This window comes from Homalodisca vitripennis, chromosome 4 (assembly GCF_021130785.1).
Source record: "Homalodisca vitripennis isolate AUS2020 chromosome 4, UT_GWSS_2.1, whole genome shotgun sequence".
NCBI lineage: Eukaryota > Metazoa > Arthropoda > Insecta > Hemiptera > Cicadellidae > Homalodisca > Homalodisca vitripennis.
The window spans coordinates 124,931,102-125,153,194 of record NC_060210.1 but is presented as its reverse complement, the minus strand read 5'-3'; the positions used below and the strand labels follow the sequence as shown (position 1 = coordinate 125,153,194).

Below are 222,093 nucleotides of genomic sequence, written 5' to 3'. Positions count from 1 at the left end.
GTTATTGATGTTTTCCCATGAATTATCTTCAATTACTTATTTAATCGCCTTGGATTTCTAAAACAGCCTGATTATTAGTGCACGATTTTTACTATTTTGCTAAATTCCTTTTTTAAGTAATACTTCTGTTATTATTCTTTTTATAACAATAGTACAAAATGTATTAAATATAGCTTATTTTCACGCGAATTAGTTGTCGCAGCCCTCCCATGCAGCATCCTAGATTGTGGATTGTGTTGAATGAATTAACTAATTCTTCCAAATCAAAAAGAGCACTTAAGGAAGTTTAAAATTTAAATTAGAACTTATTAAGTTCCTAACATTATTTCAATTACTTAGCTTGTCGAACAATACCCGTGTCTCCTTGTTTCTAGCACTCCAGCTCATAATACTCTAGATCAGTGATCGTATGAATGACCTAGATGGTAAGTTATGGACAAATAATTGTTTGAATTCCTGTCAATGCGAAATGAAATAAATAAATCACATTATTTATTTTTCGACAGTGTAAAGTTCCTCAAGCATGTATGTTTAATGGAAATTGCTAATATTGATGTTAATTTATTTATTTTTATCATCGCTTATTATATGATTATTGTTATAATTATAACTTCCTTTTGTCGTTTTTATTCATGTTTTTCATATTGTGTAGTATATTTATTCTATTTTTTGAGCTAGCATTGTATATTCATGTCTAATGCATGATTATAATTGTTACTTATTGCAATTGAACTTTATACTTAAATGTTACAATATTTATTTACGTGTTGCCATCTTGTGTGTATTATCCGTTATATAATGGTGTTTACCGTAGATAAATAAATATTAATTAAAAAATCCAACAAATGTATTACTCTGTGTCGTCAGAGAGTCAATATGTAGGTTCACGTGTTGATGATATGAAAACTGACAATCTCATAGCTATGTTAAATTTTCGTCTATCCTACTGTTCGAAGCTAAACTTAATTTCAACTTTGTTCATTGAATAATTTATACTTTTCAACAAATACTACTCGGCAAACCCTTTCTTGTTTTACTTTGTGGGTATAGAAGCTTACTTTACTTTTAATCGGTTTGTGAACAATTCCTGTATGCTTCTGGACTATTGAGAATTAGTTAATTGTAGTTTGATTTATACATTTGTAGGTCATTTTATGAAGCAATTGATTCAATTAATGGTGTGTTCCTTCAATCTAATATTGCTAACGTCATCAATAAAGAGGTTTTTTTAAATCTTTCACTGTAGGCCAAATGTTTCCAATTTTCTTATCTTGTCCTTACATTTCCTCTGTATGCCTATCTTGAAACACTCTATACTTATTCGAGAATTTAATGGAATCATCCTACCGTTTAGAATTACTTGTTTTCTTATGCCTTGTATAATGGACAATATGCCGATTATTATCCTCTTCTATACTCTACGTTTGTCGAAGGAACAACCTATCAAGGATCGCAATTCATTTTATAGCATTTAGAAATATATATTCTTGTGCTTTCTAATGCATTCTCTGGATGTGTGGTTTATATAATGTATGCAATTTATTCTTGAACACAACCCATACGTTTTGTAAATTTTATACATAAATCTTTGACAGTTAATTTGATCTTTAGGTCGTTAAAATCGTTAGGGGGTTAAATTTTGTTTTATATTTATTTGTCTTAACTGTAATGATGTTTTTTTAATCAACTTTCGAGCTATTGAAATCGGAAGTTATTCTCTATATGATTCCAAATTGCATTTTATTATCTTATGGTTACTCAAACTCCAAGAATATTATTATATCCTTATTACTTGCTTCAACTAAAATCGTTTGTATGAAACCTCCGTTCATTGAATAGGTAATATTCTGCATTAGCTACTGTCGTTTATTAATGTAATTTTATCATTGTTGTTATTGTATGATACCATGATATTGAGTAAAATCAATTTCTTCTGGCAAACCCCTTCTAAAAATGCTATTGGATGTACACGGATATATTCTGTACATCTTTGACACCAAAATACTTTCAACGTGGATAGTATTCAAATATAGGAATATTTTCGCTTTAGAATAATATTTTTTTAAATATCAAATGTTAAATTAAAACAGTGCATACAAATTAATACAATGAAACCATTATTTTTGTGTTATTTGGGTAAACATTGAATTTTCAACTTTCACTCTTTTTAATGAACAGATAAATTATACATATAACGTATAATATTTAGTGCTTACATTCTATATCATTCGCAACCAGTAATAAAATCTCTGAGTTAAAAATGAGAACGAGTATTTTGTAATATGTGCTGGATGACTACCTACTTAATTTAGTAAAAAGGTGTTTACGATATTTCCTTACAAAGCAGCGAATTGCCACGAGGACGTTAGAATACTATGTTTTAAATGTACCAACTGTTTTGCTGTGTGTTTTTTTCTTTGAGATATTATAAGAAATTTTGCAAGAATGACAATATAAATAAGAAATTCCAGACGGTCTGATCAATAATGATGCATCTGGTCATTTGTTTGGACTTTATTTTACGGTGCAACTCCGCACCGATGGGATAACAGCCAATACTATAAATTGATGCGCAAAAAACGTGGTCGCTTGGACTGCCCTGTGTTGAAGCTAAAGTAGCTCAGGTAGCAGACATTTAAATTGTAATAACCAAAATTACGTGGCGCAACTCTAGCAACGAACCTCAGAACTAACTGAGATAATCTCTCGGACCTCAGCACACTCGAGTACCGAATAAAATCAAAGATAGTATGAAGTAATTTGATACTTTTTAGCTTAATCATTGTATGCCTAAATGACTTTCTATTTTTTTCACTATATGTTATCGTTAATGCCATAACTATAAGCTCTCGTTAAATTCATAACGTTCTCATAACCTCTTATGACAACACATAGTTTGCTACAATTTTGCTTTCAGTATTTCAAGTCTTCATTAAAAAGAAATTGCCAAAAGTGGAGTTATAGAAAATTAAATTTACTTCAAACACAAGTTTATCATTTTCTATGAATTTAATCAAAAGTTAGAGAGTTTAAAATTATATACTGAAATGCACGATTTTCAGTAGGAACTACCATCCAGCAGAAAACATTTCCGTACACATTCAAATCTTTACATGATAGTAATTATCTTCAGTCATGATCATTAGAGGGTGGATGTTGATCGGGTTTGGTAATGGTGGTGTATAGAGAGTGAGAGGGGGAACTTAAGTGCAGAAACAGCTGTCTGATCACAGGCCAACGATGAAAAAACTTTTTTACTAAAAATACCTTATTCTAATGTTTTTTAGGTCGCTGAATCCAAATATGATGCTTAAAAAGCTGTATCACCCCACAATTTCTTCACATTTTGAAGTAACATTTTTTTAACTAAGCGATTTCTACAGAGTTTAAATATAATCAAAAAAGTAGAGGTAATGGACTTAAATTGTGTTGGTAGCACTGCTGAAACACAACTAAAAGATCAAAAAAGGTAGATTCCATTTGAACGTTAACAGCTGATGTTTGTTTACTGTCAATCTAACCTCACTTTCACGGTTTTTGTACACGTGCTCAACACAATGTCTAAACCGCGGTTGTAAAAAACTCTGTTGGACAGTTTTTGTTATATTTGTGGTGAGTTTGTGATTAAAAAACACCAAAGAAACATTACGGACTTTGTGAAAAAGGTTTATCGATCATACTTTGGAACTTTACTTGGAAATCAGGATAAATATTGGGCGCCGCATAAAGGTATGTTATGTATGTGTTGAAGATCTAAGAAAATGGTCAAAAAAGGAGAAAAAAATCCTTCAAATTTGCTGTTCCTATGATATGGAGAGAGCCAAGAAATCATTCTGATGATTGTTACTTTTGCAGTGTTGATGTAACTGGTCACAAACTCAAAAAATAAGAAGGTAATAAGCTACCCTAACCTTATGTCTGCCATCCGACCAGTGAAACACGGTCAAGATTTGCCGGTCCCTGAACCTCCAGATGATTTGGATTCCATTCAAACTGAACCATCTTATGATGTAGAATCTGAGTTAGATGAACAAGATGATGAAGAATTTCGATGTATTACAGAAAATGTAGAGCCTAAATTGTTTACTCAGATTGAACTTAATGACTTGGTTAGGGATCTAGGCTTAAACTAAAGAAAAGCTGAATTGCTTGGCTCTAGACTAAAAGAAAAGAAACTTGTTGGGTGCTGGAAACCAGCATTTATGTGTATAGAAAGAGAGAGCAACAATTTTCAAAAGTTTTTTTGAACAAGATGGTGATTTGGTGTACTGTACAGACATTCCAGGTCTGATGAATGAATTTGGTGTGTTGAGTACAAAAAGGAAGACTGGAGGCTGTTCATTGACTCATCCAAAAGAAGTTTAAAGGCTGTTTTTATTACACAATGGAAACCAGTACGCATCTATACCTGTTGGTCCATTCTGTACACATGAAAGAAAGCTATGAAAACCTAGAAATAGTGCTGAATAAAATAGGCTATTGTGATCATGGTTGGATGATATGTGGTTGATTTAAAAGTAACATGTATGCTACTTGGTCAACAAGGTGGTTTTACCAAGTTTCCATGTTTCTTGAGTGAATGGGACAGTAGGGCTAGAGATCAACATTGGTGCAAAAAGAACTGGCCTGCTAGGGAATCTTTAAAACCAGGTGAAAAGAACATTCTTCGCAAAAACCTCGTAGATCCAAAAAAAGTGCTCCTACCACCTCTTCACATAAAGTTAGGCCTCATGAAACAGTTTGTCAAGGCTTTGCCTAAAGATGGGCCATGTTTTATGTATCTCTGCCTAAAGTTTCCACACCTTTCAGAAGCTAAACTGAAAGAAGGCGGTCTTTCTCGGACCAGACATTAGAAAAATGATGTTAGACCTTAACTTTGAATCGACAATGACCTCAAATGAGAAAGAAGCATGGGTGGTCATTCAAGCAAGTGGTTACCAAGTTCTTGGGGAATAAAAAAGATCCAGAATATGTTGCTATTGTTGCTAACATGTTTATAAGAACTTTAAAAAGTTAGGATGTTTTGATGAGCCTGAAAGTTCACTTCCTGAACAGTCATCTTGATTACTTCCCGGAAAACTTGGGCGATGTAAGTGAGGAGCAAGGAGAGCGTTTTCACCAGGACATTAACTGATGGAAAAACGCTATCAGGACCGCTGGAACAACTAACATGATGGGGGACTACTGTTGGTCACTTCACAGAGAAGTTCAGCAGGCGACTCATCGTAGAAAAAGCTACACAAGAAGTTTCAAAGAAAAGAGGGAAAGAAAATACAAACCAATCCAGATGACTAATGGAACCTGTATTATACCACATGTATAACTCTTTCAAGTAACCTATTGTATTAATATATTCATAATTATGATGTAACATAGTGTTTCATTAATTTCACCATATACCGTATTTATACTACATAAGAAACTACATAAAAATGTTATACTACATAAAAACCCAAATTGCAGAAAAACTATGGGTGATACAAAAAAACTAAGGCCAGATTTGGATTCAGCACATAAAAATCTATTAAAAATCAGCTATTAAAGTAAAAAAAGTTTTCACAAAAAAATTTTTCGTTGGCCTGTGTAATCAAATGGTTAGCGATAGTCCTACCAGCTGTCAATTCAACCTTCAATAAAACAAGCGCTCACCTTTGGACCTGTGATAACCGGCTACTGATAACCGATTTTTAACATCATTTTTAATGATCACTGATTTTAATATATTGTTTTTATACAGTTTTAAATTATTTATTATACAGTTTTAAATTATTTATTATACAGTTTTAAATTATTTATTATACAGTTTTAAATTATTTATTATACAGTTTTAAATTATTTATTTAATTATTGAATTTTAAATTATTGATTAATTAATATCAATGAATAATATGAAAATATTGGAAAACTACCCTGACTGTGTACTACAATTAACAGTTTCTACAGAGATTTTGGCCATACAATCAAATCAACTTTTATAAATTGACAATATTCAAACTAGCTAATGGCCAAGGAAGCAATACAAATGTTTTGAAGTTTTTATATTTGAATATTTTGAATATATTTATATATATTTGACATAGAGAACCAGCCAAACTCTTAAAAACTGTATTAGTAGCTGCACTAACAACATGGAAATAAGCAAAAAAACTAGTTTTATCACTGGAGAAATTGTGTTTGCAAAATTAAAAGGCTACCCACACTGGCCAGCTAAAATTACTGAGATCCAAACAAATGACAAAAAATCACAGCCAAAAATATAAGGTTATCTTTTTTGGAGACAAAAATTGTGCAGACATTAAAGAATCTGATATATACTGTTATGAACAATATAAAAATTCTTTATGGCCAACCCAAAATAGACCATTTCAAAAATAAACTCTTCAACAAAGCCCTAAAGGAAGCAGAAAACGCTTATAAAGCAACACTGCATGGAAGTCACAGGCAAAGAAGAGATTTTCGAGTCTGATCCAGATGATCCAGTTTCTGATACAGGGTCACTCAACTCTCTTAGCACAGGAAATAACACAACCTTAACGTACTTAGAAAGTAGTATCCTGGAAAAAATGACCTTACGAATGAGGAAAGACAAACTAAAAATGGCAGCCACCGTTGGTACGGCACTGTTAAAAGAAAACCAATCTTTAAAGTGCCAGATTGCTATATTAGAGAACAAAGGTGGCTAGCAGTGAAGCGATGATAGAAAGAGATGAAAGAAGAGGAAAGGAAACACCTGAAAAATATAGAAAATCTGCTCGGTAAGTTAGAAGACACTCAAGAAACAACTCAGCAAAGTAACTCAAGAAAAATTACAAATTCAACACATTTTTGAAGAACATGATCAAAAACAAGAATTACTGATTCTAGACTATTCCAACAAAATAACCCATTTAATGCAAACTATCTCAGGTCTTGACACTAAACTAAAAAACATGAAACACATCAATCAAACAGAGTGCAGATCCACCTTAAGCACTGCTACTCAGACGCAAATGGACAGCTTACCGACATCAGCCTCCTCTTCTCTGTGTTGGAAAATTGGCAAAAAATCAGAGACCAACAAAGCTTAATAATAAATTCCATCAACACAAATTCAGGAATGCCTGAGTCCATCCACCCCTTAATGAATGATCTAGCTCAGATAAAACTCAGACAGGACTTAATGGAAAACACTGTCAAAACATTGCAGGAACAGCTAAACAATCAAAGTTCTATGAACGCAACTAGGCCACCCAATTTCCATCTCTTCAACACCCCGGAAAACATTCATAAAACCTGTAACGAACAAGAAGAGTACAAGGAAAGTATACAGTACATCTTTACAAGCAGCCAAGTATAGGTCCAAACATCTAGCCTGTAACACAACAGAACATAGTAACGCAGAATTAAATTCAGCCAGCAATTCTGCAGAACCACCGGCTGCTACAAATGCCCCCCAAGATGCAATTTCTCATCAAAGAGGAACAGTTGATGAGGCTGGACTAGGATATATCAGTAAACCGAAACCATCAGTGAAGAAACCGCCAATAACAGCATTAATTCGGTTGGACACAGAGAACCTTGAAGACTTCTTTACTAATCATGTAGACATCTATAAGAGAATTAATGAAACACTATCGAATTGGCCATGTTGCACATTTTTTAGAGGCCTGCCATCTGAAAAAGTTCAAGGAGAAATCGAGCAAAGAGGCCTAAACAAAAAAATGACAGTTTCCCATCTCAATGCAGCAAGACGAACAGCTACCCTCAAGTTCAGCAAATCCTCTAAATAAACTTTACATCCTACACCAAAACATGCAAGAAATTAGTAACAAAACAAACAGATTGAATCACTTTCTTGAAGAAATAAACCCAGATGTTATCATCCTAAGTGAACATGGGCTAAAGAAAGACCAACTTGAAAGCACTAGAATAACCAAACTACTGTCTAATAACACATTTTCAGCCGTACAAACCACAAAAAAAGGAGGTGTTGCCATATTTGTCAAAGACGAACTGGAAACATTGGTACAGCCTGTTGACATAGAAAATAATTAACTATTATGTGAAATGGGAATGATTAAATTAACATCGGGGAAAAGACAATTGTACATTCTTGGCGTCTACAGAACTCCTGCAGGACAGCTTGAGGAAGCATTAAGCCTACTTTCAGCAACGATTGGAGATACAAAAGCAGAAAATCACCCAATTATAATAATGGGGGACATTAATGTGGATGGGATGAAAACAGATAGGGACAACCTAATGCTAAATAACACCTTAAGCAGCCACAACATCACAAGGCTACCACTCCCTCCAACACGAGTCACCCCCACATCCATGTCATCAATAGATTTTATCTGCACAAATCTGGATAGGGAACAAATAACTTTAACGTAATTCACGCTGGAATCTCAGACCATCTGCCCAACTCTGTGAAATAAAACACAATATAAAACCGTCATCCCAGAAGAACATGATACGCAGAGTTTTAAACCAAGAAAAATTTAAATTTTCTTAAGGCACAGTTGGAACAAGAAAACTGGGAAAACGTACAAAACGCAGACTCAGCAGAAAACAGCTTACAACAACTTTTTATCAACCATTGTTGCAGCCATGAACCACAGTGTGTCCAAGGAAGATCGTGCGGCGACAAAGGAAGAGGAAAGCAACAAATATATTCAGATGAAGAAACTAAAACGTCTCAAAATAATATATCTGGATTGCTCCGAAGATACGAGCTGACAGGAGCACAGACGGATAAAAATCAAATGTGCAAGGCCAAGAAAGACTACGACATAGGCTAAGAACAGTAAAAAAAGAAAGCAGCTGCAGATCACAATAGCTACTGCTGGAAACAAATCTAAAGCCTTATGGCAAGTTATAAACAATGAGAGAGAAAAAAAATATCAAAAATCTTCTCAACCACAACTCAACATACAAGGAGAAATCACGACACCAACCCCCTTCTAATAGCTAATCACCTCAACGAGTTCTTCACAAATATAGCAGATCACACCCTAAATAAACAGCCAAGAACAAAAAACAGATCGCAACTCAACTCCTAAGTACAAATCATGATTTAACCCAACTGCCTCTCACTAATAATCATGAGGTTGAGGCTACAAATTAACAGCCTTAAGCCTTCAACCTCAGCAGGGCTTGATGAAATCTCAGCAAAAATTCTGAAACACTGCAGCAAAGCCCTCTGATTTCACCCCTCACCAAAATAATAAACCTATCATTGCTCAAGGGCATTTTCCATCAGCTCTTAAACAAAGTAAGGTATATCCAAAGCTAAAAAGCGGCAGCCTCTTAGAAGCTACTAACTACAGGCCCATATCGTTGATCCCAACTTGCTCAAAGGTAATCGAGAAAGTAGTTTTGAAAAGATTAATGGACCACTGGTGAACGGCACCATCTTTTGACAGACAAACAACACGGTTTTATCAAGGGGAAAATCCACAACATCTGCCATTATCCAACTTGCAGAATCCATTGTTGATAACCTGGAAAGAAAAAAACATGGTCACTGGCATTATGCTAGATTTTAGCAAAGCCTTCGACTGCCTAGGTCATGAATTGATCACACACAAACTTGAACAACTTGGAGTCAAAGGGCATGCTAAAGAGTGGTTTAAGAGCTATCTAGCGGGAAGAAGCCAGACAGTTGAAATTCAATACACTCATAAAACATACTTACATACAGTAAGATCAGAGCCCCTGCCTATCAACAGAGGAGTACCCCAGGGATCGGTGCTGGGACCCAGTCCTGTTCATTCTCATGACCAACGACATGCCACAATACTTGGGCAACACATTGTGCCCCTCTGATGTATGCGGACGACACAACACTTTTAGTGGCCGAATCATCACCTAACAACTTGGCAATCAACTCCTACACTGCACTCAAACATGGCTTAATCAATACTGTCATGAAAACGATTTAGTAGTCAACACAGGAAAAACAAAACAACTAGCTTTTGGATGGAGGCATGAAGAACATTCCTGCACTGCCTGATGTGTCAATGGAAAGTCACACTAAATTCATTGGCATGACAATTGATAGCAACTTATCATGGGACAATCACGTTGACACACTTTCCAAAAAGCTGAATTCTTGCTTATACGTCTTGAAAAGAATAAAGCATGCCAGTGATGATGCAACTACAAAAATCGCCTACCATGCGTTATTTGAGTCCCACATAAGGTATGGCCTTACAGTTTGGGGAGGCACAAGTGCAGGTAACTTGAAAAAATCCTGATACTACAGAAAGAGCAATCAGGATCATGTCCAGCCTTGGTCCAAGTGAAAGCTGTAGGGAAGCCTTCCCCCACTATGGCGTGATAACGATTATCGGCTTATATATCATAGAAGTTATAGTCCACGCTGATAGGGATCAATTGCAACGACGGCCGCGATCTCCACACTTACAACACTCGCCACGCTTCCAATTTCCACCTGCCCCTACACCACTCCGCCCTGTTCGAGAGGAAACCATCCTACATAGGTAGAAAACTCTTCAATCATCTTCCAGACGACTTACGAAAGCTTCAAGGAAAGAGACTGAAGACTGCGCTGACCAGGTTGGCTCTCCCACCGGCTCTTCTACTCCATGGATGAGTTCCTTAATTGGAAAAGAGAAGAACAGAACTTTTAATAAAAAACTAACTATGTAAAACTTGACACCATTGCATTTCTTGATGACTTGTGAATAAAGAGTTTGTCTATTGTCTATTTAATAAGGGATGTATAAAAAAAAATTAAAATATGTATTATTCCAAAACTGCGTTAAATTTAGATTAAATAGTAAATCCATGTTTAACACTAATGTGTGAGATAATAAAACGAAGTGAAATACGTGATGAGTTTGCTTGGAAATACCCACATCCTGAGTAATCACTGAGTTTGTTCATTGTCGTAGACGGTTGGGCAGAGGAACCTTGTTATGAATCTCCTGTGCATACTATTATTAATAATACACAGATTCCAACATTAACAAGGCACAAACATATAAACTTATTAAAGTCTTATACAATTTTATTTTGTGATCTTACTAAATTTCACGGGAATCTCTGCACACAACCGTTTTTAAATACATTCTAACGTCCTTGTGAGAATTCGCTGACTTTATAAGGAAATATCGTAAAAGATTTAAAACTAAATTAAATAGTCATCTATCCCATATTACAAAATACTCGTTATAATTTTTTAACTCAGATATTTTACTATTCGTTGTGAAAGATATGGAATATAAGCATTAAATATTATACATTATATGTATTATTCATCTATGTATTCCAACAATTAATTCTCTATATAATCTATGCTAGTATTTTTTTCCCACACATCCAATTTTCCAAATCTAATCTCCTTGAGGTTGATAGAAGGTTGTGGAGGATAGGTTTCCCATTTGCCTAATTACTTAATTTCATATTTTACTATGTCTCTTAACAGAATTCTTTCTAAAACTTTACCTCTTACCCGTAGAAATGTGATTTTTAATCAAGTTCGTCACGATAGCGTAATTTCATCTACTCCAACACGCAGAATGCCATTTCCTGTAAGTATGAGAACAAAATAGAGACTAGCCTAATCTGGGGAGCTTTTTTCTCTCAATTACTGCTTTATTTTCGCTGATGACATATAAAGGAAATTCTTTAAATGTACATTATATTATTTATTAAAGTTACAACCAGTTGACCTATTTTGTCCCTGTTGGTTAGGCAGTAGGCTTGTGTTTTCAAGTTTTCTGAAAAAAAAAACATTTTTTGGCCATATTATAATTAGCAGACAACAAGGACAACACACAATCGGATGATGATTATCAAATGATATGGAATCATCGATATTCATGATCATCCAAAGGACTGAAAGCAAATTGTTGACCAATTAACTTAATAGACATTTCAAAATAAAAAATATGGTTTGCCTAGCTTTCAGTCTTAAAAATTAATGTACCATAAATATTAATATAATTTACAAATTAAAGTATAATTAATTTTATGGTAATTATCATATTAACCGCCGGGGCGGAAAAATACGAGTTTTGCGTTCTTAACTTATTGGAATCGTCCTATATAAAAAAAAGTATAAGGTTTGATGGGGTGGAAATGAGAAATAACGAAGTTCTAGAAAATAAAAAATTAAATAACTTTCCAGTAATATCTCCATGTTCTACATCCACGTCTAGCGTCACGTGACCTTTTGTGGCCAATGATTGAACCTCGTGATGACGTCATCGGTTGCGCCGCCATCTTTGCAAACGTAAATGAGAAATTACAGAAATGAGCAGAATTTTGATCAAAATTAATAATGTTTTTCTTAATTTCGAGAAAAAAATTAATTACGAGTGCCTCCGGCCATCAGCGCGGGCTTCGGCGGTGCTGCCCCGCGCTGATGTCAATAAAAGAAAAACATCCCTCGAGATAGTACCTATCAGTAAAATATAAAATTCTAGAGGGGCTGATCAAAAATATAAATTGAAATGTAATGCAAAGGCAATTATGTAAAGTTTAAAAACTAAATAAATCATGAAAAACTCAAATATATAGATGGATATTAACAGAGAACACTTACCATTAGTGTGTTGGCGGATATAGCTAAACAGCAGCAACAAAAAAGTGGTCTATTACAACGAAACGACACAGTCTCCCGGTTTAAAAACACCACTCGACCGCACGACGAACAAATACACTCATTTTTAAAAATGCCCTGTTCTATTAAAAAAGAGATAATTTCGTTTCGGTTAAAACGTAAGCTCTTTACGTGCCCTACGAAACACTCCGACACACACAATTCACTAGGGTTGGTTGAACTAGTGGATGGTTGATTCATCATTGTAAACTCACTCACTCAATCCGACCTACTGAACACGATATCTTGTGTAGAACTGACCTATGCCCCGGACAACTCAGATAACAGGTATGCTATCAGGCTGCTATCAGGCTGCTATCAGTCCCGGCCGCAGATAATATTCAAGTAAACAGATTATCCAGACACAGCACACAAACTGAACATTAAAACATTAGAAACTTTACCACTTATCAATATACCCCCTAAAATCATGTTATTTGTCATTTGCACCCCCTAGTACTATATATATTTTTTGTTCAGGAGGGTGAGCAGAATACGTTGGTAACGTCAAATTCGTGATTTGCCGCCCCGGCGTTTAATCTTACTGGTACCAATTTTATTACAACAAAACAATAACACTTACTTACCTACCTTATGTATTTTCAAGGTGACTATAAAACAAAGAAGACACATACGTCATTGTTCTTGCCGCCATTAGTCAATAACAAAACGTATTATAACATATATATATATCGGGAGTGCCGATGGCTGAGCGGTCTAAGTCGTTGAACTTTGGGTCTGAGTTAGAGATAGCGCAGGTTCAAATCCTGTCTGTGACCGTTGCACTTTTTATCAGTACAATCAACCTCATACTGTATCGACTCTCCCCTTTATTCTGTTTGATAAGATCCTCGCACAGGCCAGTGGCCCATTAGGACGGACAGAATAAGGCTTAAAAGGAGATCGACCTCTCCTTTTTTCAATAAAAAAATATGATTTTAATTTTCAATTTATTTCCAAATACGTTTTTACTTTGAATATATTTTAAACGATGATGTCAAGCTGAATTACGTTTTAGGCTTTAGGCTATACTTTTATATGTGTAAAAGAAATGTATATGTTTCAGATTACATAAGTTAACTAAACTTTATTTAAGTCTGTTAAAGCCAAACTGAAATGGTATTTCTGCAGCTAGGCTACTGATCCTGTAAATACTATATTCATTAATTAACTAGTTTGGGATTATTACACAACCAGTATGAAGAATACACAAAAATATAAAGTTATTTTTTCTAGAAAAACAAACATGATAGATCGAAAACACAACTTTTAAATTACAAAATTACAAACATATACAATCCTTTTTCCCAATGTGATCGGTATTGTTGTCGCTGTTACTTATCTTTACGTAAATCCGTATTACGACACAATCACATGATTTGCACGGTACATATTGCCTTTCTATTACAATTCAATTTATATTTCTGACAGATCCTCTAGACAAATATTTTACTGATAGGATTGAGGGATGTTTTACTTTTTCGTTGACATCAGCGCGAATTCTAATTGGCATTGAAGTGTGATCAAATAAAAACAAGTTGTGGGTGTTTCAATAGCATTCATTTTTGTTTGATCATGTTTGTTTTTATTGAAATTTTTGTGTTAAGAAATGTAGAGTGTAAAACACGGAAGTACAACAATTAATCGCTAGCTGTGGTGGCCGTATCTGCAATACGTTAACCTAAAAACCCGGACATTGGACCTCTGTCTGAGATGGGATTTTCGCGATAAGACAATTTGTTTTAAATATTGAACGAAAATATTTTTCCCCTAATCTAGTAATCAGTAGAAGCAAAATTGTCAAATAACGATTCATGTCTGGGTTTGTGGTCGGTGTTTTATTTTACAAAATCCCAAAGTACCATTAAATTAAAAATTTATAGTTTGTTTTGGTTAAACTATAAATAGTACATGATTTTGATTATTCGTATTACCAAATTTAGAATGTTTAAAAAAAAGTCTTTCTCAGTGCCTTTTTGCAAACGCTTGATTTGTTTACTTTTCGTTGTATTAAAACACAACCTAGTTTCATCCTTTAATTCTAGTTTTCATTATCCTCCTACATCAGGATACTTATGTTTTTTGAGGAGCTAGCTCCTTTTTTCTAGCCCTTTAAATAACATTGCACTATTAAAAAAAAAAAAAATCCCATGTTTAGCATACATTGCCATTTTTCATGATCGTCTAGCCTATACGAAATAAAAGCTTGTAATAAATCTAAATAAAGAAAGCTGGCATGAATATTTATGAATAGGCTATCTTTAGTTCAAATTTCGATATTCGATAATATCTATTTTAAAAAATCTATAGTTTATCACTGCTGTGTTTGGTGGTGGCCACTTTTTATACTGTAAGTTACTAAATATTAACCCTCCAACCTTAAACTAAAAGCCGTTTTCCAATTTTGCAAAATTGTATTTTTCTAAAATCTGTAAAGAATTGTTGTTTATTTATTTTTTTTACTGTGAGTGGGTGGATTCTTTTGTTATTTGGCAGCATGTAAAAAAGGAAGGGTACAGGTGTGCCTGGAAAATATAGTTCAATTTTTGAATCCAAGATAGGTCAAAGGTCACAAATTTAGTGTAGAAAATGTTAAGTTTTTGTATGAGTCTTTGTCTAATTTAAAATTACTTTTAGTACAAAACTGATAAATAGGTCAAGAAACATGGTCTGCGTGATCTAAAACATATACTTTTTTATGTTACAAAATTGTTTTATAAACTGTAAAAGAATAACTGTGTTTTTGAATAATTTTTATTTACAATAAACTAGAGAACACTATAATAATAAATATTGTGAAAAAGTATGAGATTTTTATTGTTCTTTTTAGTAAGAATCAAAATTTTTATAATACCTTTCTAAACTAATTATAGTACATGATAAAAACAGTTTTCTAATAATGTAACGGTTTGTGAAAAATTTTATATTAACCTCAAGGCCACAAAATTTAGTATCATTATATACGTATAGAAATATTTTGTTAGAAAACTATAAAACGCTAATAAAAACAACAAAAAAAAGTAGTGAAACTATTTTAATCAAAGATAAAAACAGTAACGTCATTCTAAAATTACTCCGCTGTCATAGAAAAATTGTTGGCATTCCTTACCTCCAATGGTAGCCTTTATGAATTACATCTCGATTACTTGATTGTTTACTTTTTATAACAAATGAGATAAGCGTGTGGATCAATGAATATCTGTTGATTGGCCATTTAAGGAATGAAAATTACAAAATGTACCCATTAAATAGCTCCTTCTTTAAGCCAAACAAGCTGTAATAATTTTTCGTAACGCTAATAAATTAAAAAAGAATAACATTTAAAAATCCAGAACTTCATTCTTAAAAGTACCTACGGAAGATATACCCTAAGATATCTACAGACATATCTCTTTAGTGGAAAATGTAAAAAAAATGCAAATAAACAACATTTTAGTGGTAAATTATGGGCTCAATTTCTATATTTTTGTATGAACCAAGCCAATAGGTCTTTAGAAAGTTAATTAAATAAAGAAAATGTGTTGGAAAGCTTTTGATCGCTGATTACTGAACAAAAAGAATATCTATCATCACACGTGCCTTAAGAGGAGTGAGAGCAAATATAAATATGATACTGAGAATACTCTTTACAAGTGTCGTTCTATTACTGCTGGCAGCTTGGTGTGGTTTAAAGTTTAACCCCGCACTGATAGCTATGGGAATTTGTGATCCAATACCTCTTGATAGATTATTGAGTAATTACAATAACATCCCTCGAGATAGTAAATTAATGTTCAGAACAAATTTATGACTGCGTATTCCAAATGGTTACCCTATTGTTCATCCAAATAATGTAAGGATAAACAAACCATTCAATATATTACTGTACAAGGTAATTTGGTATTATTCCTGCCAGAATTGTTCTCAAATAGTTTTTTCCTTATTGAGACCTAAAAAACTAAAATTATTAGAAAGCACTAGACTTTATTTGACACAGTGAAAAAATGTCCTTTATTCCGGATCGGACATTTCTTTTGACTTTCATAAAGGAGGGGATTTTTGGCAAGAAAGATGCCTCGTCCCTTTCTACTACAGATTTTTATTAAGGGAATATAAGCAAGTTTAAAATATACCTTTATGAGCACTCAACATGTATGAAGCGTGAATTTGTTACTAATCTCGAGGGATGCTTTTAAATTTCCACCAGATGTGGGAAGGTGGCAAAACCGCACTGATGGCCACAGGAACATTTCTGGTCAGTAATCTGATTAATAATGTCTGGCACAGATTTGAACTCGTGAAAGTACACTGATCTGGAAAATGCCCTCTTTCCGTCTGCGAGCTTTAGTTGGCTCGCACTTTTTAGTTGAAAACAGAACATCAATCGAGACAGTACCTAAACTCGTGTTTTGTTAACTTTATACGTATTACCTCACGAATATATATACAAAAGGGGTTCCATTACTTAATTGTCCCTTATACTAATATATAGTCTAATAAATATAGTAGATAGGGAGTGAGTAAGCTCCTCCCACTTCCTTATGAAGGGAGAAAAACAAGAACTAATTGTTCAATGACAAGTAATTTATACAGGAATTCAAATAAGGTCTGTTCTTTCTAATAATGCAGTCTTTTTAAAGAAAAGGGTATAGGTTGAAGCTCTCCTAACAATAATGGTTTTCATTATAATACCTGAGTACCTTCAAAGGTTTTTCTATCGTCCAGTAGTTAATTGTATGGTAATATAATGACATATAATATTCACAGTAAGTCATAATAATACCAAAGTACCAAAATCCCAACATGTCAAACTAATTTACGTTACAGGTATTTCTAACTATGTTCCATCTGTTTTTTATATCTAGAAAAATAAATAATTTTATGATTAATCAAAATTAATTAAATTGTCAGACATGTTATTTCTTTAGAAAACTATAACCTCATGATAGGCATGAAATTATAAATAAAAATATGTGTATAGGTATAATATTGTATTTTTTCTGGATAAAAAACCATTTATAATAACATTACGACTTGATCACAGCACTACCTGGTCTACTACTGAGAATGTTGAGCTAATACTCTCATCTGATGAAGCCTGTGAGATGGTTTTGTTTAAACTTCTAGTGCTACAGCGTCTATGTCGTAGTCGCTGCGCTTATGTCTAAAAGTGCTAGCGTCTACATCGTAGACGCAGCGTATTTTTATATAATGTTGGTTCAGTTTATGTAAATTTACTGGCTGCAAACGACAGTTCATCCAAATTGCCATAGAGTAACGATATTTGTATATTTGATTGCCGACGACCAGCTGTTTATCGTCTTTGACGTGAAATAAAAAGGTAAGTTCAGATGTTTATGATGCGAGGAACTGATCTGTGCTTAGTTTACTCTGTTTTATCTTATAATTTATCCATTAAATTGTGTTATAATTGTGAAATACTACTTCATTAGTATTCCAAATCAATTGCACTTACTTCATTTTTCATTTGTGTTTTCCGTGTGTATTATATTTTACTAAGTTACAAACTGTGTCTAATAAGAATACCAAATTACTACTACACCTTTTTTATAGTTTTATACTGAATAAAAAAAATAAACAATGATTAGGTAAAAAATGTATTGTGCTTTGAATTTTCTTTTTTTATAAATAACAAATAAAGTTAGTAAAAAGAGAGTAATTTATGCTATGGAATAGTAAGTGTATTACTTTTATTCTCTTGAGCATTTCAAACATTACATGTATTGGCGCGGAATCAACATATTTTATTCTTTTATCCAAATTTCTTATTTGTTGTTTAAAAATAAAATAAAATATATGGAATTTATTTAGTTCAGTACCTGTTTTCATTCGTCCGATGGTTAGCATCAGAAAAAAATATAATATACATATAAAATCGTCCACCAAAGTGAAAACAAAAAAAAAAATATTAAAAAACTATGTACACTTTTTTTATAGAACAATCCAAATATGTACAAATATTTTTTGTCCAGACATGTTATTTCTGTTTATTAGTATATCTTCAATACAAAAAAAAGTAACAAGATAATACCTCAAATAAGGAAATAGTAAGGAATTTACCAAAACTCTGCATTTGTGCACTAATAATGCTTAGCACTCTTGTATGGCAATGCGCCAAACCCCTTAGCACTAAAAGGGTTAAATAAGACTTCAGATAAAGCACAAAATAACACCTATTTAAGCAATGGTCTAATGTCAACAATAGGTTCTCAAAATGTTTATGGACTTGGCAGCAATACAGGAAACAATAAAAGGAAACAAGAGCGTTCATTACTATGGAAATGTAAATACTAATATTGATATTATTACACAAATTAATGTAAATTTGTACACTGCTTTATGTTTATTTTTACATCATAAAACACAACTACAGAATGAAGTAAACAGTGCCAATAGACAAATGTATATCTGCATCTGAAGAATTTATTTGGCTGACAAACATAACATAATCATAGTTAATTATCATTCCAAAGACTTTCGAGGGAAGATAAAAATGGCATAAATTGATACACTTGTAATATATTGAATGCAGCTATATGGTTACTCATTATATTTCCAAATGTGTGCAATCTATACAATATGTAACTATACATTTGTATATATCTACAATATTTAAATTTGTGTAAACCTTCAATCATCGTGTCCACAAAACATGGCATATTATGAACTTGTGACTAGTGTCTGATATGCTGAACAACACTCAAAGGTTAACCATTTTGAATACTTACATTTTATGACGCTAATAAAAAATAACCTATATTTGAAGGCCCGTAATTTTTAATTTTGACTCATTGTGCACACAAAAGTGAGATTTTTTATTGTAAAACCTACACTAATTAATATTAGAACTTCATAACCAAAAGAAAGAAATTATAAAAAGGTAAACATTCAATTTGCGGTTTTCTTATGCTAGCATATATTATTTGATTTATTAGAGATTAAACTAATTTTTCTGTACAACTTATATGTTGTTTAAAAATAAAATATAACATAAGGAATTTATGAGTTAAAAATTTTCTCTTTAGGTTTTCTTCAAAGTAATTAATTTTTACATAATGTCCACCAAAGTGAGATTTCTGAACAAAATAAAATTATACATCTTTTGTATGTTACAACAAATAAGCCATAAATTTACAAAATGTTCTTTTATTGATTCCTATTGTTATATCCAGAATGTTATATAACTATCTGCAATACAAAAAAACAACAACCATTGTCTCTTGAAATATGGTAAAGGAATTTAGCAAAAAATATACATAAAACCACATTCTTGGGTATTGGCAATGGAAACCCCTTACACTAAAAGGTTAATAAATAGATAATATCAATAACTTTTAAGCAATGTTAATGTCAACTTTCATCAAATGTCCTGTCTTCCTATACCACTTACACAAAATTTTTATATGGATGTCACTATTTTCAATACTACAACAAATATGGTGATTTTTGACAAATTTTTTGTTATTTAAATAACAGGAACATTTTACTTCAGGTAAATTATTACTGAAGAACTTTAACGTTACACAGTATCACACAATATCACGCTCCAGCAGAGATTTGAGAATAATTATATTATAATGTGTAATCATTTTAAAAAAATGATTTTGTATTACAAGATTACATGTAACAAGAGCCTGTTCAATTATTCGACTTGTCAAAATAAAATACTGGTATTATTTAAACCTATCAAACCTCAGGTTACATACGATATTAATCGGATTAAATCAAATCATATAAAATTGTGAGGACAAATTATGAAACATGTTTCTGTGTCTGATATGCTGCTGTTCTGTTCTCAAGGGTTTGTGTTCTTGTTTACATAGAAGGACTTCAAATTAAGATCTGTCAGCAAATTTCAACCTGTATTTTAACAACTTCAATGTTATCCAGAAGTGTTTAATGTAAATTTTAATTGCTTGTAAACATGGTATGTTAAGAGAACCCTTCATAACAACTATTTTAGGAAAGAATTCTTTGTATATAAGTAAACTATGGCAAACTATTCGCTTGAAGTTTTTGGTAATTTTTTTATGTATATTCTGTGTGTGATATTATAGTGCATTTAAAATTGTTCTGTAATCAACATGTGTTTATGGATACAAAACAAAGTCTAGTTTAAAAATGAGTGAACAACCACTTATATTTCTGTTTAGCTGCCATAACATTTAAATAAAACATAATTAAAAAACCTATGAGATTCTTAACAAGAATAAATTGTTATAAACTTTTATTAGAAATTATGGTTCGTTTTATAAGTAAATCAAATTCAAAATAATGTAATAATTGGTGATAGTGCATGTCTCTTTATTATTACCATTTTCCTATAATAATTATTTAGTCCAAGATGTATTTATTATGTATACACACACACCATGTATTTGAAATTGGTAAAAGGAATATTGAAATAAAAAACCAACGATTATTAATTAAGTAATACCCTTTGGAAAATTCTAAAATTTGAAAACCAATAGTCAATAACTTTGGGATTCTTATTTCGATTGGTGTCATGAACTTTTTCTTTCTTCTCTATACCACTTACACACTTTTTCATTATGATTCCATATAACGTATATATCTTAATAGTTTAAGACATTATAGTAATTATAGTTAATTACATTTGTATTAAATCTTTCACAAAAAAATTTTCCAGGAACATTTTATGGGCACCATCAGGAAATTGGTGCACTGGATCATTCCCAATTTGGGTTCGAAACAGTATAAACTACAATGCACCACCAGCAGAGATGTGAAATCTAATGACTTTAATGTGTAAAATGTATTTAAAGAGTTGTAATTTTGTATGTCCAGCACAAACATTGGTTTTCTTTAGTGGTAAATGTTTCTGTTTATATTAAATTAAATATGTAAATATTATAAAGTTGTTTTATTTAATGTCCATTTTTAAATTTTATGTTTTTCAAAGGGTGTACAATAAAAAGAGTGTTTGCAGGTACCACTTTTCTCTAATTCTATCATTTGTGCAGTGTGTGGGTTGATTTACCACTGAAGATTCTTAATATAGAGATTGTGTAAAATTTATGCATGGACGCACCTTTGCTACTTCACGGCTATTTTAACAGTCTTTGCTAATTTATACAGGAATGTGTTTAATGAAACATTTACATAGATTGTAAACATGTATGTCAGAACCCTTGACTGCAATATATTAGGAAAACCTTAAACTATGGCTGTACTATAGTAGTAAACTCTTTTTCATAGTAATGTGGTTTTAAGTTTTATGAAACGTATTATATGTATGTGTGTGTGTGTAGCTAATGTGTATATTTTTGTCTTTACACCTTACACATTTATGTGACTTCAAATTTCACTCATGGATCTTACAATTAATAATGTCTATTTAAAAAATGTATTAATACAAATATATTTATTTACAAGGTAGGAGTAACAATTTTTTAAATTAAAAATAGACGGAAACAAGAAATATTTTACAGAAATATTTGGGATATCTAACCAAGAATAAATTTAAGTGTCAATTAACTGTTATTTTGAGTCCATGGATAAGTGAAATCAGTCAAACTCAAAATTCAAAATAACTAAAAATTTTCTGTGCATCTGATAAAATTTAATCAAGTTTTCTGTCTCGATGTATTAAATTATTTCGTACATGTTTATTTTTGCTATGGACATGTACAAACAATATTAATTAATATTTGTATTCAAAATGTAGTGTTTAATTTATTTTTACAAACGTTGCTTTTATGTCTTACATTGAAAATAATTTTTAAAAATTTTTCATTTTGGGTTAATCCTTTTTATTGATATTACAGTTTGAAATTTCCTCTTTCCAATAGGCTACAAATACACTTTGTAATACATAAATCATAAACCATGAAAAAAATAAATTCCCCTCAATAAAATATAAGGCCTGCAATCTTTTAGTAACAAATATAGCTAATTATTTTTGGGCGATGGGATTCCTATGCCTATAAATGAATTTTCAGGAAAAGGTCTTTATGGACCTGATGTTGTAATTAGAAAACTGGAGTGCGTAGGTCACATGGATCATCCAAAGGTATCTTGCCTACGCAACTCACAAGATAAATTAAAAAAGAAAAATCTTCAGAAGAACATTTGTCTGGGAAAAAGAGTTGTAATTGTTGGTAAAACATTGACGTTTTGCCTTAGTGGTAAATGTTTCTGTTTATATTAAGGAACACCCATATTGTAATATATTGAAGAAATTGCTGTTTTGGGCAACATATTTTTACATTATGTTTCATGTACATAAAAAGTGTTTGCAACACATCAATTGTGTCCGAATGATGAATGTGATGTGGTGTAAATTTAATATAAAGCAGAACACAAAATAAATCCTATGCATGGTACGCACCTTGCTACTGAAGGCTTATGTAAAAGTCTGTAACTAACCAATTTGTCAATATGTAATGTTTTAAAGATGCCTCATAAGGGTATTCCTGAACCCAAGATGTAGTCGTAGCTAAAAATATTGTATTCCTAAAAGGACGCTTTCTGCTACTATTTCGATCTGCACTACCTTGGTTCTGACTTTTGGCGCACATGAATGCTGTGCACTAATTTTGAAGGGTTTATGTCCAATAGTCTAAAATATTTTTAGGGCTGAAGTGAATAGTAGGTTCTAAACATGCTCCGTATGCTCAGTAGTGAGGACTTGGTAACTCGACTTCTAATGCAGAGTAAGTGCTCTGATTTGATTGAATAAAAAGTCAATATGGGCCAGAGACATTGCTCAGGCAAAAGGAAGACTGGGGACATCAGGAGTCAGAAGGACTCCAGACAAACCCTTGTATGGTGCAAGATTACATACAACGGTAATATAACATATTTTGGTGTTAATTTTTACATTTTCGTTTGTTTTTTGCAAAATAGGCATTTTGGTAAATTTGATGTACAATATCTTTTCAAGAACGGTTATAGGTAAGAGTATAGAAATTTTTACTGTTCCTGAATTTTTTGTTCCTCTAAAGTTCCAAAAATAATCCAATTAGAACATAAAAATTTAGCAAACGGAAAAAAGATAAAAAATCATTTACAAAAATCATTTTTGTTAAATTGCCCAATTTTTTTTAAATTTTTTTAAACAATAATTTTTGCGGTACTAAAGAAGCTGTTCTTTTCAAACAAACAAAAATGTAGGTTCTCTAGGTTGCAAACCGTACTTACTTTCCTCGAGATGTAACAGTTCAAACTTAACATTATCGTTAAATGGAATTTGGAGTACACCCCATTATGTGTCCAACTTTCATAATGATGTAAAGCTGCCTTTCTGAAAAATGAATAAAAATAAACTAAAACAATACGGATTCAACAGATCGTCACAATAATCTTATGTCCAATATAACAAAATAAACTCAAGCATGATGTTAATAAAACATACCATGTAAACATTTACTCACTTAGTATTTTTGTCAAATTATGTTTATTAAAGATTTAATCGTTGACTGTCTTGGTTACCAACATAAGCTTATGTAAAAATATTCCCTTTCTTGGGCCAAACACAGATTGTATGCCCATCAATTGAAACTTTTATGTTTACATGCAGGCGTCATAATCCAGGGAGCTATCCCGTTAACCCGAATTTTCCTATACATTATTAATACTCAAGATATTTGTGGACAGACGGAAATTTAACAAAATTTTTCTCCAACCTTTGCATCATGGTAGGACTTGGCCAATGCTCACTCATTCAGCAAAATTACAAGTTGCTGCACATTTATATAAAACTTCAAACCTCATTTTAGACAGACAATAGCCATGGTAGGAAGAAGGCTTGCACTTTCCATAGGAAGAAGGCAACAACATCCAATAATATGTGCAAATCATGTATTTTTCTGCCAGTTATCTTTTTTTAATTTTACAATTTTGTTTACGTAGATTCCCCAAAAGGATAATCGTTATAATTTTTACTTCATTGCCATTTTTGTAATTTTTGGTTTTTGTGACTGTAGTTTTAATAATATTTATAAACCAGTCTGTCCCATAATCTATAAGTTCCATGGGAAATAAAAAAATTGGATGCTGTAAAAAAATCATTCTCCAAATTGGGAAGCGAAAAAATAACACCAACGGCCTTTACAAAGTATTTCCCCAAGAAAATTATCACTAATCCACTCTATTCCTCATGTAATCGAACGATCTTGTTTATCGGTATTTTTTAGTCTTGCTCTAGAGATACCCGGACGCACTCTGTAAAATTTTATGGCAGCAAGAAATATAAAATACTCTGCCATAAATTGAACTGAAATTTGGAAATTTTGAACTATTGAGACTCCCAATTGTAGGTCTAGTTTAAATTAAACTACTAGGTGCCATTTTAATTGAATTGTCTTTCAAAACCTTTGGGGTAGAAAACGTGAGCACTCTCTTTGATTTAATGCCACATAACTTACTGAATAAAGTAGATTACTGTTTATTTCGTGGTAAAGTGCATGTATTCACCACTTAGAAACGTTTTTCAGAACCTTTATAGAACACTGATAAGTTATTTCCATTAAAGCGTTCATTCTAAAACGATTCCAATCGTATTGCAAAAATAAGTTTTTTTGTTTCTTTAAACTAAACAAAATATTTTTACCCTTAAAAATTCAAACATGAACACACAGAAATCTTTATATTTCTAAGAAATTTAAATGCTACGAAATATGGTTGTCTGACATAATTCAAAGCTGTTAATGAATACATTTTAAGTAGTTGTTTGCTGACGGTAAGGATTAAGATATTTTCGTCAACTTGTCTAGTAGAATTTTCTAGAAACTACATGTTCTTTTAGTTCTGTAAAATCACACTTAAAGCTCATTTTATGTTTACAGATTTAATCAATTTGCTATCCACGCTATTATGTAGAAATTGTGGGCCACTGTTGCCATTCACGCCATAATACATCATTAGGGTTTTTTGGAATTTTCCTATTTATTACCATGATATATGAATGCAATTAAAGATAATTACAGTGAAAAAATAACAAAACAACGATCAAATTTCTTTGAGTTTAAAAAAATAACAGATTCAACATTGTCAATAATAGATTGTCTGTGGGCAAAATCGTAATTCTTCATTTTATACAGTGATTCAATTCCAAAGCACTATGCACGAAACACTGTCAAAATGTTATTTGCAAATTTTATTTTTAATTTTTAAAACTCTAATTGTCTTGGTTTCCAAAGCTAATGTAAAAATATTCCAGCGCTCAACCAAATCAAAGATGACATAGTATCATTGAACTTTATGTTACATAGTGTATAGAAGCGTTTGAGCGAGAACACCACCTGGACCGGTAAAGTTAAAAGTTTTTTATGAAAGTACAACGTAAATGGCCTTTTAGGACTGAAATTAATTACTACTGTTATAGTCACATATCTTCTAATCGAAATACAAGTATGGAGTTAATAAAACATGCTCTTTCAAATCTTCATATTTAGCGGTGTTGTAAATGTCAAGTGGATTGTGTTTGATTTCCACTTTTAATTGAGATTCACGGGAAAGGGATAGTAATAATCGTCTGAGTTCTGCTCATAGGGGTATCCATTACCTCCAGTATGGAAACTTGTATTTACGTTGCAGATATTGAAGGTTTTGGAAAATAACAGGTCATAATTATTTTAGTCATTGACTAATCGTTACAGTTGAAATATCTGGCATTAATCCTGCGCTAATTGCAATTTTCAGCTCTTCAATAATGTTTAGTTTTTATTCCCTGTCTTACTGCCTCAGCCGAACTTACAAAATCTTTAAGTGCTCGTCCCAATAAATTCGTCATGGGAAAATAAAACAGGGTGTGATGCTTGACAAGGGAAATTTACCCGTGTAGTAGTAGAAATTCAGCTTTGAAAAACAATCAAAGTTAATTATGGTGGAGCTATTTCCAAATTGTTGTAAACCTCTTTTAAGTCTCATGTAATCCCAGTCATTATTATTTTTGTATTTCCCTTTATTATTGTGAATGATAGTGTTCCCGATCATTAAAAATTTACTGTTTTCATAGAGCGGTAAGTAGATAGAATTATTTTTTGGCCTATTTAAAATGTTATTTATAAGTAATGTACTTAAATTGGGACTCTGGGAAACTTTTCGATCACTGTTGGTGCTAGATTTAACGTTCAGCGACTAGGTGCAAAGCTATTAAATTTGTCCTTTTGTCCTTATCCTCACCTTGCTTTAGATTTCCTAGGGTTCTGCTTGGATCTAATACAGAATTCTTATGGTTTTTTTTTACAGTGGGGTTTGTAAAGTGCTGTATTCACACTTAAGGTTTGAGTTTAAAACATAAGCTATTTTCGCTTAATGGCTGTTTCTCACATTTTGATAATCTCAACGGGTAAGCTGTTTTTTGTCGTCTCCATTTTAAATTAATTGACAATCAACTGAACATTTATATACGCTTTAATGCTTGAAAAAACTGATGAATATCAATCATTAAATACCTCGTTATGACTCATAAAGCACGAAAATTGGTTGTCTGACATGTTACCTGCTGTTAATTGGCTCCATCTTGCATCTTTTGAGACTTGTTTAAACGATTTTCAAGGTAGTATACAGATATTTTCGTAAATTGCATGACTGTGTTTTCTGAATGCCAATAATAACGTCACGTATAAGTGGCGATACTGTAGTCATTTTCCTGAAGTACGCCGACTTCGTAAACTGTACATCATTTTGTTTCGTTCTAAACACGGGGCAGGTGTCTCATTCCAGCCGTCCCTATTCCACTGTAGAATTTTTGACTATCGTGTACTTGTAATTCTCATCAGGTTTATTGTCCCTATTCTTTTCTTTAGTGATTTCACGTATTTCTTTCAAATTCGGTTTACTCAATTTTTTTTTATAACAATGGGGCATGCTCGACAAAGTTTCTTGAGCTTTGTTAAAATTTTTCAATGTATCAACACTCTACTTTTGCGAACTCTAGTCAATAATTCGTGCGATATTCTTTCTGTGTCAAATTAAAACAGTCTCTATAATTAACTAGTTTCTTGTTATACAGTGATTCTTACATATAAGCATACTGCACAAATAATCACGTTTTGTGGTCTGTTATTCTTGTTCTAATTGCTAACTTTTATATTAGCAAGTATCAATTAATTTTTAACGGCTGTAATTTGTTGGTTCAATGGTCTATCAAAATGTGGATCCAGTCCCTCATATCTTTCTGATTTGAATTAGTATCGATTGTATTTACCCTAGTGTAAAGAACCAGCGTCAGTGGCAGCGACCACCTGGACCGTCGAAATCGTAGGTTCATCGATTTTTATGAAAGTAGCCCTCATGCCTTTTCAGGTGAAATTAAAGCTTTATAGTCGGATTCTCTTATTTCTTCGGAACTAGAGAGCAGCATTTTAGTACAAAAAAATGCTCTTGGATGTACATGTCTTGTTTAAGTTGAGCCTGATGCCGATCATGTATCACGTTGAGTGTGTTTTTTTCATTTTGATTTGTATTCTGTGAAAGAGTGTCTTGAGAAATCCGCATGACACCACTTTGGCGGACCTCTCATATTTCCGAACCTCAGCCATCAGATACTTTACTTCGGCCTTAGTATGGTTATCAACGAACTTCCTTTCAGCAACTAAAGAAAATTCTTGAAGTGATACCATCACCATTCAACTTTAATTTATTACAATATTCACACAGTGATTATTGCTCAAAACAAGTAACTGATGACTCAAATCAAAAAGAGTCCTTTGTAGCCGATATCACGGCTAATTAGTATAGTGTTCGCAATTTTGAAAAACAGAATAGAATTTTAAAGCTTCTTGGCCTGTAAACAATAGGTACACTATAGCATGAGGAGTCTCTTGTTTGTCAATGTAATACCATTATATAGACTGTAAGTAAACAACCATCTCAGATTGTACAAACCTAATGAAGCAACTTAAATAAAAAAAGCTTAACAATCATTGTAATATAAAATCTAAACAAAATACACTCGTAAATTAAAGAAATATTTTTGTCAAAACATAACTAGCGGCCCTCTAGAGGCAAGTGCCTGTGGACATTCCTTTTATTACAAAATATTTTTTAGCTCAAAGAAATTTCAATAGAGAGTTGATTTTTTTTATAAGCTCCTAAAAAAATATAAAAGTCTGCTGCTGCAGTTAGCTCAAAGACAACTGAAAATCCACTTAAATAAATTGCAAACTAAAATTTACCTGTACTTTCTTTAATAAACTGTTGAATCTTCGCAGATAGAATCTAATTTATCAAAACAAACATACCATTCTTGTAATGTTTTTGAAAATACTTTATATTCTCACAACTTTCGTTCATACTAAACATTTTAATTGAAAGAGTATTTGAAAAATAAATGCTAGGTTAGCTATTGAACTTGGTATTGGTTCTTGTTTCTTAATATTGTTTTGAAATCTTTTTTAATTCTGGTAAATTGCCACTTATGACATAAAATATTTTTATCGTATAACAAAACATATATTGTCTTGTGGAAGAATATTTATCAACGGGGAAAAGTTTCTCCATTCTTGTCTTGATGGGTTCGTTTAATCAACCTCATGAATTTGTTTTGTTGAGTTAGGATGGCTTTAGATTTTGTTTTATAGGCTCCACACAGTTTAGTTTTTTATAGGTCAAGCCTACTATTTATCGAGAAGTACAGCATTTTAACACATCTTAGTTTAAATGTCTATTGTAAGTTGGATTACATCTTCTAAAATATTGTTGTAGGTTTTGAGCGTTTTTAAAATTTCGGGTGCAATATGTGTCTAGTTTGATTTCTCTATCTAGCATGACCGTCTAAAGATTTTAAATGTTTCGCCTTGTGGATACTACAGCACAGTTCTGTTCAAAGTAGATTTGCTCAGCGTTTAGTTTTTGTCTTGTGAATACTATTTGTATTGCACAGTTTAGTTTAGAATCTTGTGAGGAGATAGCGATGAGTGAGCGTGCACACAGTAAATAGTTTTGGTGCGTGCTCCTGTGAGGATACTGTGCATTTAAAGTGTGTGTTGTGAACAGACAATTTGACATTTTCTTTTCAAGTAATCCTCACACATTCAGTGCTTGCACATCCATACAACTAACACTAAATCTGAGGATACTTGTATACGGGGTTGCTTTAAATTACCGTTTTGTCTCATGAGGATACTATTTATCGGTGCAAACTGTTTAGTTTAGACATCAGTTGGATAATCTTTCCCCCAAAATTAGCAACAATCTTTCTTAGTTCAATGCAAAATTTGATAGCTAGGTCAACAAAGTCATTGTCAAGATGATAAAAAACTTTAACATATCCATAGATCGAGTAATTTTCAATGCTTTAACAATCACTTAAGACATTTTATTTACCTTACAATGTATTAAATGAATAATCACACAATAACCATAGATTTATAAAAATTACATTAACTAAGAAGATAACAAGAACTGGACGACTATAACGTTTCTATAAAACTTGACTAAACTAATTATAAATAGTAAATTATAATAAATAAGCAAATAAATAACATAAAGCTGATAAAGAAGCTATAAAGTGAAAGTGGTGTCTCGTAAAAGAGCAGTTGCGCCGTCATCCCAAGCAATCCACCGTCGTGCAGTTATGTAGCGAAATTGCGTTGCACAAACTGGAAGGCGCTCAAGAAATCAGACAGCGGTTAGGCGGTGAGTAGCTCAACATACAGCGGGCGGGAAATATTGACGTCGGGTCAGGTGAATAGGCAAGACTGAGTTCCGGCGTATGCTAATTGCTGATGTGCGTAAGAGCTTCGCTGTGAAAAGCAGTGACTCAGCTCTTTGTTTGATTAAACTATATTGACAATTTACATTCAGTTACTTACAGTTGTGAGGTTTGGTTAATAACTTTAATCTGTCGCGTCATTATCAACAAAATGTTGTATCGCAATCGTTTAAATTAGAAAACTACACAGCACAATCTCCCCCAAACACTTATGCAGAACCAGGCCTGCCAATCTCAATGGAAGGTAGCCGAAATAGTTGTTACCCTAAACCTGGCAAACCAACTTATCAAGTTTACTTACACAGACCTATAAGCATCCTATTAATTCCATCGGAGCTTTTAGAACATTGTTTTTGAAACTGTTGTAGTTATTGATTACTGAATTAAATGTGATTCAGAATCATTAATTAGGATTCAGATGTCAACATTCTACAAATTGAACTTAAAGTAAATTGGCCTATAAAATCAAGTCAATTCTTGAAAAAGGTAAATTTTGTTCGTATCGTCTCTTGATGTCATTTAAGCCAGGCAATTTGTTCAGCAGGGATCAATTCTGGCTGGTTTATACCTTCCAGTTGAACCTACCACTGGGCACAGCAAAAACCGATGTGTCACTTAAATCAAGGCAACCTTATGGATGTCCAGGAGCGGCACATCACTAACCGCAATGTCGAGATTCTGTCGTGCAAGGGTAGTTCGATAGGTCTAGTCTACTGCGGGAGATGACTGTTGGAGTTGGTGGGGTTCGTTCTACTTCCTCGTGCTCTAATATAATTATATATTGTTCTCTTAATATGAAACTCAAACATCGTATACGGTATCAATGTTTAATTTACTGTCTTAAATAATCTCTATGCTAATATTATTATTGGTCACGATATTTTATCCCTACATTTTCAAATCCTACTTAATCTTTGGGAGAATAAATATTCTTCATCAATATGATCGTTAGCACAAGTCAAAATGGAAACGCCCCACTATTTACTAACCTAGTTCATAATATAATACTTTCATATCTAATACTTAATATTTTATAAAAATGTACAGTTTAAAGTAGATTAACAATGACGCTATTTGCGTGTTTGTTTCTTTATAAACTGAAAAATATTGTAGAACATTTAGAGCTGGATTTGGTACATTAGTTCAAAAGCACAGTTCAGCGAACTTTCATCTAGCATAGTTCTGGCCAACTGCTTCAAACGGAGTCTTTGGAGTCAACTTTGATTATCATATGTTTTAGGAAATTTTATAATGTAGATGATTACTTGCATAATCGGGGAAATCTAAAAACGGCGTGAAAACTAATGGTTACTCCTTATACAATTTACACCCTTATAAATGTAAACAAATTGAAAATAGCGGTTAAAATAATTAAACGTATGGTTGTACTGTTATAAAACGGTGTTTATGCAGAACACTTTATTACATTTGACAGGATCTTTCAATTAATATTTCACAGCTTTAGAGGCCAAGCTGGTATTTTTCACTACTGTAAAGACCAGGGGGGCGTATCCCGAAGGGATTTTCGAAATAAGAATAGGCCTATATCTATACCAGGGATCTTAAGGATGTCCTTGTAAATTTCCAGTATACAGGTATAGTGAAAGCAAAACAAACAAAGGCACTTTGCATTTATAATATTATTAGGAATAGATTAGAATTAGGATTTAATTTATAATAATTGATGTTAATTTCGTCTACAATAATATTACTGTTCTACCAGAATAAAACCCAAATGTACAAGTTCCAATAATTTATTCTCTTATAACAGTTTGTGAATGTGTATAGGTGAAAGTACAATAATGCATAGGTACATATGTATGCCATTTCCCCTCTTTTTACTGCCTACTAGATAGCCACCTAGTTTGCCTGTATACTCTGAATATTTATGATTGCTAAAACGTTGTATTAGTATTATGGGGTTTTACAATAATTAAGCTATAGTAATTAACCGTTAAATTTTAAAATATAAATCAAAAGTTTTACAAACGAGGAGACGATCTGTTTATTATTATTGAGTGAAGTTTATCTATTTAGTAGTGTGTGCGTCATGAAAATTACAAAATATAGCTTGACATTGAAACTGGCTTTATTGTGATAATATAGTGTTAATACGAATAAAAGCATTATTAACGTCATGCGTAATCACTTTGTGTTCACAATAACAGATAAAGTGCAGACTTGTTAAAAAGTGAAACTTTCACTTTTGGCTAGTTAATCACCATTGGATAATCCATCATGGGGAAAGTCCAGTTATAGTAGTTCTTGACTTGAAGACAGTTGTATAAACTTTTCTGGGTGGATTTAAATGATCCCACAGCTGTACCACATGTTTTTTTTCTTTTTTTTTTCTTTGCCTAAAAGGCGGTCTGGTTTAAATAACCATGAGACCTCGATGTACACTATTGTCCATTAAATTTGTTCATCATAGTTTTTATTGTTATAATACATACACCTAATCAGCATCCATTCATATATATACACACATCACAGATATTATTTACAAAAAAATGTAACAGCACAAAGGTAAAAAATGGATTTTGTCTTCTCTGCCAGGGGCCAATCAAGCAGTATCCTCCTAACCCGAAAGGGTGGGCCACGGATAGAAGAACTCTGGGATTGGTTTCACATATATGTTTTACACAACAAGTGTTAGTATTGTTTATATTTTTTATAGTCTTTTATTGATGGAAAATAAAAATTTATTTATTTCTATATAAATTTGGTGATCCTCCATGCTCATAATCTATCTTAAGCCTGTAGAAAAATTTTTACTGAGTGTTTTGGTCTTTTTTTAACCATTTCTCTCTTTCACAATAATATTTCGGACATTTCATTAAAATGTGTTCTAGCGTCTCATCTGAACCTAATGTACAATTTAGGCATAGTGGAGTGAAATAACATTTAATTCTATGTAAGCAGGTGTTTACATTCGCATGGCCTAACCTAATTCTAACTATATTTACAATTTCATTTCTAGTATAGTTTGTTGCCTTAAACCATGGTTCCCTTGAAAAGGCTTTTTTGACACTTATGTACCATTGTGCTTTGTTACTTGTATTAAGACTATTTGTCTTTGTCCTTATATTCCTTGTATTCTGATACGATTTGAAATCTGCCATGGTTGTGTAAAATTCTCTAACATTATTTACATTGTGGGTTGAGGACTTGGCTAATTTATCAACAATTTCATTACCTCTTATTCCCATATTTCCTGGGACCCATTGTATAATGTACGTATTCGTCGTATTGTATAGTATTTCTTTAATTATGTTTAATATTATGTCATTATCTTTTACCATGCCAAACTTTGTATTTTCAATAGCTTTGATAACGGATTGGCAGTCAGAGCATATAACTACCTCAGTGTTCTTCAATGATTGGGTGTGCTGTACAGCTTTATAGATAGCGTATACTTCAGCTGTGTAGCTTGAAGTAATATTGTTAAGTTTAAAATTTAGTCTGGTGTCAGTACATGGGATATAAATCGCAGCTCCTGTGCCATTATCTGTTTTAGATCCATCGGTATAAATAATAAATTTTTCTTTGTAGGTTACGTTTACCATTTCTTGCCATTCATTTTGTAATAAGACATTAACGTTTTTATCTACTTTTCTAGTATTTACTAGAATATTGCAATTAACATTAAAGTTAATTAGCTCTAAGGGTATTAATTCATGTGCAGCTGTAAATTTGACATAATGGTTTTCAATTGGGTTGATGTGCTGTGCTGTGTTAATTGTTGAAATGTACAATGGTTTTTTCTTTTTTCTCCAGTAAGGGTGATTATCTATTATCATATGGAGATAACTTAAGTTTTCATATCCTGGATGGTTGGGGTGAGTCATAATTTTATAAACAATTCTCTCTGCAAGTGTTATTCTTCTTATGTTTAAGGGAATTACCGCACATTCCGCTTGGAGTCCTATAACTGGAGAGGTCCTAAAAGCTCCTGTGGCTATTCTTAGAGCTTGGTTTTGTACTACTTCTAGTTTATTAAGTATGTTCCTTGGGGCATGGCCATTTAAAAAAGAACAATAGTCAAGCTTAGCTCTAATTAGGCCTTTGTATATCGCAAGTATGAAGTAGGGATTTGCTCCATTTCTGTTACATGCTAACATCTTTAAAATATTAATATCTTTCAAACATTGTGTATGCAATTGTTCAATGTGCGGTTTAAACGATAGTTTATTATCTAAGGTAACACCTAGAATTTTTACCTTATCGGCTACTGTGATCATTTGTCTGTTTACGTAAAAATTGATTCCGAAGTTTAAAGATCTTTTCCGTGTAAATATTGTAACTATACTTTTACTGGGATTAACTTCCAGATTTAACTTTTGAAGTTCCTTACTTAAATTATCCAGTGAATCTTGCATGGTAGGTTGTATTTCGACACAGTCCTTGCTGGATATATAAAGTGCAACATCGTCCGCATATTGCAATGATTGTATTTGTCTGGGCAGACATTGATTAATATCAGCTATATATATGGCAAAAAGTAAAGGACTCATTACACTGCCTTGCGGTATTCCTTTACATGAGCTTCTAATTATTTGGTGGTGAGGAAATACTATAGTAAGTTGCCTATCAATGAGGCATTTGTGACAATGCATAATAAACTTAGCTGGTATGCCTTTGATATACATTTTAGTCCATAATGTAGGCAGATAAACATTATCATATGCACTAGTAATGTCTAAAGATATTAAAATAGTAGTTTCATTGTATGTCAGAGCAGTTTGTAAATTAGATATTAGTTTAATTATGTAATCGGCACAACCCAGTTTATTCCTAAATGCATATTGGGTTTCAGGGATGATTTTAAGACTATCAACAAGCCATGTCAGTCTATTTTTAACCATTATGTTCATTATCTTAATAAAACATGATATCAAAGATATAGGTCTGTATGAGTCCTCTTTTTCCTTATCCTTCCCCGGTTTTAAAATTGCTACTACTCTAATTTGTTTCCAGCTTTCCGGCATTCTAATCTCATTGTTCCAAATGCCATTGTAAATATTTAGTAAAAAATTTAATGCTCTAGGTGGCAATTTTTTAATCATTGAATATGTTATGCCATCTAGGCCTGGGGATGTATCTGATTTTCTTGATTTTATGGCTTTATAAAGTTCTGTCATGTTAAAATTAGTTTCTAAAGCATGCCTACCATAATTCAATATTGTTGGTGCTTTCAATTCCGTGTAATGGGGTACATAATCAGGAATTATATGCTGCATGAATTTATTTGTAAGGTCATAGTTATCGGACATATTAGATTTATTTTCAGTGTTATAAGGGTTTTTTAGCTTTTTAATAATGTTCCATGCATAAGATGTTGAGGCCTTGCCCCCTATTTTTTGACATAAGTTCTCCCAACCTTCTTTTTTTGCAGAATTAATAACTTCTTTGGCTCTATATGACGCTTGTTGATATATGTGATAGTTAGTAGGGGTCATATTTAATTTAAAAGCTTTAAAAGCTAAACGTCTATGGGCTATTGCTTTAGAACATTGTTCCGTCCACCAGGGTTTTGGCTGGAACCCAGCCCTGCCTGACTGAAGTTTGGTTTTTGGGATGGCTGTTTCTGTTGATTGACGTATTATTTTTACCAAGAAATCATATTGCATTTATATAGGTATGTTATCTAATTTTTCTAAATTATGTTCAACAGTTTTAGTATAAATCTCCCAATTTGCTTTTTTCATATTAAGACCTGGATTAATATTTATCATGTGAGTTGTATCAAGGAATTCGAACTACATAAGAATTGGGTAGTGGTCACTGCCCATTGGATCATTTGAAATATTCCAGTTTAAAAGGTGCGCATAAAGGTTTGGTGTGGAAAATGTTAAATCAATCACAGATTGTCTGCGATATATATTTGGAGTAGTTGTATATGAATTATTATTCAACAAAATATATTTGGAGTGTGAATACGCTTTAAAAATATCATTTCCGCGAGAGTTTGCCTCTTGGCAAAACCAGTATGGGTGGTGTCCATTCATATCACCACATATTAATGCATATCCATCATCATTACAAAATAGTTTGCTGTTCCAGAAATTGGAGTTAACTTTACCATCTGTGCAGTAAATGTTATGTATATAAATTGATTTATTGCAACTTTTAATTTTAATAGCCATGTATTGCATATAATTATTGTTAAAATCTGCTATATATTCAAAGGATAATGTTTTGTGTATTATGATGGCCACTCCACCATAGCCATCATATCTATCCACCTTAATAATATCATAGTTATTATCTGTTAGTTTGATATTATCATGAAGCCATGTTTCTTGGATTATACCTATACTTATATTATTTTTACTAAAATAATGAGTTATCTCTGACCATTTGGGCCTTAAAGATCTACAATTCCACTGGAAAATATTTAGCTTAGGTGACATTTTGTTTTTTATTAGGTATTATATTATTACTGTTTGTATCGGAAGTCATATTACCCTTATTTTGGATGCTAATGTTTTTACTGTTAGAATCAGCGCATATGAATGTTGCAAGAAAGTCATCCATTTGTTTTTTGGATGTGACATTGATATTTTTAAGTTTGTTTCTTATTTCAATTACTTTAGCATTTAAGAGTGTTTTATAATGTTCCCTGTCAGATTGTGTTACTACTGGTGGGTTATTTTTATGCTCTGGGTGAATTGTCCTAGTTTCTGACTGGTGTATAGTCGATCGATTAGGCCTTGTACCAGTTTGGGTAGGTTGAACTGTTTTAATATGTTTGGTGTAACTATGTGAACTGGGTTTTCTGTAAGTTGAGGAAGTTTGTGGGCTAGTTATGGAAGATGGTTCAGTGACTGAGCTAAGTGGAGAAAATCTATTAGATATGGAAGTCAGGTTACTACGTAGTGTGGTTTCAGGTAAATCTGGGTACTCTGTGAGATTGGTCGAGTGGAAAGATCTAGCTGCTTCAGTAAATGTTTGGGGTCTTCTTAGTGTGCCCTTAATTCTCTTATATGTTATAGGGTAAAAGAGGCTAGCTGTAAAGTAGTCCTCTTTCATTAGGCTCATTCTTTCCTTGATATGTTTTTGTCTTGTGTATTCAGGGCATACCTTTGAATTACTACTGTGTGTGCCAAAACAATGGACACACTTGCGCGGAAGTTCACAGCTTGTGGAGTGGTATTGTTCACCACAGTCTCTACAGAGTCTGTTATTGCGACAAGGGGAATTAGCTACATGACCATAGGCAAAACACCGGTAGCATTGCTTGACAGGAATTATGTAAGGTTCTACTTTTACTCTAACGTAGTTAAGTGTAATATACTCTGGCAGGATATCAGAATCAAAGGTGATCTTGACAAAGTGAGTAGTCTGAAGCTCTTGATTGACGCGTCGTTTTATGCGCATAACTTCAAGAATTGTAGTAATACATTCAGATTCAGTAAGGATCTCAGTTTCACTGATATCCGGTTCAACGTTAACTACACCATAGGTATATACCCTAATGGAAGGGACAAATACATTAAATTGAGTGAGCTGTTGTGATTGTATAAAGTTATTAGCGGATTGAAATGTTTTGCAAAAAACTGAAATGTTACGCCCAGATTTTTTTATGTAGTCAATGTCTTTGTGGTGGGTTTTTATTATCTTCCCTACTTGGAAAGGATTTAATTTACTTTTGTTCTTGTCCTGGACAATTACTTTAAAAGGCCCTTTATTTTCCTGTTTATATAGTCTTAGTTGATTCGGTGTTTTAGGATTAGGTGGGAGGGATTCTGTGTTTTGTGAAGTTAGGTCACTACTGTTTGATATTTCTATTTCAGAATGTAATTGTTCAAATTTACGTTTACCATTTGTTTGGGTTTCCATTTCCATGTCATTAGTTAGGGGCAAGATTGATTCCACTGCTTTTTGTATTTCATCATTCGTGATCATTGCGAGCACGTTGTCGGCCAGACCCGACGAAATGTCAGACCAGCCACAGCAAGTTAGTGTTAGTAGTTAAATTATCAGAGTACAAAAGGTTATTTAACAGTTTAGGACACAAACAAAATTAACTACGATATCATATATAGTAACCAAGGATTAGCAATAACAATTACATATTATAGCCACCCAAACCAGTTAATCTGGACGAAATTGTAACTATGATGATCTTATATAGAACACTTCAACTGCTTATCACTGCCGAAGTAAGAATGTCAAATAGTTTTACACTACGCAAATGAAAGTTATCGTTCTGAAAAACTCAATGTTGCAAAATGTCCTGCTGTATATCAGTTCGTAAGTTTCATTGACATCTTGACGGTTGTAATATCCAATAATATGATATCAAATCCTATTACAAATAAGTTTTGAAAGCCAAAAGCATAACCTCCACAACACACTAACCAATGAGCTTATCTATGACCACATGTGTTAGGTGAATTAAAGTTTGCCAATTTTGAAGATACTAATTTGTCCTAATTGTATTGTTGCACAGTAGTTATTTCCATTCTGTCCCAATATTATCTTTGTTTATGTTTCTAGCCAATCCAAATAAACTGTCAAGATAATTTATGCAGTATGTAGTTGTCTTGCAGACTTAAAGGGATAATAACGCTTTCATTTTAAGACGTTACATTTGTAATTAATCCAATTGAAAATTCCAAAAGTGTAAAATCTTTTGAAGAATCTTGGAAAGACTAAATGTAATAAAGAACGAGAACCGAGTTGAGCAGCACAAAAATTAAGTAAATGCTACCATTATTTATTTCCGTGTTAATAGCGTAAACTGTTAAATATAAGATTGTTATTTTTGTATCTGAAATAATGTGTGAAATAATTAGTGTCAGAAAAATATCAAAGTCTGTGAGGTTTTGTTGTGTTTAACGTGTCAAGTTAAAATAAATTAAAATAGATCATGAGGTTGAATGGCCAATGGAAAACCACAAACAGATTTACATTTATAAAATACACCAATGCAAGAAGATATGAAGTGTTCGATGGGTGTGTGTGAGTGTGTTGTGGGGGAGTGTGACCTCCCCCAGTGTAAGCCGCTCCGTCCAACGCGACTTACTGTAGCGGTCAGCCTCTCGCAAATTCAGCACCGCTCCCAGGATTCGTTAGAGCCACCCACCAATCATGATTCTTCCAACAGATTCAAGAATGAAGATGACTTTGATCGTAGCAGTCAGGTTGATTAGAGTGTTCTTCGGAGTCTCTAGAGTGTGAAGGTCTAGAACACAACCTCTCTGTTCAGGAGACCTTTCTAGCTCTGCGATGTGGTAGTGGTAGACCTCCGGTTGTGGGCTCCGGTAATGTAGACTCCGACTAAAAACTTCTTCCCCTCCTGTGTAGCTCTTTAAATGTCTTCTCTTCCCTTACTACACTCCTTGTAGGTTTAGTCTCTTCAACCAACAGACACAGGCAACGAAGTAAAGTTGTTGGATTAGATGTTATAAGGTTCTTCTTGTTTCCTTTGCAAATTAGTAAATTCGAGAAGAGTCGAAATAAACGTCCAGCCACAACTTGTATCTTTTAAATAAGACATCTAGTTTCCTAGGAAATAAATAATCCGAAAAGTTTTAGTTTGATTTTAACGTTTCCATGGATAACTATAGTTAATTCTTATTATTAGATCTTTTAAATTCTAATAGGTACTAAAAATGAAAATGGAGATAAAATATAAGCTATGCCTAGACTAATGTAATATTTCGAACAGAGGAAAAAAGGTGAAGTTCTCATGCGCGTGAAGTGAGAAATACTTGTTCTATTCTGGCTGGAAGACATTTTCTTTTAACATAAAAATGAGCTAAACATTATTATGAACGTAGGAGAGCCCTTAGATGAATAGTTTTGTAAGATCCTAAAACAAACTATTACCTCGGCTACACATTATTGTATGAACACATCATTTGCATATGAAATGTACAGGCTTGGATGGAGGTCCTTTTCTACTGTTTAAACTCTCTCTCTCTCAATACCCGGGGAATGTGCTTATTTGGTATGATTATTGTTGGCAAAATAGTTTTAAAAGGGTACATTTTTAAGCACTGTGTACCATGAAAAGTGAATAGGATTGAACTTGTGTTTTAGAAAAGCCGAACTCACTTCAAAACTAACAGTTAACAAAAAGATTTACAAAATTAATGTGTTTAGTTCAAACCGCGTCAAAACACTACTTTCCAAATTAAACCCCAAAATATTTCGGCTTCGTTGTTAAAAGTTATTTTCAGTAAAACAATTTAAAACTGAACAATGTTGTGATAAATCCTTAATATTGTCACGATAAGGGCCATGTAAGTCTAAGATGAGAGGAAAATACCAAGGAGTTACATGCTAAATTAGAAGAAACTACATTAGTTCCAATGTTCCAGGAAGCGAACGGGGAGTCACCGATAGCAAAGAGTCTTCCGCGAAATATCGAGCGAGTGATGCTGTGCTAACAAAACAAAGAATTAACATTGAGGCAACACGGAACTCTAGTAATTTATAGCGATTTAAATAGAAAACACTTATAACGATGGTATTCAAGAGGGGTGATAAGCAGTTCTTATAGTAGAGACTAAGGGAGGTCAGGCATTTTGAAAACATCTTGTATTCAAAATGTATTTTATATCTAAATGTATTGGTAACTTTTGAAATAACTGTTTGTGCCATTGAAGAATTATTTCTTACGATATTTTTTCACCTGGCATTGAGTGTCATACAACTTGGATTCTTGCATTCAGTTTGATTCTTGTTTAAAGAAACTGTTATATAACAAGAAGATACGATCTAATTTTCTTTTGTAATACAAGACGGAAACTCAAGTATTTTATGAGGATTTAAATTGGCAACACGTATTAGGATGGTGTTAACTTTCTTATAAGGGTGATAATCAGTTCTTATAACGAAACTGGAGGAGGTCAGGCATTTTGAAGTATATTATATGATTTATTTTAAACCTCATATTTGCTTGAATTAAACAATAATATACTTTTATGTATGTTATAATACGAAATATAAAAATACATGTATTATTGTCAACCCTATATTCACGGACTGATCAATCAACTCACGTATACAATATAGTATCTATTATCTGGATACATGAATGTGAGTATAAACCCGATATCTAATATCTCAGTTACTGTTTGAATTTGATTAGTTTATATGGAATAGTGAAGGGAGGGGCGGGCAACTGTGATGTGTTTAGCTCTCTACCTTGACTTCCTTCCACTTCCATGAAAAGAAAAATTACCTTGAGTTTTCGTCTTATATGTGTGGTTCAAACATACCCTTTGACTTTGGTCTGTCAGTTCATTAAAACCAAAGTTATTGGAGTTGGAACTGATTTGTAAAATATATGATTTAAAAAATTAAACTAATGCATGCAACATTACCTTGTATCTTGTTTCTATTATTTTTTATTTAATAATTTTAACACGTTTTATAATTAAAATAAATATTGCGTTTTATCCTACTTCTCCCCTACATAACAAAAGATAAAATAATCTCATTATGTGTATTTTTTAAATTGTGAATTATTTAGCTGAAAATTACATAATACCAAAACAGTGCTTGGCACCGAGAGGGATGACCTGTCATAAATGCTTGGCACTGAAAGTACTTTGGCACTCAAAAGTGTTTGGCACTCAAAAGTGCTTGGCACTCAAAGGGTTAATATATCATTCCAATTATATGAGAATTGAGGGTAGTGATTCTTTGAAAATGTTAGTTTTGTAGTTCTCAAATATATGAATTAACACATCTGATAAATCATGGTGCTAGAATAATAATATCAAATGCAAAATAGTACAGAATACAGATTTTGGCAAGAAACATTACTTTGTACAATTATAAAAACTTTCCAAAGTGACCAATTAAAAAGATAATATTTCTCAATTTTAAATCTAAAATAAAGAAATAATTTATTCAAAAGTAAATTACAGTCTATGTATACACTGTAGACAAATATATAGACTATTATAATACAGTCTTAATCTTTCCTCCCTCTACTCATCATTGTCTTTGTGACGGCGGCGGTTTGACACTTATTTACGTTTTCCAGATTTCCAGTTTAAAGCGTAGCCCATAATGGCGAATAAATAATATACAACTGTAAAGGTAAAAATATTATTGTCATTAATGCTCTTTAACGCATTTTGTTTTACAATCTTCATAACTATTTTGTGGGAAATTTTATTATTTGATAATTTAAAAGTGTAATTATATTTGTACAACTTTGAATGATTTATTATTAAGAAATATACTTAGTGTACAATTTAAGTAACCCGGTGTGGCAGATTAGTAGCAATCTTTATAATGTAGGTCCGAATAATCTTATCTGAAAAGATTGTTGTATCACATTGTAAATAAACAAGTACACTGACTAAATGCTCCACGTTAATTAGGATTGTTTATGATTTTTGTATTCATTGGTTAGTTTTTAGCAATGGTATATAACATTTTGTATATATATATATATATATATATATATATATATATATATCATTTGCTAAATGTTGCAAACGTTATACGGTATAACATTTTAATTCAGTACTTTTTAATCCTGCTATGTGTCATATGAAGCAAATGTTATGTAACATTTTAGATCAGACTCTTTTGTGAATGCTACGAGTACATCTTAGATATAGCAACTCTGCTTCTAGTATTGGAATGTCGAGGAGAAGAAATTTGGCGCTCGTGGCTGTGATAACTGTGATGCATGCCAGTTAGAGGAGGAAACGCAGGTTTGGGTTCGGTCGTCGCTTGCTGCACGATGAGGTATAGAGAGAAAGATAGCGATGCTGATGATGTGAATAAACCTTCATTGAGATCTGAAATTAGGTGTGACAGCAGCTTAAAACATGTTTTACGAATGACGACCAGTGAAGATTTTGAGTATGTCCTTTCTTGTATGTAGGTCACAGTATAAGGGACAACAAGATACTAAATTCAGAGATGCCATTCCTGTGCGTGGAAAGTTAGCTGTAACTTCAAGGTTTTTGGCAAGTGGGGATTCTTACCAAAAAATCGTCAGTAAAATTAATAATTCCGTCCCTGTCCCACACACCGTCACAACCTTCCATTTCAAAACTCACCACATCCAAGAACGTAGCAAGGAATAAATTTGGGGGGTCCTGACAACTGATATTTTCCCATAGTGGACAGAGAGTAAGGCACCATTTTGTTCCTTAAAAAGTTCTTGATCCGTTTCTTTGTTGAGAACGATCTTTCAGCAGTACATGTCAGTAATACTTAATTATTTAAATAATAATAATCGTTTACTTGAGTAATTGAAACAAATTGAAAATTTGGGGGAGTCCAGCCCCCTTGGACTCCTCGCTGGATACGTCCTTGACCACAAGACAAAGACAGTACACAAACCACGCATGTTGTTCTCGCTTGCCTGGTTTCCGCTTAACTGACAGAAAATGCTACAAGTGGCAGATGCTACACGAAAATACTGCGTATAACATTCCCACATATACAGTAGCTATAGCCAGATGTAGCACGTACTTCTTTGCCCTTTACAGACTCTGCATGGATAGCAGAAGTTTTGCTAAGTTAAACAGAACATACTAGAAATGTTGTATAAGATTTTCTAAACGTTAGATGTATCACTTTCTGCTAGAAGTAATTTTTCTCTAACTTTTAGCAAATGTTATATAGCCTATGCTAGATGTAACATTTAGCAGGTTTTGCTACATGTGTAGCCTAAACCCGCCTTTGTGCAGTACAACTGTGCCAACATCTGCCACATGCTGCGGTATTTGGCAGTTTTAGCCGGACAAAAGTCATTTTGTGAATGTTACGTAAGGTAAAATTTAATCATTCTTTTAACGCAGTTATTCTTATAATATATTGTTGTTTTTTATAAGTCTACATGTTTAATTTTTTAATTAGAGTGATTATATTTGAATAAAATATGTGTATACGATATATGGTTTGTTTATGAATTATATTGAGTCAAAATTAACAAGATTGCAACATTTAATGTGGACGGCTATAAAAAAGTAAATTTTGGCTAGCTCTTCATGATGCAACATGGGGCATACACCTTGGCACTTTTTGCAAAGTCACCTAGAAGAATGTCTGGCAGTGAAAGGGCTAAACAAATATTTAAAGTATTTTGTTCTAAATGCCACATTTCAGGTTTATTTCACCACCCCCAAGAGGATTCAAAAACATTTTCTACAAAAAACCCATTTTTACCTTATTTTGAAGCAAAACTTCAAAAGCCCAATGCACACACTAAAGATCACTTCAAAAAATTAAAATTGTATATTAATGTTCTAAGTGTTGTATTTTCAGGTTTTCACTCCACATGTATAAAACTGAACAATTTGGCGCCACGGTCTGTGCCTTCGCCCATGCCGATGTCTGTGGTAGTTCATTCGTCAACATGTGCCTTATGGCCTGGCGGTATAAGGGTTAACAATTTAGCTTAAAAATATATTTGAAGTTTTCATTTTTTTTCAATTTGAAGTTCACTGTGAAGTTATTAATACCTAACGCAACACTCTCTGTATCTGTGAAGTGTTTATAAATTGTATGATGTATGTTGTGCGTTGAAATGAATTTGTTTTCAGTGTTTGAGGTCAAAATTTAAGAAATTGAATAATTAAAAAACAAAGTAATTATTTAAAAGACACAACTTTTATGAGTAAATAATTTCAAAAATACACCCAATACATTAAACTGTAAATAGAAAATATAACAGTGTCCCACGTACAGAAAAAAGGCATTATCTTTAGCTTTGACATTTATTTCCAAATTTGCTCTCCATAACTTCCAGTAATCTACTTAAGGTCCTGAGGGCTCCCTTCTTTACATGTTTCCAACGTATTTTAATGAAAAAATAGTTTTATTAACACTAAACCATGACCTAGCTATAACATTATTATCATTATTATTTTTATAATAATAAAGAGCAGACAAAAATAGAGGTTGTTAATAGCATGCGCATAGCAATAAGTATTAGAAATAAAAAGGGCCTGTATAAAAAAAACTAGAAGGTATAGTAAATAATAAAAAAACTAGACCATCAAGAATTAGTTTAGAATGCAAAAGACATAGCCTACAAATTAAGAAATTTCGCGTTATAGTACGGTCACTGATGATGTGGCCCTTAAAATATGTTGTTAGAGTTCATAGATAGAGCTTCACCAAAGTTCTATATCGGGTCACCAAAACGATCAAGTGTGTATGTTTACAATCTTTACAAAACACAAAAGATATGATTTCATTTTATTATATACATTTATAACTATAACAAATTATATTAATTTTATATTTTTTGCATTCTGCTTATTTATCAAAATAAAAAAAGTATTGAAAATGGCTGTTGAAAACAGTAACCTATATATGGAAAAGACAGAACTACACTGGACACTCAAAGCAAAACTACGAAAAAGAATTATATTGAGGGAACAAGGAAATTGCACTGCCTCTATCAACTGAGAACTCTTTAGATGTGGAACGGTTCGCGTATTGAGTGGGTTGAAGGAAAGTGTAGACTGGGTGGGATAAGAGGAGCAGAAAGGTAGGTGCAGCCAGGAGGCTACTAGCATTATTGCAGATATCGGTCTTATGCGCATGTTGGCTTTCAACAATGAAACAAACTTCGTTAACATAACACTCCGGGGTATTGTTTCTCCATATATTTGTAAACTTGTACATTGTTTAATCAGTTTTTTAACAGACTTTAAAAATAAAGCACTTGCGTTGTCCATTTTAAGTACTGGTATCATGTTTTTAGCCACGCTAGTACATACCTTACTCGTGGAACAGACAGAACTGATTGCGCTGATCAGATGAGCAGGTCGCGCATGCGCGTTGCGGAATTTGTCCATTGCGTAACCAGGGTCGGTTTCACTTCAAGGTCAGGTGTAAATGTAATAATCCATCTTTAGTCAACTTGGTTTACAAAGTAACTTTGTACTACTTGAAACGTTAGGTAATTAATTTTCAGTTCGTCTAATCCTACTGTTACACACTTATTTATTTTCAAATATTACTATTAGATTTGCATGTTTTACTTTTATAGCACAATATTATAACATCACGTACATTTTAGTTATAATGTATATAGTTATCACAGAGTGTATAAGTTCCTTGTTGTAGTACCTTATAACTCTTTAAAACAACCGGAAAAGAATAATTATTATGTTATTCCCCACCCTTCTAAGGTTACATCTGAGCGTCCTGGCTCCAGAGACAAAGAATTTGGTCTGCCATTTTATTAAAAATAACTACCAAACTTTTGCCATTGTTTCGCTGATACTAGATCTTTATTAACTTTCATCTTCTGATGCGAATGAAGATCTCGAGTCATTGGGAGTTGTAATTCTGGTTTCCAAGCTCCAAACGGTTATTACAAGCTCAGGACAGGAAGCGTCTCCTATTAAGGCGGCCACAATTATTGTCGTCTAAACGCACAGACTGTACTCCCGGCCCAGGAAGCAGCCACTGCTGACCCGTTGTAATAACCAAATACTCTTTTGAAATATCTTCTATTTATGGGATGGTGTAAAACGGAATTACCACGAATCCTTTCAGCATTTACAATCAGTACGTACGGTATCATTCAGTGTTATCAAAATAATAACTAATGACCGATTTCGCAAGAGTTTACAAAAAAATTAATTACGCCTTTAATTATTAACTTAGAACTTTTCATTTTTTGGTATGTCGTCCTTCAAGAGACATACAAGAAATGCTGTATAAGAATTTTTTACTACCATTACTTTTGGAATAATAATGAGAAAGCTTAAATTTTAAACAGAAGACCGTGTTATTCCCCATATTTTTGGCTATCATAATCCACGATAACATAAAACATATTTGTATTTTACTCGAATACTACCAAATCGTTAAAGCATTATTGCCGATATACTATATGTGTACATTTTAATGTGCTAGACGTTTGAAGTGAGATGTTTAGCGCGTGAGAGAGGTTGCCGGGACGCGTATTTACAAACCCTAAGTGGTCTAAGCGAGACTTAAGTGGGCAGTGACAAGAAATTGATGGGTAGTGTCTATTCTGCAGTGAAGGAGGGGGTCACTGTTGATCTTGCTGATTCACTTTTATATCAATGATTCATCCAAGAATATTTTGCCATGGAATAACGTATTATGTATTACTCTACGGATTTCCTCCTGAAGTTGAATATGGGAGTTCCGTATAAGATTCGTTCTGTTGCTAAGGAACTATACTTTGCTTTTCTTAAGAAGATCCCTGGCGGAGCTGGATCCCGGCAACCTCTCACACGCTAAACATCCTACTTCAAACGTCTACCACATTAAAATATACGCATATGTACCTCGGAAATATTTTTTTTAAAGATTTGGTAGTGTTTACCCATGTATTTGAGTAAAATAAAAATATTTCTTGTTATTATAGATTATAATGACCATAAATAAGGAGATTTTCTGCACTTTAACTCATCATTATTCCAAAAGTAATGGCAATAAACCATTCTTATGCAGCATTTGTTGTACTGTACGTCCCTTGAAGAACGACACACCAAAAACTGAATTGTAAAATTCATCTTATATGAAAGGTTACCATATTGAATGTTGGCTGAAATATATGATTGATTACGCTCAAATGAATGTCTTTTAGTATATACGCATTCATTTTGTTGTATAACGCTCCAGCGGTGATATCGTAAATTTAGCAGCAATCTACTCGGCGAGTAGCATTAATTCTTTAATGCTAGAGTTAAACAAAGAGACATTTCTACGCTTGCTTTCTAAGTGAGTGTCATTCAAAAAAAGTAAAACTTTTATTTTCTTATTATAATTTTCTGGTTTATTTCCGTCCTCTATGGTTTTTTATATAGAATAATGGGATGTGTATAATACCACAAATTGAGCAAGCAGTATATCCTTCATCTTATGCTTAAGTACAGGAGGCACCAATAAATAAATCTTAGCCATTCAGAGCTGACTGACCATATCTTTTTATTGCCCTGATGTAAAATAATGCTTGATACTTTGCCTAAGACGAATCCCTGACTGAGCAACTTATCCCCAGCATTCTAATTCCTGAACACTTCCTGAGACATCGTAAAGTTGCCAAATAATTTTCAAATTACCAATGCTACCTTTTAACCGCACTCGACCTTGACGGCATGCTGACGACCTCGAAATATTGATCTCGAAGTGTTGCAATCTCGAACGTTGCTTACGAAATCCTTGACCCCAAATTTTGACCACGAACCCGTCCAAACAAACCCCACATTAATTAGCCTTAAGGTGAAATAGTAAATGATAAAATAAACCTGCTTTACCATGAGGGTTTAGCACGTGTAACCCCACTACTGTTTTTAATCATTAAATACAGAAAGCTAAGAATGGAATTAGTTGTATTATTCACAAGAAGTTCTCGGCTTAATAACTGGATACAGCTTGCGAGAATTTGGCTTCGTGGCCGAGATAGGCCAATCTGTCTGACGGATATCAATCACTTATCCTGTTGTCGGTCTTTAACTCGGCCTATTTAAAAATAGGAATGCTCAGCGGCATGATGTTTTATGTCATATCCTGTACTATAATTGGTTACAATGGTTGTTGGAAAAAAATTACTTCAAAGTCATGGGCCTTTAAGATCCTCAATAACAGAAAAAAACTAAATTAAATAATTCTACGGATAGATTACAGGCTCTGCTGGTGGTAACATGTTAATATTTACACTATTTAAATAAGTTATAACTTCATGGTGTAACATTTTAAATTCATTCTGACTGAAGGGAATTGTGAAGAAACCCGGTTTTTTCTACAACTCTACAACATGCATTAAGAATAACAACAGTTCTTTCGGTTGGACGGTGAGTGCAGACCTGTATTCTGTAGTTCAGTTTTAATAATCAGTGTTTAGTTTTTATTAAGTGCATATTTTAGAATTAGTATGCATGGAGTTGACACACGTGGTTGTTGTTGTTCTTTATTTATGCGTGTCACAACGCTTTGATATGTTTTGTTGATAGGCATTTACCTGAAGGAGAGATCATATTGCAGATCTCAAAACGTAGTGTTACTGAACGATGGCAAATGTCCGGTAAGTCCTGATTTCTTAACAATCTTTCCATCGTCAAAAACAAACTTCAAACAAATAGAATTAAGGCAGTTATATTTGTTAGTTCAATATAATTTTAAAAATAATGTGTTTTCATAGTTATTCTTTATGAAACAAAATTGTTTGTAAATATAAATATGATGTCACTCCCTCCAGCCATACTTCAAATACATAATGTAAAAACTGTATCCTGCCCTTCAATAACTTTTCTTTCGACAGCATTATAAGATGTTCCAAAATTCTGATTCAAATACCTACCACTCTTCATGTAATAATCAAACTTTTCTATTTTTGTCTGTCTTCAGAAACAATATCCAAAATTGTCTTCAAACTAAAAAAAAATTCCAATCGGTTGGTATAGAAATATTTGTAGACTTATCATAAACGAGTTACAACATTTGTGTGCAGTAGGAAAAATCCCCGATCGGGCGCAAATATTGAAAGTAGACGTTAAAAGATACTCGTGCTGATGGTCAAATAATTAACTAATCACCGGAAGACACTAACCTAATAATTATTTATCAATGGAGTAATTTCGGTCGATTACGAGTTGGCTATTGGTCTGATGTTGTTTGCTCGTTGTGAATCATGACAACAACAACAACCTTCACATCTGGCTTGACACAAGTGTGAACGGGTGGAGAGTTAGGGTTCAGTGGAATGATACTGGTGGTCTGTTCCAACCCCAGCTGAGAGTGGCGCATGAACTGTAAACACAGCTCACAAACAAAATGTTTGTTGATACTGAGAGTGAACATGTGTTGTAACACAATAGTTGATTGTTACTTGTCTCACAACGGAACGTGACCGCGTGACTTGTGACTCATGCAGCTGTTTGTTTCACAGCAAGCTTCGTCGTAAATTGTGCTATGAATCACACAGTCTTTCAGCGCATTTCCTTTCGTTTTCTCTGTATCGGCATTACTGTGCTTTTGGAATCATGTTATAGTTTTATTCATTGCATAGTAAATTTGCACTTTTTATTGTTCAATAATGTATGTCGCAATAAAACATTTTGCAACGGTGAGAAATACAAGAATAATTTTAGCTCTTATATGTTCTCGTTGTTTTAGACTGATCGAACTTCAGTAAATGTTCTCTTACCGTACTTTTCATTTTGTATGCTTAGCCGATCATCATTTATGAAGGCTATATCGACGCCTCTCACTCGCAGAAGCTCAAGTTGAATAATTTCTTTCAAAATTAAAATACTTTCCCCTACGAACATTTCTTTTATATATTATCATAATACCATTGGAATTTCACTGAGGATAATAATTATGTAAAAGTATTCAAATTGTATGTAACCTATTTACTAAGAGTTCACAGTTTTGTAGACTTACTTTTCTGTCCTAAAATATTTTTAGTGAAAAATTATAGTCAATATGCACTGATTTAAGAAAACTGCAATCAATTGGAAGGAAATTGTGGTTTCCTCTAGTGATGTAATGGCGTTGGAGTTAGTCATCGCCAGAAGGGATAAAAGCATGTGATAGATAAGATAACGAGCTCGCTACGCAGCGTTGCCAAATTGTGCGTTGAATCATACGATGAATGACCGTAGAAACAAGTCAATACTTTGCGCTTATTTAATTAAAAATTGATTGAAAGTGGAATTTGAAAATATGAATAGTGTTTCTATTGATGAAATAAAAATATCCCAGCTGATTTCTTCTATTCTGCTCCTGTTCGAAGCAATGGTAAGTACACTACTGAAGCCAACCTTGGCTAGACTGAAGGCTGGTATGGCATTGGGTAAGTGCCAACTTCCGCACAACACACCGGGACTCTTACCTGCTGCTCTTAACGTGATTGAATCTTTTAAGATGTTGCAATCGATTTTGTGTTTGTGAAATGTTTTTTATGTTAAATTAGCCGTTGGAATTGCGTTTTAAATTACATAAATACTACTTATTTAGCATCTCAGTGGTATTTATTTACTGTTCCAGGGGTTGGCTAATTGGTAGTTTTAATGTGGCAAATGTTTAAATAAGAATTGACCAATTTTTTTCACTAAATTTGGAAATTGTATTATTCCTTATGTGTTGTATTATCAATATTTAACTGAAGTGGTGGTTTTTTTTAAAAGTTTTCTGTTTTCCTGAGCTTTAACAAGGTTTGCTCAACCCCTAAAAATCAACCAATCAAGGTTTGGTTGGTTTAAAAATCAACTTGCTTGTTGGAGGCCAAAAAATATCATTCATACGAAATCAGAACCATCTATGGCGAACAACGCTCGTCCTCTATTGGAAGAAGACTGACTGGCTTTACTGAAATTATCTTAAGTTTTATTCCATAAGATTAATGTTAAACTTCAATCGCTTTTACATCGTTATTTTTTGTCGTAAAGAAGAAGTCATGGTTGATCACATCATTTTAATGATGATTAACACGCATAAAACGCCTATTTGTTTTTCTTGTAAAGTGTATAAGTTTTTTGTATTTAAACGATAAAATACAAAAAAGATTGAGAATGTTTTAAGAATAATCCATAAAATATAGAAAAATCTAAAATAGCGTTTGATGTGAATTGAATATACATTTTAAAATGAGACACCACCCATCATTTTATGACAAAAAATAACGGTGTAAGAGTGTTTGAAGTGTAAAATCGTTCTCATAGAGATAAAATCACAATGGCAGCCAGTCTAGTCGGCTCCCATGATACGTATGCAATTCTACTGAATTTACTCTGTTCTGTTTGTGTTTACAGATAGTGTTCAGATAACCAGTCTAGTAGAAACATACGTTTTCTCTTATTTATGGTTTGAATTTTATTCTCGCGATAATAGCTATACTTACTTTTCACTTAAAACGTTTTAATTTTCCATATTTGAAATTAGTCTAAATATTAAAAAGTAATAATAGTTCCAAAATTAGGTGTTACTTAGTATAAACCATTTTGAAAACTATAAATAAAAATTTCCAAAGGGTTCCTCAGTGCTCTCTCGGAAAATAAATAAAAAAAATGCTTTGTAACAAAAACATTATCCCGTAATTTGTGAAAATGGAAAGGACTTAAGCGTTTCCTGACAGAATTGTCCAAATTTAACAATCAGAAGCTGTTGTTACTGTAAGTGGTAACATTGTGGACCCCTGACCTCTGTAATCAGAAATGAGACCATTTTACCACGTGGCCTTACTTGTTGCACCACACAACTGCTTGCAATTCTACAATTAATGTGGAGGTGGCACTATCCAAACAATAACAGTCCATTTATACAAGTTATTGTATGCTTCTTTAAAATAAACTAGAATTTTTATTAGTTATATTAGTGTGTTCTTTAAAATTCGTTCACTTTTAACTCTCCAGGACGGGATTCATGAGGCCTTCAAAAGGATGCCTGCAAGAATCTCCGCATGGACAGTAAAACTTCCTCTTGCATCACTAACTCCAATTATAGCCGTAGGAAGGAAACTCCGCCTCTGCACAAGTTCCAAGATAAGTTCCAAGGGCATCCAACTTCATCTGGACCCTTGCAGGAACAGTGAAAAGGACCATGTCCTTACCCTGTCATCACGAATACAAGTGACGTTAATTTTAAAAATCCTGACCCTTGCACTTTATCCTGACCTTATTCTTAATATAAAACTATATCTCATTAATTTTAAACCTTTTACAGATAAATTAGAATTAAATTCCTTACTGTTCTAACTCAAGTAATAAAAACCGAAGAATTGTAATCTTCTGTATAAAAATTGAGGTACAGTATTTGATTCTTATGCATTTGTTATAGTTACAGTTTTTAAATTTTATTGATCAAGAAATTTAAAATTAAATATTTCACATCACATGAGGGCTTGCAGAAAAATAATAATATTAAAGCCATGGATCATGTTGTTAATGTTGACGATCTTTAAAGAACAAAAACACTCTGTTGCTTCAAGGGAAGATACAAGAATTACGACATTAAAATAATAATAATAGTTATCTTAAACAATAACAATTGCGCCACATTAAAAACAATAGAAGCTTGCTAACAGTTTGAAATTTTTGTTGTTGCAATACTGTTACTCCAAATTAAATTCAAGATGAATTGTGTAAATGAACGAAATTTGTCTTTTTTGTTAATGATTTCCTGGTCCAGTTACTAAGGTCAATCAGTATTTCTTAGAAGACCCTTTGGTCGCAAATTTTTCTAAGTTCACACTTCTCCCGTTGTGTCAACGGGAATCGTTCAAAAATTTAAACTATAGTAAACGCTATAGCGTTAACGTAACAATAAACTTTTTATCAACTCGTGCCGATTAAAAAGATTTAATTTATATATATATATATATATATATATATATATATATATATATTTACTAAAATTACGAATTGTTATCTATAATGTGTCATTTTTATATTGATATCATGTTACCACTATCACCGAGGTACTGGGAACACTACAAATTGAATCTCCTACGATTAAACGCTTCACATACATTTAATTATTACTGCCAATAAAAATATTAAATTTAATATTTAATTTAAATTTTACTTAATTACAAATATTTGTATATGTTTCATGCAGTATAAAAGTATATATGTTATTTATACGTCAGTAAAAATGACGTATTTCAATCTTTTTTCCAGCTGTAAGAATGGTTTTAATAATTTTAGCTGTAACAACGTGCGTTCAAAATTAATGTTTTAAGTCCTGTGGATAAGAAATTGAAGTCACTTTCTAATAAGGTACTTAACCCTTAAAAGACCAGATTTTAAAGCGAGCATACTGTAAGTGAGATTATGTGTAAGTGCTATACGTTTAATGTGTGTGTATATGTGGTTACACTGGGGTGTTACGGGTTAAGGCGTGAATATAACATTATACAACATTCAAAATTGAAGTTACTAATCCCAAAACAATAAAGCAATAGCCTCCATCTGGACGACCTCAAATTTTGTATATGCTGGGGTTCTCATTTGATTTCATCACGGCGGGAATAAACCACACTGTCCAAAGTGGTCGCGGCAGAAACACGAACGATGTGACCCGTACTGTGCAAAGTGGTCATAGCAGGAGGACGGACGTTGTACAACGCATTGTGCAACACAGTGGTCATAGCAGGAGGACGGACGTTGTACAACGCATTGTGCAACACAGTGGTCATAGCAGGAGGACGGACGTTGTACAACGCATTGTGCAACACAGTGGTCATAGCAGGAAGACGGACGGTGTACACCGCAATTTGCAAACAAGTGGTTACATCAGGAAGGCGGTTGGTGTACATCGCAATATGAAAAAGTGGCCATAGTAGAAAGGCAGACGGTGTACACCGCAATTTGCAACCAAGTGGTCATATCAGGAAGGCAGACGGTGTACATCGCACTGTGCAACAAAGTGGTCATAGCAGGAAGACGGACGGTGTATACCGCAATTTGCAAACAAGTGGTTATATCAGGAAGGCGGTTGGTGTACATCGCAATATGAAAAAGTGGCCATAGTAGAAAGGCAGACGGTGTACACCGCAATTTGCAACCAAGTGGTCATATCAGGAAGGCAGACGGTGTACATCGCACTGTGCAACAAAGTGGTCATAGCAGGAAGACGGACGGTGTACACCGCAATTTGCAAACAAGTGGTTATATCAGGAAGACGAACGGTGTACACCGCAATATGAAAAAGTGGCCATAGTAGAAAGGCAGACGGTGTACATCGCACTGTGCAACAAAGTGGTCATAGCAGGAAGGCGGGCGGTTTAAACCACACTGTTCAACACAATGGTCATTGCAGGAAGACGGACGGTGTACACCACAGCGGGCGGTTTAAACCACACTGTGTAACACAGTGGACATAGCAGGAAGACGAACGGTGTACACCGCAATTGGCAACCAAGTGGTCATAGCAGGAAGGCGGACATCGTACACTGCACTGAAGAACACGGACGGTATAAACCACACTGTCCAAAGTGATCACGGCACACAGACTCGAATGGTGTAAAATGCACTGTGTAAAATGCTTTCTGTAGCAACGCCGCGCAGACGATATCATTAAAATTGTCATACTTGCAAGTTGTACAAAGAAAGTCCCAACTCTTCTGCTTGTTTGATACACTGCTCCTTTTTATTGTATTTTTTTTTTAATTGATTTTTGTTTGTATACATCACAAACATAATTAATTAAGGTATCATGAGTCCTTAACTTAAACATAAATTCCTAATATTATGCATATGAATGTCAAAGATTATTTTGGTACGGTATACGAGCTAAATTGATACTTGGGTTTCTCTACAAAAATGTGTACTATTTTTTGCGTGTTAAAATGTTTACCCAGTCTGCGTTCATCCTGTCAGTCAATATCCGTCCCTTTTAGTGAAACTGTACAATACAAGCTGGAATTCGAAAACTATTTGAAAAACTGGGGTTGCAATTAGGTTTAGTGGTAATGGTTTTCATTCTTGTTAGTGATATGGTAACAACTCCAAATTAAAAGAATAAACTATCTACAAAATTTTAAATTCCTGATTATAATTCATTATATTTTATATTAAACTACTAAAACGGCCACTGAAATAATCTTATTCGCGTAATTACGATCTTGCTTTACATATGAACTTCTTGGCTTTAGTCCCATAGTAGCAATGTGAAATCATAATCCGTTTTACGACCATGCAGATTTAGTATTATGGCATATGTCTAATTTTATAAAAAAGTTTAATTAATAAATATCTAAACACCTTTTCGTTTCTTCAATATTAGTTTACCGAAAATGTTCAAATATGTGCTAACTTCATCGAACAATTATTACAAAAGTATAGATCTCGGTAGAATTTTGATGTGTACATGCCTTGATCATAACCTTAAATGAACAGAATATTGAGATGTATAACCTATAGGACTTTACGAGCTGACTTCCTGGATTTCTCTTCTGCTCCAATACTGAAGTTTTGGATCCATATGAATTACAAAGAGATAGTTTCCACAGTTCTATGGCACAAAATAAGTGCGTAAAGTTTTTGAGATTGCTAATGCTAAGATAACTTCCATGGAGTGATACGCACTATCATCGAATTCATTTAAGTTTATAGGTTATTTCGTTGTCAAGATATCGTGTAGAAGACAGACAGACAGAAGATAAATGTTATAACTCTCTCCGAGAGATTGGCTTCGCGTAAAAGTGAGGTTATGCACTTGCAGCGAACAAAATCAAGTGTCATAAAGACTCTTGTAACGACTGGGATGATTCATGCTATGCAAAACAGAATGATTCATGCCTGAGAGATCACGCTCAACAGTCATAAATTTATCATTAGTTATTATATCATTTTGAAGCTGTTCCGCCAGAATCAGTTGAGTCAGTCACACAATGTGACAAATTGTAAATCTATATTGTCTTTTAACTTCTTAAATTTTAACTTTTAAGGCCTAAATGATCTTTGCACGTTCATAGACACAGAATCTACTACTTTGCTACTACCACCAATGGTCCCCCTCCCCACGACCATTACAAGAGAAAGGTCTGACACGAGTCAGTTGAAAATTGTTAATGTAACAGTAAAATACATATATAAAGTGATATAATTAATAGTTATTGTTTTGAATAAAACATAAAAACTGAAAACAAATCATTAAATTTTGCCAACCACTAAAGTTATGGCTAATTAAAAATGTTTTATATCATATAGTCTGGACAGTTTATGAGTATGGTTTGCCAAAGATCCACCTTAAACAATTACTTCAAAAAATTACTTTTACCAGTTTGTAACTGGCCTCTTAGATGATGGTCTCTTGTGTACGAATAAAAGGAACGTTTATTGTATTATAGCGTGAACTTGAAAGTCCGACTTTCGAAGAAGGTGGGTTGGAACGTTTACTTAATTGTATCTTGATTGGATAACTCAGGCACCTTTGAAACTTCAGATGCGCTTGAGCCATTCACACATTTTTATATAAACTACATATATATATATATATATATATATATATATATATATATATATATATATATATATATATATATATACATATAAGTTATATATATATATAACTTATGGTCACGGTTCTAGGACACTCTATACACTGTACTGGAACTCTATATAGACACCTCCCCAAAATGTCATTGAAACAAAACGTTAATGACGACGACGCGAATTAGGACTCATGGTTGTTAGGAATCCTCTCCGTAGGAATAAAATTGAGATAGAGCTTATAAGCGTGTTCAGCCAACGACACGAATGCATTCCTGCTTGTGAGTGAGCTCTCGACTATCCGTAGGAATAAAATTGAGATAGAACTCATGAGCGTGCTTAGCCAACGACGCGAGTGCACTCCTGCTTGTGAGTGAGCTCTCGACTATCCGTAGGAATAAAATTGAGATAGAACTCATGAGCGTGCTTAGCCAACGACGCGAATGCACTCCTGCTTGTGAGTGAGCTCTCGACTATCCGTAGGAATAAAATTGAGATAGAACTCATGAGCGTGCTTAGCCAACGACGCGAGTGCACTCCTGCTTGTGAGTGAGTTCTCGACTTTCCGTTGAAATAATACGTCAGTATTGATTCCTGTATTAGTGTATTCCTCTTCCTGAGTCAATTATTTTACTGTTGTGGGGAGGACATCAACTTGATCCCTTTGGTATCGCAAGCCGCTGAACACTAATTGGTTTTCGCCCTTCAATTACACCAGCGAACACATTACTTCACTGAGTTAGATGGCTGTTATGTTTAGATTTATACTAGTAAAGCAGTTTATTCCTTGTTCTGATATGAGTAATGAAGCAACACTGAACTCTATGGTTGATGAAAACGCAACTCCTCCCTCCTAAATCTCTGTAAGAGGTATCCCATATATCCTTCTTATCTCTCCTATTCCATTGTAGGAGTATGCAAGAGTTTCAAGTGTAATGGTTATGAAATAGATGATTTCCGGTGTTACATCTCTTGCTACAACTTAAAAATAAAAATTTTGAAAAATTAAATGCACAATGTTTACTATAAGATACACTTACAAAGTGTATAGGCTACAATCCATTATTAAGTTTTAGACAAGACAACTATTTGGTCATAATAGGCATAAACCTTTCAAATTTTGAATGCATATAAATTCTCTCTAACGAGTAGTAGTGCAGCAATAAAGGTTTCATTGAGTAAATTCTGTACTTGAAATATACTAATCTAGTTATAAATGTTGTTCAGCTTATGTATACAATCCACTCATTATTACATTTAGCAGCTAAAATAGCCGGCGCTTTGCTATCATTTTGAACACCATGAAGTTTGTATGCATTACATATATAGTTCTAAATTTTGTTTGATTTGTTTACGTATTGTAAGTAAAAATACTTATTAAACATTACATTATTTGGTTTAAACCATTTTATTATTATATGTTTACACATAACGTAGCGTGGGAAGGTTTTATTCACTACGATGTTGAGTTCAGCTCCATCTCACGTTCCGCATAGTGCAGCATCTGAAATCTGACTTTGTCACAGACTTGCCTCCTGGAACCTGGAGTCAACGTCCATCTGAAGAGATCTACTGTCACTAAGCGGAATATGAAATGGAGCTAAACTTAACATTCGTATAATATTTGTGTTACCTTAAACAAATTAATTTACTATGTAAGGCCAATTAATTTTATTACTTAAAATTTAACTTGATTACTATATTTAATAGTTGGAATTACCAGCTCTAATTAAGTAAACCAACTTCTGTAAAGGAAGAAAAAATATAATAATAACATTACGTAAATTATTTTTAATTGGGCCTATAATACACAAACTAACAAATCAAAATTTTAAGAGTAGATTAATAAAACAACATAAAATGCATCCAAATACATTTTATAGAGTTCAAGTGTTCAAAATAACAACAAAGAGTTAAATTTGTTAAATGTAATAATAAGAAGTTAAGATCACTATTATCTCGGAAAGTATATATTAAGTGAGCAATGGCACTCGGACATATTTTATTATTCTATTATTATTTATCATTTCGAAATAAACTTGGTATTAAAATATCCACATGAAAGTAACGCATATTTCACCATCCTTATAGTTTTTTCATAATATCTCCGTTTTTAAGTGATTACAGTTGAGCATCTTGTATGGCTGCCTTTTTGAAACCTGACATAACTTCTAATCCTGTTTTAAAAAACATTAGTTTGAATAAATACTCACAAAAATTTAAATGCGGCACCTCTATTAAATTAAAATGTATGTTTTTTGAAGAAAAATAAAACAATGACTGGCACGAGGTAAACTAATAAAATGGCACTATTGTATACTTTATATAACATTTTAAACATTTATTTTTACCTGACTAATCATAAGGTGTAGTTTAATGGAGTAATTTATGAATACCCTGAATATTTTTTGGTGTCGATCAGTCGTAAATTTTGTCATTATAACTGTTGAAGTCCGCACTCACTAATGTTTTAGTCTGATAGGGGACTAAATCGCCGATTTTGGAGACTGGTCACAATTATTTCAGTCAACTCAACTTTTTTTCGACAGAAAAATTGAGAGTGGACTCAGTAATCAATATTTGGAGTGCCCTTTCCTCTTTGGAGTGGAGTCTCTGTTTTTATTCAACAGGTAGTGAGTACACTCTCAAGATACCTCTGTGGAGTTTCACTTTTATTTACGTCATCACCCAGCAAGGGCACTTACAGACATTTATTAAGTGTCAGCGACTGTTCCTGGTTCTGGTTACAGCTTTCTTATAAGTTTGGATGGTAAATAGAGTAAATTTTTAATGGATGGTGTAAAAAGGCGCAATATCAGTGAACCCCAACAAATAACGTGATGAAGAGCACATTATTATTTCTTCGACGAATTCTCACATCACACAACAATCGATAAGCAATTTCAAACATAGCTTCAAAATACATGAAAATATTTATGAAAACAATAATTGTAGAATTATCAACTGTAAGTAGTTTCAAATATAATTCTTTATTGCCGTTTAACCATTACAAGCATTGGCACGCGTCAATATGATTATAATCAAAATTTACAATGTTTTTCGTTAATAATCTTTTACAATATAATAGGCTACGTGCTAACAAATCCCTAAGATTACTTTTGAATTTTATTACATTTATTTCTGTCCTGAGGTGGTTGCAGAGGGGGGAATTAAAAGAATCACAGATTTACATCTGATTAAAAAAATACTATATTTTATGCTGGGAAATGTTAATTTTGTCTTTGGGAACACTATACTGAGGTTGGGTAAAAGACTGGAACGAATCAATGTTTTTCTTTAAAAGAAATAGTATATGAAAATATAAAGGTGGGGGAAAGGTAAGAAACCCTGTTTTTACAAAAACATTATTCCAGAGGCTTAAGGCGAGCTATAATTCCAAATGCTTTTTTTCTGTATAATACAAAATTGTTTCGTTTCTCTATTTTCCGACACCTAGATAGCCACTGCATAAAACATAATTGATTAAAATTAGGGCATAGTAAGCAGTGAGCAAAACATCCGTACGTGTAAATGACGACAGTCTATGAAGAACAAACAACCCTGACACAATTTCCTAGCCACGCTATCAAGTTTAAATTCGAACTCTTCTGTTGTTTAATACTGTTAATTTATTATTTGTTTACGTTACTTGTATAGGAATAACACGACACTTCAAACTGTGTCAGTACGTGTACGTATAATCAATGCATGACTAATAAGATAATATGTTTTATAACACTGATCTTTGATTTGTTGGTACCATTTAGTGTTCAGACTGATAATTGGCTACCCCCACCACCAACTTTACTCTTTGTTGTGTGCCTAAAGCCTGTCTTCTTTTTTCCTATCCTTTTAAACACCCCCCACCCCACTCCCTCATTCTCTTATTCTCTTGATCTTGCTTTCAGTGAGTCAGTCGCCTGTTGGTGTTCGTAGGTGAAAGACATTCAGTGTCAGTTGGAGAGTTAACGGAATCAGCTGTACTGTGAGGTGGCAGTCAAGTAAGTGGTAATATACATATTTTAACTCTTGTAAACGTATAATGAGAAATTTGTACAATATCTACACGAATACTGCAATATTAAATACAGTATGCAACGGGATTAAACTTACAAAATGATAATTGCGTTGTTAGGTCTGATGAATACTTCCATTGTCTCAACAAGGTTATTTTGTGACGCAGTTACAAGAATTAGAAAATGTTTTTTACATGCTTAATCATGAAAATATTAAATGGCAAAACATATTTTCAATATGAAAAGTAACTTTATATTAATAATTTAATTTGACACAGAATTGCTATTGAGTATAAGCAGAGTTTTGTGTAGGAAGCTAACTCAAAATCTATAGGCCTACTATCCTTTGACAGATTACCTATTTCTGTTGGCCTAAGTTAGTTATTATAAAAATTAAACTTTTTGAGACTGATTTGTTAGGGGGCGATGTGTGAAAAAGGTTAGCAGTGGCAATTAAGTATTTCATTTTTATAATGGTCTGTATTTGAACATTGCCCAAGGTTTTTGGCTGTAGCTAATATGTTTTGATTTCAGTAGTTTAGATAATTGGTAGTTTAGATAATTATAATTATCTAAACTACCAATTGAAATCAAAACATAATTCACATATTTGTATATCTAAGAAAGTAATAATGTAATGTTGGATAAAAATATCTAGTACAAGTGATTTTACTTTGTTAGAATTAATTTGGAACAATATTGTTATTCAGTACATTAAAAGGAGCTGGCAATAATTAATTGTGTCAAATCAACTATATTTAGAATGTTTTTGTATTTGGGTGTTTAGGTATTTGTAATTGATAATTTGGTAGCCTACACTGATTTGATTTTTGCTGGTAGCTGCTTACTATACTGCAGCCTGATTTTTAATGAAGTAATAAACAATTATGATGAACGATATTCTTAAACAGTAATTAAGATATATTTTATGTAAAATATTTATAACTTTACTTAAGAAGAATTGTCAAACATTATAGTAGACTAGAATGGTAGGACAATGGTTTGGAAATGTATGTGTTTATTTCTAAAATATTGACAATCAGGATAGCCAAAACTAAATATTTTAAACCCCTTAGAGTTTTGAAAATGTATATTGTAGGTTTAATAGGAATATTTGAAAGAATATTACAGTTATGAATGGTAAAAACTATACGTACATAGTCATATCAGATTCAACACTAGCACACCACACAACACAAATTGAATATATTTTCTAAACAAATTGAACTCAGGTTTCACAAACAACGGGTAGGGTAAGATAAGTGGACCCGGTTTTTTATATCGAAGAATGTAATCATCAATACCTAATATTCGCATCTCAAATCCTAGACTATCAATCGATATAAAGTATCTACAGTTCTCAATAACAATCATATGTTTTAAATTAAAATATGGATCTAATATTTACAAATTATTATAACCAAAATTAGGAAAACTGAAGACAACCATATTTGCTCCTCTCACAGTTACAGTTGTTTCTTTCCCACAAATTTCACATAATGGGTTTTTCCGCACGATTCCAACATGTTGAAGTCATGAAAAACATGTCTAATCATCTTCCAAAGCAATGTCGTGTAGTTTTCTAAAATTGACTGTCATTTTTAATAATCGAATGTTCCTTATATAAAATTGAAATATTACATTAAGAGTATTATTTGAAAGTGTTTACAATTATTGATATAGATTATTTAATTAATCGTTAAAAATAATTAATGAGTATCGATTGATTATATCGATGGTTATGATTAAGTAATATCGTTTGCCAATTTCAATATATACAAAACCGGGTCCGCTTATTGTACCCTACCCCAAACAACTTTAATTCGTACAGCAACTAACTTGATCTAAATAAGTTTTTTTACTGACAAATTAACTTTGTAAACAAAAAATTGCATCTGTTTACTTGACATAAGCCATTGTGGGAGAAAAATCATGAGAAAATTGTAATTTGTCACACCATAGCAAATAAATGGCAATGGCATGTTGAAATGAAACTTAAGTGTTGATTGCCATGATTAGAGTTAACGCTTAATCAGTGAATTTTTAGACTTTGAACATGGATTTTGTTTTAAAATAATATTATTTTTATTGGAAATGAATGCCTTACAAATATACTTCTTTGTTATGAATTAGGCTTTCAAGCACAAAATGTTGTTTTACCTTATGCAGTGCTTAAAAACGTTTTATATATTGTAAGATAAGGAGTATGCCATACCATGTGTTGCGTAACAGGCTTTGCTAAAGTTGGATGCAAAAATGTCATGACCATAGCTTATTTCATTGTTGAGATGTCTGCAGGCAGGCGTTCAAACTGATGTTAAAAAATCATATGAATGTTCAGGTTGTTTACAAATTTATTTATCCTGCTATTTTCTCATTGCCATCATAGTTACCCATAAGAGTATTGTAAAAATGTTTACTAACTCTTGGCCATACCACATGAAATGGCATGCACATAATCGAATTCAATGTTGTATATAAAGAAATATAGCTTTGTGCAAAATGTTAACTCTATAGGTCAGTTTCTTCTTAGACAGAAATGAATTTTTCCAGCCCCTCAAGTGTATTGAACATTACTTTATATTTATACATTTTTTAAATAGCCCTACAAAATAATAATAAACTGAAAACATATTTTTTTTTTAATTAAATCATTTTAGCTTCTTACCTGTTATAGAAGTGAAGTAATGTTTTGTGTAAAATTTGGCTACACTATAATAGGAGGCCACCACCACAATAGAATCATAGTATATTCTTAAAAACAGTAAAAAGTAACTAAATGTTAAACTGTTTTATTTGTTACATTTTATAGATACACAATATAGATAGTTTTTATATAAAGTAATTCGTGTCAACATTTTTGTTTCTATAGTTCAGATAACCTTAAATATGATTCTGTTGTGGTGGTGGCCTCTTATTTTACTGCAGCCTAAAGTTTTACACTGTCTAATTGGTTGTAGATGTAAGAAAATACATGGTTCCAATACATATGCTTTAGTGACTATCTCCATTTTGTAATGTATCAATACTATTAAAGTAAGTTGCATTCTTATAAGCCCAGCATATTTTATTATATATTTTAGCAGTTCTAATTTGTACATCAGATTTTTAAAACCAAATCAATGTCAGTAAAAGGATTAATTATGGTTAAAGGACATGGCTTAAAGAAACAATAACAACATTGTGCTTTTTTTGGTAATAAATGCTCTACCATGTTTTCCTGAGAACAGGCAATGCTTGTCTTTCATCTTAAATGGATTAATTGATCTTATTAATTTGCCATATGAAGGTACCAATAAGGAAGACATAGTGGATCTTGAAATTTAGCTTATCGGTAGATTATTTTTCATAGCATAGGTACCATTTATATCTAGAGTCAGAATAAGACTTGTTCATATCATATCACATGTTCTCGAGTTCATATAGAATTTGTAAAAATATTTACCTCTTTCCCATATAACTGTATTCATTGTTACAGATTTCTTCAAGTAACAAAATAAACCGAGAATGAAAGTGCTCTGTGCATTATTAGCCCTCCTGGTTGTGGCCGAGGGGGTTTCATTTTTTGAAGTTGTTCTTGAGGAATGGAACTTATTCAAGGTATGTACCTAGTAGTGAACAGGAAAAACTGTATTTTCTCAGATGACAATATTATTGCTTTAACTTTTTATTTTTCCTAAAAATTTTCTTTTTTATAATATTTTCATTTGTACTGTAATTTTTAAGTTTTAAAGTTAAACGTATTATAATACTCTTAATCCTTCATTCCCATTATTTTATTGCTCTACTGTTATTTATTACATGTCTTAGTTACTACTAATTTTATTATTTATGTGTGTTTAAAATAGTATATTTAAGTCATGTGAATAACATCTGGGTGCAGCTGAATTCTACCTAACTTTGTTGTTTGTTGGTCATCTCTTTGGGGTTGACCTTGAGGCTTTCACTAGCCAGCTGCCCTTTGTTGTCCCATAAATCCTCCCTCTTAGATGTGAAAGGGACATTTTTTGTCACTGCTTGACAGGTTCACACAGATTGTATTATGTTGAGCTCTTCTTTTTGTTGACACACAAAAACATGCTGTAACAAAAACTTCTATACCCACTATACAAGGAATCTTAATTCTTGAAAGCATAATTAACAAATGGTTTATTTTGTGCACTGCATACTCACAACAACAGTTGACTTGTTTAAAACTAAATCAATTTAATGTTAAATACACAAAAATTAGTAGGTGTCTAGCACCTAAACATTACATTCTAATTCTAAAAAAAAGCTTTAATTCATAATGGATTAAAGACATCTATTTTAAAACCTAATTATCCGTTCATAAGGTTTTTTATGTAACTTCAAAAATTATATTTATAAATGCTAAAAACCTAGTTAGCTTCAACTTTTAAAGTTCATATACTAAAATTGTATTAAACTTCAGGCACATGTGCCAATTTTCATGGCAACATCACATGCATGGTGCGGATTAAATCCTATTCTATTTCATTTTTAATTTATACATATTTTTTCATTTCTGAAGAAAATGAGTCACTAATATACTAATATGTTAAATACACCTTAATATCTCTGTTGAATAATCCATGTATATAAATAAAAGTAATCCAAGTTATTTTATTTTGTTGTTAAATATGCTGACTTTTTCATATTAATAATGTACTTATTATAAAATTTTCTTTTAATTTAACACTTACATATTTTATGTTGAATGATTATTTTATTAGAATATGGTACCTCATGTCAAATACGCAAGGGTTGTATGGAAAGTAAGGTCCTATTTCTTATAAAATATAAATAACAACATATTTTTTCAAATAATCTTGTTTTATTTCATTCCTGACATCTTTTTTAAATTTTTGTTTAAACATTCATCATAACGTACTCCGAGCTTTTGAATACCAATGCCTGTGAGGATAACCAATCTTGAACTGCTTCTTTCACCTCTTTATTATTGTTGAAGCACTCACCACCGAGAAACTCTTATAGGTTGGATGGCAGAGTGGGGTCTGGTGTTGTCATGCAACAAGAGAGTACAAATTGTCAATAGGCCACGTCGCTTATTGTCTATTTCACGTTGAAGTTTAGAGTATCACAATAAACGTTGCATTTATTGTTCTTCCTCGTTCCATAAACTCAATTAACATTATTCAATGTCCATCCCAAAACACGGTCAACACATAACCTTGCGTGTCGAGATTGTTTGTTGCCTTGACATTAACCGGTGACGTCTTATGATACCATTCAATTGACTGGGGTTTCGTTTCTGGGGTTATATGAGAACCCTCTGTCTCATCACATGTGACAATGTTGTATAAAATTGTATAACCTTCTTCATGATATCGGAGCAATAACTAAGAGCACAACCTTCTTCTCATTTTGTGTTCCTCAATAAGCAGCCTGGGATTTCAACATTTTGTGCAACATTGTTTTACTATTGGTCGGAAATTCCAAAGCTAATGATGAAATGATTAATCACTGATCTTCACGAATTTTTTCATCTCACCCACTTTTGCACTTGGCTGACACTCATTGCATTAGGGTTATACATTTCACTTATCTGTGTATCAATATCCGGTGCTGGAATGCTCATTGCTGTCAAAAACCGGATAAATGATTGTACTTCGTTGTCGGCTGGTTGAGCAATTATTTTGAAAATCTTAAATTCACATAGTAGGCTAAACAGCACTCTACAATCATTTCACAGCAAATGGTGTCATTTCATACACAAGGCATGCTGGGAATCGGCACGTATGTGCATTGAACAAAAAAATAGTTACCATGAAATGGACCTTACTTTCTGGATAACCCCCGTTGTTTAATAATCATGTTTGCATAAATATTTTTTTTTATTTATATGGTCAAAAAGATCATTTTTGTTGGCAAAATAGTATTGAGAACTCATACAAAGAGAAAGTGCCTTTATTTTAAAAGCCTAAAGCTAAATATTATTATGAATATAATTATTTACAGTTGTAAAATTGTACGTTAATTACCAGGCTTCAAAGCAGCATTAGGCAGTGGTATAGGTTGAGAACTTGATGTCTGTTACTCTGGTGCACACTCGCTGCAGTACAAGTTGCTGTGCTCTTTACACAGTATTTGAGCATGATGTCTCGGTCTTTCTGTCTTTTCCATGAAAATAATCGTCACATCTTCGTGACTCTAATTTCTGGGATTCTTCTTGAACGCCATTGAACCTCCTAACATCTTAACTTGCAGACTCGTAGAAAACATCTTGGTAGCAAGTGTGGCTTTGTTAGCTCTAATGCCAGCTACTTTAGAAATACTCTTCTCATAATAGGAGTTTCATGTGGCATGTTTTGCTTACAGGTTATTAGTGCATTAATTTATAGTAGCAACTATTAAAAATATTCTGTAGTCTATTCTTACGTGAAGTATCCGTGTTACACCCACAGAACAGTTTGTAAGATATCTTTTTACTGTTTTCCGTGTTTCAATCACATGTTTGTCATCATTAACAGTGGTAAATGCTCTTAACCCTTTCCGAGCCAATGACGTTACTAGACGTCATGCCTAAACTAGCGCTAAAAGCCAACGACGTCCACTGACGCAAAATCAATTTTTTATATACATTATTTATAAGCATTTCTGGGTAACAAAATTAGTAAAAACTGTTAAACGAGGTTTATTTAAACAAGGGACAACCGTTTGTGTCTATTTTTAAGGTCACGGCTCTTGTGCGAGCGACAAAATGGCGGGCGGCCGGATGATCATAATCTCCCGCAGAGCCAACGACGTCTACTTACGCGCGCTCAGTCTGCCTGTAGCTTTCCGTGAGGTAGATGTTTATTCGCCCTTCCATTTTCGATCCACGTATTTATCTTTTCAATTTTGATGTTAATCAATATTTTTACTCAATGTACAGTGTAGTTTATGTAATATTATCGTGATGTAGGGCTTTATTGTGCGCAAGACGTGCGCATCGAAGCCTGTCTTGCATTCTGACGTGTATTTTGAGCTGTACCACACACAACAAACCTACGCCTAAGGATCACATATATGTAGCTCATTTTCAATAAGTATAATTTTTAAGTTTTCACATGTTATAATATTGTAAAATGTAGTGTGTTCTTTATTTTATACTTGGAAAATTGAAATTTTTTGTAGTTTTATTGCTTTTATTTAATTTGTATATATATATACATTTTTACTATATTCTTTATATTTTCACTAAATAAAAATTACTATATGCTTGGTTTTTGTATAATATTACAATTATTGTGTTCAACTATTGTTAATATTATATTATTATAATATTAATATGAACACATAGAATGTAAAAATTAACTTTTTTCAGTGAAATTATGATTTTACCATTTTTTTGCTGTAAATTAACAATAAAGAGTGAAAAAAAATATTTTGTTGTTTTTCTTACCTCTTATGTTATAAGAATTATAAAAAAAAATTGGTTTTGGTATGTGGGAATTTTTTTATTTTTAAGGTGTATGGCTCTTAGGAGTAGTTTTAGTTATTTATTTGTGGCTCGCTAAGGGTTAAAATATTACAAAGTATTTTAATTGTTGGTTTATGTTGTTAATTTTAATTACGTTTAAATTTTGCTAATGTGTCAATCTTTACAGTTCTTTGGTCAATGAAATTAATATTATATAAATTATTTAATATATTTCAAATTACTAAGCATGAAACATTTTATATCCGCAAGCAATAATTAGATAGCAAGGAACTTAGGTTCCTGTATTTTCCTAGGTGTACCAATTGCTTCATGTAATAATTAAAACACAATTAGAACTTCTGTTTTTATACCCAACAATGTTTATATTTACTCTTTTCCCTTGACTTTGTAACAAACCACTTGAAGCTTGTTATTTCTTGATGGTCATATAATTACTGGTATGTAACTGTTATGGTTACTATTTACATTATAAAAAAAAACTAAAATTGAAGGGTTAATCATAGATGTTACATGTTTCAGTTGCAACACAACAAGACATATTCAACTGATATGGAAGAAAAGTTCCGTATGAAGATTTTTATGGACAATAAGAACAAAATTGCCAAACACAATACCCGATTCGAGAGGGGTCAAGTTTCGTTCAAACTGGCTATGAATCACTATGGAGACATGGTAAGAGGCATGAAATATGGTTAATATTATTATTATTATTAAGTTAACCGTGGATCTGAAACAATGTTAGAAGTTTACAAATATTTTCACCACTTGGAAGCTGTTAAATAAAAACAGACGTCTTCCCATTTTTCTTCCCTCTGCCACTTTCCTAATTAAGACCAAACATAAATTTCAGTTTAAAATAATTTTCTCAATTTTCTCTCATTGCATTCCTTCTTTATAAATGGCAGAAAATCAAGTGTATTAACATAATCTTTGTTGTTCTCATTTGTTTGTGTACAGGACTTTATAAGTATCAACAATGTTTCCCAATACTGATACTACATCTTTTTGGTTATATTAAAAATGTTATATTTTACAGTTGAGTTAATCAAATGAAGCAATTTGTTTAAAATATTAAACTATGTTACTTTATGTTTAGCTTTATAGAAAATACTTTATGATTTGGTTGTGACACAATACAACTCTGATTTAAGCTCCACCATGAGTTTGTGTCGACTGTGAACGGGTTCAGAAGATCCAAGAGTCCAGTAAATGGCATTTATGGTGCTGCGAAACCATCGTTCTTCATAGAGCCGGCCAACGTGGAACTAGCAAAGTCCGTGGACTGGCGTTCAAAGGGGGCTGTCACACCTGTCAAGGATCAAGGACACTGCGGTTCCTGCTGGTCCTTCAGCGCGGTCAGTATTCCTTGCATCCAACTCAAGCTAGGACAATCATGTAATTTATAACGTTTTATTGTTCACTGTCAGACATGTAAATAATAGTTTTCAGTTGTAATACAAGAAGGTCATAATTTTCATCCACCTTATCTCATTGCCTGACGCTGATGTAATCATTATCTATGTATCTTTTTAAGTTTGTCAGGCTAAATGAATATATAATCATTGAATGAATTTATCATTTGGTTTTTTTTTTTTAATTTTTTCACTTTCTCCATTTCAACCACCACCAAAGATAGACTGATGATTTCTTTCTGAAAGAAAATTACTTATTGAATTGATTTAACAATAGAACATTTGTATTCTTGCAAAATGAAAATTGACTTTTATCTCCCAAACTACACCTCACAGCAATTTAAGTAGTACCAATCTCATTGGAACATTCTTAATAGAACTATGCACAATGACCCATTGCTAATTCATTGTTTTGTCCTATCGAGAACTCATCAGATTAATGTAGGCTAAGTCAGTGGGTGGAAAGGAATGATAGTTAAAGGCAATAGTGACAATATCTGAATAATAAATACAGGTGAACATAGTCTTTGCCATTGTCTTTAGATCAATGTGTCCAAATATTTTTCAGGTTCATTTAAATACCTGATTGATTAGTTGATTTATAATAAACAAGATTTTAATGTATATTTTTCCTGGTCATATATTTAAATACGTGAGAGTAACATTATGATGTGAAATTAATTTTCCAGACCGGATCTTTGGAAGGACAACATTTCCGCAAAACTGGAAAACTGGTTTCTCTGAGTGAACAGAACTTGGTTGACTGCTCCAGAAAGTACGGTAATGAAGGCTGCAATGGTGGACTCATGGACAATGCCTTCAAGTATATTAAAGAGAACCGTGGTATCGACACAGAACAGTCTTACCCCTATGAGGCTGAGGTGAGTCGTAAATCTCAGAGTTAGTATAACAGAACATAACAATGGAATATTGTGCAGTAGAAACTGAATATCTCAATATAAGATACCCTCAACAACAGTTATTTTCTCTCTATTCCCAGAAAATCTCTTCCTTAACTCTTAATATAAAAGGTTTCAAACAACAATTATTATAATTATTTTAGTAGAAATTCTTGTTTGAGTTGCAAGGAAGGTCAAAGAAGGCCTACGTAAACTATGATTCTTTTTGTTCATTTTTATTCAGTTTAGAAACTTTTATCATTCTATTACATCTTGTTACATATTCTTTGTTAGAAGTTTGTTTTTGACGATGGAAGGATTGTGAAGGAGATAAGGATTTTTCCAGACATTTGCCATTGTTCAGTGATACAAAAAAGCAGTAACACTACGTTTCGGGAACTGCAACTGATCTCTTCTTCAGGTGAATAACTGACCTAACATAATTAAAATCTAGGTTAAAATAAACAAATCATTCCACAACATTGTGAAACGCATAAGTCAGAAATCACAACTACCATGTTGTGTGTCAAATTCAATAACTCTAATATATGCACTAAAAACACTTTGTATTGTGTTAACACAATAGCACATTTGTATTCTTGCAAAATGAAAATTGATTTTCATCTCCCAGACTACACTTTGGAAATGGAATACTCCTCATCTTCAAGAGCAAGTTATTGATTTTTTGTATCATTGAATGATGGCAAATATCCGGAAAAAATCCTGTTTCTTTGTTAGATATTTTGTATACAGTACTTAAATTACATTATATTTCTTGTGGTTGCAGGATGATGAATGCCGCTACAACCCCTCTACCTCAGGAGCTACAGACAACGGGTTTGTAGACCTGCCGGAGGGCAACGAGAAGAAATTGATGTCAGCTGTTGCCACAATCGGGCCAGTCAGTGTTGCCATCGATGCGAGTCATGAGTCATTCCAGTTTTACAGCCAAGGTAGGTGAATCTCTAGTAAATGATCAAATACACAAAGCTCAATAAACCATGCTAGTTTACAAAACATTACATATATCATCTGTTTTTTTTTTATGTGCAAAAGAACGCGATGGTTATTAAACTCTTGATTAGATGTGTTAAAGTAAACTATTTTCTAACACTGTTACACAGAATTGAGAGGTATTTTTCTTACTTGATTACTTATTTCAATCAGATCAGCTAAATTATTTGATATGTGTGATAGTGTACACTTAAAACTGCACTGTTAATTAGTGTGATGTTCACGCAAAGTACTCTCATAATTGTTTACTCCCTTGTGACGTTGCGAATGATACTGAATTGTGTGTAACTGTAGCCGAAGTAAAGCTGTAGTACTCCTTGTACGCCTTGATTGAATGCAACAATTGATTGGTACGCTCTTAGCATTTTCACCTCCAGTTAATAGTGCCCGGTAATTAAATACACACATAACAATTAAGCAATGTTTTTCAGACTATTTGGAAATCATTAAAAATTTGTTTTAAAAGTTCTATAAAACGGTTTTAACCCTTTGCACGCCATAAGCGAGTTACTTCGCATGCATAAAAGTTCGTACAGCGCCCATAGCGAGTTATACCGCGAACTACATTTTACAACATTAGATAGTTTAATAGTTGTCGAATTTGCCACTAGATGGCAGAGAAAGTCACTTTTGCTGCCTAATGCCATTAGCCAACGTGCCAACTGAACGTTTGAGGAGTATCAATCGGTAACAGCTGTTTCTTTCTATTCATGTTTGTTTCCTGTACTTCTCGAAACGCCCAAAGCGATTATACTCGCCGCCATTTTATGAAGCGCCGTCATTTCGTGAAGTTCTATCTCTAGTGTTCATGCTCACTGACAGTTGAAAGAAACTGTATACTCGTTCAAGACATGTACAGACAATCCAGCGTTACACCCAGAAGTTTGTTTTGAGGCGTTTCATACTCTAGACGATTAATCATAAAAAAAAACAGAAAACAGTTTGTAAGATATCTTTTTACTGTTTTCCAAAATGTGTATTTATTTACTTATCACACATCATATCTAGTTCATGTACTGGTATACGTTTGTAAAAATTATACAGTTTTATCAAAATAACGTTTTCATTCATTTCATACCTACTGGTACTTAAAATAGAAAAATATCTATATTTCGTTTTTAAAAATGTCTATAAAAGCATTTCATGGTTTTTTAATTCTTTAAATCAATTACTTAAACAAATAAAAAAATGGCTTTACAGTTTTCAAAAAATTAAAATATTCAGTAATTTGGTGCTAGGGCAAAACATATACGTGATTACTTGGCGTGCAAAGGGTTAAATATCACTCTACATAGGGAAAGAGTAAGATTTTACTATATTTATACATTAGTTTATTCAAAAAGTATAAAAAGAGGGGGAACAATGCCTTGGAATGTATTATTGATTGCGAAATTAAAAAGTTTAAAATTGTTATTTGATGCAAAATTTTATTTTGTCTATAAAAACATATGCTTTTGGCAATCATAAAGGCTTTCTGGTTCAAACAGCATAAACAAATTTGCCAATGAAATTCAAACCTTGAATGTTTTTTTTTTTTTTACTTAAGATGGCAATCCATAGTCAGGCTAAAATATTTTGCGATTTGAATTTTGTTAGCAATATTTTAACACAGGAGGAGAAAACCTTTATGATAGTCATGACACCGGCTGCATTAGCAGAGATACAAGATCATTAGGTTCCATGTGTTACCTTAAACTGTGCAGTATTAAAGAAGCATAATGTGATACTATTCGTGAAAACAAGTATTTAGTGTTCCTAATGTATTTGATATTGTTGAATATATGTCCAAAGGAATTAACCCTTCCCACGCGGCAAACGGATATATCCCGGCACGGCACATTTTAGTGTTTAACGCTGTTTGGCCATATTTCCTTATTTACTGTTCGTGTTCCTGTTGTATTTAGCATTATATTATCTTTTTATTTTGTTATTACTTTATTTGTTGTGTCGTTATAGGCCTATATTGTTCTATGCAATGGCGAATCCTGACGATTTTTTGTAAAATTTGAAAATTCTTTAAAAAATATACGGGTCTGATTATTTTGTGATACTGTATTATTTTTTATTCCTAATAGCCACCACTAACTAAAAAATAAATTAGAGTTGGTAAAATGTAAAAATAATTATTAAAGTTAATTACGCGTTATGAGTCAAAATTGAAAGATAAATTCTGCGTGGGAAGGGTTAATATAGTACACCACTTTTATTCAAGATGAAACGAGGGGTAAAATAGTATCGAAATAAAGGCTTGAGTCTAGAACAAATATTTGTAAAAAAATTGATTGATACATTCAGATTTAAAACACATCTAACAAAAGACTTTCAAGCTTTAAATGTGTACTAATTTTGAGTGAATAAAAATATCATTTGGTCTATAGCTGTAAGTTTACTACAGCTTTGATCATTAAAACCCTTCCATGACAGTCATTTCACAGGTATTCATAGAGTATTACAATATATCACATTAATACAAAGTAATTCATAACTGTTGACGAGTTCGCAGTAATGAGTTCATTTGGTAAATCAGGTTCCAAGGTTAGTCTTACAATAGAAATGAAAAAATTTTAATTATGTTTCAAAAGAAAGACAATTCAACTAAATTACTCTTTACAAGGACTAAAACACAATTTATACAACAAATCTAAATAATGGTTACAAAACGTGGCTGTAAAAGTTTAAAAAAACAAATATACATAGAAATATATTTACTTTATACCACTAAATGTAGAATACATCAAACTCATTGTTACCGTGTTTAAAAGAGTGTGTGAAAACTGCCCATTTGCCACTAGGGGGTTAACGTAATCAATCCACTGATTAGAATTGATACTAAAGAAAGTGTTGTACAGGTGTGTACTACGAACCTGACTGCAGCTCTACGGAGTTGGACCATGGCGTGTTGGTGGTCGGATATGGCACAGAGGGAGAAGATGATTACTGGCTGGTAAAGAACTCGTGGGGATTAACTTGGGGAGACCAGGGCTATATCAAGATGGCTAGGAATAAGGACAACAACTGTGGCATAGCTTCTTGTGCAAGCTACCCTCTTGTATAACCTGCGACATAGACTGATCAACTGGCCTGTAATTCAGGAGGCTGTGAACTACTAATTCTCATACGTATACATTTATGGAGGCATCTATATTTTTTTTTAATACAGTAAAATATTTAAAAAGTAGAATTCCCTCATTTAATTTGTACTGTTGGCACTAGTGTTTCCAGATGATAACCAAATAATTCAAATCCTTTAGCTTTTAGATGTAAACTCAATAAGATATTTAGAAATAAATGTTTAGTTTTATTTTATGTATAAGTTTTTACTATGTGTATTGGTATACAGAAGTGAACAAATTAATTATTTTAAGTTCTTGAATTCTCAATAATCAATAGATTTTGTGCCAAAATATTTGCCTAATCCTCTTCTACAATAATTTGCATTAGAAAATTAGATATTGTAAATTGTAACAATAAATAATATCATTGTTAGTTTAATGGTTTAAAGATGAGTGGTGTTTATTTTATACACAGTTTATTTTCATACACTCATATAGGTATTCCAAGAAACATTTTGTTAGCATATATTACTTTATGTATAAGAAATAATCAAACACTACATGGAATATTGAAGAATAGTTTCTACTAACCTTTTACTCCATTAAAATATAATGCCAGTTTGATAAATGTAATTGATCTCTCCTACAAAAGTATCCGTTAATGTCAAGACTAGTGATTGCTCATGTAATTAGTCACGTTATACTTCTGTACATTGTCAGTAAGTGTTACATATCCTATAATTAAGTAAACACTGTGTTCATAGGTGCACTTATGTCACCATGTTTGGTGTTTTTAATAAGAAATATGATACTGCATGTTGATTTTATATTTTACCAATAAAAGTGTGTAATAAAATTTAAGTATTGTTTAATTTTCCTTACGTTTCTTTAGTTACGCACGGTCTCTGATTCCTTACACTACTATTTTTGAAGGTAGTACACCAGTACTATAGTTTTGTCTTGCTGACTTTAAAGGTCTATTCACACACATCAGTTGAGTCACAGTTCCGTCCGGAATTCGTCAGTCAACTGTCCGTCAGTTGGCTTCAGTCACTCGTCAATCACTTCATACAGTGATCTTACAGTCAATTTTATTTTATCATGAGGGAATTAAATTGGAGAATTAATATATAATTACCTCAATGCCTGATTTTACTATAGTAGAGTTAGCTGCAATAGCGATAGCCTTAGATGACGAAGAGATTGAAAATAAGAGAAAAAAGCGAAGGATATGGGTTCATGATTTATGGAAGAAGAGGGAAAGTCAGGGAGAGTTCATCACGTTATTTAAGGGACTAATAGATGATGAAACTAAGTTCTTTAAATATTCTTAAAAATTTCATTCTTCACAGACGAGTCCATGTACTTAGGGTTAGACATATACAAAACTATATTTTTGCGAACAGATTCTATCAATTTTTCATCGTTCATCTTGATGGTCGTAACAAACAGTCTTTAAAATATAAACTCAACACAGAAATACAACTTTTATATAAAAACGCAATCCTTTAAAATAGCAAACACATTCATCATGCGACCGTCAGGCGTCCGAACAATCCAAAAATATCGGTGTGAAGAAATCTGAAAATGACTGACGGACGCCGGCAGAGCGACTGACTGACCTGCGCCGGAACTGAGCCGGATAAGTGTAGATAGCGCAACAGGAAATCCATTATAGAATAAATTTTTTGACTGTGACGTGTGTGAATTAACCTTTACCCGAAAGCAGCAAAGGAGATGGTTGGGGCCAACAGTGATGAATTATCATTGGCATATTGCCTCATACTTGACAAAAACATCTCATAACATTTTTGGTTTATGCGGTTGCATTTAAAATTCTACTTAGCTTCTTTTACAAATTCTTTATTTGGCCCAACATGACAAATGATAGACCCCTTACATTTCCGTATGAAAAAAGTATTTTACAATCACTACACAGTGCGAACATAAGAGTATTGTGTACTTTGGTTGTGTTATTACATTATAAACGTCATTGGTGTAATGTTTAACAATTTATGTCCCTGGTACTAACTCCTGTACTGGTTCTGGGCTGTCCAAGCGCAAGACACCTTCGGAAAACTGCTCAACCCTGCAACTTACTTCATCACCTTGGGGATTAGTTTTTAGTGACCATGCTTTGTCTGTTGTAGATGACAACCTCTAAAGCTTTTGAGTCTGGTACAGAGATGTGTGCAATAGTAATACATTTAATTGTCAATCCTTGAGAAATAAAATTAGTGAACTATCAGTTATTTTGGAAGAAGGTAACTGTATAGTTGTTCTAATTAATAAACACTGGCTTCTTAATGATGTCCAACTTTATGTTCCTCTGGTTATAGTTTAGCTCCAGCATTTTGTTGGGATGAGCTGTTTGGGGGTTCCTCCATTTGAATTAAAGACTACATACTATATGAAGTAATTTCACATTTGAATATATGTAAATAATTTTACTGTTATATTTATTTCTATAGAACCTCTTGTAAAAATATTAATTTATTTAGAGACTGATTATTTTTTTGCACTAACATGAAACCTAATTGTAAAGTTGTCCTTGGGGTTAGTTTTAATGTTGATTGTTTTAAAGTGAATGACAAAGATACAATTATGTTAGTTAATCTTCTTAAATCGTATCACGTGAAAAACTTACCAACTCAAACAAATGCTGTATTGACAGACCCCAATTTCAGGTTGCAGGCACTCTGAGTAAACCATATTTTTCCACCCTCTTCATCACCACCCCTCCCACCTGGTTGATTTTATTGTTCTCCAAGTATTGTATCTTGGCTTTAAAAATGCAAGATTATTAGTCGGTTCAAATAAAAACCTATTAATTTAGGTATGTAGACGCTTTACAGTTTGACTAGAATATCTTGTACCGCCATTAATGAAACTTTGCTTGAAAGTTAATTTGGTATATTGTATTTGAACCGGATTATTTAATAATGAACTACAAAATTTATTTCGTACTATGGTTAAAAATGTTTTGCTTCTCATAATCAATCAACTATAGGCCTAATTGTTTGGAAATATCCAGGTATTGGTATGTAAGTTTTCTAAAAACAAGCCGTACAGGTAATTTAGTATATATATATTTAACGCAACACTTAATATAAACTAATCAAATTTTCTATTAGGGATTAGGCTAATAAAACATCCACTTAATAGGGCAATATTATTTTATGATTTGAAAATTGAAGTTATTGAATACAAATTGGATTTAAATATATATAACAAAATCTGTTGTATCATTTTCTGTGCACATGATCGCCAATTAATTCAATTTTTCATTCAGTAGAGTTGCCCTTTTATCATTTTTTTAACCCGGTTCAGCACTGAGTCTCTTTCAGTAGTTTCTAACAATGACAGTTTGTCACAGGTAAAGCCAAAAACATTTTAATCACAATTTCAATATTTGGAAAAGTACTCAATAGATGGTTTTCTTTTATATAAAAATACACTAATGGCAAATCTTTCCAATTCGACATACATCTGAAAGTGAACACATTCGTTCAAGAAATCTACATTGATGTCTCCACAATAGATTGTACACAGTTTTGAAGTCGCTCTTTTTACTATTCCTGTGAAAAGTAAAACTTGAAATCTGGAAGCTATGATCTTATATGCTTCCTTCAAGCTAGGTTTGATATTAGTGAATCCATTATTTTTTAAAATTTGTTTTTATCCAGCTCTCTTTAGATCCCTCTTGTTTCATCTGAAATATTTCTTGTTTTATTACTCTTGCGTAGCTAGGTACATCACATCCAGGTAATTGTAGTTCAGCTTTCTTGTACTTATCAAACGTACCCCTTTTGGCGTTGAAGCCGCTTCCAAAGCCTTTAACTGTTTTATTCCTAACCCAAGAATTTCACTCTGTAGTTTATTGGAACATTTGTATAGGTACTCTCTAAAACATCACTACATGCAGCTAGAAGAAGTATGGTTTCACAATTATGCAACAGCCCCAAGGTTTTATGCGTCGAGTCTACATACGGGTTTTACATGAGGTCCATATATTATTCTCAACGATTCTTTTTATTTCCTTATAACCAAAGCCAAGACAGCGTCTGCTCTTGCTGACCATCTAGTTTCTAACAATGACTTTTTTCAACGTGCACTGGTTTTCTTATTAAAGTACAAAGTACATGATTTGACCTCCCGGGATTTGAACCCGTGATCTCTCGGTTAGAGAGCCGAGACTATAACCATTAATCTACGGATGAGGACTAAAACAATGACTTAACCACTGGAGTTTGAGTTTCTCCTAGACACTGTTTCAAAATACTCCACCTGTAAGTTGACACAGAAAAGTGTTTGTACAGTTCCTGGACAAAACCAAATATTACTACGGTAGCTATGCAGCACTCCGAAGCAACAGAACAAACAAGATTTTAATGAATGTACAACACATGGTACGTATTCGGCTAGTGGACTGCTTTATTCTGGACTGAAGACACGATTAAGGCCTCCAACATATACGAAGCGTTGTATTTAATTTAGACGATAGGACCTTTGACGGTCGACACCCCCTGTTTGGCTTTTGTATTTTTAAATATAGCTTTCAGAGCATCTGTTTGTTAATTTTCATTGCGGGTTTATGTTTGGATTTGTCTCAGGAGGGATATTTTAAACCGTGAACGCACGGTGAACGTGCATTTAAATTAGGTCCTCTACGGTCGATGTCTTGTATTTGGGATTTTGTTTTATTATACAACTAACAGGACACCTTTATGCAAATTTTCAATAAGAAAAACGGTATAGATGTGGAGAACGAGCGCTTTTTAATATTAGTTTTATACATTTTAGTTCAGTTTTTGAATAATTGGAAGCGCCTTCAAACTGAGAACTGCAACATTAACGCACAGAACATAACAGGAGCCCAGTCTTCAAGGTCTGGATAAAGTGATGCTACGCTACGGTTCACGGTGGTTAGGGTTGTTGCAATATGACGCTAGTTCCGATATTTGTTATCGATATCAATATCAAGCTTGGATATCGATACACCGATATTATTGAATCCAAATATCGATATCCTTAATATCGACCGATATCGATAAATAAGGAAAGGGGAACGATTAAATTGGTGTATACAACCTTTGATTGTACGAGAGTGTGTAACTAGTATAATCAAAGATACAACTTACGAGTTCATTTCCAAAATAATGTTTTTAATACAAGTACAACTTAATACATTAAAAAATACCATTATTTATAGATAAAAAAAGAAATTCCTTAAATAAATCAATTTAACATTTTCTAACTAAGAATCATTTGAAGCACAATTATTAAAAAACAATTTCCAAAATATAAATAAAAATTACAATTTTAAATTTCAATATAAATCTATAAGAATCTAAACTGGGTTTTAAGAACAACACTTTCATTTTAAAAAGCAACTATATTATATATGCTTAACTGAACCAAGCATCGCCTGGTTACTTTTTACTTAATCTGCAAAGTTAATTTCTTTGCTGGCGTTGCATTTAACAACTGAACAAAGCAAGTTGTTTGAGTTTTGCTTTCGTAAAACGAATGAAGCCAAAATAATAAATAATTACAACTTTTCATTCAGTATGATATCAAAACCCCGATATTTGTATATTTCTTCCGATATCACGATAATATCGGATAACTTATATCGATATCAATATAGGATATATCGAAACGATAATATCGATATATATTGATATCGATAATATCGCAACATCCCTAACGGTGGTAGGGATGGAGAGGAATAAGTAAATAACGTATTTGATTTGTTTGAGTAAGGTTTGGAATGAAGTAATAATGATGTGTTTAACAAACTTCCAACCCAATTTTGAAGTATTTCAAAGTGAAAGTCTACATTGTTGTTAATATATCTTCGGTTGTTTGATTGAATCAATGGTTAGTATTAATCGTTATGGCAATTGACAACTTGATTCATATATGTTTTGTGATCATTTGATTTTCTTTGTTGATAGCATTCAACTCTGTAAATAGGTTATTTTAATTCAACACTGATCTACAAAAATGTTTGCCTTGATTAATTCGATCTTTTGCAAAGAAAGGTAAATAAACTTTTCTTATGATTTGAGCTGTGCTGATTTACCTTTATAAGCATGGGACTGCTGGTATTTTTTCCTAAAAGACGGCCTATTGTAACGGCAAGCATATTTTAATTTGTAAATAGGCTATACAAATATTTATTAAATTATGAAGTCCTATACCGGTAATTGGTAATTGTCTTGTTCAGCAGAGTACAATGAGTGACCTGGGTTTTATATTACTTCATATAATATAACATAAATATAATATTTTATAATATAAAATATATTATAAAATATTATTTTATAATAAAAACACCAAGTTTATATCAAAAAGTAATAGCCATAGGTTTTAAAATCAAAAGAATTAATTTCATGTGTACAATTGACAACATGAAAACTAATAAAGGAACTATAATCATCTAACAAACATTTAGGGTAGGTAATAGGAATAATCTCATGTATAACCCCTATAAGGCCAGGCACCGATATATTGGTGTCCCGATTTACATTTCAAAATACCCATGCACGGATTGATCGGTGTGCAGCTGTGAGTTGCCACACCATTTTCAGTTCTTTCTGTTGACGTCTGCTGTAAGAACGACAATTAAGTAATAGGCTAGTGTTCTGAGTTTGTTATTCTAAATATACTTATTATATTGTGATATGAGTTTTTTAATGTTACGTAAGTGAAGCTTGTGTTAGCCTATTATTTGTGTGTGTCAAGAAGACGTAAGACGTTGGTAGTTTTATTTACTTTATTTCCATGTTTTGTATGTTGAGTAAGAAACCAAGATGTTTATCACCTGCTAGTGAAAATACTCTACTAACCGGTCTTATCGTCGTAAGTAACAATGTTATTGACAATGACAGGAATGGTTACATCTCAGATTCAAGTACAGATGAGACTGATACGGATGATTTCATAGATGATGCTAATGAGGACACTACTTTTGATCCAAAAGTATTACATACTAAAGGTGCACAATTTAATACTGAAAAAACTATACTGTATAGCCCACAGGGTTGGAATTGCTTCAAAATACAAATTTAAAAAATATTAATATTTGCACATGGTTCTTCTGACTGTAGCTGTGTATGTCATATGAATTTACAAAATTTTTAAAATAAAATGTTGGGAACAAATAGGTATATTGATTTTATAATTGAATGTATAAAAAAAATGTTCCATTTTTTATGCAAAACAACTCTTTTTCTTTAATTTTGTTTGCTGAACATATCAATTGTAATGGTGCCTTGACGATTCATGCTAATGCATCGCGATCAGGACTCTAGCGTTTCAGAAGCGTTCCAATGCGTCACAATCGCGACTCCTAGTACTTGTAGGATTAAGACTAAAAGTATTTTTCTTAGGCGTAGAAAATGCCTTTATTAATTATATTAATATTTTATAAAATAATTAGAAAAATATGTTGATGCCATGTGGTGAAGATACGATACCTAGGTATCGACCATCTGTTCGTAAAATACAGTTCTTAATATCTATTGTAGAGCAATAGGCCTATTACAAATGACATTTTTTCATTTATTGTTTATTTAAATCTCTGAATAGACAGTTGTAGTTAATCTAATATAAATATTAAAAACTATACAGAACATGTCTTCTAAACATTTTAACCCTTTGGGTGCCGTGGCGTTTTGCTATATGGTATGCATAAAATGCCGAGTGAAAATGCCTGATTCTGCAAGGGTCTGGTTAAAAATTTCATAACAAAAGTATTTATTGGTATAATGTCCTAGTTTTTTGTTTTTTTTTTTTTTTTAGAGAAATATATTTCCTTTATAAATATAATACATTGATCACTTATTTAACGTTTTATACCAATAATAAAAACATTAACAAAAACTTTATTAGAAAAAACATTTTGTTTTTTATTTTGACACAACTTAGTGTTATTGAAATAAATATATTTCCTTTATAAATATAATACATTGGTCACTTATTTAACATTTTTATACCAATAAAAAAAACATTAACAAAAACTTTATTAGCAAAAACATTTTGTTTTTTATTTTGACACAACTTCGGGTTATTGAAATATTTATTTTTTAATTTTTACTTATTCTATCTTATACTCCATTTAATTCTTTACAAAAAGACATATAAAATCTGTTTTTATACTTATAAATAAAGTTTGGAAAATAAATATGAAAATATGAACCGCTACAAAACTAGAAATTTTCTAACCTAACCTAACACTCTGTGTATTGTCTACACTGCTAATGCTTAAATCTAATGCCTGCAATACTAGGTCTTCATTGTCAGCAATGTTTTTATGACTCATTGTTTATAAATATCACTGAACAAACACAAAAAACATAAAAACTATACAAATGTGTTTAGTAAAGTCCTAGCTGCTTACGGTCACCGTAACTCACGGTCAAGTCATTGTTCTACTTACACACAGACTAAAACAACATACACAAACAAAATAATTGGAAGATACTAACACTACAAACCCATTTATCTCTGAAAACTATTTGTCTCTGAAAACACAGGTTTCTAGGAATGCATACTGCAGGGCTCGTAATGCACTCATTGTGGCCATACAATCAGCGAAAAGGAAGTATTTTACTGATACTTTGAATACAAAAAACTCTAAAACTTTCTGGGCTACTTTAAGAGATGGTGGTTTGATGAGGTCAGTTGAAGAAAAGTACCATTCTGTTGAACTAGAAGATTTAAATCATTACTTCTCAACTATGGGTTGTAACGGGACAGTGAGCACAGAAAAACTGAAATTCTTTAACAGTAACAAATGTGCAGGGATAGATTCTACTTTCACTTTTTCTCCTGTATCCGAAAGTAAGGTAAAGGAGTTGATGAACAGTATCACAAGTACTGCATTTGATGTGGATGGAATATCCATAAAAATGGTTAGAGGCCTGAGTCCCTTTTGCATTGGAGCAGTTTCTCACCTGGTCAATGTATCATTGAAAACTGGCCACTTCCCTTCTAGTTGGAAGCAGAGTGTGGTGGTTCCTCTGCCAAAGAATCTCAATCCTACCTTAGTTTCAGACTTTCGACCTATCTCAATCCTTCCTGTCATATCCAAAATACTGGAAAAAGTTGTGGCAGAACAACTAGTCTTATATTTAGAATCTGAAGGATTACTTCCTGAAACACAGTCAGGATTTAGGCAGGGTTTTAGCACTTGCTCAGCACTTCTCAATGTCATTGATGAAATTATTTCAGCTAAAGATAAGGGCCTAGAGAGTGTGATTACTTCCCTTGACTTCTCCCAAGCCTTTGACTCGGTGAATTTTGATTTGTTGCTAGCAAAGCTAAGATTTTACCAGTTTGATGATATCTCAGTTAGATGGTTAAATCTAATGCCTGCAATACTAGGTCTTCATTGTCAGCAATGTTTTTATGACTCATTGTTTATAAATATCACTGAACAAACACAAAAAACATAAAAACTATACAAATGTGTTTAGTAAAGTCCTAGCTGCTTACGGTCACCGTAACTCACGGTCAAGTCATTGTTCTACTTACACACAGACTAAAACAACATACACAAACAAAATAATTGGAAGATACTAACACTACAAACCCATTTATCTCTGAAAACTATTTGTCTCTGAAAACACAGGTTTCTAGGAATGCATACTGCAGGGCTCGTAATGCACTCATTGTGGCCATACAATCAGCGAAAAGGAAGTATTTTACTGATACTTTGAATACAAAAAACTCTAAAACTTTCTGGGCTACTTTAAGAGATGGTGGTTTGATGAGGTCAGTTGAAGAAAAGTACCATTCTGTTGAACTAGAAGATTTAAATCATTACTTCTCAACTATGGGTTGTAACGGGACAGTGAGCACAGAAAAACTGAAATTCTTTAACAGTAACAAATGTGCAGGGATAGATTCTACTTTCACTTTTTCTCCTGTATCCGAAAGTAAGGTAAAGGAGTTGATGAACAGTATCACAAGTACTGCATTTGATGTGGATGGAATATCCATAAAAATGGTTAGAGGCCTGAGTCCCTTTTGCATTGGAGCAGTTTCTCACCTGGTCAATGTATCATTGAAAACTGGCCACTTCCCTTCTAGTTGGAAGCAGAGTGTGGTGGTTCCTCTGCCAAAGAATCTCAATCCTACCTTAGTTTCAGACTTTCGACCTATCTCAATCCTTCCTGTCATATCCAAAATACTGGAAAAAGTTGTGGCAGAACAACTAGTCTTATATTTAGAATCTGAAGGATTACTTCCTGAAACACAGTCAGGATTTAGGCAGGGTTTTTAGCACTTGCTCAGCACTTCTCAATGTCATTGATGAAATTATTTCAGCTAAAGATAAGGGCCTAGAGAGTGTGATTACTTCCCTTGACTTCTCCCAAGCCTTTGACTCGGTGAATTTTGATTTGTTGCTAGCAAAGCTAAGATTTTACCAGTTTGATGATATCTCAGTTAGATGGTTTTCATCTTATTTGTCTGGGCGTACGCAACGTACAAAGGTAAACAGGAAGTTATCGACAGCACTTCCTAGGTTCGTCGGTGTTCCTCAAGGCAGTTGCTTAGGACCGATTCTCTTTCTTATATACACAGCAGATTTGAAAGATCACTTAAGTCACTGTTCTTTGCATTCCTACGCGGATGATTCACAGCTATTAATTTCTTTTAAACCCTCAGAAACGGCTGAGGCTGTCCGTCATGTCAATACTGATTTAGTGAGTGTAAAGAAATGGTCAGACGATCATGGTTTGCTATTGAATTCTAATAAATGTTCTGTGATGCTTGTAGACCGGTTATCTTCGAGTAGTCAGTCAGTGAATAGCTGCGCTGAACGGTGTATATTTGTGGACGGTAAGCCTTTGATGGCAAGTAATAATCTAAAGATACTTGGTGTTACTATTGACCCCAACTCGATTTTTCCAATCATGTCAAAGCTATATGTAAAACAGTGACAATGAGATTAAAGGCCCTTTACAGATTAAGCACAATTTTGCCAGAATCTTCCAACCTGGAAATTGTTCGGTCAACAATATTTCCTGCTATACATTATGCTCTTCCAGCTTTTTCTTGTTGTCTGACTCAGGAAAATTTGATGATACTTACTCGTCTGCAGAACAGAGCACTGGGATTTGTTTACAATCTGAAAAAATTCGACCACATCAGCGAGTACAGATTAAATGCTAAGGTGTTGTCTATCATGGGTGTCTCCGACTTGCAAACCGTCAATCTGGTCCACAAAATTCTTCAGACGGGAAAACCTGAATACCTCAGGAATAAGCTGGTATTCAGGCAAGAAATTAATGTGTGTAGTACCCGTCAGAACAGCCTATTGCACCTACCAAAGACAAAGCTGGAAACGGGGAAAAAGGGTTTTAGTTACTCTGGACCAAAGAAATACAATGCTTTGCCACCCACGTTAAAAAGTTATAGCTGTAAGAAATTTAAGGGGAGTGTGAAGGTGGTGTTTGCCTGACCCATGCATATGCATCAGGTTAGTTTAGTTTTTATAGTTTAGTGTTTTACGTTTATTTTATGGTTTACGTTATTGTTCTCCATGTGTTCTATATGTCTGACAAGAGTTTTCATGAAAAACAGTTTTTGTACTGATGGACGCTTGCTAAATAAAGACCTTATTTATTTATTTACACTTAAAAACTTTCAATATTTACAATCATTTGCGAATTAAACACCAGCGCAAACATGTCCGCGTAGCGGTCGATTCTAAACTCTACTGACATGCTCACTTTACACCTGCCGTAAAAATCAGAATCTAACCAGAATGAAACAAAACCTACATCGAAAGTTACATTGAAGCCTTTGGAATTCGTATATATAGTCATTGAGCCAATTTAGATAAATACTATATAAAATATAAGCGTTACTGCAGAAGTCGCAAATAGCGATTCTGGCATTTCTTGCATATAATGCAGGATCGCAAATAGCGATGCCCCGGCACTCAAAGGGTTAATGCCCAAAACTCACATTTTTCACATAAATAGCAAACAAAATTGACTCATGTCTTTTAACCTCCTTCACCACTGTGACCTGTGATTGAAAATAAGCTACAAATTAGTGGGAATCATTTGCTCTTGTAGGGTCATATCGTTGCAAATTGGCTTGGAGTCTATGAGACACATCATCAGCAGTGAATGTATTAGTCCTAGAACTAGCAGTTGACTTTCTTTAAATTACAGGCTTTTTTTTGGCAATTTGCAGACTTTTTAATTAAGCGTGTAAAAAATCTATGGTTACTGTAAACCTATATGTATTTGGTGTAATTGTGTTCACAATGAACTAGAGCAGGTGTCTCCAAACTTTTTCATTTGAGAGTCAAAATGAAAGATCTTTGGAGGCAGACGGTCAAGAACTTTCATATGTATTTTATTCAAAACCAAGTGGTTATGGGTGTGTGTACTACCAGGATCTGAAAGTTCGACAGTGACAGACAAACCAGTAGGTTCCTAAAGACAAATATTACAAAGCAAAACAAAGATATTTTGCATTTAATAAAATTAATACAGTTCTTGACAAAACATTAGTTTAAATTTTCTAATGAGCCGTCCCTTTCCCTTATGTATGTGAGAGATTTATACACAATTTGGGCACAATGTCAGTCTATCTTGGCTAAAAATTGTGACATCCATATTACAAAAATAGATTTTAGGTGTTAATAAGAAAGATTAATTCTATAATTGGATTTCACAAAAGCCATTTTTAGAATTTAGTTCACAAATATAATTATTTTGATCCAAAATTTGAGAACATTTTACTTATAAAGTGTTTTGTTATCTTGAAGCATCACTCAAGGACCTTTAACAAAAAATATAAAAATGTGGATATCAGACACTATTGTTACGGATGTGACATTTGGATAAATTTCTGAGTATTTAAAACTGATCTAGGGCCTATGTAATATTATTTGTAGATTTTAAATGTAGATATTTAAAACCAGTGTGTTCCATATTTGTATATAATCATAGTCTTATGGCATAAGAATATTACAAAGTATTCTATGATTTTTTTTACGAACAAGATACTTTTGGACATCGCACACTAAACTGTGAAATACAATCCATATTCCTGTCAGTTATAAAAGTAAATAAAGATTTTTATTTTTATAAACTTATTTATATGTTGTTCTTATATATATTCAAATTTTCAGTTATTACTGCAACAGGAATAGCAATGTTAGTTGATTTTTATAAATATGTAGGCTACGCATTACAGATAGGAAAAACGTTTTTAAAAGACCATAATTTAATGTATACAAATTAACTGATTGAATAATAGTGTTTAGTTTTATTTTAATAAGCCATCCTAAGTATTACAAATACAAAAGTAAGTTTGTAATAAACTACTCAATCTGATTGTTCTGAAATATTACATGGAAAATTCTTATTAAAATATACTTATTCTTATATTAAAAAACCCTTCGGGTTATGTCTGACTGATCTCTAAAGTTGTGAAACATATTGTCTTGGTCTCTGAAATTGCATTATAGCAAACAAATATTATTAACTGAAAGAGCCTGTTAAATGTAATCAAATGTTTTGTGTAAACATTGTTTTATAACAGCACAACCATAAGTTAATCTAACCACTATTTTCAATTTGTTTACATTTATAGTGTGAAAGCATAGAGTGATAGTAACAACACTTATTTGTATTTTCTGCAACTGCTGTTGAGCACAGAGTAAAAGTTTTAGTAAAAGTATGCTGTTAACTGTACATTTTAGCAAATACTAAGAATGGATTGCTTGGTTAGTATTGTAGTGCAGATATAAAAGACAAATTTACTAACTGCATGTGAAGCCGTGGGTAACGTGGGTACTGTCATAAAGCTGGATAAAAAATACAATATTAATGAAAAATACTTATTCAACAAAATTTTGCACAGGCTCATAATTTTAAAATTTAGAAATCTTTTTTACAAACTCATAAATAATTCATAAATCAGCTTGAGGTGTGGTTATGGCATTATTCAATCATTTCACAATTTAATGAAAGATCTTTTTTAATTCTCTTTAAATAGTAGTCCTGCTATTGGTATTGTCTTTTGGAGTTTAAGAAAAAACAACTCTGTCTTTGTCTTCCTCAATTATACTTTGTATCGCAACCATGTATGTAAGGTTTGCATGATTTCTGTTTTGTCCTATTTGCTGGATGAAAAGGCTTGGTGTCATCCTTTGACATTCTTCTAACGTCAGCTTCAAAATCTTTCGATTTATAAAAAAGACCTTTTTGTAAATAGAATGGAGTGATATATACATGACTGTCAGAATTTGTCTCTCATCAAGCTCTACACATGCTACATAATATTTATGCATCAGTTTTACTATATGTAACAGCCTGTTTTATCCTTGGTCCTGGCTTCATGTTTCCGCAGTTTGATTATTTCCTTGAATGTTGTAAGCTTTTTCATCTTGTATCAGTTGTTCTCTGTAGTTTTGCTTTCCCAGTCTCATAATTTCTTTTTCTGTTGATGCCTTGTTGATTTTCATTGGTTTTTAATAATTAGTTTTTTTTTAATGGGATTAAAAATAAACAAAGTAAATGTTTACTTCTTTTGATAATCAAAGACAATATATTTTTTAATTATATCTATATATATAAAAATGAATGTTTGTATGTTTGTCCTTTATGGAATCGTGAACTATTGGACCGATCATGATGAAAATTTGTACGTATATGTATTTTTCCACGGAGAAGGTTTATAAGCTATGCCCATCCCTTTCCCGATTCAGGATTCCGCCCCACTGGTTACAGAAATACCCATAAGAAATGCATTGCAGCAAACATATGTTAACGTCTTTTCAAATTTTTAATCAGCTGTTCTTTGTAAACATATATTACACTTATAGTTTTAAAGCATAGAGTAAGCTTAAGAGAAACGACAAATTTTGTTTAAACTGTTTTTTGCAATCACTGTTAAACATAGACTTTACTATCCAGATAATACAATTCAAATTTGATGTAAAAATTCACCTTTAACTGCAATATTTATTTAATATAAACCATGCTCATGCTTGATCAGAAGAGTAATGCAGATATCATAATTACTATCTTACGTTGGCTACAAATATAAAGAATGTTATAAAATCAACCTTAGTTGTTTTTTTTGACAGAAGTATGGTTCTCAAAACTCCGTGTGTACATATTCTCTCGATCGAGACAACAAAGCAAGCTCAATCGTGGCAATCGGAGATATAACTAATTTAATCTAAAATTTATTATAGTAAAAAAAAAAAATTTACTAAGTAATATAAGGACTTCGGTTCTTAAGATTTGCGTGCGAAGCCGTGGGTAACAGCTAGATAGAGGCAGGAATATGGTACATACCTTCATAATACGCCCAAGAGGCTCACGATGGAACGACTATCAATTATCTCAGCAATGTTTAGAATGTGATAGAAAAAGAATAAGTGAATATAGTGTACTGTTTTCAACGGGAAATTGCGTGCGAAGCCGCGGGCAACTTTTGCAAAAAATTATTGAAATGCGCAGCAAAGCGCGCCGGGCCCGCTAGTATGTTTTATAATTGTGTAGATTATGAGATGTGTATAATAGAATATAAATAGAAATTTAAGAGTTTTCACGATTTAATTCTTCAGCAATATCATGTATTGCATTAGACTTAAAAACTCTTTTATGGACAGAACATATGTAAATAATTATTAAAATAATGATCCATTTGATTTATTATTCAAATTCAAATTCAAATGACTTTATTTGTATTATATATACAAAAGGGCGAATTTAGGGCCATAAGGCCCTGTCTTACAATTAACCCTAATATAATAATATAGAACTTAAGTCAAATAAAACTACTACTGTACATTTAAAATAAAACAAAATTATATAATAAAGGTATCTTTAAGAATTTAGCACACATACATTCATACAAAAAATTCATACACACATTCACTAGCACCCTATCCGTCCTCCAAAACCTACCCCAACTAACCCATCGCTGACATCGTTTCTAGCAATTTAGCTTTCAGTAAGGCTGCAAACCGATTTCGACTCCCTACTGACTTAATATGGTTAGAAAGGGAATTCCAAGCTCGACAAGCAGTAACGATAAATGATTTGTTGTAAGTTGAGGTTCGATGGTGGGGAATAAGAAGAATTGATGAGGCCATTCTTGTCTCTCTTGCGCTTGTTTCAGAGATCAATTTGAATTTGTCAGCCAGATATATAGGCTCTCCAGAGTTAAGACTAGAATACACCAAAATAAGAATTTTTAATAATCTTGTATCGGCCAAGTTTAGAATGGAATTTTGAATATAGATATGCGTTATATGATTGTCACGTCTTAGATCAAATACAAAACGTAAACAGTAATTTTGGCATCGCTGCAATTTGTTAGCCAGATCACCAGTCATATTATTGATTATAGAGTTACAATATGAAAAATGAGGAAAAATCAGTGTTTTTACCAGTAAAAGTTTCACACGTTCTGGCAAGAAGTGCTGCATCCTCTTTAGTGAGTGAACTGAAGCAAACACCTTCTTACAGATGCCCACAACAGCATCACACCATCCAAGAGTTGTGTTCATAGTTAGACCCCAAATTTTTCACTTTGTCACAGTACGGAAGAGAAACGTTTATAGTAATTTTGGGCATATTATTTGTGTCTATATATATATATATATATATATATATATATATATATATATATATATATATATATATATATATATATATATATATAGAGAGAGAGAGAGAGAGAGAGAGAATATCTTTATTTTACAATCTTCAAGATTGAAAATGGTGTCACTTAATATAATACATTTGTCATAGTAATTTCAGTCCAGAACTTGCTTTACATAGTAAAATTTTGCCAGAAATTCATTTATGGTGTAGAACGGTCGTTGGAGCAACCAAGCTTGAAGTTTTTTCTTTAGCTTTCAGTAAGGCTGCAAACCGATTTCGACTCCCTACTCACCATAATAGTTCTTTAGTCGTGAGTGAGAGATGACAATTATTTGGGTTTTGTTTTCGTTAAGCTTCAGTCCGTGTTTCGTTGTCCATTCCACAAGTTTTTGAATGTCAAAGTTTATGTTGCGTATTGTCGTTTGTATATCACGGACCCCACAGTGGGCGTAAATTTGTAAATCGTCAGCGTACATGTAATATCTAGTGAATGTAAGTACTGTACAAATGTCAGTTACGTAGAGTAAAAATAAAAGAGGTCCCAGTATTGAACCTTGCGGCATACCACCAGTGAGAATCCTGTAGTCAGATACTTTGTCAGCCACACTTACACACTGCCGCCGATTCGAGAGATAAGATTTAATCCAGGTAATACTAACCTCGGAAAATCCTAAAGCACGCAGCTTTCTTAAAAACAAACCGAATATAACACAGTCTAATGCCTTGGAGAAATCAAACAATGCCATAATAGTGCACTGACTTCTATCCATCGCTTGGCGAATGTCATCAGTAACACTGAGAAGCGCCGTTTCAGTGCTATGATTTGATTGAAATCCTGATTGAAACTTATTCAAAATATTATTTTCTTTTAGGAATATTGAAATTTGACAGTGCACTATTCTTTCCAAACCCTTTGAGAGAGCAGGGAGAATGCTGATTGGCCTGAAATCTTTTGCTTCAGTGGGAGAAGAAATTTTATTTGTTGGACGGATAAGGGCAGACTTCCAATGTTCAGGAAAAACTCCAGTGGTTAAAGATTTGTTATATATATAACAGTCACCACAGGAAGCACGGCATAAAGGATCTTTTTCAGCATCTTAATAGATATTTTATCAGTTCCGGTGGCATTACTTTTAATCCTGTTTATAGCTTGTAGAGTGTCAACCTGGAGAATATGTTGAAAAGTGAATTTCTCATATGGGAAGATGGGTAGAGGTTGGTTGTCTAGTTCTTGCAGAAATGATTCAATAGCATTTGGATTAGTTAATTGTGATGCAGTAATAAAAAAATCATTAAGTTCGTTTAATGGTATATTGCAGTGAATATCCATTTTCTGCTTGCCCATACCTAAAGATTTAACATACCGCCACATTTCGGTGGATGAGGATCTTTTATCAGGAAACAAACTGTGAATATATCGCAGCCGAGAGTTACGAAGGTCCTATTTAACTCTATTGCGGAGCTGACGATACTGAGCGAGGATGTCTGGGTCATTAGTTCTACGAGCTCTGCGGTACAAAGAGTAGCGCTGAGCCATAAGACTGCGTATAGCAGGTGTTAACCAGGGGACGGGGCGCTTCTTAGAAACTCTCCTTGTAATTAATGGAGCGTGCTTATCATATAGACCCAGAACAAAGGAATTAAACCTGTCAACCATTTCATCGACTGTTTCAAGGTGGGTAATGGACTCCCAAGGCGTATTTGCAACATCACAAGCAAAAGAACATTCATCAATATTTTTAAAATCTCTGTAGGTTATAAACAAAGACTTAACACTAGGAGTTTTAGTTTTTAGAACACAGTATATGAGGTCATGATGTGAGATGCCAGGGACTGGAAGCTGCCCATGAAAAAGGACCTCAGAAGGATCACTGACCACCATAAGGTCGAGTAGGGTATGGGAAGTAGCAGTGTGATGTGTGGGATTCAATGGCAGTATAGTCAGATTGCACGAGTCAAACATAGTAGTGAGTTGATTGTAGTCATAGTTGCGTCTAGTCATTAGAAGGTCTGTGTTCAGGTTGTGTTGTTTCTTATAAATAAATTAAATTTTAATTGAGTATATGAGTAATTCTTACCTTTTTGTTACGAACGGTACGCTTTTTAAAACGGTCTTATAAATAAAAATGAATCGCAAAATGTGTTGATAAGTGCAAATCTTGATAACGGCTGGAACGATTTGGTTAATTCTTTTTGTAAAATGTCCATTGAAATCCAAGGAAGGTTTTTATGAAGAAAAAGTTAAGGAAAGTCACCTGGAATGTTTTGGAATTTAGAAAAAATTGTAGTTTTACGTTTCATAATTCAAATTGAACTAGCACTAAACAGCTGTTGACAGCTATAGTTCGACAAACTTTCTGAAACATCTGTTTACATTTAAATTTTCTCAATAATAAGTAAACAGTGCTTGATTGGTAGTGTAATGCAGATAGTAAATAAAACATTAATATATAAATGTTGCTCCAGATTGCGCCAGTGACGAATTAAAATCATCTAATGCATTAAATACTGTTATAAAACTAATCGTAACGAACAAAGTTATGAATGTTTTCACATAAGCTACTTTAAATTGGTGGGCTTCCTTGACATTATGATATTACATTTTAACAATGGCTTATGGAAAAACAGAGAAATGAATACTAACATACCTCAACGATTCATTCTTTCCCTGGCTACAGTCCAAAAAACAAGTGTAACGCAAAAATTTAATAACGATTATTTTGGAATATTGCAAAACCTTAATACGGATTTCCCTCTTATACCGAAAGTACATAGTAAGAAGGTAGGACTTCCCCCTAGGTCGTAATAAGCTTTTCAGTCCTACTTATGTGTGTATTTTCTTCATCAGGACAAGGCAAACTCAACTATGTCAACACGATTTTGACCAAAATAGATTTCCGTAAACTAAATAATCGAACATATATAGTATTTTGATCGAGGCAATATGGCAAGCTAAACTGTGACATAGTAGGTAAGTGAATTTAAACGGTCTTAAGTAAGTACTTTTTAACTGAAGTAGGCATCTCGGTCCCACATAAGTATTTATATTTTTTCTTCGTCAAAACAACAGGGCAAACTCTACAATGGTACTGGTAATATCTTAGACCTGAAATATATGACAAGGACTGGAAATATATGCTTTTTGACCGAAGTAAGTTTCTGAGACCTGTGTGATCCGAGATTTGTGTTTTCTTGATCGGGATGGCAAGGCAGATTCAGCTGTGACGTTATGTATAGGCCTATAATTAATTAAAACCAGAAATGCTCCTACACGTACCAAACATGATATAATAATTAAGTTAAACTCTGATACTACGAGTATTTAGTAGCTTTCTGAGGGATCGCAGCCAGGTAGTAGAGATAGTTCAAAACAGTGCTGGTTCTGTCCATAAATATCTATCTCCTGCCCGCTATTTGGAGGCAGGCGTACCCCAAGGGTCAGTTTTAGGTCCAATATTATTTTTAATTTTTATAAACGACTTACCCAAGCAGTTCAATTTATGTGACAAATTAATTCTCTTTGCTGATGACACCACTAGTTTGATTAAATCTGACAATAAAACTGAACTATCTCAAAAATTATATGATAACATTAGTTTGATTTTTAACTGGCTTAAAGCTAACAAACTATCCTTAAATATTTCCAAAACATCCATACTTAATTTTCACTTTATTAGAAACTTTAGAGAACAACTTGAAATAACTTTTTACCAAAGTAAACTTACTTCTACAAAAAATTGTAAATTTCTTGGTGTTACTTTAGATGACAATCTTAGATGGGAAAATCACATCAGTCAGTTAAATGGGAAACTAAATTCAGCATGTTATGCTATTCGTAAAATTAGAGACTTGACTGACTTAAGAACAGCAAAAACTATTTATTTTGGCTATTTCGAATCTGTGTTGAGATATGGAATTGTTTCCTGGGGAAGTTCACCATTTATTGAACAGGTTTTCAAAACTCAAAAGAGAGCAATCCGAATTCTAGGAAATTTGAAATTTAATCAATCATGTAGAGGACATTTTTTTAATCTTCAAATTTTAACAGTAAGAAGTATTTACATAATGGAAGTTTTAACTCAAACATATAAAAGAATACAGTCCAATCCCTTTATCTCCCATCATAACTACACAACACGTAATAGTTATTCTCTACCTGTTCCTATACACAGAACAACCCATTTTAAAACATCTTTCTCCTACAATAGTCAGCATTTTTTTAACAAATTACCTTTAGCATGGAGAGAGATTCCTACATTAAAGGCTTTCAAAAAAACTAATAAAGAATACATGCTTCAAACTGAAATTTATACTTTTGACGATTTTCGTCCGAATTCACCAGAAAATAATTAAGATGTGAAATATCATACCACCTAGTATTAGCTATACCTATGTTACTTGTGTTGTAGTTTTTTTTTTTTTTTTTTTTTTTTTTTTTTTAAATTGTTATTTAGTATTTAGTGTTATTATTTCTTGACGAGTCTTATAACATTGTAATGTTCTATTGGGCTAATAAATCATTTCATTTCATTTACCATGAATTTAAACAATATCTACCTGATGTATGCCTAGTTACGTTTTAAATTTTTATAGGACTTCTATCATGTTACATCATAATTGCTTTTACTACGTAGGCTAATATAAGGACTTCGGTTCTAAAGATTGAGTGCAAAGCCGCTGGTAACAGCTAGTACACCAATAAAAACAGCTGTTTTTTCTATAATCAACTGCTTGTACAATCATAGGCTATAATGTGAACTTGGGGGCAAAAGATATCAAAACTAAAAGCCTTATCTAGTACAGGTAAATTGGTAGCCTAGTAAAAGTAAAAACAAAAAATAGATACATAAAATAAATTTTGAAAAATATCTATGTTTTGATCAATTATAACTAAATACGAGGTATGGCTATTAAATAACGGGACTGATATTGTAAAAAAATTTATTTTCATTTTAAACATAATTACTTATTATCACCTTCAATATACATCCCTTCTCTATCCCAGCAATGCTCCATGCGAATTTTCCATTGTTGGAAACAATGCTGAAAGTCATCTTCTGTCAACTCTTTCAGGAGTCTTGCCGCTTTTTCTTGAACAGCTTCTACGGATTCAAATCTCGTACCTTTCAATGCAGATTTTACCTTAGGGAAAAGATAAAAGTCGCATGGTGCTAGGTCTGGCGAGTAAGGTGGATGTTCTAACACTGGGATGCTGTACTTGGTCAGGAACCGCTTAACAGATAACGCGGAATGAGCTGGTGCATTGTCTTGGTGCAAAATCCATGATTTGGCCTTCCACATTTCGGGCCATTTTTTCCTTACTCTTTCACGTAGTTTATTAAGTACCTCAATATAGTAATGTTGATTAATTGTTTGACCTTCAGGAACCCAGTGAAGGTACACAATCCCACGAATGTCGAAAAAAAACAATCATTGCTTTAAATTTTGACTTGCTCATTCTTGCTTTTTTGGCTCTCGGTGAAGTTGAGGTCTTCCAATGCATGGATTGGCGCTTCGTTTCCGCATCATAAGTAAAAAACCACAATTCATCACATGTTATTATTCTTTCCAATAAATTTGGGTAATTTTCAATGGCATTCAAAGTCTCAGTACAAACATTTTTACGAGCTGCTTGTTGATCAATCGTAAGAATTTTGGTACCATTATTGCACACACTTTTTGCATGTTCAAATTGTCATGTAAAATTTGCCGTACACATTCAGCAACTGCATGAATGCTTAATCGTCGGTCAGACCGAATCAAATTAGCAACTTTTTCGACATTGTCTTCCGTTTTTGATGTTGAAGGACGACCTGGCCGCGAATCATCTTCCACATCTTGTCGACCATCTTGAAAACGCTTAAACCATTAAAATACTTCTTTTAGTAAATTATAGGTTTCGGTAGCGGTTTTTCCAAGTTTAACGTGAAATTTAATAACAATTCGTTGCTCTATTATTACGCTAACCATTTTTCCGGCAAAACAAAATAACAACACTTACATAAATGAAGGTTATGACTCAACGATGTTGTTTACAGAAACGAGACTAACTGCATTCTGAAGAGGAAGTCTCAAACTACACAGCTGTTGGTCACTGCTGATTGACTATTAATTATCAGTTAATGCAATTAATTAACCTAGGCTTCAAAATACACTTTGAACCATATTTGTAAAATGGAAAAAGATCTACATCATTGTAGCATTCCTTGCAGTATTCTTTCAAGTTCTCATTTACAACTTGTTCAGTCAGTTCAAGATGAAGTTCTGAAGGTATATTTTCAGTTTCAAGTTTTAATATTTTATAGTTAATGTTAAGATTGTAACTGTATCGTACAAGCTTCAAAGTAGTTCAAAATTTAATATTTAACTCATTTTCAGAGTACAAGTTTTATTCAAAAAAATTTCATACATACAAAAAACTTGAAAGTTTCAAGTTAATAAAAAAGAGATGGGTGATATAAGACCTACTGCTAATGCAGGCTTCCAAAGCCAGTGATCATCAGAAAACTCGTCTAAGGTCTGGCTTGGCGTGTTAAATCACAAACATGTTAATAGCTTGACGTAATTAAAGAAATATTTGCAGTAATTTTCCTCAGCTTAGCCGACATGTATCACAATTGAAGGCATTAACTGGAGATTACCTCCGGTTTATGAAATAAAATGCTTAAACTAGCGGTGTTTCAGGTTGGTTAGACTTAGTATAATTACTGTCCTAACAGTTACCTGCATAATTTATGAAACTTTTTCCTTAAGTTTCTAACCTCCAGTATTTTGAACTGCATTTTAAATATATCGTACTAAGCCTGTTTTAAGGCCAAAAGTAGTTTTATTCCATCTTTAGCTATTCTCCTAAGGTTATTTAGATCCTATATCTTCTGTTCGGCTTGCAATCGTATTAAGTAAAAGCTGAGTGAATATAATATTTATTGGTTTTGATGAAATAAATCCTAAATGGCCTTTTCAATGCACGTTTTTATTAACTCTATGTCAGAAAAAGGCTTGCCAGACTTAACTAATGTTTAAGATATTTTGAAAGTTGCTTGGACAGCAGGTTCATTCTGATGTTTACTCTTAATAATAATGTCATATTGAGATTACATGGATTTTGTCAAAGATATAACTTTTTTTGTTTTGAACCAACCTATAATTGGAATGTTTTGTTTCATAGTGTGTACCAATTTTATCTTTTTATAAATTACAAAATTAATTTATTACTAAACGCTAATATCATGAACGACTGGGCCAATTCGACTATTTCTCTTTATAAAATATGCTTTTAAATCTCTGGAAAGTTTATATGAAGAGAAATATTGGAAAAGTTACATTAAATATTTTGGAATTAAAATTATTTTATACTTATGGTTTATAATCCAAATTTAAATCACACTAAAAAATTCACAACAATTGTGGACACTTTTAACTAAGTTCGACAAAGTGGCTAAAAAGTCTGTTTACCTTTAAATTTTATAAAATATCAAGTATATAATGCTTGACAAGTGGTGTAATGCAGTTAGTAAAGACAAAATTAATATCTGACTTTTACTCCAGATTGCGCCAGTGACTAATTAAAAACCTAATGCATTGTAAATACTATTTAAACATGTATAAAACGAACCTTAAAGAACAAAGATGTGAATGTTTTCATAAAAATTACTCCAAGTTGGTAGGCTTCCTTGACATTGTGATACAAAATTTTAACAGTGGCTTAAGGGGAAACGGTGAATTGAATAATAACATGCCTCAACGATCCTTTCTTACCTGACTAAAGTCTGAGAAACCATATGAATTCTATAGCGCACAACCTTATGAAGGATTATTTTGAAATGTAGCATGGACAGAATAAGGATTTTCTCCTTATACCGGAAATAGAGGTTAGGATTTCTGTCTATACCGTATTAGGCTTCTCAGTCGGTGAGTATGTATATTTTTTCATCGGGATAAGAAAGCAAACTCGACTATGGCACTGGAAATGTCTTAAACCAAAAGTAGATTACAAGATTACAACTCCTATTTTAATGAAGTAGAGCAACATACATATATAGTGTTTTGATCATAGCAATGAGAACTGACCAAAACAGCTGAGTAACTGAATGGCCGGAAGTAGAAACATTTTAACCGAAGTAGGTTTCTCAGTCCTAAGTATGTAGATATTTTCATTTGTAGAGACAAGGCAAACTGTACAATAGCAATGGAAATATCTTAGACTGGAAGTATGGCAATAACTAGAAGTGAAAGCTTTTTGACCGAAGTAGGTTCCGAGACCTGTGTGTTTGTGTTTTCTTGTTCGGGACAATAAGGCAGACTCAGCTATGGTGATGGAAATATAATTAATTTGAACCAGAAATGCTCTTACACATGCTAGACTTTATATAAGAGTCTAGATCATCTTAACCATGATTGCTAAAATAATATGTATCTACCTGATGTGTGGCTACTTACGTTTGAAAAATGTCACAGTATTCCATTATATTACGGCTAAATCATAGGTGCTTAGAAGTAGTACGGTATAAGGAGTTGAAAATTGTATGGGAAGCCATGGGTACCAGCAAGTACTATTCGTCTTCTTCGAAAAACAAGTGAACTGAGTGTTAAAAATGCAAATAAACCACTAGCAGAAAACTGTAGAGGCGGAATTTAGTCTTCTTGATTCTGATTCCGTTCCTTTGTGAGAAAGTAAAGGTGTGTTAGACTATTGGCCTTTTTGGCACCAATAACTACAGATAGAGCCACCTAGCTCGAACCAAGACTAGCTTATAAACCACCCTTCCCTCTCTTTGCATCATGAGAACGTGTAAATTGTTCATAGTAGGCTATTTATGGAAGGTGGGGGTCCAATTAGGAGACTGTCCACCCTCTCCTCTCTAGGTTTCACACTGCCTGTTCCGGTCTGTACAAGAAACATTAGATTGTGTTGTTTGGCGAATTCGTCATCTAACCTAGTGCTTTGATAGACATTAGAATATACAATATATATAATCAATGTACTACTTTATTTTATTTTCTATGGTTTTGACTCCAATATACCACCAATCGTGGAGAACCAATGCTTGTTAAAAAGTAGTGTGAGCAACTGAATTCAAAAAAAGGAATATAAGCAATATTTAAGTATATATACTTTAATAGATTAATAATATAACGTATGTAAAAAATACTATTAGAAATATTATGTAACAAATAAACTCTGACTAATAGTTAAGTCAGCCTAGCTGTCGTGAATCTCTCTCTCATAGTACTGAAATCTATCTTCACTTTTTTATGGACAGAAATTAAATTTTGCTGACTAGCTGTGTGGCGCAAAAAACCCTCTCACAGGCCAGATTTGCCCTGCGGGTCGTTGTTTGAGACCCCTGAACCATAGAATACTGTAATATTAAATAATATAAATCCTTAATATAAATATTTCAAGTTTTCCTTTGTAAGTCATAGTTATAAAAAAGTGGTGTGGTAGACCTGTGGAAGATAGTTAAGTCAATAAATTTAAAATTTCAAGATAGCCAAAATGTTACAAATTTATTCTAGTTCTAGAAAGTGTATAGGTACCTGAAAATAATCGTATGTTAGTGCGGAAATATAAATTCAACATATAATATTGCATAAAACAGATAAATTGATATGACAGCATACTCTTGGCCCCCAATATAACTATATCAATAAAAATATAAATAAATAAACACAATTTGTTTAGTACAACACAACTAAAAAAACATAACCAACCGCCGCTGGCAAAATATCATTAGTTAAAATGCATGGAAAACAAACCGATCATTGCTAGTTTTCTGTGACTGTCACTGATGTGTCAATTAACATACCAGAATAAATAAATACATGTTATTCAGCTCTCCATTATGTTTTAATAGGGACGCTGCCTTAGTTTAGTACCCCTGGAATTAGCACCCTCCCCCCTGGGAGTGCTTATTCAGCATATGAACTTTTGGACACTGTCAAGGAGCTGAATTAGCACCCATTAGTTTCAATATTTCCCAATTATTTCATACGTTGGTGCTAATGCATTACTGCTCCAATTGAGTAACCAAAGCGTTGAACCCAATTTGTTACAAAAGATAACCGATTTTTCAGATATTTTCCATCACTAATGCTACAAAAATAAAACTCTGTGTTTCAAGGATTAAAGTATTCTTCATTATTAAACAGTTATATCTCTATTTTGCATATTCATTTCAGTTGTTTGATTATAATTAACTAATAGATACCATTAAGGACATCACAGTTTCACATGCAATTTTTAAAATCAAAGGGCATACTTTTGGCCTTCTTTGTAAAAAGTATTTATGATGTATTGTATGGATCCCACAGACTTATTATTTCAGCTTCCTTAGTTGAGATTCAAAAGTAAATACAGATTTTAATTGTTCTTATTTCAGAATTTGTGTGTGTGTGTGCATTTGTAGTTCGAATCAATTAAATTTCTGATGCCACAGTTTAATTTGCCAGCCCTCGTGCCCCGATGAAGAAAATATATACAAATAAAGGTCTGAAAACCAGCTTGGGCCGTTAAAATTCACTTCCACTCTTTAGACTGCATCTCCAATGTCATAGATGAGGGGTAAACATTGGTGGAGAGGATAATCGGAATACCAATATTCACACGAAAAAATTAAAAGGAATTTTTGAGGTTAGAGTAGGGCTTCCAATTGCATATAAGGATAATTTAAGAGTTTTTCGGTACTTTTTCCTCTGTGCTCTCATTCTTGTTTACCGATATGCATCGTATTTGCACATCTCGTTATTAAATTATTTTTTCCCTGTTTTGTGATTTGTTGGATTTTGTATATTTCAAATAAAGATGTTCTTAGTGTTTTGTCTTAGCCATTTTGTATTCAAGTTGTGTTGTGTTTGTGTAATAGTAAGTTTTTGAACTTGTTTGTACCTGCGGACAAAAGATTTTTGCATTAGTTGAGGTATCAGGTTTTTTATTGTGTTAGTAAGACATCCTTATATTGTGTAGTTCGACATGGAATTTTACAATATTATACAGTGAATCTTCTTATTGCTCAGCAGGACCAATAATGACTTTCCAACACTTAATTTTTGTGTTTCTTATTTTCTAATGATTTTTCTGATCAGCATAGTAAAATGTGAAAAAATATTTTTACTAATTGCTCAGAATCACCACTAAAACTAGTTTAGAATCCATACCTCAGAATCAAATTTTGATTGCAAAGAACTTGTTTGAATTTTGATAATGAAATTTTAAAGTATTGAGTACTTCTATTTGGAAAGTGATCAATTCTTGAACATGAATTAGAACTTGGAGGTAGACTTTTTTAAACAACTACTATCTCCCTTTCATTAAATGACTACCTGTGTATATGATAGAAAGTGGTGGTTAGGAGTAATTAAAATTGTCTACACCGAACATATTAACTTTTATGAGAACCTACTGAATGTGTGGTTTTTTTGGTTCATTAATCGATGGCAAATGTCTGGAAAAATCCTGTTTCCTTCACAATCCTTCCATCGTCAAAAATAAACTTCAAACAAAGAAGAACCTACTGGTCCAAAACCATTATTTAAGTCAAGTTCCTTGACATCCCTATACAATCACAATAAAATCTGTGAAAACAAATTTTGAGAGATGATTAGTTCAGCATCTTTGATTTGATACTTTGTTTTTTACAGCAATGGCTTTTGACTACAATGATGCTGTTTTCACAACACCTCTTATCAGAGCAATTTATAACCACAATGTGGAAGGTGTAAGGGAAGCATTGGACCGGGGGTTTAGCGCAAACTTGCCTGACAATCGAGGATGGACACCTCTCCATGAAGCTGCCAGCAAAGATGCTTCCAGTGAGTGTTTAAAGGAACTATTGGCACACAGTTCTGCTGTTGTAAACTCACAAACATTTGAAGGAAACACTCCACTATTTCTTGCGTGCCAGAATGGCTGTCTGAATGCTGTGAATCTATTGTTAAAACAGTCAAAGTGTGATGTGAACCTTGCCAACATTGAAGAAGTTCCTCCTCTGAATGTGGCTTGTAGTAAAGGAAACTTCAAAATTGTGCAACTTCTTGTGGAATTTGGAGCGAAAGTAAATGCTCAGGATTTCAATGGTTATACAGCTCTTCATGAAGCAGTTCTTCATCCCACCTCTAGAAGGGGAGTTCGAGAGCAACAAGATGAAATAAGACATGAAATTTGTCGTTTTCTTCTGAGGCACAATGCTAATCCTGATGTTTTAGAAGACGAAGGAAACTTTCCTTTCCATTTTGCATGCCAAAGTGGTCTTTTAAAAACATTGACCCTGTTATTTACCTCCTCTAAACAACATCATTTGATCAATTTTCGCAACAAGGATGGACGTACTCCTCTAATGTTGGCTGTTCAATCTCATAACATATCAGTTGTTCAAGCGTTATTATCACAAGGGGCAAATGCTAATGTTGCAGATAATTCCAATGTTACACCTCTTCATCTTGCAGCTCACTCAGCAAATTTTGACATATTTAATTCACTACACAGCGTAACCAGTAATGAATTTATTTTAAAGTACTGCACAGTCGATGAGGAGAGAGATTTTGAAGTAATATTCAACAAGAAAAGAATTAATAGTTTGATATGTCTTGCTATTGACACGGAAGATTTATCATTTTTAGTTAAGGTATTGGAATCAAATTTTGATCCAGCTGTTTTACAATGTCCTGTGATTCATGCCGAGAACTTGGTAAAGAAAAGCTTTACATTGCATACACCCATATCGTTTTTGCTTGAAAGCAAGATGTACGATTTAGGTGAAAAGACCCTAGAATTCTTATTAGCATTGATTAATCATGGAAGTCAGTTAAGAGTGGTAAGTAAAATTAGTTCAATCAGCTACGTAGATCCGATATGCGCCAGCTTAGTTGCTTTAAATGATTGTCCTGTGAGCACTGTTGTGAGATGTATAAGGATGTTGTTGCAACATGGAGCTGATCCTGATGAACCTCACGGTAGAATGCCACATGCTATGGAGCAAGCTTGTATGAGAGGTTGTGCTGAGGCAGTACTGCTCTTAATTCAGTATTCCAATGTACTAGAACCAGAAGACGTAATCAGATGGATTGAACAAGAAACTTCTACTGAACAACAAGAAATTGTAAAAGTTCTTTTACCACTAGCGCCTTATTATACTCCCTCTGATAGACTCTTACCTGATTTGGTGGGTAGTCCTCAAAGAAAGGCTTTATTAGCACCAAAAGTGTATCCTTTAACCAACTATTGTAGGACTGTTATAAGACGACAAGTTCGTGAAGAATCTAAGACATCCTTGTCTAAATTCAGACAAAACCTCTTTGATTTGTTTCTACCAAAAGACCTGTGTATGTTTCTTAGTTATATGTAAATTCTTTTCAAACTATCTCATTCCTACGAATGTATTTGTAAAAACATTGATGCAATAGAAGTTTAGTATACTAGTTTCGTACATACAATATGTCTAGACTTACCATATAATGTTTTATATGGTAATAATGCTAATAAAATGTTTATAAACCGTTTTAATATAAGGTTAATTTTATTTCTTTGGAATCATGCTATTTTGGTTGTGTATTTATTACATGTGTAAAGGAAGTTATATTTATTTTGTACATGTTTACAATTCAAAAAAGTAAAATTGTGTAACATAATATAACTTAGGAAACATAATATGTTATATTTATTTTGTACATGTTTACAATTCAAAAAAGTAAAATTGTGTAACATAATATAACTTAATAAATGTAAAGATAAATCGAATGTATTTAAATAATATTTCTTTCACAATTAAAAATTACACCTAATTCTTTTGATAGTTATTTAAAATACCATAGGAATATATTTTTGACTATATCACAACTTAGGGTAATTTCAAGTTGAAAAATATAATACACCACTAAGGTGTAAAATGAAGCCTAATGAGGTAAATGTCTGTCTTTTGTGTAATGGACAATATTGGAAAATTAATGCTAACAAATATTTCGCAGTAAATTATAGTTTATTTTAATTGGTGTCTTTAGTAAGGTTATTTTTAAGAAGAAGTAAAGATTTTTTGTACCAGCCAATAAACAAAAAAAATTGAAGAATTGACATTACTGTCTTTGTCTTGTTCCAGTTTGTAATATTGATGTAAACTGTTAATCTATGACCAGATTGGTTTATAGCTATGATATCTTTAATATATTCCAGTATAGTTTGAAAAGATATAAAATGCATAATTTCACTGAGCTGGTTAGAGGCATATTCAAAATTCTTTAAGAGACCCTGCCTTATGTTTTTAAATTAATAGCGTAAATGAATTTATGTGACAAATTGTAGTCAGAAAAATGGTGGAGTTCCGCAGGAGTTGAGTATGGAGTGTCTAGATATTCTTTACTTGAACTGCTTCTCAATCCAATTATTGCTAAACTTTTGTTATTAACTTTTTAAACTATCCCATTTTACAATAACCAGTATATTATTAGTATGGTTTCATTCTTATGAATTGAGTTAAATTATTAATTTTATTTTGACTTAAGGTATTTAAGACCCCCCAAGAGAATTAAATTCTAGCTGGTTTATACCTGTCAGTAGAACCCTCAATACATTCTCTTTTCTTATTGGAATTCTTAATAAATTTGAAAACAAACACTCCATTAATGTACTTTTTTTGTGTGAAGCCTTTTGTGTTCAAGGAACATTATCAGACTCATATAACTGAATAAAAGTGGTTACAAAATTATAATATATAAAGTACAAACAATTTTATACTTCATACACCGCACCTTGTTATACTTCTTTTCTATATCCGCATTCCTCAATCATTGGTTTCAGTTTAGGTATATTGTTGAACATCCATGTTGTTTTTGTTTGTTTGTTTTTTTTTAACACTCCAGTCTAGCAACAGTAAATCTGACAGTTTTAATATGTTTATTTCTTAACAAATCTTAAAAGTTCATTTTATTATAGAATACAGTGTTTGGCATATATTTCATATCCAAATTTGGAATTTACTCTTTTCTAAAATAAATTTAGAGGATGTACATGTATTATTTGTGTACTAATACGTTAAAGTATTATTACTTAACAGTAAAATCTTATGTTTGATATATGTATAAAAACCATAAAATACATATCAATTTAAAATGTAATGTCTCTGAAGTCAAATACTACTAATTTAGAAGAAATAATATTTTTGGATGTCAGTTTGCCTTTATTTAAAAAAATGCATTAAAAAACAAAGTGGATTAGAGAAAATTAATTGTTTTAAAAATTAAAATTTGCAATATAAATCTATATATATAAAAATGAAACTGTTCGTGTGTAACAGCATCACTCACAAACGGCTGGACGGATTCGCCTAATTTTTTTTTAAATTTGTTCGTCTTGATCTGTAGAAGGTTATAGGATACTTTTTATCCCTTTCCCGATTCAGGATTCCGCCCCACTGGTTACAGAAATACCCGTAAGAAATGCATTGCAGCAAACATATGTTATTAAGTGTGAAAAAGTCTTTTCAAATTTTTAATCAGCTGTTCTTTGTAAACATATATAATGCGACAAAAAATATATTTATATATAAATTTCTTTACACTTATAGTTTTAAAGCATAGAGTAAGCTTAAGAGAAACGACAAATTTTGTTTAAAACTGTTTCTGCAATCATAATATATAAAAATGAATGTTTGTGTGTTTGTCCTTTATAGACTCAGAAACTATTGGACCGATCACTATGAAAATTTGTATTTTTCTATGTAGAAGGTTTATACGCAATGCCCATTGATGTAACTAACCACCAGGCTGTACTGCAAGATATAAAAGTTATCAAAGCGCCTGCACATTATAAACTGCAATTACAACACAGTAGTTACGTATATTAAAATATCCAAACACTATTTGAAGGCAAAGAAATATACGGGCAAAGCTTAAGAGACGCGTGCGAAGCCGCGGGAAACAGCTAGTAATTAAATATAATACATTTATTGTGAAATTAGCTAATTTTACACCAACAACTAATCCTATGTCAACTAATAACCTGGATTATGAACAATTTGTAAAACTACTGTATCATTGAAATGTATTATCTAATAATGATGTTGCATTTAAAATTCTAATTTTTGAATTATTATTAAAGTAAAAAAAGTATATTATATTAGTCCCAAATTAATATTTTACTTACTTACTTAAATTTGATAAAATTTTGGAAGATAATGTGCTTATCTTCCATACATTTTTATTTGAATAAAATTATAGGCAATACATTTATAGTATAATACATTACAGTAGATGTATACAATTCGGGCTATTGACATAGTCTAGGTACATAGATTATGTAATGGCAATTTGCACAATACAGCGTTGTGCACAGTACACTGTAATATAGTAGATGTATTCATTTCGGGCTATTGGCATAGTCTAGTTAGGCCAGGCCAAACGGAGATTATGTAATGATAATTAGCACAATACAGTGTTGTGCAGAGTGTGCTGCAATGTAGGAGGAAAGGATGGTGGTGACACTATTGTAATGTTACAGTGTGGAATGGTAAAACACAAATTTCTTGAAAACAGGTTTATTACAAACATACTTATTTTTAAATTGAAAACTATGGGTACCTGATTGAAACTGGTTTTATTTAATTATGTAGTTAAGTTGGTGTTTTGGAGGAGGGAAAATTACAGACAGTTTGGAAAATGTTGCTTTTAAGTCCAATTACGAGTGTGAACAGATTCTACTTGTCTACAAAGATTGGATCAAAATAAATGTAATTCCATCTTTTACTAACATTACTATTGGATATTAACTAAGCTTTTGACACCGAAACAATTTATAAGTAAAACAAAGGAGTAGTTAAGTTTCTAATCAATAGTTTTTTCTAATAAAATTTCTGAAAGTTAAAGATGTTTCCGTTGGATATTGTATGAAAGACAAAAGTTATTAAGAAGCAATATGCGTGTAATGTTTTTGATAAAGACTTTGATTATAATTTTGACAAAGTTATAGAATTTAGGCAGACAGAGCTGAGCTCGCTTGCTGTGTTACTGAGCTGTTTGAGCGCATTTACTTAACAGGAAGGAAGAGAACTTTCAGTTTTCTATCATTGGCTGATAAAAATCCGTGAATCTGGAATCGGTACTATGGTTAATATAAAATAAGAAATTAATTAAACATTTACAACAATGTGATACAACCCCTCATTATATTACTGTTTAATTAAATAATAAGTCAGATCTAAAATAATTGTCCTGTCTTACATGTTTATTTATTCTCGCAAATACATTTCAAGAAATTTAATAATATGTGGGAGAAAAATGTTTTGAACTTTGAACACTGTAGAAATGTTTGAATGTATCTACACTGTACAGCTTTGTACAGAAAACCTTAGGCAATCAAATCTATAATTTAAGTTAATTAAAATGTATAGTCTAATTCAATTACAAGTTGAATTAAACTTCAAAAGGAGTTGTCTATATTCTAAAAATATGTAATAAAAATTTGCGAATTATGTAGTAATACTTTATGATTTACAGTTTTTTGTTGTGTCATGTTATATTAATATCAATAATTTGTTTTATAGTATCTATATTACATTAACGTGACAAAATACAACATTTAGATTATTATACTTCTAGATAAATTCAGATATTGACGCATACATACAAACATATTTGTGTGTGTTTGTATGTGCGTGAGTGTGTATGTGTTCACAGTTCAAATACGTTTATTTATTAACAGTTTTTTATTTTATCCATGATCCCATGTACCTCACACAGCACGTGCGGGATTCTGAAAAACAAGCATTATTAATACACTTTTTTCATATGGCTACTATACAATGCAATACTTCCAGGAAACGTCTATTCTACAATTAAAGTACTTTTTATAACGAATAATGATAACAATAACAATTTAAAACTAGTAAATATGACATTTTAAAACAAAACTATATCCCAACAAAACACAATACATACTATTACAATTACACCAACAAAACATCTTTTCTGACTAAAAGGTATTCCAAGCGACTCCCAGTACATGTAAGCTCTCTCATGGGTGCAAACCCAGATGTGTAATTTATTGCTCAGTAAATAAAATAAATAAATAAATAACAACAATATGAACAAACAATAACTATCAATAAACATCTAAACACATAACAACAATAAAGATTAGCAATAACAACTACAATGAACAACAATAAACATCTAAATTCATAACAGCAATAAATATCAACAATAATAACAAATAATAAACTTCTAAATTCAATAACAGGATAATAAAACTTTAACCAAAAAAATCCAGTATCAGAACTCAATAAATATAATTAAATGTATAAAACTGTTCAACTGAAAAACCATAATCAGGAATCACATCATGGAGCATTTCATTATATTATAATTTGGCTAATATATTGTTCAGCTTTCATCTAAATTTTGGTTTGCTTTCAAACAACAACTCGTCACTGGCTTGTATAATGAAATTATTAAATATTTTAATTCCTGCATAAGCAAACTGTTTTCTAGCCATTTCTTTGTGCAGGTTTTCAGTTCTAATTGTGAATTTAGAAGACAGGCATGTATTTCGGTAATACTCATTAAATTCATATATGTTATATTTTTATGAATATACAATAAGCAGCACAGTGCATATAGTTGATTGAAAGTAAACATATTACATTCCTCAAAAATATGTGTTACCCTGTCAAATTTTCTTAGATGATGAATATTTCTAATTCCAAATCGTTGAATCATAATAACATTTTGCAGGATAGTACTGTAAGTACCTCCATAGTGGATAATACCATATCTCATAGTTCCCTCAAACCATGAAAAATAAAGTTGCTTAAGATGCTCCGGTCTGAGAAATTCTCTCGTATGATACAAGGCATAGTTTATTTTACTTAACCTTGTAATTAAATCCAATGCATAACAATCCCATTTTAAATTTCTATTGATAATTAACCGAAGATATTTTATTTTCTCAACTATTTCTATCCTTATACATTTACATTCTTATATTCATTGATGATTATGACAAAAAAGTTCATATTCATTCTGTAGATTGCTACAAGTTTTAGTCCGCATAAGCAAAAATTTTAGAACTTAATTTTAGTTTCAATAACTCATTTATATAAATGATGAACATAAGAGGTCCCAGTACTCCACCCTGAGCCACCCCAAATCTCTGTTGTAAAACATAACTAACATGATTACCTATCTTTACAACTTGACTTCTATTCTTACAAAATGAGATTAACCACCCCCTACCCCCTATCCCATATCACTTTAACTGACTTAACAATAAGTCAATATCCACCAGGTTGAAGGCCTTCTGAAAATAGAGATAAATTGTTATTGTATATTTACTTTTATCAACAGATTCAGTATATGTTTCTCAATCGCCATATCCGTATCTTTGTTTGGTAGGAAGCCAAATTGATTTTGTGAAATTAATGAACTACTGCTGAAATAATTTAACAATTGAGTTTTTATTAAGCTTTCAAATATCTTTGCTAAAGTATTAATCAAAGAGATAGGCCTATATGAGGACATTTCCCTACTGTCAGCCTTAAAAATAAGAACAACACAAGCAATTTTTAATTGTTCCGGAAATACTCCTTGATCTATAAACTTAGAAAATATGTTATATAGAATTGGTACAAATACCTGCAAATTATTTTTAATAGTAACTATGCTGATGCCATCCACACCACAACTATTTTTTCTTTTTATCTTAATTATGTAATTGTATATGTCATTAATTGAAATGTAAAAATATTCTAATATTGTCTCTTTCACTGCTTGATCTTCATTAAATAAATCGTAACTGAAAAATTGTTTTTTGAATTTACCTGAAATATTTACAGAATATTTATGAAATTAATTTGCTACAAATTCATCAATTTTTACCTACATCAACAATTGTGCCATCACAATAGACTTGATCAATGTTTTTCCTATTCTTACCTAAAATTGATTTGATAACATTCCAATGGTGTTTGGTGTTACCCTTATTTTGATTAATAAGTTGATAATAATAATTTAATTTTGTCATTTTAATTTGTTTCTTAACTATTTTAGACATCTGTTTATACTGTATTTTTAATTCATAATTTATTTTATTTTTACAACATAATTTATACAAACAATTCTTTTCATATATTAGGGAAACCAAATTGTCAGTTATCAATGGACGCATTTTCCTGTTGCTACTAGTGATTCTCTTTTAAGTCACATGAAGTATTGTAACAATTGTTATAAATATAAAACTTAGACAGACTCATATTTACTTCATCACATTGATAAACAGGTGTCCAATCAGCTCTTTTTAATTTTATATTAAGCTTGTTGCTGTTTAGTATCTTACAAAATTTTTCCTTCATCAAAGTGGACTCTTTTGAGTATTCCATTAGAACATCCAGTCCAAGTACACTATAATGCAAGTATTTTACAGTTTTTTATTTGCTATATCACATATGATATCTGTGGACTAACCACTAAATTAAAACTTCTATTCATTTTTATTTGATTGTTTTTATCACTTATTATCAGATAAAAACATCAAGATACACCATATCCCGCAAATTCCATCTAATAACATATCTTTCTGACCTTAGAAAGATATACCCATACTAATGATGAATTGTTTACCTAACAATGTATTATTGTTATTTATTTTACAATTATAGTACTTTTTCTTAAAAGTACATTAATTTAATAATGATCTCGTTATTTTACTCAGGGGAGTATGTCAAATTACACCTATATTTCAGTACTAATTCGCGTGATAAAATGTTATTGTGTTTGCTGTTAAAAAAATATAACTTAAATATAAAATTCTTGCTTCATTCTAACTTAACATATTAATTAATTAATAAAAAAGCCAACTACTCTTTTTTATTGGCTAAAAGAGTAAATTAATTTCTCCTACATTCAATCCAATTTAAAATGTCTACTAAACAGTTATAATAATAAATTGTAATAAATGTTACTGATATTAAAATACTTACTTGGAACGGAATAAAAAAAGTATAGCCTACATGAATTGCAGTCATCAACTATGAGTCCTACCTTTTTGTTTTTTTACAAATATTTGTTGTTTTAACATTCACCTTTATATATTTTTAGTTCCATTGTAATGGGATTACGATTCTACTTGATGCAGGAGTAATTTACTGTTTTCAGTTTTAAAAAAATGTAAATTTGTATTCAGCAGTTTCATTTACCGCTGTCAGCTGCGATCGACTTGGTCGCGCTCGCTCGTGAACCGCTGCATAATGTAATTCAATTCGCTACATAGGCGGGTCTTACACAGGCCATAAAACGCCGAACAGCTTTTCGTTTTCTATCGCCGACTGCTCGTCAGTTTGACTTATGGAGTTGCAACCAATGGGTGAGCATTGATGCTTTCGCACGGAGTGGCCGATTTCAGTGTTCAGCGCCAAAACGCGCTACGAGCCTGTGCAGTGGCCCAGTACTCGGCACTTACAGCGTAGCCTGTTTTCACGTCTTAACTCAGCTTGAATACAGGTGTGTTTCATTTCAGTTCTGATGATATTAACATTGTTTTACTGTAAAAAGTGTGCAACTTAAACTTTGTACGTTTATATTATATAGCTTATAATAGAAGTGGGCATCTTTTGTTGTCAAATAAAAAAAAGTTAATATTCCACACTTGTTTAGTAAATGATTTTTCGGACATTTGGTAATAATTTTTTTTAATTCTGGCGTCTTCCCTAAGCTTTGAGTGCAGTAGCATTAGGTAAAACTGACTTGAGAAAAACCTGGAACTCGAGATGGAATAAACTCTAAACTGTCCTGGCACTTTTTAGTCTCTTCTGTGTTACCTCAAATCTGTAAAAATCGTCAACATCGTTAGTGAGATAAGGAAAAGTTTTAGTTTCACCACTTCGCCGAGTCTGAGAAATGAAGCACCTGTATTGAAGCTAAGTTGAGACGTGAGAACCGGAAACATTCGCCGAAGTGCCGAGGCTTGGGCCTGAAATCTAAGGTGTGAAAACCAGCTTTGGCCAACTTCTGGCCGTTAAAATTCACTTCCACCGAGGATAATTTAAGGGTTTTTCGGTACTTTTTCCTCTGTGCTCTCATTCTTGTTTGCCAATATGCATCGTATTTGCACATCTCGTTACTAAATGATTTTTTTTCCTGTTTCGTGATTGGTTGGATTTTGCTGTTTCGTACATTTAATATAAAGGTGTTCTTGGTGTTTTGTCTTAGCTCTTTTGTATTCAAGTTGTGTTGTGTTTGTATGATAGTAAGTTTTTAGAACTTGTTTGTACCTGCGGACAATATTTGTAGTGGTAAATATATCAGGTTTTTTGTTGTGTTAGAAAGACGTTCTTATATTGTGTAGTTTCGAGTTCCACATGGAACTTTACAATTGGACAGTGAATCTTGTTATTGCTCATTAAGACCGACAATGAATTTCCAACACTCAATTTTCGTGTTTCTTACTTTCTAATGATAATGTCTGAATAATGTCTGATTGACATACTAAAATGTAAAGAAATGTTTTGACTAATTGCTTAGAAACACCACTAAAACTAGTTTATAATCCACACCTCAGAATCAAATTTTGATTGCAAAGAACATGTTTGAATTTTGTTTTATTTTGATTTAAAGGTATTAAGTACTTCTTTTTTGAAAGTGAAGGGATTCTTGAACATGAATTAGAATTTGTACATAAACTTTTTTTAAACAACTACGATCTCCCTTTCATTAAATGACTGCCTGTGTATATGATAGAAAGTGGTGGTTAAGAGTAATTAAACTGTATTCAAAGATCATATTGACTTTTACGAGATCCAACTTGGTCCAAGAATATTATTTAAGCCTAGTGCCCATGAGGAAAAATAGTAGAATAACTAAAAGTTAATTATATTACAAAAAATAATAATTAACCAAATTAAAAATCAGATTGACATCTGATTATCTTGCAGTTCTTAAATTAATAGCTAAAATTGCCCTATTCAATATTACAATAACAAAAAATTACATAATTCAAATTGATCCCTTGAGTTTTGAACAATTCAAGTTCCACTGTATTATGTTTGAAAATAAAAAGTATGACAATGACGCATAGCAAATTAAAAATAGATTCGTGCTAAATCAGTATAGCGTAAATTTAAAACCAGCAACTTTGGCAGATGATTAGTTCAGCATCTTTGATTTGATACTTTACTTTGTTTTTTACAGCAATGGTAACACCTATTATCAGAGCAATTTTTAACCAAGACGTGGAGGGTCTAAGGGAAGCATTGGACCGGGGGTTTAGCGCAAACTTACCTGGCAATCGAGGATGGACACCTCTCCATGCAGCTGTCGTCTTTAATGCTTCCAGTGAGTGTTTAAAGGAACTATTGGCACACAGTTCTGCTAATGTAAACTCACAAACGTTTCTAGGATACACTCCACTACTTTTTGCGTGCCAGAAAGGCTGTCTGAATGCTGTGAACCTGTTGTTGAAACAGTCAAAGTGCGATGTGAACCTTGCCAACATTGAAGAAGTTCGTCCTCTGAATGTGGCTTGTAGTAAAGGAAACTTCGAAATTGTGCAACTTCTTGTGGAATTTGGAGCGCAAGTAAATGCTCAGGATTACAAAGGTTATACAGCTCTTCATGAAGCAGTTCTTTATCCCACCTCTAGAAGAGGGGTTCGAGAGCAACAAGATGAAATGATACATGAAATTTGTCATTTTCTTTTGAGGCACAATGCTAATCCTGATGTTTTAGAAGACGAAGGAAACTTTCCTTTTCATTTTGCATGCCAAAGTGGTCTTTTAAAAACCTTGACCCTATTATTTACCGCCTCTACACAACGTGATTTGATCAATTTTCGCAATAAGGATGGACGTACTCCTCTAATATTGGCTGTTCAATCTCATAACTTATCAGTTGTTGAAGCGTTAATATCACAAGGGGCAAATGCTAATGTTGCAGATAATATGAATTATACACCTCTTCATCATGCATGTAATTACCGTGTAGATTTTGATATATTTAATGCACTACGCAGGGTAACCAGTGATAAATTTATTTTGAAGTACTGCACATTCGATGAGGAGAGAGATTTTGAAGTTCAATCCAAAATAAAAATAATTTATAGTTTGATATGTCTTGCTATTGACACGGAAGATTTATCGTTTTTAGTTAAGGTATTGGAATCAAATTTTGATCCAGCTGTTTTACAATGCCCTGAGATTCTTGAAGAGTACGGGGGAAAGGAAAGCTTGACATTGCTTACACCCATATCGTATTTGCTTCAGATGCAGATGTACAATTTTGGTGAAAAGACCATAGAATTCTTATTAGCATTGATTAATCATGGAAGTCCCTTAAAAGTGGTAAGTAAAGTTAGTTTAATCAGCTACGTAGATCCGATATGCGCCTGCTTAGCTGCTTTAAATTATTATAATGTGAGCACTGCTGTGAGATGTATAAGGATCTTGTTGCAACATGGAGCTGATCCTGATGAACCTCACGGTAGAATGCCACATGCTATGGAACAAGCTTGCAAGAGAGGTTGCGCTGAGGCAGTACTGCTCTTACTTCAGTATTCCAATGTACTAGAACCAGAAGACGTAATCAGATGGATTGAACAAGAAACTTCTACTGAACAACAAGAAATTGTAAAAGTTCTTTTACCACTAGCGCCTTATTATACTCCCTCTGATAGACTCTTACCTGATTTGGTGGGTAGTCCTCAAAGAAAGGCTTTATTAGCACCAAAAGTGTATCCTTTAACCAACTATTGTAGGACTGTTATAAGACGACAAGTTCGTGAAGAATCTAAGACATCCTTGTCTAAATTCAGACAAAACCTCTTTGATTTGTTTCTACCAAAAGACCTTTGTATGTTTCTTAGTTATATGTAAATTCTTTTCAAACTATCTCATTCCTACGAATGTATTTGTAAAAACATTGATGCAATAGAAGTTTAGTATACTAGTTTCGTACATACAATATGTCTAGACTTACCATTATGTTTATAAACCGTTTTAATGTAAGGTTAATTTTATTTCTTTGGAATCATGCTATTTTGGTTGTGTATTTATTACATGTGTAAAGGAAGTTATATTTATTTTGTACATGTTTAAAATTTCTAAAAAGTAAAATTGTGTAACATAATATAACTTAGGAAACATAAATAAATGTAAAGGTAAATCGAATATATTTAAATATTTCTTTCACGATTAAAAATTACACCTAATTCTTTTGATAGTTATTTAAAATACCATAGGAATATATTTTTGACTATATCACAACTTAGGGTAATTTCAAGTTGAAAAATATAATACACCACTAAGGTGTAAAATGAAGCCTAATGAGGTAAATGCCTCAGTCTTTTGTGTAATGGACAATATTGGAAAATTAATGCTAACAAATATTTCGCAGTAAATTATAGTTTATTTTAATTGGTGTCTTTAGTAAGGTTATTATTAAGAGGAACTAAAGATCTGTACCTGCTAATAAAAAAAAAAAAATAAAGAACTTACCTTATAGTCTTTGTCTTGTTCTAGTTGTGTAACATTTATGTAACCTGTTAATTATTATGACCAGATTGGATTTATAGCTATATCTTTAATATATTCCAGTAGATTTTAAAAGGAGATAAAATGCATAATTGCTCTGAGCTGGTTAGAAGCATATTCAAAAATGTTAAAGCAACCCTTCCTTATTTTTTTACTTAATAGCTTAAATGAACTTATGTGACAAATCGTAGTCAGAAAATAGGTGGAGTTCGGCAGGAGTTGAAAATGGAGTATCTCAGTCCTTTTAACTTGGACTGCTTCTCAATCTATGGAAAATAGCTAAACTAACAGGAATATATTATTAACTATATTACAACTCAGGGTTATTTTAATTTGAAAAATTTAATAACCAAAGAGGTGTAAAATTCAGCTTAATGAGGTATAACTGACAATATTGGAAAACCAACAAATATTTCACAGTAAATTATAGATCATTTCAATTTGTTTTAGTTTGTTTGCTTATTTAAAATCAAAAACCTCTTTGATTTGTTTCTACTAAAAGACCTTTGTATGTTCCTTAGTTATATGTAATTTTTTTTAAATATCTAAATTCTTTACGAATGTATTTGTAAAAACGTTGATGCAATAGAAGTGTACTATACGAGTCTCGTACTTAAATATCTAGACTTGCCATTATGTTTATAAACCATTTTGATGTAAGAGTTAATTATTTTATTTGTTTGGAATAATACTATTTTAGTCGTGTATGTTAGTGTCTTAAGTAAAGTTATTATTAGAGGAACTAAAGATTTTTTGTATCGGCTAATAAAATAAAAATAAATAAAGTACTGACCTTATATTCTTTGTCTTATTCCACTTGTGAAACATTGATGTAAACTGCCAATTTATGACCAGATTGGTTTTATAGTTATGACATCTTAAATATATTGCAGTATTGTAGTTTGAATAGATATAAAATGCATAATTGCAATGAACTGGTTAGAGGCACTCAATCAATGAGGTATATTGTGGGAGGAGCTTTTTTTTATTTTTTTTTTTAGAAACACTTTCCAGTCTTCCAACTGACTGTTTTAATATTTCTGTTTGTTAACAAATTTTTAAAGTTTATTCTTTTATATTCATATAGAAAAAAGTGTATGGCGTAAATTTCATGTCCAAATTTCGAATTTACTCTTTTCTAAAAAAAATTAGAGGATGTACATGTATTATTTGTGTACTGATACGTTAAAGTATTAATACTTAACAGTAAATTCTTATGTTTGATATATGTATAAATGCCATACAATACATATCAATTTAAAATGTAATGTCCCTGAAGGTGAATACTACTAATTTATCGGAAATAATATTTTTGAATGTCAGTTTACCTTTATTTTAAATAAAACGCATTAAATAACTAAAAGTGGATTAGAGAATATTAATTTTATTAAAAATTATAATTTGTAATATAAATAATGAAATATAATACATTTAGTGAAATACTTGCATTAAGAACAATTTTTAAAAACTATTGAAATGTATTATCTAATAATGATCTTTTATTTAAAATTCAAATTTTTGAATTATTATTAACGTCAAAAAGTACACTAAACTAGAACCAAATTGATAGTTTACTTACAAATTTGATCACATTTTATGACATAACGTAGTACAATCCACCATACATTTTTATTTGAATTGAATTATGGGCAATAAATTTGATACTATTATAGTAGATGTATACGTTTTGGGCTATTGGCATAGTCTAGGTAGGCACAGCTAAACCGAGATTATGTAATGGCAATTAGCACAATACAGAGTTGTGCAAGTACACTGTAATATAGTAGATGTATACATTTCGGGCTATTGGCATAGTCTAGGTAGACCCAGCCAGACAGAGATTATGTAATGACAATTAGCACAATACGGTTTTGTGAAAAATGTACACTGTAAATATAGTATATGTATACATTTCGGGCTATTGTCATAGTCTCGACAAGCCAAGCCAAACTGAGATTATGTAATGACAATTAGCACAATACAGCGTTTTGTGAAAAATGTGCCTGTAATATAGTATATGTATACATTTCGGGCTATTGTCATAGTCTCGACAAGCCAAGCCAAACGGAGATTATGTAATGACAATTAGCACAATACAGCGTTGTGCAAGTACACTGTAATATAGTATATGTATACATTTCGGGCTATTGTCATAGTCTCGACAAGCCAAGCCAAACGGAGATTATGTAATGACAATTAGCACAATACAGCGTTGTGAAAAATGTGCCGTAATATAGTATATGTATACATTTCGGGCTATTGGCATAGTCTAGGTAGACCCAGCCAGACAGAGATTATGTAATGACAATTAGCACAATACAGCGTTGTGCAAGTACACTGTAATATAGTATATGTATACATTTCGGGCTATTGTCATAGTCTCGACAAGCCAAGCCAAACGGAGATTATGTAATGACAATTAGCACAATACAGTTTTGTGAAAAATGTGCCGTAATATAGTATATGTATACATTTCGGGCTATTGTCATAGTCTAGGTAGACCCAGCCAGACAGAGATTATGTAATGACAATTAGCACAATACAGCGTTGTGCAAGCACACTGTAATATAGTATATGTATACATTTCGGGCTATTGTCATAGTCTCGACAAGCCAAGCCAAACGGAGATTATGTAATGACAATTAGCACAATACAGTTTTGTGAAAAATGTGCCGTAATATAGTATATGTATACATTTCGGGCTATTGTCATAGTCTCGACAAGCCAAGCCAGACAGAGATTATGTAATGACAATTAGCACAATACAGCGTTGTGCAAGCACACTGTAATATAGTATATGTATACATTTCGGGCTATTGTCATAGTCTCGACAAGCCAAGCCAAACGGAGATTATGTAATGACAATTAGCACAATACAGCGTTGTGCAAGCACACTGTAATATAGTATATGTATACATTTCGGGCTATTGTCATAGTCTCGACAAGCCAAGCCAAACGGAGATTATGTAATGGCAATTAGCACAATACAGTTTTGTGAAAAATGAGCCTTAATATAGTATATGTATACATTTCGGGCTATTGTCATAGTCTCGACAAGCCAAGCCAAACGGAGATTATGTAATGACAATTAGCACAATACAGTTTTGTGAAAAAAATGTGCCGTATATAAATATGTATAGCATTTCGGGCTATTGGCATAGTCTAGGTCAAGCGTACCCAGACATGTCAGTCTCTCGACAAGCCAAGCTTATAATGACAATTAGCACAATACAGTTTTGTGAAAAATGTGCCGTAATATAGTATATGTATACATTTCGCTATTGTCATAGTCTCGACAAGCCAAGCCAGACAGAGATTATGTAATGGCAATTAGCACAATACAGTGTAAAGCACAGCTGTAATATAGTATATGTATACATTTCGGGCTATGTCGTAGTCTCGACAAGCCAAGCCAAACGGAGATTATGTAATGACAATTAGCACAATACAGTTTTGTGCAAGCACACTGTAATATAGTATATGTATACATTTCGGGCTATTGTCATAGTCTCGACAAGCCAAGCCAAACGGAGATTATGTAATGGACAATTAGCACAATACAGTTTTTGTGAAAAATGTTAATATAGTATATGTAATACATTCGGGCTATTGTCGGATCTCGACAAGCGAAGCCTCAGAGATTATGTAATGACAATTAGTCATACAGTTTTGTGCAATGACCTGTAATATAGTAATATGTATACATTTCGGGCTATTGTCATAGTCTCGACAAGCCAAGCCAGACAGAGATTATGTAATGACAATTAGCACAATACAGTTGTGTAAAGTAACTGTAATATAGTATATGTATACATTTCGGGCTATTGTCATAGTCTCGACACGCCAAGCCAAACGGAGATTATGTAATGACAATTAGCACAATACAGTTTTGTGAAAAATGAGCCTTAATATAGTATATGTATACATTTCGGGCTATTGTCATAGTCTCGACAAGCCAAGCCAGACAGAGATTATGTAATGACAATTAGCACAATACAGCGTTGTGCAATACTGTAATATAGTATATGTATACATTTCGGGCTATTGTCATAGTCTCGACAAGCCAAGCCAGACAGAGATTATGTAATGACAATTAGCACAATACAGCGTTGTGCAAGTACACTGTAATATAGTATATGTATACATTTCGGGCTATTGTCATAGTCTCGACAAGCCAAGCCAGACAGAGATTATGTAAATGACAATTAGCACAATACAGCGTTTGTGCAAGCACACTTAATAATAGTATATGTATACATTTTCGGGCTATTGTCATAGTCTCGACAAGCCAAGCCAAAACGGAGAGATTACGTAATGACAATTAGCACAATACAGCGTTGTGAAAAAGCACTGTAATATAGTATATGTATACATTTTCGGGCTATTGTCATAGTCTCGACAAGCCAAGCCAGACAGAGATTATGTAATGACAATTAGCACAATACAGCGTTGTGCAAGCACACTGTAATATAGTATATGTATACATTTCGGGCTATTGTCATAGTCTCGACAAGCCAACCAGCCAGACAGAGATTATGTAATGACAATTAGCACAATACAGCGTTGTGCAAGCACACTGTAATATAGTATATGTAGATGTATACATTTCGGGCTATTGTCATAGTCTCGACAAGCCAAGCCAGACAGAGATTATGTAATGACAATTAGCACAAATACAGCGTTGTGAAAGCCAATGAGCACTGTAATATAGTATATGTATATACATTTCGGGCTATTGTCATAGTCTCGACAAGCCAAGCCAGACAGAGATTATGTAATGACAATTAGCACAATACAGCGTTGTGCAAGCACACTGTAATATAGTATATGTATACATTTCGGGCTATTGTCATAGTCTCGACAAGCCAAGCCAAACGGAGATTATGTAATGGCAATTAGCACAATACAGTTTTGTGAAAAATGAGCCTTAATATAGTATATGTATACATTTCGGGCTATTGTCATAGTCTCGACAAGCCAAGCCAAACGGAGATTATGTAATGGCAATTAGCACAATACAGTTTTGTGAAAAATGAGCCTTAATATAGTATATGTATACATTTCGGGCTATTGTCATAGTCTCGACAAGCCAAGCCAAACGGAGATTATGTAATGGCAATTAGCACAATACAGTTTTGTGTAAAGTAAGCTGTAATATAGTATATGTATCATTTCGGGCTATTGTCATAGTCTCGACAAGCCAAGCCAAACGGAGATTATGAAATGGCAATTAGCACAATACAGTTTTGTGTAAAGTGTGCTGTAATATAGTATATGTATACATTTCGGGCTATTGTCATAGTCTCGACAAGCCAAGCCAAACGGAGATTATGTAATGGCAATTGATGAATAAATGATTTTATTCCTTCCAAAAACAACAAAGTTAAAAAAATAAAAAATGAACATCTTGGAATTAACTGGCCACTTTTACAAGTATTGTGGCCAGTATAAACATAACAAAATAAAATACACTGTTTGTGTCAGAGTCCAGTTTCTTAATGTGCTTTCAACAGCCGAGTCGCTCTCTATGGCATCTGTGTCTTAACACTAGCATTCGGCTTATCAATACACTTCTATACCTTACTCACTAGATAACAAATGGCTTACAATATAAAACAAAGAAAATAATGCTTCCACAGTAACAAGTAAAAAAAAAAAAAAAAAAAAAAAAATAGAAACCCGGCAAATATACAGTACACTGATTGAAAATCATTTTTATTAAGGACATAAACATAAACATACTCATCTTATTTTATTTAAATTAAAGTTACTGTAAATTAGTGCTAATTTTGAATTTGAAGTTAATCATAAAACCAGTTACAGATAGTACCTGGATAAACCAGATAGTAAAATTGTCTTTAGCTTAAAACTGAAAGAATTTATATTGTTTGCTAACTTCATTTCGTATGGAAATCTATTAAAAAAACTTGAAACCAACATAGGAAAAAGAATGTTTAAATGCAGACTTATTTACTTTAGGAATTCGGAAAATACGATTTTCTATACTTCTGGTTAGATCAGTAGTTCCCAAATTGTTACTTCTGAGATAAAAAGCCCTTAATACCTTAAAGATAAATAAATTCTGCAAAGGCAATATTTTAAGTCGACAAAAAAGTAGAAAAGAACTATCTCTCCTCTGTTTGTACAAAATAATTCTCATAAAATGGTTCTGAACTACTCTTAACTTCTCTATTAAGTACTTATATGTTCCCCCCAAATAATACCGTATTCTATTCTTGAATTAACCAGAGCGAAATATAAAGTTCTTATCAAATTTTGATCGCAAAAAAAAAACTTTCTGATTGTTGAATTAAGTTTGGTTTTTAAAGTTGTAATGTGATTTTCCCATGTTAATTTCTTGTCAAAAATTACTTCTAAGTATTTAAAATAGTCTTCTTTTTTAATTATCTTACAATTTACAGTCAATTTCTCCACAATTTAAAGCATGATACTTAAGGTCTTGGTCAAAAATAAAATCATTAAAGTTAAAATTTACATACTTTGTTTTTTCAACATTTACCTGCATTTTATTTAATGTACACCAATTTTTTAATAATAATAAATCTTCTAAAATTTGATTTTTCAGCACTTGCACATTTTTATTTTTAATAGAACAAAGCAATATCGTCAGCAAACGCACTGACCTTCCCATTAAAATTTATTTCTAACAAAATCATTTAGAAAAATAAGGAAAAGTGTAGATAAGATTACGCTTCCCTGCGGTACCCCAGATGAGACCGGAAGTGGTGCACTGACGGACTGACAGACACGTATTTGTAGAGAAGTTATAGCATGACCGGTGACTTCGAGATGCGCCGTAGGCAAAGACGGAACTAAATTGGTGGGGGGTGGAGCGGCTCAGTCTGTTGCCATATTTAGCCTTGTGAACTTCGGTCACCAGTCTTCTATACGTGCCGCCCAAAAAACATTCGCTTGTGCCAATTCACGAGTTGTAATACAATTTGTGAATTAATTGCGTTGTGCTCATTACGTTTTAAGTAAAGAGTTTGTGATGGATCGTAATGTAAAAAGTAAAATTGGAGGTAGAAAGGTTATACACGGCCAAGCAAGAGAAGTGATTGCAAATGTTTACCATTTTATGAAACGGGAAGCAGAAACCAAAACACTTATAAATTTGAAGAAAGTTCAACAGCGTGTCGTAGAGGCAACTGGAATTTCTGAAAGTACGCTGAGACAAATTTTGAAGGAGGAAAAAAATAAGTCCAATTGGCAATTCTTTTAGTACGCCCAACAAAGTAAGAAAACGCAAACATACTAAAAGTGATATGGACAATTTTTATTTGGGTGTAGTTCGAAGAACAATAAATAATTTTCATCGACAACGGGGTTTTGTTATGTTAACTATTGCGTGTGGATCGTTGGCGTTATTGTTATTTTAAGTATACATCATTAAATTAACTTGATACAAGTTGGTAGATAAAACTGAGTTTTTTCTTATTCTACTGTGTATATTGACAAATTAGTTTAACCAGTTTTATATTAATTTTTAATTTAGCAGCTAGGCTATGTCAGTTGAAAATTTTGTAGTGTATAATTGTATCTAATATCGTAAATCCTGAAGCTTACACGGTTAATATATGATAAATTGAATTTTAATGGCTAACAAAGCGTAACAATTACAATTCTGAACTGTTGTCGTCGTTGGAGATCAAGAATAATATAAATTCCTACCCCTTCCCAATTTATGAGAACCCTTTCTTACCACCAGGTATCTCTACTACGAACTCATTAAGAAGGGTGAGCTATGAACACAATTTCGGCAGAACATAGTCATTGTTAATATCACGTACATCCGGTCCCAATATTTCCAAGATTTCCTGTATTGAATTCCCTATCATAAAAGTCCGTCGCCGTAACTACAAAAGAGTCAAGAAATGTTCAAATATTCTCAAGGTCTCCTATACTAAATTGCTCATCATAAAAGACCACCGTGGTAAGAATATAAGGGTCTAGAAATGTTTGCAAACACTACAATATTCGGCTCCCGCCACCACTATGAGCCGGGAGCCGAAAACTCTCAGTAGGGGTAGTAGCACCGTATTCAGTCCCCTACTCTAGATTGTGCCCCCACGCGCTCACCTCCTCCACTCCTCACGCGCATCCCACCGGTCATGCTATAACTTCCCTAAAATACCCGCTGCTCCCTGCCCGTGATGAAACCACGGAACCAACTCAAGGCTACGCCCCGTACTCCCGCCGCTACCAATTTCAACAGGAAAATCTCATGGTCAACTAAGTCAAACGCTTTTTTAAAATCAATAAACAGACCAGTTGATTTTTTCCCTTGATTTAAGCTAGAATAAATCATAGTTGTAAAGTTTACAAGAGCATCTTCAGTAGATTTACCTTTACGAAAACCAAATTGACTAATAAATACTAAAATAACCTATATTATTTAAATAATTAATTAACCTAACCTTCATTATCTTCTCAAATATTTTTGAAAACACAGAGAGCAGACTAATAGGGCAAACGAAGATCATGTAACTTAATTGATTTATTTTTCTTATATATTGGAACAACTACACTTGACTTTAGATTGCTAGGAAAAACACCAGTTGAAAAACTTAAATTTATTATTTTAGTTACAACAGGAGATATTACATGAGAAATGCGCTTAATTAAAAATGTATTACTATTATCAAAACCTACTGATTTTTATTTTTTAATTGTTTAATGATTTCTGAAACTTCATTTTCGTTAGTGGGAAGTATGAAAAAACATGATATCCTTTGCTGTAAAAGAAAATTATGATCTACATTAACGGATTGATTAGACTGAACTGATTGATGTCCGCTACAACTTGTGGATCTGATAAAAGTTTCAACTGATCCTCTAGAGGTGGTTCCACTTAAACTATTTACAATATTGTCCATTGAAGTGATGTATCTCCATTAATTTTTTTACGATAATAACTATTTTTTGTTGTGCGAATTTCATTTTGTAGATTTAAACAAAAAGTTTGCTTTCTCAAGTTTACTTTTTGTACCCATACTTTTTTTACAACTATTAATAGTATCGCATAAAATATTTAAAAAATCATTAAATCATACATTAACATTTTTAGTTATAAAACAACTATCCCAGCTTATATCACTCAGTTTTAATACAACTTCATCATAATCAATAAAGTGTTAAAATTGCTAATAGTTCGGCTGTATAACTAGACGAATACGGGTTTAGATTATTGACCCGATATATTGAGCAGTGGAATATAAAAGGTAAACCCCGTACCATCTTTTGTTTTGTGCCATCTGCGAAAACACACAGATAGTCTTTGTATGCTGTGTTAAGTTTCTGTCTTATTGCCTGCAAAATAACTTTTTCATTTTGAAGATGCTTATTAATTGTATACTCATTGTTGTCTGTTATATTTATACTGGTGCTAGGTTTTTCGTTACTGCCAACCATAAAAAGAGGTTCTTTAAAATTCCATTGATTTCTAGGTTCTTTATTAATAGAGAAATTAGGTTCAACAGAGAAATGTTTTTAAATGATAGTAAAAATAAAGGTATCTTCTTCTTTTCCCAATACTGCATATCCGTATATGTCGAGTTAAGTACATCATATCGAAATAAGCAGGATGTTTACATTGAGTAATAATGTTATGGATTAATTTTTCAGTTCACGTATTTCTTTTTAGACTTATTGGCATTATTGCTGCTTCTGCATGCAAAGCTATAATGGGAGTAGATCTGAATGCCCCAAGTGCAATTCTTAATGCTTGATTTTGAATATTGTCTAGTTTATTCAATTCAAATTTGGCAATGTGTCCATAAAGAAAACAACCATAATATAACCTACTTCTGATAAGACTTTTGTAAATCCTCAGAACCAGTAGCGTAGCCAGAAATTTCGTTCGGGGGGGGGGAGTCCGAAACCGAGGGTCCGGGGGACGTTTTGTGTGTTATTTGCCAATGAGTTCACTGGTAAAAGGTAAATACCAAAAATATGGAGCTTTAGTAACTATACCTTATAGAAAGTGGAAAGATGTAATTGGCAAATTCAACTCTCACAGCTACTCTAGTACCACAAATTTTCTTGTATAACTACAGAAACTTTACGAAGTTCGATTCTGGCCGAGTAGAAGGCACCAATGTGATGTTGCATTCACTGGATAAGAAAGAAGAAGAACAAAACAGAGCTTCACTCAAGTGTATAATTGACACAACTATATTCTGTCGAGAAAATGAAATATCCCTTCGGGGACATTGGCCCACTGACGGCCGAAAACCCTTTAGAAAAGGAGGGTAACTTTCTAGCGTTGCTCGGGTACAGATCAAACTAACGGTAGGAAAATGCACCGGAAAAACTCTACTGATTAGAAGTTCGGCTGCTTTGGATTTCACTGATAGAGGTATTTATGAATGAGTTATAATGACGATTTTTTGTATCATTACACTGTAGACGAGTACATAATGATCGGAAAAAATTAAACAAATCACTTTTGGTCGGAAATAAAATACACATGAAAAACTCTAATGATTAGAACTTCAACTACTTCGGACTTCAGTTATGTACGTAACCGTGGTATTTTTGATTGAATTAGGGCGACGATTTTTTGTTATCATTAAACTGTACTCGACTAACAATATAATTATTAAGAAAAAAATCACTTCCGGTCGATAAATACCGAAGAAAAGCTCTCTACAGATTCAAGTTTTGACGATTTTGGATTTCACTGGTTGAGTGGTTGAGGTAAAAGTAGTACTTATAATTATGTTACGACAGTGATTTTAGGTATTAATTCAACGCCGACTAATAAATATATAATTATCAAGAAAGATAAACAAAAATAATCACTTCCGATCGGAATATACTAAGGAAAATTAAATGAGTTTTTCTGGTGTATTATCCGACCGGAAGTGATTTTTTCAATGTTTCTTCGATAATTATATAGTTATTAGTCGGCGTTAAATTGATACCCAAAATCAATGTTCTAACATAATTCCAAGTACCACTTTTATCTCAACCAGTGAAATCCAAAATCGTCAAAACTTGAATCTGTAGAGAGCTTTTCTTTGGTATTTACCGACCGGAAGTGATTTTTTTCTCGATAATTATATAGGTACAGTGTACAGTTAACAAATAACAAAAATCGTCTTCCAAACTCAACCGAAAACACCACGTTTACCTCAATGACTGAAGTCCAAATTAGTTGAAGTTCTAATCAGTAGAGTTTTTCAAGTGTATTTTCCGACCAAAAGTGATTTTTTAAAGTTGTTAGATAATTATATACACGTCTACAGTTTAATGATACCTAAAATCAACGTCGTAACTTAATTCTAAGCGGTCATTTTACGTCCCCAAGACGAATTTGAACGAAGTGGTCGCTAATTTAAACTGTTCGCCGTGTTACGGTTCAGCTTACTTTGCGACGTCACGTGACCGCGCCCTATAGAAATACCGTGATTACACTACACTATCCGAAAGGTCGAGCCCAAAAGTATCGTTTGATACTTTATGATTTAAACGAAAGGACACTTATATTTTTAACAACGGTCACTTTAATCAATTAAATCAATCAATTTAATGTTTGTACACAAGAGTAATCATAACTCTCCTTTTTTTCTCCTGCTCCATGCTTCATTTTTTAATGTCTTAAAATTTCGGGGGAATCCGGATCCCCTAGACCCCCCCCCTTCGCTACACCACTGCTCAGAACAAATTCTGGATGCGCTCTACTTGTTCTGCAACTAATTGATTTCTATATATTTAAATCAGTTAGACATTGTTGCAATATTTTATTACTATGAGTCTTGAAAGTAAGCTTATAATCTATAAAAATTCCCAGAATTTATATTGTATTAATTACAGGTAATCAGTGTTCCTTTATAAAATATTTTAGGTGAGAATCAACAATTCTTTTTCTGGAAAATACAATTAAAAACAGTTCAACAGTTCAAAATAAGTAAATAGATTGCGTATGGCTTGCTGCATTTGTGTGTGTGTACTATATCATAATGTTTATTTGCAGAATATCATCAGCATACTGTAGAGATTTAATATGTGTCGGTAAAAACGATTTTATATCTGATATGTATAATGAGAATAATAAAGGACTAAGAACACATCCTTGAGGTAAACAACTGTTACTAACTCTAGTGCACGTAAACCTAGAATCAATGAAGATTAAGTGTCTGTTGATAAGAAGAAGGTGTCTGGGAATAAAACAAGAATTCAGGTGGAATACCTAAATTAGATATTTTGTTTATCAGTGCTGGTATAAAAACATTATCATAGGCACAGGATATGCCCAATGTTGTAGCAAAAGTAGTTTCTTTGTACGACAGAGCTATTAAAGTGTCTGTTATGAAAGTAATAAGATGTGTTTCCAAGTTGTAGGAATGTCAGTATATCCATTCCAGACATTATTTAAAAATTTCTAGGAGCACGTTAAAGGGATTTATTGCATACATTAAATCATTTTATAAGAAATCCCATCTACGCCTGGTGATATGTTCTTTTTTTACTCTTAATAGTTAGTTGTAACTCTTTTAATGTAAAGTTTGTTTCTAAAGGGTCATTTGTTGATCTATATAATTTCATTTATATGCATAGCATTTCATTAACATGGGATACATAATCTGGAATTGTGTGTTTCATGAAACCCTCACAATTCCTCGTTGTTATAACGGCACCATTATGAATAATACTATTGTTACCCTTTAACTTCTTCACTATTTTCCAAGCAAATGTACTTGATCTTTTTTCTTCAATATCTTAGCATAATTTTTCCCAATTTAATTTCTTGGCCAACTGGATTTCTTCTCTAGCCTTTAGTTGAGCTATTTGATATGCACGGTAGTTAACTGCATTCATTTGTTTCTTGAATGTAGTGAATGCTAGCCGTCTTTGGGCAACAACCCGGGAAAAATTGTCTGTCCACCATGGTTTTGGTGAAAAAGCTTGCCTTGAATTATTTATGGGAATTTTAACTTTGGAAATAGATACTTCACTAGACTGCATAATAATATTATAGAGTTCTCTCATTTTATGTTCAGGAGAGATTGGTTGTAGCTCCCTAATTTTTGTTTCAATAATCTTAGTGAAAAGTGGCCAGTTTTCTTTTTAAAAATTAAGTTTTTTGTTATTAATATTACTAAAATCTGGATTATACTTAAATTTAAGACTTGACATATTAAACTGTATGCTCATAGGTAAGTGACCACTACCCATATAGTCCTTACTTCCCATTTTTCCAGTAAAGAATGCATATTTGGTGACGCAAAAGATAAATCAAGGGTAGAAGCTTGATGATTTAAAGAGGGCATTGTAGTGTGACTGTGATCATTAAGCAAAATAAATAATGAATTGTTATATTCATGAAAAATATCATTTCCTCTTCTGTTAGGGGTATTTGCTCACCAGTAGGGGTGATGAGCATTCATATCCCCATATAATAATGTAAAACCTTGATCTTGATTGAATAAGTATTGTTGCTTCTTCCAATTTCTTTCAACTTCTTTCAATTTTATTTGACGGTTCACAATATACATTGTAAATGTAAATAGGTTTCTTAAAATTAGTTATTTCAATACAGATTAACTGTATTATCTACATCGTTGTAGCTGGATATTTTTGTATATTTAACAGACTTATGTAAAATAAGTAAAACATCACCGTATCCATCAAATATATTTACCCTTTCAATATTGTACATGTTATCTTTAATATAATTTTAATTTGTTAGCCAAGTTTTCCGAATCATACACACATGAATGTTATTCTTTGTAATTGTGTGCAGAAGTTCTGACCATTTATGTTTAGGTGATCTTGCGTTCCACAGGAACTTATTTAACAGTTGCAGACGATGAACTATGTCCTATAATGGCACTTTTATTTGTGTTTTGTTTCAAAGTTCTGTCCATGGAGATATTAGTCTTAGTATTTATGTTATTCTCCCCCATTTAGAAATGGGCCAAGAAATCATCAACATGTTTTCTGACGTAATTGAAATAGGTGTGGTTTCAAGTTTCAATTGTATTTCCTCTATTTCTTTTATTCACCAGGGAGCGTAAAAATTCCTTTTCCTGTTCCGTACGCTGACTACTAATCTCAGGACTTACTTTTTGCCGAGTCGGAAAACCCGTATGAGATTTTGATTTGGGTATTATATTAGTTCTGCTACCACTAATACGATTAAGATGTAAGACCTTGGGCTTATAGCTATTATTTTTTAGCCTATCCTATGATTTTTGTATTTTTGTTGGCCTATCTCTGAGGGAGTATATGTAACATTATACGAGTTACTCTCACTGTTTTGGCTGTTAAGCTCTGATTAACCTTCTTCAGTTAAAGGACCAGAACATGTTGACGGTGTCTAATATGCTATATGATTTAAACTTAATCAATGGAAGCTCAGGAAAGTTAGTTTCATATGTGCAGGTTTTGGTGGCACTAGCGTAATAGTTAGGTCTTACAAAATTGCCTCTGATTTTTTTATATGTTATATGTTATGTTACTTGTTCGACGTATGGTAGTCCACTTTCATTGAACTCATCCTATATTCTGAACATATTTTAGAGATGCTGCTGTGTGTACCTAAGCAATGAATACATTTTAAAGGCTTCTGACATTCATCTGAATGAACACTCTCTACAGTTTCTGCATAGCCTATTATTAGTACAGGGTGTACTTGCTACATGTCAATAGGCAAAACACCGAAAACATTGCTTAACGGGTATAATGCAGGTATCTACCTTCATTCGAACATAATTAAGTTTTACAAACTCGGGTATTCTGTCCGATGTAAAAGTAAGCTTTACAAAAGATGTAGGAATAATTCGCCATTAATTCGTCTTTTAATCTTATGAGCTTGAATAATGTTCATACCACTTTCTGTATATGCAAGTATTTCATCTTCTGATATTTCTCGCTCTACATATATGATGACTCCTACAGAATATATTCTAACTGAGAGTACAAAAACATTGTAACGAAACAAATATTGAGAATTTACAAAATTATTAGCCGCCTCATGGTTTTTACATGTTACTAATAGATTGTTTCCTGAACGGTTCTTGATTATTTTACCTATTGTCAATGGGTTTAATTTACGTGTTTCTCTATCTTGAATTATAATTTCAAAAGGTCCTTGATTGTCAGATTTGTAATATCTCTTGATAAATGATTTTTTAAAGTTTGGTAAGGTATTGTTATGGTCCTGATTCTCAAAAGGGCTACTAGCGTCTATATCTCTTTTCCGTTTATTTTCATTGCTTTGTAAAGTAGAACTATCCATGTAATCACGATCGGGTAAAATAACAGTATGGACAGCTCTCTGCACCTCCATATTCTCTGTCTCGGCGGAGCTCAGACATGTCGGATCAGGCCCCGTACACAAAAGGAAATTAAATCAGAAGTACACTAATAATTTACAATAATACAGATCACTGGGAAAACTACAGCAAAGAGCGCTAGTTAGTTACTTCACCAAATTTCGACTGGGGAAATGACTGGCCAGTATAACCTAACCTCGATGATCATTATTACTTTCTCTTACAATAATTGTAGTTTAGATTTCGAAACTGCTGTTCAGGCACTACTGTGTTAGCATGAGCTCCTGTCAAGTTATCATCAAACGAAATCCGAGATACGGCCAGTGGGTATCAAGTAGGTAAGAATCCTAATAGGTTTACAACATGGACTACACGAAAAAAACAGTGCTACATCTTTAGTTTTACAACATTTAGAAGAAAACATTTCATAAAATCACAGCCGTAGTTAGAGGGGTTTAGGGGGTTCAAACCTCTCCCGATAGTAACTTAATATTGATGTTAAGGTTTTCATAAGACCAGATGACGAACCACCCCAGTCTTAATTTGTGACTACGGCCCTGTATAAAAAAACAAAATGACAATTTTACACGGCTCAGAAAATATCTATTTAAAAGCCGACTGCAGTGAAACAATGATCTTGAGTTTTTTCCACAAATAAGAACAATGTTTAACCTCATGCACTTTTAAGCACTTATTTTTTTACTATAAAACTATGGGAAATATCTTTCTCTAAAGGTGTAATTAATATCAATTCAAATGTCGTTTCAATTTTTAAAGTGTTTCAAGGATGAAGTACAAAAGACCGAGATTTTTTCAGAATACCCTATAAAATAATCGGAAAGAACTAAAAAGTATTTGGATATGTCCTTAAAATGAGACATATCCCATTATTCTATGAATAAAAATAGTGTTGTAAAAGTGCATGAAATTTAACTCCGTTCTTCTTGAGCAACAATCAAGGTGGCCAGTACAGCTTGCTCTGAATGGTCATTCAGAGAAACCAGGGACGTAACTAGGGAGGAGGTCTTAACCGGACATCAACATTGTAAGGGTGCCAAATGGGCAAAAATAAAGCAAATAATAATATACAGGGCGTGTAGCTAAAGATAAAACCCGCAGTTATCATTTACACAAAGTGTGTACTTTGGAAAATCGTACATATAAATTGGTATTATTACACTCAAGTAGATTGCAATTCGTCATAGGGAGAACAATTAACTGAATATAAATATACTCAGACGATTGACTGACCACCTAAACGCATTTAATTATGATTTGTTGCTTAATATAAATTGACAATGAAATGATTGTTTTAGGAAAATGTATGAAGTTCATTTAAATGGTTGCCAAAGTACGAGAAAATTTGTATTGCATGAGAAACCATTAAGCAGATCAATACAATAGCCTTCAAAAGATGCGATGTAAATAGGACTAACGCAACGTGAGGTTGTCTCGAATGGCTGTTTCCAGGACACCGCTAGGGAGTTTAGTCTAAATCGACGAAAGAGTGCCGCCATTCTGTTGTCGCTCCATGAAATAGGATGAAGAATAATGTCAAGGAAATAAATTTTGAGGTAGCTCGTAGATTTAAGACTTAAGTTTTTGTTTGTATCTAAGCATTTTTTATTAGGTGTATCATTATATCGGTACAGGCCGAGGAACGTCGCAGCGGATTGAATGGATGGCAGTGACAAACCCCTGGTTTGGAGCCACGTCTAACCACTTCCACCCGTGATGTGCTGTCTTGGGAATGAGTACTGCTACCAATGTTCTGTCATGCTGTAGGTGCTGTCTTGGGAATGAGGACTGCTACCAATGTTCTGTCATGCTGTAGGTGCTGTCTTGGGAATGAGGACTGCTACCAATGTTCTGTCATGCTGTAGGTGCTGTCTTGGGAATGAGGACTGCTACCAATGTTCTGTCATGCTGTAGGTGCTGTCTTGGGAATGAGGACTGCTACCAATGTTCTGTCATGCTGTAGGTGCTGTCTTGGGAATGAGGACTGCTACCAATGTTCTGTCATGCTGTAGGTGCTGTCTTGGGAATGAGGACTGCTACCAATGTTCTGTCATGCTGTAGAAGAGCGGAAATCTACTTATTACAAATATAATATTTTATAATTCGTTGTTGGATTTCTAGTTGGAAATGCAAAACACTTATTAGGTATGTTTAGTATTTTTTATTGTGTAATAATACTATGTCCTGTATCTCCTGCAAGTACAGCGACAGGGTTACTAAGAGTAGCATAAGCTGATAAGTAGACTCGGCCGCCGCAAACTGTGTTCCTAGGCCATAACGGTATCTGACAAAAAGGCAGGAAATAAAAATAAAATGTATTCTCTTATCTACAAATTCTTCCCAGAAAGTTTTTTTCCTAACCACAAAGTAATTAATAGCCTCACTATATTTTTCAACACACAGTTGATTTGAATGTAAACATTTTTGAGTAATAATGATGGGATAATGTTATTACGTAACGTTCTTAATTAGTACTATGAGCTTCTCTATCTAATTCTCTAGTATAACATAAACATTTCAAATTGATATTCGCATTATTCAAGGGCTTCTCGTTGTCAAGCTCTTGGGGGCGAGTGAGATTTGGGCTTCTTGCACCAACTACTTCGCAGACTGGCTTGTTTTTCACCATTGAAAGCGCAATCCATTTTTATTTCATCCGAGATGCAAGTTCAATTTATGTTTTGTGTAGTTTAATTATTAAAGAAATTTACAGTAAGCGTTCCTCTAAAGATTAGTAACGGTACAAAATGTATATTCATCCTTATTAAGTTATGAATTTTCTTTTGCAATTTATGTTAAAAAAATTTGTTTATCACATTTTAACATTTCTTTAGAATTCTTTAACACTTTTGTAACGCTCTAAAAATAGCTCCTTTTTGTTATAAAGGTTATTAGGGAAGCAAAATATTCTTCACAAAATTACTTAAAATTTCACTCAATGATTCACTCGTTGGCATATTTGGCCAAACAAATATATTTTTAATTATAAAATAAAATTTATATATTTAGAAAGTAATGGATTTAATTAATAAATTATTTGTATTAAAAATGTATAGATAAACATTCTAAATTAGTTAGATTTACAAAATTTTAGACTCTAATTTTTATATTTATATGAAAGGGAGTTAATTAAAATTAGAGTTTTTGAATGCTATGAATATAATAATTTAAGTAGCGTTTATTAATGGTTTGATCATTTATTTTTAAATGGACATTGAGCACTTATTTACCATACTTTTAATTTATAGTAGTTTAAGTTGGGGGGGGGGGGGGTAAAGTAAGTTCTTGCCCCAGGTGAAGAATAGCCTAGTTACGTCCCTAGCTTCTGACTGCAAACATCACGTGACAACTTCAGCAATGCACGTGACCACAGGGTCTGCGCATATCAAGTGTTTGATAACTACGCCAAGCTAGTCATTACTCATATCCGGCCTTGTGTACAGGACCGGATAACACCGAGACCTGTCGACCTCTTGAAATCCCTTCAACGTGAACGATCAAATTAGTGTCTATTTTTGCCATTGTTTTTACTCACTGACCTTAATTCGCAACATAGAAGAAGAATTTGAAATATTATCCGAAAAGATAGGCACTGTCATAAAAACAACTAAACTGCAATTGATGTCCATATTACCTTAGTAAGAGCTACAACAGTTGTGTGCATAGAGGCCGGTAAAAGTACAGAAAATGACGACCTAAATATGTACGTTACAATGTAAAATGGCGCACTTACAGAATTGCTTCCTCCATTCTTTGCTTGAACAATCGAGTGGAAATACAAGTAAATTATTCTAATATTTTTGAAAAAGTCATTGTTTTATTAGAAATTGTGTGAAGCCCGTTTTACACTCCCTTTATGTTGTATGTACATTCTAAAAAAATGTATTTTTTTGTTTTTAATTATGTTATACAGGGTATTCATAAAGTCCCGAACAGGCTTAATATTTTCTGAACTACTACAAATAAAGCAATAGCGCTTGATATACCCTACCATTACTATACTTTAGAAATCTACTTTTTGAAATGGGTTACAATCAGTTTTCAGTAATATCAGCGGGACGGCCCGCAAGTAGTTATATGAAAATGAGAGCATACATAGGTCGAGTGTACATCAAATTAAAGAGCTGTATTAGGAAAACACAATTTTCTTAAGGTTTACAGTTTCAAAAAGTACACTGTAGGTCCTGTGGTAGGAGGGAAGTTAGGAAAGTTACTGGATCTAATAAGTCATTTTTAGGTTAGTTAGTGACTCTTCACATTCAATGGAGGATGTTTAAAAAACCATTAAACTTAAACATAGGTCAAGATGTACATAATTTAAAGGGTTTGCCTACCAGAAATGAATTCCGCAGAAATATGGCAGATGTTCAAAGATTTTACTTGGTTGTGGAAAGGTACTTATTAGTATCCAACATCTAAGCGCGCTGATCAACCAAAGTGACGAGCTGCTATAAACTTAATACAATATTATGGGTGTTGGCCTGTCAAACATAAGTTAGTCATTAATAAGGGTTAACGATGTTGTCCTTATTTATTTATAAAAGAGAAAATATCGGTTACAGCGGAAGGTTTTTATCTTTAGATCATCTCTTGCTCTTTGTCAATAAACTATGATTCACTGTTTTTAAAGAGTGCCATGAATTAATAACAAATCAATATACATGGGAGCGTAGTACACAAATGTAGGCAGTACACAAGGTGCAGGATTTAAATTGCAGTCTCTGATGCCACATTCTACCCCTCGGTAACTTCGGTGCCTTTACAAAGGCTTCATACATAAAAGGGGTTAATGTTAATACAGATATACCGTAATACACTTATTCAATACACTTCCTCAATTAATTAGCTTAGCCAAAAACCATCCAAACGTTCTCTAATGATCCACTGTAATGATCTCTAAGCTGCATATGCATTACAAGATCGCGCTACCAGCATTTTGTGAGCTACAGCTCTACCGTAAAAGTGTGAGGACTCTGTTACTGAGGTTAATTAAATATCAAACAAGTTATTAGACTTACAGGTTCAAGTAATTTTGGCCAAAGCATATTTATTGACTTGTACGAAGGAAAGGCTTACGAAATTAAACCTAAACTCTGGAGCGACAATATGTTATGTAAAGCACTACCTACTCCTTTAATACTACTCCCTCAATATTTACGGAAATACTAATGTAAAGTAAAGATGAACGTATTTTAATTTTGTATAGTGAACTTGAGTTTCTGACAGCTCGTAATCAGATATGAAAAGAGTCTTGTTAGTTGCTAAAAGTGTTGAGCGTGTTGATAACGATAAACCACAACTGGAGATACGGACAATGATAACTTGTTCTTGCAACTAAAAAGATAAAGCCATAAAAATGTATGCAAAATTTGCTATAAAACAGATATTGGTTATTGGCTATCGGACTTCATGTAAATAATCGTAAAGTTTTTGTTCAGTCACGTTTTTCCTGAGAATTACAAGCAAGATGGCGTTCTAAAGATCAATGCTGAGCTAGATTTCCTCAACACAAATGAAATGATAGCTGTAGTGACCTTGACTTTTATCACATAAGAACTCTCATTTATATGGTCGTTGAGCTATGGGAGATGCCTCGTTTTAAAAATCTTATTACTATGCATTTAAGTGGTCTTCAGTTGTTATTGTAAAGTTTATACGTAGCTTACGTTTTGTGTATGCAAACAATGCAGTTTGAGACTGTTTTATAAATAACCAATAAAAATATCAAAGATTATAAATCATTTGGTAGCGTGTTAGATATATAGATAAACATTAGATATCTCGCATAATTGTGCGATTTAAGTCAACGTTCGTAAGTGTTTAAGGTTCAACATTTTTATCTTTTGAGGTTATAATCTAGATGGCCGCCAGTACAGTCCCTTATTCTTGGAACAGTAGTTTAATAGCCTACAGGGATAGCGAATACATGAATGAACGATAAGGTTAACTTATACTTTAAATGAGCATTTTACGCAAGAGTTTCAAATAAAATAATGATATGTTTATCTTTTCTAAGACTAATTTGTAACATTTCTTAGAAAAGCCTGAACACTTTTAAAGTAGCGTGTTCAGGTGAACTATTTACTAAACTTGAAAATAATAGTTTTATTAGGAGTTCAGTTCTTATCTTTAACAGACAACCAAGAGATGCCGTCCTCATATGTATTGTTTACAAAGAAACAAAGATCAAACTGTAAATAAATTTCGAAACTTTTTATTTAAAACATAAATACTCGTATCTACAAAAGTGTACTAAAAAAATTTACGTAAACCTAAACTAAATATAAATGCCGTTTAATTTTACAAACCATTGTCAACAAATAAAAAGTAAAACTTAAAACCAACGTAAAACAAATTTACACAATAAGTAAATAATTTTTATTTTATACTAACGTAAAACATTTACCTTTTCAAAATTCCAAAGGCATAATTTACTTTATGCAAAAAGACACTAATGTAATTGCACTTATAAATTTAATTAAAATACTATTAAAATGTTTGGGCCCTAAATATGTAAATGAATTTTAAGTAAAAGTTTTATTAACTTTAAGCATAAACAAAATTACTGCACGTCTCATAGGGTAAAACATATTTTCGGTAACTTTATTTCAACTTCTTTCGTAAAACACAAGTAATACTTGAAATATAAATAAATGTTATATAGGTAAAATCTGTTTTAATGTGTAATGGAAATGAACATTATAAGATTTTATTACTCAAATTATTGGCAAATACCAAAAATACGTGTTTTTTTAATGTCAACTTAATCAATAGGTGAAGAATATTTTTCGCAAAACACAAACAGAAAATCTCTACATAATTTTTAACAATGTCTTTATTAAAATCGCACACAACAAAACTTGCGTATTAAATTAACGAACAAATTAAAAAGTAACAGGCTTGATTTTACTGTTTGCAAAGAAAATACGAGTATGTTCCATTAATTCATAAAATATAATGAACTTCGTGAAAAATAACGAAAAGGAAGATATATAAACAAATGGTTCTGTAATAGGGTCAAAACTACTTAGAAATGGAGGTGGGCAAAGATTTATTAACTTAGTCGACAGAAAAGTCCACCACCAAAATAATTACAGGTAGAGTCAAATCGACAAGCTTCGATGAGCACATACTTTTAAATTTACGAACATCTTACAATTTTGGTATAGGAACACTAAACAAATACTTGTAAGATAAATAAATACATTCTATAATACTATATACACATATTTTGCTACTATTAAAACCGATAAATTGTCGCTTCCGTCACAAATATTGAATTCAAATTATTTTATTTTGTTCAAGAGGTTATATATTATGTATATATTGTGTTGCAGTGGTTGATTAAAAGTTACTATATGTCTGGTTAAAATTAGTAAAAATACAATTTTTAAAAATTACTTAATCGTGATGAGATACATACTGTTTGAACTAGTTAATAAACTTAAATCTAACAGGAATGTATTCTTATGTTATTGCAGTATCTCTTTCCATCTATCCGAATAACGTCCCCGCATAGGGAGACGATGAAAAATAAACTAAGAGACATAAGTTTCAATCTAGGTTTGTCACACAACGATGGTTAATTTATTGGTTGTGATATACGGTGTGTATCCTAGTTAAAGATCAATTTCACGCAGAACATGGACGGTGTAAACTGATACCCGCATCATCTCTGGAGTGGGGGTTGTAGCTGGCGAGGTACTTGTTGGTTTACAAGTCTGCGGTGTCTCTGGACGATGTCCTGCTGGTACAAGACTGGGATATTTGTTGTTGTGTAGTTGGCAGTACTGAAGGCCCTGAGCTTACATAACTACATTGTGATGAATGCACTCCGCAGGTGCATACGTGCTGTTGAATCGATTGAGACCGATTTGGAAACTTGCGATTCATTTTGATGTCTTGAATTATACACAGAGTTCGTGACTGCAAATGAAGAAACTCGTCACTCGTGAAGTCCGCTACGCTTGGCAATATACTCTTGAAAAAACTTAATTTGGGGTCGTCAGCTTCCCTCTTGATATCTAACATGAAACTGTGCAGGTTTAGATTTAGTGGGTCTTTATAAATGCTCTCACTTTCTTCACCGTTTGTGACAAGTCTTGCCCTTTTAGATGGCATGTATTCTACCAAGCTGTCACATTCTTCCACGTTAACTGCGATAAGTTCCGGTTTGTTTTCCTCGCTAAAGCTGGACTCTTGGGACTTGGCGTCTTCAGCCTGGATCAAGAAAGATAACTGATCGTGGTAAATATATTTCTTCGCCTTTCTTGTCGATCCTGTTCTATTCTGGCAGGCAACTTTCTTGCAAGCTTTCTGCCACTGGTCACGGATATTTCTCCATCTCGACAACACCATTTTAGCTGTAACAAGCAAAACCTGTAAGCAGTCGGTCGGTACTCTCAATTAATTTTAGAAACAGATTGAAGGCTTTCAAAAAAGAACAACTCGGCTTGTTACTTAAAGAGAAAAAAATAAATTTGACCATACTTATAACATTATAGGAGATTTTATTTTTTATCATAAAAATTAAAAGTATATTGAACCCAAGAACGTAGCCAGGAAAAAGTTTTGGGCGAAGGGAAGTCCAGACAACTGATATTGTTCCGTAGCGGACAGAGAGTAAGGCCCCATTTTGTTCGTTAAAAAGTTCTTGACCCGTTTCTTTGTTGAGAACGATCTTTCAGGAGTATATGTCAGTAACACTGAATTATGAAAATAATAATAATCGTTTGCTAAAATAGTAATATTGACAATTTTAAAATGGGAGGGGGGTCTGGACCCCTTGGACCCTTCGCTAGCTACGTCCTTGTTTGAATTTCAAGAATACAAACAAGGTACGAGTACGCCATACCACGTATCGCTGGTATTGCACGAAAAGTTTTAATTCCATAGCTCATTCCATTCTTAAAATGCCTAGTAACAGACAGACAGACAAAGAAATTGTTTAATACCCAGCAGACGAAATAGAACTTGTGCCAGTCTACTGTATTCGGCTTTAGTGACGCTCAGTCAAATCCTATGGATGGACATACAGAGTCATAGAACTTTTTTTGTCTATGTGAAAATAAACGTTCATGCAAAATTTAAAGTATGCTAATTAAATCTTCCTCGAGATATCTTGTCAATGATACATTCATATTTTTGTTCATTAAGTTTCATAGCAATGTTAAAATAATAAAAGTTCCGGAGATCTAGTGAGGATAGTACAACATAGAGTGCGCTGCAATCAAATCTTGTCATCGACTTTTAACATTGATTTTCTATGAAAAATCTATAAACTATGAATAAATATGTCAAATGCGAGAATATAAAATGATTGTACTCAGAGTGTTTACAATGTAATTTATTCTACTACATTCTCGTTGCCATCATAGTTCATAACACCAATGTAAAGATATTCGCTAACGCTTAACCAAATCCCATCGAGTGGCATGCACTATCATCTAACTCACTGTTTCTCATATAGAACTGAACCTTCGCGCAAAATTCTATAAGTTGTTCGAGATATCGTGCGGACAGACAAACATTAATTTCTCCAGCCCCTCGAGTGATAAGCTTCGCTAACGCCCACCCATTAAGATATTTCCTCAAAACGTTTTTATGTTTGTTTGTATGTATTTGCATATAGTTATATAATTATGTGACCAGAAATAGATAGACATGAGTATATGTTGGGCGAGTTAGGAATATAAGGCTGCTAGAAGATAACGGGGAGCTGTAGATATAACTTACTTCTTGACCTTACCATTTTATAAATTATTGACATGAAAATAAGATTTTGTTGTATAATGTAAACCATTTCAACAAAAGTACCCGAAAGGTTTTAATTAATCCGTAATTCATCCACCAATTAGTGTTCTTAGATTGTAGGTACCTATCGATAAAAGTTTTTAAACAAAATTGTAATCAAAACTTAATAATAAATTAGTTCCTCAAATAGTAAAAACTTCCTTTAAATGTAGTTTATTAGAACATGCAGGAAAGGGCTTATTTTGTATGTTTTATGCAGTAAAATATTACATAATATGAAAATTAATTCTAAAAACTACGAACTGGTCAAGAAACACACACACGAAAAAACATTACAATGATACTGTCAACCCAGAGTCATAATTTACACTTTGCTATATTCTTGAAGAAATATTAGAATAATAGCTTAAATGTTTTACAAAAATGTTCAAGGAAGAAATGGCAAGTTTAAAAATTCATCAACTTTGTTTTCACAGCAATGCAATAATGGGTGTTTGGACCCATTATTCATATAGACTATACACTACGTAACTCTTTTAAACTTTTATAAAGCGTTTGATTTAGTTAGCATGTTATCCACATTCTCTAAAGTACTCGTAATTAGTATAGTAACAGTCAAGATGTTGCCATCTCCCAGAGCGGGTGAACATGCGCAATTAATAGTGATGAACATTTCAAACTGTTCAAGAACTACGCAGTTTGAGTAAATAATATTATCCAAATAAAACTAACTATCGAAATTACTGGTTATCATATGTTGATATACCCAATATAGCCCCCACAATCCATTAAATATGTAAAATTTCCTGAATAAAACAAGAGGATAAAAGTTGTTTACCTTGATACAGCCTAGATACTACACAGACTGTCGTTATTAAAACATTCTGATAGTAATTTCGACCATGTAATGTATGGACTAATGCTCATAACTGAGGAGAGTGATAGTCTTTTTATAGGGCTTTAGTCCATCAGTATTTTGTAAGAATGACAGTAGATTTCATTGTCTACGTTTGATTCACCATTAACTCGTTTATTTACAGTTTCTTCACAGGATTGTACTTGGTCTAACCTAAAACGACAAAATATGGTGATCATACAACTGAGACAATACTGGCAAGTGTTAATTATTACTTAAATAAATAAACCAGAACAATTTCATATTCTGTTTCTTATCTATTACAGTATTAAATCTTGATCAAATAAAAAAGACCGCAACTGCAATCTTATGCCTATTGTTTCTTTATGGTTTTAAGCCGCGTTTACACTGGAAACAAAACATGTTTATAAACAGTGTTTCGGAACAATGTTCCTCAAATCGAAGAATAAACACTTGGAGCAATGTTTATAAACAATGTTTCGGAACAGAAGTTCGGTGTTTCTCCACATGTTTCTTGTTTCCCGTAGAAAGCGGTAAGATCAAAGGGTGTTTATAAACATTGTGGAATGTTTCGGAAACACAAGACGTTTAGGTATAGGAACATTGTTGAGAAACATAAATCATCAGGTCTACTAATAATTTTTTATGCGTTCTGTTGGTAGAACAAGTTGTCAGTATGTTTTGTTTCGATGGAATTAAAACAATGGTTTCATACAAAGTCAAGAATTCCAAAAATGTGCACCTCTTCAAACAAACAAAGTTAATGTCCCTCAACACCCCCGTCGAACAATTTGTGGAATATGTCCATCAGCAAAACGGAGGATGACGTCAATCTTTTGCTGCCGATGTGCCAAGCCAATCTGTGCCGAGCAGCAAGATGCGGTGTCCATTGTATAGATGAGATTTAGCCATAGACTTAGTTTTAAAAAGGTTTACTAAGCTGTATTATAAGTGTTTATACGCAATTAAATGGCATTTTTGTAAAATAAAATGTATTTGTACTTTTTTTTTAATCCTGTCGTAATTTTTACGATTCGTTAGCTTTAACGTAACTTTTTGAACAAGTTAGCTCTCTAGGGTTAAGGTCTTTGAATAGGTCACTTCCACTATAAACACCTCGTGACGCAAGTGAAAGGCCTTACCCAGAACCTCCTGGGTTCTCTGTCACGTAACAAAACACAGGTAGAGGCAGCTAGAAGAAGAACACCCTCCTCGTCAGACGACATCTTCAAGAGTGGCTGTCCTAAAATGTTTAGGAACATTGTATGCAAAATATTTCATGATAGTAGCAAAATATAAACAAAGTTCCAGGAACATTGTTTCTGGAACAAAAATTCCAGAAACGATGTTTATACACATGTTTTGTTTCCAGTGTAAACGCGGCTTTATAGTGCAAATGAATTTAAATACATATTTTAGAATTAAATATGCTCAATGACTTTATTGTAAGACGTGTTGATTTAGGGCTTATTTATTTACATAAATTAAATTGTACGACAATTAGCTGTATAAAAACAGCTGATCTATAATATCTAATACAATATGATGTTGCTAATTATAAAAACTTCGTCGTCTGAGCATTTGTAGGTTTGTGCTAGCTGTTTATTATTCTTAATAGGTAACAGTTTAAGTCGCTTTTTATTTCGTTTTTAACAATTATAAGGGAAACGTTGTAACTTAAGCAGCATGTTATTCTTAATTACGAAGTTTGTTTTTGTTTGTTATTATTCATAAAGGTGTCAGAAAAAACTAAGTACATAATATTATAATGTACTTCATCGATTTAAATTAAAGAGCTTGGATCTGAGCCCAATGTGTATATAAGATATTCTGGAGCTGCCGTTTATTCAATTTTTGTATTGTTGGCTATTCGCTGAGACCCTTAACATGGCCGTGTCTTGTCACAGTAAATCTGCTCTAAATAAGTAATTTATTATTCGATTTAAATACTTTTGGTGTCATTAGATTTGTGATAAAAGTCACCAAAGTGTTATCCTTGTAATTCTTTAGTAAAATTGTTAATTCTTATATATTTCAAGTTAAACAGTTTTAAATGGCAGCCATTTTGATAGGATTAAAAATAATATCACAATATTTTTGTAGTGGTTACCACAAACATTTAACCCAAATTTAATAGGATTTAATTTATTTTTAAGATATTAACTTTTTATAAAACAATGAATACATACTAACAGATGGGAAACTAATCGCAGAGACCTATGATCATATGAGGAAATGTGTTTGTCTTAACCTGAGCAATAATGTCCATAGAATTACGGGACATGCCGTACACAGGGTGTTCAGTAAAAGTGTTTCAATACTTTGGAATTTTGTTCTACACATCAAAATGAGCAAAACTGTTTATGTGAATGTAAGTTTAAATCAGAAAGATTTAATTATAAGTGAATGTACAATAAATGAATATTATTTCAATTTAAAATCTACCAACTTCTTCGCAGTTAATGAGCCCGGAAGGACTATTCTAAAATGAAAATCTGTTTGTTTCAAAAGGTCATCTATATGATGATACAATCTAATGTTAATCTATTTATGATAATATTTAATAATTTAATAGTATTTTATCGGCATGTATCTTTTGATAATATGTTTTGAGAGAAAAGAATGCATTTTTTATAACTTCATTTGTTGGAGTGTTTTTGTAGTAGGCCAACGTCACAAGTTACTAATACCTATTCAAAACAAAATGAGATAAATCTTATTTTTCTTCATTATAGTTTCATTGATAAAATCTACGATGTCTAAGTAGTAGCTGAAATTACAAATTGCGTGCATAAATCTCACATGGCTATTGAACTACACAATAATGAGTGAAGCCTCCGTTCTTCGCTTCTATGCTATAGTAAATGCTAGTTTTTAGTTAATATCTAAAGACCTACAACAGCTATTACATCATTTTATGATAAATTATGACTATCTAATTATGACTTATCTAAATGCTAAAAATATCGAAATCTCGTTACAGTAAATCTAAAGATTTATTTGCAGTAGGCTACGTGTTAAAACAAGTTAATTAAAATTAATTTGTTTATTTATTTAAATATTTTGATTATGGAATCTTATTTTAAACATTACAACAATAGTTTTTTTCTCTTTGTTTTCAACTGTTTATTATTATTTCGCGATAAATTAATTACAACAAAATTAATATTTTAACATCGAGGCTACATTAATATTTTATTGTTGCAATAAAAAGGTTTAATGGATTTCCTAGCTTCTTGGCAGTTGTAAATGCTGTAAACATAGTGATAAACATTTTTATTGTTTTTAATATGTTACACATATTTACGTTTAACTACAATGTGTATTGCAGAAAAGTACGTTGTTGTACCAACTTGCTTATTATTAATTTACTATGTAGCCTTGACCTAGTTAAGTAACAAGGCTACATAGCTACACAGACTCTGTAACACTTACAATAATGAGATTTGTCCCTGTCGGTCTTGTCGTTAAAATGCGTGTCGAGTTGCCCGCACACTTCCCGCCAAGCCAGGTCTGTGAGAGCGCGGGAATGAAAGTCCGGCGAGTTTTTGTCCCATATCACGGGCTGCTGAGACACCAGAGATATCAAATGTTCCACGTCTATTTCCTTTTCCATAGCTGGAAGAGTAACACAGTCACGATAGGTATAATCACCAGCAGCAATAGCAAGTTTAACACGTCACACTGCACATAACTTGGTCGAGGTTTCACGACAAGGATTGCAAAGTGCAAGGTTAGTCGTGCGGGTGAAGTTGCGAAACTGCCCGCGCCTGCCGCGCCCGCGCCCGCATTGTCTTGTCAGGGGTGCCACCCGTCCCTCCTCACGCACTATTTGTCCCGCCCGTATGTAAACACATTACCCGGAACTTCCAGCCTGCATGTTTTGATTAAACATCTACAAATTGTGTTTTATGGTATTAACAAAAATTCTGTTAATAATTTAGTCTATCTAATATTCTAACTGAAAATTACTTATTTATTTCTTTATTTGTAGAGAGAGAGAGAGAGAGAGAGAGAGAGAGAGAGAGAGAGCGCGTAGTAGTCAATGTTGAACCGTTTTAAACTACGTTGGAATCCTAACCTCTTTCAATTGGATTCTATATTGCATAAATTACACTTAATGTGAGAGCAACTGATTAATGAGCCAAATAAAGTATAAGCCAGTAACGTAAAACAATAATTCCGGAGTTTAGGAATGAAATACTATGAATAGATTTAGACAGAATTGCAGTGCATTAAATTACGTTCGTATTGTAACATGAGTACTTCAATGGATATCTATATTGTAATTGGCAATCTACTACTTTACAAATGCCAATTACATAAGATGTTCTTTAATGACAGAGACAAATCAGAAAGCCGTCAAGTAGTCTAGTAGATGAAGCACAACTATTACGAAAATAATAAAGTTTCGGAATAATGTACGTTGTAAAAGATTCCTTTCATGTTTACACAAACGAAATGTTGAAGTATATGAATTTTAGGTTTGTAAATAATTCATTAATTCTATACGTTATGGTCAGTTTTTTTTTACTAATTTAACCCTTAAAAATATTAATGTATCTTCAATTTTGTATTTTAAAGAGTTTGTTTTTTAAAAATTTATTTCATCGTATTCATTATGGAAAAGTTCAACTTTATAGCATTGTCATTTTTCTAACAGCCTTCCGTATTTATAGCCATTCCATATTTCATTTTCCAGCAGTTGTCGACACTGGAACGCACTTAAGAAGAAACGTAAACCAGAGAGCGCGATCGCTGATGGTGAGCAGCGCAGTCCACGAGACCACCGGACCCGCATAGTTTACCGACTAGTGCGTGGGGTTGCTGTAGAGTGTAGAACACCCGCGCCCGCATGTCGTCCTACAGCCACAGATTATCGAGGTGAAACTAATTCAAAGCGGCTCACAAGAATCGAGCTGCCCCGCATCGTGCCTCTCCCCTCCATCAGAAAAATGCTTGGGAAATAATAATGTTGGATCATACAGTAATTCTCTTTTGTTGTATAACTGTAGGCCTAAATAGCTTGTAACTCAGTGGTACACTCCACATTTATTGACACGATGTTAGTTTGACTAAGACTGTCTTTCACTAGTAATTTGACGGATTTGCAGTGTTGCACCGTTAATCTCTTGAAATTTCCTTAGGCCCATTGATTTCTACACTTCAAATTACATACAGTATGTGTATGTGTAGCCACCAGTGCATAACTGATAACGTAGTAGGGTTTTGTAAAACTGGTCTTTTTCGACCATTAATGGTGAAACTGATAACTAAATATCCCCACTACCAATTTTAATTTTTGGTTGTGTGCTTCTTATTTTGCTTAAAAACCCACTAAACTTTTCCTGCCCCCACCCCAATTTCTCTCTCTCTCTCTCTCTCTGTTCTTCTTATCTTACTCTCAGTGACTCAGTCGGTGTTGGTACGTGAACGAGGTTTGCTTTTCAGTGACAGTTGGAGATTTAGAAAGGAATCAGCTTTTCTGTGAGGTGGCAATCAAGTAAGTGATGGTAAACATATTTTTACTCTCATAAACTGATAAAAAAATTGTACAATATCGACGCAAATACTGCGATGTTAAATATGCAATGTGATTACATTTACAAATTCCAGAAAGTCTATTGATAATTGCGTTGTTTAGTCGGATGGAGGAAGTTTATTGACTATACAAGTTATTTTGTGAATCAGTTTCAAGATTGAGTCAGAGAATTAATTGTTTTTTTCGTGCTTAGTCATGAAAGTACTAAGTAACAATCAACACATCCTTTCAACCTTAAATTTGCCATATGAGTAGTCACTTAATTTTAATAAATTAATGAAAGATAGAATTGCTATTGACTAAAATAATTAGCAGAGTTTTATGTAGAAAGTTCAACTCACTGAAAGTCTATAGGCCTACCGTATTCTGATAAATTGCCTATCTCTAGGTCAGAGTATAAAGTGAAGAATGTCTGGTTATAAAGATTATCTGATAGGTCTGATAATAAAAACTAACCGTCTTCAGGCAGACTTTTTTGGGGGTGATGTGTGAAAAAGGCTTTAGACCTAGTGGTGGCAATCATTTCATTTTTATCACGACCAGTTTCTGAACATTGCCCAATGGTTTTTAATTAAATAATAAAACACTGTGAACAATATTTTGGATAGCTAATTTAGACGTGTTTTATATAAGGAATTTATAACATGATTTTTAAAAAGTTGTAACATTTTTAGTAGACTAATTGGGTGGGACAAAGGCTTAGAAATTTATTTTGTTACTGAAATATTTAAAATAGAGATAGCCAAAACTTTCAACATGTTAGTCCAGTGTAGTTTTTGAAAATGCAACTTGTAGAATGTATATTAATTATATTAGTAGGATTATTTGAAAGAATACTAAAGCTACAAATGGTAATAATTATTTTTACCTAGTGATATAAATTCCGCAGGTTCAATTCTAAACACAGCACACAACACCAAATGAAGAAAATATTAAAGGGGATAAAATACTAATAATGTATGAGGCGCTACACTTTAAAGTTAAAGAAATCATCTAATGCAATACTTTATTGTACAAAACTCTTTATTATTTTATTGAAACCCTAACTTATCAGTATGATACGTTATCCTTAGTAAGGGTTATCCTTATTTAGTTCTACTTACGACTTATAAAAACTGTTAGATCAACTGTTAATTAACAACGTGATAATGTTTATAGAACAGAAAATTTAAAGATTATACACTTAGCATTACATAAAGTGCCACAAATAAAGTTATCTGCAGTCTCTGGAGCACTGCAAACCGCATGGATCCACCCGGCACACGAGCAACATCTAAACCAGAGTTCTTTTTCTTTTCCAAAATGCCCGCACAAGATGCTTACATACTTTGAGCCCAAGTAAATACCTTTTCGAGAAATGGCATCTTTGAATCCATATAATCATAGTCATTTTGGCAAATGACTTTTATCAGGGAGGTCTTCCTCTGATGATGAATCTTCTAATTTAATACTTCATCGGCTTTTGGATTTCTCAGATCCTGTGGTTTTGGAATTGAGTCTTTTTGGAGCTTCCTTTACTTTTACTGTTGAGTAACATGTTGCTTTGTTTTGATTTTGTCTGCTCTTCTGTTTCAACTTTTCATGGAAGTTGTAGAATTTCTTCTTAAAATCGTTTCCTTTAGCTGACTCTTCCAGTTGTATTTTATTTGGGAACTTTGTAAAAATAACTGAATGTTGTTGTCTTGAAATTACTTTCCTGATTTTGTACTTAGTCGTGGAAAAGAGACATTTAAAAGATACCTTAGAGTGAGGTTGAGCGCCTTTATTCAAACAAGGCATGGTTGGTAAATTCTGCAGGGATCCGACGTCTAGACCTACATTACCTGGAGTTGGATTTTCGTTTGTATCCTAATCCCTTTGGGCTAAAGTTGGGCTGTTCTCGCATCCGGCGATTGAATTTTCCCTCAAACCTACGTCACCGGAAATATCTTTGTCTTCTATAACAGGTAATCTCTATTCAACCTCCGATTGCCCTGCAAAATCCTCTGTGAATTTTACCGGATGAAGAGGAAATACGCCAGCCGATATGAACCCACTTATACTTTGTGTTATATTAGCAACCTTAACATAAGCATTGTTAAAAATGACAGAGATTATTTTCCCATGATGGCGTGACTTAAGAAAAGTGTCACATATCTTATTGAATGCTGCTTTTAGGCTGCTATAGAAAGTAATATCTAATGGCTGGTGAGGGCGGGGGGGGATGTGGTGAGTGTGGGTGGTAGTGCCACTACAATTATTCCATTTCCCTTGCAAACATTGCACGCTATTAAGGTAGTGTGGGTTTTGTGGTTATGTACTACCAGAGGCACGGGTTTCCCCTTAGTTGGCTTAGTACGGGGAATAAAATAGTACACACAGGTGATAAACAATTCTTCAGTTATAGATCCGTTGTTTTAGCAATGATAAGTTGCATATGGTGGCCCTCTTTTTGGTAAGATAGTGATCATTCTCATGCGAGGGAAAATAAACATTGGTGGGATTTATTCGTCTGCAGCGCACATTGCAAAGTCCACGGTGATGTTTTCCTCCTTCGCGGTAAGTAGCAACACCCAATTGCACGTTTCAGTCTGGTGTTTGGACTGTGGAGATCCGTCTCTTACAAATTATATATTATTGAAACCGTAAATTTGTGGTTTTATATTTCAAATTTAAAGTTAGAGAAAAATGATCCACTTCTTCTTTATTGATAGCAGTAATTCGACTCATACTTATGACATCTGGTTTACGCATACTGATTCAAGGGGTTCGCTTCAAAAGTCCCTTCAGCTACTCTTGCCCTGCTAATTTGGTTGATTTATTAAATTTGTTTGGAATACAATTTTTTCACCATATTCAAACATTAAGCGGCTGAGCTCAACCGAAGAAATACTATAAAACAACTTAGCCAGAAGTAAAACTTGTTCTGCAATTTCATTTCTTGCTCTTGTGTGAATAATAAGTGTATACTCTAAAGCTAACTTTGTTAGTCACGAGTCTTACTTAAGCCTATCTATTAATGCCATAACTTAAATGATGTAAGCCTTGACTTCCTCTCTTAATTGTTGACGTTATTTGCGACATCATCATCAGCCGCCCTCACGGTTCTTCCGTCTATTTAACTCTTTGGGGTTTCCTTTGCTATTTACAAACCATATTAAAACCCCCTCATTTTATATCTGACAAATTATTATTTATAATAGGCTACGATTACGGTTGACAGATAACAATCTATTAATGTTACCATACTACACCATTTGAGCGTAAGTAGTACCGTACAGTATTACATATCACAAATATTGTAAAAGATTTTTTAGCAAAATTAAACACATTTTAACTTTTTGCCTTTTATAGAAGCTAAGAGACAACAGTTTATGTAAAAATTGACACTATGTCTAATTGGTTGTAAATTTAGTAAAATGCATTGTTACAATACATAAATAAGCTTTGATCACTATCTCCATTTTGTAATGTATCTGTACTATTACAGTAGGCTGTCGATGTGCATTCTTGTACGCTCAGCATATTTTATAATATATTTTAGCAATTCTAATCTAAAATATCAGATTTTTAAAACCAAATCAATGTTGGCAAATAGAATTAGTTATGGTTAAAAGACAATGGCTTAAAAGTATAATAATAACATTGTGCTTTGTTCTGGTAGTAAATACTGTAACTAAATGGGCCTGTTTTCCTGAGGACGGGCAGCAGCTATTTTTCTTCTCGAATGGGTTAATTGATGTTAATAATCATGTGAAAATCCAGATAAGGAAGACATAGTTGATCTTGAAATTTAGCTTATCGGTAGATTATGTTACTTGGCATACAATTTAGAGTCTCAATAAAACTTGTTCATATCATACCATACTTTCTCGTGTTCATATCAAATTTGTAAAACTATTTACCTGTTTCCTTTATAACAATATTAAATGTTACAGATTTCTTCAAGTAACAGAATAAACCGAGAATGAAAGTGCTCTGTGCATTGTTAGCCCTCCTGGTTGTGGCCGAGGGGGTTTCATTTTTTGAAGTTGTACTGGAGGAATGGGACTTATTCAAGGTACGTAACCTAGTAGTGACCAAGAATACAGTAAGCCAACTTCACGAATGGTAATAATTATAATTGGTTTAGCATCATCTTCTTCATAACATTTCCCTTTTTATGAAATTTTAAGTTGATGTACTGTAATTTTTAAAGGTTTGTGAAATTTTTCAACGAGTATAATGAATGTGGATTAAATGTTTAATATTAGAAATGTTTATAAATTCACACGTAGGTTAATGAATTGGCATGAATCAAATTACATACTAGTAATCACCATACTTTATTGTTCATATTATACATAGCAGTAATATTATTATAGTATTTTACAAATTAATAATAATATAAGAATTTTAAAGAAGTTTATTCGTGCTGTTAATGGTGTATATTTTAAGTCGGTAATAACTGACCCTCGAATTGCCATTGTCAATAATAGATAATATCTAGACTTTCTAAAACTTCTATACCTATCACACAAGGGACCTATTTCTTGAAAGCATAACTAACCAATGGTTTACTTTGTGCAGATCATACTCTTAACAACAGTTGACTTGTTTAAAAATAAATAAATTTAATTTAATAATCTTACACGAAAAGGTAACTAAACATTACATTGGAGTTCTATAACAAGCTTTCTTTCATACTGGATTAAAGAAATCTGTATTCAAACCTAATTACCAGTTTATAAAGTTATTATGTAATATAACAAAACCATTTGGATATCATTCCATGGACCTAGAGGAGCTAAAATCTAAATGCAACAAAATGGTATATTTCTTTTTGTTAACAGTCTGTCTGTATGTGCTTTTATAATTATTTCAGATTATTATTATATTTTCAACTTATTATGATTAAAAACTCAAATTTGGTACAGTTATATTCCTTGCTGTCTCAAAATTATAGAACAATTAATATTATATTATCATATCACGTTTCAAGATGGCGGGAAACTGAACTTTTTAAAGTTTAATGCCGTAAAAATTAATAAGCTTGTTACATTTTAAAAGAATATTAAAATTTGTTAAATCTAACTACAAGTATTTTAACACCTCGATCATAAATTATGAGTCAGAAAATAATGTATATAAAAGATTGCAACGGTTGTAATGAACTGCGAAATTGTCATTGAATAATGAATACGTCATAATTCGTAATACGGCTACATAGTATTTTGGCTGTAGGTTTATGTTTTTTATTTTAATTTTGTTTAAATGTTGTTCTCAGTCAATCTTTGTAGTGGTTTGATCAATGAATTGAATATTTAATACAATAATAAATATTTAATAGTTTTTATCTGCAAGCATCAATCAGATAGCGTGATACTTAGATCCCTATATTTTCTTAACTGCACCACTGCTTCATGTGATAATTAAACAGAGTTAGAACTTTGTATTTTGTTTTTACATACCCAATAATGTTAATTTTTACTATTTTGCCTTGACTTTACAACAAAAACCACTTGGTCCTTGTTATTTTTGATGGTCATATAATTACTATTATGTAGCTGTTATGGGTACTATTTACTTTATAAAAAACTAACATTGAAGGGTAAATCGTAGAAGTAAGAAGAATACACCTTTTAACATATTAGTAGTTATTTCTCCGATGTGCACTGTGGTTTCAATGAAATCCATCTCCAGGGTTCAATAAGATGAAGATGAATTCCTCGAATAAAAAAGTGTATATCGCAGAAAACAAAATACAAAAGGTGTATTCTTCTAATTTATATTAAACACTTTTCTAGGCTACATTACTAATATTAATCATATATGTTATGTGTTTCAGTTGCAACATAACAAGTCATATTCAAGTGATACAGAGGAAAGGTTCCGTATGAAGATTTTTATGGACAATAAGAACAAAATTGCAAAACACAATTCCCGATTCGAAAAGGGCGAAGTTTCGTTCAAACTGGCTATGAATCACTATGGAGATATGGTAAGTGGCATGAAATATGGTTATTATCATTATCATTACTATTATTTTTATGGACATTAAGAACAAAACTGCCCCCCCCCCCCAGAGTTGCTCCGGGTTAGAATAGACCGCAGTATCCCTGCTTTTCGTAAGAGGCAACTGAAAGGGCGGAGCGCACCTGTCTGTTTTACGCGTATCCTTCTCTAAGTTCCATGGTCTGACTAATCACAATAGCCCGGCTTTCCACACCACATCATTCCGGTCAACTTGCGGGCGTAGGAGGTATTCAACCTCCGTGACGTTGGATGTCTTTGTTGGGCAGAGAGTGCAGCTTAAAACTGGGGGTTTCCTGCACTTCCCAGGCTGCCAGATAGTATAAGGGTCGGGTGAGCTTAGCCAGCAATGACCTGCCTGCCCTATCAGCTGGCGAAAATTCCCTTGGTCGTAGTAGTGCCGGTTGGCAACCGGAAAAGGGCCATGCAGCGACCTTAGGGGGGGGCGCACAATCCGTGGATTTAAAATTCCCCAGGGAACGGGCGTCAGCAAAATCAACGCCCTACGAGATTGTCATTGCTCTAGGCTAGGGAGGATGATGAGGTGCATCTCCGCAAATGTCTGAGCACACTGGTGGTGATGAAAGCTACGACTGTTCGACAGAAAAACATCAGCCAAGAGGTGAAGGAGGGTATACTTGAAACCAGCCTTTAACACGTTCTCCAACTTTGGGAGTCGTTACAGTCCTGTGAGGTGGTCTCCTTCTCGGCGCAGACTTCACCGTCGTTGCAGAAGCATCACCTGTCCCCTGAATCTAAGCGCCGAATCTTCGAGTCGTGCCGAGTCTGAGGTAGATAAAAATAAGAAAGCGGAAGAACAAGCGGAGACGGACACCGAGATCTTGTCCAAGGTCGTCGGAAGGAAGTCCAGGAAGAAGCACCTTCCTCAGCAACTAAAATGGAAAAAGGAAGAAGAATAAACCTCCAAAAAGGTCCCTCATGAAGCGTACGAACGCCCTAAATTCAGAACGTCGGAGGGTAAATCGTACGCCGTTGTGCTGGGGGAAATGTGAAGACGAAGCCTGATGAGAGCCGTAATCAAGGGCCTCATGAAGACCCGTGCGGGCGATCTTTTCGTCGAGCTCGGGGATCCACCGGGAGCAAGTCCGCTTTCAGCGGCGAACTTCAATCTATCTTGGGTACTAACGCGACAGTGCACGTCTTGTCCAAGGTCGTCGGAAGGAAGTCCAGGAAGAAGCACCTTCCTCAGCAACTAAAATGGAAAAAGGAAGAAGAATAAACCTCCAAAAAGGTCCCTCAGGAAGCGTACGAACGCCCTAAATTCAGAACGTCGGAGGGTAAATCGTACGCCGTTGTGCTGGGAGAAATGTGAAGGCGAAGCCTGATGAGAGCCGTAATCAAGGGCCTCATGAAGACCCGTGCGGGCGATCTTTTCGTTGAGCTCGGGGATCCACCGGGAGCAAGTCCGCTTTCAGCGGCGAACTTCAATCTATCTTGGGTACTAACGCGACAGTGCACGTCTTCGAACCCAAGTCGACGCTGGAAGTGAGAGACATAGAAGGAGGACTCACGACCGAGGCGGAAGTAGACAATGCCGTCAAATATGTTCTTCGTGACGACACCGAAGTAGAGATCTCCGTATCGAAAGCCAGTTCTTGTCGACAGAATATGGTAACTCTTACCCTGATGCGGTAAAACTTCTGGCTGAGGCCACATCAAGATTAGGCGAGTAAGGTGAGGCGTACGCGAAAAGCTCACGGCCTCCAGGTGTTTTAAATACCTGGGTTTTGGTTATGCAGCGGTCCCGACAAGAGCAATAAGTGCGGTGGCCAGAACCACAAGGCCAGTACACTCGTACACAGCCGCTAAGTCTTACGTTCTGAGTTTGGAAGCCGGCTTGAAGGGTGAACAGATGAGACATTCATTTGTGTCTAGTCGCTGCCGGGCGTATGAACAAGCATTCCAGAAACTCAGGTAGGTCTCAGAATAAATTATAAGGGTTCTTCACTTAACATGCAGAGGAGCTAAACAGCAAACGATTTGCTGTAACGGTTTGTCTCTGAGCGAAGCTCGATATCTTGCTTCTCAGGGCATATCAGAATCGTCGCCCTCCACAGTGGTTCTCGGATCCTTTTGGCACTGTGGCAATCTAGATTCTTGACCTCGGAAAGGTACCTGTCCTGGTAACCGGCTCGGGTAACGGTTTCTTTTGGGTGAGGAACGGGGGTTTCACCTCCTTCTCCTGCTACCTCATACCAGATCAAACCATCTGACTTTCGTCTCATCCTCATGGGATCGATCAGGAAAATATCCGTCGGAGTCATTGTTAAAGGCGGTTTTAATGCCAGAGCAGTGAAGTAGGGTTCCTCTAAGACTAACTCTCGAGGCCGCTATGTCTTGGAAATGGCTGTCATTCTTTTAAGGTCTTTTCCGAGCAGGCGAATCCATAAGCCAATTCTGCTCCTCTGCCTCGACGCTGGAATAGTCCAATCGTCTGGACAAAAGCTCGTTTCAGGATCACGTCAAGAACAAGGCGCTTGGTCATCATGGCAGCGCTGAAGATCTGGCCTCAGAGAATATAACTCTCATCTCGTCCGCGTGTGAACAGTCTATATCTGGAGTCTATCTTCGACGAGGGAAGAAACCAATTTATTGGTGGACGCCTGAAATCGCGGAACTACGGAGGAGATATTTTGGTCTCCGAAGAGCTGCGCAGCGAGCCAGGTAACGACCCAACGCGAATGCCACATCGGCTGAACACAGGACGGCCAGGCGTGAACTTCGTGGAGCCATAAAACGGAGTAACGTCAGGCGTTGGAAACAGCTGCGTTAGGATGTCAGTAATGACCCCTGGGGGATGGGCTACAAATTTGTAACCCAGAAGCTAGAGATCAGCTCTCCACCTACGATAATGCCCACCTACCTCAAGCCATGTCTGCTGTTATCCACTTGCCAGTTTCCGTCTCAACCAGTGCAACCAGTCGGGAGTTCGGAGATATTGGTGCCTTCCCAGCTGTTCGGGAAGAGGAGCTTATCGCCGCTATCCGATCTCTTCATAACAGAAGAGAGCCTGATAGCATACCCTCTGATGTCCTTAAGCTCGTCGCGCAGGTAAATCCAAGACTTCTCGTGGATTTGTTAAGTGGGTGTTTAGCAGGTGGTGTCTTTTACTTTGCATGGAAGGTGGACCGCCTAGTGTATTCTAATTAATTCAATTTCTAATTAAAGGAAAATTATATTTATGAAATCCCCTCAAGAATCTAATCTCAGCCCTATTCTCTTCCTGTTCATAGAATCACCACTACCAAACAGGAGGATCGTGCACTATGTGGATGATACAACTCTTTGTTTAAGTGAAATTACAAAATCAGTTTTAGAACAAAAAGCGTATTTTGCAGTAAACGGTTGTGTCCAGCATTTTCACATCCTCAATCTAAAAACAAATTCTTCAAAATCCAATGTTATAAAAATTTTTTTGCGCTCGACAGACTACGAATATGGCCCGGCCATCGTGTAGGATGAGGCCATATTAGAAGAGGGTTTTCGTTGAAATTACTTTGATCAAGGTTTGATATGTAATGTTCATATCGATTACGCTTGCTCCAAAATAGCCTCAGGAATTTTTTGAGGTCTCTTAATAAATACTACACTATTCGGGTTGTGATGACGGCTTGTTATGGCTTGATCTGCCCAAATCTCACCAATACGGACTAGTGCTGTGAAGAGCATGTGCAAGTAACCAATTTTTAAGACCATTCAAGCTTAAAAACAAATGATACGCATCATTGAAAAATTAAAATTAAGAGTCGTGCAGGCCAGTATTCAAAATATTGCAACTGTTGACTCTGCCAAGTCTCTACATTTTAATGCTGAGTACAGACTGTCATAATCTAACCTGGAAAGTAGTCGATATAGAGGAGCATGAAGTGATGGGATATTGGACGTTTTTGATTGGTTGGATAGAATCACACGACCTCTTGACTTTATTCAGCACAGATCATATGAAATGTGTTACCAACATACATAGCCATCAACTCCAAATAAAATGGCAATCTATTACTTGAATAAAAAAAAAAAAAAATAACAATATATTTAACCTTATTATCATTTTCTTTTTGTTCTCATTTACATGCAGGACAGTTTGTATGCAGGATTTTATAAGTATCAGTGTTTCCCATTACTGATACACCCTTGTTTATATTTTGAAAATTATATTCAGTTTTACAGTTAAATGAATCAAATAGAAGTAATCTTTTAAAATATTTAACTATATCATTTTATGTATGGCTTTAAAAAAATCTATTTCGGATTTGATTATGACTCAATACAACTCTGATTTCAGTTCCACCATGAATTTGTGTCAACATTGAATGGGTTCAGAAGATCCAAGAGAGTAACGAATGACATGTTTGATGGTGTGACACCATCTTTCTTTATAGAGCCGGCCAACATGGAGCTAGCAAAGTCTGTGGACTGGCGCAAAGCGGGAGCTGTCACACCTGTCAAGGATCAAGGACACTGCGGGTCCTGCTGGTCCTTCAGCGCGGTCAGTATTCCTTGCATCCAGCTCAAGCTGAAACAATAATGTAATTTAATATGTATTATTTATTCATCGTCAGACATTTAAATAATAGTTTTCATTATTCGAAAGTCAAAATTTGCATCACCCTTATCTCATTGCCTGACCCTGATGTAACCATTATGTGTGTATCTTAACGTTATTAGTTTGTTGGGCTAAACAAACATATGACCTTTGTATAAATATATAATTTATTATTTGTAACTAGTTCACTTTCTTCTATTTCAACCACCACCAAATATAGCATGACTGGTGATTATTTTCTGGAAGAAAATTACTTACTGAATTTATTTTACAGAAGAAAATCTGAATTTTTATATAATTAACATTTGCTTTTATCTTCCTCAATGGCTCCGTTTTGTACACTACATTTGAATACCTATTTATTTTTCGAACAATTTTGTCATTGCATAGTCATTGTTCTCCTCACGAGTTGTAATTAGCATAACATTTAACAATAACACTGTCGAACTGTTTCACTGTCATGGTTATACACGTTTAACTGAAAGTATCACAGAAACACACTAGAGCTGTTTGACATCTTCCACAATAATGCCACTTTCTGTTAGAATTAGAATAATTTTGGTTTCTTCCTTTGGTTATTTTCAGATATCAATGTATCCAAATATTGTTGAAGTAGGTACCTGATTGAGTGATTTATAGTAAACGAGATTTTAATATATATTTTCCCTGGTCATGTATTTAAATAGGCGAGAGTAACATGATGTGAAATTAATTTTCCAGACCGGATCTCTAGAAGGACAACATTTCCGTAAAACCGGAAAACTGGTTTCTTTGAGTGAGCAGAACTTGGTTGATTGCTCTAGAAAGTACGGTAATGAAGGCTGCAATGGTGGACTCATGGACAACGCCTTCAAGTATATTAAAAACAACCATGGTATCGACACGGAACAGTCTTACCCGTATGAGGCTGAGGTAAGTCGTAACCCTCAAGGAATAACAGATATATAATATAACAGACTATTGTGCAGTATAACCTGAATATTTCAAATGTGAATATATCACAATACCCTTAAAAACACAGTTATTTTCTTTATATTTCCATATCTTACTTGCTTAACTCATCATAATATTTTTTTTTATTATTACATTTATTTTTTGTATAAATTTCTTCTTTCTTTTAGAGAAAATATAAAAGTCGTATTTAAAATATTGTGTTGTAAGAGACGTCAAAGATAAAGCCTTCTTAGTTAAGATCGCTTATATATTTTTATTTAGATTAGAAGCTTTTTTACTCTACATCATATTATATAGTTCTTAATCTACATTATATTTCTAATGGTTGTAGGATAAACAATGCCGCTACAGCCCTTCTGACGCAGGAGCTTCAGACAGTGGGTTTGTAGACCTGCCGGAGGGTAACGAGAAGAAATTAATGTCAGCAGTGGCCATAATCGGACCAGTCAGTGTTGCCATCGACGCTAGTCACGAGTCATTCCAGTTTTACAGCCAAGGTGGGTGAATCTCTAGGAAATGAACAAATACACAGAGCTCGATAAACCATGCTAGTTTTTTTAGGCAACGCCCAAAAAGTAACGTGATTGTTATTAGACGCGTGATTAGATGTGTAAAAATAAATTCAGTTTCAAACACTGTTACACATAATTGGGAGATACTTTCCTTACTAGATTGCTTATTTCAGTAAAATTAGCTAAATTATTTTATATGTGTGATAGTGTAAATTTGAGACTGCACTGTTAATAATAGTGTAATATACACTCTAACTACTCTCATGGTTTTTTACTCGCTTGTGACGTAGCAAGTTATACCTGAATTGTTTGCATCTGTAGCCAACGTTAAGCTGTAGTATGCCTTTTAAGCCTCGATTGTATGAAAAAATTGATTGGTACACGCTTAGCATTTTAACCTCCAGTTACCAATGCCAGTTAATTAGATACGCACACATTACGGTTTAGCGGTGCTTTCAGACTATTTGGAAATCATTAAAAAATGCTTCAAAAAGACAAGATGTCCTATACAACATTTTAAATATATCTTTGCAGAGGGTGAGGGTCAGATATTTACTTACTTCATTCTTTTCTCTGTAAATGTCTTATATAAGTTAAACTATATTTATATTGTTACCGGTTTGCTTAAATAAAACCCTCGGCGAATATTGAGTCCACTACATTTTTTTTTTACATAAATCCAAATATATCTACAAGATTAAAACTAGACTGGCTTTAGATAAACTAATGGTTTATAAAACTGTCGCTAATTTATATTCTTACAATACCACTATTCACTATATTGTCTATATATTTACACACGAGTTTGTTTAATTAACACTGACACACTTAATAATTATTAACACAATTCCACCTGTGACGATCAGAAGTATTACTACTAATTCAGTCACTTAAAAAGTACACTTCTGGAGCTCGACTCAGTCGCTGCGTCGCTACAACTCCTTAAGTGGTTATTGGTGCTTTGAGAACATTCTAATTCCAGAACTTACTAGACAAGTGGAGAAGGGTTACAGTGCCCATCCGCCGTTCATATAGGAGGAGCGGAGGAAGGCCAGATCAAAGGAACTGACCCAACCAATTGAGAGCTCTCTCTCCAACGACGCTATTAATCTTTATCCCTTCTGTTATTGTTAGAGATCTTGAAAGTTTGGTCACATTCCCTTGAACAGATTGGTATGTTTATCTGGAACATTCTCCCACATTGTCGTAACGCCACCCCCTCCTTACAACTGTTCTGGCCCAGAACAGTATCCTCAGAATTCAAGAGGAATGGCACGATATCTTTCTCTGGATCACGTCGCTCTGCTTGCTTTTTCAAGGAGTGAAAATACAAACGATGGTGTTAATTCCTGAGTTTTCGAAGACTTTCTCCAACATAGATCCGACGTTCTTCCAGTCTAAACATCGTTGCCATTAACTAATTTGGATATACCGAGCTTCTAAGTACTGCATTGGGCACGCAGATTGACCAGACTTCTCCACAAAGCTGACAAGTAGTTTCCTGACACGGTTTCTCCTTGGTCACCAGGTAGAACAGGTGCCGATCCCGACATCGAAGGTGTAGTACTTTCCCTGTAACTGGTCTCTGAAGCTCAAGTTCCTCAAAATTGTTTCTGAAGACCGTGGCGATCCCTCGCGACGCTGCTACGTTCTCTGATACGCACTGAGCAAAGGGAAAACTCGTTTGGAAGAGCAAAGAACTTTTTTCAAATCACCGTGGTCACTTTACTTCCTGTAACTGATTCTAAGTTGTCAATGAATTTATCAAATTCGAGACCGATTGACTGTGTAGCTTAAACTTCCCGGCTTTCTTCTCTTCCTTTGCCCCCATGATACGAGGAGAGACGGTTAAATTTTGACAATTCGTCTTCCCTTTCGGTTATTTATTTTTGTCGCCACCTCAAACCTCCCCTCCCCAAAATTCTTTAATTTCTTTTAAGCCTCAGCTTTAAGCTATACTGCCTTCGACGTACATTGTCATTTTTATTCGCAAATCCCACTATTAATCGTGTTTATGCATGACTAGACATCTCCGGGATTTCATCCATTAGTCTACGGAGAAGGACCTTCCCAAGATATCTGTAGTTTAAGAGAAAATCCACGGCCTCTTCGAGGATTATATAACCAAACAAGGTCTCCTTGCTGATAGCCTCTTTTATCAGCTCTAAGTGTCAGGGATCTCGAATATTCGTTCACATTTCCGTATATCAGCGGTTGAACTTTATATCTGGAACTTATATCTCCCACATTCTCAAAACAATATATTAGCTTATACAGATATTATAAAAAGAGGAAAAGTATTCCTTGGTAATGTATTTTTGATTCAAAAATTAAAAATTGTAAGATAGCTATTTGATGCTAAATGTTATTTAGTCTATATAAAACAAGTGGTTTTGACCAGTATAATGATTTTCAGGTTCAAATCATGTTAAACATTATTAATAAAATTCAAAACTTGAAATATTTTAGCCTCACTATTTTTTTGGCTTATGATGGCATTCACTAGTTAGACCAAAATATTTCACAATTTGAATTTCTTTTCCAATTTTTCAACTCGGTTTGAAGAAGAAACTATTATTTATGATAGTCATTACACCGGCTGCGTAAGCCAGAGATACAAGATCTTTAGGTTTTTAATGTGTTAACTTGAATTGTACAGTAGTAAAAAAGCATAATGTGATACTTGTGAAAATATCCGTGAAAGCAAGTATTTTTTATGGAAATGTAATTGTTATTTGTTTAAATATATATCCAAGGGAATAAATATAGCGTTATATACAGTTTTATTCCAGAAGAAGCGAGGAATAAAATAGTATCGAAATAAAGGTTTAATTCCATAACAAACATTTATTGTAAAGGTTAATTTGTACATTTAGATTTAAAATACATATAAAGAAAGAATTTCAAGCTTTAAGCATGTACTAATTTTGAGTGAATAAAAACAATCTGTAAAAAGTATCATATGGTCTTTAATAACTATAAGTTCTTTTTTATCATTATAATTTCACAGGTATTTATAGAGGGTTACAATATATCACATTAATACATATTATTTCACAAGTTTTGACAAATTCATAGAAACCAGTTTATTTTGTAAATTGAGGTCACTTGTAACAACACATTCAAATTGACATACAACAAAACTTTTACTTCGATTTCAAAAGAAAGATAGTTTTTTCGACTAAATTATTCTTTACAAGCCTAAAATACAACTTATTACTATGAGTCTGGGTAATGGTTATAAAAAATGATTAAAAATAAATATGCAAAGAGTGTATAGATCTTTTACTATATCACCAAGTGTAGAAAACATCGGATTGATTGTTACGTCATTAACAAAGAGCAAGAAAACTGTGTATAGAAGGTGCAAGAACTGTGTGGAAACTGAGGTTAACAATGGTTAGAGGAGATGATATACTAAAGAATGTGTTGTACAGGTGTGTACTACGAATCTGACTGCAGCTCTACGGAGTTGGACCATGGCGTGTTGGTGGTCGGATATGGCACAGAAGGACAAAATGACTACTGGCTGGTGAAGAACTCGTGGGGATTAACTTGGGGAGACCAGGGTTATATCAAGATGGCTAGGAATAAGGACAACAACTGTGGCATAGCTTCTGCTGCAAGCTACCCTCTTGTATAACCTACAACACAGACTGATACAGACAGGACCAACTATTCTGTAATTCAGGAGGCTGTGAACTTCTAATTCGCAAACATATAAATGTATGGCAACATCTGTATCTAACTTTTCACTGCGTTAAAATGTTTAAATACTATGTCAAATTCCTTCGTCCAATTTGAACTGATGGCACTAGTGCTTCCAGTTGAGACCAAATAAATAAAATCCTCTAGTTCTTAAATGTAAAATCAATGAATTGTTTAGAAATAAAGGTTTAGTTTTATTTTTTTTGTTACGTATAAGTTTTTACTTTGTGTACTGATGTGTAGAAATGATAAAAATATTTGAAGTAATTTGAATTCTCATTAACCAATATATTATTGTGTGTCAAAATATTTGCTTAGTACTCATAACATTCACATTAATCTTGTATATATTGTAATTGTAACAATAAATAATGTCATTGTTCGGTTAATAATTTTCTAACGACTTAAAGATGAGTGGCGTTTCCACGTTTATTTTTTATACTATCACGTAGGTATCCCAAGAAAAAGTTTTGTTGGTGTATGTTGCTTTTTATATAACAAATAAATACTACGTGGAATATTGGAGTAAAGCTTCTACTAATCTTAAAGTACACTACCTTACACCATTACAATATTATATCAGTCTGTTATATGTAATTGATCTCTCCTAGACAAGTATCTGTTAGTGTCAAGACTAGTGATTGCTCACGTAGTTAGTAGGTATACTTCTGTACATTCTCAGTAAGTGTTACATATCCTGTACTTAAATAAACATCGTGTTCATAGGTGCACTTATGTCACCATATTTGGTATTTTAAAAATACTCGTAAATATGTTACTGTAAGTTGATTTTATATTTTACCAATAAAAGTGTGTGATAACATTTAGGTACAGTTTCATTTTCCTTACCTTCTTAAGCCACGGATGGTCTCTGATTACGTACATAGGGAAATATTTAAACTACATTTTTAACACGCTTTTATTAGCTTCGGTTGTATCTATGTAACGGAATATTTGAGCATAATTTTCACCAATTTCCAGAAGTCTGATTAATTTGAAACTTTGCATACGTATCAAGAACCGATGACAATGCATTAATTTGATCATAGTTTTCCATTATCCTTATAAGGACCGCCAGGATTAATACATTCTTTTACAGATCCTCTGCGATAGAGCTAGCGCGCGATCTGCGCTAACCCAGCGTTCAAGTCTCCATTTAATCTGCCCTAACCCAGCGTTTAAGTCTCCATTCGTCTCGGTATTCTCGGATGTGCTGACTCTCTTAATATAGTAATCAAAGACTGTAATATAGTAATCGGATGTGCTGACTCTTGTATAGATATCAAAGAAAAAGTGAGGGCTCTGTGGTGTAATGGTAGCACATTCACCCGGCAAGTGAGTGATCCGGGTTCGAGTCCCGGCGGAGCAAGTACTTTTTGCGATTCAATGTTTATTGAAATTATATATATCAGAATATAGCAATTATATGATAAAAATATAAAATGATTTACGATACGAAAAATTCAACTTAGTTAAGGGTGTAACATTTTATAATAGTATATCTCAAATAAGTAATAGTTTTAATACAGCTCAGCAGGGCCGGATCTATCATTTCTTCTAGGGGGGGCAAGCTTGACTTTTGGCGCCCCTCCCCCCCGATACCAAACTATTTACCATAAGTTTTACTACTATATGCTTTGTATATGGGGTTGAAATAAAATAAAACTTAGGTTGAATAAGAAAGTGTTATTTTAATGAAATAGAAATGTCTATTTTACAATTTTACATGAATCCAAAACAATACAATTGTTTTAGAAAAAAAACAATACTAACAATTATAGAATCTTTATCTTCCGAGCCTTCTTTGCTGCAAATGTGTTAATTATCTGATCAAAATAAATCAAAGAAGCCCTTTCATGTTCAATTGATACAATGCTTAAATTAGTTAGTCTTTGCTGTTTCATAGAATTTCTTAAATAGGTTTTTATAAGCTTCAATTTGCTGAAACTTCTCTCTCCAGATGCTACAGAGACTGGAAGCGTTAGAAAGATTTTAAGAGCTACATATATGTTTGGATAACCCTCTTTCAACTTGCTCTTATGCAATATTTTGAGCAAAGATGCTGCTGTTGCGTCTTCCAATCCATCTTCCATATTTAAGGCATGAAATTTAAAACTCTCTATTTCATTCACAAGCTCTTCTTCATTTAAGGCACTAGCATATATTGTAGCTAATTCTTATGCTTTACTTTTCAAAGTTTTAACATCCATTTTTTTTTTATTTGATCCCCACACAAAAAATTACACTTATCAGCAACGATTTTTAACGCATCATATCTGTTAGTTAGCTCACTAATAATTCTATCACATATTTGAAAAAGTGATCTTTTGAAAAGCTCTCCTTCTTCTTCAGTAAAATTTGGCCCATCATCTTCATATGTGTCTCCTGTCATTTTCTTTTTCTTTCTCTTTCTTGTTTCCTTGTACTCTGCTGTTATGCCCATATTATTAGCTAAAAATGTTCCCTCATCAATTGCCTCTGAAACAGTTAAATCCCTAGTTGAAGATAATACATTTAGAAGACCTTGTATGTTTCTTGCAGCATTGTCTACTGTTGTGTCCTCTCTTTGTAGAAACTTGCTAACTCTATCAATTTTCTTGAGGACTGAATACCAAAAGCATGTCATAATAACATAGTCAAACCTTTTCATGTTTTTAAGTAGCGATTTAGCTTCAGCTCTTGTTTCAGGAGATGAGAACTCATGGGTAGTTAAGTCTTCAAGAGAAGAGAGCACTTTATCCATATGTTTATAAATAACCTCCACAGAATCAATCCTTGCTGACCATCTTGTTTTACTTTCTGATTTTAAAGAAAGGGGAACATGTTGTTTAAAACTTCCCACCTTGATGTAGAGCCATGAAAGAAGTTGTAGAGGCTGTTTATAATACCAAAATACGATTGTGCTTCAACACAGGCCTCTGCTGAATGAACCCCAACTAAATTTAAGGAATGGGCTGAGCATGGGACAAAGTAGGCCAGTTTGTTCTCTTGCACAATCCTTGACTGGACACCCTTGTATTTCCCAGCCATGTTTGCTCCGTTGTCATACGACTGGCCCCTGCAAAACATCAAGTCTAGACCATCTTCTTTGAGCTTTTTAGCAATGCTTTCAAAAAGCCCCTCGCCTGTTTTTTCACTCACAGTAAAAAAATCTAAAAAGCTTTCACATACCTCTGGCCCTTCGTCAGTATATTTAATGTAACGAATGACTTCAGTCATTTGTTCATTTTTACTTACATCAGGGGTACAGTCGAAAATCAATGAAAAATATTTAGCTTTTTTTATGTCCTGAATTATGTCTTCTCTAATTGCATTTGCAATGAGATCAAGAAACTCATCTTGTACTGTGTGAGAAAAATAGCTGAGCTGCCCTTTCTTATGGCGACCAATATGCTCACGCAAGGTCTCATTATAGTGGAAAATTAAATCTATAGTGTTGAGAAATTTTCCACTATTTGGATCTGCAAAGTTACAAGTTTCGTTTGTCCCTCTGAATGCACTACCCTGTTTTGCCAAAAATAAGACAGCATCTAGTATACAGCGTAGTACTTCTCTCCAGTGGGATTCCTCCTTTTTTTATCTGATCCTGCAACTCCTTGTCGATCCCTCCTTTACCAAGTGACGTTTCTAATGCTTTCCATGAAACAAAGGTTTTCTTATGGTACTGGGAGTTTTCATGTTCTGGCAATTTGTCACTGAGTTTTTTCCAATTTGTGAATCCCTCCTTTCTTGCTAAAAACGAAATTGTTGATTCATGTTCTGTGTTCAAATGACGAAAAAGCCTGCATGGAACACAGTACAAAGCATTCATTGTCTCGCTGTAAGCCAAATAAGATCTTTTGACCTTTGAACCATTTTTCAAAATTTTGTAAAACCAATCTTTTGTAAGGTTTTGGCCCTCCCTACCGCTTTTACTCAAATCAGGATTATGATCATCGTTTTCACATCTCCTTTGTATGATGTAACATCTTTGTTTGTCACTAAGCTGAGTTGGCCAAGTTCCAGGGTCATTAAAATTAAAATTGTAGGCCTACTCACATTCACTCTCCTGTTCTTCATGGTTAGGCCCTTTTGAGTCTGAAACTGAAACGGCTTCTTGAAATGACGTAGAAGAGGCCCAAAAATCAATAGCATGCGAAGTATGTGGTTTTTCACAAATAAAGTCATTGTTGTCTTCTTCCTCTGCACAAACGTCCATGAGATCTTCTCCTCCAGCGTTTTCTTCTCCCACCGCATCCTCTTGAACAGACGGTTTATTTCTCGTTGCTTCAGGTTCGGCTTCGTCTGTAAGCAACAGACATAAATGCACACATGACCAAACATTTTAATTTTTTAAGTAGGTTACATGTACAACATAAACAAATTATTACATTGTGTAACGTTTTATAAATCATGTAGGCCTAACTAAAAACGTTACAAAAATATAATGTTGTTAAATAGTGCCAATAATGCTAAAAAACATGCTATCTTAATTGGGATACTATTACAGTACTAGCCTACAGCCTATTGGATATATTAATTGTTTTAGTAGTAAGGGCCAAGGGGATATTATTACAATCAATGTATTGTTAACATTTTAGTACGTATGTTACCGTATTAAAACTATCGTTAATAATAGCATAGAAAGTAAGTGAAAGAAGCATTTTATGTATATGTTTTTTAATGTATTTAGTTCTGAATATTTAAATGTGTTTATGCTACGCAAGGTGTGGTGGGCGTCGGCCGACGAATGTGAACGGGAGAGGATTTTCATTCAGGCAACGAATCTATAAAATATCTATAAACTAAAACTATATTTACAATTAATGATCTATAACCACTATTTTTAACATTAAAACTGAAGTTTGTTGTTATTATGCCGCTATAGCCTATAACTGTTTTGTACTCAAAATGAATCTTAACAAATTAAAATACAACAAAAATTAGTTACCTTGGTCCTAGATATTTTGCAACCATGATGACATTAAAGTTGACGATTTCGCGGCCTCTTGTAGTCTTGCTTTAGCTTTCTTTCTGTGGAAACACCCTGATGGTTTTTTCGACATGTTGATCTATGTTAGTCACAGGTAGAATATTCATACAACTGCGACATGAAATCTAACCTAAAACTCATCAAAAGTTCACGCTCACGTCAAGCGGGAACACTCACGAGTCACTAGTCAGGGGCGGGAGCGGGAGACTTGCGCTTGAGCTTTCTAGTCCTAGTCAAGCCGTAGACAATGTTGCCAACCCACAGCCTTAGTTATGAAAATACCCTGCCGCTTTAAAGATATTTCTTACTAGGCCTATGTTCTTTTGGTTTGCGCAAATATAGTTTACTGAAGTAAGAAATTGTATGTACGTAGACTATATTGTGCTATTGACACTTGACAGTAGAAATGGTAAATGTTTTTTTTATGGTGGCCTCATCCCATCATTTGGCGCCCGGAGCGGCGCCCCCCCTAACTCGGCGCCCGGGTCACATGCCCCCCCTGCCCCTCCCTGGATCCGGCCCTGCAGCTCAGTAAGAATGATAAATGATATATACTAGCCAACATTACGTTTATTAAATACTTCACATACCTAACCCTCAAGTCCGGCAAAGGTGTTTCAAACAGCCACAGTTCCTTGGTAGCTTAGATGCCAGCCTTCGATTTTTACGACAATAATTAATCTAAAGAGAACTGCGAAGCTCCGAGTCTCCAGGGATCAGAGCCGACATCTTAAGTGCAAGCTCGAGGAGTCATATTGAGGCGATGCAGGTTGCTATTTCCCCGTTGGTAGCTATTAATAGGACAGAACCTTTAATGAGGCACCGATGATAGAAACGCACCAAGCGGGCAAAAACCTGTCCGACCCGACATCCTTGATCTAGGCTCGCGATAGTTTGCTGCTTGACAAGCCTATGTAGCACTTAGTGGAGTAAGATCTTTAGACGGTATTCGGATTGAAGAACTTGATTGCTCTAAGTTAACAGGAAATAGGCTACCCTATGCAATAGTGAAGCTTTAAATGAAATGATGAGATTGCGGAATGATTCGTAAGAAATACCACATTTCCACAAGAAACTAATTGATTAATCGAACTAAAAAATGAAAAATAAATAATAGTTTTAAAAACTAAAAACACACTTTTATAGCTAACCAAACTGAAAAATAGAAAATAATTTTTAATTGCAAAGAGTTTATACTATGGTAGTAGAAGGCAAAACAATCATTCATAGTCAGTCACCTCAAAATAAAATTATAATAAAATTTAAGTTATTAACAGAATAAATTAATTCAGAGTAAAAAGCGTGGGGTGCATTTTACTACATTTCATAAGTCTCCTCTCAAAGATAATTACCGATAGAATGGTTGTAATATTTAATATATCAAACACCCCACGCTTTTTACTCTGAATTAATTTATTCTGTTAATAACTTTAATTTTATTATAATTTTATTTTGAGGTGATTTGACTATGAATGATTGTTTTGCCTTCTACTACCATAATATAAACTCTTTGCAATTAAAAATTATTTACTGTAGTAGTACACCTGCACTATGTTTTTATCTGACTTTTACATCCGAGAACACCAAAGAAGATAATTGGAGTCCGGCCAATAGTGGGACAATGGGTTATCGCTGTTGTGATATCGCTTCACTCCTGGCAAAAACATCTCCTCATAACATTTTTGGTTCGTAGTTTTGGATTGAACAAACCACTTAGCTTCTTTCACAAATTCTTCATTCGGTCTAACATGACAAATGATGAGACATGTGTTTATTCCGCTTGAATAAAATTATTTTATAACTACTACAAAATACGAAAATATTTGTATATTTGTGGATTGCCATATTTATAAATAAAAATCTTGTGTCACGATGTTCGTTTACGTTAATCTCCGAAACCATATTAAACTGATTTGAATGAAATTTTGCAGGTACTCGTGTGTATTGTTTGGTCCAACTTAAAAGATAGGATAGTTTATCTTAATTAATAAACGTCAATTTTGCGAATATAAAGGTTTTTTTAAATATATGGTTGGATTCAATTGTTCTGTGTTTGATAAGTATAGTTTGATAACAGTACAAACATATGTTTAATTAACTTAACCACAACTTTCGATTTGTTTACCTTCATGATCTTGAAAGCATACAGTAAGCTTGATAGTAACATTATTTCTTATATCAACCTTTTCTGCAACCACTGTTTAGCATAGAGTAAGAAAGAATCCAGATAAGAATATTAACGTTTTTAATAAAAAAAAAAATATACTTTTAACTGTGCATTTTAGCAAATGTTAAGTATGAAATGCTTGGTTAGTACAGTGACGTTGATATAAAATAAAAAAAATTACTATATCTAACTTTTACTATATACTTCAAATCTGTTATGAAGGCCATCCTAGTTGTCTTTGGACAGAGGCAAACTTCTCTGTTCTGTGTATGTATATATATTTCCTTGATCGGGAAACCGGACAAACTCAACTATGGAACAAAAATGCGAAGAGCAGAGTAAATTAAAATAGCCATAAATATACACTTTTTGGCACATTTTCTTGATCGTGGCAAGACGATAAACTCAACATTGATGACGGAAATATAATTCACTGGAACCAGAAGTGCTCATACACGTGCAAAGCCTACGAATTTGCGGGCGAAACCGTGTTTAATTAATAGTAAGCAATAAAGAATTTTGATATTACTTATTATTTATTGTACTGGAATTTAGTACAATACACAATAATGCATAATTTGTACATTATATTTTCGTAAAGTAGTCAAATCAAAGCGAAGCGTAGCCGAGCCAGCTGGTTGTATTATAAATTGAATATAAATGTAACGTTTAATATTTAATAATATGTCCTCTGAAAATATATTCACACATTTTGGACTCTGCATGTATATTAACACTATCCAATATAAATTCACAATAGCCTACACAGCTAATAAAAAATAAAAGTCCTAACTAGTGTCTGTTTATGTAAAATTTCTTCCTTTGATATTATTTATTAAAATAGGAAGGAAACTGTAAATAAAAGGAAGTATGACTAATTATACTCTCCTATTTAGTTCTTTTTAATAGTTTACGAGATAACATACGTTTATATCAATTATTAACCTACATTTTCCCTAGTACTACATAACCAATACTGATTAATTAAATTTTATTTAAGCTATTCAGTTAATCAGTACAGAGTTTTATAACATATTTTAGTCAACTCAAATTTTAAACTTTTGTAAGGTTTTTGAGATCCATAAAGATATTTCATGCTATCTTGATGTTGAAAATTGAGATTCAGATTCTTTATTGAACTTGTTCATGGAGAATAGAACAAAAGTAAAAAGAATGTTTGGATTTGAGAAGTATAACAGAAGATGAACCGATACACTGTATCGTTAATTTAATACATCGTGTAATTAGAGTTTTATGTATCAAAATAATTTTTAGCTGGGGTTTCCGAGGGTTATCTAAGCTCAACCTTTCAAGATCATGTGTGAGAAACACATTTTAATGATAACCTCCTTTTTGTTTTTGTTCTTTTCAATATCACCAATTATCTTTCTAACCTACACTGTGGGGTTTGTGGTTTTTTAATAGTTTATGGGCTTTAAGAATTAGGCTATCTAGCTTTCTCTTTAATCTCGTTCTTTTATGGTAGTTCTAATGTATGCAATTATAATAAACAGTTGCTCCTATTCAAAGAAGCCTTTGTATCTCTTAATGTATAACTTTTGGTTATAATGTTCCAACAAAAGATAATGTAACTGGAACTTCCAGAAGTGTGTAAACAAATACTCTTAAGACACAAGAGTTGGCAATGAACGAGTGGAGAGCTGCCAGTTTTTCTCCCTCACAATAATGTGAAGACCACAACAGGTCTGTTGATTAATTCTTTATTTATGACATTGAAAAATTGATGATGCGATCAAGATTTTACAAAGAAAAGAAAATGTTTGTTGTTATTTTACTTGATGGACTTCCTTGGTTCTTAACGCATTTTTATGCATTTGTTCACATGCTAAATGTTAAATATGTATACATGTTTCTTAAAACTCTTATTTTCAGGCACATGTGTTACAGCTTCTTGTTAATGCACAAATTTCAGTAAATATAACCCAGTGAGAGAATTATTGAATGAAATATTCTTATGTTAGCAAAAATAATATTTAATTTTAACACACCGGAACGGGAGGCCCTAATTGTTTAATTAGGTTAGCATAAATAAGGTAATTAAGTTAAGTTAATTCCTTGAACACGAAAGGCCTCACAAAAAATAAAAATTTTACTATTGAAGTGCTTGCTTTCAAATTAATTAAGAATTAAAATAAGAAAGTAGCTTCTAGAATGTACAATTAAGCTGTTTAGTAAAACTAATTTTGAATTTAAGTACAAAACTGCGTGAAAAAAGGAACATAATGTTAATTATTAATAGCCTGCTTGTAGACATAGCTATAACTTATTTAAATATGATAACTCAGAATCGGCAACCACGGCGCAGAAAGAAAACTGAAACAATTTCATAATTCATTGTAGTCCATGAATTAAAAAATGTACGGTGGGGCTGTATGAACATTCGAGGGCCTGAAATATACAATAAATATTCATTCACTCACTGTACAGTGTACAATGTACATGCAGAGTAGAGACAGATTCCCGGTCACAAAAGGAAATTTTTGTATTAGGTTATATTTGAGTTACCTTACCGTTTTGGTCGTTACCTTTATAGTTGAACAGCAGAAATAGAAGTGTTTGTCACAAGTTCGCTATGACCACACTGGCTAGTTTACATACTTAAATTACGACTTTTTAAAAGAATAATTGTGATTTAAGTGAAATATGGAGGAAAATGACTTATTGAATCTGTACAATAGTGGAAATTATATAGCTTGTATACAGATTTTAGAAGGAACAGAAATATTGGGTAACGATACAAAATATCTACGGGTTAAATTAAAACATGTAAATGAAATTACAAGAGAACTTCTGTGCCTTAATAATTTAACACTCTGTCAAGCCATGGTAAGAGATGCTTAAAGTTATGATAATTGTTTACTTTATCCACTTTACAATATGTTGTTTTTTTTCAAAAAAGTAGGCCTACCTTAAATTTAAAAATTAACAGTTATCAATTAAATTTCAGAAGGGTTTTTAATGTCATATAAGGCAATAGTAGTTGAACGGGTGGGGAGACTTTAATAAGCGGATTCAATTCTTATTATCAAACTATTCGATTGTTATTATCGAAGTATTCAATATATTATCCAAATTCATTATTATATATTAATCGTACGAAACAAGAATAATACTTTACAATTTGTAATATAATAAATTTAACAATAAGATAACAAAAAATCCAACTATGGCCTTGACCTACACATCGCATATATGAAACAATATGTATAGATTGTGTAGATAGCACTGAGCAACTGCTTTTGTAAAAGCAGTAGCCAAATTCGCATGTAGCCTATATCTAGAAATTGATCACATAATTTCCTCATATTCATCGTCATTTTCAAGAAATTAGTTACTTCTTGCTGTTTATTGTTTATATGACAAATGACTAACTTATAAATAGGAATCATGTTTTGTTAAATGGCTCACTACAATATTAAAAGGTAGAGTACGATAAGCAGACATGGTTTTGTATATCGATTAGTATACAATCAGCGATACTGAATATTCATTTATCGAGTACGCGTTTATAAATCATATCAACATATCTTAGCCATAATCATAATCATATTTTAAATTAAAATAACTAATATAATGCACAGAGTGATAATCTCATATAAATAATAAAAAAGTTCTAACGATCCAACAAACTATTAGAACTGGAAATAGGAAAAACTCATAAATAATAATAAAACGATAGCAACGTAAAAAAAAAAATTATAACAGGAAATATAGGAATTTACATGTTTTCTCCTAGGTAGCAATGATTAAACACTTTCGAGAAGTTGTTGAAGCATCTTTTCTAAAAACCAAACTTCTTTTCTGTACAAATACTCACAGAGATGATCTACATGCAGGTTGGCTGATATGCCACTGTTTAAACTTAGTTTCATGGTCCTCCACGAGCTTTCGACTGTCAGTTATTACCTATAAAAGAAAATATAGGTTTTATTATATAAAAAAAAATGTTTACAGTTGATAAAAGTTAGTTAGGGCCTATTGTTCATATATCAGTCAGTATCAGTTAGTTATATCGAAAGTTATAATTAAGTAATATCGTTTGTCAATATCGATATAAGAAACCAGGTCTGCTTTTCGTACCCTACCCATATTAAATTATTCATTCGGATAACAACAAACCATTCGATAAAAATAACCAAATAAAGAGTGTAGGCCGCTTATTTAGTCTACCCGAATGGGCTAACAGTAAAGCCTCCAGCCATTAGCGCGAGGCAGCACCAAATTGTGCTGGAGCCCTCTGTGTTTGCGACAAACAAAAAAAATCCCCGAGGCAGAATAGATCAGTAAAATATAAAATATTTATAGGCTGATAAGAACAACACCGATAACTAATGATGAGTTTTAGTGATAATTAATGTTCACTAAATATTATAAATTTATGTAACCAAATTAAGCCTAGAACTGGCAATGAACATTATGTCGATCTATATTGATTCATCAGTGGCAATCAACATTATAATGCTGATCATATCTCAAATCTTTATCAATTGTTTATATTGTTATTTATAATTATATGATGAGACTAGTGTCATGTTTAAATATGTTCTATGGTCAAAAAATCTTGATTCTTTATTCAGCACCACCAATACTAGGCTATTTATATACCATTTCAGACAGAAAGAAATGCTGATTTCGTTGGTGAAATTTGTTTTGCTGTTTTGGCAACAGTGATGTCATAAAATTGCCAGAACAATAATAATTAAGTTATCTTTATCTAGCCATTTTTATGCAGGTGTCCTGGTTTGGTTTTTAGAAAGGTATTTATTTCACGATATAGTGTTAAGTACTTATAAATGAGTTTATTATGGATCTTTTTAAAAATTGTTATGTAGTGTTTTTGTTAGCAATTTTATGGTTTTATATGTGATATGTACTTAGGTCAATATAGGCTATTGTGCAGTGCAGTGAAAGTGTTTGAAAGCTACAATGTTAGTGATATGTCATGGATATGGTTAAACAAATGTAACAATGTTTATTAGGTTTAGAAGTTACAGTTAGATAAGAAAATAACAGAAGCCTTATGAAGGAAACAGGATTTTTCCGGATATTTGCCATCATTCAGTGATACAAAATATCAGTAACACTATGTTTTAAGATCTGCAACCTGATTTCTTCTTCAGGTAAATAACTAACCTAACACATAGTTACAAACTAGGTTAAAATAAACAAATCATACCAGAGCTTTGTGACATGCGTAAAAATCCTGTTCCTTCACAATCCTTCCATAATCAAAAACAAACTTTAAACAAAGAAACCTTATGAGTAGAAATCTTATTGACTTGCAGATAACTCTTGAAGTAATACTCAGCAGAACTTGAAATTAATTTAGATATCTTTAATTTATAAACTAATTAATATTTGTCTGTTTTTAGATAGAGCAATCTGGAAATGAAGAAAAGTGGTCAGAAGCCCTAAACCGTTTTATGAAACTGCAATCAAATTATAGAAGTTTATCAGTTATACCTTTAGAACTGGAATTAAATGTTTTACACAATATCCTGTGGTGGTTTTTGACCAGACCCCATTCTTTAAGATACAAAACAACTCCCCAGAGTATCTTGGATATTGTCTCAAAGTGTCTAATTAAAGGTGTGGGCTGAGTATTTTCAACATTAAAACACATAATATTATGTTTATTATGAATTTTTACTAGTACATTCCAACTATCACATTGTCAAATGATTTTTTTCCGTACCTGGTTACAGTGTTGAAATCCTGTAATGAGTCTGTGCTGGGGCAGGAGTCGTGTTTCCAAGACTCAAGTTGTCTCATCACTCTACTGAAGCGAGCCTCAGATCAGCTATTGAGGTTATCTGCTGTTGTTTGCACACAGCTGCTAAGTGTGATTACATTGACAGTCCATTTGCTGTTGAGGCAGCAAGATACAGAATTCCTGACTGAATATATGGGCGTACTGAGAAAAGCTATCGATCAGCTAGATTTGCTGAGACTCCATGTCCAGAGAGAGACCCAGAGAGGTGATGAAGAGGTTTACTTTAAGTTTGGTCTTACTCGAATGAACTCTACAGCATCACTGAACAACTGTGGAGATACAATAAACGCTTTTGTCATAACTGGAAGCATTGTGTGTGCCGTGAATAATGAAAATGAACAAGGAATGGACTGTTTGAAACAGATAGCCGAGGAAGGAAATAGTTTTCCTTTTATATCCAACTACTTGAAAGGTAATTTGGTCTTATCATGTTTAGTAATTTTTGTTTCAAATGCATAGATTAACAGTTTGAGGATAGCCTACATATATTTTTTACCAATTTTATGATTTTTAATATAATCTGGACTGCCAGGGCCATCTGTATTTGAGTTGATATTTACCCGCAGGTCTCTTGCATCTTGACTTCTGCACCCTCCTCAGTAGCTCTAATCCACATAAGATTTTACTTGGCTCAACCAGCTCTGTCTTGGTCTTCCTTCAGTATTTCTTTTTATAAGCAGTTTTAGTCGACGTTTCTCTTCTTAAACGTGTCCAGCCCAACTGTTTTTTATGCATTTGATCTCACTCACTATGTCATTGATTTTTGAATATGGTGGAAGTAAATTTTATAAATGTATTAATAAAAAAATTATGGTACCAATTATTTAAAAATGTATGCCTTGTTTTAGTTTAAAGATTGTAATTAACTTAAGGCAAGTATTTGAAACTTAGAAAATTACATAAGGAAAAACTATGGAAAATAATATTTACAAGAAAATTAACTTTTTTACAGCATACTGTTGCCTCCACTCCCAGCATTATAACGAGGCTAAGCTCTGTTTAGCGTACACCACATCCAGCCCATTACCACCTCCCCACCAGGCCCACTACCGACTTCTGCTGGCTCGGCTGCTGAGTGAACAGGGAGACCACAAGGCCGCCCTGCTGCAGTGTGAGGCGGCCTTAGCCTCAGCACACTCCTCACCAGGACATCCTAGTCATTCACTCGCCACCCTCATGGCTGCCAGTGAGGCTCACCATCTCCATTTATCCACTGCACAGCTCAATTATCTCAAACGACTTGTGGAAGTAAGTTAGTTGCTGCCATTTAGTCAGATTGTTTAGTTAATTTTTCCTTACTTCGCAGCTTACTTTTATTTTTGCTTCAGTTGGCTGCAAATTTCTATATGGCAAAATCAGAATTTCTTCCCTTAAATTAAATTCTGTTATTGAGGTAAAGAAGTAACAGTTTAAACTTCCTCACCTATATAAAACTTAAAAGTAAACTTTTGCAACAGTAAAAAATGTTTGTTCATTTGTTCAAGTTTATAAAAACCCATGCAACAGTAATAAATGTTTGTTTATTTGTTCAAGTTTTTAAAGCCAAAGTCTACAGAAGAGAATGTAAAGTTTGATGGATTTGAAGAGTGGTGTTTAACAGTACTAAACCAACAGTTCTCAGTTACCGTCCACGAAGCTGTGTACACTCTAGCTAGAGAGCAGTACCTCGCAGGGGTATGTAAGTATCACATATATCTCTCTGTACTTACATTAACAATTCCTTGCTACCTGAATATACCCAGATATTTCTCATGTGCTGTTCACTTTGCGTTTATATCTCAAATATGTATGTTAAAAATAGTTTAATCAGAATTAGATTCTTAGTAGTTCTGGCATTTTAACTCTTTGCACGCCACTAATAAATCCATTAACTTTCATATAATGCCTAGACAAGTAAAACAATTGTGTTTCTTTAACTTCAAGCTAATTTTTATTATAACTAAATTATAAAAGGTACAAAAAAACAACAGCAAAAAAAGTATAAAACAGGGCATTTTACTTAAAATTTGTGTATTTATTGATTAAAAAATAACTGTTATTCTTTTCAGTAACAAATGTTATTTTCAAATAAATTTCAATTTCATTGCAAAATGTAACTAAACTGAAAAGATTAATTACATTTGACTATAAAACAAGATAAATATTTCAAACTAATCATAGCACTACCACACGATGAAGAATAATAATGAGATACGTAGTAGATGCGCCTTGTGACAACCGAAAAAGCAGTAATACATGCCACGGATATGTTTGGTTATGGCTCTATAGGAGACACAGAACTGCCGAGCAAGTGGTCGGAGTTAGACAAAGGGTACTATAAAACAAGATAAATATTTTAAATTAATCACAACACTACCAGAATATGAAGAATAATCATGAGATTCGTAGTAGATGCACACTCTTAACAACCATAATAAATTCCATGGATATGTTTGGTTATGGCTTTATAAGAGACACAGAACTGACGAGCAGGTGGTCGGAGTTAGACAGAGGGCGCTTCCCTCCCCTAGTTGCAGAGTGAAGGTCGTTTATAAATACTTCCTTGGCAACCGCAATAAGCACAGAGCGTGCACTGGGCATTTTGTGACCTTAAAAACCTCTTCAACAGACATAATCTATAATATCAGATATAACTGTATTTGGAGTTTTGGTTTAAAGTGTACCATTCTAATATATCTGTCTACGGCATGGGAAGGCTTAACCTATTGACTGCCACGCCTGTGTTATCATGTTCATGTTTCCAAACAGCTGCTTCGCTTTACAGTGCCTCTTGTAGTGCTTATTGGGACTTCTACTACTCCACAGTAGTGCTCTTTGATAGCTACTACACTATGACGGTCAACTGAGGAACTATGAGGAAAGCATATGGTGAAGTTTTACTGGGACATTAGAAATAAAATGTTACTGTTTAATAGTTTTTCAAGGTGCTATTTTTTCTAGTTTTGTATTTCATTTTGATTGTGCTTCAGTCGGTATGGCAGGAACTAATTGTAATAATGATAAGTGTGTTTTATTAACTTCAGATTTATCTGAATATACAGTTCCGAGTTAGGAATTCAACAGTGTAACTTTTCTGAGGATGATGACAGTTGAGATGTGGATGCAATCTATTAACTGAGACCTGATGAATCAGGGGATTCTGACAGAAGGTTGATAAATGAGGATAATGCTGAACTTGATTCATGGTGGGCGAGATACATGCTACATGTGCACTAACTGGGTCGCTCCATGCTCGGGGCCTTGATTTGCCGACTACCACTTACTCAAAAAAATAATAAAAGCAGTTAATTTTGTTGTAAATAGTGTATATAATGCATGTTTAGTGCTTAGGAAATTTATAATTTATCGGTAAAATACGTAAAATTACAGCAAACATTTTTCTAAAATGTTTTTAGTGTTTGTTGTTAGAAAATGTTCCAAACATCAGTAGATATTTGGTTCGCCTGATTTAGCACCCCCTGGACACAACACCCCGTCACTTTTGATGTCAATTTGACGTCACGAAAGGAGGTGCTAAATCAGTGCAGTGGCCATGTCTATGCCCTGAATAAACACCTCCTTAGAATAGGGATATCCTTATTCAGCGGCTTGACCATCCATGTCCTAATTAAATAACTGTTATGTTTGTTTACTGATTCCAAAAAAGCCAATATTTTTGTTATTTCTTACAGTGACAGTACGCCACCCAAAGCTGACGGTTGTACCAGGCTTTCACTGTACTGTAGAAATTGTTATGTATGTGACTTGATTTGAATAAGACATGTAGAAAAAATATAGAAGCACCTGTAAAAAATTGTGATTTCTTGTTGTGTTGCACAATATACCACTTTTCCATTTCATTTCATATTGGCCTATTTACGTAACTTTCAAAGTTCTAAGCTAATCGAGAGAGTGGTCAAGAGATCGCTAAGATCCATAAGAAGAACTTGTTTCCCTCACTTTTTTTTTATTCCTCTTGGAAAACCAAATATTAATCATAAAACAATACACTGTGACGCAACCAAACATCACTGTACCGTAAACTTCAATAAACTAAAACAACAAAATGTTGGAAAACAATAATATGCACGGCGCACATGCAAGCCGTCAACATCAAATAAAGCATACATTAATGTTTAATGTTCACCAGAATAACCAACAAACTATTGCTAAACAGATTTTTGTGATCTAATTAATATAACAAATAGAATCAGTAATCTATTCTTGTTAGTTAATTCACTAAGAATCAACCAATGACAACCTGAAGTCTGTAATGATGTTTACAATGTTGTGTTACAGTATCACCTGAAGGCGCTAGAGAGCTACAATGAACTGTCAGAGTTGCTAAAGTCTCAGATTTGCGAGTCGTCGCAACTGTTGCCTCGTCAGGTGCAGATTCTGCATGAGACTGTGCTTGCTCATCTCAAAGGAAACAGTCTTACAGGTCAGTTCGATCTGGGGCTTCATTCTTATCAATCATTTATAGATCATATTTGACAAGCTTCTGCAAATTGACTTTGATCCAATTATCTCACATGGATTATCATGTTTCAAAAGATGTTTTCTTTAAAATAGATTTTTTTTTATACTTCTTGTGAGGTTACTAATGACAAGGTTAAGTTCATAACATGTGTCAACATTTGTTATAAAGAACTGTAAAACGAAGTTTCAGAGCAATTCTAAAAACTGACATTTTTAAATATTTGATTCCTGTTTGAAAACGATTTCTTGAGTTGTTGCTCATAAGAGTAAGCACGTGTTAATTAGCTATGTATTTAGCTAAAGATTCAAATGAATAATAGATAGGTGTTAGATTTAAACATTGTTTCAACAATTTAATGACACTGAACTTCAAGGAGGCGAGCAGTTGTGCCGACAACTTGTGAGAGAGTATGTACCGTCCGGTACTGTCACACTAAGAGAGGGAGAGGGATGTTGGGAGGCAGCCTTATACCGTCTGGAGGAGGATGTTGTGTCTATGGTACTGCTGGCAGACATCCTCAGTGGCTCTGACAAGAATAGAGCCCTAGAGCAGCTGAATAGGTAGTAATTCTTTGTACTGACTTTAAAGTCTAATAAAAACATTTCAAGATAAAAGATCCTAACTGCACAAATGTTTGACAGGTTTATATGCAGTGTAAAACAAACTGGTGCGTTGTCAATATGTAAAATACTAATACTATTATTATAAATAACATCAGCCAAAACTATAATAACTAGATTAGTTATATATAATAAGAAAAATTATCGTTTAAATACTCTCCTACATTATAGTAACATTTTTCGATTAAGAATTCTAAGTTATGCTCAGAACTGTATACAATTTAGCGATTTAAAAGTTTGTTATATAATCGTAAATCCATATATAGTGGACTTTTCTTTCAAAAAAAGTTAAATTATGTAAGCTGTTAGATAATTAGTAATGGTTTTGTGTCTAGTGTTATACATATGTTTCTGCTTAAAATTATTAAATGATAAGGGATCTATTGTTGTATACTGCTATCAAATTTTCATAGATATTTTTTAAAGTCACATTTGAAATACTAATAACATTGACGGAACATAACCCATATTCATTACCTGATCATACTGACAGGAGACTGTTATAGGTGTTACAATGTTGTAAGTGAGGCCAGGGATCAGCCTTTTTTGCAAGTGGATACTCACACAGAGCTTTGTGATTGGCTCATGAGCAGGATAATGTTGCGGAAAGCTCGTCTAAGCCGCACTGAGGATGCTGTTCACTACTTCCGCAGAGCTCTTATCCACAAGCCAGGTTAGTTGCAACCATGAAATTTATGCAAAATCAGTGATGATAAATTCATTCAGGCTGATTTTTATAGGCCAAAACGGTTTATTTCAAGAAAATTTTAAAAGCAAAATTGTGTATTTTTCCATCAAATTAGATTGACACAATGTGTTCAACAGAGGTAAGTAACTGAAGTGAAAAGAGTTAGTTATTTGTAAAAAAAGTAGAGCCTTGATAAATGGAAACTCAAGGGAAATTACAAAGTTTTGATGTATCGGGAATTATACAAAAGGTTTATAATAAATGAGTAATAATGTAGGATTGACTATGAATACTTTATCAGGATAAATGTAATAAAAAATGGTTACAAGAGTATTTTTGGTATACCAAACTCCTTTGCAATGTCACTTTATTCTTATTCCTGTTATCTATAGTCTCTATAAATTAAACTTTATCTTGATAAGATAGAGTTCTTAGTTGTGCCATTGCTTTTACACAAAATACTGTCACAGCTTAAAATCTAACGCACACACTTCATTGAGTTAACTTACATTCACTTGAATCATGGTAACGTCCAAATTTAGACTGAGGTGACAACAACGGAAAACAAAGGAGCATCGGTAATGGAGTTTTCAAATCTTGACTTGAAAAATATGTTACTGTAGTTAGGTTCATTGCACTGATAAACTAAAACAGAAATAACTAAAAAAATATAGGTTATTATTTATATTATTATATTTGTGTTAAACCTTCGATATATAGACGTAAAATTAACATTAATGTAAATGGCATATTGGGACATTTGGGAATGACAAAACTTTGATTTATCAAAGAATTTGATATATTGAGGTTCGATGTATCAAGGTTCCACTGTAGAAAAAATTATGATAGAAAGATATCATAATTAGTTTTGTAATTTTCAGTTGTCTAGAGATTAACTGTCTGCCGAATTACGTTCTACAAGGAAAGTAAGTCCAAAATGACAAGTAGTCAATAAACCTTATGTGAGACTCATTTATGCTTATTATGAGTACTCATAACCTGAGTAAAACGTTATTAGTGAGTCTTTTCCTTCATAAAAAAATATAGCCTTACAAATTAACGATTGTTATTTTTCCAAGTTTTAGAGAAAGTTTTTTGACTGACTTTTTTGAATGATAAGTAAATTAAACTTGTATATTTTTTAAAGTCATTTCATGCTGATCACACTTGTTTTTTTTTAATTATTCTGATATCTTTAAAAGAGACTTTGCAGTCAAATTTTTTGCAAACCCTGTTTTTGTATTAAATTTGCTAAATTACCGTTTTAAAATGGCTGCCAAATAAAAAATATGGCTTGTACATTTGTTTAGTTGGAATTTTGTTAATGTCTACTCATAGAGAATCCATGATAAAAGAATCAGGAAAATTAAAAATATTGAGCAACAAATTATATTTATTGGGTGATTTGAAATGAATTAACCCTACATTAGAGTATAACAAACATAATTATTTTAGGTGATGCATGTTTTGAACTGGTGTGCAGCAACGGAAATTCTGTAATTTTGTGTAAATATTTTGTATATGCAATCATTGAATTTATGAAAATATCTGGTATATTGAGACATTTAGGCAGAATGTCTCTATTTCAGGTGACAAGGAGGTTATGTTCCACTACAAACAGTGGTCACTGTGGCATCCTGACCACCAGTCCTTTGATCCTGGAGATCACGTGGCAGAGTTCCCTGCAGACCAGGTGTACAACCTCGCACTCAGACACATCCTCACCTGTGCTGTCAGTGAAGAAGAATGGGCAGCTTTTTTTGACCATGAAAGTTCACAGAATGTCCTTGAAACATTATTTGATGATGATTAATTAAAGATTGATTAAAAATCATCATTAGTTTTTCTTTGAAAGAACCCATACTGGGAAACGTGGTTTAAGCTGGAAAATAGGTTTAATGTTTTTTTTGTGCTTTATTAAATAGAATAAGTTTGGATGTGGTGGTCTGCCAGCCAGTCGAGGGGACATCTGTCTAAGGGAACATCATTGTTTCAACTGGAGACCATTCAGTCATGATGCTATACTGATATCAAAGCCTGCTACTAGACCTCAAACACTACAATGAAGGTTAAGGAGCTTACAGGCTACCAGTCAACCCCAGGACAACACCTGATGAGATCGTGGTTTGATATCTTACTTGACCATCCAGTTCAAGTTCCAATACAGAAGTTCTCAAGGGAACACCCAGTTGTAAATAATACTAGTATAACTAAGGGAATAGAGCTCATGTACATAAACTGTGTATAGATATTAACCCATTAAGCGCTGAAGGAAATTTGTCCTCGATTCAATTAGTGTGCATTTAGAGATTTGAGATTAGAGATAAAAGGTCTTGCCAAAGTTAAATTTTTTAATATTTCTTGAATAATGAAATAACAATATTTTTTTTAAACTACTGGTTTTACATGTAGACTCACTGTATATGTGGGCACGCCATATGGTTAAGCTGTGTCTTAAGTCGAAACGGTGATAAAAGAATAGCACTGGGTTTGTATTGATATATTACGCAATATGCAATCAAATTTACTTCCGGACAGTCATAAATCAATACATTTACACATATGCAGCATTGTCATTAAGTATAATTACCACAATAAACTAAAATAGACAATAACGATATTCTTGTATGCCGCGTTTACCACAATTTCAAAGATACGGATATATCCTTATGCTGTGCTTTAAGGGTTAATATAATAAAGGAAACCAGTGTTCCATCTTAACTCCAGTTCTCATTTTACTGGCTGAAGATAGACCCCCGTACAAAAGACTAATGCAATCCCGAACAGAGATTGTAAGAAGTAATACAAATGCGGCTATTGAGACATTGTGTTTGCTAAAATGTAAGAATAAATAACTGAAAATTTAAAACACAGATACCAAATTATGAACTGTTATGTTATTTTAGACCTGTGGTGAAACACTGGTCAGATAAGCAGAATACAATATTGACACATTTTTGTAATGGTACATAAGGACATTATAGGGCACTGCACTTAAAACATTAACTTACATAGACCTAAGAACTTTAAATTTATTTTTCTGGTTACATAAAAAAATTTGAAATCTTCAAATTTTTATTAAAAAATGTCAATTGTCGAATCAGACTCTGGAAGCAACCCGACCACCTAAAACATAATAATCCACGGATCTCATGAATCTGTAAAGAAGAAAGACAAACCTAGGGATCAATTGAAAGCTTTCCCTCCGTTTATATGGTATAGGAACAAATATATATTATCAACCAATTTTTAAAAGAAGAATATTAATTAAGCAAGGCTCATACATCTTGAGATCACCTTATAGCTTTATCTGAACTACCAAAATGAAAAGTACTCCTGAGGTATTAGTAAAAAAAACCATCAGGTAAGCACTAAATTTTGTGTAGACTTGAGAGCCGTGAATATCTATAAAGGATGCTTATTCTTTGTCATGGGTTGCTGCTATATCCTTAACGGATTGAAGGAAGATAATTACATGTCGAACATTGACCTAACGATGGGTACTAGCAAGTCCTCTTAAAAGACGAAAACCACCTCTTACTGCCCCTTAAAAGAGTACTCTTCCAGTTGAGTTATGCCCTTTTGATTACATTCTGTCCCAGAAAAATGTAATGTTGGTTAAAAAACATTTGTTGGGTTCGCATAGCATTCGCATATTTGGATGATGTCCTTGTCTTAGAAAAATCATTTAAAGAGCAATCTAGAAAATTTTGTCAAATTAGTTTTGTAAAACTTAGAAACGAAAATGTCTGTCTACAATTAAAAAAAGTTTGAATAAACAGAATTCAAGTGATAGGATTTCAAACATTTGCCATCGTTACAGTTACAAAAGGTATAACACAACATTTCGAGGATTGGGATCTATCCTCTTCGTCAGGGGGGGGAGATATTAGTTCATACAAAAATAAAGAACAGAAAGAAGAAAAGGGTTCAAACATACCCAAAAGCTGCTTGGAGTCTAGTCTAGGTGTTGTCACTGCAGAGAAGTGCTCAGGCTATGTAACGGAAATCAAAGAAATACTAATATATTATTATATATCGAATATAATATTATTTGGCGATTACATTGTACAGGAGCTTTACCTAAAGTGATAAGAGACATACTGGCGAAACCGACTGGTCCATTCAACCGGCTGATTGCTATCTGGCTGTTGGTCAGCTCTGATAATGTTTCTCCTTACCCCCACTTACCATTTTAAACTACATTTTGCTGTTAACTACTTTCAGATGTCTTGCCATTGTGTCAGCATATATATCCTGTCAAACTGCTTGCTTAGCATTTATTTCTTTTTTTTTCTTTATAACTATTATTTTATTTTGTGTGACTTGATAGATTGTATAGATAGATATATATTTTAAAATTGTCTGTTACTATCAAAATTATTTTAAATAAAAAACCTGCAGTCACGCACAGGACTCAGTACTAATACATATAATTTATATCAAGTATATGAAACTAAAACAAAATGTAATGATAACATTAACAAAATAGTTAAGTTTAAATTAAAAATAAACACCAAAGCAAATCTTTATGTCTGCTCTTGGATCAAAATTTATAGATATCCGAATTTGAAAGTTGACCACTAACTAATTACAGCAACATCAACGGGAGTTATATTGAAATGTAGCATGTTTATTTCAATTTAGAGAATTAAACTGTTTACTAACAATAACTACCTGTTTTTATATCGCTAACAATGAAATATAACGGTTTTTGGTGCTTTTCAAACAAACCGCAACTTTGAAAATTCATAACTCAGAAACTTGTAATCCGATTAGGACCATATGCAAGATAGAAAGAAGTGTACTGTAATTTTAGAATAGTATGAAAATAATTTTATTATTAAATTACCAACTCCTACTTTTATTCTTAATCGGGTGATTCACAAAATTCGGCATTGGTCACGTTATAGAGCTCTTAGTCATTATCTTGGGCGTTTAATTTGGTAAACTACTATTTAAAACGTTAAATCTTTTACACAGATTAAATTGAGCAGGTTTTGTTGGGTTACTGTAACCAGCAACTGTTCATTGTAATGCAAAAATCACCAGACTGCTCCGGGGTGTGTTGTCTTATAATGACAAAGAATGACAACAAACTAACACAGCACAGAACTGCTCAGAGCTTGGCAACTCACTCACTACTTTGACAACTAATCACGTCGGTACTACTATAACATAATTTCTACTCGTGTGTTCTTAAGAGTTACCGCAAACAGAAAGTATCTGGTAAAGGTTACTGTTACAGGTACTTTTATATTACAGATACTTTACATGGCTACCATCATTCTTGGTACAAAGTACTCAAGACTCCAGTAACAGTAACTGAAACATGTACCTATACCACTTTAGGAGTACTCTGTAACATATGATTTTAAATCAGTACAAATACATTTTGTACTCGGTTATTGGGAATACAGGGTAAAGATACAAGCCGTAAGAAATAGTGAAAGTTAACCTCAATTTCGTAGTTGGTGCGTGACGGTGTAATTAAAATATTTCAACTATTTCATAAATTATAAGTTATAAAGTTCAAATTTATTTTTTAGATTATGATTGATTTCAAAGTTCCAACATAAATGTTTCTTTTAGTTAGGCAATCAATTATTTTGGAATAAAATTCTCTTGGGGGGGGGGGGGAAAAAGGTCCCATTTCCCCCCCCCCCTCTTGGTGCACCCCTGTTTTCAACAGTTTGATTTTTAGGTGAGAGTGTTGTAAAAGATTCACTAAACAAAGTGGCAGATGCTCTGTTGTGCATTCTACATACACAGAGTGTAGTTGAAGTCATCACCACTACAGATGACATCCAAAAAAACACTGGAAGATGGGAAAAAACGGTAGGTACATTAACAAAATATAAAAAAGTCAAAACTGGCCCGGTAAAATGTTGATATACAAAATTAAAGATGATAAACTAGGTGTGTTATGTAAATTATACTAGATGAAAAATGTGGGGAAGAAAGATTAAACTACCACACACCTCACCTTTGAAATTCTATATACCCCACGACAAGCTACAAGAAATTTTCCTACAGGATCATGATGACACAACAGAACTTATCCCAAAGGTAATAAGTATCTAGTATTGTTTCATTACTCGTTTACCACACGGATTGAGAGTGTTACAGTTAGATCAGCCAAAACATGGGTCAAGGATTTAAAGAAAGAGTTGTATTATGCTTTGTGGCCCTGTAAATATTAATTTCCAATAACAGCCCCCTATTATTAGCCAATTACTTTCACTGCTATCAGAAGATTTAGAAATAATAAAGGGAGACATAAATTCCTATATACTTCAGGCATACCCTGTGGAGTGGGTGAATAAAGAAGTACAATCATGATAGCACACAATACCTCGAAGAATCACAAAGAACTGAGATATTTTGCCCTCCGAGTTCATGTATGCTATAAACACACAGCTACACATCCTAGGTATCCTACCTGTTTATTTGAACTTCAGTCGAGAACTGAGAACTCCAATAATGATAACTCTGCCAAAAGTTTATGGAGAATCTCCAGATACTATCTTCTTCCAGGATATAAAAGCTATCTATACACTGGTACGAAATAATCTCAAAAGATCCTATGGTACCTAAGACACAATAACAAACTACGCCGAAGACCATTCGAACAGAAAGTTGGAGACTCCCAGTTTTTAAGTAAAAACTAACTATTAGAATCAGATTGATCATTGCATTAACTGACAAGAAAATTCTTGTCCAAACTTGAAAATAGATAATCTACAGTTGATTAGGACTGACCTTGACGGTAGCAAGTCTGGAGATGCTACATTTAACATCAAGATGGAGATAACCAGTGAAGATTTCTCTACAATCATCAACAAGAGATGGGAACCTGGTTGCAATAGCTCACTTTATTTGTGTATAACATAAACTCAATAGCCCACTTTAGTTGTGCATAACACAAACTCAATAGCCCACTTTATTTATGTATAACACAAACTTTATGAGGAAAATCCTTTCTGAGAACTACAGTGACAAATGGCTGCTACTGAAAGTAAACCATCTGTTATACAGCTGACACTAGAGAAAATCTAAGGTTCACAATCACAAATCTTTCACAGCATTTTCTGCTGATATCAAGAACTCTTGTGTATGAAATTGTGACTGAAAAACTTGGATTTTGAACATTTGGAACTGATAGGTAACAAACTGTTGCTTGATAAACTCAAAATAGAGAACATTATCAACTCTAAAGTTCTTACCATCATGATGTTGGTATCATGAACGAGATGACGAAATCCCATCAATTGATTGGGTTAAAACTTCATCGAATGGTTACGTGCACAGGCAGCAGAATTCTATTCAACAGGTATTAAAAAGCTTGTATTCAGATAAAATAAGTGCATGTTAACGATGTTGGAAAATAATGTGAATTGTTGTTTAAAATGTATGTAATTAAAATAGTTATAAACATTACGTGTACATATATTTTATTTATTATAGTAACTTATGTTCCAAATGACACGTACTGTATGGTAATATTATAATACAATAGACCTGTTCACTCGTTTCAAAATGTAATTTATACTGTTATTCTGACTAATTCGAATAATCATGTTTTGTTATCCAAACAGGGTTTGGTTTCAGTTTGTTAGGATTCAGATCAGATTACACTGCATCATCAATACAATGGTAGCTTTGATCCATTTCGTTCAGCATGTCCTCAATTACAACATATTAAAAACAGAATTGAAACCAGGCGCTTAACATATAAATTATAAAATATTAGAGCGGACTTTTCTAAGAAAATACCAAAAACAGTATAAAATCTTTATTTAAAAAGTACATTAACAACATAATTTTTTATAAAAAATAGTTCATTTTAATGCTATAAATAATAATGTTTCCATATTTAAATTTTTTAAATTAATCAATTAAAAATTACTTTTTAATGCATAATAGATCTCAAATTATTGAACATTTTCTTTATCATACAGCTTTATTACATACCACCCCCATTTTTCACATAGTTATACTTCATTTTACACTTGAATTCATGCAGTAAATTGACATAATATAAAAATAAAAAATTTAGAGTAATAACTTGAGTACATTGACTTTAAAATGACAGTCTAAATGATATTTTGTCTAGATGGTATCTAGTAGTTGACAAGAGGTATGCATAGGGACATTGAATGATTAAAGTACATACACCAACCATGTTTGTCCAAAAATACGCAATTTTAACCAATAATACTGAGCTTTTGGATAAAGCTAAATACATTCTTTCTTCAAGGCACTCAATATTTCCCAATATTAACCTGAGGTGAGACCAAGAGCTATCAGTCCTGTAGGTGATCAAGCTGCTGCTGTGGCTGCCTCTCCAATCCCAAGCCAATCCCGGGGGTTCTTGAGCACTTCCACTAATTTTCCTTCTTTGCTGCTGGGATCCGGTACGTGCATGTACTCCCACCTCTGTGAGATACAAGCAATGAATATAGTTTCTCGTATTGTATACTTTTTAATTTTTGCATTCATATGTTCACTGCAGTGGTGCACTTAGCTACTTAGTACTACTTTGAGATTGTGGACACATCTAATAACAAGGAGTGTTAGTAAGGGCCAATTTGTGTTTGCACGAGCGCCGCAACATGCACGTGCATCATGTCCTGGCATTTGTTGGGAACAACTGGGTTAAGTTGCAGCTCCGTAGCTAACTTGTACGGTCTAAGTTTAAAAAATTTAAAGTGCATAAGTGGAACAGACATAAAAAATAGCTGTAATAATGTCCGTGATGAGACCTCACATGGTCGCCCGTCTTTGATCAGATTTAATTTGGTGATTTTATTTGAAGTGATAATCCACGAGAACAGACATTTCACAATAACCACTCCCTTAAAAGAATTTCCTCAATTGTGTAAGTAAATAATACAGGCAATTGTGTAAAATCCCTCAGAAAGCTAAGCAGATCGATTCAAAACAAAAGATGTGGGATGCAGACAGAGGAAATTTTGCTTAACTATGACAATGCAAACCCTCACATTGCACCTTAAACCAAAACTTTATTGGATTCTTTCAGCTAGGTTTCTTGGACTACCCTCTGTACAGTTCTAACTTGCACCATGTGATTTTCATCTTCTTGATTGCCATCTCAAACTTCAAATTAGTAGCAACCGCTGCAATGAAGACAAACAAAACCAGCCATTAAGTATGGTTATCTGACCAGGTGGAAACTTTTTATGAGGAGAGTATTCTAAATTTACTTTAAAAGTACAATAAAAGTTTAAATACAATTGGCAACTATGTGGAAAATTAGATAAAATGATATAGATTCTGAAAATAAATTTGATTACAAAATACTTTCTTTTGTCTCTTTAGATTTTCAAATGAAAAAAAAAAAACACTTATTGTATATATTACAATTCTGGTACTATTGAATACACAACATAATAAAAATTTATTTACAACCAATTATATTTGAGTAAATTCTGATCATTAGGTAAATAAATAAATATCAACAAAAGAAATTGTAAAAGCCCAAAGAAAGAACACCTTGAAAATAAATTTTTCAATGATAACTTTAGGCTTCCTTTTTAGTACTATTAGTCACTTTAGTGTAAAGAGAAGGTATCATTATAAGTGAAAATTATAAATGGAATCAAATCAAGTTGCTAATAATTTTATATACATGATAAGGATAAAATTGTAATAATAACAAAAACTGTATTTGTAAAGTGCTAAAAACGAATGCAAACCATTAAAAGATAAAAACTGGATATTAAATACATCATAACAATACATTTTGGTTTGATATTAGTAACAATACATAGAGATGGTATGATTGCACCTACCGCAGTGAGTGGCAGTGACATCAGTATACTCTCGTATCTGGCTCCTGGTGTGTACAGAATATAACAGTACATGGAGATGGTATGATTGCACCTACCGCAGTGAGTGGTAGTGACATCAGTATACTCTTGTATCTGGCTCCTGGTGTGTACAGAATATAACAGTACATGGAGATGGTATGATTGCACCTACCGCAGTGAGTGGTAGTGACATCAGTATACTCTCGTATCTGGCTCCTGGTGTGTACAGAATATAACAGTACATATGGAGATGATATGATTGCACCTACCGCAGTGAGTGGCAGTGACATCAGTATACTCTCGTATCTGGCTCCTGGTGTGTACAGACCGAACTTGGTGCCCCGATCATAGATCAGGTTGAACTCCACGTAACGACCCCGACGTAACAGCTGCCACTGCCGCTCTGCATAACCATACCCATCGTTCTTGTGTTGCTGAACTGCATAAAATAATAACATTGATAATGCTAATTAATTATCATCTGCAAATATATATTAATTAAAGGTCTACTGACAAGACTTTTAATAATTTACTTATTTCTCAATTTGGCCATGTACTGATTGATCCTCATATCAGCAGGCCCTTTTTGGCTTATTTGCTAAGAATTTTAAAAATATTATAAAAAAAGCTTTATACGAAAGTATACATACATCTATAGTATTTGTGCAACCATTGTGATCTTTGAAATAAATTAAAGTTTTGAAATCTTTTTATTATTCTTTATTTTCTATTGCAATTGATACACCATTTTTATATCATAACCATTGATTGAACATATCATGATAAATATTCAAACAGTATAATAGCAACTAAGAATAATAAAAGCAAAATAATTGGAATTTAGCAATGGAAACATAAGAAAATCTAATGAATAAAGAATTCTCTCATTTCTTCCTCTCTAAAACTTATTGAGTGCAAGTGAATCATATACGTGAAAAAGAACAGAAATCAACATTTGCACTGAATCAATCCTTCCCACCATACCTATATTATGTGTATAAAACTTGGTTGTTCCGCTGTACACTGCTCCGGTTATGTGTAAAACCTTCAGACGGACACGAATTTCAGATTCCAAGAGCCAAGTCTGTGATAGGGTTAGGTTTGATACACTGCACTTAGCGGAAGGTAAGAAGGATCTGAACTCAACATTCGCACTGAATCATAGTGTTTTATTTTTGTAACATATAACAAAATTCTGAAATCCTGTTATCCTTTAAAATCATCCATCATCAATCACAAAATTTGAATACAGAACTGATTCTTGGTATGGAACGAGAACCATAAACAAATCTATGAACTTGAAACCATGTGATCCAAGTTAACTAAGCACTCTAACCATTTGAATGTTTACACAAATATAGGGATGAAGATTTAATATCTAAAGCTCTCTCAAAGTAACTTTTTACAGCAAGAAAGTTAGTTAAATAATTGTTCTGCATGTAAGTCTTTACTAAAGAAAGCATTTCTCATCACTGTCAGGTAAAAGGCATCTTCCAAACTAGCATTGAAGTTAAAAAAAAGAACTAACTAAGTTTACTGGCAATGAATTCATCAATATCCTTCAGAGCATCAAAAATAAATGGATCGGACAAGAAACCCAATTTCAAAACTTATAAAACTTTACCAACAACCAACAAAAAATTACTTTGTAAGTGATAAGAAACACGGATGCAAACAATATAACACAATCTCTCATTCAGGGTATTAATAGGAACAGAGATTGTTGTATCATCTAAAGGGTTGAACTTTTCTGTAGCCCATAAATCAATAAAAAATCTGGACTTTGTGATTGCAATTGAGTCGGCTATACCTAAATGCGATATTTTGTGAGGCCAGTCTCTTACTAAACAAAATTTCTTCCACAAAATCCAATCTTAATAAGGAAAAACTCAGTGCTATATAGATCCCTGGGAAAGATGATACATTCAAAATCTTAATAGTCAACAAAGGAAAACTTACTGGTATACTCAACAATGTATAAAATAAAATTAAGATACTTTAAACACAAAGTAGCTAAAACCTACTATAACATAAGGAACATTTTTCAACAATTTTAGATCAAAACAAACTCCTCATCTTTCCAAAGTCCCACACAATAGACAATATTCGTTATTTTAAATTTAATTAAGAAATACAATTGCATCAAAAGGTGGTAATCTTGCTTTAACATTTATTTGTGCCTTTTTCACAAAATCTCGAAAAACTCCCTTAATTGAGTAAATAGATCACTCGAATAGTTCATTTTTCAATTTGTTTCCCCACTTGTTCTTGAGGTTTTGTGCCAATGTATGGTTTTGTGCCCAATGAAGGAAAGGTTTTTGCTAAATTGTGTAGTGTGGTGAATAGGTAGACTTTACTCAGTTGCCCTCCTAGTGTAATAGAAATGTGTCTTCATTTCTTGGAAGGTAAACGACTTCGATTTCTGTTTGGTGTAAACGACAACTGGAAGTATGTAAAGTGATGACACTGTTAAAAGCTTAAGTGATTTGAAGTCTTCTCTGCAGATATCTATGGGGCTTAGGCCAGCAGGTGTTCTAACAGCTTTTTTTCTGGAGAACAACAATTTTGTACAGCTTGGCCGTAGATGTTATGCCCCAAGAAATTAACCCATGTCTAATATGAGTTGTAGTAAGAGATTGGGATGTCTGTATGACAGCAGCTTATCGAAAAAAAAAAAAACAACAAAAAACATGTCAATATCTAGATTTTTAATCGAACCATAAGAAATCTGTCCAAGAAGGAATCACGCACTCCTTGTTTGACAGAACAAAGGATGCCTACACAAAGATAGGCTAAAAGAAGAAATTAAAGGAGTTAAATCTAATCTTATACAAAATGTATACCCAAGCCCGTCATAAAGAGATTTATGTTATGTTAACCCCTTATCTGACGGGATTATCAGAGGAATTTAGAAGAGTAGTCACAAAATACACAATATACAAGATGTTTAAAACAAAAGTGTTAAACAGACATGCAGAACTCAAAAAACTGTCTTTACAGTATAACATGGTCTTGTAACAGGGAATGTATAGGCGAGACAAAAAGAGCACTAAATGATACAGTTAAAAATAAAATAAAAATAATATTTTAAAGGGTTAGTGGAAATGTCCAAAACTGATCAACATTGTTGGTCTAAAAATCATTACATGAAGTGGAATGAAGCCAATGATAATACACCACAAGATAAAATGATTTCTGGTGAAGTTAGGCCACTTTGTCTACCAATATTCAAAAGAATTAACTAGGAAACATTAACAAATAATTGTAACAATCCTCAGCCAATAATCAAACACATCTAGACACTTCTTTCAAGATCTACAACAAAAACATTAGTCTGAAGTCTTCTGTTCTTTAGCCCCTCCCCCTGTTCTCTTTGTAAAGTAAAAGTAAAGTAAAGATGTCTTATTTTACCAGGTGAAGTTAGGTCCAAAAAGCCCTCTCTAACACTTAACCTGGGGACCAAATGCTTAAAGGTGACTTCCAAACCACCAACAGCTGAGCAGGCAAGCCGCTTGCAAGGACAGGATTGCTCAGCGGTCACCCATCCAAGCAGCAACCACGCTAGATGTTGCTTGCTTTGTTTCAGATGACATGTTGCAACACCACAGGAAGGGCCGATCTTGATTTTCCCCCCATTATTTTATCTCCAGATGGTGGATGGAACACAAACGGGTCACACTAATCACTTAATTATTGTGAAAATCAAATGTAGGACAGAGTAAATGAGCCAATTGGTTATAAATGTGCGAAGTTGAAATGGCTTCATTATTGAATTTAAAATCCATAAAGCTGGATGGTACGCAACATTATGCTCTCTCCACTAGAATCCTTTAACTCTCTGAGAGTAAAAAATATTCATTGTATGGTATAGAAGATGGTTAACATTGTTCATATGCCTTAAGATAGTTCTTTACAGCTTTTTTTGAGCAAGGAAAAAGATTGGTAAATTATAATTTCAAAGGTTTCTTTTTGTTTATGGAGTGTAAACTTCTTGATAACAGTTACTTTTTTCATTCAAACATTGTTATATTAAAATATTTCAACGATTTTTAATTACTAGTATTATTTAGGAATTCATTTTCAAATAAAATAATGAAATTGTGTTTTAAATCTTTCTATTTTCCAATATGGTAAATAATTTTAAAATTTGGACGAAGTGATAGTACTATTTTGATTAGTAATTCCAGAAAAATAATGTTTTATCTCATTTAACACACTTATGGTGGATGGTATGTTAGGTTCAAAATGTCTTTTTATGATGATGGTATGTACAATCAGGCAAATGATGTGCTTACATAAGGTATGTTGTATGCTCAAAATGGTAACTATTGTTGACCATTACTTATGAGTATTTTTATGACAACATCTATGTTTGTTAATAGTGAAATAAAAGGCGGCGTTTATGGAAAGGCGGTGGAATCTTGTGTGCTCCATTTGAAACACAATCCTTTAAAGTATTAAAACCACAATATCTTACAAATCAAGTTGGATTAGGCTGTTGGAGACCCTCTCCATGCCTACTATTAGTTCAGCCTCTCAGGAGCCTTGAAAGGCTTTTAACCTTTTATATATATTGCTGTAAATGACTGCAGCCATTAACTGGGAAAATATATTAAATGTACTATTAAGCCAACAAATCTAGACACAAAAAAGTACAAGAAAACCAAGTGGTATAAAACCAAGTTTGCACTTTCATGCAGTTGATCATTGCATGATGCTTGGAAAGCCTCATCACTTTTGGACTTGTTTAACATTTTAGTTTATAACTTTGTATGGCTGCGATTACGAAAAATGTTATTCATATCATATTATGATACAAGTAATATTTATAATAAAAGTGATGTAAGATTCTTATATTGAATTTAAAATGTGTACTAGTCCAAAATTATTTCCAAAATTAAATAAATGAACAATATATATTTAATGAGGCAACAAACTAAAATCGTACTGTGGAATAATTCGAGCAGAGTCATTAACAACCTTTATTACAATCTAAATTAATATATAAATTATGAAAACTTGAGAGGAAAAAAAACATGTTATTGACAATTATACTGCTGAATTCTCTTTCCCAAAATCAAGGCATACCCAGTTCCTGACTAACATTTACTTCCCATTAGAATTGTCCAATTCTCAAAATTGATGAGGAGGGGAGAAGTGAACAAAAATGGTCCTCTTTTATTAAAAGCAATGTAAAATAATGACAAATAGTGTTTTAAAATGAAATACATAAATAAATATTATTAAATAATGAAGCCATAAGTCAATAAAAAATCTATTATCTATTTATTAACCATTATAATATTAATTATATAATAATCAATATGATTTGGCAATAAGTTAAGCAGTATAAATTACAACTGATGGCTTACCTAAAGGGATATACGAGGGTAAGACAGCCTGGGCACAAGAAGTAACGAACTGGAAAGCTTTCTCTTGTGAAGGAGAATCTAAATCATCAAAGAATATTCCCCCGACACCTCTGCGCTCACCTACAACAAACACACTCTTCATTTATTGAATTTGATTTGTGATGGATGTACCAATAAATGATTAAGAATCAGCCACATTTAATTGAATAAATATTAATATACTTTAATCAATTACAAGGAAAAATACACAATGAGTTACTCTGTAAATCTTACTCTATTTCTGAAATCTGTGTTTACTTAGGAACAAGTTGTTAGAAATTGTTTGAAAACTTCACTTTGCCTGTTAGAATAATTTACTAGTTTTGAAAAGGTTTAATTTTAATTAATTGCTGATGTCTCTTGTGCTGAACTTCCTGTCCCAACAAGAAGAATAACATCAACAATCTTAATTGATTGATCTACTGGTTAATTTATGTTAGAAATTGTGGAAAGTTTTAACAGTTTCTGATCAATAGTGAATTTAAATTAGACTAACAAAAAATTTAAACCATGGTTATTGTACTGTCTAAAAAATTAAATCATATTACAACAAAATGCCAAAACACAACTAAATACAGTGCTCAATTATACAGTATGTTTACCAAATTGGTATGGGTTTTGGAAAGTACAATTTTAGAGCTTGATTTTATTTTTAATATATTTTTTATAGAAACAAGGCAAAAATATTGAAGGAAAGGTATGTTATTTATTGTATGTAATACTTTTGTTAAATGAATCCTTTTTTCATGTATTACATTTTGTTTTATTTCATAATACTGGAAAATTATGAATGATCAGTTTTCAGTGTACCCAGTTAAGTATAGGTTCTACAAGCAGGTATAAATCAGCCTGAAGTGAACTTTCCAGGGGAATTGCTAAGTGTACAAAAAAGACAAATTATTTCTAGGATATTTAGTAGATCCTTTTCAAACAGCGCTTGGTGGTTTTTGATAATTTCTACAACCTTGGTTGGGGTCGACAGAGTTAAATGAAAAAAGATTCACAATCACTATTAGTGTCAACTATTTTTAATAAGAGCTTTGTCTTACACCTGGAACATTTTGACTGACAAATACATTTTCAAACCTCTTTGTTCTTATGTAACAGCGAAGTGTTACAGTTGAAGACACATAACATAACACATCCAAAATAACATATTCTATCAAAGAACTAACACTGTATATAAAACCAGTAGCATACCTCTGTGAGTGATGTGGAAATAGTCATCACACCACTTCTTGAACCTCCTATAATAGCTCTTGTCGTGTTTGTCACAAGCCTTCTGCAGCTCTCTGTGGAAATGTTTGGCGTCTTCTACGTTCAGATAGTATGGCGTAAGGTCTGTGCCTCCTCCAAACCACCACTAAACCATAAACATGATAGTAGTGTAAATTCAGAAACTTGGTGAACAATAAATGAAAAATGGATAAGTTTAATTTATAGTTTAATCTATATTTCAGTAGTATTTTTATGTAAGTCTTAATGCAGGAATATATATATATATATTTTTAATTTCAATAAACGTTGAATCGCAAAAAGTACTTGCTCCGCCGGGATAATATATATATACAAGGTGTCTGAACTGTCTGAAGAGGCTTTAGTGGTATTGTCTCTTTGGTTGAGGCAAACATAATTGACACTATGGTCATTGATCTTCATTGTTTATTTATTTATTATCTATCTGTGTGTATTTTTACATACAAATTCATAGTTCATAGTTGCATAAATTTAAAGCATTGCATTTTGGCATGAATATTTACTTAATAAAGACCTAATTATATGCAAAAAATAAAATAAATTTAGTTTAAAACTGGTGGATGTTGAAACTGTTCAAATTTAAATACCTCAAAAACGGTTACATTTTTAACACAGTCACCAGTGGTTTATAGTGAACTTTTAGTTGAGAACCCTACTGAATTTCACTAAAACTACTCTATTTTGCGGAATGTATATTTTTAACAGTTTTTTTTTTCAATTTAACTGAGATTTGAAGTGGAGAGAAGAATGTTGAGTTTAGCTCCAAATTCACCTTTCGCTTAGTGCAAAGTCTGAAATCTGACACTGTCACAGACTTGACATCTGGAATATGAGTCCATGTATGTCTGAAGAGATCTAAAAAAAGTCAGTGATGAAGACGTCCAAACAAACTTTGTGACTGTCAGATGGAGCTAAACTTATCATTTGCACACAATCTGGTAGTTTAGCCCATTTCTCTTAGAGTAGTCTATGGCTGGCCTACACTAAACTAAGAGACGCCTATACTAAACTAAGAAATGCCTAAGTTCACCACCTTAATGAGTCACTGGTGATTCGTAATGCACAGATACAATGCATCTTTATGAGTCACAATGTAACTTACATCACAATATGTGAAAAATTACCAAATTTAATAACTCAGTGAATGCATTACAAATTTATAAGAAACAAGAGATATATCTTTTTTGTGTGTTTTTTTTAAAGACAATTCCAGTGACACCTTATTTGAGCCACTAGGGTGAAGATTAATGCATTATTAAATAATATTCTACTTCTTTATTAATAAATATATTAAAATTTACTTTTTAAGCTTAGCTCTAGCACAATCCAATGTAGAGATAATCAATTTAACCCTAATGTCTGCAAAGCCAAAGATCGCCGGATTCCCGTGAATAAAAATGACTGCCATACATATACAGTGAAAGATAAAATTATATAAAAATCATTTTTTAACCTATTATGAGTACAGTAAAAACATATAAAACGTTTAAATGGTAAAGCAACCAATTTAATTTTTATTGGATTATTCAAATTCTGGGAAAAATGCATCCTAATAACTGGATTCAGACCTCTATGAGAATTATACATTACAATTATAAAATTAGAAATTTACTGACCTGGGTTGTAGTTTCTGAGTCTTGGACCTCAAAATAGCGATAATTGAAGTGGATAGTGGGAACCATGGGGTTACGTGGATGGATCACAGAGCTAACTCCAGCGGCAAAAAATGGCATCATCTGACCTTCTTTGAAATTCTTGCCTCTATAAAAAGTATTAAAAAACTGCAATCACCCATGCTGTTTAAAAATAGTGTTTTTCTATAAAATATACCTAAAAATAAACTAGACATTCAGAAACAACATTTTTAAGACTTGAAGAGGAACAATCTGTTGTAGTAGGGGATAGAGAAGTGCAACTGTAATAGTAATTTTGTAACTATTATAGTTGCAATATTAGAAACTTTCAAAATAAAACTTCTCAATTTGTCGTTTTTTTTTAAATCATAATGTCTGATAGCTAGATATGTGTTTACAGAAGATGGTGCGATTCCCTTAATGAATCCCCTTCTTTGTATCCTAGTTACTCGTGTGTTGCTTGTTTCTTTCACACAATGAAGACTGGAGGTGGCACTCAAATTCTTGTAAAAATGAACTGATATGTACGGCAGTTAACTTCCTTACATAGTTTTCTAGCATTTCTGGTACATTTCAATATTCTGAAATTACAATACACTGCAATAAATTTTGAGTTTAACTCCATTTCACCCTCCGCGGAAGGAGAAATGGAACTAAACTCAATATTTGTATTCAATCAATCCTTCTCCATATCCAAGTTATATGTACAATATACTAGCACTTGATATTTAGGGTCACCGATTAGTATGTTATATTGTCAGAGAACATAATTATGTAAATGTTACAAGGGTCATCCATTTCATGAATCCAATGGACCTTGACCAACACTGTGTTATTGCTTCATGCCATTTTTCACTTAAACTTTCAAATGTACTGTCTTGTAAAACCCTGACAATGAATGAAAACCATCCTTACACTGTTTAGGGTCTATCATGGTCTTTAAATAAATCACAATCTCTCAATTCTACTTTGAACACAGTCTACATGAACTCCAACCAAGATGCTATCTTCTTCGTCCTTCCCCAATTAAAGGATAAGTACAGGGGTCTTATCTCGAACAGTAACATGCATTCTAAAAACATGAGTGATGAACATCACCATGACTAAACCTTAGCATCATTGAAGGCTGCCCTGTTAATTTTTATGAACCACAATCTCTGTACCCTATCCTATCTTGTTGTTCCTGGATGGATTCAACATTTCCTCCAACAGGAACGTCTAAAGTTTCCCATTAAGAAAAACCAGTGATAGCTGATTTTTTGGACTGAAAAGGAGTTGATTTTATGGAAAGGCAATACAATAAATGCAGTAAGCTGTAAAATTATGAAAACTTAGCAGAGAATGGCATAGTTACTGTATACTACACAATAAGTTTCAAAAAGAGTTAATTGAACTAATTGTGTACATATTTCTGATTTTCTACCTAGTGATTCTTCCCGGTGAATTGAAACATATCCCAGTGATTACATTATTTCAACATATTCTGCAAATATTTTATTTGTACTCTTATGATTCCTACCGGTAAATTGAAATGTATATTGGTGATTACATTATTTCAACATATTCTGTAAATTTTGAATTTACATCCTGTGATTTTCATCTAAGGCAAATGAATATGTTATTCTAAGACGAAAAATAATTGGTCAAGCTGGCTTGAAGATTACAATGAGGTCAACCTTCATTCATGACTAAAAATTAAAGGCAATACAAAACACATTTTTTATATGACAAAACACCTTTATATAAAGACATTATGTAGGAAAAATGTTGAAAGCATCTTTGAGTTATATTATAATTTGAAAATCCTTAATGTACAACAACATTTTTATACCCAAACAGAACTTACTTTCCAAACAACCCTAAGATAATAGTAAACTATCAAAGGAATCTCACTGCAGCGGTGAGTAGAATTTTACATAATAGTTTCTTGCAGGAAGACAAAGGCTTAACATGTGATACATCATTATTTTTTCACGGTAAAAAATGATGCACATACCCTAGTGTACTATACCCTTGAGTACTTCACCTTTCCTAAGAAATGTTTTATTATGAATGCTCCTTTTTTAAAAAGACTCTAGTCTTGGGGTAAATACAGTAAAAGTTTTCAAAATCTTTTCCCGATTTTTGTTATACAGCGAATAACTTGATCATTATTTGAGAGCATACAACATTAACAGTGAAATTTGAATCTCTAAATAACAAACCTGGCTCTCATCTGAGCGACAGCGGCAGCTGGTAGCACACCGGACACCACCGAGATGTTGACACCTGCCTTCTCCAGGACCTCACCATCCTGCAGAACGCAAGTGATACCCCCACCACCTTCCTTTCGCTCCCAACGATCCACGATGAACTTGGCCCCTCCTACCTCCTGCTGCTCCAGCGCACGACAAAAGTCTGCCTACAGTCATCGCACTAGTGTGAATCATCGGTTCACCTCAACTGAATTAAATACAGATCGTTCTGTTTTAGCCATAGATCATCAACAGGATCAAACATGCATTTCACCATCGTCATCGCAATCATAATCTTCAACAGCCTTCAGTAACACTGGGTATAAAGAGACCTGCCAACTCCTTCTCTCCTCCCATCTTCTCTTTCAGCACCCTCTTCTTTCATCCCTTTCATTAAGTATCTCTGAGTCTTCCTCTTAGCCTCCTTGTTTCTATTCTACTCTACACTATATTGTTTAGTAACCTATATTGCCCCATCCTACACATATCTAGAAACTACCTCAGCAATTCCATTTTAATCCCTTCTATTACTAGTTCTCCCACTGACTGTCTTTCTAGTAATTACTTATTCTCTTTCAAATACTACTCCTTACAAACTCCATACGTTATGTTTGCAAACTGCTTTTGCCCATTACCACAATCTCTGTTCCATAAAGGTACAGAGTTGTATACACTGTTATGTGTTTCAGTGATGGGTAATTAACTTACACTTCATTATATTATATTTTCCATTACTTTGACGTTATACCTGGTACAAAACATTAATTGAACGAAACTAAAACATTTACAATTTTCCAAATATTACTTAAACAAATTTTTATGATACTAAACAAACAAGTGTAAAAAATACATTTTTCATGTTAATTAAGATAATTCTAACTCAACAACACTAATATTAAGTTATTGTGTTATACGCTACCAAAAATGATATACCACTGACTATAACATGTCTCCAACTTCGATGAAAATGCCAAAATGGTAAACATTTTTACCCAACCTACTTTATAAGTTTTTCCCCAAACTGGTATGGGAGACAAAGCAGTTTGGTAAACTAAAGTAATAAACTTGTTACGGAGTGATGTACTTTGCAGAGCGTGCTTTATCACAAAGTGCAGTGGATTATAACAAACTTATATTTAAAACTTACAGTTCCCTTCTTCAACTGAAGTCATTGCAAAAGGTATCAGTGTTGTCGTTACTATTCTATGAAACCAAAACAAGGTAATGTCTTGAAAATAGATTTGTTACCTGACTAATTTTATGCTACATGTGTCTGGATTGCCTTTTTCCTTTAAATAATACCCTTGGATAAAATTAAAGTTATAATTATTTCATGTAATTGGTGCACAATAAGCAACAAACTCTCTAGACATAGTAGGTACAATTAATCTCACAATTTAAAATGATAAACATTAAATCAAGTTCTTACAATGGATAATTTATTACATGATTTGGTAATTTACATAATTATTTAAATTCTTAATTTTCATTTAAGTAATAAAAAATATTTACCTTTAAAATAAATTGAAGAATCTTTTAGTGTATATAACATATATTTACACTTAATTTTTTCCATTGTTTTGTGTGCGTGGCTTCGTGTTGATTTCTTCATGATGCTTATGTTGATAGAGCACATTTTGTAATTATATGGTAATTAGGTAATTATATAATATAGGTAATTATATAATAATTATAAATATTTTGTAATTATTATAATTATCTGGGCCTTTTATATAACAAATTGATAGTTATCATTTGATTTTATTACATGTAAGTAAATATCTGTATTGTAATAATGGCGCTGCCATGGAAAATAAACATATTCACTCAGTATTATGGTACCAGTATACTTGGAGCTGCCCAGTGGTGTATCTAGGTCTCGGCTCTGGAGGGGGGGAGAAATGAATCTACATTTAACTGCTGCATTTCAGGCAAGTTTGATTGATGTTATATGGATATTTTATTTTATTTTAGGGTTCTAGAGGGTGGGGGTCCAATTCCCTCATCCCTCCCTCTTAGTTACGCCACTGTGGCAACCTACTGGGTATAGTCCTTACATTGCATACAGTATAACTTGCATTATACAGAGATGAGTTAGTTCTATTGTGTTGTCAGCCCTGGAGGTAAAATAATCAATCTTTTAATTCAAATTAATCCAATGGTTTAGTTAATTTTTTTTAATGTGCATAAAAAGAGTGTTTTTATTAAAGTATGAAGGTTTACTGAGTAATAAAATTAAACCTCCATTATTAAGGAGAGAATAAATTGATTTTTAAAACACCAGTAGACTTACTTGAATTTTCATAATCATGAGTTCCATTTTTGACTTCATGTCATTTTTATTCTTTTCAAGTGTAGCGACGTCTGTTATGGGCGCTGCCATAAAATCAGATATGTTGATCTTAGCTTTCGCCATCTCTGCTTTGTGTCTGGAAGATTCATAGACCAGAACACCTGTTCCTATTAAAGCTGCACCGACATACCTAGAAAAGGAACATGTATTAAAATCAGATGGATCACGTAGGGTTCATGATGAATCTAAAATTACCTTAAGCTGGAAAAACTATTATTCTTCATTAAGTTAGTGTTCTTAAACATTATTGATATTAAGCGAACACATACAATTGACACAAAACTTGTGGTAGTAATCTGAAATTTAATTTCTCTGTACTGGAAGAAAACATATTATACTCAGTCTGTGTGTTATTAGAGCCATAAGCACTAACTTACTATCTGATTATTTTATAGTGTATAACTTAGATGAATTATTAAAAACTCTGGATGAGTGTTGATTGACATTTCCAGCTAGAGGATAAAACATGAGGATAATTACCAAATATTAGAGAAAAGGAAAATGGAAAGGATAGTGGTATTACACAGAGTATCTAACAAAACCCGAATCTAACATCCACCAATATTCTAAAAACATTGATTTTAGAAATTGTTTAGTAATGGATTGCATTGATAGTAATAGTCGAGTAATAAAATATTTCAGAGAGATTTTCTTAAGCTGGAGTGTACTAAAAGGTTTCAATCAGAATTTTGCTCTTACAATTTTCTAATAATCAAATAAGTGTCCTGTATTCATGGTATGTCAATAGCCAGTGTTCTGGATTTATTGAAAAATCATGATCATTAATGAACAAATGGACTAAAAACAGTGAAATAAATGTACTATTTACTTTAGCATTGCATTTTGCTACAGTTATAGAATGTATTCACAGACAATTTCATCTACCCTTAACAGAAAACAATTTAATTAAACTACTTTTAAGTATAGTAAATGGTTAGTGGTAGACAGATAAATAGTATCTGATATAAGTGGGGTCATTGCAAGATATTGTTATTTTCAGAACTACTTTAAAATTGTTATATGCTGAGTGGGTTACTTGACACAAAGGCAGCTAAGTTCAGAATAGCCTAATAGTTTATGATGTCTCTATCTCGGAAATACAGTATTGACAGTAATAACATCACCTTTTGTTATGCAAAATCACTTTGCGTGGAGTTTGTTTGTCTCGGAGCACTTGCTAAGTTTGGGTGTTGCATCCTGGTTGTTTAAGGAAATTACTACTTGGATAGTCATTGAATATTTATAGATTGAACAAGATGGCCATTGGCAGTTTTACAGGATCAAGTAGTTTCCATCCATCCCTTATGTAAGGAGTTGAAACTGGGCCAGAAGATGTATCCAGAATTACGGTTAAGGGGAGCCCATCTCTTAACTCAACAATGTGACCACTGGCAGTTTTACAGGATCAAGTAGTTTCCATCCATCCCTTATGTAAGGAGTCGAAACTGGGCCAGTGATGTATCCAGAATTACGGTTAAGGGGAGCCTATCTCTTAACTCAACAACGTGACCACTGGCAGTTTTCCAGGATCAAGTAGTTTCCATCCATCTAACATGTAAGGAGTTGAAACTGGGCCAGTGATGTGTCCAGAATTACGGTAAGGGGGAGCACATCTCTTAACTCAACAATGTGACCACTTTCAGTTTTCCAGGATCAAGTAGTTTCCATCCATCCCACATGTAAGGAGTTGAAACTGGGCCAGTGATGTATCCAGAATTACGGTTAAGGGGAGCCCTTCTTTTAACTCAACAACGTGACCACTGGCAGTTATCCATGATCAAGTAGTTTCCATCCATCCCACATGTAAGGAGTTGAAACTGGGCTAGTGATGTATCCAGAATTACAGTTAAGGGGAGCCCTTCTTTTAACTCAACAACGTGACCACTGGCAGTTTTCCAGGATCAAGTAGTTTCCATCAATTCCACATGTAAAGGGTTGAAACTGGGCTAGTGATATATCTAGAAAAGGAGCCCTCTCTTAACTCATATTTCATGGGGGTAGACATCAATCGATCTCATTGTATTTTTAAATTATGTAATTAAGATACAAAATGTTTAAAATGTAATTCAAAACTTTGACAAATCTTTTAATAAATTTGATTAATCATAAAAGTATTTATTAAATTCTACTCATTACCTACTTAGTAACATTTTTGAGGAGCTACATCTCTTATTTACTGTTACTATTTTAATTTGGACTTTTCCTGATTTCAGAACTATCCTTAACATTCTTCTAGCTAAAAATATCTCCACAATCTTAGTAAATAGGTATACTAAAATGTATAGTATATTTACTTTTACAATAGCTCCTAAATAGAAATGCATCCGATAAGTGTTTAAAAGTTATAGTCTCAACATTAAGCACCCCAGTAACTGGGGTTTCTAAAAAGCTCTGGTTATCCGATTGTACAATTTTAAAGAAGATACAAGCCCTCATTCACTTTTTCTGATCCTGGCGTCCTTGAATTCCACCCATGGTAGACCACAAAACAGTACAGGACATGCAAATGAAAACCACAGTCCACATTCTGAAAAAAAAAACTTTAAAGCACTGTAGGAAATAATCAAAATTAAGAAAAAAAATTAAGTACCAAAATCTATACTGTTTTACAAAAATCAAAAAAGCTATAGTAAAATATTCCAAAATTATAAGCCTAACAGAAATTTAAAACATTTTTGTAAACATTATTGAGGAGACAATTTTTAAAATTGCTATAAACAAAGCAATCACAAATTTCTAATGAACACCATAGCATTCTATATGTTTTATTGACACCATCCAACCTCACCAGAAAAAGTTAAAAAAATTAACCTGTTTTAACTAAAATTTCAAGTGGAATAGACTATAAATTAAGGTTATGTTTTATTGTTTTAGCTTGAAACTTTACCAAATATCAGTTAAATAGTTATTTTACGTATTTCACAATGTGCTGTATTCGCAGACATAAACAATTAACATCTGCTGCATAAGAACTGTTCAACTGAGTTGCAGCTATATACAAACCTTAACTTGAGCATTGTGGTATTATTGTGTTCTAAATTTTATATTATTTATGCCGCATACAGTTCATATTTAACTTACTTATTTATTGATAAATTTTAATACATTTCTAGGATTTGAATCAGAACAAGGCTTAATATTTAAACATTTCGTTAGGCCAGAATAGTGTAAACTTTGAATGATCAACCATAACAAAAATACATGCTTGTCATATAAAAGTTTAACACTTAATAAGAAAGCAATTATTTTCCAGGTAAACAATCAATTTTCTTGATCTGCTTGATTTAAAATCTGCACTCTATAATATAAAATAAAAAAAAACCAGTGCTTAGGTATTATCCGGAGGCCACTATTTGAGAGTTTTTATTACCGGAGACCTAAAAAATTAGAAATTAGAAAGAACAGACTTTATTTGACTTAATGAAAAAATTACACATCATTATGATGATCGGTTCTTGTTTTCTGCCTCCCAAAAGGAAGCGAAGTTGGCGAGCACAAGGCCATTCTGTCCCTATCTACTATTTACTGGCTATGTAAGTAGGTTTAGATTAGGTTACCATAAATATGTTGCTAGTAGTGCCAACATATTTTATTATATCAAACATAAAACTTTATGGAACATTTTAACAAGAACATTAGGTCTATTATGACATTAGAAACATCATTGGTAACAAGTGAATTGTATAAACTAGCAATTTATTGTAATTGTATATACTGTCAATATTTTAAACCCTTTTTACTGAGATATGTTAGACTACTTTTAAGTCAGCACTATAACTACAAAAGTATATTTTAATCGTGAAAAGAAAATAATTATATACTACCTACTATATACAGGGTGTATATTATGTCTGGAAACACCCAAATATATCCTTTAATAATTTAAATATAAATTTGAAACCTCTTACAATCGTGATAGAGATTGGGCATCTACTTTTTGGAACAATGTTTTGTTATGTCACACCCAACGGGGACGTCCTGCCGAGGGTATCGTGAATATTCTTAATGGAAGCCTATACCTTGTGATACATAATTTTAAAGGTAATAGCTTACTGAATTGAATGCCACAAACCGCATCTCAAAGGAATTATTCTATCAGAAAATAGAGCATTTTTAGTATTGAAAATTTACTGATGTTCAACAATGTAATTTTAACATGGTTCTTGCCACAAAATGTGTTACACTAATTTTTTAGCATTTTTTAAATGTTCAAGTTAAAATAAAATAAACAATTCATTTTTAAGCTGGTTTTATTAGTACAAATTTACCAGTTTTTTATTACAATGAATAAAACTTATGAGTCACTTTCTCTGATTACTTATGAATCTGTACTTGGTGTTTTCCAGTCAGCAGGAAGGTTTAAAGAGACAAAGGTCACTAGCCTATGAGAAACATTATTGTGTTATTAATCATCTGGTCTACAGTTTCAGTTTGTTGAGCATGGAGCTTTCACTAGACAGGTCTAAGCTTGGGAATTACAAATGGACAAAGGTCATATCATTCCTGTCGAGTTAATCAGTGTCTCTGAAGCATTGCTGTCAACAAGTTATCTAATTACAGTAGTTCAGTTTTTTATTTGGCATTATTAATGGAATTGTCTGAAAGAGAAACGAATTACTCCTGTTCATGATGCGAGGATATGGCGATCGTCAAAGATCTTATCGGGAAGTTTGTAATTTGTTTTAATGACACTTTCCCAGAAAGGAATCCCATAAGTGTTTCAACAATATCAAAAACTATTGAGCGTTTTTGAAATGACAGGAGTGTACGTAATCGGCCAAAGTCGGGTAGGATACAATCTGCAACAGATGAAGAACATGCACTACATGTTTTGCAAACATTTATTGAAGACCCACATACATCGCTCAGAAAAGCTGCACAGCAACATGACATGCACCCTATGTCTGTGAGTAAGATTTTGAAAAATTAATAAATACAAAACCATTTAAAGTTCATTTAGTCCAACAGTTAAGTGAGGATGATTACGACAGAAGAGTTGAGTTTTGTGAACTTGTGATGCGCAAATGTGATGACAATAGAGATTTTCTGACCAACATACTATTTTCCTGATGAGGCAACTTTTTTCCTAAATGGGCAATGTTAACAGGCACAATTGCCGTTACTGGGCTAGTGAAAACCCACATTGGATTACTGAGTCCCATTCACAGCAACCACAAAAACTGAACGTATGGTGTGGAATTTTAGGTAACAAAATTGTTGGACCCTTTTTCATCAATGGAAATTTAAATGCCGAACTTTACCTAACAATATGCTCCAAAATGAAATAATCCCAGCTATTCAAATTGCATCAGGAGATTACTTTGATAATGTATGGTTTTCAGCAGGATGGTGCTCCACCCCATTATGGGAGACAGGTAAGAGAGTATTTGGATTTAAGGTTTCCTCATAAATGGATTGGCCGAAGAGGAGAAATCGAATGGCCTCCAAGATCTCCGGATTTGTCACCAATCGATTATTTCCAATGGGGTCATTTAAAAATCCAATGTTTATAGAAGAAAGCCCTCATAATTTGGAAGACCTAAGAAACAGGATTATAGAGGAGATTGCTTTGATAACTGAAGAAATGTTAGGCAACTCTGTCGAATCATTTTACACAAGATTGGCTCATTGTCAAACCGTAGAAGGAACACAGTTCGAACAATTGCTTTGACACCAAATGCAGGTAAAACGTTTGTTGTAAGACTTTTCTAACAGCATACATTATTTTTTATTTGTAATAAGAAATCAATAACATAAGTATTTCCATAATTGTACTGTAATAAAAACTGGCAAATTTGTGCTAATAGAACCAGCTTAAAATGAAATTTTTGTTTTATTTAATTGAACATTTAAAAAAATGCTAAAAAATTAGTGTAACACATTTTGTGGCAAGAACCATGTTAAAAATTACATTGTTGAACATCAGTAAATTTTCAATACTAAAAATGCTCTATTTTCTGATAGAATAATTCCCTTGAGATGCGGTTTGTGGCATTCAATTCAGTAAGCTATTACCTTTAAAATTATGTATCACAAGGTAGGCTTCCATTAAGAATATTCACGATACCCTCGGCAGGACGTCCCCCCGTTGGTGTGACATAACAAAACATTGTTCCAAAAAGTAGATGCCCAATCTCTATCACGATTGTAAGAGGTTTCAAATTTATATTTAAATTATTAAAGGATATATTTGGGTGTTTCCAGACATAATATACACCCTGTATATAGCTATACATAATCATGATCAAATTCTTTGGAATTTTTATTCTTTACCTGATGCGCACTATCTCGAGGGAAGTTTTCATTTTAATTCAAAGTGTGAGGGCGTCTTGACTTGTATGATCTTAAAATCTTATAAGATATATCTTATTTTTTGTTATTCTCCACTAAGACCATACTTCTTGGCACAAACTAGCTCTCCTAATGGACGTACCATTTTGGGTTGTGTATTTTGGTAATCTTGGGTTGAGTATAATAAGCAGCCCTGGTTTTATATTGACAACAAATGAATTAATGCCATTGATTTTATCAACTGATGTTGAGTAATTAATTTTAATAAATAACTCATAAAATGTTACCACAATTTAAAACTGTAAACATAAAATTTATTCTACAAGTGGTTTTCTTCTAAAATTATACCCTTTACCAATTAATTTTAGAAAACAATGAAATGGCTTTAAAAGATAATAAAGTCTTTTCTGGCTTCAATATGTTGGACTGGTACTGAACACCCAGGTATATGTAAGTACAGTTGTCTAGAGAGAACCATTTCAACCACTTTTTGAAAGCAGTTGTACATTGCTACTCAGTACTTACTTTCTTTTTACTTTATACGGTTTTAACTTACTTGTTTGGTTGATAAGGTTCATTACATTTTTTAAAGTTTATATTATTATATATTAAATGAATGTACACTGTTATCGATTAATAAATATCGATAGTTCTGTTATTCGATGTAGGTTATTAAATATTGATAATTATACTAAGCGATATAAAATTTGGGTCCACTTATCTAACTAGACACGTTAAATATTTGGATAAATGAACTTGAAATAACCATCGATAGAACAACAATTAATGAACATTGGCTTCTTGAAGAAGAATTACTTATATATCCTCCACTAAGTTTTAATTTAGCCAATGGTTATTGCAGAAAACCTCTCATTATAACAGGAGGAAGCAGTGTTTATGCCAGTGTAGGGAGGAAATTTAAGATAATTAGTTTGGAAAACCATTGCCTTCCTCTTATGTTTGAAGGTTCAGAAATTTTACTAAAAAAATATTTAAAAAAATTTTAACTATCTAATGTACAACTGACTCTGGAGTTAACAACTTCTTCTGTGTACCATATACACTTTTACCATTTTCATCAAAAACATACAAAGAAACCATAGTTTTTTCAGGAGTTTTTAACATATATAATTTTAAAAATTATTTTAAAAAGAGTCCTTTCTTAATTTATTACGCATTTACAATATGTATTACTTGAACCACGAAAAAAAACGAGATGAAAGGCATGTTTAGTGAACATTATCACTAGTTTAAAATATATAGGAAAATTTAAATATGGAGTAATAGAACCTCACCTGTTTGACCATGTTGGCACTAATTTGACAAACATACAATGTGCTGTAAAAACTAATAATGTATATAAAACAATTAGAATGGTGACACCTATCACCATTGATAGTTTTATTAAACTACTTCTTAAAGTAGTTTGGACTAGGCTTCAGTTTTTTTAGAGTTGATGAGGGATTTTATTGACTAGTTTATATGAAGAATCCTGTTATTTAAAAGATGTTATGTTTAAAAATTCCAAAACACCAAATATTCAATGGTTTACACTAAAACTTAAGATTTTTAAAAACTTTATTTTAGTTTGTTATGACAATTAAAAACAAATAATAAAGGTAAAGAAATAAAACTGTTGGTTAAACTTGTGTGTAAGGAGGCTAGAAAATAGTATAAAAACTTAATTAAGGAAGGAAACCTATTAGTAAATGAAAATTACATTAAGATGTCTAAAAATAAATGTAAAGCCGCATGGAACATTATTAAAGATGAAAAAAACCCAGGATCACAATCTCATTTTCTCATAATGATTCCAATCTTTTGAATGAATATTTTATAAAATGTAGCTAGCTAACTTTTGATATGAACAAAAGACCTGCTCATTTCAGTGTAGCTCTTAACAAGGAAATAAATTATGTAAATAGTTTAACTCCAAGAAATAGATTATACTGGAAAATAACAGTTGTTGAAGATGGCCTAAAGTGTACTTCTGAATTAAATCTATCTGGTAGTGAAGATTACTATGGTTTTCTGAATAAGATTACTAAACAGATTATCAGTCATAGCTGAACCACAACTTTATCTGTTTAATGGAATGATAATTGAAGGCTCATTTCCTCAGTGTTTAAAAATAGTAAACTTGGTTTCTGTCTATAAGAAGGGTGATAAAACAAATATTTCCAGTTATTCCATATCTTTAATTCCTATTTTTAGCAGAATATTTCAATACTTATTAAACAAACCTTTTTTATGCTTAATGGTCTCTTATATAAAGAGGAGTTTATGTTTTTACCAGGATTGATACTACAAAAACTGTAGAAACACTAGTTGATAGCATACATAATTTTGAACATAGAACAACACCATCAGCAACTTTAACTGATCTGTCTAAAAAGCCTTTGACAGCATTACTCATGAGTTATTTATATGTAAACTCATTGCTATGGTGTGAACGATAGTGAGTTAAGTTTCTTGGTGTCTTATTTGAAAAATAGAAAACAAATATTTGTTCAGAAAAAAAAAATAGAAAACAAATTTGTCTCTTATAAAGAATATTCAAATTGGTGTGCCACAATTGTGTTTTAGGTCCTTTTTTTATTTATCGTTGCAATTAATGATTTTGCTTTCAATGTAGCCTACCCTGTACGTCAGTCTTGTTTGCTGATGATACTACTCTTCTGAATCATCATAGTACACTTAACTTAATGGTTTAATAAAACAACAAGAAATTGCAATGAAGATATCAACTGAGTGTTTTCAGGCTAACAGGCTTGTTGTAAACAATAGCAAAACAGAAAATATAATTTTTTCAATGGACAATTATGCCTGAAATGAATTAAGCCTGTAAAACTACTAGGAATCTCTTAGTCAGTAGATTAAGCTGGGAAATCTATATAAAGAGTCTTTGTAATAAATTAACAAGAGTAACGTTCCTGCTGCGTAAATTGAAACTCTGTATCACTGAAGAAATGGTAATAACCTTCTAATATGTATTTTTCCACTCCCACTACTCTATGGAATTACTTTATGCTTGTATATAAAGTATACTTTATACATAATTTCCATTCAAAAAGAGTGTTTTTCTTGCATAAAAAGGCAATAAGAATTATAAAAATCTTAATAAAAGGGAATCTTGTCTGCAAGCTTTGAGCGACTTAAACATATGACATTGCCTTGTTAATATATATATTATTCTTTATTGGATGTCAAATTCTAATTTTTACTCATTACTGCCCAATAGTTATACAAAGCCTATTATAACTTGTAATGTTGCTTAATGACTAATAAAGACATCTTGAATCTTATCCATACTTTATCCCTACCTTATCTCTCTGAACTGTGTCTGTAATTCTCTATAGTTACTGTGTCAACTTCAATTTCTTTAATATTGAAATATATTACAAAGTGAAAGTTTTAAACAACGTCTGAAATGAAAACAGGTGTTGGAAAGACAAAATAATCATAAACTGGTTATAACTGTTTAAAAATAACAAATGAAGCAAAGTAATCCTCTGTTCCTATCTACTATTTGTTATTATGTGATACAAGTATGTATGAATTAAAGATACAAAAAGTTAAATTTAATTTTTACAAGCACTTACTGAATGTGGCCTTGCATTTAGGTACTACCATGAGGGATGTTCTTTTTGTGCCAGAAGTGCAGGGACATAGCCTGTACTAATGGCTAGGTCATTTCTAGGCTGCAGTATGATAAGGGACCACCATGATAATCGAATCATTAATCATTTATCTGATTATCTAAACTACCATACAATAACAAACTAAAATAACGAACCGAATTACATTATAGGTATTTCATATTATGTTACATTTCAGTAATTTTTTTTATCTAAAAAGTAAGAATTTAATGATAAGTTAAAACTGTATATGTGTATACAAAACGCAGTGAAATACTTACTTCTTACTATTTTAAAGGATGCGTATCTAACAGCTTGTGGCACAAATGACTAAAGTCCATCGCTATTGTAGTTGCGGCCATTACTCAAATAGTACCACACAAATGATTTTACATTGTTTGAATTAGTTTTAAACAATATTGTTATAGTACATTAAAAACAGCTAACACCAAATTAATTTTAAACAACTATAATAAGAATGATTTTGTATTCGGTAGTTTAGGTATTCTAATCGATAATTTGCTTATCTGATTCAACTTTCATGGTGGCTGTTTACTACACTACAGCTCATTTCTAACCTGTACTTTCACGTGCCATTTCGTCCAATGTCATCTGAGCTCTTTGGTGCTACCCTGCACTTTTAGTGGAAAAAGAAAAAGAAAACCTCAAGATAATATCTAAATTCACACTCAGATCACGTAAGCGAAATTAAAGCTAACTTTCTTTTATCTATAATATGTACATACCTAACTACTTGTATCATGTAATAGTAGACTGATATACAGTATTACTATGTTAGTTTTATTCAATATATTTAAGTATTTTTAGTTTATTTTGACCGCTCGATACATGCAATCATCTCAAATGTGATGAAAAACGTTAAGTTTGTAATATATTTCAATATTAAAAAAACTGAAGTTGATACAGTAGGCTAATTGTAGAGGATTACCAACAACCCTAGTCAGATTATCAAAATCTGCCTACAGCGTAGGAGTTCTAGCCTCCAAAACCAATCAACAATGCAAATTTTAAATCTCTATATTTAAAAAATAGGAAGTTAACACAAGTTTAATGAAATTAGGCCTAAACTTCCCTTGTGTTTTTGATGTAATTAAATGGGATAGGCATATCTGTAAACTAGTGAAAAAGAAATATGAAAAGAAAACTAACCTCAACTTCTTCCTTTGTGTTAATGCAAACAGCCACGAAGCTTTTACAGTTTTCATACATGATTGAAGAACCATAACGAAAAGAGAATAATTATTTAATTATTCAATTGATAAATTAATGCTACAAAATTACATCACAAAGTTTCACTCCACGTCGTCTTAACTTGTTATGTTATGTTCAGAAAACAGCTGTAAGCACAGGTAGCTGGTAAGTATTGATCTGTCAATTTTTAGTTTCAAAGGTCCGTAAGAGGATTAGTTACACAAGTTAAAGGAAGATTATTTTATTTAACAAGATTTTGCATTAAGGGAACAAATAAAGTATCTTCAACATCTTGTTTGAGTACTTCAAAATGTATTTTAAAAAATTATTGTGTTGTGACAGTCGCAGTTGACTTTTACCAAACCCCTGTGCATTCCCAGCATTCCCCGCTGCAGTATTTGCGATCAGCAGCAGACGACTGATTTGAGTTGTGTATTTTAGAATGTGGTGACGAGGCATCGTTTGTTATGTTTTTGATGTAATTAAATGGATATCTGTAAACTAGTGAAAAAGAAATGAAGAAGTTTACGTTCCAGCGTGTGTTAGACGGTTTGCGGTCTTCTGTCAGCCAACAACCTCGGCCTGAACAGGAGATTGTGGAAACGCTACGCCCGGATAACTTCCAAGTTGCTAAGGTAAGACTTTTAACATGCAATAAATCAAAGTATGTATTTAACTGGTGTAGAAATTAAATAACATTGATTTCGCTTTTTTGTAAACTGGGAATTTTGGAAAGGGGCGCGTCTACTGCTATGAACGGCTCATCTGGTATGGTTATTGACATTACGATTCACGCAGTATGCCTGCTATGTTAACGTTATCAGTGGATGCTGTCGTCTGCTTTCCTTTCATTGCCACCAGTTTGCCTATAATATTTGAAAATTTTGTTTGTATTACGAAAATAATCATTGTTAATTACATTGTTATATTTGTTTAATACGGTGCTCAAATAAGTGCCTTAACCTTTAGATTCGTTTCTGTGCCTAAACATTTAGTTTACAACAATAATTTATTGTTATATGTTTGTTCATGTGATAAGCTAGTGGAGTTGTGTGTTTGAAGTTAGTATCAAATAAGTAAATAAGGCAAAATACTTCATAACAAGTTTAACTAGAACTATACCATAGTAAAATTATATTTAGGCTTTAAAATAATAAAAGTATACTTTAATAAAGTATAGTATTATAATAACAGTATTTTAATTGTTTAATATAGTATAATATTATAGTAATAGCATTTTAATAAAATCTATTTTCAAACAAATTGAGTATCTGTATGTAGTTTGTAGTTGGTTAGCTTATTGTAGTTGAAGTAAGTTAGTATAAATAAATAACAAAATTAATATTGCTGTAGTTAGCAACTGTACCTATTAATTTAACTTCAATTATTAGTATGCCATTACAATTACTGATTGAATAACCAGAAAGTAGTATGCCATTACTATAATAAATTGGAAATTCTACGTTCTACGTGCATTGGATTACATTTTAAGCACTTTTCTAAAACTCATATTTCAAAAGTGATTGGTTTTGGACAAAATAAATCTAAATTACTTAAAAAACCCCCATAATAAAGGCTAAAAACTTCTAAGTTTCTTACTTTGATTTATAACAAAATTTATATAAAACATACATTGTGTCAACGTCTGTTAAGTTAGGTTGTACAATAAAGTTCCCAATTTTAATTACAAATATTTTATTTACAGAGCACTTTAATGTTGCTTTAATTAATTACTGTTCAGCCTAAAGTTTAATTGAAATAAGGCTGTTTTCGTGGCCACTTAAAAGAGAATTGAAAGAGGGATAAGAGTATGTAATCAAGAAAAATATAAAAATGATCATTATTGATGTGTAGCTAAATTTATATTAATAATTCAATAATATATAAGTAAACTTTAATTAAAAAGTGTTATTTTTTTAAATAGCAATAAAATAGGCCTATGATATTGAACTCAAAATTATATTAAATAAAAAACCAATTAAGCCACAAGTGAAGCATTTAAATAAGTTAAATTTAATGCCTATTCTCAAAATTAAAATCTATATATGATATTAGAACAGTCTTGAAGAAATTTTAGTACAGGACGGGTTACAATTGTGGAAAATTGTGCGTTGAATTAAATTAAATACATTAATTAAGAATATTATATACCTTGTATCAATATCAGCTTGATATATGACTGATAAAATGTAATCAAGTACACATTTTAAGGCTAATATTCAAATGAAGGAGCTATGTTATCAGGTATGGCATTGTTATTTGTTAAATAACAATGTTTGATATTCTTAGAAAAAATAGCTATAAATAGATAAATAGTAGTGCTAACAAAGAGAACACTCGAATTTTATGTGGATTCTGAACCAGGGAGATCAATATTAGTATGCGGGTAAATTTCAGCTTTCAGTATAAATTTCCATCTCTGGACTGCTCAAGGAGGGATATTAGAAGATTAATCTCACCTTAAAATTCCGTTTTAAGTTATGAGTATTTTCAGTTAGACACAACTAAAAATCATCAAAAATTATAGCAATGTTAACATACACATGCTTATTCATTATATTTTTGTTTCTTTTATTCTTAACTTTATAGTATGCTTTAGAGTCCCAAATTACTTCTCTCCCCCCAATTAAATAACTGTGCACGCCCCTGTCACTACCCAAGAGTGACCTGGATCTTTACACGGCCTTAGATACACAAGCCATGCTGATAAACTGTGTGTTATTGAAGGCATGTATACAGTTGCACAATGAGACAATAAATGTTATTATTTTACAAAGTTATACTTTTTAAGCTTTTCCTAATTTGTTTTTTTTTACATTAACATCCGAGTCAGATCTGCTTAGAACAAAAATATCCTTCATCCTTGTTTGATAGATAATTTTCAATGAGTTAACAACTTGATCTTGCATTAACCGGCTTCAAACTTATGGCCTATCTATTGAATCGTGTGGCCATGAAAATAATTATTTCCCATAACAATATAGGCTATAAATTTGGATTTATTAACAAAACCTTTTTCGGCGTTCAAATAAGTAGCCTAAACGGATACACAACATCTCTAAATGTAATAAGTACACGAATGATTTTATTTTCACGTACTTGTATTAGACTCTATAATTGCCTGGCGCCCGCACGCGGGTTTACGGTTCCCGCGCGGCGAGACCGCCGTCATCGTGTCTCGGTACATTGTTGGTCTATTATGCAATATTATAAACACATTAACTAAATAATTGAACTGAACTCTGGTTATGTACAAAGTATCTGTTATGCAAGCGTGTAACCCTAATAAAGCATCTTTCGCCACTTTCACACCAAGTTTTAGTTTTCATATAATACAGTTATCGCAATAGAGATATTGCAATGGAAGTACTTGCAGTCGGGAGGTATCGGTGATTTAAATTCTGTTAACAGTTCAATTTTCTTAGTCAACCATAATACAAAATTGAGTTCGTAATTAAAAGACTAACTAATAATCTGGGAACGAACCAGTAAGAAATTTGTTATGTTGTGTTGTAAGTAAACACTATTGAAAATTTTAATTCCTTACTGCAGAATACGATTAAATGATTGCACTTAATTGTATTATGTCCATAACAATATCTATAATTTGTGATGGAACTAATTCGAGAGACGTAACATGCCTTGGATAATATAAATCGTGGCTTTGAGACTTATATTACATATTAAAGTACGTTTTACTATGCAAAAGTGTATCAGCGAAAGATATTGCGCATTACAATTAACTTTAAAAACCTTAAAATGTGTATTATTTCTATTAGTTTTAAATATTGTAATTTGTCTTTAATATTAAGTAACAGAAAATGTAATATAGCGGAAGTATACTGAAGGCAAGTTCGGTTTTCCAAATAGTAATAAGTAAGTTACCAGAAAATATCGTAGACTGTAAATTTATTGTAATATTTATAGCAATAGTTAAATTATATTATGCATACATAGTTAATATGAAATATATGAAAAGCGTTGGTCACCTTTACAGTGTATTATGTCTATAGTGAGCCAGGTCTACCGCAATAGACTAACAAATTATATTTAGCAATAAACTAAATAATTGTTTTGAAAAGAATAAATAAGTTTGAGCGTTAAGAAGTGAATTATGGTGAAAGTAGTGTGTATCGCAGGTTTTGTGGTATATCTAACTTTAAAGCTCAAAGTAAATTAAATATTGGTCAATACTTGGAAATTAGTCTGCGTGCCATTACCTCATAAGTACAGTAAAAATCACCATTATCCTGTAGATAGATGGTTATGCAATCCGTGATCTACTTCTGTAATATTCGCTTGTTTATCTACAGTACAACACGCCAGGACTGTTCTGGTTCGCGGAATCCGAATATATGATGACGATAGAAGATAATCAACGATAGTATGATAAGATTGTATGATCTGTACACAAACGGTCTGGTACCATTGGTATTTCCTGTATATCATAACAGATGATGATCTACTTCTGTGATATTCAAATAAAATTCGCTTGTTTATCTACAGTAAAACATGCTACGACTGTTCTGGTTCGCGGAATCCGCGTAATATGATGACGATAAACGATAATAAACATCAACAGTATGATAAGATTATATGACCTGTACACAAACGGTCTGGTACCATTGGCATTTCCTGTATAGCATAACAGATGATTATGGTCTACTTCTGTAATATTCAAATCAAATTCGCTTGTTTATCTACAGTAAAACATGCCACGACTGTTCTGGTTCGCGGAATCCGCGTAATATGATAATCAACAGAAGATAATCAACGTCAACAGTATGATAAGATTATATGATCTGTAGACAAACTGTCTGGTACCATTGGTATTTCCTTTACAGCATAACAGAACTGCGCTTGGATTTTATTTCATCTTATCTATAAGCTGCGCGCATATAGACCTACATATACGGTAGGCACGGAAATAATTGGCGACTCTGGTTTTTTATAACAGAAGCTCTATTTACATGCATATTAAAACAGCAATAAAAGGTGTAAATCTTTTCAACATGTAGCCTGTAGTAAATTACTAACAACTTAGTTAGGAAAAAATTGGGGGGAGGGAGGTCAAGACAACAGATTTTTCCAGAACAG

At 33.0% G+C, this 222,093-nt stretch overlaps 7 protein-coding genes across 23 annotated transcripts in view; 5 read left to right on the top strand and 2 right to left on the bottom strand.

Annotated features, from left to right (window-relative positions):
• The first annotated feature begins 61,072 nt into the window (after positions 1-61,072).
• On the top strand, positions 61,073-75,910 carry LOC124360108 (procathepsin L-like). The gene is made up of 7 exons (XM_046813435.1): positions 61,073-61,212; positions 64,706-64,827; positions 69,191-69,343; positions 69,823-70,026; positions 70,773-70,964; positions 71,770-71,935; positions 74,846-75,910. The coding sequence occupies exons 2-7, from the start codon at positions 64,735-64,737 to the stop codon at positions 75,049-75,051; spliced, it is 1,014 nt and encodes a 337-aa protein (XP_046669391.1). The 5' UTR covers positions 61,073-61,212; positions 64,706-64,734; the 3' UTR covers positions 75,052-75,910.
• LOC124360109 (procathepsin L-like) lies at positions 61,090-165,253 on the top strand. Of its 2 annotated transcripts, none has more exons than XM_046813437.1 (7): positions 61,090-61,212; positions 152,619-152,740; positions 154,508-154,660; positions 158,996-159,199; positions 159,977-160,168; positions 160,542-160,707; positions 164,160-165,253. In XM_046813437.1, the coding sequence occupies exons 2-7, from the start codon at positions 152,648-152,650 to the stop codon at positions 164,363-164,365; spliced, it is 1,014 nt and encodes a 337-aa protein (XP_046669393.1). In that variant the 5' UTR covers positions 61,090-61,212; positions 152,619-152,647; the 3' UTR covers positions 164,366-165,253. The 2 variants fall into 2 exon arrangements, with proteins under 2 accessions (XP_046669393.1, XP_046669394.1); XM_046813438.1 differs by lacking the exon at positions 61,090-61,212 and adding an exon at positions 147,992-148,662.
• On the top strand, positions 80,737-118,006 carry LOC124360107 (ankyrin-3-like). 7 transcript variants are annotated; one of them, XR_006922207.1, is made up of 3 exons: positions 80,737-80,932; positions 103,348-105,156; positions 116,659-118,006. XR_006922207.1 is itself a non-coding variant. In XM_046813433.1 (3 exons), the coding sequence occupies exon 3, from the start codon at positions 103,350-103,352 to the stop codon at positions 105,048-105,050; it is 1,701 nt and encodes a 566-aa protein (XP_046669389.1). In that variant the 5' UTR covers positions 80,737-80,932; positions 97,746-97,977; positions 103,348-103,349; the 3' UTR covers positions 105,051-106,317. The 7 variants fall into 7 exon arrangements, 4 of the variants coding, with proteins under 4 accessions (XP_046669389.1, XP_046669390.1, XP_046669387.1 ...); XR_006922205.1 differs by having other exon boundaries at positions 103,348-105,214; positions 116,686-118,006; XR_006922206.1 differs by having other exon boundaries at positions 103,348-105,706; positions 117,110-118,006.
• Positions 139,347-146,931, bottom strand: LOC124360110. The gene is made up of 2 exons (XM_046813439.1): positions 146,595-146,931; positions 139,347-140,892 (listed from the first exon to the last, which is right to left on the bottom strand). Exons 1-2 carry the CDS (start codon positions 146,773-146,775, stop codon positions 140,243-140,245), a joined length of 831 nt encoding a protein of 276 aa, XP_046669395.1. The 5' UTR covers positions 146,776-146,931; the 3' UTR covers positions 139,347-140,242.
• Positions 165,254-174,022: 8,769 nt separating the features above from the next.
• On the top strand, positions 174,023-184,967 carry LOC124360106. Of its 2 annotated transcripts, XM_046813429.1 has the most exons (9): positions 174,023-174,416; positions 176,963-177,179; positions 177,296-177,775; positions 178,316-178,611; positions 178,897-179,037; positions 181,642-181,786; positions 182,199-182,385; positions 182,952-183,118; positions 184,723-184,967. In XM_046813429.1, exons 1-9 carry the CDS (start codon positions 174,234-174,236, stop codon positions 184,944-184,946), a joined length of 2,040 nt encoding a protein of 679 aa, XP_046669385.1. In that variant the 5' UTR covers positions 174,023-174,233; the 3' UTR covers positions 184,947-184,967. The 2 variants fall into 2 exon arrangements, with proteins under 2 accessions (XP_046669385.1, XP_046669386.1); XM_046813430.1 differs by lacking the exon at positions 176,963-177,179 and having other exon boundaries at positions 174,283-174,416.
• A 6,348-nt stretch (positions 184,968-191,315) lies between these two features.
• On the bottom strand, positions 191,316-217,179 carry LOC124360105 (oxygen-dependent coproporphyrinogen-III oxidase). Its single transcript, XM_046813427.1, has 8 exons — positions 216,955-217,179; positions 205,796-205,985; positions 203,473-203,669; positions 201,251-201,395; positions 199,578-199,740; positions 198,339-198,458; positions 193,236-193,405; positions 191,316-191,572 (listed from the first exon to the last, which is right to left on the bottom strand). Exons 1-8 carry the CDS (start codon positions 217,026-217,028, stop codon positions 191,456-191,458), a joined length of 1,176 nt encoding a protein of 391 aa, XP_046669383.1. The 5' UTR covers positions 217,029-217,179; the 3' UTR covers positions 191,316-191,455.
• A 183-nt stretch (positions 217,180-217,362) lies between these two features.
• LOC124360103 (syntaxin-binding protein 5) overlaps positions 217,363-222,093 on the top strand; it is a 698,891-nt gene continuing 694,160 nt past the window's right edge. For all 9 annotated transcript variants that reach the window (XM_046813426.1, XM_046813425.1, XM_046813422.1 and 6 more), the window contains exon 1: positions 217,363-217,631. In XM_046813426.1, coding sequence (XP_046669382.1) covers positions 217,512-217,631 — 120 coding nt within the window. In that variant the 5' untranslated portion in view covers positions 217,363-217,511. The remainder of the gene's footprint in view (positions 217,632-222,093) is intronic.

Excerpts from the sequence above, each read along its gene's own strand:
- LOC124360110 (XM_046813439.1), bottom strand. The coding sequence starts at position 146,775 with ATGGAAAAGGAAATAGACGTGGAACATTTGATATCTCTGGTGTCTCAG. Across the intron at positions 140,893-146,594 it reads CAGGGACAAATCTCATTATT|CTAAAATGGTGTTGTCGAGA; the intron begins GTAAGTGTTACA and ends TGCTTGTTACAG.
- LOC124360108 (XM_046813435.1), top strand. The coding sequence starts at position 64,735 with ATGAAAGTGCTCTGTGCATTATTAGCCCTCCTGGTTGTGGCCGAGGGG. Across the intron at positions 64,828-69,190 it reads AGGAATGGAACTTATTCAAG|TTGCAACACAACAAGACATA; the intron begins GTATGTACCTAG and ends TACATGTTTCAG. Across the intron at positions 70,027-70,772 it reads CCTGCTGGTCCTTCAGCGCG|ACCGGATCTTTGGAAGGACA; the intron begins GTCAGTATTCCT and ends TTAATTTTCCAG.
- LOC124360109 (XM_046813437.1), top strand. The coding sequence starts at position 152,648 with ATGAAAGTGCTCTGTGCATTGTTAGCCCTCCTGGTTGTGGCCGAGGGG. Across the intron at positions 152,741-154,507 it reads AGGAATGGGACTTATTCAAG|TTGCAACATAACAAGTCATA; the intron begins GTACGTAACCTA and ends TATGTGTTTCAG. Across the intron at positions 160,169-160,541 it reads CTTACCCGTATGAGGCTGAG|GATAAACAATGCCGCTACAG; the intron begins GTAAGTCGTAAC and ends TAATGGTTGTAG.
- LOC124360105 (XM_046813427.1), bottom strand. The coding sequence starts at position 217,028 with ATGGTTCTTCAATCATGTATGAAAACTGTAAAAGCTTCGTGGCTGTTT. Across the intron at positions 203,670-205,795 it reads TCATGATTATGAAAATTCAA|GCAGACTTTTGTCGTGCGCT; the intron begins GTAAGTCTACTG and ends CGATGACTGTAG. Across the intron at positions 201,396-203,472 it reads GTCGCTCAGATGAGAGCCAG|AGGCAAGAATTTCAAAGAAG; the intron begins GTTTGTTATTTA and ends TACTTTTTATAG.
- LOC124360107 (XM_046813431.1), top strand. The coding sequence starts at position 103,350 with ATGGCTTTTGACTACAATGATGCTGTTTTCACAACACCTCTTATCAGA.
- LOC124360106 (XM_046813429.1), top strand. The coding sequence starts at position 174,234 with ATGGAGGAAAATGACTTATTGAATCTGTACAATAGTGGAAATTATATA. Across the intron at positions 179,038-181,641 it reads GAGAGCAGTACCTCGCAGGG|TATCACCTGAAGGCGCTAGA; the intron begins GTATGTAAGTAT and ends GTTGTGTTACAG. Across the intron at positions 181,787-182,198 it reads CAAAGGAAACAGTCTTACAG|GAGGCGAGCAGTTGTGCCGA; the intron begins GTCAGTTCGATC and ends CTGAACTTCAAG.